Consider the following 288,358-nt stretch of genomic DNA (forward strand, 5'->3'; position numbering starts at 1 on the left):
ACTGGAAGACAGTGCCGATCAGTGTATAAGAAGAACTCGCACATGCAGGGTCACAAATCGTTCACCGTCTTGTGTGGCTGGAAAGCTCACTGTTACTCCAATCGCGGTTTAAAGAGCAATGAAACGAAATGGAAACGCGAAACCAAGCTCTAGCACAAATCACGCAAGTCAAAGAGCGCTGTGCAAACAGTGCTTTTGAACTGGGCAGAACGATGTCCGTCTAACTTGTTGGTCAAACCGTGACAACTGATCTCACACGAGCTGGGTTTACTCAGTGAATTAAGTCCTAGTGCACCCAATGTTCTCACTTACTACTAAACATACATCCTATTTTCTCTTTGGTCATCTGTGAGCAAGTGAGGAACAAATTTTGCAGACAGCCATCTCATGTGCAAATCTTCGGTTAAAATTCGATGAATCGTGCTCCTGACATTTTCGTTTCTTCAGAAATTTGGGCAATGGTACTTCGACGACTTTGATCTACTCAGCGCTTTATTGCGGCAATGTTTTCGTCACTTCTTCCTATCGTAGGACGATTGGGGCATGGCATGTTTCAGTAGGCACGTTCCCAGATTTTAAACGAGAAAACCACTTGTAGATCTGTGATTTGCATAATTCTTCGTCATTAAAGGTTTGCCAAAGCATCCCAATACTCTCGGCGCAGTTGTGCCCAACAGAAAACAAAATTTCACACGGACTCTTTGCTCCTTCTTGTCGGCCGTGTTATTAAACGCCGAAGGGTTCAAACAGCAACGCGAACAACAGAGCACCGCAAACAAACCACTTACTTACAATTGACTCCAGTTTACTGAATGGCGTGGGAGACCCCTACTAAGGCCACCTCGTGGCACCACGCATAACTACAAAGCTTGCTCGCGCGGAAGTTCGATTCCGATTATTTTTGGGTCCCCCCTTCGTAAAATGTCCGACCCAGCTGGGAATCGAAACCAGGTCTCCAGTATCGCAGTCAGCTGCGCCGAGCACTCAGCGGACATAACGTCTAAAAATACGCTACTGGCCGTTAAAATTGCTACACCACGAAGATGACGTGCCACAGACGCGAAATTTAACCGACAAGAAGAAGATGTTGTGATATGCAAATCATTAGCTTTTCAGAGCATTCACACAAGGTTGGCGATACCTACAACGTGCTGACATGAGGAATGTTTCCAAACGATTTCTCATACACAAACAGCAATTGACCGGCGTTGCCTGGCGAAACGTTGTTCTGATGCCTCGTCTAAGGAGGAGAAATGCGTACCATCACGTTTCCGACTTTCATAAAGGTCGGATTGTAGCCTATCGCGATTGCGGTTTATCGTATCGCGACATTGCTGCTCGGGTTGGTCGAGATCCAATGACTGTTAGTAGAATATGGAATCGGTGGGTTCAGGAGGGTAATACGGTACACCGTGCTGGATCCCAACAGCCTCGCATCACTAGCAGTCGAGATGGCAGGCATCTTATCCGCATGGCTTTAACGGATCGTGCAGCCACGTCTCGATCCATGAGTCAACAGATGGGGACGTTTGCAAGACAACAACCATCTGCACGAACAGTTCGACAACGTTTGCAGCAGCATGGACTATCAGCTCGGAAACCATGGCTGCGGTTACCCTTGACGCTGCATCACAGACAGGAGCGCCTGCGATGGTGTACTCAACGCCGAACCTGGGTGCACGAATGGCAAAACGTTATTTTTTCGGATGAATCCTGGTTCTGTTTACAGCATCATGATGGTCGCATCCATGTTTGGCAACATCTCGGTGAACGCACATTGGAAGCGTGTATTCATCTCCATACTGGCGTATCACCCGGCGTGATGGTATGGGGTGCCATTGGTTACACGTCTCGGTCACCTCTTGTTCGCATTGATGGCACTTTGAACATTGGACATTACATTTCAGATGTATTACAACCCGTGGCCCTACCCTTCATTGGATCCCTGCGAAACCCTACATTTCAGCAAGATAATGCACGACCGCATGTTGCAAGTCCAGTTCGGGCCTTTCTGGATACAGAAAATGTTCGACTGCTGCCCTGGCCAGCACATACTCCAGATGTCTCACCAACTGAAAATGTCTGGTCAATGGTGGCCGAGCAACTGGCTCGTCACAATATGCCAGTCACTACTCTTGATGAACTGTGGAATCGCGATGAAGCTGCATTGGCAGCTGTACCTGTACACGCCATCCAAGCTCTGTTTGGCTCAATGCCCAGGCCTATCAAGGCCGTTATTACGGCCAGAGGTGGTTGTTCTGGGTACTGATTTCTCAGGATCTATGCACCCAAATTGCGTGAAAATGTAATCACATTTCAGTTCTAGTAATATTTTTCCAATGAATACCCGTTTATCGTCTGCATTTCATCTTGGTGTAGCAATGTTAATGCCCAGTAGTGTAGCATGTAATGCTACGTAATTGGAATAACCAAGTATTTTCATCGATTAGGATACTGTAAATTTGGTTAATATTTCTAGTAGGCTGTCTGTCTAGTGTTCCGCTTCGTATATAGGGCCCGATTGGACCAACCGAGGATACTGAAAAGATACGGAGAAAGATAGTCACGAAGATACCGAAGGAACTGAAGTGGTAGACACCTGAAAGAAGAGAGTAGCTGTGAAAACCTACTTCGAAAGTTTGTGGAACACACTTTAAATGATGTGTCTAGGAATAAATTACAATTCCTGTACATATCAGTCCCACAGAAAAAGCAAAGACAATTTGAAACTAGTTAGTTCACACACGAGGTCATTTCAGCAATTACTCTCCTGCGCTCCACACACGAAAGGAATGCGAAAACGTCCTAAAAACAGATTCAGTGAAACGTATTCTCTACCATGCACTTCTCAGTGGTTTGCCGATTAACATATAAGGAATATGCCATCGTAAAATGCAGGGCTGCAAACTACACTCCTGGAAATTGAAATAAGAACACCGTGAATTCATTGTCCCAGGAAGGGGAAACTTTATTGACACATTCCTGGGGTCAGATACATCACATGATCACACTGACAGAACCACAGGCACATAGTCACAGGCAACAGAGCATGCACAATGTCGGCACTAATACAGTGTATATCCACCTTTCGCAGCAATGCAGGCTGCTATTCTCCCATGGAGACGATCGTAGAGATGCTGGATGTAGTCCTGTGGAACGGCTTGCCATGCCATTTCCACCTGGCGCCTCAGTTGGACCAGCGTTCGTGCTGGACGTGCAGACCGCGTGAGACGACGCTTCATCCAGTCCCAAACATGCTCAATGAGGGACAGATCCGGAGATCTTGCTGGCCAGGGTAGTTGACTTACACCTTCTAGAGCATGTTGGGTGGCACAGGATACATGCGGACGTGCATTGTCCTGTTGGAACAGCAAGTTCCCTTGCCGGTCTAGGAATGGTAGAACGATGGGTTCGATGACGGTTTGGATGTACCGTGCACTATTCAGTGTCCCCTCGACGATCACCAGTGGTGTACTGCCAGTGTAGGAGATCGCTCCCCACACCATGATGCCGGGTGTTGGCCCTGTGTGCCTCGGTCGTATGCAGTCCTGATTGTGGCGCTCACCTGCACGGCGCCAAACACGCATACGACCATCATTGGCACCAAGGCAGAAGCGACTCTCATCGCTGAAGAAGACACGTCTCCATTCGTCCCTCCATTCACGCCTGTCGCGACACCACTGGAGGCGGGCTGCACGATGTTGGGGCGTGAGCGGAAGACGGCCTAACGGTGTGTGGGACCGTAGCCCAGCTTCATGGAGACGGTTGCGAATGGTCCTCGCCGATACCCCAGGAGCAACAGTGTCCCTAATTTGCTGGGAAGTGGCGGTGCGGTCCCCTACGGCACTGCGTAGGATCCTACGGTCTTGGCGTGCATCCGTGCGTCGCTGCGGTCCGGTCCCAGGTCGACGGGCACGTGCACCTTCCGCCGACAACTGGCGACAACATCGATGTACTGTGGAGACCTCACGCCCCACGTGTTGAGCAATTCGGTGGTACGTCCACCCGGCCTCCCGCATGCCCACTATACGCCCTCGCTCAAAGTCCGCCAACTGCACATACGGTTCACGTCCACGCTGTCGCGGCATGCTACCAGTGTTAAAGACTGCGATGGAGCTCCGTATGCCACGGCAAACTGGCTGACACTGACGGCGGCGGTGCACAAATGCTGCGCAGCTAGCGCCATTCGACGGCCAACACCGCGGTTCCTGGTGTGTCCGCTGTGCCGTGCGTGTGATCATTGCTTGTACAGCCCTCTCGCAGTGTCCGGAGCAAGTATGGTGGGTCTGACACACCGGTGTCAATGTGTTCTTTTTTCCATTTCCAGGAGTGTATTTACGAAAGATGAATTCAGAGGATGTTCTTTCCATCTCCATCTACTCTGGTAATCTTTTTACGTTATTTGCCATTCCTACTCTTCTTTTCTCTTGTTTGTTGTGATAAGCATGCTCCAGAAGTTTTCGTAGAAGGTAATAGACGTTCAAGGAGTGTAACTAACCTAAATAACAAATTAAAAGAACGGAAATCGACACGCAAGATCGAAATGTACAAATAGTGCAAAAAAATGAGAATATTTGTGACTAATGGTGGTGTGTAATATACAGATTGAACCCAAATTCCAATAACAAAATGTCGAAGTTTGTTTAGTAATATTTTCTGAGTATTTTGGTATAAGGGAACAGTGGTTTCTGGTGACTCATTACAGAGTAATATTGTAACTATAATTTATTCTATTTGCTAACTCAGTTATGCAATTACTAAAATGTAAAATACAGAACACAACCACCAGTGATGTGGTTGCCATAGCTACAGGAAAAGCTCACTGTGCTGTTACTGGGTGGAACAAGTTATTTTCCGAGGAACACACAGTGCATGCCGTATTGTGCAGATATTTTCAGTGCAATGTATATAAAGATATAAGTGACGGTAAGAATTCAAACGAAACAGAACTACTCTTAACGAATGACTGGAGACAAAGGTGCAAAAAATATCCACAAACACTACATGAAATTTTATTGGTTGATTTCTGGATTACCCTGTATTTCGCTAGTGTTCAATATAATCCTGTCGATGACTGTAAATTGTTGACTAAGAAAAGGAAGTACTAAGCTAGTTAGTATTTTTGTTTAGATTTTTCATCACGTCTTTGGACATGTATTAATGCTCATTTACGCGTTCATTAAAGTGTGCAACAAAGCGCACGGTAAAGGAAATGGGACAGGTCGCACTTGGTTAAAGTAGCAAAAAGCGCACAGCAGTACTGCACACGCAGGTAGCAGACAGTCATCAGTATACCTCGATTTCCTCTACAGCTTCAGATGGTTCAAATGGCTCTGAGCTGTATGAGACTTAACATCTGAGGTCATCAGTCCCCTAGAACTTAGAACTACTTAAACCTAACTAACCTAAGGACAACACACACATCCATGCCCGAGGCAGGATTCGAACCTGCGACCGTAGCGGTCGCGCGGTTCCAGGCTGAAGCGCCTAGAACAGCTCGGCCACACCGGCCGGCCCTCTACAGCCGTTGCATTATATGCCGTGGCAGTGAACACCACAAAAGGAAGAAAATGGCGTTACAGATGAATGAGTGATGCAGGGGACGATGTGAGTGGGAAAGCTTGACATTTCTTCGAAAACAATTTCTTTTAGACGACGAATACTCGTTTCGAACTTGACTGAGAGCTTGTGCGACATAAATTGACGAGACAGGATGCTGATGACAAAATCAATTACTTTTTTCCAAGAAGTTATCAATTACTCTATAATTCCATGCCACTGGTGGATAAATTATGTTCAAAATATGCGTTAGGTACTAACATTCTCAGTGATATCACCACTTCTCTTCGAGGCCTCAGCGATATCAGTCTCAACAATAATGTGAAGGCAGAGTTTATATTTTCCTTTTGGTTTCCTCCAGTGTTGTCTCCAGCCTACGCTCTTTTAATGTACAGCATATTCCGTCTGACACTGTATAACGTTTTGTTATTGTGATAATCTTTATTTCTCGTGTCAAAAAGACTTGGCTTCAATTCATATTGACAGATACAACACACAAGTGTTCTTTGCGCCAAGTTGCAGTATTCTACCTTCTTTCTTGTCAAAATCACCTTGTGAGACCGCAGCGGGGGGCTGTGAAGTGCATAGTTGCAGACGTCTTTACTGCTTGGAGGCACACGAGTGAGCAGAAGTTCTGTTTATATCGGCAGTATTCGTGTAATATCGTACGTGCTTTCAAGCACGAATATAGACTTCTATTTGGTTTCGTCCAACATGCAGCGTGAAGGGGTAACAGCGAGTTTGGGAGGTCTGCCCAGTGTGGTGTATTCGTGTTGTGTACTTAATGCAGTGTGTAAATGGGCACTGAGAGCGGCAGCATCGAGTGCCTACGCTTGAGTGAGTGTGTCTGCTGCGGACAGGTACACTTTCGAAAGGAGCGATCTCTATGGAGGCCGTTCAGCGAACGGCACGTGGGAAGGCCTCGTGGGGCAGCTGATGAGAGGTCACACAGACTTCGGGCTGGCGCTCATGATGCTGACGACGGCGCGTCTGAACGCAGTAGATTTCTCGCTGCCACTCGTCTTCTCGCGGTAAGTCACCTATGGCTTAAAATAAGAGACCTTCGTTGTCATCCAACAGCTATACTGAAACTTCTGTGAAAATTCTAACACTTAGAAAAAAAGTTCCAAACGAATGCAAAGACTCGAGATGTTCAAAAGTCTTCGAGCAATAAGTACACTGCTGGCCATTAAAATTACTACACCACGAAGATGACGTGCTACGGACGCGAAATTAAACCGACAGAAAAGATGCTGTGATATGCAAATGATTAGCTTTTCAGAGCATTCACACAAGGTTGGCGCCGGTGGCGATACTTACAATGTGCTGACAAGAGGAAAGTTTCCAACCGATTTCTCATACACAAACAGCACTTGACCGGCGTTGCCTGGTGAAACGTTGTTCTGATGCCTCGCCTAACGAGGAGAAATGCGTACCATCACGTTTTCGACTTTCATAAAGGTCGGATTATAGCCTATCGCGATTGCGGCTTATCGTATCGCGACATTGCTGCTCGGTTTGGTCGAGATCCAATGACTGTTAGTAGAATATGGAATCGGTGGGTTCAGGAGGGTAATACGGAGTGCCGTGCTGGATCCCAACAGTCTCGTATCACTAGCAGTCGAGATGACAGGCATCTTATCCGCATGGCTATAACGGATCGTACAGCCACGTCTCGATCCATGAGTCAACGGATGGGGACGTTTGCAAGACAACAACCATCTGCACGAACAATTCGACGACGTTTGCAGCAGCATGGACTATCAGATGGGAGACCATGGCGGCAGTTACCTTTGACGCTGCATCACCGACAGGAGCGCCTGCTATGGTGTACTCAACTACGAACCTGGGTGCACGAATGACAAAACGTTATTTTTTCGGATGAATCCTGGTTCTGTTTACAGCATCATGATGGTCGCATCCGTGTTTGGCAACATCGCGGTGAACGCACATTGGAAGCGTGTATTCGTCATCGCCATACTGGCGTATCACCCGGCGTGATGGTATGGGTTGCCATTGGTTACGCGTCTCGGTCACCTCTTGTTCGCATTGACGACACTTTGAACAGTGAACGTTACATTTCAGATGTGTTACAACCCGTGGCTCTACCCTTCATTCGATCCTGCGAATCCCTACATTTCAGCAGGATAATGCACGACCGCATGTTGCAGGTCCTGTACGGGGCTTTCTGGATACCGAAAATGTTCGGCTGCTGCCCTGGCCAGCACATACTCCAGATGTCTCACCAACTGAGAACGTCTGTTCAATGGTGGCCGAGCAACTGGCTCGTCACAATACGCCAGTCACTACTCTTAATGAACTGTGGTATCGTGTCGAAGCTGCATTGGCAGCTGTACCTGTACACGCCATCCAAGCTCTGTTTGACTCAGTGCCCAGGTGTATCAAGGCCATTATTACGCCCAGAGGTGGTGGTTCCGGTACTGATTTCTCAGGATCTATGCACCCAAATTGAGTGAAAATGTAATCACATGTCAGTTCTAGTATAATATATTTGTCCAATGAATACCCGTTTATCACTTGAGTTTCTTCTTGGTGTAGCAATTTTAATGGTCAGTAATGTAAGTAATACTGCAGACTGACGACTAAATGGTGGCCTCTCTTGTATCACCAGGAAGTTCAATGATATTCACAGTGTCAGGGGACGAAAAACATGAAACTAAACTGAAATATGAAACCAAGTAAAAGTGAGTTTCTTTATGTTAATAGCTACAGTATATTACATTTGTGTAGATCAGAGTGATCGATCTGTAGGAAACGGGTTTGCTGTAGCGTTATGTCTTTGATCGTACAGAGCGTGCATCTCAGGTTGTATGATTCATGTGTGGGACCAGTAGATAGCATACACGTGTATGTAGTAAAGAAGGTGTTCTACACCACAGAATGTGGTCACAACACAAATAATCATCATTCACTCCACAGAGCCATAATGGGCTCTGAAATGTCAGCACCAGTGTTTTGCAAATTTGGATTCATTTCGATCATACGTATGAGTATTGTGATTTCACAGATGTATATGTTTTGTAGCAGATAATTTTTAATTCTATAGGTTAAAGCAGGTGAACTATTTGGATAACAAGAATTAGTAACCTGTTTTTAGATCCTGCTTGCAGGGTGGTCGTAATTATTCAGGAGCCAAAGGAGGAGGAGATGACGTGGAATAGCTTTCTGCGGCCCTTCGATGTGCGTCTCTGGCTGTGCATTATCGCAATCACTGCTCTCGTCTGGGCAGTCCTCAGAGTTCAGAGGAGATACAGAGCACGTGTGGGGCATCACGACGACTACAGCCAGACATACAGTCATGTATTACACGTCGCAGGAGTATTCTTCATGCAAGGTATGTATTTTTTGAAAGGTCTGGCTAGAATTTGTCAGGATGTGAGGAATAACTTATATTAAATTATGTATGACTAAAAACAACATAATATTTGAATCAAATAAACAAAATATGTGATAAGCAGTCGTATGTGGTCGCATTTAGAACTGGATATGATATGTTACGATATAAATTCTACTATGATGTAATAATAATTCGTTATTAATTATAATAATTATAATTCAACAATGCTAGAAGCTGAGGAAATGCCTTAAAATTTGTGCCATAGCTGGGACTTAAACCTGGGTCTCCTGCTTACTATGTATATCTGGTAACCTCTTACAACACCATAACACTAAGGATAACAAACATGCACGGACAACCCTAGTCCAGTTCCCTCCATAACACAGACGTCAGTACACGCCTTCCACGGAGTTGTAATGCTTACACATCTGCCTAATATGCAGGAGATCTGCTGTCCCAACTGTGGCTCAGATTTCACTCATATATTCTTCTTTTCTCATTAATGAAAATAAATTTGAGAAAAATGTTGTTCCGTCAGATCAATAATTAGAATTACTCATAAAAATGCAAAAACTGTTGCATTTGGAGCAAAACTGTATAATAAAGAAAAATTAAAATTAATATGAAACATTAATTGTTTAAATAAACTTTAAATCTGTAAATGTTAGAGGTATATCTTATAATCATTTCCACAAGAAAGGGTACGCCATAATTTTAAATGTGAAAGTATACACGATAATTTTAAATGTAACGTCCGCAGTGACATCTCTGATAGTGGTATTGAATCTGTAATCAATGCGCTTTTGCACTGTGTATGAATAAACACCGTGGGAGTGGAATGTTATATTTTGTCAGTTGCACTTTGAAATTAGTGCCAAATTTTTGAAGCGTCACGAGGTAGTGCTTCTTGTAGATCATCCAAAAGGACCAAAGCTTTCATATGGAGCTGCTGCTAAAATTCTTTGAAGGTCAAAGACACTCATTGCAAAGTGGGCCCAACGGTATTTAGAGGTTGGGAACGTTGATGATTTACAGGAGAGAAGGCTAAGGCGTGAAGCAATACTCGACAAAGGAGGCGATTGCATTAACTATTAGGTAATTGTGCAATTAGTAATAACATATGTTTTCATGTAAACATATATTTATAATTGTCTTTTATTACTTACAAATAATGGCGTACACTGTCTTGTGAAACTCATCGTATATTCAGATTTTAATAGTCTATGTGAGTAACTTCCTTTTTTTGTAAGACATTTATGTCTCCCCAGTGTGCTGCTGGAGAGGAACATTTTGAAGAATTATTTCCCATGCATAACTGGATCAGTTTCGAATCTCTGTAATTCAGCTTGCAATTAATAACAAAGTATTGAAACTTCAACTGTCAGATCATTGAAAAATATGGAAATAACTGAAATTGTCTCTCAGGTGGATATTAAAATATTAGACAGCCTGATAGTTATATTTAGATATTTGAGGAAGAAAATTTTGAAAGAGTGAAGTGGAAAGCCTCCATCTATGAGATTTAAAAGTATGAAAAATGAATAATCCAAGCTGAGGATTATGTTTTTTATGAAAAGTGTAGACATGGAGGAAATCCAACTTAATAGTATGTACAATATTAAATCGGCCCAAAAAGATAAATTGTAGAAATGTTCATTAAAAAATTATATAAAAACGTTTTAACATACAATGCAATCAAGGAAATGAAAAATCTAAACAGGAAATGGAATTTTTTCTAGTTAGTTAAACTTTTTTGCACAATATCTAGTAATGGAAATTTTACAAGTGCAGGTTTCTCTCAGAAAATGTTTTCCTGTTTGAAGTAGTTTTTGAGTTCAAAATGTTTCTTCTAGGGTATGTCCTCCATTTTATACATTTTAGCTGTACTTTGCTTTTATCTACAAGTTTTGAACAAGTGTCTATTCTTTCTGTATCAACTCACCTTTGTTGCCAGCTCTCGTGACACATCATGTTACTAGAGTCACCTTCTTCAGAATCGTGGTTATTCATGTATTTTAAGGCAAAGTACCCTCATGTTGCGTTAACACTACGATGCCCATCTCAAATCTAGTGCTGTAGTACGAAGCACAGGAATTTCTGAAGGTCATACATAACACATGAAACAGGACGTGGTAAATTAACCTTGAAATTGCAACGTAATCTTCATACTCGTGGTGGTACAGTTAATGTTATAACTCGACCTGGTAGGAAGATTACCGCCGCTTGTCCCATCCTACAGCTCCTGCATGTTACTCTCTGTAGTAATGGTTTAACAAATTCGTGTGGTCCACGAAATTACAGTTACTGCTGGGGTATAATCAATTTCTAGCGGGTGGGTTTAACCAACCGGTAAAAATTTGAATGCAACGGATAACGCAAAATTTTTGGAACCACTACAGAAGGCTCCTATGCAGGGCTTAATAGAGAGCATAGAGCCATTATTTACTTTCATGATCCAGCATTCAGCTGTGGTACTGACTTTCACCTGTTCTTTATGATGAAGGGAGGATATAATCAGACGAGGGTACAGGTTAATTGATATTTATTCAATACCGATGGCATTTCAATAACTAGCCGTGTGTCTGTTGGAATATACATCGTCACAACTCGAGTCTCTGGTTAACATGATTCACTTTCGCCACGTAATTATGGAAAGGGAGAGGGGAGCGCAGACCTGGCTTCAATGTAATTTTATTAAGGCACACAATTATACCTAACCCATGCTTATTACAGTCAGTTACTATAGGTCACGCATAACAAGTCCAGCAAAGACACTACAAGCGAACTCGGTCAGGGTGGACGAGTATTTGCCTAAATATTTCAGTTTTCGTTAAAACGTATGCTGAAGAAGGGGTGGCAAGTGGTGCACTTAACTATGACTGTCAATTTTGCTTCAATCTTTCTTTCTGAAACAACACCACGTTACTCAGCTGGGGGGAAGGACATTTACTATCATATGGCGGGAAAATTTTGCTAGTCTTTGTTCTATCAATGGGCATTAAAATCTGAACTTTCCTAGATACGAGAGTTTAATCCGTGTATTTTACCTAACGCACTTCATTGTCGGCGAATCAGATAGTTATGGGGGCACAAGCAACATTAACTATCACATCAGTACTATTTCACACATGTGGCCAAGTAGCGGTAGCCATCAGAAATGCAAAAGTATGGACACACAAGATCATTCCTTCCCTATCTTACACTCGCCCATTATAGTACGGTTATTCACTCGTCTAATACACATCTTCAGACCGAAACTATAGTTTACCAATGTGGCGGTTGCTCCAACAGACCACGTGGCGGGAAAGCAAGTACACAAAGGTAACATATGAAAAATAAATAAAAAAACACCAAAATATTACTGTAAAAGAAAGACCACATTAAAATACATTAAATGAGTGGACTTCTGTTAAAGGCAGATCAGTAATGCGACCGTGAGCTTAAGACCCATGGTGCGTGGCCTAACCAAGGCACAAACGCAGAGTTCTACTGAAATTTGACTAAATTATGAAAATAAGCTCCCTTGTCGGGGTTTCGTAGTAATATTACACCTGATTTCAGCATCTGGACCATACTAACGAGCAGTTTTGAGACATTCTGATACCTTTGTTAACATTACCAAAATCGAGAGCTGAGTCTCCACGTCTGTCCAGCGTGGCTACCCAGGAACAAGTGGACCTGCGGACACCGCGCCTAAGCGTTGTTCGTTCAAAAGGTGGTGGAGGGGATGGTTCGCCAACCTGACAGAGCCAATACTCCTGCCTCCGCGACCTCTCTGCCCTGACTTGTACACTATCTTTGACAAACTTGTTCGCGTTTAGGGGTTGGTACTACCCTACGACAGAATCACTGCACTCGTGCAATGTTACGACCTCTGACTAAAGCTTTCTGCTGCTTCACATAATATCTCATTCATACAGTCCAAGGTAGTATAAGGGAAAGGATGCAGGGAAACGTGGCACACACGAAATAAGAAATCAATGAATAAATAAATAAACACCGCTTGGTCCATTCTCTTCTGCTTGTCATCCACGGACTTACTTCCGCAGAGTGAAAAACACTCTCTCCATAATTCTACTGTACCGGAATTTATTGAGAAAACTATGGAACGGGACAACAAGTAGCGTTTCAGAATGAAGTGGAAAGGTCCTAAAAGACTTTTGCCCTCTATCTCCAAATGCGTCTTTCGACAACGCACAGGCAGTGAAATCAAGTGGAAAATTCCGAAAAAACTTTCGCCCCCATCTTCAAACGCATCTTTAAGTATTGTACACAAATTAAATACACAGACAAAGTAACAAAAGAATTGATAAATATAATCAGAGCTGATGATATACTCTGGCCACATATAGTTTACGACTGGGTGGATATTAAGCACTAGTTACTGGACTGCAAAACCAGAATACCAAATAAATTGTTGAAAAACGGAAAGTAAGTAAAAGTTCTGAAGAAAATAATAAAATTCAATTGCTGGAGCAACCAAACTTTATAGAAATAAATCTCAGGGCGTTTGCCGTCAAGGTCCTGTAACATTTGCAAAGCTTCCTAAGCAACATAGAAAAACATGAGGAAAGATCTTAAAATTAATCATCACATGAAACCGAAACTTGCCTCGTTTTATGGTAGTGAGCCATCATCCTTAGACACTAGTACACTAACAACGTTAGACTGTTAAGAAAATCAATGCAGTGGTTGTCAGTCGACTGGTGTTTGTCTCGTTGACATACACACTACTGGCCATTAAAATTGCTACAACAAGAAGAAATGCAGATGACAAACGGGTATTCATTGAACAAATATATTATACTAGAACTGACATGTGATTACATTTTCACGCAATTTGGGTGCATAGATCCTGAGAAATCAGTACGCAGAACAACCACCTCTGGCCGTAATAACGGCCTTGACACGATTGGCATTGAGCCAAACAGACCTTGGAAGGCGTGTACAAGTACAGCTGCCCATGCAGCTTCAACACGATACCACAGTTCATGAAGAGTAGTGACTGGCGCATTATGACGAGCCAGTTACTCGGCCCCCATTGACCAGACGTTTTCAATTGGTGAGAAATCTGGAAAATATGCTGGCCAGGGCAACAGACGAACATTTTCTGTATCCAGAAAGGCCCGTGCAGGGCCTGCAACATGCGGTCGTGCATTATCCTACTGAAATGTAGGGTTTCGCAGGGATCGAATGAAGGGTAGAGCCACGGGTCGTAACACATCTGAAACGGAACGTCCACTGTTCAAAGTGTCGTCAATGCGAACAAGAGGTGACCGAGACGTGTAACCAATGGCACCCCATACCATCACGCTGCGTGATACGACAGTATGGCGATGACGAATACACGCTTCCAATGTGCGTTCACCGCGATGTCGCCAAACACGGATGCGACCATCATCATACTGTAAACAGAACCTGAATTCATCCAAAAAAATGACGTTTTGCCATTCGTGCACCCAGGTTCGTCGTTGAGTATACCATCGCAGGCGCTCCTGTCTGTGATGCAGCGTTAAGGGTAACCGCAGCCATGGTCTCCGAGCTGATAGTCCATGCTGCTGCAAACGTCGTCGAACTGTTCGTGCAGATGGTTGATGTCTTGCAAACGTCTCCATCTGTTGACTCAGGGATCGAGACGCGGCTGCACGATCCGTTACAGCCATGCGGATAACATGCTTGTCATCTCGACTGCTTGTGATACGATGCGTTGGGATCCAACACGGCGTTCCGTATTACCCTCCTGATCCCACCGATTCCATAATCTGTTAACAGTCATTGGATCTCGAACAACGCGAGCAGCAATGTCGTGATACGATAAACCGCAATCGCGATAGGCTACAATCCGATCTTTATCAATGTCGGAAACGTGATGGTACGCATTTCTCGTCCTTACACGAGGCATCAGAACAACGTTTCACCAGGCAACGCCGGTCAAGTGCTGTTTGTGTATGAGAAATCGGTTGGAAACTTTCCTCTTGTCAGCGCATTGTAGGTGTCGCCACCGGCGCCAACCTTGTATGAATGCTCTGAAAAACTAATCATTTGCATATCACAGCATCTTCTTCCTGTCGGCTAAATTTCGCGTCTGTAGCACGTCACCTTCGTGGTGTAACAATTTGAATGGCCAGTAGTGTATTGTCGTTTCTTGTAATTGGAGGGAAGGATGTAACTTCCAGTCGACATTGAGGTCATCACATTCGGCCATTGGTTGGATTTCTCCGTTAGGTGCTGCCACTGGCAGAACATCTTGTTCATTTTATTTGTATACTAGCATTCAGTAAAGACTTCACTGACGTTAAAGGAAATCTGACGTTTATTATGCCTGCACAGAGATTCTGTAGTGAAGCCTCGGCAACTGTTGGACGCTTTTCAAGAATGCAGATCTGCTTAGCATAGGAAAGTCTACTAGGTATTTATGAGTATTTTGACGAAAAATGCTTTTCACTGAAGCGGCCCCACGATGAATCCCTCACTGGCAAGGTACAGATATGCCTGCCGCCGTCTCAGCTACGAAAGAAATACACAGTTACTGCTTCAATCTCTGTCTCTCTCTCTCTCTCTCTCTAGCTTTAGTTTACTTTAAAAAAATCCCGTAAATTAAAATATGATTCAGATAACTCATTACTTCGACACTCTTATATTCGTAAATGTTGTGTTACTTCCTTAAATGCAGAAAGATGAAAGGGTGGGCATATTTGAAGAAATATCACATGAAACCCCAAATGTTTCTCAAGCATAAAATTGCCATCCCCTTTTGCTGTAAGCAGTCGTGCTTCGTCAGTAAAATTACACAGTAATAGGATAACTGAATAAAGTGTAACACCTGACAGCAAGCCTCATAGAGTGAATTAGATCATCCTAGGATATCTTCTTAAGAAATTTGGTATTTGCAAACCAAACTGCTTATGGACATCTACGGGATCGGCAGGCTGCGGCGGGGGTCGAGACACGAAGTCGTGCGACAGCGTGCGGGCGTCTCTGCTGGTGGCGTCGATATCTGCGCTTTTGGTGTACACTGCGTACTGTGGCGCTCTCACCGCCTCATTGGCTACGCACCGCCTTAAGATGCCCTTCACAGACCTGAAGGGCCTGCTGCAGGACGGCTCCTACAAGTTGCTGGTGCTCTACGCCTCTGGAGAGATGACCATATTCGATGTCAGTAAATTTAGGTTAAGTAATGTGTAAGCTTAGGGACTGATGACCTAAGCAGTTAAGTCCCATAAGATATCACAAACACTTTTTTTTATGTCAGTACGGCCCTAATATATCTTAATGTCATTCATCTACGTATGGCCAATGCTACACTGATGTACGTCAAAACTGAAGCGCCATGACGGAACCATTTGGCTGGAAATGACATCATAGCACAAATAACACAAATGACATTGCACTGCACATAATGGCCACGCTAGTAGGTGGGTGACAGGATTGGCAATGAATTTAAGGGATAAGATGAAGGGATAATTGACAACAAAGTGTTTTATTGAAAAAAAGGATGCAGGTGCCCTATGATACATGGGCCCTACATGTGGGGAGGCAAGATGGAAAACTTCAGCCTCTCCGATATCGGTCTGTTGCGTTTTTGCGTTTCAAGGCCAGTAACAGAGAGAGCAAGCAGCTTCCCAGGCCAGCTATAGGTAAAACCCGCCCAGTCTGTTTGGAAAAGCTCACTGGTCTCATGGGAAGCGCTACACTACCAGTGCTGACACTACATCAGCAATGGCCTTACGACACGTAGACTCTCGCTTCCCTATTGTAGCCTCGGTGGAAGGTTCGAAAATATTGAAGCTGTTACAACATTTAGGAATAAATATAACAATACTTAGGAATAATTATGCATTTTATTCTCCTCTCCCTTCTCAAAGATCCACGGTATGTGGTGATTTTTCTCTGATTGAGGATTTATAATAATTAAAGACAGAGAAAGCAGCGCGGGATTAGCCGAGCTGTCCAGGGCGCTGCAGTCATGGACTGTGCGGCTGGTCTCGGCAGAGGTTCGAGTCCTCCCTCGGGCATGGGTGTGTGTGTATGTCCTTAGGATCATTTGGATTAAGTAGTGTGTAAGCTTAGGGACTGATGACCTTAGCAGTTAAGTCCCATAAGATTTCACACGCATTTGAACATTTTCGAAAGACATTACATTCACATTCACATTCACATTTACATTCACAATACGCAATTTGCAAAAGCCATGAAAACAAAGATAACAACAGCATTTATGTGACTGGCCTTATGATGAGTGGTGAAATGACAGATGCGGTATACAGGACAGAGCAGCCGCTAGGCTGGTACTAGTCGGTACGTGAAGGTGAACAGAAAGTTGCACTGCTCGTACTAGCATAGTAATTGGTGATTTACTACATTATCATCCTACAGGGAGGGATTATAGTTCAAAATTTATGTGACATTTTGGCTGATTCAAAGAAGTTACAGTCAATCAGTGTATCTTTTTACCAGTCGGGGTATCTTTGTGCCATTTACCACTTTTGTTTCAAATGGCTGCTGCTTGACCTACTTGCATTATATTGCAGTAAAAGTAACAGTTTTATTACCTGTGTGATTTCTAATTAGTATTTTAGTTTGTTTTCCCAACCTCATAACAGATTTTAGGCTTCTAATTATCCTTTAATTGCGTGAAGAGATTTTCTGGCGACAGCGATTTAAGTTGAGCAATGCCAGGTCGATACAAATATCTTGATATTTCAAAGTAAGCCTGCAGTACTGAACTGATATTGTTTGTTTTCACCTCTTATTAACACCTGATTTTATTCTGGCACTATCTGAATTTGCCCAGAGCGTTAGATATAGGAAAAATTCTTAGTTCCTGAAGACTGGTTTAATGTTATCCTGAATGACGTTGTAACTTCGTACCAGCATTAAAATTGAAATTTTAATCTATTAGGGCATAGGTAGTATACATTTTCACATTTCCAGGAACTCAGTAAGTGTAGATGTAAAATGTTACAATGTCTCTTGTGGTGTGTAGTTTATTTTCTGTCGAGTTTTTTCAAAAAAATGATGAAAATGGTATAAAGTTTTCATGATTGACTGTAGCAGTTAACAGTTATTATTGTGATTTTTATTTTCTTTCTTTGAGAATAGGATAACATATTAATGGGTTAAGATTAGCAGTGAGAGAATTTAAGTTGAATAATTCATGTATCTTTCTGGGAATTATGAAACATGGCATAAATTAAATCTACTTAATTCATCGTAATGTGACACATCGCGTGACCTAAAGTTGTTTATTTTGACTGAAGACATTGAAATAGATCGAAAACTACACATCGGATCATTAAAAGTTGTAATTCAATTTGTTCGTCTCGGAGGAGACATTCAATGATACCACATTAGACCCCCAATCGACTCGAGGGTCCTTGAATATGCCATGGCACTTGTGACTCCACCTACATCATATTGCGAGCACAGGACAGGCCAGCATTTCATAACTTCTAATTGGAATCTCTATTCGCAACGTTGCATTCCTCCGACATAGCGAACAAGGAACTACTCGACGTGCAACTGTGGCCATGGCCGAGGCGAACGTTACTCTACTTTTTCAACTACAGTAAGTGTTCGAACGTAGTACCGCCAGCTTCAACACACTTAGTGATTCGATTTTCAAATGTCCGTACACAGGACAGGAGCGTATCTGTGGGAATGCTAGCACAGGCATTTCTGATGCCGTTGACGATGTCTTTGCAGCCTGTTGGCAGTTGCTGGTATACCTTACCTTTTAAATATCCCCACAGAAAGAAATCCTGCAAGTCAAAATCCGGCGACATGGCGGGCTAATTAATTGCATCACCTCTGTCGATCCACCGACTAGTGTAAACACGGTCTAATACCTCCCGTGCTTCAATTGCGTAATGTGCTGGACAACCATCATTCTGAAACCACACACGTTGTCGAACGTCCAGGACAAGTTACTATAATAGTATAGGTAGTTCCTCGTCCAAAAACGTTCGATGTTTGCGTCCGTTCAACGTGCTATCGATTAAACACGGACCAATCAGTTTGTTCCCTATGATGCCACAACATACGTTAACCGACCATGGACATTGATGGTCAGCTTGCCGTAACCAATGGGGATTGCCTACACTCCAGCCGGTTAGCGCTGCCCTGATTACTGAATGTAGACTCATCGGAAAATAGTATCTCGACAAAGAACATGTGGGGCTTTGCATTTGTTGATGTACCCATTCACAAAACACTACCCCGTTATAGAAATTGGCGCCATGAAGTTCTTGATATAGCGACTCGTGGTATGGATGACACTTATGACTATGCTGCACTGTGACTACGGACATACCGGAATCGCGGTGTGATTGCTGGGCGGTTACACATGGGTTGTTGTGCACTGCCGCAAGTACAGCTACTACATTAGTTTCTCCTGTAACACGTTTGCTTCTTTTTCCTTTTGCCGGTCTGTGCGCTGCCATCAGTCATAAAAGCGTTCACAACCTTGTAAAAGACGAACGAGAGCAAACATGCTCAGGAAAACTCTCGGCATACAAGGCAACAGCAGCCCCAACATTTCTTCTACATTCTCCGTAAGTCAGGGTCATTTCAAAAAAAATTTTCTTCTGTGGTTGCAACATTCACCCTCCACTTGTATGTCTGTTCTCCAAATGATAGGTAGGTGCGCAGGCAATAAACACTGCTTAGGTATTTTAATGTTTAGAGCCGCTATCTGTTCTACGTCTGCGCGATAAGTGAGCTCCAGTCATAGTGTAATGCCTGTTACTAAATGTCGTAATTCGCTACACGGCCACGGTTGTGCGTCGAGTAGTCAATATGTTGGGCGAATACAACGTTGCGAATGGGGTTTACAGTTACAGGTTCTGAAATATTGGCTTGTCCTACCCTCGCAGAATAGCGGCGGAATCCACTTGCCACTGAATATTCAACGGCCACTGAGCAGCATGTCGTAAGTTACGATTGTGTGCCCATTTCTATTCCTGCGATTACAGCCCCGTCTGTGGAAAAACAAAGAAAATACTTCAGACAAAATGTATGTATATTTTACCGTCGAATCATAATCTGCAATAAAAAACAGGGGTTCCCATTGAAGAGTTCAAAGTTGCCCCCCCACCCGCACCCAGACAGTGGGATGTCCCAGTGCGAGACAAACAAATTGGAGTTATAACTGTTTTAGTTGCGATGTGTAGTTTTCGAGATATTTCAATGTCCTCAGTTAAAATGAACACCCTGTATATTTCCAGTGACTTATTACGTTCTTGGACTAAGAAAATAAGTGAGCACTACGCTGATCTCTTTTACATGTCCAGAAATAGGTTAAATATTGCAACATTATGAATTTTATCTTCATGATAGTCATAACATCCTCTTCTAGTTACTCATCCTCGCAAGAATCAGTCACCTGAGAGAATAAGAAATACTTAGAAACGATCTCTTCAGGAATGAAGCATTCTAGGAAAGCACATGCAGGCTGATATAAAAGTTTTTGGCTAAACCAATATTAATGTGGATATGAAACTGGAAGAATATTCGTGCTTGCCTGCATATAATCATCCCAAATGTTAATACACAAGAAACACAATAAACCCATCTTCAGCAGTTTGGTGGGCGGTTTGGTAATAGTGGCGTATTGTAATACAAAACAATGATAATAATTTGCCAAACCAAGAAAGGGCTGTTATCCTTTCATATTAAAACGAGCAGGAAAGTCCTTTACTGCATTGATTAACCATGGATAGGATGGACCTCCATCAGCTGAAATTGTACAGCCCAAATAACTCACTTGGAGCTCTACAAATTTATATTTCCGTAATTTTAGGTAGAAATTTGCGTTTTGTGTGCATGAAAGTACAGCTCTTAGTCACTGTGCACGTTTTTCTAGGGAACTGCAAAATACAATTATGTCACCTAAATACACAGGGGGTATGAAAGGTTTCAGTCCCTCAGCAATAAGTACACAAATAGTTGGAGTGTTGTGCGTCTGTTTCATGATCTGAAAGGCATTCTCAATTATTCATAGTTCCCTGTCAGTACTAAAATCGCAGTTTTCTGTCGATCTGCTGGGCGATGTATATCTAGTGATGGCCAGAAGGTGTGTCTAGCAACGTGAAATATTGACAAGCTTCGTGCTCACATGTCGACACATATTTGGTATGCTTTGTCTCCTTCTTGTGAGTGTTTAGGGATAATGACGATAGGTGAAACCCAAAAACTTTTTGGTGGTCGTGCTATCCCAGTGTCCAACTTTTCTCTAATGCTCCATTCAACAACAGGTTGCAAATGACAGGCTGTTATATGAAGTTTTTGACTAAATACCCCAGTGTACACAGCAGGAATCTCATGACATGTCAGATTTGTAGTAGGCACAAGTCACGCCACTTTTCAAGAACTATACAAAATATTTCATGTACATAATAGACAAATTTCTGTCCTGAGGTAGATGCATCAACTTTCCTTGTAACCTCTGTTTTAAGAGGGTTGTGATGTATACACTATGCTGGCTTTTGCGGTAGGGTGTTCCATTCCTCCACGAGTGCATCTGACGGTTGCTAGATGGTTATTAGCGAATGGGGATGTGCTGCAATACGTGGACTCAACACGTACCAAATTTGCTTGATAGGAAATGTCGGGGGAATAAGCAGACCATTCCATTTACCGAATATGCTCTCATTACAAGAGTTTCATCAACTGCACTGTTCGATGCGGGCGCTCGCTCATTGTCATCCAAAAAATGAAATCAGAGCCAAATGCACCTTGAAAAGATGCACATAGGAAGGACTACAATATCACAATAGTATTGATAAGAGAGTGTATCGTGTTCAAAGATTTGGGGCTATCATGTGACACCACCGTTCATTGTCCGAGTGATTATGCTCTTGGGACTATCGCAAATGATGTCATTGATGTGCAGGTGTCAACCGAAAGCAAGGATGCAAGGTACTGGCCAATAAGCAAAGAGACTACACCCACGCAGTCACTATACGAATGTGGAACGTGAGATTTCGTGGCTCATAGTTGTCTTCAATATAGATGAACTGCACCTGCTGATTGATGTAAGTCTCTTTCAGCCCAATACACAATTAAGCAGTCATCTGCTGCTGTTGTCCACCAAGGCTGATCACCTCTTCTCTTGTGGGCAGCTGTGCCTCCAGTTTGGAATTCTCCCCATGCACATGAAACAATGCTGTGAGTAATACGAAATTCCTGGGGCACGCTCGTCATACTTCATGCTTCTTTCAGTTTCCTGATGATTCTTTCGTATGTGGAGTGATACATTCTCTCTGGTCCATGTTGCAATAAAGAACAACACCACAGTGCACCATAATTGCTTAGTGATTCATACGTACTGTGTTTTCCCGTTCCTTCAACTGCCTCATGTTGTGAGGTCAGCCCAGCTTTCTATTACAGTCGCACTGACGTCACGCCGTGTGGCGTCAATCTTTCTGTACGTGGCTGGGAGACCTCTGGAAATATGCTCCACGCTTTTATTCATTTCCACTGAGTAGTTAATATGTTATGCTACTTTATCTGGCTTGTTCTTAAATTTTTAAGAGTAATGCATTTCTTCATTGAGTACAATCGGTTGATACCTCCTTCTTTTCAATGCACTTCCAGTTCATCTACCAATACATTCTGCGGCATCAGAGGAACCAGGATAAAAGAGTACATAGGAAATTTCAATTTGATCTTCACCCAGAGAATCTTTCCCAGTTCACCACTTATAATTTGGAATCAATAGCCTTAATCTTCTGAGAATGGCAGGACAGATTCTTTCCTGCCCTTCAGTCCTGTTCCTGTCACTGCCAAATAGGAATTCTTGGTCACCTATTTGGACACTACGTGGCCCAGAGTCAAATACATCATGGACGCAGCACAGGTAATCATTCCACGGGAGCTCATAAAAATTTGGATTATCGCATGATAATATATGTACTATAAGCGCAAATACTTCTACACCAGTCCTGAAATTTATCTCCCGCACGCCTACAGGACGTATTATCTCAAGTCCTAAGACACTCAGATCACAGCGAGGCTATACGTCTGTCGCTATTGGGGGTGAATGTTAAACCCACCTATGATCCAGAATCAAAAGTATCTTCCTTACCTAATTCTCCAACCATCGTCATATATTTCACCTTTTTCAATCTTTAACTTCTCACGGGATTGTTCTGGATCAGTGTGAGCTCAGAGCGGTGGCCACTCCAACTACCAAAGCGTTACTGCCTCTAGTGTTTCTGAAGTTGCATGTTGCTCGTAGCCGAATTCTCTACCATGCGGTCAATATGGTGCTTAGCTATTGCGCACGTGCTGTCCTAGGCGATGGCAACGACCAGACTTGGCTCCGGTTACGAAGATGTAGCACACATCAAATTGGTTTGCCTCTTCCCTCAACAGAGCGAGTCGTTTGGCTTCTTGTAAGATACTAATAGACGAAAATTTGATCTCGCCTCCTACTCTAGGATCAATTCCTTCAATAAAGGCATCTATATCGCGATCCTCGGGCTCGCAAAGTACGATATCATCATGTTCTTAACATGTTCGACAAAAAACAGCTCCGCTTCTATCAGCAAACGATTCAAAATCCTCTGCACGTTTTTTCGTCAATGTAGATCACAATTACCGATAAAAACTAACTCATTTTTTGCCTGGAAGTCTTTTAGCCGTGTAACATGACAAATCCAGAACACTTCACGCACATGTATCGGTTCAGTTAGAATCATTTCGTAATAATGGCGAACAGCGCAGTCTGTTAGGGGTTAGGGGTGGCTGAAAGATTCTCATGCAAGGAGAGCAGCGGCAGAAAAAGTTTGTCTCAAGTTGGGTGGTAGTTGGTCTGGGAAGGTCCCAAGGGCCTGTTCTTTTCGTTCTGAAGTTGTGGTTTCTGAGTGTTAATACTTAATGCGCAGCCACCTTATCCCCCAAGTTCCTGCCTGAAATACAACATGTATATATTCAGCATTAACTTCACCAAGAATCCGGCCTTTCCGTTCCCACGAGACGTGAGTAATTTCGTACTATTTCAACAGTATTTCTTCTTGTATAATTCCATGTTTCACCTCCCTTACTAGACACTGTGTATGCCATGTCACGCTGTTCTAAAAGACCGTTCAAACGCCGCGAGGAGTGGCCGCACGGTTTGAGGCGCCATGTCACGAATTGCGCGGCCCCTCCCGCCGGAGGTTCGAGACCTCCCTCGGGCATGCGTGTGTGTGTTGTTCTTAGCATAAGTTAGTTTAAGTAGTGTGTAAGTCTAGGGACCGATTACCTCAGCAGTTTGGTCCCTTAAGAATTCACACACATTTGAACCGTTCAGACTCAGCACCAATCAAGCAAATTGTTTTTGCGCTTTTGTACACCATGTCAAGAGAACTTCAGCAGTGTTTCTCTCTGTTCTCATGCTTCGAGGGACTTTCTCGTTCATCACATTGGCTACAAGCTTGCTATCGCCCCTCCAAAGAGAGTCTGCGCTGAGTACAGAGAACTTGGTATTCTTTGGTTCACTTTCTGCCATTCTGATGAATCGCTTCCTGGCTGTCGTCCTACGCTGACAGTGCAGTTTGAAGATGTTAAGTGTCGCGTTTTGATACGCTCACTCCGAGAACCTCGCATTTATCTGGTTGTTTCTGCATCTTGGATGCGTGATTCATGGATTATTTTTGTTGTTTATCTGAAAACGTGAAATGTGCAGATGAGGAATTCTGATTTTGTTCTTCTTTCGGTCTTATTTACGATTTCAATTGAAGTCCTGCATAATTAATTTCAGCATTTCTTGTTAGTGTTCTGTATTTTTTCTTCTTCGAAGAGTCACACTGCAGCAATATTCCACGTTGTACTTCAATTTGAATAAATATTTGGTATCCTGATATCGACTCCATTTACGAACCTTACTTCGTAGTACCTCTCCTCTGATTAGGCGAGACTTCTTTAATAAATACAATCAGATATGTTTTCCCATTGTGTGCAGCGCCCCAATTCTTAATGGAGTTTTGCATAACATGCAAAGCTGTTTATTCTTATGACGAGTGGGATTTTATTACAGAGCTCAAACCATTACTAATGTACATTAGTTTCAGTAGCCACGAACAGAAAGAAAAGTTTCAGGCTGGATCGCCATTCTGCAGACCAGTGTAGAGGATGGGCAAGCTAGGAATGTGGGAGACAGGATAGGCATTGATCTAAAGAGTAATAAGATGAAGCCATAATTGGCACCAAAGTGGTTCATTGGAATAGGGGGGGGGGCATGAAACCAAACTGACTTCAGGCTCTTCAAAATCGGTCAATCGTGTATCGAGGCAGTAAGAGCAGTTTTCCAGGCCTGCTATAGGTAGAACTCGCCCAAAGCGATTGGGGAAAGCTCATAGGTAACTTCGGAAACACCACACCATGAGCTGTGACGTCGCATCGTCATCACTGACTACATGGCACGTGAGCGTTCGCTTCCGTGCACTAGTGTCAGTTGAAGAATTAGAAGTACCTAGGCTGTTACAATACTCAGTAATAATTATGCACTGTACAACAGAAACAACGAAGACTACATAAATAATAATGGATAGAATACTATCTTTGGAATTCTGAAGGGAGCCGGAATGAAATGCAAGGGAACGAAAGAACACATATAACTTGTGTAGGTACGAGACTGCAGTTTTAGAGATTAAGGACGTGAAAGGGAAGACGTAGTTGGGAAAGAAATCAGAGAAGTATGTAGGCAATTCCCCATGTCATTCAATAAATACATTGGGCAAGCAGTAAAGGAAATCTGTGAGAAAATGGGAAAGGAGTTAACGTTCAGGGAGAAGAAACGATAACTTTTACATTTGTCAGTGACGTTCTAAATCTGCCAAGCATGGCAAAGCACTATGAAGATAAGTTGAAGCTTATGGATTGTGTTCTAAAAAGAGTTTGTAAGATGAACATCGACGATAGTAAACTAGAGTAATGGAAAATATTCAAATTAAGTCTGGTGACGGTAAGGAATTACATCGCTGTAAGTTGTAGGTACGTTTTCTAATTGGACAATAAAATGACTGACTATAACTGATGTAGAGAGAAAATGAAATACAGATCGTCAATAGGAAGGAAACCTCTCTGACAAAGGGAAATTTTTTAATATCAAGTATAAAATTTTGTTAAGTTATTTTTATGATATTTATCTGGGGAGCAACATTGTATGTACTTGATATGTGGACAATAAATGGCTCAGACAAAATACAATAGAAGCTTATGAAGTGTGGAGAATAGCGTGGCCATAGGTATTCTGGGCCACACTGTTTACGCTTGTGTCATCATACTCACAGGTTAGTACAGTACCCTGCCTCCTTTCTATGATGTCACTGTGCCTCCTCCCCTTTCCTAAATCACGTCCCTTTCCTCGAATCTGACCAGTCAGGGAGCTTCTACGGGAACATCCACACATTTTGCTCTCTCAGTCAAACGACATTATTTTTGCCAGGCATTAAAACGAAACGGCCAATCCCCAACTTGTTCCCGGTACATCCTACTTTTCAACAAGTGCAAGGTACTACGGACGCTAAAATTAAATATTTCCACATCTGAAATACCTGTATTATTTATCAAAAAACATGTGACTCTAATGCTATAAACTTACAACTTAGTTATGTGTTAGTTATGTGTGTACTTGCTACTTGCAATTAACACCTTGAGTTTCAGGTCGCAAGTTCGATCGCTCATTTGAAAGCATTATTTTGTCAGTTACGGCAGGTAAAATATTACCTGATAATGACTCACAATGTACATCAGGAGGGCGACAGAAAATGAATATCCCGGTGGTGCAGAGATCAACCTTCTATGGGACGTATATATTACACTTCACAAAATGGACATGGTCAACTTCAAGAAATGTGCAAAACAAACATTAACTTGCGCCAGGAACACTGAATGAAAAATGACTCTCCACAGTGATCACAAAGTTTCGCATTATCAAGATCGAAGATGAACTCCTTTGGAGTAACAAATCGTGCAAGACGTTGAGGTGGGTATCCACATTGAAAGAATGCATACAGCATCATGCTGGTGTAACAAGGTGATGAGAACTGATGGAATGTGATGCCACGCAACCGAAAGCGAGACAGTCCATCGTGGAGCTTACCATAAAAATGGCTATTCTTTAAGGCAAAGCAGCAGTAACCCGATAATATGTTTTATAGGCAGGGAAAAAACAAACATCCAGAGACAGAATTTGTCCATTGGCTACAGTGGTATGAATTGCAATGTCACACACTTTTCAGGAGGGATAGAGTGCTCTAAAGGGGTACGACATTTATACACAGACCAGGAATCAAGCAAAAGCAAGCTATTTTGACCAGATATTGGCCGAAAGCAGTGCTCAAACCATAGTTATGGTTTTCTTACGCCCATTTCCCACTTTTTCGTGCTGTGACGTAAATATTCCCTATTATTCTTGCCTGACCATGCACAGGAAAAAGCATTTTATGAGGCCACCCATTGCTCCTTTGAAATCACTGTAATCTAAGTCGCGTGCAATTTGATGTGCGTAACGTAGAAGATCACTATCACGCACATCCCGTAATTTGCGTAGAGCATCATTCAAAAGCGCAGACGCCAGGTTTTGTAATAAGTGCGCCTTGTTCTCCCTTGAATATCTGTAGTTTTTCTTACCCACTACATGGTCATATTGCTACCGACTCTTTCGAATTCATTTTTGACGAATTGTGAACTTCGGCAACGTTGTTGTAGATATGATGAAATGTTTGCTTTGTTTATCGTTGCCATTGATCTGTTTTGTATTAACATCAGTAGGAGTTAAGCACTGTTGAATGTTACTCGTCGACTAAGCAGTTTAACTAAGCTTCGTAGCCTGAAGCAATATGTGGGGCGTCGAAATCTGGAAACTTCATTGGCCTTTTGTGACATCGCACTCAAGGGATTCATTGTAAGTAATAGCAACTGTGAGTAATTGGTCCTACTACATATCCAAATCGACGTACGTCAGAGGAGGAAAAGTTACTTTTCATGGATAAGTACCATAAAGATCTAAATCCAGAGCCATCTTCGGTGTGGAAAATATGTAACGCATGTATTTACATACACATACTAGATAAATCTGCTAATGTGGGGGTGTGCTGACAGCAGTTCATTGAATGTATACACATACAGAGCAGATGGAGGGGTAGGAAAGTAGTGTTTAACGTCCCGTCGACAACGAGGTCATTAGAGACGGTGCACAAGCTCGAATTAGGGAAGGATGGGGAAGGAAATCGGCCGTGCCCTTTTAGATGAACCATTTGCCTGAAGTGATCTAGGGAAATCATGGGAAACCTAAATCAGGATGGCCGGACGGGGGATTGAACCGTCGTCCTCCCGAACGCGAGTCCAGTGTACAGAGCAGATAGATAAGTTTTGTATATGACTAAGTGAGTCATTACATCCAGCTTATAAAGATTCTCAAACCACTGTGTTGATTTTAAAGTAGTCACAATAGGAAATTGTAGCACTAGTACCTTTCTCATGAAGAATGATTCTTAATGTCTAATTTCTTACTAAAAGTGACCTACAATGAATAAAACTACTATTAATTTAGTTCACGAATAATGAAGACTAAACATATGTCCCCAAAAATGGAAAGTCAGAGGAATTTCTCCCCTCCCCCCTCCAAAAGAGGTTTCCTATAAATCGAAAATTTGTTGCATTTCATAACTCCAAATTTACGTAATTGGTTGCAGCGAAGTTTCTACGAGCTAAGGCCTGCAGATGCTGACTCCCAGAATTCGCAGTTGCCTCAATAACCTTCAAAATTTACTTTGCCGTTTGAGTTGCTTGATGGCTATTAATCTAAGATGTATAAATGCTTTAACACTAAGAGAGGCCTCGATCTTCGATGATATTAGAAAATTTTACAGTTAGCAGGATTCTGCGATTTTAGCAACCACGGACGCCACTCGTTTTCAAACATAATATCAGTTTATTAAAGGACATAAATTCACTCAACGATCAATATACTGTTCTTTCAACATGTCTCATATCTTCGCTTTGTTTGAAGCCTGTAATACTAATTTTTTACCTCAAGTAATTTTCATAAACTTTCATTCATATTTGTAGTTACTTAAGCAAATTGGAATACTTGACTTTACTTTTGAACACTGTCAAAACTATACGATTGTACTTTTCAATAACTAAATGGCAGTATTTATTAAACACTCCCTCAGGATAAAGTTGTCTTCTGTAGCAGGATCTAAATTCATTTTCTCTCCCATTACCCAATATATTTGTTTATATTTTTTACTGTCTCGCACATCCGTTTAAAGCTATTGACTCATGTTGTTTGTTGTAGTCTTCAGTCCTGAGACTGGTTTGATGCAGCTCTCCATGCTACTCTATCCTGTCCAAGATTCTTCATCTCCCACTACTTACTGCAACCTATGTCCTTCTGAATCTGCTTAGTGTATTCATCTCTTGGTCTCCCTCTATGATTTTTACCCTCCACACTGCCCTCCAATGCTAAATTTGTGATCCCTTGACGCCTCAGAACATGTCCTACCAACCAGTCCCTTCTTCTTGTCAAGTTGTGCCACAAACTCCTCTTCTCCCCAATTCTATTCAGTACCTCCTCATTAGTTATGTGGTCTACCCATCTAATCTTCAGCATTCTTCTGTAGTACCACATTTCGAAAGCTTCTATTCTCTTCTAGTCCAAACTATTTATCGTCCATGTTTCACTTCCATACGTGGCTGCACTCCATACAAATACTTTCAGAAAAGACTTCCTGACACTTAAATCTATACTCGATGTTAACAAATTTCTCTTCTTCAGAAACACTTTTCTTGCCATTGCCTGTCTACATTTTATATCCTCTCTAGTTCGACCATTATTTTGCTCCCCATACAGCAAAACTCCTTTACTACTTTAAGTGTCTCATTTCCTAATCTAATTCCCTCAGCATCACCCAACTTAATTCGACTACATTCCATTATCCTCGTTTTGCTTTTGTTGATGTTCATCTTATATCCTCCTTTCAAGACACTGACCATTCCATTCCTCTTCCAAGTCCTTTGCTGTCTCAGACAGAATTACGATGTCATCGGCGAACCTCAAAGTTTTTATTTCTTCTCCGTGGATTTTAATACCTACTCCGAATTTTTCTTTTGTTTCCTTTACTGCTTGCTCAATATACAGATTGAATAACATCGGGGAGAGGCTACAACCCTATCTCACTCCCTTCCCAACCGCTGCTTCCCCTTCACGTCCCTCGACTCTTATAACTGCCAACTGCTTTCTGTACGAATTGTAAATAGTCTTTCGCTCCCTGTATTTTACCCCTGCCACCTTTAGAATTTGAAAGAGAGTATTCCAGTCAACATTGTCAAAAGCTTTCTCTAAGTCTACAAATGCTAGAAACGTAGGTTTGCCTTTCCTTAATCTTTCTTCTAAGACAAGTCGTAAAGTCAGTATTGCCTCACGTGTTCCAATATTTCTACGGAATCCAAACTGATCTTCCCCAAGGTTGGCTTCTACTAGTTTTTCCATTCGTTTGTAAAGAATTTGCGTTATCATTTTGCAGCTGTGGCTTATTAAACTGATAGTTCGGTAATTTTCACATTTGTCAACACCTGCTTTCTTTGGGATTGGAATTATTATATTCTTCTTGAAGTCTGAGAATATTTCGCGTGTCTCATACATCTTGCCCACCAGATGGTAGAGTTTTGTCAGGACTGGATCTCCCAAGGCTGTCAGTAGTTCTAATGGAATGTTGTCTACTCCCAGGGCTTTGTTTCGACTCAGGTCTTTCAGTGTTCTGTCAAACTCTTCACGCAGTATTGTATCTCCCATTTCGTCTTCATCTACTTTCTCTTCCATTTCCAGAATATTGTCGTAAAGTACATCGCCCTTGTATAGACCTTCTATATACTTCTTCCACCTCTCTGCTTTCTCTTCTTTGCTTAGAACTGGGTTTCCATCTGGGCTCTTGATATTCATACAAGTGGTTCTCTTTTCTCCAAAGGTCTCTTTAATTTTCCTGTAGGCAGTATCTATCTTACCCCAAGTGGGATAAGCCTCTACATCCTTACACTTGTCCTCTAGCCATCCCTGCTTACCCATTTTGCACTTCTTGTCGATCTCATTTTTGAGACGTTTGTATTCCTTTTTGCCTGCTTCATTTACTGCATCTTTATATTTTCTCCGTTTATCAATTAAATTCAATATTTCTTCTGTTACCCAAGGATTTCTATTAGCCCTCGTCTTTTTACCTTCTTGATCCTCTGCTGCCTTCATTACTTCGTCCCTCAAAGCTACCCATTCTTCTTCTACTGTATTTCTTTCCCCCATTTGTAACAATTGTTCGCTTATGCTCTCCCTGAAACTCTGTACAACCTCTGGTTTAATCAGTTTGTCCAGGTTCTATCTCCTTAAATTGCCATCTTTTTGCAGTTTCTTCAGTTTTAATCTACAGTTCATAACCAATAAATTGTCAGAGTCCACATCTGCCCCTGGAAATGTCTTACAATTTAATACCTGGTTCCTAAATCTCTGTCTTACCATCATACAATCTATCTGATACCTCCTAGTATTTCCAGGATTCTTCCATGTGTACAACCTTCTTCAATGATTCTTGAAACAAGTGTTAGCTATGATTAAGTTATGCTCTGTGCAAAATTCTACCAGACGGTTTCCTCTTTCATTTCTTTCCCCCAATCCATATTCAGCTACTACGTTTCCCTCTCTCCCTTTTCCTACTCTCGAATTCCAGTAACCCATGACTATTAAATTTTCGTCTCCCTTCACTACCTGAATAATTTCTTTTATCTCATCATACATTTCATCAATTTCTTCATCGTCTGCAGAGCTAGTTGCCATATAAACTTGTTTTATTGCAGTAGGTGTGGGCTTCGTGTCTATCTTGGCCACAATAATGCGTTAACTATGCTGTTTGTAGTAGCTTTCCCGCATTCCTATTTTCCTATTCATTATTAAACCTACTCCTGCATTACCCCTATTTGATTTTGTATTTATAACCCTGTATTCACCTGACCAAAAGTCTTGTTCCTCCTGCCACCGAACTTCACTAATTCCTACTATATCTAACTTTAACCTATCCATTTCCCTTCTTAAATTTTCTAACCTACTTGTCCGATTAAGGGATCTGACATTCCACGCTCCGATCCGCAAAACGCCAGTTTTCTTTCCCCTGATAACGACGTCCTCTTGAGTAGTCCCCACCCGGAGATCCGAATGGGGGACTATTTTACCTCCGGAATATTTTACCCAAGAGGACGCCATCATGATTTAACCGTACAGTAAAGCTGCATGCCCTCGGGAAAAATTACGGCTGTAGTTTCCCCTTGCTTTCAGCCATTCGCATTACCAGCACAGCAAGGCCGTTTTGGTTAGTGTTACAAGGCCAGACATATTTTGCGCTAATCACAATGAATTAATACCGAAAACTAAATACACAATTTTAATAAGGCTTTAAATTTGAATAATACAAAACGGAAAGAAATATTAACAATGATTTTACAAAATACGTTGCAAAGTGTCAGTTCAAGCAGCCCGCTACTTCTCCTGGTAACGAGTTGCCATATTTTAATTGCGCTTCCCTCTCACAGTCTCCACAGCCGATAGCTCTTATACCCTCCCCGTTTCTAGTAGTCCCAGTACTCTATAGACTTCTTAATTGTGTGCTTTAAATGCCTAAACCAGTTTATAAAATCCGTCTGGTTTTTCCTTCTTTACAGGAATGAAGAGGCAGTCAAAAATTAAAATATACAAAGTGTGTAATCTAAGGTACTTTCTGTAGAGGATGAACAGATATGAAGGGATTAGGACAAGAGAAAAAGTCGTAGTAGACAGTGCTATACCCGTCAAATAGTAGGAGCCGAAATTAAGTTTACTGTGATATGTGTGTTTCCCTTGTAACGGTCAGGAATATGTATACAACTAACTGTGCTGCTTGTGATAAAATATTCTTGCTAATATAATCTTTGTTAGGTGTTACCACTGACAAATTTCTTAGAGTATGAATCAGTAATAACTTTGATATCTTCTTAAACTACAGATAAATTTATGAGATCCTCTTCCGTTGTTAACATTCATTAATTTATTTCAGTACAGAATACTAGCGACGCAGTTCTCAAGTCTGTTTACGAGAAGCACGTGGAGAAAGATAAGATTCCAATACGCAACAAGGAAATATTTGAGAGAATATGCAACTCACATAAAATGCAGCAGTGATAACTGACGTTGTGTACAGAGCGTACAAGAGGTCAACAAAGTGTCCTGTAATAAGCGCTCAGGAGTACATGAGTATTCAGACGGCTGTAGCCTTCAGGAAAGGAAGCCCTTATCGTGAACTCATTAACTACCAGTAAGTATTTTTTTTTAAAAGTTTGCAACCAAGTCACTTTCGTTTTATGTCAAATTCCATTATTAATTACTTTTGTTCATGTAATCTTATTTTAAATCTGAAAAGCACACGTCATGGAGAAAAAAGATAAGGAGATGCCCCTGAAGCAATGAGTAGGTCGAAATTTCTGCTTTACGAAGAAAAGGTGAAAAGTTCTCACTCTATATAAATGAAAATTATCATTTTTCGAACAAACAATTACTTCATATCCTCTCTGCAGTTTTCCTATTGCAAAAACTCCTTTGTAAACTGGTGCACTGCCCTGAAGAAGGATGAAATTTTTTAATCCAGGCCTCTACAGCGTCATTGGTTCTCACCCGGTGATCTGATATCAATTTCCTTTCTGAAATGAAATAGTGACTCACTTCCCATGGACAATAACAAATCAGTAACGTAGTCTATCGAAATTTTCTTAAAACAGTTCAGATACAGTCAGGAAATTCCTGCACATATTTAGTTCTTATTAGAGTTGTGAAACTACCGTAGACTATCGTAAGACATTGTAAACTACAGTAGGTTTCCTAATAGCTTGGGTCAGCTAATAGCGTAACCGTGTCACCTGTACATTAGGAGCGTTGCGGATCTGTTAGGTGTTACCTGATTTCGATCGCTTTGTTTGCATATGCTACCAGTGTGTTACTAGAGTCCTCCAGAAACTGGAACGGTGAACCGTCTCGAAACTGAATGTGCGTGTATAAAGGGCACCATAACCTACGGATAGTTTTCGTTGTACATAGTTATCCTCCTGCCTGTTACTTAAAATAACCAGTATTTCTAGCTAAGTTGAAACTGTCCTTTAGTTCAAGCTTCATTCGAAAATTGCTGATTTGTAACGTGAAACAGAGGGATGATGTGTACAGAGTTGTGATACAGTGTTAGAAAACGCAATTTCCTCGAATAAAAGGGTAAAATTAAAAAAAGATACATTAAGCAAAAAGAAAAAAAAAGAAAACCACATCAAAAATAGCTTCAATACCTCGTCGAGCTTTTGTAAAACCTGTTTCTGTTATTGATAAATAAGTTTCACACTTACCAGTTATAATAGGAAACTCTTGCGTTTGATACTGTTCTACTGAACAAAGATGCTTATATAGATTTTTTGTGTTCGTGCATTTAAACTATACTTGTATCAAAAGTTATTGTTTTGGTTACATAAAAGCGTAGGAGTTACACGAGCAGTTTACTTATAAAATGCAGTTTATATTTTGTGAGGATATAAGACACACAATGGATCAACACTAAATGGCGTATGGTTCTCATTATGTGCAAAACAAACAAAGAAACAAACAAAAAAAGCGGTTCCTCTCTCACGTATTCATTTATGTTTCTTTCTCTGCCAAATCTATCAGTAATACTGGTTATCTTACAGCTTACTACATCATGCATGTAGAGTCCCAAAACTACCGAACCATAGTTTTGGCAGAGCGTCTCACACTTGTGACACCAAGCGTGTATAAAGCTCTCTCGTTATGTAAAATATACCGACAAGTTCTCTGTATGATTGTGGCGTCAGCTTTTCCTCTCTGCTATATGCATGATCGTAGTATTGTAGCGGAGCTATGCTGCTCTTTATTAAACTGATGGTAGTTACACATGTGTCACTACAAGAAGATAGTACATGCTCTGATAATCGTCTGTATATACAAGCAGCATTCGAAATGCATTCCACAGACAAGGTAGGCTAACAACACGTACACGAATAATTCAGAGTACAGCCACAAAAAACAGGCAGCGCTGTTGTCGAAAGATTATATGTCCATCAAACTGTCGAAGTCAACAGGTTCATGAACCAGAAAAACTAAACCTCTCGTTCTGTTACCTGTTATTACCCGAGCTTAACTGCTAGAGAACATATCCAGTGTACGAAGTGTGCCAATGAGCGCAGCGATTTGTGTCCACTTTTCGTCACGTTCTCTGACGGGATGCAATTCCTAGTTTCGTCTATGAAAACTTGATAACGATATATTGCTGCCACATCCTACCATATTGGATCCCGCAGGTAGGACCAAAAACGACTCCTCCAGTGTCTTCTGAGTTAGTGACGGACTGTTGTTGGTTTGATTTGTCTGGTGTTGGTGGCATTGGATGTGTCCTGTATACCGATGTCCATCGGGTTGGACTTGGGTGGCGAGGGTCTTCGCATGTCTCACATGGCTGGTGGCCTGGGAGCGCCCCTGCACCTGTACCTGTTTCCCAGTGTTGCCTAGCACCGGCATGGAGCGAAGGGTGATGTGGCCCGTGGATCAACGACTGGTGGCATCCAGACTGGAAGGTGAATAGAACCGAGGATGGTGAGCGTTTCTCTGGTTTCTGCGACCTGTTGGGTACGCACATACATTACCTTGGTGAGAGTGTATGGGAAAGTTCATGCCCATACATGGGGGTCTGGTGGTAAACAGGTGATGGAGTGCAGTAGTGTGATCCTGTGTTGGGTCAGAGCGCAGAAAATAAAGAAGAGTCGCAAGCTGCCACTTTGGCAGTGCAACAAACAGGCTCTTCACATTTACTGGGATAGTACAGTACGTGCTGACGATAAAGCCAGAGTTGTTTCCGATTATGCCTACCACAAAATCTTGGCCATTTGCTGCTTTAAGTTATGAGCAATATGTTCAGCTTCCTTGTTGCTCTAAGAGCACTGATGTGACATGTTGAAGGTTGTTGTACCAGCAGATTTATACAAATTTTTTTGGGCTCTGATGTCAGTGGACGATGATTTCGATGGCTTGGATCTTGGAGACAGCCGAGATATATTTATATTTCTGGAGACCAGGTAGAAAGAAAATTTGATAGGGCATTCAGCACTAATAATGACGTAGATCGAAGAAAGTGGCCAACAAATTAAATATGCTCACTCTCCCAGTGGATCATGGAGCCCATGGCTGCTCAGCTCACCTGACAGAAATGTGGACAATTGCCTCTGTGTCTTTGGTGAATCCAGTCCAATAAACATCCTGCTGGGCTACCTTCACCATCCATATCATTCTCAGATGACTGTTGAAATAGTGCCAAAAGCTGTTGTGTGAGGGTTAAGAGAATGATTTGTTGGTGCTGCTCGTTGTTGATAATACAGGCATGCCATCCACTAATGATAACTGATTTTATAGTTGGCGAAATGTACACTGGTGTAAGTCACTGGCCACTTTCAGGCAACCCTGACTGCAACCACTGACCATCTGCATCCAGATATCATCCTTGTGAATGATGTGAGCCACAATAACGCAGGGAGAGGAAAATCTGGCCCTATATCCTGGTTCAAAATAAACAGCTTTCTCTTCGTCGAACACTGGGTCCAATTTCAAAGGTAGATGAGGCAGAGAATCAGAGTTAGGATGCTTGCTAGTAAACTTGTAAGAAATATCATACTTATATAGAATCGAAGGCCCACTGTCACAACTCTTGTGCTATTTCTGTGACGTTCACCAAACGAAGCTAACAACGGCCTGTGATCTGTTATCAGATGGAACTTAGCATAATACAAATAAACGTGCAAGGTAATTTGAGAGTCAGTGCTTCTCTCTCAGTTTGAGACAATGTTTTATGCGTTGGCAATTGGTTGTTCTGAGGTACCTGAGGTAATATGGATCAGTGCTGCGGAAAAACAGTATTGTAATGGGTCTGTAGCCGCCAACAGTCCTTTACCTGGAATGTATATTGCCAAGCCAAATCCCGATTGGAACATATATTTTTATATTTGAAAGGCCTGCACACATACTTCAGGCCAGGAGAAAGAGGTACGTTTTTTGTGGTAAATTGTTCAATGAGTTCACGAATCTCCCACTTGGGGCATAAATGTGGCACAGCAGAAATTAAAAGAAAGAAAAATAATAACATCCTTATAGACCTTAAGCAAAGTTAGATGAGTTACCGTTGCCGAAAACCTGTTCAAAACAAGAAATTTTATGGTGAACCAGTTTTCAGTTCCAGAATGAATTTTTCACACTGCGGCAGAGTGTGCACTGATGTGAAATTCCATGGCATATTAAAACTGTGTGCCGGATCGGGTTTCGAACCCTGAACTCTGTCAAGACAGATGGTGAAACGTGCTTGTGTAGCTCAGTTGGTAGACCACTTACCCGTGAAAGAAAAAGTTCCCCGTTCTATTCCGACTCACAGTTATAATCTGCCAGAAAGTTCCTGCATTCAGTTCATCTGTTTGTTAAAAATACACGTTCCACGAATAATTCTAAACGAAGAGTAAACATTCTCGTCTTTCGGATACTGTAGCTCTTCTTATTTTCCGTGCTTGCTAAGAAAAGTTAGAGAAGAATTCTGCCTTATGTAAGATACCGTTCCATAGTTCATTCAGTATCAACATTATTCAGCAATTTATGTGCTATCTTCAGTCGGATTTTTCCTTATTTTCTTTTTGAAAAACTTTTATTACACGTTAACCTCTTGTGTAGATTATACGAATGTTCAGCTCAAAGATATTTATCTTTACAAACGAGCGATTATTGGGAGTCAAATATTTTGCATTAGTTTACATACAGTAGACCTTAAAACGTGTGTCACAGAGTTGAGGTATTAAATATGATTCATGCTTAAAGATTTAAGTCTAGGATACTAAATTTTGGAAATAAAACGTTTATATATTTGGTGGCATACCTCACATGAGGCTATTACTTGTGTATGTTGGTAGTTTTATATCTGCCATATAATCTGGAACTTGCCAGCTCCAATCAAGGAAAGGTTTTCAATTTTTCTATTTTTCGTCACATTTCAGTCTGTGAACCAATATAATATCGCGTTATTTAGCACGTTATTTGCTGTTTATCTCATATTTGGTGTTTCTTCCTTATTTATGACGAGTTAAGGCAGTTATTTCTTTTGCTGCACTTTTTCGCTTGTTGTTGCCATTTCCTTCTGTTAGACACGCATTTATACATTTTATCAGCAAGGCACAAGCTTTGTGCCGCTAGTTTACGTGTTATTATAGCTATGTGTTCATTTGTTTCGTTTCAAAGTTTTGTTGACATTTGAAATATTTCTTACGCGTGTGTGAGTGTGTGTGAAAGAGAGTGAGAGAGAGAGAGAGAGAGAGAGAGAGAGAGAGAGAGAGAGAGACAGACAGACAGAGAGATACGTTAGTATTAAAGCTCACCGGTCTGGAAGGGTTTGGAGAGTGTATAAAGTGTATCTGAGGGACGCAGAAAACAATGCAGTCGTTGTCGTAATGCGGAAACGGTGTGATTCATCTGACGTCCAATTGGGTATGATCATTGGCTTTCGGGCCACGGGTGGAAGCATTTCCGAAGCCCCTAAGTTTGTAAGCTATTCGTGTGCCGGCGTGGTTAAAGTGTACAGTATACGGCAAAATGGCGCTGTCGGAAACTGTTGTCGGGGCAACTTTGGTGCACCATGGGCCATTGATGACAGGGTGAACGATGGCTGCGGAGATGTGTACTGGCGAATAGACGTGCAAGTGTTGAGCAACTGACAGATGAATCAAGGCCCTACGAACAGTGTCATCTCAACGACCATTCACCGAACGTTGTTGTGTATGGGCCCCGACAGCTGGCGCCTACCTCATGCACCCATGCAAGCTGCTGTACATTGGTGATTGTTGCTCATCGGTGACGAAGGCTGAAATTAGCTCGTCAGAACCACAAATGGACGTCCGATGAGTGGCGACAGTTGACCTTTTCAGGTGAATCATGTTGTATGCTCCATCATCTCAGAGCAAACATCCTGCAACAATCGTCGTTAGTTTCCAAGCCGGAGGAGGAAGCGTTATGTTCTGTGGAATGTTTTCGTGGTATTCGCTGGATGATTCCGTCATTCTGGAAGGGATATGTTCATTATGTACAACTGAGTCTTCTTTGCTGTCCTAGGATCACTGCTGGGCTGTACTTTCCAAAGAAAGTACAGATTTTCCAAACACATCATATCATCCCACTTGCTGTATTTGGCGACTCCGTTGCATCCTTTCAATCTTTTCATGGGCTCCTTAATAGCGTCTCAGAAAGATATTGATGTCTGCCTGGTGTGTACCTGACTAAGTGTTGCGCTGGAATCGCCTGGTTTTCTGAATATACTGCTCTTGTATTCCGGTTTCTGTGCGTTTAGGCGACGACTTTTATATGACGTCCAGGGTGATATAGATGTTTTGAAGTACCTGGCGTCTCCACAAGACAATAACTTTTGGTAAGCACAATCAAGTCCAAATACGAAGCCAGGATCGTCAGGGAAGAACTACATTTAGCACTAAAAGCCCTTTTATTAGCGACACCAACATGCGGACAGAACAGAACTGTCTCCTGGTTGGAGAGTGCTACTTTTTACACAAACATCGAGTATTCCACAACACGCTGACATTACAAACATATGAAAATTCTAGAATCTTCTAGAAATGATAAATGTTAAGTAAGAAATATTTTTGGTGATATGATTTGAAGTGGCGACTCCCGCCATGCCAGCCAGTGACGCTAAGCGATACTCCAGATAGCATGTAACATAGCTTGTGGGAATATGTTCATATGGGTACAATAAAACTAAAATAAAGTATTTCGATCAGTTGATAGGAAACACTTATTACTCCAAAAGAAATAGAGAGAAAATATTAAGAAATATCATAAAGTATGGATTATACTACTGTCTCTGACGACAGGAAACAGAAATACCATCATTGAATAACATACACCCACGTACACATCACCACTTCCATTCCACACTCGAACTCATCCATATAATTTGAAAATGAACAAAATCTCTCGTAAATTACGATTAGAGAGTCTTCAGTTTTCCTTATTATGGCAAATGAATGAAATTAGGAAGTATGAAAGACTACTGATGCTGGCGTTGTGCAATGAACTGACATAGAAAAAAACGTAGCTGAATTAAGTTAACAGTGATAATTACAATGCTGTGCGTTTATTATACGAAAATATGATTACAGATTTTCTATAACTCTTTGTAACAATCTAACATTAGAGCTATGACCAGAGAAAATAATGTATGCTCCACCAGGATGTATTTTTTGGAAATGAATTGAGGAGGGGGAAGGGAGGAGGGAATGAAGGGAAAGAGGGAGCCCTAGGAGGAAAAACTCAGGAGGAAGAAGTGGAGGATCAAATCTGGTCGGAGGGGTAGATGGAGGGGATGAGGGCATCATTCGGGAGGGGGAATTGGCAGAAGCCACCTTGGGCAAGGGTGTGGAGAGTGTGAAGATAGAGAGCAGGTGGGACGCAAGAGTACAGGTGCGGCAGCGGGTTGGGGTGGGAGAGGATGGGAGAGACAAGTGGGTGGGGAGGATCAAGCTTGCAGGAGGTGTAAAGCAGCCGTATCCATTCGAGGAAAAGGAGGAGGTGCGGGAAAGGAATCAGGTCATAAAGGATCTGTGTAGGGGACAGGAGATGTATGCGATAGGCGAGGCGGAGCACATGGTGTTCAAGGGTTTGAAGGGACTTATAGTAGATCGGAGGGGCTGCACCATGCAGGGTGTGCATAACGAAGGATGGGGTGGATGAGGGACTTATAAGTGTGGAGGATTGCAGAGGTGTCCAGACCCCATGTTCAGCCAGAGACAGCTCCATCAGTCCACTGCACTTTTATACCTTGTGTAAGCGCTACTACCGCCGTCTGTATATGTGCATATCGCTATCTCCTGGCTTTTGTCAATTCAGTTCCTCACCAGCCTTTGGTTTGAATGAGAACTTTGCCTTTCAAGTTGGCTACTGCAGTTACAAATTTGGAAACTGTGGAGGACACAAAACTGTTGGCAGTTATTTCGATTTTGCACTTTAATTAACTATAAAGGCATCTTTTCAACTTAATAAACATAAAATATTATTCTTGTCCTTTAAGCATATCAATAACTTCCAAGCCTATATTTCTTCTTTTCCTTTACTCTGCACAATACCACACTGAAAAGGAAGTAGCTTACCAGGCAACACAATCATAGTTCAGAAGCATTATAGCACCTACATGGGGAGAATATCTGCTGCAGAAGGGAATTCTGGCACCAAAATCCTCGTTTCTAATATTCATATTTGGAACGTTTTGATGATCAGTTAGAAGCTTACTGGTAAGTATATTTACGGAAAACCGTATTTGGACTCCAATGAAAATGCAATTGTAACTATCGCTAAGGTACATGAAATACTTTGATCTTATTGACAGTTTTTTTTCATACAGACTGGGCCGTTTCGTTTCAAGTGTTTAAGAGTACCGAATTGTATCCTCCAGAGGCGGCTGCTGTTCTTTTGTTCATGTGAAGTAATGCTGTGTGATGGTTTGTAGCCTGCTGCAGATGCGGAGTGAAGGGCTGATTCACCACATCTACTGGAAGCACTGGTTGCTGCGCGATGGTCAGGCAATGCGGGAGTCTCTCAAGCCGGTGACCATCCAGAGCGTGATTCCTGCACTCGCCGTCTTGGTAGCCACGGCGCTGCTGTCACTGTGCTTGCTGCTGCTGGAGAGGAAATCCTACAAGAGGCTGGTTCTAAGGGACGCAGCCACAAGCACAGACTAGAAGCGTGCACGTGTTCCACTGCCCAGCGAAGCTATTGCCACAATCTGACAACACGCACAGTCGTGATACCTACTGCTATGAAAACTGTTACTGTATGACAGTTGCAGAGACTAGTGCCCCAAGAGAAAACCAGAAGTCTCTTAAACCTTTCGTGGTTAGTGAGACACAAGTTTCTGAAGGAGTAATACACAATTTTGACAACTGGGACGTCAGTATTCCGTATCTGTCTAGAGCTACCGCCTAGATGCATTCGGTATTCGGAGAAAAGCACTGCAGACCATGGTGGGGCGGGGGGGGGGGGGGGGGGGGGGGGGTAGTGGTGCGATATATAAAAGGGTGTGAGCGACCAAATGCGGTGGCGTCTGCTTCTAGTTGGCACTGTATGTCCGTTTCACGAAAATCACATCTCATCACTGCCCTGTCTGTTCCAACAATCTCTGAAGTAACTAATTGTGTTTTCCTTTATACGATAGACATTGTTCTGTAACATCAGTAGACTTCTAAGTAATTCTGCTTGCTTGTAAATAATTTCTGTTGAGTGGGATGCACATGCTCCAGATAATTTCATGGTATATGGAAAATATTAGTGAATGATATGTTAAAGGTACTTTGAAACTGACAATTTCTGTGCAATATTTGATGTTACTTTTTCTGTAATTGTCATTCTGATGAAAATACTCAAGAAATAAAAAAATTAACTTTGAAAATCCTAGCTTCGTACGAAAACATAGACCTAATCAAGTCCATAGGTCATGGGGCACACCCCCACCGATTTTCCAAATTGGTCAGCTTGAACTTTTGTGATAGTATTATTGAACATGACAAATGACCTTATATTTTTCAAATAGATACATGCAGTGATTGATATTTTACAGTGCACACCAATGCGCTATACCAGTATCTCTGACGAGATAATATCAGAACAGAAAATTTTGAGATGTGGTACAATAGAATTTCTGCTGCAGTTGAAGAGATGTAAAACTAATGTTGTATCCAAACTTTTAAAATGCACAGGAAATCGTTAATATAACGTTTTAGGAAGTCTAAATTACACACCCCTAGAAATTTACATTGGCGGAACATCTTTTTTTTTTCTTAAAATAAAAAAAGTGCAAATGAGGATTTAGGTACATGTAAAATAAATTCTAACTATGAAAGCATTAACATCATTCCTACGAAACAGTTATATTTATGGATCGCAAGTGCTATTGAACTAATAAGAGACACGAATGATTGTGAAACAAATGCAAATGGAGCGAAAACTCAAGAATGAAATAACATGAACTACGACGTCTTCGTAAAGAAATACTTTCGGAACTTGTATGTTTGGTAATTGCAGCCCCAACCCCCACCCCCCACCCCAGTGTTCTACAGAAACATTATGTCCAGTGCATAATTTGCCGCTCAAGACGAAACCTTGTTAGGATATGTTAAGGATGACCTAGCACTCTGAAAACCAAGAGTGTACCACATCCCATGTCAATTCAGGAGAGATGTGAAGCGTTCAAATGTAAGGATCAACCAGCTAAGTCCAGTTGCGGCGGAGCACATAGCACGAATTATAATGGCACCAAGTTATTAAACATTCCAACAGAAATTTGGAGCTGTGTTTTCAAAGACTACATGAGGAGCTGATAAATAAATACAGAGGTTTCCAGCTATGTAAATCTTGGGACAGCTTTGATCCTATTCAAAGCACGAAGACAGGCTGTGGGAAGATCCATTCACACGACGCCGACTGAAGAGCTTACACCCAAACCCAGATGTCAGACACCCAGATCTGTACCAAAAGTTGCACGTCTATAGTGTATCAACCAAAACTGCTACTCAGTTCGTAGTAAGTGCTGTCGTCAAGCAGAACGGGCGTAAACGTTAGTTAAAAGTAACACAAAAACTGCCAGAGCACAACCAAAGCGTATCTATGATCTATAAATGTGTTTGAGTTCCAAGGTTGAATTGGTAGTGCATGTTATCATCGTAGAAGAGTTTCGGATTGGAATCTCGCTGATGATAACTTTTTTTTTTAAATTGTGAAAAGTCAATAGAAAATCAACCAGGCCAAAACATAAATAAATCAAAGTAATAATCTGATGAAAAATATTTATAAGCTAAGAAATATCTAAATAACAATTATAGTGTGTAAGAAAACTGTTAAGAAAAATGTTTTGTAAAATTAATTTAATTTATTTACATACCAATGGTGGCAGTGAAGTATCCGCACCAAGCTCTTTGTTGGCGAAAGAGCCCGCGCGTTGATACATAGGGAGCGCGGCGAGTAGTGTGCAGAATTGTTGATAGAACACTCTTGAGTCAACATTTGTGCAGTGAAATTGTGAGTAGAGACAGAGCGGTGTGCCTGTTCGCCACGAGCTATATATTACATGAAGAATACTTTAATTATATAATTGGCAATTATTTATGAATTACTAAAAATCGACGCCATGAAGACATCAAAGGTATTTAAGTGCTAACTGCATATTGTAAGTTCGTTGTTACATTTTTAATCTGCGTTATGTAAACGATCAGCAAACTAAACTTTTATAAATTGAATCACTATAAAGAGTTAAAAATTTATATTCAATCAATTTCAGAATAGATTAGTTTATCTCAGTCAGTATCGTATTATTTTTCATTGAACCCAATAACCACAAGATTTAACTTTTGTTGAGTTTTATCAATATTTTTTATTTAATAATGACATTGAATTTTGTACCAGTAACTTCAATCAGAAAAGCAAATGAATAATAAGTACAATTTTACTTCACATATTTGCAATGCTAGTAAATGAATGCCAACCCAAATAATTATCAACAATACATCAGAGCGAGTATATTCAGACATGCTGTCAGATGACGTTATCCAGAGGCGACCCAGTAAAATAAAAGGTAAGGAAAATATATTTGTATGTTTTCAGGTTCACTGCATAGAAAACCAGTACTAGGGCCATGGCGTAAGATTATGTGTTCATGTCGAAATAATCTTCTTTTGATCAGTCACACTAATATTGTTACCAATAAAGGCACAAGGCGTACAACACTGTGTACGCTAAAGACTATTAGATCAGACGCGTTGTCAAAAGCAAGTCCAGACAGGAAAGCTGCAAGGCACAAAAAGTTCAATTCTCTTCCTTTCTTTCATTAGACGGAAAGTAAGTTAAATTATTTTATTCTAGATGGGAATGTTATAGTCTAAACACATTAAGTTCAATCATTATTTCTTTTATTTATTCGATGGGAAGGTTTCACTTCGTGATATCCAAATGGTACGAATACTTAGAGAATCCACTGTGAAAGTGTGGATACACTGCCTGATATATTTTCTTGTTAAGCTAATAGTAAGTGGCGCAACGCATTTACTAATGTGTATACATTTATTTACAGCGCATCAGCAATTCTGTTTGACTTTTGTTGACTCCGCTTTGTAAAGTGATTTATTGTGGTGCTCGGTGTTAATTACCGACCATGCCACGCAGAACCATTACTCGTAGCTTGCGCGAAAGGAGCGTAGAAAATACAGACACAAATTTTTTGTCAGCAGTAGTTAATAATACTACACGTAATGACCCCAGTGGTGAAGTGTCAGAGAATCATATGTCTGGGAGTGTAAATAATTTGCAATCCAGTGACGAACATATGAATTTATACTTCCAAATACAACAGAAGGTACACAACTACAAAATCAGCGTAGCAGACATGACAGTCGCAATAACGAAGACGCCACCATGCAGTAAAACAAAATGTAACAATCTGACATAATTGCACGATGCAACATGTACAAATACAAGAGATGATACTCAGCTACTGAATGCGCTTAGCAGACACGATAGTTACTATGAAGAAAATTCTGAAATCGCGGAAGACGTGATGAATGAACTGGATACCAATTTAGCAACAGACGGTATCTCAGCAACAAATACACAGTTACATTCATCTCAAAGTGTTCAAACGAACAGAGATGCTCAACTTTCAACAACCAACATAGGAACAAACACGGATCAATCCAAAACGGATCCAATGATGGTAGTTTTGCTGCAACTCAAACTACAAATGGACAAACAGGGAAAACAGGCACAAAAACTAGACAAGCAGTCACAAGACACGAATCAAAAACTAGACGAACTGTCACAAGAATCAAAAGACACAAGAAAAGAAATTAAATCAGAAATTAAAGCAGTCGCTAAAAATGCTCACAGACAAAAGTGGAATTACATGACAAGTTTAAGGAACTATCAAAAAAACAGGATGAACTCGCACGTAGTCCTACATGAGACAATGGTAGGAAACTTTGTCAACCAAAACGCTCAGATTGACGAACGTTTCAACAATCACATACAAGATTGCTTGATACGTCACCGCAAATTGGTGCGATCACAAGACAAAGAAAGGGAAGAATTATTAGACACTATCACTAAACAGTGACAGGAAGACAAAAGAAAACTGTTTGCCCATGGAAAAACGTATGTAGATAATAACATTGCATCAATTTCGGAAGAAATCTCACTGAGATACAGATGAACACAAAAGAGGCGAAAACAAACACAGACACTGAAATACAGAATATCAAGGACAAACTTTCAGACGGCATTCAAACACTTACTGACAGAATAGAGCAGATAGAAACTGTACAAGATCTAGAAATTTTTAAAACAGACTTAGAGAAAGTGACTAAAAGAAATCGTAATTTACAAAAAGAACTCACAGAGAAAATCGATGAGCTCACTACGAGAATGAATATGTTAGACACTAACAACGATACCAAATCAGATGACACTACACCAAATGATACTCCACCAGACCCACTTCAACAGATTTCTGAAAGTCAGAGCATGCAAAGTCAGAATGTGCAACAGACAGTTTCAGATTTAGAATCACTTAACATCTTGTTACACCAAAAAATTGATTCATTACAGCAAGTAGTAGCTGAAACACATGAAACGGTTCCAAACAATCTGTACCAACAAAACGCACATTATTATATGTCACAGGTGCAATCCATACAACGTAGGTAGACTACAGAGAGTAAGGGATCTTGATCACGAACAAAGACGCATAAACCCATGCTCACACCATTGTGATAACACACATACAGAAACGATGGTTTCGATCACAAACATTTTCTATCAGCTAGGAAATCCAAAATGTTCAAGAATGACAGAGCACGTCCCTTAGAATGGATACAACAATTTAACGTTGCATTCCCACCGTCATGGCCAGTACAGTACAAATTGGAATTCATTAGCAGCTTTATTGAAGGTTAACCGGCAAGGAGAATGAGACCAATTGCAAGGCAATGTCATTCACTAGAAGCATTTCAAGAAACATTTTTGTCAGCATATTGGTCAGACACAACCCAAAGCGGTATTAAAGACCTGTTAATTAGTCTGTCAATCTTTGAAAATTCCAACTTTCACACCATAACAGAATTCTTTGAATACATGGTAGAGCAAAACCAGTATTTAAATGAACCGTACTGCCAATCCGCACTAATACAATTGTGCATTTCAAAACTTCCAAGATCACTGAAGGTTTCATTTCTAACAGGCCAACAGAAAGACAACATTTCCGCATTTAGGGAACTATTACAACTACTAGTAGTACGCCAGTCTGATCATACGTTTGTCAAGAAAAAATTTTCAAGACATAACGCAAATCAGCCAAACAAAGGTAATTTTGAACAGTCGCGGTTTGTGAATAACAATCGTAAGAATTTTGTTTTAGCTTACACACAGGGCTATAAAGAAACGAAGTATAGCAACAATGCGAGTTTGAATACACAGTAGCAACGAAGCCTGCAGCGTAGCACCGCACACACAACCTTCCATATAGGATTAATTTTGACATGACTCAGCCTCCAACAAACACGCCAGCGGTGGCTCATTCTACGGCGCCACAGCAAAGAAACCAATACATACAAAAACCGCAATCACACGCCATGTAACAGCAGTTATAATGACAGGCGCAGAGGAAACGAACAGGGATCACAATGCACATTCCACAAAAGTAATTTTAATCAGTATCACAACAATTTACAACTGAATAATTAGCATATGAACGAACCTATTACTAGATTTCATCCATCACAAAACGCCAACAATCAAAGTGTTAGAACTGTAAGGATAATGGAAAACTCACAACATTCCTCGACAGGAAATTACACACCAGAACACGTTTGACTACTAACAGCCCCTGACGCGTTTCTGAACGACGACACAAATAAGAAGAAACATGACTGAACATGCCATTGCATTCGATGATGTACGTTATACACTACTTCATGAGAAGCCAGTAGTACAGAAAACCATATGCCACCCTACAGTCCACATAAGAATACAATCACAGGTTATCCCAGCAATAATTGATTCAGGATCAGCAATGTCAGTAATTAATGAAGAAATATTTAATAGATGTAATATGAAGAATAACTATCCCATATTCACATTAAGTAAAACGAAAGGTGCATTTCCAGGGAAAGGAACAGAAGTAAAGAGACAGACACAGTTATCACTTATTCTCGCAGGTAGAACACTTCACACTAATTGTTGGATAGTTCCACTATTGACAACAGATGTCATATTAGGAGTGAATTTCCTCGTGCAGTACGATGCAAATGTCGATTTTAAACTGTCATATCTAACACTACGCAATGGAGACAAAGAAATTGTACCCTTATTCCAAAATACATTATCAACGGAAGAACAGACATTAATAGGATTGAAATTATACCAGATTCTTCTGACAATGATTGTTATTTAACATTATACGCAGATGTAAATGATGGCGATGTCCCAGAGGACCATGAATATAATGTAATGGAAACAATTGCATGCAGAGTAGGGGAAATTATGGCGAATACCAAAACAGAGCGTACAGAATTAGAGAACATTCTTGTGCACCATAAAACAGTCTTCAATAACATTTCCGGAACTATGACAGAATTCATGTAAGAATTCCAGGTAAAACCACATGAAAATTTTAAAGCAAAACGGTAACCCATTCCACATATACATAGAGATGAGGTAAAGAAGGAATTACAAGCAATGCTTAAACAATGAATAATTGAACCAGCAGCCAACCAGTATATAAATCATTTGCATATTGTAAAAAAGAAGGATGGGTCGCTTTGTTTAGTTCTTGATTCACGTCAAGTGAGCAACATAATAGTTACAGACACTTGAGGAGTTACTACGGAAATTCCATGGCACTTCCATTTACACAACCCTAGATTTAAAATCCGGGTTTTGGCTAATCCAGCTACACCCAAACTGTAGAAAATATACGGCATTCCTGTGGGGAATGTTATCACTTTTGTAAACTTCCATTTGGATTAACGATTTCTTCAGCCGCATTTATAAGAGGCGTGAAAACAATACTCCCACAAGAACTCAAAAACAAAATCGCAACATACGTAGATGATATTATCATTGCAGAAGCTAATTCGGAACAGCATAACCATACTCTTGAACAGTTGCTGAGAATATTCCAGCAAGAAGGTGTAGCAGTAAACCTCAGTAAATCAGAGTTTGGAAAAGCTGCAACAAAATTTCTGGGTCACATAATTTCAAAAAAAGGCATTGAAACAAGTCCCGATAAATAGCAGGCGTTACATGGCATCACTGTCCCAACAAACAAAAAGGAACTTCCTGGCAGAATAAAACTGTGTGCCGGGCCGAGACTCGAACTCGGGACCTTTGACTTGCGCGGGCAAGTGCTCTACCAACTGAGCTACCCAAGCACGACTCAGTCCCCGTCCTCACAGCTTTACTTCTGCCAGTACCTCGCCTCCTACCTTCCAAGCTCAGTTGGTAGACCACTTGCCCGCAAAAGGCAAAGGTCCCGAGTTCGAGTCTCGGTCCGGCACACAGTTTTAATCTGCCAGGAAGTTTCATATCAGTGCACACTCTGCTCCAGAGTGAAAAATCTCATTCTGAAAACAAAAAGGAACTTCGGAGTTTCTAGACCTAATTAACTATTTTAGTAAGTTCATGCATTACAAAGCTCTAGGCATTCCCTTGTTATACCAAGTAACAAGCAAAAATACAATTTGGTCCTGGAATGAACAATGTAATGTAATAAAACAAAAATAGTTAAGACTCTTTTTCTTTACTATGAGTGTAATGTAATAGAATGAATATGAACCGTGACTTATATAAAAAAAGAAACACACATTAATGCAATGGCTCAGCATGGAAGAGAAATAACTAACGTTGGGATATTTTTAACCGTGTAATATGTTGTTTAATTTAGCCCAACGCGTATAAACACTCAGTCAACTAGCTCAGTTCTCAGGGGTTACGGAATTGTAAATACTCATTTGTTTAACTATTAAAACACCACAGATATTGCTCAATATATGCCTCGTCGACGTCAAGTTAAAAGTCGACGTCAATTTAAAAGTCGTGTGCTTATAGCACTAGAGAACATTTCACCAGTCCGTTCACTGTACAACAATAAATTCCGTAAATCAAAATCATGGTTCCGTCTTGATTCCCAATATAAGATAACAAGCGTAGCTTTTGCAAACAAAATCTAATACCAGAACTAGGATCATGTGACCAGGCCTTTCTGCCTGGGATGTTATCTCGCAACTGAGAAAATCTGAAAGCGAATCTTACTAAATTACTTTTAGCGGCCGCCAGGCTCGTAGAATCTGAAAGAAAGGTTTAGTTTTCTAATCGGCGGTACGTCTCGACGATGAGCTAAAAGAAAGTTCTTAATGATTTTTTAAGATGGCGCCTAACAATGACGAATTTCTTTTTAGGCCCATGTCTACTCTAGACAAGCAAGGCTTAGGATTGCACATGATTTCAACACGGACACAATTTTTAAGTCACAAACAACTCTATTTTCAGTTTTGTTAATAACTTACATTAGCTGATACAGAAATATGAAGCTTCGTTAAACGCTCCTTACGATTCACGTGCAGATCATACGACAAGAGGAAGAATAGAAATGACAAAAGAGGTCAGAGTTCAAACACAGTATCTCAATTCCATGGAATAGGCATACAGTGTAGCATAACATATTGATTTTTGTGCTTTATTTACTTTTGTACGTTATGTACTTATTATTAGTGTTATTATTTTGTTTAAATTACTACTATTAGTTTTATTATGTGTATTATGATTATTCTTATTACACTACTGGCCATTAAAATTGCTACACCAAGACGAAATGCAGATGATAAACGGGTATTCATTGGAGACATATATTATACTAGAACTGACATGTGATTACATTTTCACGCAATCTGGGTGCGTAGATCCTGAGAAATCAATACCCCGAACAACCACCTTTCGCCGTAATAACAGCCTTGATACGCTTGGGCATTGAGTCAAACAGAGCTTGGATGACGTGTAGAGGTACATCTACCCATGCAGCTTGAATACCACAGTTCATCAAGAGTAGTGACTGGCGTATTGTGACGAGCCAGTTGCTCGGCCACCATTGACCAGACGTTTTTAATTGATGAGAGATCTGGAGAATGTGCTGGCCAGGGCAGCACTCGAACATTTCCTTTATCCAGAAAGGCCCGTACAGGACCTACACAATGCGGTTGTGCATTATCCTGCTAAAAATGTAAGGTTTCACAGGGATGGAATGAAGGGTAGAGCCACGGGTCGTAACACATCTGAAATGCAACGTCCACTGTTCAAAGTGCCGTCAATGCGAACAAGAGGTGACCGAGACGTGTAACCAATGGCACCCCATACCATCACGCCGGGTGATACGCCAGTATGGCGATAACGAAGACACGCTTACAATGTGCGTTCAGCGCGATGTCGCCAAACACAGATGCGACCATCATGATGCTGTAAACAGAACCAGGATTCATCTGAAAAAATGATGTTTTGCCATTCGTGCACCCAGGTTGGTCATTTAGTACACCATCGCAGGCGCTCCTGTCTATGATGCAGCGTCAAGGGTAACCGCAGCCATGGTCTCCGAGCTGATAGTCCATGCTGCTGCAAACGTCGTTGAACTGTTCGTGCAGATGGTTGTTGTGTTGTAAACGTCCCCATCTGTTGACTCAGGGATCGAGACGTGGCTGCACGATCCGTTATAGCCATGCGGATAAGATGCCTGTCATCTCGACTTCTAGTGGTACGAGGCCGTTGGGATCCAGCAAGGCGTTCCGTATTGCCCTCCTGAACCCACCGGTTCCATAGTCTACTAATACTCATTGGATCTCAACCAACGCGAGCAGCAATGTCGCGATATGATAACCACAATCGCGATAGGCTACAATTAGAACTTCATCAAAGACGGAAACGTGATGGTACGCATTTCTCCTCCTTACACGAGACAACACAATAACGTTGCATCAGGGAACCCCGGTCAACTGCTGTGTAAATGCTCTTAAAAGCTAATCATTTGCATATCACAGCATCGTCTTCCTGTCGGTTAAATTTCGCGTCTGTAGCACGTCATCTTCGTGGTGTAGCAATTTTAATTATCAATAGTGTATTATTAGCACTACTATTACTATTAGTTCCGCACGAGTGGTGCACTTGTTACTTTAACTGCTGTTCTGAGTGTATACTCTGTGAAACTACAGATGTGCTCAATAGGTTTGCTACGTTCACAGAAACAGAAGCGAAAGCAGACTGCCTAAACACTTTCCCTTGGTACGTCGATTTCATGCTCTACCAACCCAACAGATGTTTGCGTTTTTTCCCCCCAGATACGCTTTTGTTGTGGTCTGATAGTTCTGGTGTTACTTTTAATTAGCGTTCATGCCGGTTCCGCTGGACAATAGCGCATATCACGGACTGAATAGGAGTTTTGGTTGATACTCTAACAACGTTTGGCACAGCTCTGAGTGTCTGGTATGTGGATGTTTGGGTGTTAGATCGCTCCACGGCCCAGCCGTGCAGGTGCGCAGACTGAGGGCCGCAGTTTGTGTTCCCCATCACACCACCCCTTCACCTCGCCGGCGGAGCCGCTACGTCTGCGTACCGTGGAGGCGAGCTGGACAGAGGAACGGAGGGGGCATGTAAGACGGCGCCCATAGACTGATATAACATCGTAATTTGTGAATTATGGGTGTTATTAATACGAGTAATATTAGTAATAAGTAACATATGTACCTTCAATTTATGTCCTTTTTATAAAACACCAAATCACAAATTTAATTTTAAACTATTTACTTTATGTTGTAAAACGTGAAATTGCCAATTTTTGTAAAGCACGGCTAACTGCACTTATACAAAAAAATATGAAATAAATAAATTGCCATGTGCTCCAATCGGCTGGAAAGAGCACACTGCAAGCGCTCAAGCTGCCCGTTTTACGCCCTCAGTGTGAAGGACGAAAGGTTAAAAGAAAGGAAAGACAGATCAGTTAGTATAATCGCCTGAAGACGGCAACAAGTCGGTTGGCAGAAATGTAGCAATTGGACGACGGCAAGCGGGTGAATGCACGATAACGTTTCAAAAACGTCACGTTATTACTTGCGTATAGGACGTCTTCCTGCAAAATGTCATGTCTTCAGCTATTTACTACCCATTCGTTGTCTTAAAAGAAACATTCTTCAATAGATCTCCGTAGAATACAAAGAAGTCATTATTAAACTGTTCTGTAAAGTGCTGTCTCACGCCCACAGAGGTGGAGAAAAGTATGGAAACGCCAAAAACATGACACATTACCATGTATAATACGGTGCAGGAATACCGATGGCATTCAAAGCAGCTTCCACTCGTCTCGGAATGATTAAATGAAGGCCCAGTAGGATTTTCAAGGGAACAGTACAACATACTCCTGAAAAAACAGTGATAAGTTAAGGTAACGATGATGGAGATGGATAGTGGTTATTTCCAAGAATGATTGCCTATCGAAGTCGCGGGGTCCTAACGATTCACATCGAACGTGCGATCGTAAATCGATCATGTAATTCTGGTGGCGGGTGTTATGAGTATGTTTACGTTGGTCACTACAGCAACGACAAAAGAAGAGCGTTATAAAAATACTTGTAATTGCAAAGGAGACGACTTACCTAACGCGTCGTCGGTGTTGTCGTCATGTGAAAGTCCATTACGATGGTCTGGATGGATAATTTGGAAGAGTCGAACCACATATTTTTCCTGATACTCGTTCGTTTTCCGCACTGTCCGCAATGAAACTGTAACGGTATTTCAGCACCGAAACTGTTCTTACGAAGTTTTACACACTTCGCACCACCACAGTCTACACAGTCCCTTCTTTGTTCGTCCGTTAGTACTCCATACTTGCGACGAAAAGTCGAACAATTTCCTACGCTGGGTAAATATGGAATTATATTTTTCCATGTGAGAGAATCCGCTGAAGAAACATCAAGAACACCAGAAATCCCACTCACTAACGACATAAGTCGTCTGAGTTAACCTAGCAACTCACAAATAATTCGCGGAGGTATGTAATTTAGAGCAACTGAGGGAATGACGGAAAACAGATAAGAATGACGGTCTTAAATAATTGATCACAACGCTCGCCACCGGAGTCGCATGATCGATATACGATCGCATGTTCGATATGTATCGTTTGGACCGCGCGACTTCGATAGACAATCATTCTTGGAAATTACCTGGATAGTGATCACGCAATCTAAAGTAGACCACCCAACTCAATAACACTGAGATCTGGTGACTGCGGTGGCCAGGAGAGATGTGACAGTTCATCCTCGTGATCGTAAAACCAGTCCTGGTCGATGCGACTTGTGTGAACGGGTGCCCTGTCGTCTTGGAATATAGCATCAGCACTGGCGAACAAATACTGGGTGGACTTCATCAGCCAAAGTGGTCACATAACGCTTAGCAGTAATGAAATTTCCATGCAGTCCATGGAAGACCATGGTGTGGTTGCCCAAATCATCACCGAATCCCCGCTGAGTTTCCCTCTTGGGACGTAAACTCAGCTAAAAACTGGAAACAGTGTAAAGCAATACTCATCCGACCAAACCCAAACGAGTTACTTCCATTGCTTCACAATCCAGATTTTACGGCTTCGTTTTCCCTTTACGGATATTTGCATCACTGATGAGCGGTTTGGAATTGCAGCTCGCACTGTGGTTCCCTGTTTATTGAGTTTACTTAATGTTGATTTGGTGCAGACGGGGTTCGGGAGTGAGACATTCAGTTCTGCAGCGACTTTTTTAGGTGTCGTCCTCTTATTTATCGCGATAATCCGCATCAATGACCGTCATTCACGATCACACAAAACACTATTTCGTCCACTTTGTGACTTGGTGGATCATTTTCTTCCTTACCCTGTATGCAGTTCAAATTTTCGGTATGGTGCCTCTCGAAACAACCTCCCACCACACGAACATCAACAATTTGCCCATGTTCGAATTCACTTATCTCCATCTTAATGCACGTGTAACTTCACAAAACACTGTTACGACCACGACAGACATATTCAGCGTACTCAGGTGATTGCACAGGTGCCGTTCGTGGTCAAATACAACAGCGCAACCTTCAGGTTTGGCTAGCATCTGGATTTATATACATGCATCCGTTTCTCACGGTGTTTCCATATTTTTGCCCATCTCATTCATCTGGGTCCTAGGGAAGCTGTCTGCTTTTTGTTGTTGCGATAATTTATTGCGGTACATAAATTCCTCTTGTAAAAGCCCTGTTACGAATCAAAATAAACAACGCCATTTTTGAAACTTCCTGGCAGATTAAAACTGCGTGCAGGAAGGAGACTCGAACTCGAGACCTTTGCCTTTCGCGGGCAAGTGCTCTACCTACTGGGCTACCCAAGCACAACTCACGCCCCCTCCTCACAGCGGTAGAGCGCTTGCCCGCGAAAGGCAAAGGTCACGAGTTCGAGTCTCGGTCCGGCACACAGTTGTAATCTGCCAGGAAGTTTCGTATCGGCGCACACTCCGCTGTCGAGTGAAAATTTCATTCTAGAATGCTATTTTTATTCATCGAATATCGTGTAGGTCATTGCAGCTTACTGTCCCTTTCGAGTGCTGCTGCCGCAGTGTGTGGCATCAATGATTTGGAGTGTGATGAAAATATGTGTTACACTGTGCTTTTAGTACCTACACTTAATACCTTGCACCACACTGTTTCACTGGCCCCCACTCAAGGCGAAAAGACGCTGATAGCAGTTTTGTTTTTCTTCCATCCGTTAGCTCCATGAGACTTATTTACTGTTTACCCATTTCATCTAACTCGTTAACAGAAATCCTTTTCATATGAGAGAAAGCACTGTTCATACACACTAACAGATTCGAGGTCGTAACATGCGGATTCATTATAAGCCACTCCAAGTGCTGTTGAAAGATACGTATTTCTATTTGCTTTTGATCACCGTTTTAGAAATTATGTCAGTTCTTGTACGAATCCGCCTGATTGTTAATTCGTCATCTAAAACTAAATTTACTTTTTTTTTCATGTTCTTATGGTGTTTGTCAGTGACTCTCCGACGGGGACACAGAAATGGGCGTCTGTAAGAAAGATGAAGGTGCTCCGGTATTAGTCATAGTTTAACAGAGTTTTGGAAGACATGCGATAAAATAAGGAAGAAGGAATAGATAACATTCCTTCCAAATTTCTGAAATAATTGGGGAAAGTGGCAACGGAGCGAATATTCAAGCTGGTGTGTGCAATACATCAGGTTTGAGACGTACCTTCAGAAATATGGAAAAATATCATCCACAAAATTCCGAAGGAAGCAAGACTCAACAAGTGCAAGAATTACAGCACGATTGGCTTTAAATCTCGTACATCTAAGTTGCTAACAAGAATAATGTACAGAAGAACGGAAAAGAAAATTGAGCATTTGTTAGATGACGATCAGTTAAGCTTTGAGCAAGGCAAGGAAGTAAGACTTGTGAAAATTCAAGAAACATTCATAAAATTTGTCGATCTGGAAAAAACGTTCGACGATGTAAAATGGTGCAAGATGTTTGTAATTCTGAGAAAAACAAGAGTAAACTTTAAGGAATGACAGGTAATATATAACATATGTAAGGGCCAAGAGGAAACAATAAGAATGGAAGACGAAGAACGAAATGCTCGGATAGTAAGAGCATGACATAATCTTTCTCTCTTATTGCTTATTCGACGCATCGAAGAAGCGATCTAGCCGACACATCGAAGAAGCAATGTAGGAATTAAAAGAAGGGTTTAAGAGTGGGCTTAAAATTTAGAGCGGAAAGATATCAATGGTAAGATTTGCTGCAGACATTTCAGTCCGCAGTGAATATCAAGAATAATAATTGTAGGACCTTCTAAGTGAAATGAATGATCTGACTGCATAATATGGGTTTCGAGTAAAACGAGGTAGACGAAAGTAACGAGTAGTAGCAGAAATGGGAATAGTGAGAAACTTAACACCAGAATTGGGACCATGAAGAACGAAATAAAGATTTTTGCTATATTGGAAGCAAAATAAAACTTAACGAGAGAAGCGAGGAGAATATAAAAAGCAGATAAGCGCAGGCAAAGAGGACATTTCTGGCCAAGACAAATCTGCTAGCATCATAGGAAAGACTGTTGAAAACTAAGTGAACTGATAAGAAATGAGTAAGCCCTCCAAAGAATCAGCAAAGAAAGGAAAGTACTGGAAACACTGACAATAAGACGGGACAGGATATAGGACATGTCTTAAGACCTCAGGGAATAACTTCCACGAGACTAGAGGGAGTTTTTGAGAGTAAGAACTGTAGGGTAAGACAAAGACTGGAAAACATCCCACGTATTGAGGATGTAGGTTGTAAGTCCTGTTCTCAGTGCAGAAGTTGGCAAAAGAGAGAAATTCGTGGCGGGTGCATCCGCCCAGTCAATGGACTGATGACTCAAATGTTGTTCACATGTTTCGATTAGTTCAAAACTCGACAGTATGAGCGTCCCAAGCAACTAAATAAAGCGTCAACAATGGCTAGCGTTAGCAGTAGGTATAAGAATGGAAGGCCCAGCGAAGTGGATCGGAGGTAAAGCTCCTGGGCTCACTTTCGGAGGATGTGGGATTCCCTTTGGCCTTGAGACACTCCTCCTCCCCCCTATGTGATACCTAGTCCCCCTTCCCCCCGACAAAATGTCTTATTTTGTGGAATTGGGAGAGAATGTGGACTGTCGCTGGAGGAGGAGATGTCGAATACATGATGTGACAAGTGATTGTTGTGCATTTCTTTTATCCTATAGTATCCATCACTATTACCACATTTTCAGCTTACACACAAATGTAACCAGTAAATTAAAATCAGTTTCTTGCCTTATCCATTACAGATGTTGATTCTACGCCTGTGGTTCAAATATGGGATGGTTGTATTGATACCAAAACCATGTAGGTTCATCATCAGATGGTGGCGCTGCGTATCTTATACCAGGCGCAGCTGGTGGCTAAGATCGCAACGTTGATGAAAACAGGTGCAATGTCTGCAGGTTCTGCCGTTTCAAGCACGTAAATAGAGGATTGTGCTGTTACTTTTACGGATCGTTTTATGGTACCATACTTACAATGTCAGGGAATACATAATGTATAAGTTGAAAAGTAGCGCACAAGTCCTTCATTTGTGGGCATAAAACGGCGGAATCTACATACTATTCAAATATTCTCGACAACACCATGATTCTAGTGATCGGTTACAGCAAATATAAAAGATAAATTACCTGTAAACACTCACCACCTGAGGATGAGCCTTTTGTGGCTCCAATAATAATTATCATCCTTTTACCCACCATGCATTTAAGAGTGGATGACATTTTTTTTACATGTTTGTATCAGTAGCAAGGAAATGGTACATCCACAGATTTGAGTTCCAACATCACGTGCTGTAAGTCTTTAACGTGGATTTTGGAACACTCTGAAAAATGCTCCGTAAGTGTAGGAAATACACAGGGATTGTTCGTTGTGGGTGATGCTATGTATTGCCAGCACTGGAGGAAAGTGCTGATAATAGCTCCACCTGCTGTCATTAATCTGGGATACCACATGCACGTCCGCGAGCAGTTGGTACAATCAACAGAGTAGATATATACAAGGAGTGAGCATGGAGTACTGTGTGCATTCTCAACATCAAACTGAGATCGTCCCATGATTTCGGTTTGTTCACAATTTGTACTAAGACACATATTTTTATTGATTTTACACAGTTCTCTATTAGTGCTATTGCGACTGATACAAATCAAAAAACGTGAAAGGAAGAATTTCTACCATTATTGAATAGAAAATTAAAGCGATTTCACAAGTCTGTATTTCTACACGAATGTAGACACGCGGGGACTATTATTGAACTATATGAAACCACTGTGTTTATTTTGAACTGGACTTCTTATTTTATTGTTGAAAAGAAGCAACGTTTCATATGTTGAAGATGAACAGTGTTGTATGTCGACAATTTGACATAAAAATTTGTCATAATAAAACCATGTGGGTAGCCCAGATGCAAAAGCCGCAAATTGCATGACAAGTGAAACTGAGATAATCGCGAAAAACCCGTTCCATACAAACTATTAAAGTTAAAGACTTCATTTCTTTTCTAAAAATTAGTAAAAAAATAAATAATTACACGATATTAATGGCTGATATCTGTGATTATGTTTTATACGATAAATTCTTAAGTGAAATATTGACTTAGTGGTTTTTGCGTCCCATGTATCCACTTATCGGGTTGGTGAGTCCAATTACAAAACAAGCATTTGATTGCTAAATCCGCTATTAGGAATGACAGAAAGGTGAAATTTAATAATTGCGAATATAAACAGAATACGTTTTCTTTCAAAGAGAAGTCTGAAAATTTTACGAAACTGGCATATAAAAATACGAAGGTGACATTATTTTACCAGGAAAAATTGACTTACGTAATGCCAAAAAGAGAAAAGATAACAACGCTCAACATTAGATTATTTTTTTATATTTTTTTAAATAAACCATCGCGTTTTTGACACCACAAGATATTGTAGAAAGTAAAATAAGTTCCAAATTGCATCTTTGTAAAACGTCGACAGTCTTTTAGAAAATAGTAAAATTGGCGGAAAGTTGCACCTCACTTAAAACAGCGACAAAAAATTCTAGAAAATGAACTTGGTTGAAAACTGCTTTTAGGAGACATCGACCTCAACACTCTCAATTAACTCAAAATTGCTTACGGTATCTTCACCCAGTTGATAGCAGCGACTCTAGGAATACCTTCCTGCTCGTATAACACCTCGGCAAAGAATTTTAGTCTGTCATTAGTCGCCCGGTCTTCACCAAAGTGGAGCTCTAAAAGTTTTTTGATATCTCCGAGTTCGGCTTCTGAAAGTTTTACACCGGCTGTGGTTGGGCTTGGGCCGTTTCCTTTCCTGAAATTTTTTCCCCTCTTCAGGATGCTCTTCCCGTCTCCAGCTTCAAAGTTGTAGAAGGGGTTTCTATAAATTAGACAAATCTTCTTGTTTTTGCTTTTTGTGAATACGATTTTTTTTTTTTTTTTTTTTTTTTTTTTTTTTTTTTTTTTTTTGCTTTCTGAATCTGGAAATGGCAATTACAAGTAACTTTCACTAGTCCTTCCTAAATAGGCGTTAACAATTAGTGTCAACGCACTATTCATTGTATGACATTGCTTTATAGTACATTTGACGTCGTTGCCTTTCTGTTTTGGAAACATTTCTTTCTATTGATTAGGACGCCTCTCCTATCCCGGAAGGGACTGTCGCCCTCGGTCTATTTCTGGTCATTTGCAACTACAAAGATGTATTCGACTTCTTGCAGACCTCCTTTCTTTTCTTTTTTTTTTTTTTCATCAGTCTTCTGACTGGTTTGATGCAGCCCGCCACGAATTCCTTTCCTGTGCTAACCTTTCCATCTCAGAGTAGCACTTGCAACCGACGTCCTCAATTATTTGCTTGACGTATTCCAATCTCTGTCTTCCTCTACAGTTTTTGCCCTCTACAGGTCCCTCTAGTACCATGGAAGTCATTCCCTGATGTCTTAGCAGATGTCCTATCGTCCTGTCCCTTCTCCTTATCAGTGTTTTCCACATATTCCTTTCCTCTCCGATTCTGCGTAGAACCTCCTCATTCCTTACGTCATCAGTCCACCTAATTTTCAACAGAACTCGTACTGTTTCAATTATTCCCATTATGTTTGTACCATCTTCTGCATTTAAAGCGTCCACAAAATCACTTATTTTCTTCAAAACACATGTGCAGATACGTCAACAAGCAACCTACGGATCAGCTGAACTGTGCTTACCGGCGTATATTTCGACAACGAATCGGCAGCGATAGAGCTTCGTTGGCGCCGCCAATCTAACACTAAATAAGAAAAATATCCCAATAGTAACAAACCGAAAGGTAGTTTGAATGTGTAGCTTGGTATGTCTGATGACAGTTGGCGTTCCTTGCATCCTGACATGTCACAGCGACCGTCATGCCCATTGATCTTGGTGGGTTTTGCAAATGTTGGACATTTAGCTTTGCACACGAAGACAGCAAGCAGTTAATCGGCTTTAGCAACCGCACACAACTTTCTACAGCCAATTTCAACGATTTATAGAGTTTTTTGCACTCTGAAACCTATTCCATCGTGTCGGCGCTGAAAAAATCTATATGATAGTGTGCTCAACTCAAAATCGACAAAAAATGAATTTAGAGGCTTTTGCGTCTGGGCTGCTCATTTGGAATCATACCAGGGTCACTCCAAAAGAAATGCACACTATTTTTTTTAATCCATCTTTTATTCTACGTGTTTGAAACATTTACAGTGTGTAGATACATGCTTTAGGAACAATATTTTCACTTCTCCACATAATTTCCATCTCTCTCAAGTGCCTTACGCCATCTTGGAACGAGTGCCTGTATACCAGCACAGTAAAATTCTGGACCAACCTGTTGGAGCCACTGTTTGGCACCGTGCACAAGGGAGTCATCATTTTCAAACATTCTTCCACGAAGAGACTTTCAGTTTCCCAAAGAGATGATAGTCGCATGGAACCAGGTCAGGACTGTCAGGCGGGTGTTTCAGTGTTGTCCATCCGAGTTTTGTGATTGCTTCCATGGTTTTTGACTGACATGTGGCCGCGCATTGTCGTGCAACAGCAAAACATCCTGCTTTTGCCGATGTGGTCGAACACGACTCAGTCGAGCTTGAAGTTTCTTCAGTGTTGTCACATATGCATCAAAATTTCATATTGCTCTGAGCATTATGGGACTTAACATCTGAGGTCATAAGTCCCCGAGAACTTAGAACTACTTAAACCTAACTAACCTAAGGATATCACACATATCCATGCCCGAGGCAGGATTCGAACCTGCGACCGTAGGGGTCACGCGGTTCCAGACTGTAGCGCCTAGAACCGCTCAGGCACTTTGGCTGGCACATATGCATCAGAATTTATGGTGGTTCCACTTGGCATGATGTCCACAAACAAGAGTCCTTTGGAATCCAAAAACACCATAGCCATAATTTTTTCAGCAGAAGGTGTGGATTTGAATTTTTTTTCTTGGCTGAATTTACATGATGTCACTCCATTGATTGCCTCTTCGTCTCTGGTGAAAAATGATGGGACATGTTTCATCACCTGTCACAATTCTTCCAAGAAATTCATCTTCACCATTCTCGTACTGTTCCAAAAGTTCGCTCCATACCGTTTTTCTTGTTTCTTTGTGAGCCACTGTCGACATCATGGGAACCCACCTGGCACAAACCTTTTTTAACACCAACACATCCTTCCCCAATACAAACGTAGCGTGACAATTCGTTCACTGTGATGCGTCTGTCAGCAGTCACCAATTCGTTAACTCTCTGCACGTTGTCTGGAGTGTGTGCAGTACGAGGCCTGCCGCTGCGAGGACAATCCTCAATATTGCCGTGCCCGCTTTCATTACGTGACCTGCTTGCTCACCGACTAACTGTAATGCGATCGACAGCAGCATGTCCATACACCATTTTCAACCTCTTGTGGATGCTTCCCACTGTCTCATTTTCAGACACAGGATTTCTGTGACAGCACGTTGCTTCTGACGAAAGTCAAGTGTAGCAGCCATCTTGAAGGCTTGCTGTGACGGCGCCACTCATGGGAACAGGTTGAGCTAAGTTTGAAAACAAGCGGGAAGGATGTATCTACACACTGTAAATCTTTCACACATGCAGAATGAAAACTGTATTTTTATAAAAATAGTGCGCATTTCTTTTGGAGTGACCCTCGTATGCTCAACAGTCAACTGTTCTGCTCACTTATCCATACTTAAAATTTGTATCTGAGTTAATACACAAATATATATATATATATATATATATATATATATATATATATATATATCTTCTCTCTCTGTCTCTCTCTCTCTCTCTCACACACACACACACAGACACACACACACACACACACACACACACACACAACCACACACGTAGACACAAAATAAATGATAAAAAATATGTCATTCGCTAAAATTTATGTAATAATTTCAATTTCTTGTAACTTCCCGGTACACAAAAAAGGCTTAAGGCAGTTTATAGAAAGTGAAGTTTCTGATGTAAATACTATTCGCACATGAAACCTGAAAGCTACGCATATTGATATTTACTAAGGCAATCAATGCAATCAACTAAACATAAACAGATTTTTTCCGTCACTCGCAGTTAGACATACCCATCGGTTTCCAAGAAAATCGCTAGTGTAAATCATCTGTCTTTTTTTTAATTTGAACAAATCCAGCTGATGACGAAGATATAATCCTCTGAAATGCTTCATGGAAATATTAATAAAGTGACTCATTTCAGCTTGTTGAGTCTAACCCAAAATGGTCTCATCCAAAGTTAACTTCGATCAATCGCTTTCATGGTGGAGAACGGACTGAAACAGCAACATACACACAGCAGATGGCTAACAGATTCTGCTACGACATACTACTGTTGTCAGCGAATGTTGACTCCAGTATGTTGACTCCAGTATGTTGGCTTAAACAGTCTAACAATGGGTAATCAACGTACTTGTAAAATTGTCAGATCTTTGTTAAAGTGAACTTGAACTAGATGTATTATTTTGCGCAGACAGCTAGTGTTATCATATGAAATTCATAATAATAACACGATCACTGCCTGTTAAATATTTTTTATATATTTCTAGAATCTATACAAAAAGGACTTTTGAATAAATAGACTGATAGTTTAAGAACATTTGTTGACATCCTAATATATACGGATATTTAATAACCATTACATCAGCGATCAAGAATGGAGTTCCCGAATCTCATTTCTGAAGAACTTTCTCATAACTACCTTAACAGAAAAATACTGTATGTCACGCTTATAGGGAGACAGAACAGATGGCCATTATAATTGTTTTAGTTATATAACGTTTCAAAACTATCATGTAAAACAAGTAGACATGTATAATGACGAATCCTGCATTCTAGTGAACTCAGGATCGTATACAACCCCACAATTTTCAAGTGATCAACCGTGCATTTCTTACTATAAAATTACTCATAAATGAAATTACGCTTGCAGTCGAAAATCTGACAATGGGTACAACAAATTAGCTACCACACATAATGTTATTCCCTTTTAAATCGTTGGCCCAATACCGCAAAGCATCGTAACGGAAAAAGATAAATAAAAATTACGATCGCGCATATCAGTTGCATATGGAAAGGAACAACATTTCATAACTGAAACCACATTTCTACAAATTGGTGTAGTAGGGTACAGTTACAAGAAAATTCTTAATGAGTCCGTTACATTCGAAAATATTATTAAAGCAATTCGCGACTTACCTTCCATATTGCTTTGTCGCATCGTCCTCTTCCAGCTCTGGTTTCATATTAGTTCCAGAAATTGCCCACTTTATGTTTTGTCCTCATCAGCAACTCAATCATTTACACTGGGCTTCCTACACAATGGACGTCTCTCTCTCCGCCTTTCGTCACCTGAGCCATTCCCACTTTTTTTTCCCAGCGAGTTTCGGTATTGCTACTTCTCCTCGCGGCTTAAGTATGATCTTTGGTCTCAGAAATTGTCAACATCTGCCAAACATAATTTTGTCCTCTCTTGAAAATTACAGTTACTATTTCATTTTACAACAGAAACAGATTACAAAAAGGAAAGACAGAATTTTTTTCTTGTTAAAAACATAGGTCTACAAAAAAGTGGAGCTGTAGGCTTACAGTCTGTATTCAAGCCACAAATGTAAATTTAAAACCTTACTATATTCAAACCATGATATTTTTGATGCGTAAATTCTGATAGTTTGGTGTCCATTCCTGATAAATCGTTTAACTATCTTTAGAACATCAATTTTCCTATTTCACTTACTTTAAGCACAACAGATGTTACAATGGTTTCTGTCGAACATTTGCTGTTCAGTACAACGTGCCGGCGTCGATCAGTAAAATATCATCGATCCAATCGTATATTCATGAAGATACCCCGTAAGATCTATTTAAATTGTTAGTGGATATTGAGGAAGAAGGAATCGACTGTTCACTTCATCTGGAAGGGCTCCATTTGTAAAGAAAGAAGCGACGTTTAGCAACAGTGTATAGATTGAAATTTCCTGGAAGACTAAAGTTGTATGAAGGACAGGGATTCGAACTTGGGACCTTGGCCTTTCAAGAGCAAGTGCTCTACCAACTGAGCCATCCGAGTGTTACTCAAGCGCTGTCCTCACATCTTTACTTCCACCATTAACTCAGTTGTGACTCTGAAGTCGTGCTAGAGTATCTCAGTTGCTGAAGCACTTGCCTGTGAAAGGTAAAGCATCACACAGCCTCCCGTATGGAGGACACAGTAACAAGAATCCTATCATACAGAAATAACACACACAGTTGAAAGCTAATAAGCCGCCAGATCTGGATGGAATCGCAGTTCGGTTTTACGAAGAGTACTGCACTGCGTTGAAACCGTATTTAATTGTGTTCTTAGCGAATACCTACGAGGGCGAGTGTTCTTCAGAGACAAGAGTATCATCAGGAGTGCCCCAGGGATGTGTGACAGGGTCGCTGTTATTTACTGTATAGATGAACGATCTGGCAGGCAGTAGTAATCTGTGGACCTTATCGGATGATGTTCTGGTGGAGAGGAAGGGTTTGCCGCTGAGTGACTGTAGGAGGATAAGATGACTTAGACCAAATTTATAGTTGGTGTGGTTAGTGTCAGCTAGTTCTAAATGTTTAAAAATGTAAGTTAATGCAGATGAGTAGAAAAAACAGAAACGCAATGTTCGAATACAAAATTAGTGGTGTACTGACTGACATAGTCACGTCGATGAAAGTCTAGACGCAACGTTGCAAAGCGATATGAAATGGTAAGATCATGTAAAGATTGTAGAAAAGGCGAATGGTCGAATTCGGTTTACTGGGAGAATTTTAGGAATGTGTGGCTAATCTGTAAAGGAGACTGCAAATAGGACGGTGAAGTGTCTCAATCTTGTGTACTGCTTGAGTGTTTCCGATCCGTAGCTGGTCGGATTGAAGGAAGAAATCGAAAAAATTTAAAGGCAGGGCACTGAGCAGTAACAGCACGCTAATATTGCGGAGACGATTTGTGAACTCAAGTGGAAATACCTGAAGGAAGCCGACGTTCTTTCCGAGGAAAATTATTGAGAAAATGTAGAGAACCAGAGTTTGAATATGAATGCAGAACGATTTTAGTGGAGGACCACGATGATAAGATACGAGAAGTTAGGGCTCAAGTGGAGACATATAGATAGTCGCTTTTCCCTCGCTGTTTTCAAATGAAACAGGAAAGAAAATGACTAGTAGTGGTACAAGGTACCCTCTGCCACGCAGCGAAGGGTGGCTTGCGGAGTATGTATGTAGATATGGATGTAGATGTTAGGCGATGGTCCCTGGTACGAGTCTTGATCTGGTACACAGTGTTAAGCTGCCAGGAAGTTTCATATTAGCCCACACTTCACTGCAGAGTGAAAACTCATTCTTAGTACATAGTTTACATACATTATTTAATGTATAATACTTCTTTACGGTCTACTGCTTGTGAGAAGAAAACGGTGTACTAATTTTTTCCAGCGGTGTATTAAAGAAAAGCAACGCGCCAGCGAAATCCGTAAATGATGGTAACAATAAAAAATGTTTTTATTCTAGACCAATGTAACGTTCCCTGGCAACACTCACACTCACACTATTAATAAACTAAAATTTGATTGTACTATATACGTCGCTATGAAGCAATTTGTATATACTGTAATTATTTAACAAAAAATATTATTTAATTTTGTGTAAAGGACATTCGTTATTATTGTAATATTTTCTGTAGTAATATTCTCGATGTATTTATGATTGTAATTTTTCTATACTCATAATGTAACTGCGAAATGTGTCAATATCTGCGATAACAAAAATGTGAAATTCAGCCACAGAGGAAAATAATGTTGTAAGATTACAAAGACATGTTAATGGTCAGTAGTAGTATAAAAAGCACCGCGTAGTGTGTATTCTTTGTCGTCTTCCCGGAGAGCTGAAAGTGAGAGGAACCTGTGACGTAGCATTTTATGAATGGGTAGACTTCTTTTGTCTGTATCTAGATTTAGTCGCCATTAGAGGAGAAATTACAAACTAATGTAAGTTGAATTATTGTTGTGGTCTAAATACATTATAATTTAACAAAAGTGTGTATTACTAATGTAAATTAGCTTGCCCATTTCATCTATAATATTTCTTTAAAGAATTTTCAGCATTTTTAGCGGTGTTGCTGGGCTGTGCCGCGACCGAACGATTTGCAGTGGCGGCACATTTAAAAAATTGTTCCACTAAGAAAAATTAACCCAACCCGTGAATCGGGAGCAGATAAAAATTAGCAGTGAATTGAGAAAATGTTTTTCTTTTACAGCGATCCTGAGACTGACGGAATTTATTACTGGTTTCACATTTGTGCATTCATAGGCGGATAGTTAACGTTGAAATTTAACAATTTTGGTTCTTTCAAATAACTTAAATGTATAGCGAAGTGTGTTTTATCAACGATAATTAAACGTCGGCTTGGCAATATTTAACCATTTTCTGCTAATAGAGACAGTCTTGTGTTCCATAGCTAACGCCGGGAAAGAATTCTGTAAATATTTTAAAAAAACCACTGCATTTAGAAAATGTGTGCCAAGGCCGAATTATGTAAAGGATTTAATTCTCAACTAAATATTCTTAATCAGTTAATATGAATTCACGTAATTTTAAATGTACTTAATTCTGTGTAAATGAATTTTTATTACCACACGTAAATATGAGGTTCTACAACAAAGTTCGTACGTACAGAAGGAAAGAAAGGCAAATTAACTAAAAACAAATTTAAAAAAGATAACTGATTGTTCTTTAATGTAATTTCATTAAACCACACAAACTGAAAGGAGCCGCTTGTTACCTACCTTCCCTAAATTTGGATCGCTCTAGAACTTGTGAAAGTAATATTTATGTAGGAATAATAATATCTGAGCTGTTCTCCCAGAGGAGGTTCGAGTCCTCCCTCGGGTATGGGTGTGTGTGTTTGTCCTTAGGATAATTTAGGTTAAGTAGTGTGTAAGCTTAGGGCCTGATGGCCTTAGCAGTTACGTCCCATAAGATTTCTCACACATTTGACATTTTTGACAATAATATCCGATATAGGATATCAGTCAGGGAAATTACTTATAGTATAGTGCGGAGCTATTTTTTCAAAAACTAATTTTTATTTTCGTTTATCGTGTATTGCATCGAAATGGCTGAAACCGTTCTAACAGCTTATCCCCAGTTCTTTGAAGTTTTCAAGGTTTTGGTGCGTGTATGAGATAGTAGGATTAGGATGGCACACCGGTGGCTGTGTTCTTCCAGTCGACTACTGCGACTACGTTTCTACTCATTTGAAAGTATCAACATCACAGAATGTCGAACAATGCTTTGCAAGAAACATTGCGCTGCTCCTCAGTGTGGGGACTAGACAACTGTTTGGTTAGCGTAACTTCTAGGAACCCGTAAACGATCGACCTGTTACCGTCAGCCGATAACATGAGAAGGCATCGACTGTCTGGTAAAAGAAGTTGCAAATATTTACTCTTCACGCTGCCCGCATTGCGATTCGGAGCGTAACTCGTTTATACCAAACAACTTTTCATCGTCCTTAATTTGGATTATCTTCGAGGAGAGCTGAAGGTTCCTGCAAGTGTTTGCTGTCTTTCTGGCGTCGGCATCGTCGAAGTCAACAGAGAAACTATCTCTAATAAAGCCTCTGCTGTTTTTTAACCGAGAGTAGAAACACGCCATAATGTATTTAACTTTTCAGAAATATCAAAACATGTCTCATCATTGGAAATACAAATTACGCACTTTATAGCAGGTCCCTCTCACAACTAAAGTTCACACGAAGGTTTTTTTCAAAAGAACCTTACGTCAGTGTACAGGATGCCCAAAGTATTTAGGGCCGAAAATTGCATAGATGGCAGAAAATTCTAAAATGGGTGTTGTGAGACATGAATATTTAGTTCCTTATTGACTTAAAAAACGTATACGTTACAGCAACAATTTGAACACACAGCAGGTGTCCAAAGTGACAATGTCATCGGCACAGAACATTTTGCCACACTCTCTGGAATATCTGTTGTACAATGAGATAACCTGCTGGAGCTCTATCAGCCAGGTCCTGTTAGGGTTTCTTACAACGACTGCGTGTAGCTCCAATGTGGGTCATCAGAAGACGATCGTGTATTGGTTTTGAAGGTAGAGCCACCAATATCGGTGCGGCAGGAAGCTATTCTTTGTGAACAAGAGTATTTTACAGAAACGAGCGTCCCACGTATTACTTGGCACCCCTTCACTCCAGCGGTTTGGGAACAGATTTGGAAAGTTGCGTTGATAATAGGAGCATTTGCACGGCGTGTAGCTGCGCCTTCAGTAACCACGACTCTGGTGGAAAATACGTCGCGTAGGGGTGGGCGTTAGCCCTGAATGGAAATTAGTAACCCACCTCTGCAGCCTAGTTTGATAACGCCTGTGCGGTGGCCTTCGACTCGGAGGTAAGCCGACTCGAGTCAGAGCCAGTATTTGACCGGCAATGGAAGGAGAGATGATGGCGTGAACCCAGGATCACCAGTCTCTGCGCTAATGTCCTGGATTAAAATTTCAAACCTCTGCGCAGTGTCTCAAGATGTGAGGGCAGGTGAAATTATTGTTGGTGATCTGTCCGCCGGATGGGGACGTTAATCCCGGTGGTCCCCTTGTTGTTATTCGAGGAGCAGCCATAGCCGGCCATAGCCAGCAGCAGGTTTCAACCTCTTCCTTCTCTCAATATCGTCTTGTAACACTAACATATCACTGCACTGTACGGGGTGGTCCATTGATAGTGAACGGACCAAATATCTGACGAAATAAGTATCGAACGAAAAAACTACAAAGAACGAAACTCGTCTAGCTCGAAGGGGGAAACCAGATGGCGCTACGGTTGGCCCGCTAGATGGCGCTACCATAGGTCAAACGGATATCAACTGCGTTTTGTTTAAATATGAACACTCATTTTTATTACATATTCGTGTAGAAAAATTAATGTTTTAGTTGGTCCACTTTTCTTGCTTTGTGATGGATGGCGCTGTAATAGTCACAAACATATGGCTCACATTTTTAGACGAACAGTTGGTAACAGGTAGGTTTTTTTAAATTAAAACACAGAACGTAGGTACGGTTGTTCCAATGTGATACATGTACCTTTGTAAACTTTTCATTACCTGTAAATACCACATTAATGCAATAAATGCTCAATATGATGTCCGTCAACCTCAATGCATTTGGAAATACGTGTAACGACATTCCTCTCAACAGCGAGTAGTTCGCCTTCCGTAATGTTAGCACATGCATTGACAATGCGTTGACGCATTTTGTCAGGCGTTGTCGGTGGATCACGATAGCAAACATCCTTCAACTTTCCCCACAGAAAGAAATCCGGGGACGTCAGATCCGGTGAACCTGTTGGCCATGGTATGGTGCTTCGACGACCAATCCACCTGTCATGAAATATGCTATTCAATATCGCTTCAACCGTACGCGAGCTATGTGCCGGACATCCATCATGTCGGAAGTACACCGCCATTATATCAAGCAGTGAAACATCTTGTAGTAACATAGGTAGAACATTACGTAGGAAATCAGCATACATTGCACCATTTAGATTGCCTTCGATAAAATGGGGGCCAATTATCCTGTCTCCCATAATGCCGCACCATACATTAACCCGCCAAGGTCGCTGATGTTCCACTTGTCGCAGCCATCGTGGATTTTCTGTTGCCCAATAGCGCATATTATGCCGGTTTACGTTACCGCTGTTGATGAATGACGCTTCGTCGCTAAATAGAACGCGTGGAAAAAATCTGTCATCGTCCCGTAATTTCTGTAGTGCCCAGTGGCGGAACTGTACACGACGCCACGTAATTCCTGGTGCATAGAAACATGGTACGGGTGCAATCGATGTTGATGTAGCATTTGCAACACCGACGATTTTGAGTTTCCCGATTCTCGCGCAATTTGTCTGCTACTGATGTTCGGATTAGCCGCGACAGCAGCTAAAACACTTGAGCATCATCATTTGTTGGAGGTCTTGGTTGACGTTTCACATGTGGCTGAACACTTCCTGTTTCCTTAAATAACTTAACTATCCGGCGAACGGTCCAGACGCTTAAATGATGTCGTCCAGGATACCGAGCAGTATACATAGCACACAGTCGTTGAGCATTTTGATCACAATAGCCGTACATCAACAAGATATCGACCTTTTCCGCAATTGGTAAACGGTACGTTTTATCACGGGTAATGTATCACGAAGCAAATACCGTCCGTACTGGCAGAATGTTACGTGATATCACGTAATTATACGTTTGTGACTATTACAGTGCCATCTATCACAAAGCGAAAAAAGTGGTCCAACTAAAACATTCATATTTCTTTACGTACTACACGAATATGTAATAAATAATGGGGGTTCCTATTTAAATAAACGCAGTTGATATCCGTTTGACCTATGGCAGCGCCATCTAGCGTGCCAACCATAGCGCCATCTGGTTTCCCCCTTCAAGCTAGACGAGTTTCGTTCTTTGTAGTTTCTTCGTTTGATGCTTATTTCGTGAGATATTTGGCCTGGTCACTATCAATGGACCACCCTGTATAGTTACATTTAGGAGACAAATGCTCGACTCGGCGGGAGTAAGCGCTGTTCGTATCATGTTCCTGAAGCTCCGTATGGCGATTGTGGAGCATAGCTATTCTATCTCCCCTGCTAGAGCTGGATTTTAACTTGGAACGCTGCATGATTCTATTTTAGGGCGTGTTATTACTAGTAGTTGCAGAAGTAGTAGTAGTATTAGTAGCAGCAGTAGTATTATTCATTCATGCATCATTTTTACAAAGATATGTGACGTGACATGATATTATATTATAAGAACAATGGGAAAACCATAGTTCACATATTCAGGCGTTTATTTAATTTCGGTCTTATTTGACAAGAGGGAGCAGATAATCGGCCGTGGAGAGTAGGTTGTAATAGGAATCGTTCCGGCATTTGCCTGAAGTAGCATATGGAAATCACGGGAACCTAAATAAAGATGACCGGATGGAGACTGGATCCTCTACCCTTCCGAATACAAGTCTAGTTCTTTAACACAGCATTACATCGTTTGATTTAACCTAGTGTACAAGAGTGTTTTGAAATAAAATTATTTAATAATGTAAATAGCTAGTCTTATACTTTTAGTTCATTTCTCACCGTAATTTTTTGCACACACAGCACACACTAAATACACCTTATTTCATAATGTAACACTACAATCAGCAGACCTTATAGACCGTAGCAACAATATTTCCATTTGTGTACTGCAGCTTCCCATTCGCTAGCCTGGAAAATTAAATCATCTTTCCTGTATAATAAGTGAGACGTTGAGCTCAGAAAGAGGACAAGGTGTTAGTGATATACATTGAAGAGTTGTGGGAGAATGGTTGTCCAGAGAGGATGAAAAAAAAACACAGAATGCCATGTTTGACAGTATTAAGTGAAATGATAGATGTTTTAGTGTTATTTTTTACCAATACCCTACTGTGTTACAACTAAGTAACTCTTCAGTGTACAGAATCTATTACTTAAAGGGTATTTATTAACTACCTTCTTCAAAAAAAAAAATAATTTTTGGTGATTGTGGCTAGGCTCATCGGTACCGTTTTCAATCCACGCCACTTGCATTAGAAATATTCTCTCTCTATCGCGTTTCTGGCCTTCGATTTAGCGTCGAGATTGGTTTCCACGCGCTGTGTGGTGTTCTCCAAACTTACACGCTTGCATGGGAATAGTTTCTAGACCAGTGCTCGTGACTGTAGCGCTAAAGTTGAAATACTGGCAATGATGAGTGCACATTTAGGTTTTTATAATCAGCACAAGCCATTGTGCTCACTGCTGAGCGTCCTGACCGCCGTAAAAGAAGACCCCCATGAAAGAAGACGGAAAACACAAGTCGATTTTGTGAAATTTAATTCATAGATATGAAAGAAAGTTGATCTCTGCACTTCCCAGACACTCATTTCCTGTCGGCCTCGTGATGCTCATGGTGAATTATTAGCAGCTAATATTTTTTCTGTCATAACTGTTAGCACAACACCTTCAAATGAGCCTTACTGTGGTCTGAACTAGCTTGCCCGGTTGGCCGTGCGGTCTAACGCACGGCTTTCCGGGCGGGAAGGAGGGCCGGTCCCGGGGCACGAATCCGCCCGGCGGATTTGTGTCGAGGTCCGGTGAGCCAGCCAGTCTGTGGATGGTTTTTAGGCGGTTTTCCATCTGCTTCGGCGAATGCGGGCTGGTTCTCTTTATTCTGCCTCAGTTACACTACGTCAGCAACTGTTACACAAACCAGTTCTCGACGTACGCGTATACCACCATTACTCTACCACTCAAACATAGGGGTTACACTCGTCTGGTGTGAGACGTTCCATGGGGTGTCCACCGGGAGCCGAACCGCACAATAACGCTGGATTCGGTGCGGGGCAGCGGAGGGGTGAAGTGGACTGCGGTAGTCGTCGTGAGGTTGTAGACCACTGCGGCTGCGGCGGGGACGGAGCCTCTCCGTCGTTTCTAGCTCCCTGCTTAACATACAATACAATACATACAATGGTCAAAACTTGTGACTTCGCACTCCTGGGTTTCGTTGTAAGTCTGACACTTCTCAAGTGCAGAAGATATAGGAAAAAAAAATAAGAGTCCTCTCCACACGGCACCGACTCGTTTGGCGAGCTCACTTCACACTGACGGTCGATCATGATATCGCGTCGCCCAGGCGAGGTCTCCCCAATGCGGTGGCTGCGCTGGAACTGCTGGCTACCGTAGCGGCGCGGGCCTTAATAGTCGTCTCGCGCAATAACACTTCAGTTTGACTGGCTCAAACGTGGAACTGCTGCTGGCCCGGCCACCGGTTGATCTGCTGGTGAGCTGGCTGGTTTGAATTTCCTCCTCGCGAGGACTGGAGTACCGTCGCAGTGATGCATGTGCTGCGGGACGCATTTGGCGCCTGTTACACTCGTCCCCACAGCACACTCAATGCGAATCGCATGTGCTCCATGGGATTGAAGTCGGGAGAACGGGCAGACCAGTCCATTCGCCGAATATCCTCTAGTTGCAAGAGCTCCTCCACCTGTGCTCTTCGATACGGTCGAGGTTTGTCATCCATAAAACGAAAGTCAGGCCCGAGTACAGAATGCATCTCTGAAAAGTCGCACATTGGGAGGAGTCACAATAACGTTGACCGGCGAGGTGTGCCGTTTTCAAAGGCTTGGAGGTCAGCACTCTCAGACACTCCACAACACGAGGACCACCAAAACCATCATGTCCGACACAGTTCCTGCGTGCAAAATGTGTTCACACCCATCGCCATATAATTGTGCATCCAACATTGTCGAACGCGCTAATTTTGTGATCCAGGGTTTGTGGCGTGCATAATATGAGGGTCACTCCAAAAGAAATACACAGTACTTTTTTTTAAATCCATCTCTTATTCTACATGTTTGAAAGTTTTACAGTGTGTAGATACATCCTTTAGGAACAATATTTTCAGTTCTCCACATTATTTTCATCCCTCTCAACTGCTTTACGCCATCTTAGAACCAGCGCCTGTATACCAGCACAGTAAAATTTTGGACCAACCTGTTGGAGCCACTGTTTGGCAGCGTGCACAAGGGCTTCATCATCTCCAAACCTTGTTCCACGAAGAAAGTCTTTCAGTTTCCCAAAGAGATGATAGTCACATGGAGCCAGGTCAGGACTGTAAGGCGGATGTTTCAGTGTTATCCATCCGAGTTTTGTGATCGCTTCCATGGTTTTATGACTGACATGTGGCCGTGCATTGTCTTGCAACAGCAAAACATCCTGCTTTTGCCGATGTGTCGAGCTTGAAGTTTCTTCAGTGTCGTCACATATGATCAGAATTTATGGTGGTTCCACTTGGCATGATGTCCACAAACAAGAGTCATCCGTAATCGAAAAACACTGTAGCCATAACTTTTCCAGCAGAAGGTGTGGTTTTGAATTTTTTTTCTTGTATGAATTTGCAAGATGCCACTCCACTGATTGCCTCTTCGTCTCTGGAGCCATGTTTCATCACCTGTCACAATTCTTCCAAGACATTCATCTCCACCATTCTCGTACTGTTCCAAAAGTTCGCTGCATACCGTCTTTCTTGTTTCTTTGTGAGCCACTGTCAACATCCTGGGAACCCACCTAGCACAAACCTTTTTTAACGCCAACACTTTCAGTATTCTGTTAACTCTTCTTTCCCCTATACCAATGTAGCGCGACAATTTGTTCACTGTGATGTGTCTGTCAGCAGTCACCAATTCGTTAACTCTCTGCACATTGTCTGGAGTGAAGACATGCTGTGGCGGCGCCACTCACGGCAACAGGTTGAACTAAGTTTGAAAACAAGCGGGAAGGATGTATCTTCACACTGTAAAACTTTCACACATGCAGAATGGAAACTGCATTTTTACGAAAATAGTGTGCATTTCTTTTTGAGTGACCCCCGTATTGCATATCCAAATCTTTGAACACGGTAAACTCAGCGGGCAACGTTATTGTGACAATTTACACTTCTTCATCATGCGTGTTTTTTAAGGGGTGCATTCGCCCACACTTCATTCTGTCGGATGCCAATGCGAGAGCCTATTGAGAAGATCCCATGAAAAACCAGTGCTCATAGGTCATTGAAACTTTATGAAATCATTTTAGCCGGCAGGAGTGGCCGTGCGATTCTAGGCGCTACAGTCTGGAGCCGAGCGACCGCTATGGTCGCAGGTTCGAATCCTGCCTCGGACATGGATGTGTGTGACGTCTTTATAGTTAGTTAGGTTTAATTAGTTCTAAGTTCTAGGCGACTGATGACCTCAGAAGTTAAGTCACATTGTGCTCAGAGCCATTTGAACCATTATTTTGAAATCATTTTGAAGGTCCTACGGAAGAGAAATAACGAGTAAACCATTGAAAGAAACAATTTAATTTTCACATGAGGGGTAACATTTTTTAATTGCGTACCATGTTTACGTGTCTGGTTACAAATGTTACTGGTTTGACGATCATCTGCAGGCGCGCGGGGTAGCCGCAAGCAGTGTGTAAGCTTAGGGACCGATGACCTAAGCAGTTTTGTCCCATAGGACTTACCACAAATTTCTAAATCTGCACCCACGACAGTCTGGAACGGCTAGATCTCTCCCGAATTGAGGAAAGTTGGAGCATTATGCCCCGCCCTCCAAATAGCCCCGGATTTTGACGATCTGACTCCCCAGTTAGACAGAATTTGGCACGATATCCTTCTGGACAACAGTCAACACCTCTATCAATCAATGCCAAGCCGAACGACTGCTTGCAAAAGGACCGGAGGTGGAGCAACGCGTAATTGACTTGCTCAGAAAATGGTTCAAATAGCTCTGAGCACTATGGGACTTAACTTCTGAGGTCATCAGTCCCCTAGAACTTAGAATTACTTAAACCTAACTAACCTAAGGACATCACACACATCCATGCCCGAGGCAGGATTCGATCCTGCGACCGTAGCGGTCGCGCGGTTCCAGACTGTAGCGCCTAGAACCACTCGGTCACTCCGACCGGCTTTGACTTGCTCGTTAGGTACCAAAAACACTAACTGACGATCAAAAGCAGAAAAAGGCGGGATCAGCCTACAGTTTCTGCAGCATTACGCGACAGAACGATATGCTTTTTTGAAAAGGAATGTCACAGGCGATGAGACATGGTTGTTTTACGAATAACTGAAACGAAACGACAGTCACTCGAATGGCGGCATTCTGTTTCCCGGAAACCAAAGAAAGCAAAGCCGCTTCTTTCTTCAACTAGATCGTGTACACCGTCTTTTGGGATTGTCAAGGAATTTTGTTGGTGTACTGCATGGAACGAGACACACCAATGAGCGCTAAAACTTACTATCAGACACTGAAGAAGATAACCACGCGATACAAAACAAAAGGTTTGGACTGCTACCTTGTGGTATTGTATTTGTGAATAACAACGCGCGATCGCATAGTGCTCGCGTAACTACGACGTCATTTCGCTGGGAACAATTCTGTCAACCTCCTTACAGTCCTCACTTAGCTCCATCAAACTTCCATTTGTTTTCTCATTTCAAGAAATTTCTAGCCGGTCAGCAGTTTGCAAGGGATTATGAAATCAAGGTAAACGTCCAAAGCTGCTTCAGTTCGCGCTGGCCGAACTCGACAAAGCCGTTACGTTGTACTTAGTGCCAATGTATAACAAGTGCCTTAATTCGCAAGGTGAATATGTTGAAAAGTGGTTTAAGGTATGTATATTTTTCTGTAATAAAATACAGACGAAAACAAGTCCCTAATCTTTTTAGTACCCAAACGATGGTTACTTTCTCTATCAGCTTTGTGTGTGACGTGACTGTATGCACCTGCACGACGGAATGATTGATTAATAAGGAATGGTACTGATCCACCATGGTATACCATGAGGTCAGAACACTGTTACAGAGGCAACAAAGAAACCATGCCAAATTTAAAAGAACGCAAATCCACGAACAGTGTCGAAGTTTTACGGAACTCGAAATTTAGCGTGATCTTCAATGTGAGATGCTTTTAATAGTTTCCACAACGAAATCCTCTCTCGAAATCTAGCAAAAAAACCAAAGAGATCCTTGTTGTATATAAAGTAGGCCCTACAACAGCGGAAAGACACAATTAGTACCTTCACTAGATGATAACAATGGTGATGTTACTAATGACAGTGCCACTAAAGTGGGGTTACTAAATACGATCTTCCAGAATTCCATCCCCAAAGAAGGCGAAGTAAATATTGCAGATTTCAAATCAAGAACAACTGTCAACATGAGCAATTTGGGCTTAAATATCGTCAGTGCAGCGAAGCAACTTAAGTCACTTAATGAAAGCAAGGCCTCCAGTTCACACCGTATAACAGTCAGGTTCCTCTCAGAGTATAGTGATACAGTTGTCCAGTACCTAGCAATCATGTTCAACCACTCGCTGGTCGAAAAATCCGTACCTAAAGACCGGAAAGTTGTACAAGTCACACCAATACCAAAGAAAGAAAGTAGGAGTACTCCAGAGAATTACAGATCCATGTCACTAATGTCGATTTCAAGTAGGATTATGGTTCATATACTGTGTTCGAACATTAAGAATTACCTCGAAGAAAACGATTTATCGACAAGCAGCCAACACAAGTTCAGAGAATATCGTTCTTGTGAAAAACAACTAGCTCTTTATTCTCACTAAGTAATGAGTACTATCGATAGGGTATGTCAAACTGATTCCATATTTTTAGATTTCCAGAAGGCTTTTTGTACCTTTACTCACAAGTGACTTCTAATTAAGTTGTTTGGGGGCGTTGTTTGGGGAAGGAGACCAGACAGCGAGGTCATCGGTATCATCGGATTACGGAAGGATGGGGAAGGAAGTCGGCCGTGCCCTTTCAAAGGAACCATCCCGGCATTTGCCTGGAGCGATTTAGGGAAATCACGGAAAACCTAAATCAGGATGGCCGGACGCGGGATTGAACCGTCGTCCTCCGGAATGCGAGTCCAGTGTCTAAAATTAAGTTGGTTGTCTGTGGACTATCGTCTCTTTTGTGCGACTGTATTCGTGGTTTGCTGTCAGAAAGGTCACAGCTAGTAGTAACTGGCGGAAAATCGTCGAATAAAACAAAAATAGTATCTGGCGTTCCCCAAGGAATTGTTGTAGGCCCTCTGCTGTTCCTGATCTACATAAACAATTTAGAAGACAATCTGAATAGCATTCTGCAGCCCTCTTAGACTGTTTGCAGAAGATCCTGTCATTTAGGGTTTTGCAAAATCATCAACTGATCAAAACCAATGGCAATATGTTTTAGAGAATCTGTGTTTGGTGCGAAAAGTGGCAATTGACTCTAAATAATGTGAAGTATGAAATCATCCACATGAGTACTAAAAGGAATCCGCTAAATTTCGGTTACGTGATAAATCACATGGATTTAAAGGCTGTAACTTCAACTAAATACTTATGGATTACAATTACGAATAAATTTAGTGGGTAAATAAAACCAAAGACTACGATTTATTTAAAGAACACTGAGAAAATGCGACTGATTTACTAAAGAGAATGCCTATACTAAACTTGTACGTCCTCTTCTGGAATATTGCTGTGCGGGGTGGGATACGCATCAGATAGCATCCACGGAGAGCATACAAAAAGCTACGGATACGATATCTGAATTGAGGTGGCAGCCTTTGAAACGAAGGCGTTTTTCGTTGCAGCAGGATCTTCTCACGAAATCTCAGTCACCAACTTTCTCCTCAGAGTGTGAAAGTATTTTGTTAGCACCCACCTAAGTATGGGGAAATGATCATCGTAATCAAATAAGAAAAATCAGAACTCGGACAAAACGATTTAAGTATTCATTTTTCCCACTCGATGTTCGAGAGTGGAACGGTGGAGAAATAGCATGAAGGTGGTTCGATGAATCCTCTGCGAAGCATTTAATGGTGAATTGCAAAGTAATCATGTAGATAGCGTTTTCTTAACTTATTCTACACAACAGTAAATTCTGTTGTCATTCTACATTGCTTGAACTCACATATTGTATAAATGACCTTGAATCATGGACCTTGCCGTTGATGGAGATGCTTGCGTGCCTGAGCGATACAGATAGCCGTACCATAGGTGTGACCACAACGGATGGGTGTCTGTTGAGAGGCCAGGCAAACGTGTGGTTCCTGAAGAGGGGCAGCAGCCTTCTCAGTAATTCCACGGGCAACAGTCTGGATGATTAATTGATCTGGCCTTGTAACATCAATCCAAACGGCCTTGTTGTTCTGGTACTGCGAACGGCTGAAAGCAAGGGGAAACTGACTTGTGATCAGGTGAATACACGGCTATAAATGTAAAATAAAATAAGGGGAATGCAGGAGTGGGTTTGATAACGAATAAAAAAATAGGAACGCGGATAAGCCACTATGAAGACCATAGTGAACTATTATTGTTGCAAGATAGACAAGAATTCCAGCCGTGCAGGGTAGCAGCACGGCCAAGGGCGCCTTGCCACGGTTCGCGCGTCTCCACATGTCGGAGGTTCAAGACCTCGCTCGGGCATGGGACTGTGTGTTATCCTTATCGTAAGTTAGTTTAAGTTAGCGTGTAAGCCTAGGGACCAATGACCTCAGCAGTTTGGTCCCATAGGAGCTTACCACAAATTTTCAATTTCCAAAAAGCCCACACTCACCACAGTAGTATAAGTTTATATGCTATCTAGCTCCGCAGATGATGGTGAGTTTAAAGAACTGTGTGATGAGGTAAAAGAAATGATTCAGATAGTTAAGATGAGCGAAAATTTAATAGTCATGGGGGACTAGAATTCAATAGTAGGAAAAGGGAGGAAAGGAAAAATAGTAGTTATATAAGGGATGGTGGATGGGAACGAAAGAGGAAGCAACCTGGTAGAGTTTCACACAGAGAATATTTTAATCATAGCAAACACTTTGTTTAAGAATCATGAAAGAAGGCTGTAATACGTGGAAGAAATAAAGAGACTCCGGAAAGTTTCAGAATGATTATACAGGGTGATGAAAAAGTCAGTATAAATTTGGAAAATGATAAAATCACGGAATAACGTAGATAGAGAGGTACAAATTGACACACAAGCTTGGAATGACATGAGATTTTATTAGAAACAAAAAAATACAAACGTTCAAAAAATTTCCGACACATGGCGCTTTATCTGATCAGAATAGCAATAATTAGCATAACAAAGTAAGACAAAGCAAAGATGATGTTCTTTACAGGAAATGATCAATATGCCCACCATCACTCCGCAACAATAGCTGTAGTCGAGGAATAATGTTGTGAACAGCACTGTAAAGCATGTCCGGAGTTATGGTGAGGCATTGGCGTCGGATGTTGTCTCTCAGCATCCCTAGAGATGTCGGTCGATCACGATACATTTGCGACTTCAGGTAACCCCAAAGCCAAAATCGCACGGACTGAGGTCTGGGGACCTGGGAGGCCTAGCATGACGAAAGTGGCGGCTGAGCACACGATCATCACCAAACGACGCGCGCAAGAGATCTTTCACGCGTATAGCAATATGGGGTGTTTTTTTTTTTTTTTGTTCTAATAAAACCCCCATGTCATTCCAAGCATGTATGTCAATTTTTACCTCTCTATCTACAGTATTCTGTGGTTTATAAAGTTTTTAAATTTATACTGGCTTTTTGATCACCCGGTATAATGGTAAGACAGAGATTTTGGAACCAGATTTTAAATTGTAAGACATTTCCAGGGCAGATATGGGCTCTAGGAACTATATACTAAAACTGAAGAAGTTGCAAATAGGTAGGAATTTAAAGAGATGAGACATGGATAAACTGAAAGAACCAGAAGTTGTAGAGAGTTTCGGAGGGAGCATTAGGGAACGACTGACTAGAGCAGGGCAAAGGAATACAGTAGAAGAAGAATGGCTAGCTTTCAGAGATGAAATAGTGAAGGCAGCAGAGGATCAAGTATGTAAAAAGACGAGGGCTAGTAGAAATTCTTGGGTAACACAGGACGTACTGAATTTCATTAATGAAAGGAAAAAATATAAAAATGCATTAAATGAAACAGGTGAAAGGAAATACAAACGTCTTAAAATGTGATTGACAGGAAGTGAAAAATGGCTAAGCACGACTGGCTAGAAGACAAATGAAAGAATTTAGAAGTATACATCGCTAGGGGAAAGATAGATGCCGTCTACAGGAAATTAGAGAGACCTCCGGAGAAAAGAGAAACACCTCTATGAATATCAAGACCTCAGATGGAAAACCAGCCCTAAGCAAAGAATGGAAAGCAGAAAGATGGAAGGAATATATAGAGCGTCTACACAAGGGAAATGTACATGAGGGCAGTGTTATGAAAATGGAAGAGGACGTAGATGATCACGAGATGGGAGATATGATACTGTGTGAAGAATTTGACAGAGCACTGGAGGCCTGAGTCGAAACAAGGCCCCGAGCGTAGACAATATTCCTTTAGAACTACTGATAGCCCTGGGAGAGCCAGACATGACAAAACTCTTCCATCTGGTGAGCAAGATGTATGCAACAGGCGAAATATTCTCAGAATTCAAGAAGAATATAATAATCCCAATTCCAAAGGAAGCATATGCTGACAGGTGTGAAAATTATCAAACTAGGCCTATCAATTTAATAAGTCATCGTTGCGAAACACTAACACGAATTTTTTACAAACGAATGGAAAAACTGGTAGAAGCCGACCTCGAGGAAGATCAGTCTGGATTCCGGAGTAATGTAGAAACACGAGAAGCAATAGTGATCCTACGGCTTCTCACAGAAGATACACTCCTAGAAATGGAAAAAAGAACACCGTGAATTCATTGTCCCAGGAAGGGGAAACTTTATTGACACATTCCTGGGGTCAGATACATCACATGATCACACTGACAGAACCACAGGCACACAGACACAGGCAACAGAGCATGCACAATGTCGGCACTAGTACAGTGTATATCCACCTTTCACAGCAATGCAGGCTGCTATTCTCCCATGGAGACGATCGTAGAGATGCTGGATGTAGTCCTGTGGAACGGCTTGCCATGCCATTTCCACCTGGCGCCTCAGTTGGACCAGCGTACGTGCTGGACGTGCAGACCGCGTGAGACGACGCTTCATCCAGTCTCAAACATGCTCAATGGGGGACAGATCCGGAGATCTTGCTGGCCAGGGTAGTTGACTTACACCTTCTAGAGCACGTTGGGTGGCACGAGATACATGCGGACGTGCATTGTCCTGTTGGAACAGCAAGTTCCCTTGCCGGTCTAGGAATGGTAGAACGATGGGTTCGATGACGGTTTGGATGTACCGTGCACTATTCAGTGTCCCCTCGACGATCACCAGTGGTGTACGGCCAGTGTGGGAGATCGCTCCCCACACCATGATGCCGGGTGTTGGCCCTGTGTGCCTCGGTCGTATGCAGTCCTGATTGTGGCGCTCACCTGCACGGCGCCAAACACGCGTACGACCATCATTGGCACCAAGGCAGATGCGACTCTCATCGCTGAAGACGACACGTCTCCATTCGTCCCTCCATTCACGCCTGTCGCGACACCACTGGAGGCGGGCTGCACGATGTTGGGGTGTGAGCGGAAGACGGCCTAACGGTGTGCGGGACCGTAGCCCAGCTTCATGGAGACGGTTGCGAATGGTCCTCGCCGATACCCCAGGAGCAACAGTGTCCCTAATTTGCTGGGAAGTGGCGGTGCGGTCCCCTACGGCACTGCGTAGGATCCTACGGTCTTGGCGTGCATCCGTGCGTCGCTGCGGTCCGGTCCCAGGTCGACGGGCACGTGCACCTTCCGCCGACCACTGGCGACAACATCGATGTACTGTGGAGACCTCACGCCCCACGTGTTGAGCAATTCGGCGGTACGTCCACCCGGCCTCCCGCATGCCCATTATACGCCCTCGCTCAAAGTCCGTCAACTGCACATACGGTACAAGTCCACGCTGTCGCGGCATGCTACCAGTGTTAAAGACTGCGATGGAGCTCCGTATGACACGGCAAACTGGCTGACACTGACGGCGGCGGTGCACAAATGCTGCGCAGCTAGCGCCATTCGACGGCCAACACCGCGGTTCCTGGTGTGTCCGCTGTGCCGTGCGTGTGATCATTGCTTGTACAGCCCTCTCGCAGTGTCCGGAGCAAGTATGGTGGGTCTGACACACCAGTGTCAATGTGTTCTTTTTTCCATTACCAGGAGTGTAGGTTAAGGAAAATCAAGCCTACGTTTACAGCATTTGAAGACTTAGAGAAAGCTTTTAACAATGTTGACTGGAATGTTCTCTTCAAATTCTGAAGGTGGCAGGTGTAAAATACGAGGAGGGAAAGGTTATTTACAATTGGTACAGGAACCAGATGGCAATTATAAGAGCCAATGGGCATGAAAGGGAAGCAGTGTCTGAGAAAGGAGCGAGACAGGGCTGTAGCCTACCCCCGACATTATTCCATATGTATACTGAGCAAGCAGTAATGGAAACAAAAAAGTTTGGAGTAGCAATTAAAGTCCAGGGAGAAGAAATGAAAGCTTTGAAGTCTGCCGATGAGATTGTAATTCTGTCAGAGACAGCAAAGGACTTGGAAGAGCAGTTGAACGGAATGGACAGTGTCTTCAAACCATGATGACCGTCAACAAAGGCAAAGCGAGGATAATGGAACGTAGTAGAATTAAATCAGGTGATGTAAAGGAATTTCATAAGGAAATGAGACACTTAAAGTAGCAGATGAGTTTTTCTATTTGGACAGAAAAATAACTCATGATGGTCGACATAGAGAAGCCATATAATGTAGACTGGCAACGGTAAGAAAAGCGTTTCTGACGGACAGAATTTTGCTAACATCGAGTATACAGGGTGAAAAGTATTTAAACCGACAAACTCTGGGAGGTTGTAGGGGACATCAAAACAAATATTTTTCCAGAATGAGATTTTCACTCTGCAGCGGAGAGTGCGCTGATATGAAACTTCCTGGCAGATTAAAACTGTGTGCCCGACCGAGACTCGAACTCGGGACCTTTGCCTTTCGCGGGCAAGTGCTCTACCAACTGAGCTACCGAAGCACGACTCACGGCCGGTACTCACAGCTTTACTTCTGCCAGTACCTCGTCTCCTACCTTCCAAACATTACAGAAGCTCTCCTGCGAACCTTGCAGAACTAGCACTCCTGAAAGAAATGATATAGTGGAGACATGGCTTAGCCACAGCCTGGTGGATGTTTCCAGAATGAGATTTTCACTCCGCAGTGGAGAGTGCGCTGATATGAAACTTCCTGGCAGATTAAAACTGTGTGCCCGACCGAGACTCGAACTCGGGACCTTTGCCTTTCGCGGGCAAGTGCTCTACCAACTGAGCTATCGAAGCACGACTCACGCCTGGTACTCACAGCTTTACTTCTGCCAGTACCTCGTCTCCTACCTTCCAAACTTTACAGAAGCTCTCCTGCGAACCTTGCAGAACTAGCACTCCTGAGAGAAAGGATATAGCGGAGACATTGCTTAACCACAGCCTGGGGGATGTTTCCAGAATGAGATTTTCACTCTGCAGCGGAGAGTGCGCTGATATGAAACTTCCTGGCAGATTAAAACTGTGTGCCCGAACGAGACTCGAACTCGGGACCTTTGCCTTTCGTGGGCAAGTGCTCTACCAACTGAGCTACCAAAGCACGACTCACGCCCGGTACTCACAGACTCGAACTCGGGTACTGGCAGAAGTAAAGCTGTGAGTATCGTGCATGAGTCGTGCTTCGGCAGCTCAGTTGGTAGAGCACTTGCCCGCGAAAGGCAGCTGTGCAGCTCGACCGTTGTGGTGCGCTACGAAGTACGCACCAACCGTATCAGTGTACTCATTCCAGGTGTATCACTCCATTAGTAAACAGAGACAATGCACTACTACACTGGTGGACAGCAGTTGCCTACAACTGAAGATCGTAATACGGCCTCCACCGGTTTAAATAATCCCCACAGGAAAAAATGACGTTAGGGAAAATATTTGTTTTGATGTCCCCTACAACCTCACAGAGTCGGTTTAAATACGTTTCACCCTGTAGATTAAAGTATCAGAAAGCCTTATCTGAAAGTATTTGTATGGAGTGTAGCCATGCATGGAAGTGAAGCAAGGACGATGAAAGTTTAGAGAAGAAGAGACAATAAGCTTTCGAAATATGGTGCTACAAAGGAATGACGAGGATTAGGAGGGTAGATCACGCACCTAATGAGGAGGTACGGAATAGAATTGAGCAGAAAAAAAATTGTTACACAACCTAACCAGACGAAGGGATTGTTTGGTAGAACACGTTCTGAGACATCAAGGGATCACCAATTTAGTACTGGAGGGAAGCGTAGGGGGTTAAAATCATTTAGAGAGGCCAAGAGAGGAATACAGTTAGCGGATTCACAAGGATGTAGGTTGCAGTAGTTACTCGGAGATGAAGAGGCTTACACAGGACAGAGTAGCATGGAGAGCTGAATCAGACCAGTCTTAGGACTGAAGACCACAACAGCAACATTATACGAGTATTGTAATCACGTGGATATAGTACTTTTGTCACGGTTCTCTGCACTTTGTATTTCATTGACTGTTACTGACGTCAGGCCGAAGACGTAGGTCGGAGCCTTCTCTATTTAATTCATAGCTTCCTTACGCTAACCGGCAGTCGACATCGACACCTTACACATACGGTTTGCTCACCGTGTCACCATCTCCGCCTACTGCCTTTGGATATGTTTTTAGTTAATTACAGTTGTTATGTTAGATTTAAGATAAATTTCTTGTTCAGGCATCTCTCTAATTTTACTCTTATTGCATAGTGCGGTCTAAGGTCGATGCAAAGCAGGAGGAAACCGACCAGCGCTTTTAAATATACGTGCGTATGCTGTCAAGACTACTTTTGATTTTTATTAACTGCTGAACGGAAAGTGTTCCTCGTATTTCACTCCCAGAAAAAATAGGAGAGGCCAGCGCAAACGAAACCGGGACCGCGTCGTCAGTACCTAGCAACTACAATGACGACAATGGTGGATTAAGGAAGCCGATGTTCCTAAAAAAAGAAAAAGGTGTGTGAAAGCTTATGGGACTTAACTGCTAAGGTCATCAGTCCCTAAGCTTACACACTACTTAACCTAAATCATCCTAAGGACAAACATACACACCCATGCCGGTGGGAGGACTCGAACCTCCGACGGGACCAGCCGCACAGTCCATTACTGCAGCGCTAAGACCGCTCGGCTAATCCCGCGCGGCACGACGTTTCTGCTTCTTCACAGAAAGAGTAAGCAGTGATAAATATATTTATGAGGGTATTAATAGGACTGAAATTCTTGTGATAGGTAGGCCAATTACTAGCAATAATTATTATTTTGAACGTCTCCATTTATAACACTACAGATAATTTTCTGTGTACACCGTAATTTCTATAAAGATTTAGTACAGGCACGAATGGATTAGCCCCGTCAGGTAGAATAAACGTACAAATAAATAAAAATACTTTTAGTTATTTCGTTTCATTACCGACAAAGTTCTTCGCGAAAGCAAGTACGCAAATTCTGCTTATATTTGCATACTCTGAAAGGACGTATTATGTACGTTCGCAGGCAATTTAGTCACTATTTCGGAAAAGATCATTGAAAATTAATGTTGTGTGTACAAAGCGACTAGTGTGTTACTCTCAGTGGAAACAGCTTTTAGACTGCCAGTTAGATTGTTTTATTGATTTACAACTGGAGCGGTGTGTCAGACGGCTGGCTATGCAATTCGTCAATTTAAAACGGTCGCATTAGAATAATTGCTACACTTGAAATGAAAGTGTTGTGTCAAACGCAGCCTTAAACATGTTGCTCATTTCAGAGGACAGGGCGAGGAAGTATGGCGGCGCTGAAGGTCGTATTCTTCGTGTGGGCGGTGTCTGTTGTTTACGAGTCACACGTCGGCTGCATGCTTCCTGTTAAGACTGTAGCTGCCGTGGTGACGTCGCTACAAGAAAGAATTCACTTTGGCTGTGCCTACGTCACATACTCCGGCAATGAAGCAGGTACGACCACCGAGCGCGAATCATACGGAACAAATGAACCTAATGTAAATTATGCTCGTGCATAAGTTGCAGCAGATAATTTGCATTCCTTATGCGATATTGTAAGTATGACGCGGCCTTTTGCTCTCCCCCTTACAGCTCTACTCTTATTACTACTCATTGGCGCATTCATTTTTACATAGTGTCGATATAATGATAATGGTTCAAATAATACGCTACCAGTTTGTTAACTATATTCTCCAAAAAATCTGTAAAATTGTTCTGCGTGTCTCGATACGACTGCCTCCTGCTGTTGGTGACTGAGCGAAAGATCCATTTGAGGTGCTGTAGGCTCTGTACAGTACTTTTCGGGTCAACACAGGTGTCTGATATGCAGTCACATTAATGTGACTAACGCCTATGTTCGACGTCAAAGTGCAATCAACAATCAGATACTGCAGGTTGCAGCACTAGCAGTGGATGGTACAAAAAGATGTCGGTAGTAAGCGGGCAAAACAGTGCAGTCGTTGTAGTAATATGGAAAAGGAGCGATTTGTCCGACGTCCAAAAGAGCGTGATCTTTGGCTTCCGAGCAAAGGGTGGAAGCATTTCCGAGGCAGCTAAGTTTGTAAATCGTTAGCGTGCCGCACTGGTTAAAGTATACCATGCATAGCAAAATGGTTCTATCCAAACCCGGCGTCGAGGCCAGTATGGTGCATCACGGATCATAGATGATAGGCGTGAATAACGGCTGTGGAGGTTTGTGCAGGCGAACAGATATGCAACTGTTGAGCAACTGACCGCCCAAACGAAGTCAGGGGGTGCCAACAATGTCTCCTCAACTCACTTCGGTGAACGTTGCTGCATATGATGTGGCGGCTCTAGTAATCTTTATATTTCTTAAATAGTTGGTAGTGGTTAGTCGTTGTTAATATTGGTTTCTTTCTGATTTGTTAGCGTGATAATTGAAAATTTTCTTTACGAGAAGACGCCACTATTTACGGTCTTTAAAATTTGTCGTAAAACGGGATTGGTAGTGGAACTGAATATTTCGTAGTATCTTTCCATCTTTAACTTTGATGGATTAATCAATGAATAAAGATGATATTTATGCAAATTCTGCCCGAATAAATTTTACGCTCTTGCAAGTAAATTAAATTCACGAAAACAGTTATTTTTGCTAGTTATTATGAAATGAATTTTCATTAATGCTGATAAAGATCCTGCATCTATGTTAACTCTCTTTAGATTTATCGAGCGCAATTAAAGTTCTCACAGTTTATACTTTGAATTAATCACGTCCACTAAAACTCTCCATCTCACTTCCCTGAATTCACTTAAAAAATTAATTGTCAGTATATTTTAATGATAAAGCTTTTCCTTCTCACAAAGATAAGTACTTTCAGATAAGACAGAAGGTACTTCTGCAAATAATGTTTTGAATACCTTCACACTATACATTTTCACAATTAAAAGTAGTGCCAACACAAAACAGACAACATGAGACAATATAAGCTAAGACAAAATGAGAATCAGACGCTATTGTCTCGATTATTTATGGACTTGTACAAAACACAAGTTGATGTAATTCTAACTTCTTAGGGCTAGAAGTTCTTAGTACAACACCTATTCATTTGAAATGGTTATTCTTAATTCAGTTATACAAAAATATTAACGAAATTATTTAAAATCGTGGATTATAGCCGTATAAGACTTGCTTCAATGGGTTTCCAAAAGAGATGGGTAAAACTGTTCTTTTCTGACATAGGATTAGAAGTGCTCACTTACCAGAATGAAGTACCTCTTTTTCATGACTCACCACTCATCATTCTCTCACAAAAATAAATAAACGAAAGTCACCTTGCACTTTCAATTGAGGCCGTTATACCTGCATTTTTATCTGATTTAGTCCTGTTTTGAAAGATCACTGAAAGAGAAGTTGTACGTTTATGTTATGTTCGTAACACGTTTGAGGTTTCAGTCATCTTCATTTCATGTGCTGTACAAAATAAAAACATTACAACAAAATCCTATTAAATGTGAAAATTTCAAAGGCAAGACTAGTTCCTTTTATGTTTTTATACGTTTACTGGAGACAAAATATCATATAAGAAATGTATGATTGTAATTAATTTAAGTGCCTATGGTCTCAATTTACAACGAGGTTGATGATATATGTACCCAAAAAGGAAAAAATTAATCAGTATTATGATTTATAAAGAAAATTTTGTCTATTTTACTGGAAGTGAGTCAGTTTCTTTTCTCGATGCTTATTTGTCCTGTTTTTAAAAAGAAATCCTCACAGAGCGTATATAATATTTTCAGTACCAATTCTCATGTTAACGGGTACAGCAATTTTCTGGTTTCCCACCAGTTTAGGAAAACTGCTGTTTCGAGGCAAATACGCCTCAGACAAATATCTGTCTAGTTCAAAATCGCTTTACATAACTTTCTTGCAGCTGAGAACACACTCAGATAGCTGTTAATATTTTATTCACAACTGCAAAGGGACATAATTGTGATCTTCAAGGAAAACAGAAGTTATGATTTCAGGGACCAGAAGCCAGTTCCAAACACAATAACAATAAATGATCAGAAAATAGAAAGCGTAAACCCTTTCAATCTCTCAGGAAATATTATCTCACTTGTGACAGAAATGGACATGCAAAAGAAAGTAAGATTTCATTACTAAACAGAAAAAAATTATAGAACTTTCAGAACTAAAGCAAGAAAGAAAACTCAACCCAAGCTTTACAAAACGATTCCAGATCAGATTATGGCATTTGGAAATGAGCTGTGGACTGATAGAAAATTAATGAAGTATACAAACACAGGAGACGTGACTCCTAAGAAGAATAACTGGGTACACATTTTCTGACAGGAGGATGAATACGACATAAGAGAAGAACAGAGAGTGACAAAGTTAAATGAGCAGGTTAAGGAATACATTAACAACTGAATTGACTATGCTACAAGAGTGGAAAATGACAGTATACACGTACCATTGCTGAATTATTACCGAGTGGTCGTAAGGTCTTTAGGAATATGGAGAAGAACATGGGAAGATCAATAATTTCAGCAAAGCGGCTGTAGTAGGCAAATGTCTAATACCAGCAGATAAAAGAAGCAGATATCTCATATTAAAATTATTATGATTTTTTGGTAACTGTGATGTAATAAATTATGAAACTACACTTAAAATACCTGATCTGACCTGAGATATGTTCTTGAAACATTAATCTGATCAGGTTAAATAAATAAAAACTGAAAACTATATGTACACGCACTATCATGTACATCAAAATAATTATGGGAATACATACTGTCATGATAAAGAACAAAATCCAGTGAAACTAAACTCAGCTGAAGAAGCACTGAATCAAGGAAGCGAGCAGCTAGCTAAATCAGTGGGCGAGCAAAGTGCACACAGAGTAGAGTGATTCCAGTGTTGCTTTGTAATCCACTAATCCACTCTATGCGGTCGGCCAGCGATCGGGATCGTTCGGCACGCGGTATCGACTGGCGATCGGGTTTGGCCGCCGAGCCATAGCCCGCTGTCACTTTGCGATCTGCTCTGGGCAAACGGTGGCTGCTGACAGCTGCTCGTGTGACTCACATGATCACCAACATCATATTCTGAGTGCAGTAATAAGTGAAAGGGTAAGAAGCAGCAACTCATTCAGTAGTATGTAAAAATTCAATGGGCTTCTGAAATGTAAGATTTTCTCTTCAAATCAAAAGCTAAATACAGGGTGTAAATGATACCTGTGATTCTTGAGTTTCTCCCGGCGTATTTGATAATCAAAATATCCACGGGTATGCTGCCGGTCTATAGTGTCCAACGGGCACAATATTTCGGCGATCAAACACGTCGCCATCATCAGGTGAACCGACGGACTGAGCTCCTGTGAACGTGCCGGCACGGAGATCCGTACGCTATGGCTGCTCAGAGGGAACTGGGTTCGGTCGCGGCGGCGGCCGATTTAAATACCCTCCGCCCGCGGCGCGCTCCCTCCGCCGTCCGCGCCCAGCGCCACGGTCGTGCGGTGGAACAGATTGCGACGGCGTCTGAGATGACGTCGGTGTGATGGCTCTGTCCGCCGTGGTCGTCACAACTATACGTCAAATTCACTATGGAGACTGAAACGGAGGGTAAATTACCTTTCCTTGACGTCTTGGTCAAGAGAAGGGCTGACGGCACCCTAGGTCATGGGGTGTATCGGAAGGCTACGCACACTGATCTGTATTTGCATGCAGACAGCTGCCACCACCCTTCACAGAGGAATGGGGTACTTAAAACTCTAGTACATAGGGCGCGCACTATCTCTGACGCAGAGAGTCTACCCCAGGAATTGGAACATCTGAGAACTGTTTTTCGAAAACATGGGTACTCAGAGTGGCAGATTCAACGTGCTCTCCGCCCAACCACTGCAGCACAACCTGTTGAGATGGATGAAGTCACGAGGGAGGAGGTAGGCACTGCATTTATTCCATACACAGGCGCACTCTCGGGAAAAATCGCCCGCATTCTGAAGAAACACCGGGTCGGAACTGTGTTTTGTCTTCCAAATAAAATAAAACTCGTGCACTGGTGGGGAGCGCCAAAGATGACCTCGGTTTGAGGAAGGCCGGCGTGTACCAGATTCCGTGTCAATGTGGCAAGTCGTATATTGGTCAGACGATGCGTACCGTCGAGGATCGATGCCGTGAACACCAGAGGCACACTCGTCTGATGTATCCGAGCAAGTCGGCGGTCGCTGAACATTGTTTGTCGGAAAATCACGCCATGGAGTATGACCGCACCAGGATTCTGGTACAGACGTCGAGATACTGGGACAGCGTTGTTAGAGAGGCCATCGAAATTCGCACCAATGACGACCTCATAAACCGTGACTGTGGCTATAATCTTAGCAAGGCTTGGGAACCAGCGATCGGGTTAATCAAGAGTAAATCGAGCAGACGTATAGTTGTGACGACCACGGCGGACAGAGCCATCACACCGACGTCATCTCAGACGCCGTCGCAATCTGTTCCACCGCACGACCGTGGCGCTGGGCGCGGACGGCGGAGGGAGCGCGCCGCGGGCGGAGGGTATTTAAATCGGTCGCCGCCGCGACCGAACCCAGTTCCCTCTGAGCAGCCATAGCGTACGGATCTCCGTGCCGGCACGTTCACAGGAGCTCAGTCCGTCAGTTCACCTGATGATGGCGACATGTTTGATCGCCGAAATATTGTGCCCGTTGGACACTATAGACCGGCAGCATACCCGTGGATATTTTGATTAAATGATACCTGTTTACTATATACCACGGTAGTATAGAGTATGTCGAGACGAATAACTTGATTAGGACAATTGTGGTCTATCAAGTTGGGAAACTACCTCAAATTCACTAAAAGAACTACCTCGGCTAAGTGGTACGTGCCTATAGCGAGATTTTCAGTATTCTCTTGTTTTTACGCGAAGTATTAGTACCAGAGAAAAAAATGGTTGGGACATTTTTGTAGGAAATTTAATGTAGCTTAATATTGTACTGGGATATGTTTCCACAAGATGTTGTGTATACGAGTTATTCAAGTAAAACGTACAAAAGCTACTTTCAACTGCCCCCCCCCTTTCCTCATCTCCCACTAGTCTGGGTTTCTAGTATGTAGTTCGCGTGGAATTACCACTTACCACTGCACAAAAATGTGTTAGTACACGAATTATCTTCCACACTTCAACATTTTTCGTCTTCATTGGCTGGGCTGTTATTACGCTACAGGCTTAGGTGGCTATTTGATTAACATTTAAATTTTGTCATGGGAGTAAGGAAAGAAAAAATTGGACTTTGTAGACGTTACGTGGAAACTGATTATATCCTTACAAGCACATAATTTTCATAGTAAGAAGCCCAAAGAAACGAAACTGGTTTAATTGTTAATTTCATACTGTCAAAATTCACAAAATGGAGAGGTAAAATTTATACAAATTTCCATTTTACGACTTGAAAGTGTACGAATAAGTTGGTAGTGTAATAGCCTAGTCAATGAAGACGAAAAAAGACGAAATTATTCGTCTAGTTGCACATTTTTGTAGGATGGAGTGCCATCAACAATATACTAGAAATACTTACTGGTGAGGGATGAGTGTTTTTGGATGGGGGTGCATTTGAAAGAAGCTTTTACACGTTTCTCTTGCATAACATGAAAAATGCGACCTCTTGCGAAAAAGTATCCCAGTATAAAATTAAACAACATTAAATCTCCTACAAAAAGGTCCTATAATTTTTTCTATAGGGCTAATAGTTTGTGTAAACAGAGCAAGAGAATACTGAAAATACTGCATGATGTGCACCTGCTGTCCTTATGTTTGTGTACCAATTTGAAGTCGTTTCCTGACTTGATAGTCCACAAGAGTATTATATCAAATTATTTCTTCTTGACTTCCTCTGCACCACCGTGATACATTGTAAACGGTTGATATTTAGACCCAGTGGAAGGGGCAAAGTGTTTAATGCAGCGGTCTGAACAACAAATTTTTCTTCATGTTCTTTTCACGGCTGAGAAAAACTGCACACATAAGTAAGACATGCAAATCCATTCATGCACATGGCCTACAGCGCATTTTTTGCAGCTTCAGAAACGTTTCCTTCGACATGAGATGTGGGACACTGTTGCAGCAGCCCGCCACAGCATCTTCTTTCTTCTCTCGAATGTCTCTGAAGAGATATTTCGTATCAGACGAGCCAAGGCTCCTTTTTTCCGAGTCAATGGTACACACTACTTAGAAGGATTTGAACGTCTGAAACAGTTCAGCTCTAGCCTCCGCAGCCTGAAAACAAACACCTGCAACCAGTGGCGTATCGAATATGACTAGCGCCTGGATCACGTCACTCAATTGGCTTCCCCCCCCCCCCCCCCCCCGCCCCGATTGGCACCCGGTTCACAGCACTTCACTGCCCCCCCCCTCTCCCCTGGGGTAAGTCACTACACTTTATTGCCCCCCCTCCACTTCCAGAAACACATACAGTAATGTAATATGTGGAATTTGTATTGTATGTATTGTATGGTATGTTAGCTGGGGGCCTAGAAACGACGGAGAGGCTCTGTCCCCGCCGCAGCTGCAATGGTCCACAACCCCACGACGACTACCGCAGTCCACTTCACCCCTCCGCCACCCCACACCGGACCACTCTGTCAGGGTTATTGTGCCGTTCGGCCCCCAGTGGACTCTCCCAGGGAACGTCTTAAACCAGACAAGTGTAACCCCTATGTTTGCGTGGTAGAGTAATGGTGGTGAACGCGTACGTGGAAAACCTGTTTGTGCAGCAATCGCCGACATAGTGCAGTTGAGGCGAAATAAGGGGAACCAGCCCGCATTCGCTGAGGCAGATGGAAAACCGCCTAAGAACCATCCACAGACTGGCTGGTTCACCGGACCTCGACACAAGTCCGCCGGGCAGATTCGTGCCGGGGATCAGGCGCGCCTTCCCTCCTGGAAAGCCGTGCGTTAGACTGAGCGGCTAACCGGGCGGGCAGTATATAGAATTTACTCCAATAATAATATATTTTTCGGGAAATCTGGTTTCTCTTGCCCTCTGCAAGTGGCATCTGTGGTATGACAGACCACATAGCCCCCACCGCCCCTCTCCCTATGTCACTGGCAGCATCATGGCCTGGGGAATGTTTTCATGGCGTTTTCTGGGTGTTCTCTTCGTTCGAAAAGGCGCAATGGATCAACACAAGTACGCTGTCCGTGGGGATCATGTCTACCCCTCCACGCAGTTTGTTTTGCCTCGGTACGATGGCATCAACCAGCATGGCAATGAAACGTTCACACGGCTCGCAGTGTACGTGCGTCGTTTGAAGAGCTCTAGGAAGAGTTTACCGAACTCTCCTGACCACCAAACTCCCTGAATTTCGTTTAACCAAATCGAGAATACCTGGGGCGACCCTGAACAGACGACTGTAGTAAATTTTAACTTTTCTACAAAAGTAAGTGTATCACATCTACTAGTATGCAGGAAAGTCTTTCATTAAATGGTACAATTTATGATTCATTATTTTGGCGAAGTCGTTACGCCTTTCTACATATTGCATAGGTGGAAATATCATATATCTAGAGGCAATATGTTGAGTAAAGAAACTGTGGAACTCCGGTATTCATTCACTGGCATCAAAAGCTGGAAAGATTGGCTACGTGCTGATCGCATGTCCCACTATCAAAGATCTTTCCTCGTACTGTCCTGTAGGCAGCAGTCGGCAACTTCGGCGTGGGGCTGGAGTTTAATTATGTTTATTGTTTTTTATTTACTTATTTTTATTAATTTTTTATTTATTTTATTTATATTTATTTATTACTTTATGATTAATCATATTTATTATTATTTATTTAGTATGCTTATCTGTTTAATTTATGGTAAAAAGACTTTTTATACCTTATATCGCATTAACTACTATTTTTTTTTGACGACGACCGGCTTTGAGTGTGGAAACTGTTATTTTCTTATCCTCAAAATTTTTTGGTTATAGGTCGTGTTCCATTATGAGTTTATCACTCTTGCCATGTCTTAATTTGATGAAGAATGTTACACACATGTTTGTCAAAAGTGAAACCATATACAGGTAAAAAAGTACCTTCTGCAAATGGACATGTTAACTCATGTGGCACTTCACTGAGGCTTTTTAGTTCTTAAAGCGCACGATGTACAGTAAAAATGGACATTTGTACAAATCTTTACGCCTATATGACACGTTGTATACATCTTAGTCGAAGTATACGGTGCGATCTTGACTGAGATGTATCTATGATCTACACAACATGTCATGTAGACGTAAAGATTTGTAAAACGTACATTTCCACTAATATCGTGCATTACACGAACTAACAAGTCTTAAGTGAGTTCTACGTGTGCGAACATGCCCATGTATAATGTGCTGCATATACTCCGGCATAATTACGACACGACATGAGTGATAAACTCATAATGGAACCCGATTTATAACCAGAATTTTTTGAAAATCTGAAGACGAGAATTTCAACTGTCGCAACTGCCCGTCGTCAATAATAAATACTAATTAATGCCATCTTCGCTGTAAAAACTTTTTTCCAGTTAAATGTAGAACGCTATTTCCATTTTCTCAATATTACTACATTTTTTTCAGTTTTATTGATGTAATAAGTAATACCATGCACAAGATTGTCGCATATTTCTCGTGCAGCTCTTTTCCAAGCAAGTGTTAATTATTTATTGGGGCTGAATCGAATGTGATTCTCGTAATTAATTTCTGTGGGAACTGTTGCTTTGTGGAGTTTCTTTTGTGAAAATATTTTAAAGTTAGTTTGCACTCAGTTGCTCAACTTCTGTTTGCTTCCTGTAAATGTATTGATGGTGCTTAAGGTTATCTTTTCCCTCAATTTAGATTTCAGATTTGAGTAAATTCTGAGAATGTATTAATGCAGGATAGATAATTCTTTACGGCTTTGTTACTATTATTTCTATTTTAATTGACGTTTGCCAACTTCAGCATAAAACTCACTAATATTTTAAGCTTCTCATTTTCTTAGGTTTCATTAGTACGGAATCTACACTAATATGTAGTAATTTTTGTCATCTAACCGTGTCACACTAGTAGACAGACACTATACTTGCGCATTTAAGACTCACGACCTCCTCTTTATGAGACAGTGCCGTCGAAGCAGCCAGTTAGTGTGAGATGGTTGCGGTATTATGTTTAACTCCCCACACGTCGACATTAATAAATCTACGAAGGATAAAAAAATTACGTCCGTTTATGTGCTATTTTCAAGACAACAATAGTAAATCGTTAGAGATGTCAAGAGCACCTCTACACTAAAGAACAACACAATCAACGTGTTGAATTACACACTTGGTGTGGTTATTTCCGTTGAAATTTTGGATCCTGTCGCATAGCAACAACAGCGGATAGCATCGGGCGTTGTTAACAAATTATGTAATTGATAGTGTATGTAATAATTTCCATTTTAACTTGTTTGGGCTAGGTTTCGTCCTTCCTGGTATGAGGGAAATTACTGATTTGTAGGCACACTCAAGCAACGAAAATGTTGTGATAGACTGCTCAAAACAGAACGAAAGAATAAAATCTGGGCTAGTGAATGTACATATAGAATTTGAATCCTCAGTCAACTTCCCTAAAGAAACTGCTGTGTACACATTGTTACTGCTTGACTCAGTAATCGATTATGGGTCACTCACTGGTATTTTGCAACAAGTGTTGTAAGTAGGTAAGCGATATGCCACATCTGGAACGTTTGACTGTGGCATCTCATAGATCAAACACCGTCACAGTTGCACAAGGCTTCTACGACAAATGCACACAGTTTATATTTGTCGCATTCCTCCCTTTCACAAACGGCGGACATAAAATAACAACATTCTCCACAAGTGTGGTGGTGCCCAAGCCGTTCAGAAACGTTAAATGTGCCTCGACCCAGATAACTGTATTATGGTTCACGCATAATTTCCGAACAATACGGCGGGATGATCCTGGAATGACTTACGACGATATGATGACGTCACTTTGGGTTTTCAGTTATACACACAGTATCTTTTACAGCAGAGGCAGAGGGAGAGCATCCTGGATGTGAGAAATTTACAAGAACCCTTTATTGGTAATCTGGTGTCATATAGCTACCTACCAGATGAACAGAGGAGGAGGAGAAGAAGAAGGAAATGGTTTTATGTGTCCTTCAGATTATGTGAAACCACTTGTAAGTTCACTTTCTTGCATTAATGAATAAAAGATTTACTTTGACACGCTTCGTTGCCACAGGACTGCTTCATCAGTTACACCTGTTATTGACTATTAAAGCATCACTTGATGCACAGACAAACAAGTTGTTCTCTTGCAGTACATTGTTCCCCATTTAAATGAATAAGTCCATCAGAAGGTTTAACTATCACATTGGTTCTGTACTATGATGTTGATCACTTCAGATAAGGTCTCGAAATGGGACAGAGTTCTTGCTAGTTGGACACTATATTGAGCTCAGTGTGAGGGCACTGCTATGCTGAGAGGAGAGGTAAAGTCTACATGAGCACCTCCCATATGTCGTTGTCGTTGCAAATTGCGGCGAGCCCTCAGTAATGTCTGTGATATCTATTTGCTTTTCCAACTTTGGTGGAGCAACGAGATCTCTGTGCAATACCAGATTCGTCTCCCCCCCCCCCCCCCCCCAAAAAACCTTCACACCTTCGTCGTGTACGGCAGACACATGTGACGGCGCGGGGGAAGGACTGCTGGTTGCAGATGTAGATGCATATGATGAGGCAGGGAGAGGAACTGTGGCTGATGTGGCCACTCTGCCCTCACCCTGGTATCCACCGGAGGGCGTCTGGGAACACCAACCGAAAAAACCAGATGTAGGGTGCATCCCCACATCCAGAGGCGTAGATGCTGTGGACAACTGGACGGTAAGGGGATCTTCTGGAGCGGCATGATGGCTTTCCGAGGTCATCTCGTCCACGGACGTCGGTTTGAGCACCTGGGCGGAGGCGGCGCCCATGATGTCAATAGCGGCGGCTACGGCGGCGTCGGTGGCGGGCTGTCCATCTTCAAGGGCACCATAGCGGACGGTACCGACCGTGACATGTGGTCAAAGACTTTGTGAAAGACTTCTTCCTGCAGCTGAATATCTGTCTGATATGATGGAATGAACTGTTTCGCAGAGCTGCAGAGTATCTAACAGGGTACGGTGCCTTCGGCCACGTAACAATTTTGTTAGCGACTTCCCAACACGTGGCAAGGAGCGATAGGACGCCAAAAAATTTTAAATGCCTGGTTCAGTGTGTGAGAGGAAGACAGTTTCTCCATGTAACTTCTGAATATTCGACCTAATCGTTCAGCTTCAGCACTAGACTATGGGTGAAGCGTTGCAGTGGTCACATGATGTGTACCATTGACGGCATAGAATTTTTGGAAATCGGATGACGTGAATTGGGGTCCATTGTCAAAGGCAAATGACCTCAGGAATACCTTCAAAACAGACAATTGAAAACAAAGCTGATGTTGTACTTGCACTATTGCTCGATGTCATGGGGGCAACAAATGGATGCGCTGCTGCTACGGTCGCAGGTTCGAATCCTGCCTCGGGCATGGATGTGTGTTATGTCCTTAGGTTAGTTAGGTTTAATTAGTTCTAAGTCTAGAGGACTGATGACCTCAGATGTTAAGTCCCATAGTGCTTAGTGCCATTTGAACCAGGCGTGTTCGATAGGGTTGTTGTCTAGAGAACATGCTGGCCACTCTGGTCGAGCGATGTCGTTATTCTGAAGGAAGTCATTCACAAGATGTGCTCGATGGGAGCCCGAATTGTCGTCCATTAAGACGAATCCCGCGCTAATAAGTTACCCATATGGTTGCACTATCGGTCGGAGGATGGCATTTGGACGGTGTGTCTAAGGCGTTCAGCAGACCGGATTGCCTCCAAACGCGTCTCCGACGATTGTATGGTTGAAGGCATATGCGACACTAATCGGTGAAGAGAACGTGATGCCAATCCTGAGCGGGGCATGTTGCTGGGCCATCTGTACCACTCTGCATGGTGTTGTGGTTGCAAATATTGACCTACCCATGGACATTGGGAGCGAAGGGTGTCGCGCAGCCTATTGCGCAGTTTGAGTCATAACAAGACGTCCTGTGGCTGCACGAAAAGCATTATTCAACAAGGTGGCGTTGCTGTCAGGGTTCCTCTGAGCCATAATCCGTAGGTAGTGGTCATCCACTCGAGCAGTAGCCCTTGGGCGGCCTGAGTGAGGCTTGTCTTCGACAGTTCTAGTCTCTCCTCTCTCTATCTTTTCCATGTCCGAAGAACATCGCTTTGGTTCACTTCGAGACGCCTGGACACTTCCCTTGTTGAGTGCCCTTCCTGACACAAAGTAACAATGCGGACGCGATTGAACCTCGGTATTGACCGTCTAGGCATGGTTGAACGACAGACAACACGAGCCGTGTCCCTCCTTCCTGGTGGAATGACTGGAAGTGGTCGGCTGGACCCCCTCCGTCTAATAGACGCTGCTCATGCATGGTTGTTTACATCTTTGGGCTGGTTTAGTGACATCTCTGAACAGTCAAAGGGACTGTGTTTGTGATACAATATGCACAGTCAACGTCTATCTTCAGGAGTTCTGGGAACTGGGGTGATGCAAAACGTTTTTTTGATGTGTGTATATTGTGATTCAGTATGTATGATGCACACTCATTACCTGACATCACAAGCTCATGTATCCTACGATGTTATCTTGAAGTTAAAACGAAAATAAATGATTTCTTATTTATAAAAAATTGCATGTTTATTTCAATTAGGTGAAGATGCACCGCTATTCTAGCTTGGTCAGCAGCGTACCTGCATTAAAAAAGAGAGAGATAGTGCCACCGTTACCAACTGGCTAAACTATAGCAGCTGCGCAGTTTTACATTTAGTGGAACTACCAGATGTATGTGATCGGGTTTTTCTAAAATAAAAACATCAAAAGACCTATACATTTGATAACAGGACAATTTCTGGTTTATTCACTAGATATAAACACATACAATGTTTTTCTCTTTTACAGAATGATAGGTAACACTGACTAGAAAATACATAAATACTGATTTCTTTAGTAAGTATTTTAATAATAATGACTAGATACCATCTAATAATAACGGTTAGAAATATTTGTACGCTAATACTAATACGTTTCGTGTAGCAGTCTTAAAATGTTACCATTCTTTCACAGATCTGTTTCTAAGGGAGCTGATACAATGTTAGAGATACACTTATCATCCTTCTCCATTGACAATGCAAGTGTTATTTACACGGAAGACAAATAAAAAATACTCTGAAGAAAAAAAAATCGTAACACCCACGAGATCACACATTAATATAAGTGTGAGATAAGCCATTGCAAATGTGAAATTCTGGTACATTAAAACCGATGTAACCGCCAGAATGCTGAATGTAAGCGTCCAAACGCAAATACATTGTTTTGTACAGGAGCCGAATATCAGTTTGTGGGATGGAGTTCCATGCCTGTTGCACTTGGTCGATCAGTATAGGGAACGTTAATGCTGTTCGTAGATGACGCTGGAGTTGTTGTACGATGATGTCCGATATGTGCTCGGCTGGAGACAGACTGGAGATTGCCAAGACCAATACAACATGCCGACACTCTGTAGACCATGCTGTATGGCAACAAAGGTATGTAGGTGAGCTTTATCCTGTTGGAAAACTCCCTCTTGAGTTATGTACATGAATGGCACCAAGCGAGGTGGCGCAGTGGTTAGCACACTGGACTCGCATTCGGGAGGACGACGGTTCAATCCCGCGTCCGGCCATCCTGATTTAGGTTTTCCGTGGTTTTCTCAGATCGCTTCAGACAAGTGCTGGGATGGTTGCTTTGACAGGGCACGGCCGACTTCCTTCCCCATCTTTCCCTGATCCCATGAGACCGATGACCTCTCTGTTTGGTCTCTTCCCCCAAAACAACCCAACCCAAGAATGGCAGCACATCAACTCGAATCACCGGACTGATGTACAGATTTGCAGTCAGGATTTTGGGATAACCAGGAGAAAGCGCCTCTTGTCATACAAAATCGTACCTCAGACGATAACTCCAGATGTAGGTCCAGTGTGTCTAGCACACAGACAGATTGGTAGCACGCCCTCAAATAGACTCCTTCTGCCCAACACGCGGGCATCACTGGCACCACCTGACAGACCAGCTTTCATCAGAAAACATAATGGACCTCCACCCTGCCCACCAATGAGCTCGCGCTTAAAATAACTGAAGTTGCAAATGGCGTTAGTTTCGGGTCAGTGGAATGCACGCTACAAGATTTCTCACTCGGATTTGTGCTTGAAGTAACCGATTTGTAGCGGTTTGTTGAGTCACTGTGTGCCAGCTGCTGTTCATTTTGCTGCTTCAGATGTAGGATAATGCGCCAGAGACATACGTTGAACACGCTGATCTTTCCTCTCGATAGTGCCATGTGGCTATCCGAAGGCTGGTCTTCTTACAACCGTACATTATCGCTTCCACCGCCGCCAGCGATCATGAACAGCAGCTAAATTCCTGTCAGGTCTTTCTGCAGTATCACAGAAGGAACATCCAGCTTCTCGTAGCGCTATTACACGACCTCGTTCAAACTCAGTGTTGTTGATAATAGCGTCTTTGTCGCCTTAAAGGCATTCTTGACTAAAATCATCACAAACGTCAAATTTTAAAGGTAACTGATGCTCAAAACTGTTACAGTGTGTATTTAAAGCAAACCGCATTTCAGTCCTCGTAGTGGCGCTACTAACGCCTCTCTTATGGGACTGACACGAAGTTGGAATAGACATAATCATTCAAATTTAGAAACACATGTTCTAACTTTCGTTTAGGTCGCAAAGCCCCTTCGTGTGTTGCGATCTTTTTCCATCAGTTCATAGAACAGTAATAATTCTGGGATTGCTAGCAGCAGCTGAAGAAAACTATGTACAATATACACACTCATACATACACATATCCTCAGATGTGTACACGTTACAGATAATGTATACACAATTTACGTGCACACATTGTATGCAGTCAACTCCATACACACACCCGTGTGTGCACACCTATCACAGACGATTAAAAAACTACTCCACATGCACTTGAACACACATACGCTATAAATACAGCCACTCTCTGTCACTCAGATTAGTAGTGTAAGTACGGAAGGGTCTCCATCCAATCCTCACAAGTGAACTATTTGTCATCATGACATGACAGGCTGATTTTCATTTGTGATAGAGCGTATACCTTGGTGTACCATATACAGAGAAACATCTGCGCCACCATGCAGGCATTCCAAGTAATCATCAGTCGTGAGAGCCACAGAGATCGCATGATGCACACTCTTAGCTCGTCTTTGGGGCACCTGTTTCTGTAAGGTATGGTTATATTTTGGATCCAAGACTGCAAGCTCTACAGTCTGAAACACAATTGCCTAGACTTTCATCAGATCGACAACCTTCTTGTTTTGGGGTGTAATTCAGTAAGGATTACTGGCTGAATATCATATGTGTCGAATGTGTTGAAGTGGCACCTTATTATTTCATGTGGATCGCGGTGCTTCACACAGTTGGTGATACTGCGTGTATCCATATAAAGCAATTTGGGTCTGCCAAAAGAGTTTTTGTCGAAGCTGTCATGATGTTGCTACATGAGTAGTTTGAACGGTCCAGTATACACTTACCAATATAAACAGGTTTCTTGAACACTCATACATCTGTACTTATACAGCTATACTTATCTATCTCCAGAGGAACTGAATATTGATTGAAGATTGTGGCCCACTTCAAATTTGACCTACCGATATAATGGAGGCTACCATAACGCCTCTACATTGTTTTCTGAAAATAGCATTATTCATTACTTTAAAAAAATCTTTTTAAAAGTCACTTTTCACAAGAGCCCTCTGTTCAGAATTTACATCAAGACACTTCTTCAACCAGCATGACTGCTCAAAGGACATAAAGTGGGTAACTGTAATCAGTCTCAGTCTCATTCCCAAACTGAGATAGGTTTCTATAAGAATATGTATCCCTGTTTACACCCCAGCGTTGTCATGGCTTGAAGACGGAAATATCATACGGAAATAGTCGCTCTGAACGTAGCAATTAATCATTGTGCGCAACATGCAAAGTATTAGTATCTGTCACAGTTGCCTCTATGAGGCATCATTTGGCTGACTTTGCTGCCACAATCGTGAATTTACTTTCTCACTTAACAGCCATCAAAAACTTCCAGCAAGTGGATGTTGTTTCATGGTGTGTCTTTAGAAGTAGTTAATATCAAGGTGCATGATGTAACACAGATCGTCACATAGTATGAACTGTTCACCTACTCCTGGGTTATTTGTCTTGGTATGTCTGCGAACATATTAGCAAAGTCACCCATGAATCGCACGTTCGATAAAGAGTGACATGTTGACCATCAGTCAATAATTTGACATTGACACATGTCTTTTTCACCAGGACGTTAGATGAAAGTTCTGGTGCAATGTAATAGAATGCAGGATCCACAAGTATGTGTCCATGTATATGCTCCGGAATTTCTCGAAAATATCCTGAAGTAATTGTACATCCATGTCCATATGTAGTCCTACAGACTAACCTAAATCAGAGAAGATGAATTCGTTTCAAAAATTCAACGAATTCACATACTCCACATCTGTTATGGTATTTAATGAAATGTCCCCTTAGAAAAATTAATGAATTACTGAGCTGATAAGCCTCTTACATTATTTGATTTTCAAACAGCTGAGCAGAACTGAACGTACTCAGCCATTTCGCTCTTTACCTATTCTGAACAACATTGAACTGACACACAATATTTTTTAGCGCAACGCAATCTGACTTTCAATAATCGCTACAAAAGAATGGCCCTGACTAACATTAACCTATACCTTTCACAAATCACTTACCTCACAAAAATCTTCGTTACTCGAACTACTGCAATACAGAGAGTGCCACTACTGCCAACTAAATAAAAGATTCAAACTACTGAAGGCACTAACTACTGATAGGCATAGTTAGCAAATGAAATATTTTGATAGAGAACAAACAATGTATTTAGCTTAATAGTGTTCAAAAGTCATAATATATATAGCAGTTCATGACATCCAGTCTCTGATGGACCCATGTCCAGATCATACGCTCTCAAAAGTCCGCCATCTCTCTCCCCACATCCACCACGGCTGGCGGCTCACCTCCAACTGCGCAACGCTACGCGCTGTTAACATCCAGCTGCCCAACACTACAATAGGAAACAACAATGCAAACCAGCCACAGACTGTACACAGCACAGCCTGTGATTTTCATACAGAGCGCTACGTGACATTACCAATAAAAAAACCTAAACAGCCTACTTACATAGCCCCCATGCCCCCCCCCTCCCAAAAAAAAGATTTACAAGTGTTTTGGGCACTGCCCAATACATATTTGTTAAAATTTTTTCACAATTACAACAACAAAGAAATCAAATGCGCACGCTTATTGATACAATGTTGGTCAAAAGCTAAAATTTTCTCACAGTCCATAAAGACAGTCCTGATCGTTCATCACAGTAAAACTGGAGTGTTTTTCACAAAGTCTGAGCAGTAAAAGAAAATGCATACGGAAGTAGTGGATTTCAATGCAGTCTTGTAGAAGTAGTGTTGTCCTTCCAACGGAAAGGCAGTGCTGACTCTTGACATGAAGACACGTAATGGGCCACAACAGAGCAAACCCACAGCAGAGTCAGTCAAAGTTTTGAAGAATATTGGTAGGTAGGCATCACAGAGCAGACCCACTGTAGTCCTGGTAGAGATTATGGTATTGATGGGCCACCAGAGGTGCAGACCCACTGCAGTCCTTGTAGAAATAATCGTACTGGTGGGTCTTCAAAGGTGCAGACCCACTGCAGTCCTTGTAGACACAGCTAGCAGTCTTCTGTTGCGACCTTGCAGGTGCACAATCACCATCGAAGAGTCTTGTGGACAATATAGCAAGTCCATAAACCACCACTTGTGCACTCACAAAGTTTTTGGGTTTGACCTTAGAACCAGCAATGCTGTTAACCAGTGCCTTGCTGAATTATCAACACACGTGCAAACACTAACAGTCCCAACTTCTCATCTATTGTGCATATACTATGACCAACAGAAATGTGTGCAGTAAAATGAATGCTTACAAGTTACTTAATTTGATGAACTGGTGTCAATTACAGTTTTATAACATGAGAATACAATCACAAAGGTACAGAAAACATCATTAAAAAACATAACAATACATCTATCATTTGTAGTAATACAGGCTTTACAAAAGAATAGAAATAAGCACATACATCAGTGTTACAGGAATTATGACATAAGTAAATATATAAAAGGTCAGACTAACTTTCGAAACATCAACTTCACACGTGAGCATTAAAACAAAACAGAATAAATAATGTCTAAACATCTTTACAAAGTAAATAACATATTATAAATGCAAATTATATTTGCGGATAACAGTATTCTTCATCATAGTGAATGTAGCTGAGTATTAGAAAAATTCTACAACATATGTCTTATCAGATAAACACATAAAGACAGGAAGAACACAAATACACAAGGTACACAGGCACATAGAAGAATAACACAAAAGGACAGGATAGGGTTTGTTTTCAGTGTGACGTTTGGGACCGCAGTCCAACCCAAAAGTTCATTTCATAGATTTTTCCTCTTATTTCACCTTTTTTTTTTTTATACCTTGCCAATGCATTTCTTCCAATTCATCACAACTCATTCTCTTATATAGCCTACCCCCTCTCAAGCTAACTTAAATCTACTGAGCTCAGATGCTAAACTAAGGGATGAGGCAATGCAGCAGCACATAACATATTAACACAAACAGCAATGACAAAAAAATGGAAATTGGCAAAGCAAGCAGCAGTATATCTAAATTAGCAAAGCAAATGGAACATTACAACAAATATGCGCCAATGTGCAGCAACAAGAAAAATAAATCAGTAGTAGAACTGGCTTAACAGAGAAATACAAAGTCAAATTCAGTAACACTAGGCCTGGCAAACAGCAGCAGCAAATGCAGTAACTTATATGTAAACATGACAAAGCTCAAGCAGAAAAAAATATTACAGTAAAGATAGGGAATGTCTAATACCTATGTCATATCGTAACACTAGAGTGATGCATCACCTTGACTTACTCTATGAAACAATTTACCCTGTCATTGACAAAAATTATGTATGCAATTCCTGTGAAGGGAAATGTTTTTTTGTGCTCCCTCGCTTTTTCTTTGTTTTTTTTTTTTGGATGAAGATCATAAAATTATTATTTACTGGATCTGTAGGCATAAAATATCTATATTAGAACATCTATTAAATTTTATTTTAACCAATGCAGCAGTGCAGCTACAAACTAGATATCAAACAAAATGAGTAAATTTATACAAAGCAATGCGGGAAACATCTTTCTCTAGGCAAATGGCGTCTCCAAAGGCAGTAAAAAAATCTCTCAGCTAGAAAGACAATAGATATAAAAATGTTTCTCATCATTTCAGTAGGCATATTAGTAAATATCATAAATTAAGAACTCCACAGTGTAATCATATGTTTTCAAGTTTGAGCGTGTCGTATTTGCAATGCTTTCTACAAAGAAATGTCAATAGCGAGGATAATGGCCTCTTTTTTTTCTCCACCTAATGGCTTTCTTTTTTCAGGCGATTGGCACAGCTGGGCGTCCACAACGCATTACGTCAAGGTTACTTAGCTTTCTTACCGAAATATTTACGACAGCAGTTTGCGCTACAGAGACAGTCTCATAAAAAAATTTCACAGGTTGACGATTTCCGTTACAAATGTGTAGAAACAAAATCCTATAAATATAACAGTGTCCAAAAATTTTTCGGAGGCATTGTGATACATTCATGCATGTACACACATTTCATAATTCTTAAAGTACGATTCTTGGTTTCCAACACACTTTACCACAAATCAGAGTCCCTAACCACTACTCATTATTCATATACATATAAACACATAATCACATTCCTCATATACGGTAGCATCATCTTATTGATCATAAACATACCTCAACAGCATAATACACATCGTCATTGTAATAATAACATTATGACAGATCAATCACATCTCAAAATCGTCGCAGCTTCTTTCAATAATTTCAAGACCTTCCATAAAGTCATCTACCTCAAACGTACTTCATAAATCATGCTCCCTTACCAAATACGACATTCAAAGCTCTCATAGTATCACAGTGGTTCCAAAAAAATATGAACAGTTCGCAAAGTGCAGACAAAATACAATTAATACAATTTCGTAAGTGTGAAGTTATCCAACTGTGTAATTACGTAAACATGTGTTACTGACGTAGTAAAAAAAATGTTTGTTTCTCTGTTAAATAATGATCAGATAGCTGTGTAATTCTGTGTTAGAGAAATATGGTACCGATGTGTAAAGTTGTATAAGCAAATACCATATTAGCTAGGGCTCCTTGTGCTTGTCAAACACATGGTACACAAAGTAGGCGTGTACCCACCTGAAGATTAATGTAATTATACCATCAGGTGTTACAGACTACAGCAATGGAGTGAAATATATCATGGAAAACTTTCTTAGTAATTGAAAAATGTTTAAAAATAAATGTTTTAAGTACAAAATTAATCAGTCAAATACATGTACTGCCGCGCTAAATTGTGCATTTTGTTGTAACATAATCTCTGTCATTACTTGAGGCTAAAAATGTACCAAGTGTCGTAATTATCGTCGTCTGTAAGCAACGTTCTGTGGAAGTCAATGTACTTACCTCGTAATAAACAAAAGCGAAACGCTACGCGTATAGATATCGTAGTTATTACGTATAGTACAGTGATCAAGAAAGTACTGTAATGTATTTTTGTGCTACGGAAGAGGCGGTCTCATTGTAGCTATACCGCAAAAGTTACTACTAAAACATGATTTACTTTCCAGAATAATACGGAAAAACTGTGCAGATATAAAACAGATACACCGCAAAAGCAACAATGTAAATTGTGTCACACATTAGTAGCGTCGTGATATAATCGTGTAGCTGTCAAAGAAACCAAGTGCTAAGTCATCTTTAATCCCACAGAAAGTACTTGAAATAAAGAATGTCTTTGAAAGTAAATCAAAATGTTGCATGAAAATCTCATTAGCAGTGGCGGTCTATGTTCTAAGTATGTGATCCATATAGTCGTTACGTGATCGTGCAACTAACAAGCAAGAATGTACAAATAACAACCCTGTGTCGCCTGTTCACCATAACAATGCATTCGTAATTTCTGTTTAAATAAGTTCTCTTGGTTCTTGACTGGATATTTAACTGCAAACACTGTTGCATGTTAACAGTTTCAGTATGTGATCCATATAGTCGTTACGTGATCGTGCAACTAACAAGCAAGAATGTACAAATAACAACCCTGTGTCGCCTGTTCACCATAACAATGCATTCGTAATTTCTGTTTAAATAAGTTCTCTTGGTTCTTGACTGGATATTTAACTGCAAACACTGTTGCATGTTAACAGTTTCTAAGTCTGACAAAGCATACTAGTAACGTGAAGTGAAAAGTTTTATGGCAAAGACAAAGTTAAAAAGCAGATTATCTTTCAATAAACGGTTTTACATGTGAAATGTGGTGTAGACCTTTACTCTTCCTAGTACACAGAGTTTCAACTTCAACGCAATTATCATGTGGTATACGTCGGATTCTGTAAGGTCCATTGTAAACTAGAAGGAATTTGTGACTCGAGTGTTTCTTCTTATGTGACAATGAATGAGCTTTAATGAGAACTTTCTGACCAATATATAATTTCTTTGCATTTGCTTTACCATGTAGTTTTCTCCTTTTGTCTGCTGCAGATTTTATATTTTTAATAGCCAAATCAATTATGTCTTTGTGTCGAAGTTTACGTGTATTCGGGAAAGGTACAAGCTCTCTGATTCTGTTCGGTGGTTCTTCATTCTTCAGTACAAGAATTGGTAGTAAAGCAGTGGCGTCATGAGGCATTTCATTCAGCACGTTTTGAAATAAGTGTAAATATCTGTCCCAATGCTGATGCTTTCTGTGGCAATAAAGTCTGTAAAGCTTATTGACTTCTTTCATAATCCGTTCAGACGGGTTACAGTGTGGTGAGTACAATTAAATAAAAATAGGTTTGATTTTATGATTCCGAAGCATGCGTGACCAAACAGCAGACCTGAATTGTGGTCCGTTATCTGAAATCACTTTACTAACATGTCCAACTTCACGTAAGAAATTTTTAACAAAGGCGTTGGATACAGACCGTCCAGTGGCTTTACGTAACAGAGTGAAAGAAACAAATGTTGAAGTAAGTTCAACAGCGACTAGAATGTACGAAAATCCATTCGATGTTCTGACAAGGGGTCCCAAGAGATCAACAGCAGCAAATTCTTTTAATTTAGAAGGAATGATAGGAAACAACGGAGCACGATGGAGATGGTAGATGGTTTAGCTTTTTGACAAAGTTTACAAATAGACAAGACTCTTCGAATTCTCTTTTCCATATTGTTAAAATAACAAGTCATCCGTAGAATATGATAAAACTTTCTTGGACCAAAATGTGCCTAGCTGAAATGAATGTAACAAATGAGCTTATTAACAAAATCGTCTGGAATGCAAAGTACCCATAGCTTGTCATCAACAGTGCAGCGTTTGAAGAGTATGTTGTTTCTAACCAGATAATAATGCCGAATCTGAGAGTGTGTCTTTTCATGCCATTTACTTTTGATGTCTTTCCAAATCGGATCTTTATCTTGTTCATGAGCAATGTCCTTTAAAGATGTGGTGATGAAGTTATCAAAGGCGACTTTCTGAATGTAAAGAATACTGAAATTTTTCTCGAGGTTGCCTTCTGTGTTACTTTTCTCAAGGCCAGCCAGTGCGCGTGCCAGTGCGTCCGCAACAATGTTCTCCTTGCCGGGAATGTAGACTATTGTGAAGTGGTATTCTTGCAGAAACAATGCCCATCGTTTTAACCTGTCATAATTTAATTTTGAAGACATAAGAAATTGTAATGCACGATGATCATTGTATACTTTTACGTGCTTACCAGAAAGAAAGAAACGGAGTTTGTTAAATGCCCAAACGATAGCTAAAGCTTCTAATTCAGTAACGGAATAATTTTTTTCAGATTTTGTTAGCACTCGGTTGCAAAAGCAATGGTTTTCCGAACAGTAGTGTCATTTTATATGGCTTCTTGAAATAAATGGGCACCGAGACCAACTTTAGAAGAATCCGTGCTAAGGCAGAATTCTTGTGACAGATCTGGATGAGCTAGTATTGGCGCGTTAAGTAGCGCTTCTTTCAAACAATTGAATTCCAGTTGTGCCCGTTCGTCCCAGTTCCCGGTAGTATTTTTTCTAGTGAGAGAACAAAGTTTTGGTGTAACTAGAATTTGCATATTCAGAAAACGACGGTAAAAATTTACGAGACCTAGAAAATTGCGGACTTGTTTTTTTGTGAATGGAACTGGAATGGCTCTGATTGCTTCTAACTTTTCAGGATCCGGCTGAATGCCTTCGGAAGAAATAATATGTCCCAAAAACCTCACCTTTGACCTACCGAATTCAGACTTTTCCAAGTTAACTGTAATTCCAGATTCTGCAAAAATATGTTAGACGCTGTTGTGGTTGCGATTATGTTGTTCCCATGAGGCTTCTGCTATCAGAATATCGTCCACATATAAGGTGATGTGACGTTTTAAGAACTCAGGTAATATGGAATTCAGCCCACGAATGAATGCTGCCGAAGAAATGTTCAAACCAAAAGGAAGTTTCCGAAATTGATAACAAACGCCGAAACAAAGAAAAGCTGTGTATTTTCTGCATGGATGAAGTTCGATCTGATAAAAGCTGGATCTGAGATCAATAGAAGACAACACTTATACACTATTAGTTTTGAAGAAGTTCTTCCATCGTTTGCGACCTGTCTGTTTCAGGAATGATGATAGTATTGATTTGTCTCGAATCTAAGACAAGCCTGATCGATCCATTTTTCTTCTCAACTACATGTAATGGATTGTTGTATGAGCTTACTGCAGGCTCAATAATGCCCTAGTCAAGCATAGATTGTATTTCTGTTCTAACACGGTCCCTATAATGTGCCGGAATTACGTATGGTCTAACACAAAATTTAGTATGCTCACGAACACGAAATAGGTATTGAAATCCCTTGATTGTTCCTGTTTTGTGAGTAAAAACTGTGGAATGTGCTTGTAATACCTCAAAAAGGTCCTACCTATCAGTGTCATTACAATTCCCAATTGTTCGAATTTTATTCTGAATTAACTCATTAGTATCAAATATGCAGTCGATATCATCCCTGTCAGTACTTGCAGAGTGATTGTTAGTGTCTAGTTCCGTCGAAAATTCCGAAGTGTTGTCTAGCAGAAGGTAAAGCCGATTAATTTCCTCGTCATGGTTTGAGAGCCAATCTTCAAATTTCAAAGCTATTGACTTACCTTCTTTCTCTAAACTTATTTCAGCATCGTGAAAGTTTAAGATTGCTTTGTATTCATTCAAAAAGTCAACTCCCAATATAATTTCCGTCGACAATAATGGAACAATAAGGAAGTTCATAAAGAAGCTGTGGCTTTGACAAAAGAATTCTAAGTTGGTTTGTTGGTGTACATCTACACTTTTTCCAACGATTGCACCTTGTAATTTAATCTTACGTAACGGAAGTGTGGGGCAATCGTTAGATTTGTTGCATTTGCTAAAGACTGTTGCACTAATTACTGAAATGGGACTGCCATAGTCAAGTACTGCCGTAAATTTTACGTCATTTACTGTAATGTGAATTACAGGATATGCAATGTTGTTATGTTTTACGCCGTGTTCCTGGAGTAAGATGTCCCTAATGTCTTCCATTTTTACGTAATTACTAGCCACGGCAGCTAGGTCGCCAGCTTCATAAGTACGTTTTGTGGCTGCCAGCGGTGTGAGTCATTGCCTATTGTCTCTTGTTGACGCGCGTCGTTATTGGGATTTGGAGATCTAACTTCTACAAATTCACCTTGTCGAGAGGGCCCTGCCCTGTTTGAATCCCGCCAGTTCTGATGCAATTCAGGGTCTGTCGTTACGATCATATCGTCTGTCGTCATGTCGGTAGATTCCATAACTCCTTTCTTGCCGATCACGTGGTGGAGAATTTCTCCCTGAATCGTAACTGCGCGCTGAACTGTTGCGTCTGAAGTTATTCTGCCTCCCTTGATAATAATTATTTTCGTTCCCAAATTGTTTGTTTCTCTGATTGTGTCTGTGATAGTAATTACTGCAGAGAGGTGATCTTTCTCTGTAATTATTAATACTCTACCAACGGCTGTCATCCCGTGTCCGGCCATCCTGATTTAAGTTTTCCATGATTTCCCTAAATCGCTCCAGGCGCATGCCGGGATAGTTCCTTTCAAAGAGCACCGCCGACTTCCTTCCCCGTCCTTCCCTAATCCGATGAGACCGATGATCTCGATGTGTGGTCTCCTTCCCCCAAACAACCAACCAACAACCAACGGTTGTCATATGGGTGATGTCTGTGTTAGTCACGATTTACATTGTAAGAATAGCCTTCTTGTGTCCAGTTATTATTTGTGTCATCACGGAATTGTGACGGATGTGACCTGTAATTGTTGTGCTCCCGTTTTCGAGTTCCGCGATTGTCAGTGTCAATTTCCAATTCTTGTAACAGTCCCTGAAAAGCTTCAATGTCGTCCTTGCAACGTCCTGCGAAAATAATATGTCGTAAATGTTCAGGCAATTTGATTAAGCAAATGCGGTTGAGATCTGAGGGGCTGTATGGGTTTGAAAGATACTGATTCTTATGTAACGTGTCTTCGAAATATTTGACAAGACTGGAAAATTCAGATTGTTCGAAATGTTTCATCATTATGATGTTATGTTTTGCTCGGTCTTGTGTAGCTTGAGACCAATATGCTGAGAGGAAGGCATGATAAAATTCTCCTTCACTGTGACAATCGTGAATGACCGATCGCATTCTTACAGCTGGTTCATTCTCTAAGTAGCCACACATAAATTCCAACCTGTGCTCCAATGACCAGTTGGGAGGAAAACACCGAGAGAATTGATGGAGCCATGCTTGTGGATGAATGTCGTTGCCAGAATTCTTAAATGTTTTGAATTTACGTGTAGGAATGAACAGCTTATAGTCAAAATCATCGTGTCGGCGAGTCGCATTTCGGTCATTGTTACGTCGTGTTGGCGGTTCCAGCTCAAAATTCAGTGCATCTTGCTAATTTCTTTCATAATTTCCGAAATGCCCTGTGTTATTATTTTGTGGTTCTTCCGTATTTTTAAGTCCTTCTTCCCGTGTTGGAGCGCGAGTGTCCTCTGAAATATATAATTCTTGTATTACTTTTCCCAACTGATCCTGTGCTTCCCGGATTTCTCTTTTGTGTTGTGTATTAATTTGATTCTGATTTTGTTTGAATTTCTTAATTTGTTCATACTCTTCTGTGTCAGTAATTGCTACAGGTCTTGTGTCATTCAGATCATCATCCACCTTTGTAGATAAGTTAGTGAACTGATCCGAAAGTTCGGCTACTTTCTCCGATAGTGAACTTACTTCCTTAGTGTGTTTTTTTGAACCAAGTTTCAGAGTGTTCATTTGTGTTGAAATCGTATCTACTGTGTCCTTTAAGTTTTCCTGAGTTTTTGCAAGTTGCGTAACCGAATCTGTAGATGCAACTAAGTCAATTTTAGCTTTGCAAGGTGTCGTGATTTTCATGAACAATAGTTTGCAGTTCCTTTATGGCTGCTTCGTGATTCTGTAATGCATTTTCACGACGCGAAAAAATAGGTTGGAAATGCTCACAAATTTGTATTTTTACGTCATTACAATTTTTTTGACATTTCGATTCGATTTTAAGTAACCCAGCAGTTAAACCTTCACGTGTTTGTTCAAGCGTGGTGTGTAACTTTTGAAGCTGTTGCTGTGACTGTTTTTTATGTTGCTCCATTCCGTCTAACTTTTGAAGATTTTGTCCCATTTGTTTCTGATTTTGTTCAAGCGTTGTGTCTAACTTTTGAAGCCTTTGTCCCATTTCTTGCATTAACTGTAATAACAATGCACCGGTGTGTGAAACATGTTCCTCTGAGCTATTCGGCAGTGCATTTGAACTGGCAATATTCGCATTTTGAAAAGCAGAAAATGTGTCTTGACTTATTTGAGAAAACGGTGAGGACGCAAAACCTCAATCTACAGTATTTGCAAGATTGCGTCCTGTCATTTCGGATTCCTGAGGCGAGCTGTTGCCGACTGATCGATCGATAATGCTTCCCTGTTCACTAATTGTTTCACTGTCTACACCACTATTTGCAGCCCGCTCCATTTCCCTATGCACAATTACCAAATTACTACTTTGAACATTAGTTAATTCATTACTCGGTGGCGCTAACACACTGCTTTCGTCTTCACTATCATTTCTCAGTTTACTTTGGAGCCTAGTGTTACGTTTTTCACACGCCATAATTATCACGTATTTTACACGATAACAAGAAAAGCACAATTTGAAGAGCAAAAATAAGAAAACACATTAACATAGCACAGAAAATAATATCTAGCTAATTGCAAGCGCAGCTGCGAAATACTTGGTGCAAATCTACATGCATGCCACAACTGTTTTACTGTACAACAATGAAAAACTACAGCTACAAAGGATATTCTCTCTATAAATACGTGCTAGCAATAAACAATAGCTACACTAATTACAGAAACTACAAGAAAAAATCAGAAGATTCCAGTGAGCTATCCTTGGCTAAAGGTCGACATATGAAACGTCCCCTTAGAAAAATTAATGAATTACTGTGCTGGTAAGCCTCTTACATTATTTGATTTTCAAACAGCTGAGCAGAACTGAACGTACTCAGGCATTTCGCTCTTTACCTATTCTGATTAACATTAAACTGACACACAATATTTTTAGCGCAACACAATCTGACTTTCAATAATCCCTTCAAAAGAATGGCCCTGACTAACATTAACCTATACCTTTCACAAATCACTTACCTCACAAAAATCTTCGTTACTCGAACTACTGCAATACAGTGAGCGCCACTACTGCCAGCTAAATAAAAGATTGAAACTACTGAAGGCACTAACTACTGATAGGCATAGTTAGCAAATGAAAGATTTTGATAGAGAACAAACAATGTAATTACCTTAATAGTGTTCAAAAGTCATAATATATATAGCAGTTCATGACGTCCAGTCTTACAAATTTACTGTCTCTGATGGACACATGTCCAGGTCATCCGCTCTCAAAACTCCGCCATCTCTCTCCCCACATCCACCACGGCTGGCGGCTCACCTCCAACTGCGCAACGCTACGTGCTGTTAACATCCAGCTGCCCAACACTACAATAGCAAACAACAATGCAAACCAGCCACTGACTGCACACAGCGCAGCCAGTGATTTTCATACAGAGCGCTACGTGGCGTTACCAATAAAGGAACCTAAACACCCTACTTACAACATGTCTTTTTCGCCATGACGTTAGATCAAACCTCTGGTGCAGTGTAATAGAATGCAGGATCCACAAGTATGTGTCCATGTATATGCTCCGGAATTTCTCGAAAATATCCTGAAGTAATTGTACATCCATGTCCATATATAGTCCTACATACTTCCCTAAATCAGAGAAGATGAATTCGTTTCAAAAATTCACCGAATTCACAAACTCCCCATCCGTTATGGTATTTTCTGTAAGGTTACTTGTAAACTCGACTATGTCACGTGATTTCATTGTGTCTTTCCATCAAACCCAGATATTCATATGGGACGACACCCTTCTTTGTCACAAGCTGAAACTTTGCATCCTTGGGATACGCAGCTCTACTGAGGCGCATGTTCTCTTGTTGAATTGTCTCAGCAAGTTTCTGAAGCAGCAAATGCATAAATCCTAACAAGTACAGGAACCGCAATTTAACGTTTTTTGTCATCATACGCAGAGTGGAATGCATTCTTCAATACTCTCAGTTAGGACAATATTCTGATCTTAGGGCGAGCTAAACTCACCATTGTTTTCAGTGATGAAAATGAGCATTATACCTGGTCAACTTGTGGAAGAAAACAGGTTTGTGTCTTCGTATTTAGTAATTCAAGTTGCTTGCAATGTGTTCAGTGCTGCAGAACTTTCTCATGTCTCATGTCTGTACATGGTATTCCCACTTCCCTATCTAATGTCAGCCCAAAATGTGACAACTAAAGGCTTTCTTGTAGAATGTATCAGTCTATTCCTCTTGGGTCATGGGTATGTTGGTGCAATAAATATGACCAACAAGTTGTTTTAGCTCAGGGAGCAACCATGTCACAGGATTTTCCCTGTGTATGCTTCAAAAAAAGATTCAGTGTTTAGCCGTATGGGCATACAATTTGACATACCACCACGTAGGGTACACGCCACTTTGTGAAGGTTATATGAGAGGCACCATATCGCTGGAGTGAAGAGGCACTCAAAATCACCATATACTATGTATGGAAACAGTGCTGGTTCTTAAACATTAAGAACTTGTTTTCTTGAGTGAGTATTTCGACATGTCTCCAGTTCCTGGTCAGAGCAATCAGTCTGATGACTTGCTAAAAGTTCACTTGTAGTAAACGAGTCGATGCATCTAGAACAATAATGCCATGGACCATAATGTTTTCTGTTTCGCTCGCAAGGCAAGAAATGTTCTTGATCAACATGCAGTGGCATTTCTCCCGCTTGGAAAACAACAACAAATCTACATGTTTCTCGTGCTCACCGAGTACTTTGGAAAAACAGAGAAGACCTACGAGTTTAAGCTTCACACCTCTTTTCTGTTCATCATGGCTCTTCTTCTTCTGGATTCCTTTCATCTCTCTTCAGGCCTAAGCCTGAGCTGAAAAACGAAGACACTGCCTCTCAAATTTCGTTACATCCTGATGTTCAGTGGGGAAATCGACGCTATCAGCATTATGAAGTTCATAAATATCATCCATTTGGTATGTGTTTAGATGATATGGATTTGTTCCTTAATTTCTCTTACAAGCCAGTGTTGACGAAGTAAAGCAGAATTCGTCTTCGAGATTGTGGGCATTTACACAGACCTATTTTTAGTTACATCCGTTGGAAGTTTAATATAACTGATCCTCCCATTTAATAGGTCTAGACGTGTGAGTGGACATCCAAATGGAGTATTCAGCTGAGTGCCTTTACCAGACCCCTTTCCTGCATTTTGAAAAAACGGCCTCGTTGACACTCAGCGGTTGTGACACCTCAGACATTAGACCAATTTCCTCCAACCCCAAATACAGATGATCAATTTATGCACCAAATCACGTTCTTTGGAAGGGTACGTTAGTTTATAGCTTAGTACTGCACCGCACTTAATGGTGGGATACCGCAGATTGTGGATGATTTTAGCGAGCACCTTTTCCAGAACAGGTATACATGTGTAGAGGAAAAGCAATGGCCTTCAATGCCCCGTAGAAGAGATATCTATGTGTGTATAGAAGATTCGATCCCTAAATGCACCTGCAACCACAGAGTAGTCCAAAGTTGGCTTGTGACTGACCACGTGCAGTTCAAAACCAAATAGGATAGATGAGAGAGCTGCTGCTAGGTTGCCAGTGACTATAGCAATCTGTGGACAACCTTGGATGGGGTGAAGCCACAGTTGCCAGCCTCAGACATGCTGAAGATGCCAGGCAAGGTGAAGGCGCCAGGCATGGGGAAGGCACTGTTGACGATCCAGGATGTGATGAAGGCATCAGGCAAGGTGAAGACGCCATTGGCAGCCCCAGATGACGTGATGCTGCTGGGCACATCAGCAATGGATTAGCCTGTGGTGTTGCTCTTGGCGCACAAGCTCTCTTCTAGACATCACCAAAAATTCTTGCAACAAATGGCATTTATAAGTGTCTTACGTGTGCATAACGATTTCTAGACCAAGAATCATATGCAGATGCATATAATAATAATTTCTGATGCTTACACGTACATTCATCTGCATCAACAAATATGGGACACACATCATCATCAATTTATGTACTGCCTCTTGGTATCATTTCAGTATTATCATCATCATCTCTCATCTCGATATTGTTATTGTGTACACCTAGAAAACAGAAATGTCCCATAAGCATTGTATGTAAGTGTAAAAATTATTGTAGAAAAAAAGAATTACTTTTTTATCTGTCTGTCTATAATGAGTCAGTTCCATTCCTGTGAGCTCATGGAGGAGAATGGCATCATGGCTTGAGACAAGTAATTTTGCTCGATCACCCTGCTGTAGCATTGACCCATTCACCCATGACTTCATTGTTGTCGATATTACCTAGAAACAATAACATCTCATAAGCAATACATGGAAATGTGAATTAGAGAAGAAGAATGAATTACTACCACTCGCCTGTAGTTGGGGGCGCATCCCTGTGAGCTGTGGATGAAAAAGGTGTTTTGACGTGGGGTGGCTCATTCTCCACGTCAACAGTATTTAGAAACAAGAACGTCTCATAAACATGCATGTAGATGTAAATGGTAGCAATAATTGTAACCTGTTTTCACTGACTAGGGGTAGATATCACGTCAGGGACCCTACCAACCCCTGAGGAATTCTGTAAGAAGTAGACGGTATTGTATAATTATCCAGTATAAGGATGTACATAAATGTAGAAGAAGGACCATATTATAACTTACCTTCACGCACAGCCAACAGACTGCATACACACCGGGTATTAACTTCTGGAGTGGCCACATCCTGGGAGCATACACCCAGAGGAGAGCTGGGCTCAACTAGGTTCATACACATATATCCAATATCATTGAAACATTCTACAATGGAGAAGAACTACGTCAGATAACTTTAGTGTGCGCAGACGCACATAAAGATATACATATAATTTCAGTCTCAATAGTCCCCTTAAGGGTCTAAATCACCTGGCTCACTCCTCCTTCTCCTGAGAACCAGAGATTAGAGAATCGAGTGTATGGCTCCGTGTATGCCAACATATACTACTACCGCGTGCAACAAAACAAAAAAGAAACCATCAGACTGTGGCTGTATACGAATGAACAAGTACACAGATGTGTAGTTTGCAGTGAATACTGGTGTCAATGTGGCAGCATATAGCCGGCACGGTAGCTCAGCGTGTTCGGTCAGAGGGTTAGCAGCCCTCTGTAATAAAAAACTCAGCTAATCGATCAACAACTAACTTCAACGGATGTCTTACGACGTCCGCCCCGAGCAGACGCAACGAACAAAAGCGAACAAAATGAGACAAAAAAAAAAATCAGAGTAGAGTAGGCTGCTGCTGCTGCAAGTTCACATTTAATGCTGCTTCAGAGAGTGGGTATTGATGCATGCAGAGCATGGTTCTGGATGAGGTAACAAGTGTTCTACCAGAGCTCTCAATAAACACAGTGTCTGGACCTGTTATATTCACACATGTGTCCTAAACGATCGCTGTGTGATAAGTTCTTCTTAACAAAACAACTGGCTATATTTACACTTTGCTCCGCTGCAGGTGATAAATTAACTGTAATTATACATATATGGTGCACACGTTGTTGTTATTCAGACCACTTTGTTGTGGCAGAAGTGTGATCACACACTGTCAGCATTTTTCCACCACTGTGGAGGCATTGGCAGTGCACATGCACATTATTATTCAGATTACCGTTGTTTCAGGTTGCAATACAACCGCAAGATCTCTTCACGCCAGCGGATGTGTCTCGATCCTCAACAAACAACAGATGCAGATATACATGGATGCCATAACAGATCCCCTATGCTAGTAAATTCCCCCTACTAGTGTGAACACGTCACCACTGCATTGACTGCTTAAATGTGATAGTGCATATGTGTTTTATATGCCATTGCCTCAGGACCAGTTAGCGTCTAAGCTGTCTACAAAGAAAATGACATTTCCATCCTCAATGAAAGTGAATAAGAAATTACAACATATGATGAATGGAGTGAACAGTCTAATGAATAGAATATGGATTGAGAGCAAACAGAAGAAAGACGAGAAGTAATGAGAAGTAGTAGAAACGAGAACAGCAAGGAACTTAATGTCAGAATTAGGAAGACTGAAGAAGACTATGTTAAGGAATTCTGCTACCTTGGAAGCAAAATTACGTATGATGGATGCAGCGAGGAGGACATAAAAAGCAGACTAGCACTGCAAAAAGGGCATTCCTGACCAAGAGAAGTCTGCTAGTATCAAACATTAGCCTCAATTTTCGGAAGAAGTTGCTGTGAATGGACGTTTGGAGCACATCGTTGATTGGTAGTGAAACATGGACTGTGCAAAAACCTGAAAAGAAAAGGATCGAAGCATTTGAGGTGTGGTGCTGCAGAATAATGTGGAAAATTAGGTGGACTGATAAGGTAAGGAATGAGGAGGTTCTCCGTAGAATCGGGGAGGAAATAAACATGCATATGGAAAACACTGACAATAAGAAGAAACACAATGATAGGGAATCTGTTAAGGCTTCAGGGCACTTTTTCCATGGTTCTAGAAGGAGCTTTAGAGGGTAAAATCTGTAGCGGAAGACAGATATTGGAATACATACAGCAAATAATTGAGGAAATAAATCGTAATTGCCATTCTGAGATGAAAAGGTTCGTACGGGAGAGGAATTCGTGGCAGGCTGCATAAAAGTAGCCAGAAGACTGATGACTCAAAAAAGAGACACAGCAGTCCGGTTGCTGATAAACAGTACAGCCACTCTGGGCACCTCACCTCGAATGAACAGTCCGCCTTCCACGGCGGCTCGCCAGTGTAAACACAGCACAGGCGATGGTGCAGTGCCATTCTCCACTCAGTGCGTGCTATGTGATACATTGGAAAGTACGAAGAAACGAATATGTTTGCAGAGGAGTGTAACGCAAGTTGTGGTATCGTACAGAGCTTGCATTACCACACAAGAGTTGGCAACACGGATCGATACGACAGACGTTAGGGAGGGTTCGCTGAAGTCTGCAACGACGTATGGAAAGTGCTACTGAACACCACACCTCCCTTCGCAGCATAACAGCGCCCTCATGCTGAGGTCCACACAGTGTCGAGCCAGCAAGAGCTCTGCCCCAGTTCTTGACCTCATCTGAAGGCGCTAACATCACTCTATGGAACAGATATGTTAGATAAAGATTCTGATGGACATGTTTATTTATATGTGGAACAATGTACTGCAAGAGAACTGCTTGTTTATCTGTGCATCAAGTGATGATGTAATAGTCAATAACAGTTGTTGCAATTTTGTCATATGATAACATGGTTGGAGACCATGGCTGTTATTTGAAAAGAAATTTTGATGTGTTGAAACAGCAACCAGCCACAAATTTATTTTAAGTTCCTTTATTCAAAAGGTACCATTACCGGTTTTGAATCATTACAATTCATCGAGAGACGGCTTTAGTGCTTTCATCAGAACATGTGGTGCCTTTTTTATTGATTAGCTTTACTAAAATATAAATAATACATAATTATAAGGACGCCACAGAGATGGTTGCATTACAGATTTGCATTGGGATGTGACTTACGTGAAATGCCGGTCTGGAGCACATGTTTTCGTAGTTTTCGTCCAACAAATGATGTTCGTAGTTTTCACCACATTCTTATCAGTTGTAACTTATCAAGCAATCCTGTGGCAAAAAAGGTGTGTCAAAGTAAATCTTTCATTCATTAATGTAATAAAATAAACTAATATTTCATGTGTTCTACTATGATGAACCTTCTCCCAGAGCAGTCGAAGCATCTGCAGTTGTGGCCAGAGGAAAGTAGTTTCGCCTGATCACAACAAATGGCGGCGATGATCGGCGTTTAACCGCCTGGTGATTCACACCATTTGCCTGCCTGTTGCACATGACTTTCCTCTAAATTTTGTTGCTCTACTTCTAGTCAGTTGTCTTACTGCGTGTCCTACAGTATACCAACATGTCTGAGCGCCACTGGAAACTTCTCTAACTGAAGTTGCACAACTCGAGGCGCAGCAGATAGAATGCCTGCTGCTCAGTGTCGGCCAGTTGACGTCTTTACCGAACAAGCAGGCAGTACCCCCATCGACAGCTGCTCCACACTTTCATCCACACCACAATCAAGACGAAGAACGGTCGGACTACAGGGCGCAATCAGAGGCACACTTCGCCGCCTGGAAGATAACAGGTATGGAGTGCAATGCTTACATCTTGTCCACCGTTTGTCCCGAGGTTTTCAGGATCTGTGTTGTGTGCCGAAACTGTTCCGGAGAATGTCAAGTACGACGGCATTATGAAATTGCTAGATGAACATTTTGACAGTCAGATCTATGTACCAACAGCACGGTTTAAATTTTTTCGTCTGAAGCAGCTGCCGCCTCAGTCAAACAGTGGATATCCGACCTCAAAGGTCTCACCAACACTGCAAGTTTAAATGTTAGTGTGGAATTAATTGTAGAGAAGTAATGTTGCGGAATGCTATTACACAGAATGTACCAGACACGCACTTGCGCTGTAGTTCTAAAACTGCCTGTCACTGCTCTAATTACAGTTCTGTCTGTAGTGGAATTTCAGACAATTGTGGACTCTACAAGAGGCTGATTATGAGGTTCCATGTATTTCTTTTGGTCATAGTGCACCAAGTACACTCTCATGCACGTAATTACACGTCATTGAGTTCAAATAGTTGAGAATAGAGCTCAGAAAAGCTGTAAAGTAGTAGGAAACAACAGAAGCAAAAACCTTCAATCTCGTAGCACACGGCGTTTGTTACAAAGCGCTGGGAGTAAATCCTGTCCTCAGTGTTTTCGAGGCATGATGTGAAGGACTGTCCGTGCCGCAATGCTAATTGCTTTCAGTATGGACATGCAGGTTACATCCAACTTGTGTGTTTAGGCGGGAGGCAGGGCAAAGGCGACAGCCGCCATCATGCGAGAGCACTGCAGCCGCAGATATGCTGTCACGTGTTCACAGTGCAGGCCATGTCACTCACTTAGGCGCGACGGGAACCAAGGACTTTCTCATCGCGAAAAGCTTTCGCTGCAATACCCCAGCAGTCAAACAAACTTGTCGTTCATTTACAAGTGGAACATAAAACAATTAAGTTACGGTTGGACACCGATGCTTCTGGTTCCCTGATAAATAAAGACACTTATGCCATATTCGGTAGCCTACAAGGGACACGAAATTACAGTCTTTGGTGTCTGTAGTTTTCCAGGAACTTTCCAAGGAGTGACAAAGTATGTTTCTCTTAATATGTTCAATACTATAAACTGTGCAAATATTTTTTGGTTAGATTCACTTGATTGGTTCAATTTCTGCATTCAGAACAAAGTGTTAGAAATCTGTGCCTCACATTGACCTTTATGAGTTGTATTAGGAACTATTTGAGCCAAGTATAGGGCAAAACACTTTGAAGTGCACATCACTGTGAAGGACAATGCACAGCCACGATATTTTCGCACGCGACCTGCCTCTCATACATTACATGAGCAAGCTGCACAGGAATTTCAAAGACGGTAAGACTATGGGGTTATCCAACCAGTTTCAGCAAGCCAATGCGCATAGCCTGGGTCCTCCTCAAAAAGCCTTCAGGTGGTTTACATTTACTGACATTAAGGCATCAGTAAAGCAACTGTAGGCGATTTTTTCCTCTTCCACGCACGAAGAATTTGATACACAGACTGGTGATGGGCAGGTACTTTTCAAAGACAGATTTGCAAGGCACATTTACAGTTACCGCTGGACGACTGCCCAAGCGATAGAGTTTGTCATAAACACCCAATTAGGCTTGCTCCAGTTTCAAAGAGAACCGTTTAGAAGCGGTTCATCTCTGTAGTTTTTCAGCGGTTCCTGGAACTGTTAACAGTGAAAGTTTCTGCTTATACTATCTGGACAATATTGTCGTCGCGCAGTACGCCTGCAAAGCATTTAGCAAATTTAGACTGTCTGTTCCAAGTTCTCTCTGCAGATGGGTTAAAACGCAATATGGAAAAGTGCTCCTTCTTCCAGGAAGAACTGAACTACACAAATCAAAAAAATTTTGCATCACCTCCGTTCAGAGAGTTCCAGAACCCGTACAGAAAATTGGCATAGATATCAACATAAAAATCATTTCCGCCCTTTTTATTGATCATGAAAATCACACATTGCCTGTTCTACCACCATACAGCGAGACCTTCAGAGGTAGTGCTCAATACTGCTGTACGCACCGGTACCTTTAATACCCAGTAGCACGTCCTCTTGCATTGATGCATGGCTGTATTCGTCGTGGCGTACTATCCATAAGTTCATCAAGGGACTGTTGGTCCAGATTGTCCCACTCCTCAACGGCGATTCGGAGTAGATCCCTCAGAGTGGTAAATGGGTCACGTCGTCCATAAACAGCCCTTTTAAATCTATCCCAGGCATTTTCGATAGGCTTCATGTCTAGAGAATATGCTGGCCATTCTAGTCGAGCGATGTCGTGATTGTGAAGCAAGTCATTCACAAGATTTGCACGATGCGGGTCCGAATTGTCGTCCATGAAGACGAATGCCTAGCCAATATGCTGCCGATATGGTTGTACTATTGGTCGGTGGATGGCATTCACGTATCGTGCAGCCGTTACGGCGCTTTCCATGACCACCAGCGACGTACGTAGGCCCAATATAATGCCACCCCAAAACAGCAGGGAACCTCCACCTTGCTGCAGTCGCTGGACAGTGTGTCTAAGACGTTCAGCTTGACCAGACTGCCTCCAAACACGTCTCTGACGATTGTCTGGTTGAAGACATATGCGACATTAATCGGTGAAGAGAACGTGATGCCAATCCTGAGCGGTCCATTCGGCATGTTGTAGGGACATGTGTACCGCGCTGCATTGTGTCGTGGTTGCAAAGATGGACCTCGCCATGGACTTCGGGAGTGACGTTACGCATCATGCAGCCTGCTGCACATAGTTTGAGTCGTAACACCAAGTCCTGTGAAGTATTATTCAGCATGGTGGGGTTGCTGTCAGGGTTCCTCCGAGCCATAATCCTTAGGTAGCGGTCTTTCACTGCAGTAGTAGCCCTTGGGCGGCCTGAGCGAGGCATGTCATCGACAGTTCCTGTCCCTCTGTATCTCCTCCATGTCTGAACAACATCGCTTTGGTTCACTCCGAGACACCTGGACACTTCCCTTGTTGATAGTCCATCCTGGCACAAAGTAACAATGCGTACGCGATCGAACCTCGGTATTGACCGTCTAGGCATGGCTGAACGACAGACAACACGAGCCGTGTAACACCTTCCTGATGGAATGACTGGAGTTCATCGGCTGTCGGACCTCCTCCGCATGTATGGCTGTTTACATCTTTGGGCTGGTTTAGTGACATCTCTGAACAGTCAAAGGGACTGTGTTTGTGATACAATATGCACAGTCAACGTCTATCTTCAGGAGTTCTGGCAACTGGGGTGATGCAAAACGTTTTTTTCTGTGTGTATAATAATAATAGTAATAGTAATAACGAAAATGAGTAGAGAGAGATATATGGCGGAATTACTTACTTTTTAATGCAACGATCTCCTCCTCGTTATTCTCTCTGGAGAAGGTAGGCCAGTGACTTGTAGAGTTCGTGCCACGTCGATGTGCTCCATCACACCAGACAAAAGGAGGTCCAACACAATATTAATAAGAGTCCCACGACTTTTATTACCTCAGTGTGTATTCCATACTAATTCCTATAGCGTGAAACACGCCTCGAATTCTCTGAGAATTACTTTCGGGTTCACATTTCCGTTATGCCTGTCTGTAGATACAGGAATTTCAGTTTCTGCTACGCTTATGAGAGTATGTTTGTTTTTGGGGCTACAATTATTATCGTTCTCAACACTGCTTTTCATCACGGAGACCTGCTGTTGGAGTTCTGTGATGTCCTGATCTCGAGAAGTATTAATGTGTGCAGAGCCCTCGTTAGGTAGACATGCACTGGCGGCGTTTAGATTTTGCTGTATGTCTTGCTTACACTTGTGTCATTATTTTCTACTCTCTTTTCAACTGATTGGATGTGTTCACCTTTTTTTAACTCCACCATTTCAAGCGAAAAATCACGGCACACTTCATCTATCGCCCCTGCAGTTGCCTTTTTCTCTTGCTCAAGCTTCCTGACAATTGATGTCCACGGTTGTATGGCCGGTTCGTAGCGTCCGACTGGCACAGTATTTTGGCGACCACACATGTCGCCATTGTCAAGTGCGCAGTTTGTCAACGCACCTGACGATGGCAATATGTCTGATAGCCGAATTATTGTGCTCGTTGGACACTTTGAACCGGCAGTACATCCGGGACTGTTCGATCAACAAATACGTAGGGAGGAATTGAAGAATCACTTCCTGACATTTTCTTTCCGGAAATCTTTCATAGCCGTCCTCGGTAACCGAGCGGTTCTAGGCGCTTCAGTCCGGAACCGCGCGACTGCTACGGTCGTAGTTTCGAAACCAGCCTCGGGAATGGATGTGTGTGATGTCCTTAGGTTAGTTACGTTTAAGTAGTTCTGAGTCTATGGGACTGACGACCTCAGATGTTAAGTCCCATAGTGCTTAGAGCCATTTGAAATCTTTCATATCACTGGATGGTGTTTGCGCAAATCTGCATATTGCGAATTCACGTATTTTTTGAAACATGCCTTCCCACGATCTGCATCATGCTACAACACTGTAAACAGCTGCTTCAAAGCTTCGCTCTCCATTAGAATTTTGGGTCGATGTGGGTCCCCGTAATTTGTGTTCCTACTCTCGCTACTCTCCCCTGCACTACCTGCCAAGCTGGTTCCCCACCGTCACACTCATGGCGACTGTTGTCTCGTCGGATTTCATGTTGACTTTAGTTCTGGATTTCATAATCATTAACTACGTTCTGTCTGAAACTCAGCTACGCTAAGCGACCTGTTCAACACAAGAAACGCTCACTAATTTCGACCACAACAAGACAAAAATCAGATCAACATAATACTGATATGCAATACCGAAACGACACAAATGACGCAGTATATGAAACACAGTAATTCAGATGAGACAAACGTCCAAACAACTTACAGCATACGTGCATGCATTCTGCCTGCAACTCTTCTTCTACCTACTTGAGAAGCCACTCCGTTAATTTTGTTTAATACAAAACAACACTTTCGTCAATGTAGAGCAATAAATGTTTCAGAGCAACAAACTATGGGGACTCAATGACAGAAAGTGCTCCACATTGGGCACCATTTTATGTAATATTCGACTTTGGTCCTTTAGCAATTACAGTACCTTAAAATGTACTAGAGTGCGTTATTTACATATTAAAGAAAGGATTAGGAGCGCCAACCACAAGAACGTAAAGAGATTTCTTATATTTATTTTCATACCCAGAAGTTTATTGGACCAAGGCTCTACAAATACACTTTACAAATTGCTATTACAAGTGAAGTGAAATAATAATTTGCTCATTATAAGTAATAAGATTATCAGAGTTGATACCAGGGTTGAACGTCGTAACTGCTAAGAGACAGACGGATCTGGCTGGCGTGCTTTGATATTCAACTTTTCATACTTTTACCGGCCGATGGTCAGAGTGCTGGGGGGCAAAGTTGATGAAGGGCTGGAATTAGCTATCGGCACTTCATGGCGGCGTGAAGGCGGCGGTAGCGGGCTCCGGGATCATCTGGCCGCATCTACCTTCATCCAGTGGAGCCGATGCGACGGCCAGCGCATGTCTCTAGCAGCTGGCAGCGCTGGTGGTATTGGCGCTTAGACGCCAACCATTAAGTGTCACCTTTGCTACCTTGAAGACAAGTCTCCCTCCAAGGCGATAACTTCATGTTCTCTCCCTGGGCGTGTCCACACACCCGATTGGTCAGCTCATAGTCTTCTTCTGGCCAATCAATTATTGCTCAACATCTTTATTAGATATTTTTTACTGTCCACGATTCTCATATTCAGAATACCGCAGGGAACTTATTGCAGCCGACGTCCCTTTGACTGTAAAACTGTATGTTGTCGTTTTTTTTTCAAAAGACGGCGTATAAGCCGTTGACTGTAGAAATTATTTATTTCACAACTGCAATTTCGGCATTTGGGCAATTTGCTAGTGGTATTGGAAAGATTTCGCATCAGCACATGTCAGACTTCAAAATTCTCCGACATGTATACATGTCACCGTCAAAAACAGGCCTCTTCATTATTTACATATCGGAGAAGTTTAAAGCCTGAGATGTACTGAAGCGAAATCTTTTGCAGTACCACTTGAAAGTGGCCCAAAGTGTGAAACTGCAGTTGTGAAATAAATACTTTCTACAGTCAACGGCTTGTATGATGTCCCTTAAAAATTTCTATGTGACTGTGTACACCGACCAAGAGCATTTAATGTATGTTGTCAGAACAACTGACATCCTTTATCTTGTGGATCTGTACACTTCTCACCTCTATCCCTGCATCTAGAAAGTCTTCTTATGTTCAGTCTGACAATGCTTGTATGGGTCTGGGCACCTTCCATACTTCTCAACATAAGAGGAGCACACTAAGGCACTGAAGAAGAAAGCATTCGTTTAATTGGCAAAATATATTTACTCTTATTATTTACTTATTATATTGTTTAATTATTATTACATTTGCTATTATTATTTAATATTTCAGGACGCATTGATTCTATATTTCATTCCCAATGTATATGTTTCATATGCTATCTATCCTCGTACATGCTTTGAATTTCCTTAAAAATCTAATTTCTGCCGACTGTATTCTAATCAGCTGCTTTTGAGTCGACTTTCAGGCTACGCTTCCATAAACAATGTGGGTAAAGCTATTACATCATAAAATTTCATTTTAGTTTCTTTCCTAATTTCACTTTTAAAAGTTCTTTTCATAGTCTCATATCCAGCCCGAAATTTGCTAACTTTATGCTCAATATCCTTGTCTTAAAAGTAAGTTATATGACAACCAAGATATTAAAAATTGGATACTTGTTCTAAAACGTTGTTTTATAACCAATTTTTTTATGTGACTGGATCCTTTTCTATAATATTCGTATTGTTAACTGCTATTTCTAAATTATAAGATTCTCAAAGAGATTATTTAAGAGATATATAGATATCTGTAACTATGTCCCATTCACTTGACTCATTATTATATCATCTGCAAATCGAAGAGTGTCTGAACAGAGACTGTTTGATAATTTCATTTGTGGATCGGCTACCAGTTACTATTTCTTTAAAATGTCATCAGTGTAAGTATATTAAAAGGAATGGGTGAGAAGCTAAACAGTTTGTAACTCCTGTATTTGCTGATGTCCGTCCAATTCTTTTATTTCCTATGTCAGTGATCAAATCAGAATTTCCATACAAACCCCTGATTACCAAAATCGGGTGTGGTGGATAGCCCTAATTTTCTAGTATTTGCCATAGTTCTGTTCTATTTGCTCTGTTGAAAACTACTGAAGTGAAATTTATTTCCAAATTCTTTTCTTTTCTTTGTTCTGTTATTTGTCTGAGACATTAGCCAAGCACGATATCCCGCTCCTAATCCTCCTCGTTCTTCTCCTAACAGTCAATCAGCAACAGCATTTGTTCTGTTATTTATTATTTTGGTACATATTTGATATCCTGTACTCATGACACTAATTCCTCTGTGATTTTTGCAATTATTGCGATCTCTTATTTTGAATAGATTTTCAACTACGTCTGTTGTCTAGAAAGACGTGTTTGGAATTTTTCACAGCAATTATTGAGTATATGTCAAATTATTATTTCACATACTGACCGCTATGTTTAGAAAGTTCCATACCAATCCATCCAATCCAGGTGGCGTCCTACTTTTTATAACACAGTACCTAATTCTTGTCATGTTATAGAGTCTAGATCTGGGAATTCATTTCCAAAGCAGTCACATATTTCTGATTCATTCACTCGTTACATTATAATTTCTCTTTTCATTCCTATATTTCTCTTACATCCTAAAACTTCATTTGCATATCTATATATTGCCTGTATTATATTTTCACATTCTCTGTTTCCGTCTTCATCAGTGAGTGTTTCCGTTAGCCACGTTATAAGTCTATTTTCTCACTCTTCCGTCTTGTAGGAGATACGCATTATGCACTTCTTTATTTTCTCGTTTGTTTTGGCTTTCTACAGTCAACGGCGATTATGGAATCCTGTAAAGAATTCTACGTGGCTGTGAACACCGGCCATGAGAATTTATTGCATGGTAACGTATGTTGTCCTCCGCTTGGCGATTATTCAAATTTTTTAATTATTCTAAATTTTGTAATTTAAAATAGTTGTCTGAATACGGATATTTTGAAATTTAAAATAGTTGTCTGAATACGGATCACTACCTCTAACATCTTTTACCATGGAACGTAACTTATAATTGACAATTATATAATCGATTAACCATCTTTAACTTCTATTATACCATACAAACTCATGAATATCTTTCCTGTGAAGGCAGGTGTTTTTTAATTTCTTCTGGTTAAAAGTTGCAAATTGTGTAAGTTACCCCCTTCCTATTTCCATTCATTGTTATTTCTCTAAATGTCCCCACAATATTTAGAATAGCTATATTACCTAGTCAGGCATTTAAATCTTCACTGATATGCTCTCTCCTGATATATTTATAGTATTTTATAGAACTATTTTGTTCTGTCTTTTTCCGCTTTTTCAGGAGCATACACGTCTGTCACTGTCATATGTCCTCGTTTAATCGTGATATTATCAATTTTTTTATTTATAATTGATTAACTTTCTTCCACTTTTGATCTATTAACATGGCTACTCCACACAGAGCTCTTTGTTTCTGTTTTACTCCGCTATATATAATTGTTTATGGGTTCAAATCTGTCGTTTCTATTATTTTATTTTATTTTTGGTTTAAGTTACAGAAGCTATATTTATATCTTTCGTTTTAGTTCTTCTCCCGACTGTAGGTGTGTTTTCTGCTTTATTCTGTTGGCGAAAGATCTTTTTTTTCTAAGTGTGTGAAACCTGAATTTAGAGAACAAAACGGCAACTTCAGTCATACAAAACGGGTCTGCTTCTCCAGCTATAGGATCTCTGAAACCATTACGGTCAAAATTGCGCATATGGTAATCGTTTATAAGTTAAGCACTTTCAATTATGGAACGTGGCTTAAACAAGTTACATTTTATAGCAAAAACTTAAGCTGATAGGAACTATTCAAACTGACGTCTATCATCCTCAGTGCTTTGAGACAGACACGTCACGATTACAGAACTGAACTCATAGCTTCCGCACTGTATATTTAGAACTGCGCATTTCAGACACTAGTTATTGGGTGTCTATGGATGAATCTTCTCGCATACGATACAACACAATTTCCTCAAGTTGTACTGTGCGAATGTTTCTTCGTCGAGAACCTGATCAGCCATGTAGCTTGAACGGTCCCTAACTTTCTATCCGTTACGAAGAATTGCTTCCAGTTAAGGTAAAGACTCTTTGGAAATACGTTCTCCGTGTATTCGTTTGGCTTCCTGAGCATTTCATTCTGCTGCAAGATTCATTAAATGTATTTCTGCTGGTTCCAGGAACAAGTATGAGTAATGGTCCAGCTTTGACAACCCGTCGTTAACCGTATCTTCCATCGTGGGCACGTCACACGACTGAGTAGTGTTTATTAACGTCGTGCCTCAAACATCAACGTGGCAGGGAGTTTATTATGAATGTCACACGGGTGATTACTGTTTACTAGTGTCGTGAACCAAACATTAATGCAGCAGGAGGCTTATTAGAAAACTTAGGTAGTTTACATACGTAACTACCACGAATTAATTATTCAAGACTTCGTACTAACGGAAATATTCGTTTCTGACCACTAGTGCGCTAAAGCTTCAGAGCACCTTCTACGCGTGTTAGTGGCTAAAAACTAATTATCGTATTTGCAGAATGATGTATGCAGAGACATTACTGCCATGCAATTTCTTCTTTGGGAGGCTAAGACTTATATTTATTGTAAGAGACGTTAATACCTCTGCTATTTCCCTTCCGTTTTGGTCAACGAGGGAACAAGGGACAACTTCAGTTCCTTTCCATTTCCTCTTTATCACTGCTAATCTTTGATCACCATGTCTCTACAGTATTTACTTTCTTCAGATCATTTGACACCTGTTCCCATACTGCGATTGCCTTAGAACACTTCTAAATTTAATACCTTCCTTCTGAAAATATATCTTTCCGTGGTACTAAAACTACTCTTCATTGTGTATTTCTAAATCTCTTTTAAATTCTCGGTCCCAGTTTGTTTCGAATTTCATTTGCAAGAGACCCGAGTGCTTGGAGATACGTTTTATCAATGTATTGTCTTTCTCCCCGTATAAGTGTTTGAAAAATAGCTGCCTTCTTTTCCTTATTGTTTCTGTAACTTTTTCTATGTGTTGATATATTTAATCATTATTTCTTGATATCCAAGTTTCTGCTCTTCTTATTTAACCAAAATTTTTCCTTATAATTCTCCTCTCTAGTATTTCTAGTTTGTCTCATTTATAATTCAGTGCTACGCATTTTCTTGCGTAGAGGTTTTCTAGTCTTACGATCGCACTGTTTCTGCGTTTCTTGATATGCACTTTTTATGGCAAGTATTTTTGTTTTTCTATATGCTCTTTCCATTTGTTGGGCATTTTCCTTTATGGCAGGTACTTTACGTCAGTTTCTTGAATTATTTGTTCTAGATACTTGAATCTTCTGGGCTTTCCTGTTTAACCAGTAGCTGTCTGCAAAAAACTGCATATATAACGTTAGTGATATAGTTATTTTTCTCTGTAGATATTCTTAATCATGCGCTACTGGCTTTCATGCACTACAGGCTATTAAAGTTATTTTTCTCTGCAGATATTCTTAATCATGAACTACTGGCTATCTGTTCTAAGACATTGACACATATTTCTCTATCTGCTAGATTTTCAAATAATATAGAAATATCCACTGCAAATGCCAGGCAATTTACTTCAATACACACTTCCCATCTTTCTAGTTTTAATGATGATACTTCATATTTTTTAGGTTTTTCATTCGAAATTCTTACTATTCTTTTCTAGTCTACAGTGGAATGGTGCTGGAGATAAGTTATCACCTTGCCATACACCTGTAACTATATTAAAGTGCGTAGAAACTCCACTCATGAGTTTTTACTTTTGAGATTAAGTTCAAAAGCATTTCACGTATTAGCTTTACCAATTTAGCTTGACACTTTTCTGTTTGAATACAGGCATAATTATCTGCGGTTTTTTTTTTTTTTTTAATTCAGAATGGCTACAAAAATCAAGATTCCTTGTGGAATTCCGTAAAGGACTACGAAGTAATCTCCAGTTGGGATTTCTGCCTGACACCCACCAAACAGAATTCCTACACAAGTGTCCGAGTTCACCGCTGCTGGTCGTGCCAGACACTCAGCCGCTGCTCCAGGAGTCCCACCTCAAGGTAAGGACTCAGCCGCCGTATTCTGCTCAACCACATGCAATGTGACCAATTTTTTCCAAAATGTCAACTAGTTGGACAGATTACTTCCTACGTGAAAATTAACACAACCAGCCATGAAAGCTCAGCGTAGCCGTACGGTTTTCATCTGTTCAGCAGTGACAGAGTGTGTCCACAACGACAACCTCCTCTACAACGTTGCCCATTATAGAGTATAATGGCAGGAAGCGTGGCGCTACTTGGTCCAGTTCACAGATGTATCAGGTGTAGGCTAGTGATCTATGGATGACGGCAAGGTAACTCAGCACGTTCGGTCAGAGGGCTGTCTGTCCTTTGTACTTAAAAAAATAAAGAACAAAACGAATGTAATATTCAGCGAGGAACTTGATGTGGTTGAAGTGGTGTCCTGCGACGTCCAGCCATACCAAATATCAACCGAGCGAGGTGGTGCAGTGGTTGGCACCGTGGATTCGCATTCGGGAGGACGACGGTTCAATCCCACGTCCGGCCATTCTGATGTAGGTTTTCCGTGCTTTCCCTAAATCGCTCCAGGCAAATGCCGGGATCGTTCCTTTGAAAGGGCACGGCCGACTTCCTTCCCTGTTCTTCCCTAATCCGATGAGACCAATGACCTCGCTGTTTGGTCTCTTTCTCCAAACAAACCAACCCATACCAAATGTCGAGAACAATAGCGAACAAAATGGAACGATAAGAAAAAGGTATCGTCTTTGATTAGTAATAAAAACGTCCTCAGACCCGGGGTCGAACACCACCACTGCTTAAATATTTAATAAAAATCGCGGAGGAGCAGACGGAGGTTCAGGACACCCTATTGTCCTTGGGGTGGGAGACTGCCCCTAAAAGGCGGAAGAATCGACAATGATCAACTGCATGAGGATGCAGAAGGAAGGAAAGCATTGCATTAAATACACAAGATGTGCGTCCACAGGTCATGTGGCCTGTAATTGAAAAGTGTCATGATATCTCCTCTTTGGCAAAAGATTCCGAACTTGATCCCCATTCGGATGACGATGAGAAAAAGATTGAATAACCAACGAAAAGATAACGCTCCACGTGTCGGGGCGTGGAATGTCAGGAGGTTGAACATTTTAGAATCCAGGGCCCAATCTATGTGTAGTGGAGGTCACGGAAGTGAAATGCAAACATGGTTTTATGGTCATATGGGTGTAGGGTAATAAAACGAGCAGCAGAAAATGGTATACTGGGAGTAGGATTCGTTATGAATTGGAAGGTAGGGCAGAGAGTGACTGACTGTGAACAGTTCAGTAGTAGAATGTTCTCACCACAATCGACAGCAAACCAACACCGACAACAATAGCTCAAGTATACTTTACGACGTCTTAAGCAGAAGAAGAGGAGATAGATAAAGTATCTGAGGATATTGAATCCAAAGTGACACAAAAACCTAATAGTCATGGCGGATTCGTATGCGGTTGTATGGGAAGGAACGGAAGAGAGGATTATTGTAGAATAAGAGAGGTAGTAGGAGTAAGAGAGGAGAAAGACTAATTAAGTTCTGCAATAAACTAAGGTTAGTATTAGCGAATAGGCTCTACACTGTTCAACAGTCACAACAGGAGGACGTATACATGGAGATACGGGAAAATTTCAACCAGATTACATCATACTCAGGCAGAGATTTCGAAATTAGATACTGCATTGTAAGTTGCACCTAGGAGCAGATATACACTCAAATCACAATTTAGTAGCGATGAAGCCGAGACTGAAGTTTAATAGACTAGTGAGGAAGAATCAGTGGGCAAAGAAGTGGTATACGTAAATACTAAGTGATGGAAAGATACGCTTGAAGTTCTTTGAGGCTATAGATACTATTACAATGAATAGGCCACTAGGCAGTACAGTTGAAGAGGAACGGACAGCTCTGCAAAGGGCAATCACAGACGTTGGGAAGAAAAACATAGGTACAAGAAAGGCAACTGTGAAGAAACGTTTGTTAACAGAGAAATGCTTCAATTGTTCGATGAGAGAAGGAAGTACAAAAATATTCAGGGAAATTAAGAATACAGAAATACTTAGAAATGAAATAAATAGGAAACACAGTGAAGCTAAGTAGAATTGACTGCATGAGAAATGTGAAAAAATCGATAACGTAATGATTGTAGAAAGAACTGATTCATCACGTAGTAAAGTCCAAACAACTTTCGGTGAAATTAAAGGCAAGGGCGGTAACATTAAGAATGCAACGGGAATTCCTCTGTTAAATGCAAAGGAGAGAGCGGATAGGTGGGAAGAGTACAAGAGGATCTCCATTAGGGCGAAGACTTGTCTAGTGGCGTGATAGAAGAAGAAGCAGTAGTCTATAGGGAAAAGACAGGGAATCCAGCATAAGAACGGGATTCAGTGAGACTGGAGACGTAACATCCGACTTTCGGAAGAAAACATCATCCACACAATTCAGGAAACTCCAAGACCCCACAAGTGCGCGAATTATCGGACAATCAGCTTAACAGCTCATACACCCATGTTGCTGACAAGAATTATATACAGAAAAATGGAAAATTGAGAATCTGTAGGATCGCTATCAGTTTGGCGTTAGATAAGATAAAGGCACCAGAGAGCCAGTTCCGACACTGCGGTTGAAAATGGAAGCAAGACCGAAGAGCAATCAAGACACATTTACAGGATTTGATTACCTGGAAAAGCGTTCGACAACGAAAAATAGGAGTAACCTATGAGTAAAGATGGATGGTAGAAAATCTGTACAAGAAGGAAGAGGGAACAGTAAAAACGGAAGACCAAAAAGGAGGTGCTCTGATTCAAAAAACACCAAAAGGGAGAACTTGATCACCTTATGAAATCATTTAACCTGATGGTAGTTAGCTTTCCCACTACAGTAACATGTACCTGTAACAACATAATTCACAATATTCTTCTGGACAGAGGCAGGAGCAACTGTACCACTGCAATGCAAATCATCAATGGACTGTCAGATCTTGATGGTCAACTGCTTACAGTAAATGATATTAACCTGTGTCATAAAACTAATCAGTCCTTTAAATGTTACAGGCCAATCAATAATGACAGGCTAGGAATCTTCACACTTTCCTTGCAGCAGATCGACTGTAGCCCTACATTACATGGAAAGAAATATTAAACACAAATTTAACCAGTTATCTAACGAATTTGTGTCACTGTTTGAAGCAGTATTAAAAAAAACTTAACAAACAATCTGCATGTTGCTAAAAGGAATTTTCTGCAGAACAAAAAGAAATTTATACGAATCCCTGAGGTTTTCTGATGATCCACTTAAAAAGGGGAATTACAGAGTGTACTGTAATATTTTAAAAACAATTGCAAAGATTCCAGAACTATGTACATCGCATCCGGAATTGACAACAAAGCAAAAACAACGCAGAGCAAAACCGTTTGCCAAGCTATAAAAATGTGGAGTGCAAAAAAATTAGAATATATGTCTGATACAGAAGTAAGTCAGAGTGGATAGAAATAAGTCAGAGTGGAAATATAGTAAGAAACATTGAGACAATTGCTAATACATTCAATAGACATTTTTAAGAGCTGCTGCGAAATTTGGCTGTAACCGCTCAGTGAGTGATGCATTAGCATTTCTGTATGAAGCTGATGGTGCCAGAGTTGGTCAGATGCATGTAGTTCCCATCACAATTAGTGAAATCAAGCAGACAGTCAAAAAAAATGATAGCAAAACTTTCTTCTGGGGTTCAACAAGGATCTTTAGACACTTTTATGGTTCTATAAGTACAGTCTTGTGTCGCATTTTTGAATAATTCCTAATTCAGGGTATTGTCCTACTTATATTAAAATACACCTGTGTGAACCCACTTTTCAAAAAAGGTGAGAAAAGATGTATCTTCGAGTGAAACTGAAACTATATACGGCATTCCCCAAGAAAACCTTATACGTCCTCCGCCCCTCCTTGTGTACAGAAAAGATTCAGCAAACAATCTGAGCAGGCCTCTTACATTGTTTGCATATGACGCAGTCATTTACCCTTACAGAGTCATCAAATGATCAAATCCAACTGCAATATTCAACATACCTGCATGGTGCAAAAAGTGGCAATTGGTTGTAAATAATGCGAAGTATGAAGACATCTACATGATTACTAAAAGAAATCAGATAAATTTCGGTTACACTATCAATGACACAAAAGTAAATGCTATATATTCCACATAATACTTCGTGATTACAACTACGAGTAACTTAAACTGGAACGATCACATAGATAATGTCGTGGGTAAAGCAAACGATAGACTGCGATTTGTTGGAAGAACACTTAGAAAGCGCAACAGATTTACTAATGACCCTATTTACACCACTCTTGTCTGCCCTCGTCTGGAGTACGAGGTGTGGTGTGCGATCCGCATCAGATGGGAATAACGGAGAACATCGAAAAAGTTCAAAGAAGGGCAGCTCGTTTTGTATTATCATGAAATAGGGGAGAGAGTGCCACGGACTTAATACATGACCTGGCGTGGCAATCATTAAAACAAAGGCGGTTTTCGTTTCGGAGGATCTTCTCGTGAAATTTCAATCACCAACTTTCACCTCCGATTGCGAAAATGTCCTATTGGCGCCCACCTACACAGGGAGAAATGATCATCACAATAGAATAGGAGAAATCAGAGCTCGCACAAGAAGATTTAAGAGCTCTTTTTTCCCCCGTGCCGTTCGAGAATGGGACAGTAGAGAAATAGATTTAAAGTGATTCGATGAACCCTCTGAGACGCACATAATTGTGAATTGCAGAGTAATCATGTAGATGTAGATATAGATGTAGATCGAATTACCACCCAGTATCCTTGCCAACATGTTTCTTCGAAGTCCTAGAGTAACTGATTTTGGAGAATTGTGGATCACCTGAACAGCCATAATATTGTCTCTTCATATCAGTTTGGTTTCCGGCAAGGAATATCAATTCATAATGCTGTTTTATTCTTCATTGATCAAATTCTGCATTTTGTTAACTGGAAATTGGCACCAATCGGTATCCTATTCATGGCTTTAGACTGTGTAAACTACGAAATATTATTAAATAAAACAGACTTCTGTGGGTTAAGGGAATAACGGTGACGTGCATTAAACCTTATCTTGCAGATAGGAAGCAGAGGGTAACAATTACTGAGAGTAATGGAATTCCAGCTTCAGGAAAATGGGGCCCTGTCAACACTAAAGTTACACAAGCCTCGGTGCTGGGGCCTTGCTATTCCTAATGTTTATAATTTACCTCCCACACTGTACCACTTCAGCGGGGAATTTCACCCTCTTTGCTGATGATACGACTTTCTTAACAGATAAAACAACAGGGAAAAACCCCGAAACCTCTGATAACAGCTCTTTTAATGACATTCTCTAGTGGGTTAACTGCAATCGACTCTTTGAATGGCCGGCCGGGTGGCCGACCGGTTCTAGGCGCTACAGTGTGGAACCGCGCGACCGCTACGGTCGCAGGCTCGAATCCTGCCTCGGGCATGGGTGTGTGTGATGTCATTAGGTTAGTTAGGTTTAAGTAGTTCTAGGGGACTGATGACCTCAGAGCCATTTGAACTATTTTTTTCTATTTGAATGTCAATAAAATTCATTGTGTACAATCTCATGTGACGCAGAAAGAAGAAGAGGATATAAATATAAAATGTAATGAACAACATATACGGCAAGTGAGCTTTACTAAGTTCTTGGGTGTGTACGTCGATAGCTAACTAAACTAGTCCAACCACATCATAGATCTGAAAAAAAAGACTTCATTCTTTAGCTTTTGATTTACGTATAATTGTATGATCTAAACATAAGGATACCGTTAGAGCTGTTAACTTTGGAATCTTCCATACAGTGTTATCCTACGGCACCATCTTCAAAAATTTTTCATCGACCAGAAGAGAGCTATACGCTTCATAAGTGATGTGCATACAAAACAATCGTGAAGAAATCTGTTCCAGAACCCCCAGGCTTTTGCAATGACATCTCAGTATATTTTCTCTCTTGCATTTTTCATTAATAAAAATCACTCTCTCTTCAACATCAATAGCGAATATCATAGCCACAGTGCAAGGTCAAAAGAGGGCTTACTCAGAGAACAGTCAAACTTTACCCTTGTATAGAAAGAAGTAAACTATTCGGGCCTCAAAGTTTACAATGCTGTACCTAGAAACATCAAAATTGTTTGTCTCGAAACATCAAAATTCACAAGTGAATTGAAAGAGTACCTTATAGTAAATTCATTGTATTCAATAAGTGAGTTTTTAGTGTAAATGAGCAAGTATTTATTTAACATTTTATTATATGGATGAGTGAGACATTTAATGCAAGCATTAATTTTAAATATTACGAATATGAATGACTCATAATGTGTGTATAAATACTATTATTTCTTGTCATGTATTATGATGTAATGTTAGTTGTTATGATTTTTGTCATGAATCAATCAGATTGTGCTCCACTGTATTGTAAACGTCATGATAATACTGGCTCATTCTGTACCCTACCAACTCCTTATTATTGAGATCAAAGGAACTCACATTAAATAAGTAAACTGGATGGTCGTGCAATAGTCTCACATCTGTTCTGTAACACAGAGGAAGCTTCGGTATTTTCACGAACATGTAACATTTACTAGATAAGATATATCCCGAATAGACTCAGCTGCGAGGAAACCAAATGATCTGTGAGACTGTGGTGATTACTGACTTACAAATGCCCCTAACGGTGAATTATGGGGGCGGGGGGGGGGCTGTAGATATATTTTGTTCTAACCTTTGTTGAGAATGGTACAAAAATCAGAGTACTACACATCGTATGGTTGGTGATTCACTACTATCGATTTACCGCAAACCAACTGCTATCAATGTTCCACAAACTAAAAACGTTCCTAAATGAACTGTTTAAAAACTCCAAACCGTGCAGTTTATAATATAAACGTTTTTTCCTAAAGTAATTTATGTTCTTCCGCAGAGTTCAAGCTACCTTCATACCAAATTAAATGGAAATTTTTTCATCCATGAGAATGTAACCGACGGAATTACTTCCACGTTTAATAACATTAGTATAGAAGTATGGATTAAATAGGTTGATGATTCTAAAAGCATTGTAATCTAACTGTTACACGCAGCTGCACTCTCATATTACTAAAATAGCATGAAATATGTGTATAGCTTTATTTGCCGGGATACCGCTTTTGGGGTGTTCGGCGGGTTGATGCAAGTCTTTTTATTTGGGTCTACTTCGGCGACTTGCGCATCGATGATGATAAAATGATGATGACAATCCAGACACACACACACACACACACACACACACACACACACACACACACACACACATTCAAGTGGATCCCGCACTAGCGATCGAACCCTGGACGCCATAATCGAGGGTCAGGCATGCTAACTAAAAGACCACGAGCTGTTGACCCGTAGCAGTAATTTTGTTATGATAAGTGTTGGTGACGGTACTAAAATGAAATGTGCATTTTCTGAAATTATCAAAAAGAGCTAAGGTGACGAAGAAAGTAAATAAATAATTTGCATATCCATGCAATGATATTTGTATGCACAATAATGTCTATGCCCTGACATATCTGCCTGTTATCGAAGGCTGCCACCCCATATCGTAATCAAATGCATCCTCACTAAAAACCTCCCATTTTCTACGTCTAAAGCACGACGCCTCTCTCTTTTTCATTCAGCACTTAAATGATGCCGTCATCATGAGTCTTGTAGCGTCTCGCAAGCTATAAAATATAAGTGAGGCTCAGCGGCTAAAATTTTAAGGCTCGTGACATAGATTAGCGTGAAAATGTGGATGAACCGTGTTGAAGACCCTAATATAAACGCTGCATTCATTATTTTCAATGGCTTTATGTAGGAAGTATCAAACCAAAAAATTATTTTACAGATATAGTAAAGTTCAAAAGTCAAAACGTAAATAGCTTTCTCACAGAGTAATTGTTGTTCAATATTTCGCGTTGTATTCTTCACTTCAATAAATATCTTGTAGTACATGCTTCCTACAGTAGTCTATGTTCTTCCTCGGCGCTCAAGCTATTTCCAGACCAAATTACATCACAACTGGTTAAGAGATTTAGATGTGATAGCGCAACAGAGTTACTTTCGCATTTATAATATTAGTATGGATATGTATACGGAAGTATAGATGCTATGGATACGGATTAGTATGGATAAGAAATTTCACTGTGTACCACGCAATGAGAATTACGAAAACCTGGAATATTTGTTAGATCACTGTGTCGACGGTTTGTTTACGTTCGCACAGGAATTGTTGGTGAAGCGGCAGTCAGAATTCACGTGGCTGCTGTTACTGGACGATGGCAACACAGACGGCGCGCTTTCCGATGTCCACATTGAGTTCGACTCCCAATTTTTCGTCATTTTCCCGTCGACAAATGCCACTGTCGACATCTTGGAGTCATACAGAGTGGCGAATGGTTATCCGTTGGTGATTAAGAAGTTCTGCACGTGGGACCACAGCACAGGCCTCGCTTGCACAACAGAGAGCGTCAGGAGCAGACGGAACGACCTGATGGGTTACGAAATGAAGACAGGAGTGGTCGAGGTAAGTCGGCTTTTCCTGCAGAAACTGATGACTTAAACTGATCGAAAAAGTTTTGTACTACCCGCAAATCTGGGAAGGTACGTGCGCTTACAACGAGACCACATGTGAATCTGGTTTTTATAATTTCTTATATTTATGGTACATGAAGTTCATACTTCAAATAACTACGTGATCAAAAGTATCCGGACACCTCCATAAACATAAGTTTTCCATATTAGGTGCACTGTGCTCACACCTACTGCCAGGTACCCGATATCAGCAACCTCAGTAGTCATTACACATCGTGAGATTGTAGAATGGGGCGCTCCACGGAACTCACGGACTTGAAACGTGGTCAGGTGATTGGGTGTCACTTGTGTCATAAGCCTGTACGCGAGATTTCCACACTCCTAAACATCCCTAGGTCTACTGTTTCCGATGTGATAGTGAAGTGGAAGCGTGGAGGGACATGTACAGCACAAAATGTACAGGCCGACCTGGCCTGTTGACTGGCAGAGACCGCTGACAGTTGAAGAGGGTTGTAAAGTGTAATAGGCAGACATCTATCCAGACCATCACACAGGAATTCCAGACTGCATCAGAGTCCACTGCAAATGCTACGACAGTTAGGCAGGACGTGAGAACACTTGGATTTCATGATCGAGCGGTTGCTCAAAGCCACACCTCGCGCTGGTCAATGATAAACGACGCCTCACTTGATGTAATAAGCGTAAACATTGGACGATTGAACAGTAGTAAAACGTCGTGTGGAGTGACGAACCACGGCACACAATGTGGCGATCCGATGTCAGGGTGTGGGTGTGGCGAATGTCCAATGAACGTATGCCTGCGAGAGTGGAAGCTGTTATCAAGGCTAGGGGTGGGCCAACACCACACTGAATTCCAGCATTAGCGATGGTGGGCGCTACGAACTTGTAAGTCATTTTCAGCCGGATGAACGGATACTTTTGATCACATAGTGTATCAATCGGCCGAAGCAGCTTAATGCAACTCCGGAAAATTCTCTAGAGAATCTGAAGTGATTTATCCGAGCGTCTCTAATATTCTAAGGAAAGGTCCATTCTTCTACAGGCAGCTTGACTTTATGGTAGAGACTGGAGCACCCTAGATTCAATTCCGAGCATGGAAAATCCATACATATTATAAAAATGGATGTGTGTGTTCCACATCTCCCAAACCACTGGATCGACTTTAACCAAACTTGGACGGATGTATCTTAGTGTCAGTCGACAGTCGCTGTGCGGATATCTTGTCTGTCAGGAAGGACTGATAGAGGAGATACAGAAGATCAAAGAAAGATTGACGAGCTTCATAATGGGATCGTTTAGCTGGCGAGAGAGCGTTACGGAGATGCTACACAAACTCCATTGACAGACGTTACAAGACGTGTATCGTAGTGATAGTCGACAGTCGCTGTGCGGGTATCATGTCTGTCAGGTAGGACTGATAGAGTAGATAGAGAAGATCATAGGAAGAGCGCCGCGCTTCGTCACGGGATCGTATAGCTGGCGAGAGGGCGTTACGGAGATGCTAAACAAACTCCACTAGCAGACTTACAAGAGAGGCGTTGTGCATCACGGAGAGATTTACTATTCAAATTTCGGGACAGCACTGTTCAGGAGGAATCCGACAACATATTACTTCTCCCCACATACATCTTGCTTATTGACCACGAGGGGAAAAATCGAGAAATTAAAACCAATACCAATTATTCTTCCCACGCACCAGTCGCGAGTGGAACAGGACTGGAGGGATCAGACTGTGGTACAGAAAGTACCCTCCGCCACACACCATTAGGTGGCTTGCGGAGTATAATATAGGTGTTGAACCACTTACCTATCAAGGACGTGAGAGTGGGGGAGAAAGAGGTGCGTAGGCCACGACGCGTGGATTCCCAGATTTTATTCATCCAGTATTTGACAATAAGAGCACTGAGCAACTTGCATCAAAATTTAGTCACAATTTGAAATCTTCATGATTTTTTTTCTTTCTGATAGCCACTACAATATGATGAAAGGAAAAATGTTTATCACCTACTACTTTTCCGCTGGCCATGCAGTAAACGCACTGCATGAAGCTTGACGTTTAAATCTATTACCTCTTTCCTACTAAATGTGTTCGCAATAAATTTTGTAGACAGTATCCACATATGCCGCCGAATGAACTTAACATTGTACCATTGTACGACTCATAGTTCAGGAGATATGGCGTCACGAACATTAAGCACAAGGCATGGAAACACAGCTATAAATAAATACCTAGGAACAGCTGGGTTCCTCCGTTACTTTTTGAATAGAGTTGCATGCTCCATAAGCATTTTCGTGAAGCGTAAAGTAAATAAAACTCTCCGTCCTAATATGCCTCGGAAGGCCCAACGGTACCGAGCGCTCGCCGTGTCATTCTCAGCCAGTAGTGGCATGTGGTCAGCACACCGCTCTCCTGGCCATTGTCAGTTTTAGTGGCCAGAGACGCTGCTTCTCAATCAAGTAGCTCCTCAATTGGCCTGACGAGTTGGTTTCCTAACCAATTGCTCAAGGTTGTATGTTGAGAGCGCTCCTACAATAACTTCATACGAGTCTTTGCTTCTGCCCCCTGTGATAAACGTGTAATTTTTCCAGTCAATGGGCGCCAGATGAAAGTCTCCACCTATAACTAATGGGTAATTTGGATGTTTATTTCCTATGTACTGCCGGCCGGTGTGGCCGTGCGGTTAAAGGCGCTTCAATCTGGAACCGCGTGACCGCTACGGCCGCAGGTTCGAATCCTGCTTCGGGCATGGATGTGTGTGATGTCCTTAGGTTAGTTAGGTTTAAGTAGTTCTAAGTTCTAGGGGACTGATGACCACAGAAGTTAAGTCCCATAGTGCTCAGAGCCATTTGACCCATTTTCCTATGTACTCAAGGCTTTCCCTGAAACGTTCTGCGACGTATGTTGCGGATGCTGGTGCTGTATAAAAATATCGTAATACATTGGTCACTCCTTGTGTGATTCAAAGCTTTATCCAGACTATTTCACAGTCCGACCCAGTATCAATCTTAACTGCGTTTAGAAAGCTTTTAACTGCAATGAACACACTACCTCCCATAGCATCAGTCCAATCTGAGTTCAAAATTTCACTGCTGTTTGTGTCTGGTCTCAACCAGCTTTCAGTACCTAATACAGTATTGGCATTACTACTTTTTTTTCGGAGAGTAACTCGGGGATCTTGCTACGGACACTTCGACAATTTACTAGCATGAAATTTAGCATATTTAAATCCTTTGGAATGACCTGTTTAGGCGAACTAACAATTTTTACAGTTGGCACACCCCCATCCCCCGTGGATCTTCTACTTTTACATATGCATTTAAACACATACTCCACAAGCTACTGCAGGGTGCGTGGCGGAGGGTACCCTGTACCACTATCAGTCGTTTCCTTTCCTCTACTCTGTTCCACTCGCAGACAGAGCGAGGGAAAAACGACTGTTGATATGCCTCCCCGTACGAGCCCTATTTTCTAGTATATTGTCTACATATTTCAAATACAGCTACACCTTAACAATTTCGTAATTTTGATTGAGGGAGCTCGATTATGGTGAAATGAACATAGTCTGTGCAGCTAAGTTAGGATGAGAGTGCAAAAGAGAGATGAAACTCAATACAGTTACAGTTAAAGCGCTGTTAAAACACGTCACATTTTTGGGAAGTATATTTCACAGTCGATTCACAGCATGGTACCTTCAGAGTGTTTCCCTATATACACAAACTACATTATACCAACATATTGACGAAAACTTTATAAATGACCATATTCTTTCAGCAACTATAATATTTTTGGGTGCTAATTGCGATATAAGTAAAAATTTAATTACTTTTCAGTTCGGCTTTCACTCATTGCAGGATATTGCGAATATTGTTAGTGTAGCCGGTGTTGTTATCTGGTAAGTAAACCATTCAGAAGCAGTTGAGTACTGGAAGTTTCTGAGTTTGCATGAAAGACGATGCACTGTGTTAGCACTAAGCAGCTTTTTGGCTACAGTGTGGGCTTTTCCTTAGGAGTGGCCGGACGTGTACGACCTGGACAACACAACTTGCAGCGGGTATCTGTGTGATATCTGGGACATCCTGTCAAGGAAAATAAATTTCACGTGAGTATCTTTCCCTGATATATCCGCCACTTCACATAGTTATATCAGAGAATTGTTTAATGCTGTTAGCATTAACGTACATTGTAAGTAAAGGATTCTGATCGATTCTTGGTTGGAAAGTTGAAGCTCTTTATGAAGTAAATGAACAATATCTGGAGAACCTGTTCGTAGAAGTAGATTCAGAAACTTTGCAAACTACTGTGGTCTTCTTATAACCGGAAGTATCTTAGACTAAAGTAAAAATCAGTGACTTCCTATAGTCTTCATAAATATATATCGAAACTAGACTCTGCGGTTGGATAACTACATTTAGCCGGCCGCGGTGGCCGAGCGGTTCTAGGTGGTTAAGTCCGGAAATGCGCGACTGCTACGGTCGTAGGTTCGAATCCTGCCTCGGGCATGGATGTGTGTGATGTCCTTAGGTTAGCTAGGTTTAAGAATTTCTAAGTTCTAGGGGACTGATGACTTCAGATGTTAAGCCCCATAGTGTTCAGAGCCATTTAAACCAATAACTACATTTACTCGGTTGTCTACAATACGCAGTCAGCTGTTGTAGGTGCTATTCGAGAGAAATGAGACTGTCAAAGTTGGCGCTTCAGTACCAATCGATGGCGAGGACAATAGAGACGGGACAGTAACTTAATGGGACAAAAGTAAAAGAGGGAATCAGAACTGGTCCTGTTAAACGAACTATCCCAGCACTGAAGCGTAATCTAAATTTTTAAAGAAATTCTTGTGAAGGACAGAACCTTGCTTGACGTACTACGCATCCAGTGTGTCTACTTGCCCGAGAGCAGTGGGCTAATTACTGACAGCGAATTTCGGTCCTTTTTCCAGTCCCAGAATAATCCAAAAGAGCCCGCTGTGAATGCTATGCTGTCGTAGTGGGGAGGAGCATGGATGTGGATTAAAGTTAAGTATCGTTTGCCTCATTCCCACTCACTCGGACAAATTATCGCTGATGCCGAACAAGTAATCCCTTTCACTCTCTATACACGCAGTACAAAAAGCCTTTCACCTAAAAGAGATAGCAAAGTTTTTCGAGGGGAGGAGGGGTTTCCCTTGGCAGCAAGGCAAATTTAGGGAATGGGAATGTCCTCCTAATATTCCTACGTTGGGGCTCCATCTGCCTCACCACCAGCTCACCTACTCACATCAAAAAAGTTTTGCATCACCACAGTTCCCAGAACTCCTGAAGATAGACGTTGACTGTTGATATTGTATTACAGACAGAGTCCCTGTGACTGTTCAGAGATGTCACTAAACCCGCCCAAAGATGTAGACAACCATGCATGAGCAGCGTCTATTAGACAGAGGGGGTCCGACAGCCGATGAGTTCCAGTCATTCCACCAGGAAGGAGGTACATGGCTCGTGTTGTCTATAGTTCAACCATATCTAAACCGTGGATCACGTCCGTATTGTTGTTTTGTGCCAGAAAGGGTTATCAACAAGGGAAATGTCCAGGCGTCTCGGAGTGAACCAAAGCGATGTTGTTCAGACATGGGGGACATACAGAGAGACAGGAAGTGTCGATGACATGCCTCGCTGAGGCCGCTCAACGGCTACTGATGCAGTGGATGCCACTACCTACGGATTATGACTCGGAGAGACCCTGAAAGCAACCCCACCACATCGAATAATACTTTTCGTGCAGCCACAGGACGTCGTGTTACGACTCAAACTATGCGCAGTAGGCTGCATGATGCGCAGCTTCACGCTCGACGTCCATGCCAAGGTCCAGCTTTGCAACCACGACACCATGCAGCGCGGTACAGATGGGCCCAACAACATGCCAAATGGACCGCTGAGGATTGGCATCACGTTCTCTTTACCGATGAGTGAGCATATGCCTTCAACCAGACAATCGTCGTAGACGTGTTTGGAAGCAATGCTGTCAGGTTGAACGCCTTAGACACACTGTCCATCGAGTTCGGCAAGGTGGACGTTCCCTACTGTTTTGGGGTGGCATTATGTGGGGCCGACGTATGCCGCTGTGGTCATGGAAGGCCCCATAATGGCTGTACGGTACGTGAATGCCATACTCCGACCGATAGTGAAACCATATCGGCAGCATATTGGCGAGACATTCGTCATCATGCCCTCATCGTGCACATCTTGTGAATGACGTCCTTTAGGATAACAACATCGCTCTACTAGAGTGGCCAGCGTGTTCTCCAGACATGAAGCCTATCGAACATGCATGGGATAGACTGAAAAGGGCTGTTGATGGACGACGTCACCCACCAACCACTCTGAGGGATCGACGCCGAATCGCCATTGACGAGTGGTACAATCTGGACCAACAGTGCCTTGATGAACTTCTGGATAGTATGCCACCACAAATACAGACATGCATCAATGCAAGAGGTCGTGCTACTGGGTGTTAGAGGTACTGGTGTGTACAGCAGTCTGGACCACCACCTCTGAAGGTCTCACTTTATGGTGGTACAACATGCGACTTGTGGTTTTCATGGGCAATAAAAAGGGTGGAAATTTTGTTCATGATGATGTCTGTTCCAATTTTCTGTGCAGTTTCCGGAACTCTAGGGACCGACGTGATGCAAAACTTTGTTATGTGTGTATTTGGCTGGAAACTCCCTGCTCTACCGTGGGTGCAATCCACTGTAGTTAGAGAGTCGGAAGCACGCACAAAATCTGTTTCGCTACATGCCTATGGTAGAATGCTTCTGTTTAACAGTCAGCTCCTTACACCGTCCTTCACAGTCTGAGCTTATATTCCGTCTTTAATTACTTCGAGAGCACGAGTAAATATGAACTGTATTTCCTGAAAACAATAACAAAATATATAAACATCCATGACCTATCCACATAACACATATTATGACAAAGAAAAGAGAGTGATTCCATGTTGTTGTTTTCTTTATTCCACGAGCACATATGAAATATGTCACATTGTTTGGGCAAGAACTTGTCACTGAAACAGAGCAAACCCAGCTTACAGGAACTGCTACTACATTTCAGTAAATAACCATTGTAATTACACAATCATATCGGAATTTTTTTCTCATCAATTTCCTGGAAAGCTACCTAAAACTAACTGCCTGCTACTGAAGAAGTCTTTTCAGCATACAGTAAAGTGACAACTTCGTCTTGAAGTAACGATTCGACAATTTTTCCCTCACCATGTGACGAACACGAGTCATATAGAAGCGGGTTTTGAATAAGATAGTACAACTCGGCTGATGTAGTGGTACACGATTATTCTGTTTTTCGATGTAGTAATTAACTTGAACTATAGCACTGAGTGAGATAAAACAGTATTTTCAAATAAGACCTTATGAAGATGATTTTCGAAATAAATTAAGATCTTCAGTCTTCTCAAACCAATTATTAATTAGCTCTCGGGCTCTAACTCATTTCAGTAAATGTTACTCGATAAAGATTTCCCTTGTCGTGAATTAGCAGAGCACCTCCAAAGCTTGTACATCACCTCAAGCCTGTGGTGCATATGTCCACTGCAATGGACAGCGTTAAAGTTTCTTCTTTACGTTTTCAATCAGCCCTGAGGCTGTAAATTCACGCAGTCCACTCCAGTGGATAGTTCCTAATGGTGCTGTGCCCTGCGAGTATTTGCAGTCTCAGGACCGGTTTAAAGCGCCAGACAAGCCACATTAATAACTGTCCACTGGATTGGAGATGTACACCACATGGTGAAGTAGGTGGGAAAAATGTGACCGCTTTAGAATATCAGCCGCATCCTGTTTTTCCCATCAGTGTTAACAGAAATTTGTAGCTAATAACATATGTATCGACTTATCAGTATTGTTTGTCAAGACACCTGCCGTAGGTGACCAATTCAATGTCATAAAATTTCTTTCCAGTAACGAACCCATGCTGTATCTTGAATTATGGAAGACACATGCGAATAAAAAGGACTGATCTTTCAATATGACGAATATGAGAGTAATTATTTGTAGACACTGAAACAATTAATTCATCTGAAAAGGCCTACGTTCTCAGTAGACGGTACGTTTACATGAATCATAGTATTAGGTACAACCAAGTAAGATAACTAAATAGAAATTCAGACGAATTCCGGCGAGAGAATTTTTCTTGCGTTACAACCTGAGTTTAATGATCACGGAAATAGTTTTCAGTTCACACATTCTACAGATTAAAAGACCAGGTAGGTACCGTGGATTCTGATTTTCACCCATTGCCATCAGACAATGGCAATGAAGCAGTTCAACGTCAAGGCTTTCGCTCTACATGCTGTTGTATACCGCACCTCTTGGGACTGATGACGCGTTTCTACTGTAGTTGGGGAAAGGATTCTAACTAAACGCGCGGAAACAGAAAACAGGTATGTTTCCTCAGTTCTGCGAGGAAGCGAGTCTACAAGTTTTTGTAGATATTCTATACCCGTGTGAAGCCACTGATCGATAATTAACTCCTGTAGAGCTGGAACATTGTAGGGACGTTTTTTGCGCCATTCCATTTCACCTGCTGCTACAAATAATCCCAGATATTTCCTTCAGGAGCGAGATAGGATAGGCAACTAGCAAATCGAAGTGCCTTAGTGTTCGTCAAACCAGGTCCGTATGAATGAAATTCTCTGGACACGACTGTCCTCATCCTGGGAGCGTGCGAAGCACACGCATCAGGAAGATGTGAGAGCAACAGCAACACTTGTTCTCTGAGGATGTTAAGTAACTTGGTTCATGTTCACAGTAGGCTGAGTGAGTATGACGGCACCCACAACATACAACAAGTGAAACGCCTCATTGAGCGCTCGGTGCTCTAGACCAGCGGCCATCAATTTTTTTTTTTTTTTTTTTTTTTTTTTTTCACTGAAGAGCCAATACTGACATTTTGGGTAGGCACCTCGGTCCACATGTGTACCCATCTTATTATTGTTGCGTAATCTTCATAAATTAGCATTTACGAGTCAGCAGTAGACCAGCAGTAGTAAGGGCACTGTAAATTGGCCGCCGGCCTCGGGGTACTGATCGTTAAAAGCCGGGCCCATGCGGAACACTTCGTGTCTACTGTTCTCTGTTTCAGATTGCTGCCACCTTGAGAGACCCTAGAGTTGTGAAACTGTAATTCCTTCACGAAATGTTGGTTTGCTTTGTGTAGTCTGTATTAGTGTATGTTTAATTGATTAATAACAGTACATTTCCCTTTATTTAAATGCGATACGCAATATGATACTCGATCACTAATCTTTACTAAATGTTTTGAATGTCATTCTTCCTCTACTCAATGCGCTGAATGACAACAGCATTCATTAATTTAATGTCCCCCGCTACCGATAAGTACTGTCTTTTTAGCCATCGCCATTTCTTACATGGGGCTCCCTTACCGCTTTGTGCACATTGCTCCCAACCTTTGACTGTCCGTCATTTCCTGACGGAATGCCCTTCTCCTAACCGCTTCCTTTTTACGTTTGTGTTTACTGTCTGACTTATCGGCCGTTTCAGCGAGCGACGCGCGCGGTTTCGACCGCGTTTTACTTGTTATCCGTCTTAGCGATATGGCAAAGGCCATTTAATTTTTAATTCTGGACCTCCGTTTCTCTATGGCGTATGTTATAGACCTTTCTCCACGTTCCTGTTTTTAGCTGTATTCTTTTCCGTCAATTGGGACTGACGTGTAGTCGTTTTTAACTCCTCTCTTTGTCTTGGTGTTTTATTCGTTTGACATGATCGCGTATAACCCTAGTTGTTTTTGCGCCCTAAAACAAAACAAAACAAACAAACCACATTTGAAAATGACCGTCTCTGAAATGCACGTTTAAGAATCCACGCTACTTGAGAGTCAAAATTGACGCTGATAAGCCAAGAAATTATGACCACTTCCCAAAGCGACGTTGGATGCCGGCAGTCTGGCTTTCCAGGCACGTGACGCGGTAACAAAAGTATGTAAGCCGAGCAGACACCGACAGGGGATCACCCTGGTGAAGATATGGGCTGTAAATGGGGAAACCCATTGAAGTAAGCGACTCTGACAAAGGGGACAGCCGGCCAGTGTGGCCGTGCGGTTCTAGGCGCTTCAGTTTGGAACCGCGTGACCGCTACGGTCGCAGGTTCGAATCCCGCCTCGGGCATGGATGTGTGTGATGTCCTTAGCTTTTGCACATATTTGTTTGTTCCAAAATGCCCCCAAACATGACGTGTGTACCAAATGAGCGTGTCATTACTGTCTGCAGGTATGCACAAGAGTCATAAATCAGTTTGTTTCCTTTAGAATAATACACTGTTATACAAAGTGCAGTTCTGGATTAGGGGGAGAGTGTCATTGTGTTGTAACTATGCTCTTACCTCGTGCGACTTGGGATCATTTCTTGTAAGTTCTTCATATTTCTGCACATACTATTATAACAATAACACGTAATATTTATATTGCGTAAGTAGGATTCAGTAGTCAGATATCTGTTCTATTGTTTCAGTGTTCTCGGTTAGTCCTTGCAGTACTCGGGATAGTGAGTCAGCTATAATATTCTGTTTACCTGAGATACGGATTACTTCAAAGAGTATTCTTGTAAAAATTACGCCCATCGTGCTAAAAGTCGGTGTAAAAGTTTGCATGACATGAAACTTAGAGCGTGGTGATCAGTGTAGACTTTAAGTTTTTACCATTTATTTAATAACTAAATTTCTTAAGAGACCACATGATTCAAGTGCTTTCAGTTCCGTGGCTGAATAAATATGTCCACATTCAGTTAAGGATCTGCTGGCTTACATCTTGTTTTTCCAGTTTTTTATATTCTGGAACAGACACGAATCCAAATCTGTGCATGAGGCTTCACTGGCTATACAAAAGTCTTTAACCATATCTGAATGACATAAGATGTCTGAGCTTATTGGTACTTCTTTAATTGCATTCAAATCGTTCGTACTTTTAGGCGTTCATCACCATAAAGCATGTTGCTTAAGCAGATTAAGTAGTGTTGGACTGTTTAACAACTGATCAAGAGCGAATCAACGAAAGAATGAATGCAAACCGAAGAAAGCTTTCAATTGTTTCTTTACTCGTTGAAAAGGAAAATTTTTAATTGCACTGATCTTATGTGGATCTGGAAGTATGCCTCGTGATGTGATAATATGTATTTCTTCTCTAGCGTGATTTATATTTTTGCGAGTTTGCCGTAACTTCTGCCTGCGTAAATATTTCTAAAGTCTTTCCTAAAATGTGCAAATGTTCTTCCCGGGTACTTGTAGCTATTAAACTGCCATCAACATACAATGTGACATTCCCAAGTAGCCTTGGCTCCAACACAGTGTGAAGGGCGGTAATAAATACTCCAGAACTAACATTTCCTACAGATGGTGAAACACAAAATTGGTAGCTTCTACCTGCAAAAACAAAAGCAGTGCACTCCCTGGATTCAGGTGTTAATTTTACTTGCCAATAAAAACTTTTTTAATCGATGCAGGTGAGGCATTTGTCGCCTAGAAATTTCGGTAATTGTTCTTTCAAGTTCTCTGGCATAGTATGTAGAAGTATATTTATTTTGATTATCACAAGCACGTCTAGCACGAGCCGAATGCTTCTATTAGATTTATTCACAGAAAGAACTGGGCTGCTGTACAGTGACACTGATGGTTCAATTGCTTTCCAGGCAAACATATGTTTAATCTCATCCCGCACTGCATTTCGTTTAGTCCAGTGGATTGTATATGTTTTGCAACAGAAAACGTCATGGGGGGTGAACTTCCATGTTATACTTATGAGTCTTGATTATAACTGGTTTTATGTAAAAACTTGTAAATATTGCAGTAACGGATTATATAACTTACCTTGTTGCTCGTTATTCCAGCAAATTCTTTAACCTTTCTGCTGACGAGTACTTTCAAATCTGTTACTCCTTCACTAGTTACGTGTGGGCAATCAGTATAACTGTCATCATTGCCCAACCACTGCGTTTTACGACCCTGGCAGTATTTAGTATGGTTTAGTTTTTGCCTGTTCAGAACTATTTCAGTTGTCTCTCCGACATGTGTTAAATAACATTTTCCTAATGAGAAATCAATATTTACATCATTGTCATCCAGAAACTCTACCCCTATCAAACTATCTGTGATTAAGTGATTTATTACAAGAAATGTGAATACCATTACTCCATTTCCAAGCTGCACTGTCAGAAAAATTTGTGTCCTAGCTCTATCAGACAGCGCCAATAGCGGTTATAATCTAGCATTTCTGAACAGGGAAGTCTGGAACGGGGCCTACTTTCATCATCTTTTCGTACAGATTATATGACACAGCACATATGGCTGCCCCTAACAGTGCGTAACGGTAGTGAGCACACCGCAAAGAATTGCTTGGGTCGCGACCTGTATTACTTCTGTTTGCAGTTCACGACACCCAATATTTTCAAGTGTTGACTTCACTGTATTTTAGTAGCAAAACTCATTCTGTCTGTTTACTACTTTGCTTGCAGTGTGTTTTTGTATTACTGTTATAAGGCAGGTTGTTACCGTTGTTCTTGTTGTTGTTGTTGTTATTGTTGTTGTTGTAGTCGTCACCCCCCTCCCCCCCAACAAACGCAGGTCAACGTCTGGGGTGAGATGTGACCGTATTTAGTTTGACGTGCTACTGTTCGGCAAGTGTGGTTCGTTTGCCACTTCAGTTACATTTACTTGCGGGTAATGTCTTTGCCAGTCTTCCTCTACCGCACGACGTGTTGTGTGGTTCTCTGAGTTGCTTTGAGTGCCGCTGTTGTTTTTATTGAATGTAGGCGTGTTTCTGTATTAGTTGAATCATTATTCGACGGATACCATCGTCATTGTCCGTTTCGGTCTTTGTCATTTCTATTTGGACCAACAGTCCGTCGATTATTCAGTCTGTCGATTACCGCCATTACGGTTTCGGTTGTCATGGCCGTTTCTGTGTCAACTATTTCGTCGGTTACTACAGCATTGTAAGCAGGATAAAACCTATATGCTTTCTTCTTTATTTTGTGGTTAGGTGAATTCTGACGGTAATTTCGCGGTGCCGAATTCTCTTGCGTCGGTTGATTCGTCAGCATTACGTAACTGAGTCAACTCTCGCCTTGCGAGTTGTGTTGGTCGTACTGGCGCGGCGGCATCGAGTGGGCTGACTGACCTCTACTACTGTTCCGCGAGCCGCGCATATCTTTCTGTATCAAATCTAACGAATCGAGAACAGACATGACGCACTCAGTGTCCGTCTCTGGTACTTGCACTAGCTTCTCGCGTATCTCGTACGGCAACTTAACCTTTAAGATGTGCAAAACGTCTCACTCCGAAACTAGGTCGTCCTACTTACGGGGCATGTCAAGGCATTTCTCAAATAGCTCCGCGGGCTTCCTTGGCGAGGGTTAAAAAGTTTTGTGAGGAAAACTTGTTTTATAAATCTCACTTGGTCCGTTCCAGACCGACACTTTTTTAATAATGCTCTTTCAAATTGCTCATAATCAATGCAGATCTTTGCTGTCTCATTTGTCCATACGGAAGTTCCACCTTTAATTAACCTACTATGTAGCTGATCTATTGTCTGTCAGTCCAGGTTCTAGGTAAAGCAGTCTTAAACGATTTGAGAAAAACGGTGGGGCGTAGTGTTTTCTTCTTCTAGATGAATATTTGGAACTGGCGGTGTTCAAGTAGTAATGCTGTTGACAGATTTGTTATGGGCCCCGTGTTGTACATCAGATCATGTGCAGGGATCTGAGTAACATAATTACTCTCATCCTCGTAACTAAGTGGAGCTACTATATGATTAGCATTTTCTGGCGTGGGGGTAGCCGTAAGTGATGAATGTACTATGGTCTCTCTCAGTTGCTTTAATTCATATTGCAGGCACTACAGTTGCATAGGAACATTCTATTACCATTCCGGCAAGTCTTTTTCTGCAGTTTGCGAACGTTGTTTAAGGTCACTTGACTATTCTTGCTTTACGATTTCATTACTTCTAAGAAACTCATTCATCGACCGCTGAACTGCGCGGGGCAGTTTTTCACTGATGCTTCGGTCAGGAAATTTGTCTTTCTCATTTATCCATTTTGAAAATTGCTATTAAATGTATTCAGCAGCTTAACAAATTGTAGCTTGGTCAGTACTAAAATGTTCAACTTCTGACTGTAAAGCTTGAACTGTATAACTAATGGTGGTTTTTTTCTATAGTAAGCTTATCTACGTTGCTTGAAAAACTCTCACAAACATCACATAAAGTGGACACATTACTAGTTTTAATTTTAGTTTAGTTTTAGTTATGTCATGTTCCCCCGATTATTTTATCGATATATATATATATATATATATATATATATATATATATATATATATAGTGCTAATATTAATATTACTGAAATTTTTAGTTCTACAGATGCAACTACATTTAGAGGTACAATCTTTATTTTTACCATTTATGAAACAGAAACTCATCCATGGAGTAGGAGTTGTTCGAAAGAAATTATTTTAAGCTAGATTTAAAACTTGATCTGCTACCTGCCAAACACTTTTATGTTGTTGGGCAAATGATCAAAAATTTTTGTTGCTGAATAATGCACTCCTTTTTGGGCAACTGACAGCTTCAGTAACGGATAGAAAAGCTCATTTCTCCCTCTAGTGTTGTACATATGAACATCACTGTTCATAACGAATTGAGAGGGATTATTTCTAACGAATTTCATTAGCGAATATATATACTCTGATGGTGCAGATAAAATACCTGACTCCTTGGAAAGGTGCCTACATGACATCCTTGGGTGAACACCACTAATTATTCTCACTGCTCTCTTTTGTGCATTCAATAATTTATGTCTAAGTGGTGAGTTACCCAGAAAACTATTCCATAAGACAGTATTGAGTGGAAATATGCAAAGTACGTTAGGAGGCTGATCTGTTTGTTACCAATACTAGCGATTATACGAAGAGCGAAAGAAGCTCAACTTAGTCGTTTGAGAAGTTCAATAATATGCTTCTTACAATTCAAGTTATCATCAATGTGAACACCCAAAAATTTGCAGAAATCTACTCTGTTAACTGAGCCCTGTTCATATGCTACATCAATTGTCAGTATGACTCTATTCGCTGTACGGAACTGGATATAATGAGTTTTTTCAAAATTAAGGGAGAGTCCATTTTCTGAGAACCACTTAATAATTCTTTGAAAGGCATCTGTAACAATATCTTCAGCTGCTTTTTCTGGAATGGGATTTATTATAACACTTGCGTCATATACAAAAAGTACTAATTCCTCTTACTGATCGTTAAGTGAGAGGTCATTCACATGAATAAGGAACAGCAGAGGACCTAAAATTGAACCCTGTGGGACTTCCTTTGTGATAACTCCCCGTTCACTAGAACTTACCACCCTCCCAACATTATTTGTGCTATTCAGCACAACTTTTTGCTTTCTGTTCATTAAGTATGATTCAAACCAGCTGTGTGTATAGCCTTCAGTTCCATAAAACCTGAGTTTTTCTAAGAGTGTGACATGATCCACACAGTCAAATGCCTTGGAGAGATCACAAAAAATATCAATTAGCGATAATTTGATATTTAGGACCTGTATTATTTGATGGGTATATGTGTAGATAGCATTCTCAGCCGAGTAACCCTTCTGGAATCCGAACTGTGACATGCTGAGTAAATTATGTTCATTTAAATGTAATACTACTCTTGAATACATAACTTTTTCGAATACTTTAGAAAATAAAGTCAGCAGTGCGATTGGTCTATAATGATTTAAATCAATCTTGTTCCCTTTCTTATGAAGAGGTTTGACAATTGTGTATTTCAATCTGTCTGGGAAACTTCCCTGTGCCAGCGAAGCATCACATACATCGCTAAAGACATTAAATTAGAACAACACTTCAAAAATCTGTTAGAGACCCCATCAACACCACATGAGCTCTTGTTTTACAGTATATTTATAATTCCCATAATTGCAGTGGGGGATGTTGGTGCTATTTCTAAAGGCCTAAGGTCCTGGGGAATGACATTTTTAACACATTTTTTTGCTTCTTCAGCTGAACCCTTTAACCCTATTTTTGCTGCTACATTCAGAAAGTGATTCTTAAAAATATTTGCAACTTGTGAATTATCACTCATGACAACATCATTTAGCTTTATTGCTATGATATACTGTGTACTGTCAGGCTGCCCCATCTCCAATTTGATAGTATTCCATATAGTTGTAATCTTATTATCCGCATTATTCATTTCTGTCATTCCTTAAAATATTACAGTATCTTTTGTAGTAAGCAAGTAACGTCGGATGCTGACTTATTCTAGCCTGTCCACATTTTGGCATCAGCATCATTTTCTGTGTAGACTTCATCCCATTCTACCTATTCTAGGCTGCACTTAAAGCTCTGTGTCCTCTTCACATTAATAAGCCTCCCGGTCATGTATGAACCTGCTTGAATCCTGTAAGGTGCTATATGTGTTATTTCCACTAACTGTGCATCATGATCAGATAGCCCATTTACAACTGGGTACACATTAATAGTTTCTGCCTGAGAAGTATCAAAAAGTTATTGCTAAGTGACCTCTTATCGTGCTGCACACCAGTTGGAAAATTTACAACAGATACTAGATTGTAACAACCAAACAAAGATTCTAGCTCATTTTTACTATCCGTATCTTTTAAGAAATCTACATTAAAACCACCACAAACTACAATGCCCTCTGTTGATTCTGTAGATTGTCATTTTCCTGTGCTAACTGCTTTACATTTCTTTTAGAAATTCCATCGTACTGTATACGTAGGATACATACAGAAGCTGTTCAGTCAGAGTTGTGTTGTTAACTTCACGAGGTCGACAGAGGGGCGTACGCTTGCTCCCACTGTTTGATTGTCACTAGCATTTGGTTGTGGCTCCATGTGAATATCACATGAGACTGTAATGTTATCAGGTTGTGTAATGTTTTCTGGCATGGCAACATTAACATCTTCCATCTCGGTATCTGTTAGATGATCATAACTTTCTTCACTCGTAACTATATTGTTGTGATTTCCACTAACCACATTTGCCTTTTTACCAATTTTACCATAATATTATGAACTGAACAATTTGCAGTAAAATGTTTCTTTGAAAAACGAAATGTTGGTAAGCAAGAACGGCGTCTGCACGAGTAATTAGCGCCGTAAGATGCTGATGTTCGCTGTTGACAACACTAATATCTTCAATGTCAATAACTAAGATGCGCCATTACGAACTTAGGCTAGCTACACTATGTATTGTTGGATTCGCTATTATGAATCGCACTATATTGTAGAGAAAATATGTAACTATCTATGACAGAAAACTAACGTACTGCTGATCTAAATAAATAAGTGAAGGAAATCAGCCAAGCACTCATTGCACTCAAGCAGAAAGGCACAGTCAGTCAATTTATCTTAGCTTTTGCTGTCTTCAGACTTCATCCATTTCAAATTTTCTTTTATGATTGCTTTTCTTGCTATTTCATTTACCCCTTCCTTAATAACTTCGTTTTAATGTGATTATGCCGTCCACATTTGTGTTATTTATTCCATAAAGTTGCTCGATCATGCAACAAAGATAAACAATTATGAGCTCATACAATACAAATTTTACAATAAATGTAGAGGTGCGGTCACCAGTGTACGTTACCTTATAATAAAATAAAATATTATCCATTTCTGTTCGATCTACAAATAAAAGTTTTACATTTTCTCTAGTGATTGTTCTAGGTCGCTGTTCGGAAACACGCAAGCTCCTGATGTGGTCCGTCGTCATTTAGAATGTGGGTAATGGGAATAACAAATCCCGACATGATACTCGTTCATTACTGTGATAATCGTGATACGTGTTCGAACTTCCTCACTAAAGATGAAGTTCAGCTGTAAAATGAATTCTAAACAAGTCAACAAAAAATCGCCAATAGTGGATCGGAAGCCACATCAGTCCTTTGCGTATAGTCCACAATTGATCTGAAAAGTATTCTGAAACTGTCAAGTTAGTAAAGAAAATTTTAGGAGAAAATGACTGGATCGATAACATAATGAGTACAGTAAAAGTTGTCTTCAAGTATCATTATTAATCACGAAGTAACAGCAGTACAAGATAGAGTTGCTTACACACGACTGATCAAATGCAGAAGAGGAAGAAGGACAGAAGCACTTGTGTAGCTACCTCCCAAAACCTGTGAAATCTGACACTTCTTTTATTTATAAAGATACAAATGAAATCTTTGACATATATTTTAAAACCCTTATTAATTTTCCACGACCAGAAGCAGATTTCTCGTGCGCAGGTACCGTCTGCAGAAGACCTCGTTGTATGGGTCTCGCTCCGCCAACGGCACGTGGAACGGCATCGTGGGTCGTGTGGCGAGCGGTGAGTTGGATGTCGGCCTGTCCACCATGATGGTCACCCCGTTGCGCCATGAAGTGATCGACTTCTCAGTGCCGTTCTTCTTCACAAGGTGAGTCTGCCGGTTACGGAACTACAGAAACATATTGCTGAAACGCTCTGCGATAGTTCTCACAATAATGCAGCGCACAGCCGACAATGCAACCCGTTAGTTAAATCTAACCTACACACCCAGCCCAATGATAAGAACATAGCTCCTGAAGCAACAAAAACTCCGAACCCATAACCGCTGCAGGATCAGCATATTACGTTGCAATGAAATTTCATGTATGATACGTCACTTACATGTTGCATTTATTAACATTATTGCTACAAAATATGTTGAGTATGATCACCTTAATGTCTGACACACCAGTTGCCTGATGCAAAACGTTGCTGTCAGTTTCGTTGATTCCTCGTAGCATGCTCATCTTCAGTTGTTCAACGTTATCGGTAATAGATGCATCAAGTCTCTTCTTTCCGTAGTGCCAAAAGGAAGAAATCGCAAGTAGACGTACCTGGGGAACGTGGAGGCCACAGCCCAATGCTGACAACTCCCTCAATGGTGAGAGCTGCCTGAAGGCGATGCAGCGGATCGTTTAGTGCCTGACACGTTGCTCAGTCTTGTTTGAAGAAGCCGTATTCTTGTTAGTTATCAGTTAATTGTGCACAGAGCTTTTCAGAAGCTGTAAGGCAAATTTGTGTCTTGAATGTCCGGTCAAATACCAGTGGTCCCACTTTAGGCACATCAGGCAACAATTTTCTCATCGTGAAGCGGATGCTCAAATATCTATTGAAGATTCCTCGCCATCCAATACCTGGTGTTCTCCGAATTAAGATGGCTGGAAAAATGTAACCTCCTGTCGTCTGATATGAATTACGACATCAGGTCTGTCTGTCCACCAATAATACAGTTTCGATCTTTATATCTAAGCCATTGATCCAATCGACCACTTCGGAAGTAACCAGATTCGAATCCACTAGATTTCGAGGGAAGGCACGGAGGGGGCAGTCCACTGCTATATGCATCATTGTTTGCGGAACGTCTGCACAGTCACAGTATGAAGAATCGAAGCACTTCTTGCCACACCACATCTGAAACGGTTAAGCCTGCTCCAAGTTATCTTGGCAAGCTGAAGCCATTGAGCCTTACTGTTGGATCTTCAACTTTAAAGATGCCCTGTGGAGTAGAAGATGTCCATTCTTTCCGCCAGCTGTTGGATCCTAATGAATGGTTACCTATTATTTCTTGTGTTTGAAACTGTACCTGTTGAAGGTCATTTTTTCATTAAATGGTTATGCTACTCTTTCCTGGCATTCGGAAATATTCCTACACGAGCTTGACGTGTTTCTAAATGACTGAGCACTAACATATGCCTCAAATATGCGCTAGCCTATCCTGGATTCAATAAGGCATTTTACAGAAGCCAAACTGCACTCAAAGTAATGCACTGCAGTGGAACGTATACTGCATTGACACCTAACCATCTGACGAACGGCAGCAACAACAAGTAACATATACAGGCTGACATATACATATACATACACAGGCTGATTCCGTGATAATGTTACAGTAGAAGAGATGTGTTTCACGGTAGAAAAGATGCCCAAGTGGTCACAGCTCTTAAGGTATGCCTTTTAGAGACCATGTTTATTGGATGTTTCTTTCTTGTTTTGGTCCATAATACTTCCTCCCAAAATATGGGAACCAGAGAGTCTGCAATAGAAGCCGGCCGATGTGGTCGAGCGGTTCTAGGCGCTTCAGTCTGCAACCGCGCGACCGCTACGGTCGCAGGTTCGAATCCTGCCTCGGGCATGGATGTGTGTGATGTCCTTAGGTTAGTTAGGTTTGAGTTGTTCTGAGTTCTAGGGGACTGTTGACCTCAGATGTTAAGTCCCATAGTGCTCAGAGCCATTTGAGTCATTTCTGCAATAGAAGTGGTCCACTGTCTGAGGTATCAGACTGATTTTTGCTTACAACTTCCGACTCGGTTGTTTCCGGACCAGGATACCTTACATCAAATTGATGCATTTACGTGTCTCCATCATTCCTGAAAGTTTGTAACATCATCACGGAATCACCTTGTGTATCCTCTAGTTGCAGCGTTTGGCCAGACGGTGGAGACTGTTTGCCTCGTCCATCATGGAAGTCCATTCAGGTAAACAACAGTCGCCAGAGAAGCTCAGGAGGAGGCGGAGGACACAGTCTGATGATCACGTGACACGGTCACAGGCAGATAATGCTTCAGTTCACCCAGACGGTAATGTGCTGATAGAAGCCATGAAAACACGTAGCCTGTGCCCATACACTGGATACGCCCTTGTCAAAAGTGGCACAATCTGAAAATGATCTCCAGGGTGAAAAACGCTCCCCTTCATCGGCAGCGCCAAAGCCGAACTCATTGGAGATGCTAAAGGCCGATGCCCTTCCCTTGCTATCTGTGCGGGCACATGATGACGACGAATATCCTGCGACTGAAGTTGTGACGCTGCCCGAGGCCTCGGTGGCTGATGATTATTAACTATCTGATGAACTTTAGACAGGTGGGCGCATGGGCAATGAAGGAGATGTCGAAGCACCGCATCCATCTGTTGCAGTGGGTGTCCATACGCCTGCAAACCTGCAGCAAGTCTTCCAGATTGTTCCTTCAAACTCAGCACTATCGATTCGAAAGTGAGGCTTCAATTGCTTCACCGTATGCTACGAATGTCAGACGTGGACATTGCACTTATGCGAGAAGTTCGTTTGGAGACCTTTCCTGACTTCTGCTGCTATGCATTGTACATTACACCCGCTGAAAAAACCGGTAGCAGTATGGTCATACTGGTGCGAGATGGCATGGAGGTCGACGAGATAACGTATTTGCCGTTGGCCGGAGGGTTGGTGACCACCACGCAAGGTACTCGGTCTGTAAACATCTGCCCCTTCCGAAACGATCAAGTGGAGCGACTGCTTGCATTTTTATTCTTCCTGGGACCCTGTAACAACTGTCTCCATGCTGGGAACTTCAACAGCGTGCTTCATCTGAAGAATCAGCACCCCACGTGTCCTCCGTCTATTGGATCAAGAACTACGTTTTCTAGATACTTGGGAAAGAGAGCAAGGCGATTGTTCAGGATATACATACGTCGCCATTCACTCTGCGAGTCACCTCGATCGCATTTATGGTTCCCCTGATCTCACATCATCGACGATGGACACAGAAATATAGCCTTTCGCGATTATAGTACCTACATCTGCACTGATTCCCTCCGTCGTCAAGAGATATGGAGAAGTCGTTCGCGCTGGAAAATGAATGTAGCACACCTTCGAGAGCCAGATTCATAGTAGACACATGGACTGCCAGCGAAGATAGACTGCTGTCATATCCCTCCACATTGAAATAGTGCCTCGGATGCGCCAGACTGGCACTACGGCTTGCGATGCTGCAGTATCGTAGGGAAAGGTTCCTCTGGTATCTCCACATGACAAAATATTACCGTACGTTGCTCTGAGAAATCATGGCAAACCTACAATCCCCTGACTGACAGGCAGAGGTTCATTGCATCAAGGCGAAGATCATTTCACATACGCTGTGGCATCTCGAAAGTGTTGTGGTGCGAGCACGATGTCAAGATCAGGTTTTCGCTGAACCTCCATCTGTGCAGCATATTCTTCGCGAACGGCAACAGTGACGGCGAACGATGATCCACGTTCTTGACATGCCAGATGGTCGCCGTTTGACTATATGGGCAGAAAATTGTGTAAGCGTTCGTTGACTACTACCGACGGTTTAATCGTGAGGAGGGTTACAATGATACAGCTTTGGCTGAAGTCACAGTCAATACTGGGTACCCTCGACAGCCCTGCAGCAGAATATCTTACGGCGCTAACTACTCGTGCAGACGCCGAGGAAGCCACAGGAAATGGTGCAATGGTTCCGATGGTATCCCCTTGGACTTCTACTGAGCCTATCTTGATTTGCTGATTATTAGATGGACATCGATGTATCAAGAGCTAATGACACCTATTGCTGTCCCGCTGACTCTCTCCTTTGTTAAAGACTTGATTATCAAAAACACCAAGCCAGTGGGTACAAGAGACTGAGCATTACTGTCTGATGACCTTGCTCAACAGTGATTTTAAGGTCTTCGCAAGGCTTCTGGTGTCACGCCCTAAGAGCACCTTGCCGCAAGTACTTTCTACAGAAAAAGCGTTCATTGAAGGAGCTAGTAATATGCTGAGGGTGCGTGGTGGTTATCATGTTGTGACTGCCCCTGTAGCAACTTGTCGCCTCCAAGGTGCCATATTATGGTGGACTTTGACCAGCCTTTTGACAGAACGGCCGTGATTTCCTTGTGGCGGTGATGCCTTTCTCCCTGGTCTTTATCAGTGTCATCCTGTGACTTCTCCATGGCGCATCATCAAAAATTCTGGTTAGTGGATGTGTGGTGAGCCGCCTGTCAATTTCAAAATCTGTCAATCAAGGCTACCCACTCACAATAATCTTATATTCAGTTGCACTTGAACCACTTATCTGCAGATCTCTATCAGGGATAACGCTGCTGGGGCACATATTTCATTGCAGGGCATATGCAAATGATGAGGTCTTTCTGCCCTGACTGGGCCATGAGGTGAAGTCAGCACTGGAATGGATCACGATGTACAGGATGGCGGTGTGTAGCTGTATGAACTTGGACAAGTCTAGGCGATGAACATTGGTAGAGGCCTCCAGGAGGGCAGTACAACGCCCCTGTGATCGATGGACATGATTAAATGACTGTGTATTCTTGTTAACAGTGATCTCCGCCACGCAGCTGCTATTAATTACAGGCATACTTAGCGCGTTTGAGGAGGCACCTGATAAGAGCTTTGGATATGGCCCACCAAGTCATCTTCCTCGACACCCACATTGCACCGACAATATCGCACCTGCCTCACATTCTTCTGACGGTGGCTGTAATGGCAACACTACTTCCTGAATTTGGTTATTTCATCAGCCCTGGATGTATCCTCAGGATACAGTATGACACTCTCACTATCCGCACATGCGACAGTGGAATGGGGCTGGATAACGTCCATGTAAAGGCAACAGCACTGCATGTAACAAAATGGTTAAGCTGTTGACACATTGCTCCAATAATGTGACTAGTCTCCTGACTAAAGCACCGACGCCTGCGTCCTGCTTGATGGCCACTGTCGTTGCACACATCACACCATCTCTTTGATATATCGAGATCTTTTTACTTTATTTTAAAGCTTTGTGTATGCTGACTTCTCCAACACCATAGCACCAACAACGGTGACGGACATACATCGATGAGCCAAGACGTTACTACCACTTCCCAACCTGGTGGCGCTGAAGGCACATGATGCAGTGAGAGAGGTGTATGAGTGGAGCATTGCCGAATAGGGAATCATTCTAGCGACGTTAAGCGAGAGAAATGGGGAAATCCGCTGACTTAAGCGACTTTGACAAAAGCAAGATTAATGTGGTCTAGTATCTGGGCGCGAGCATCTCGGAAACGGCTAAGCTGATGTGCTGTTCGCATGGTACTGTCGACACTACAAGTAGGTGAAGAAGTTCGACGTCCACACGCCACCAAAGAACATAGGGATCGTAGGCTTCACCAACATTCTTTTAAGTAGGCAGTCATAATGTTTGGCTCATCAGTGTATATCATCTAATAATGAGGAACTATACCTCGAATGTAATTGAAAGTCGCTGTCCCTTTGCTGGATGGCCCGTGGTATGGTGCCCCATGCACTGTGGCTATCTTGGTAAGGTGGTGCGTGGCTCCTGGAACCCTGTCTTCAAAGATAGACTGGACTACAACCTACCGCTCCTGCCTCTACATGTGGTGTCGTCTGATGGATACGGGCGAACATCGCCTAGTGTGTGGACCCTCAGCAGTCGTGTGGTTGCTCCTACAGAGGATCCTCGCCTTTTGTCTTCAAACTGCACCACAGGTTATCGAGCTACAAATGTTACTCTGGCCGGTTGATACGTATTTTCCATGTATGAAGCCCCATGCTCTGACGTGGATGAGAGGGCTATCAATTTACTATATTTATAGAGACGGTACAAAGTGTGTGCTCGACTATTGGGCATTCTTACAGGAGTGTCATTGCTCTTTGATGAAACTTTCACGTTACAGTCAGCTATCCGCCAATTACTAGGACAGTGTTTTCACGGACCCTTCAATCCGCCCCTTACTCCCAGTTGGAGCATACTGGGCAGGAGAGGATGACATGATCCTGCTCTGGTTACAGAACCTGACGTGGAACATGGAATTACGAATGTACTCGCTGAGAAGACGCGCCCGCCCGTGCGCCAGTCTTGCGCCAGGATCCAGTTTTAGTTTGTTCTTTCCATTTCACTGTGGTGCCCGAAAGTGTGTTGCTTTTGCTTGAGTGGCTCTTCAATTTTTTGTGCACATCTAAAGCAAATAAATAATAAAAGTACACTTTTATAGAACAACAACTCAGTGAACCTCTGATTTTCTTCTTCTTGCTTATAGCCTGCCTAATATACAGTGAGGAACATTAAATGATTAAAATTTCTTAGTGTTTTTGTTGCACAATGGCAATAAAAAAAGGGAAAATTTAAAAAAATGGTGACCACTCACGACAACTTGAAAATTCAGGTTCGAGTCCCAGTCTGGCACAAGTTTTCAATGTCGTCACTCCATTCTACAGGTGGAGGTTGCCCACGTTCGCAACTGGGAATACATCTCCCGTATTTCATAACGGCTGTAGTCACGGAAGTGCATGTTCCCTCTGACATGCATTCATGTCTGAAAGAACGTTGCATACCAGGTTAGCAATTTTTGGTTAATTTTCTCCCCTGTACGGGAATTATAGTAAGTGTACGAGTGCATGTTGATCACACGCATTGTATATCTGACGCATGATACTGATTGTTACCCGGGCCCAGTAGGTGGCGGGGAGGGGGGGGGGGGGTAGATCTGGCAACTACGCTGGCTGCGCTGGACCTTGCGTTGTTCCAAAACTGACACTTTCTACTAAGAAGCGTTTACGAAGTTCCGTTGAAAGTGGGTGTGTCTAACTGCAGGGAGCATCTGTATATCCGAGAGCCGGAGGAGGAGCAGTTCGAGTGGGATGGTTTCCGGCGCCCCTTCGATGGCCGCCTCTGCATCTGCACCTTTGCCCTTATGTTGGTCGTCTGGGCCGTCCTCAGGGTGCACCGGAGATATACGGAGACTGGCAGAAACCCTCTGGACGGGGGGCGAGTCTACAGCGACTTCCTGCACGTCATCGGAATATTCTGCATGCAAGGTACGCCACTGTTCCTCGTTTACCTTGGTGACAGTCTAAAGTATCACAAAACCGTCCTGCAGACATGTCAGAGGTTCCTGTCAAACTTTTCTGTCTGAGGTAAGGTTACGTTTCAGACGGTTTTGTGTGATCGTGTACCAGAGATCAGGACGATTGTGGAGAGGAAAAAACATTGGTCTATATACAGAGCAGGCCACTGATCTCGATACTATACTTGTAACCCGACTGTAGTTCAAATGGTTCAAATGGCTCTGAGCACTATGGGACTTAACATCTGAGGTCATCAGTCCCCTAGAACTTAGAACCTCTTAAACTTAACTAACCTAAGGACATCACACACATCCATGCCCGAGGCAGGATTCGAACCTGCGACCGTAGCGGTCTCGCGGTTCTGGACTGAAGCCGCTAGACCCGCTCGGCCACAACGGCAGGCCCGACTGTAGTATTCGCTGTCCACGCAAGAGCACTGATTTCAAGCTGGTACATCAAACGACTGTTGAATACTGGATATGGCCAGATATGACTCAGTAAACGTTAACAAAAACTAGGCAGTGGTTGCGCTCATTATTATCAATGTGAGGTTTTACCATACAGTTTTTTTCCAGCATAAATTCTCACTCTGCAATTGAGAGTGTGCTGGTTTGATGCTTCCTAAAACAGTAAAACTGTGTGCCGGACCGTGATTCGAACCTGGGACCTTTGCCTTTCGTGGACAGGTGCTTACCGACTGAGCTATCTAAATACGACACAGATCTCTCGTCACATCTTTACCTCCGCCAGTACCTATCCCTTCTCATTCGAACTTGCGAAAGGTGATGTGTTGGCAGAAGAGCCAACACCGTGTTGCTAGAGGAGGCCGAAATGCACGCGTTTAAGCTCACGCAGACTGGCGTGAGGTCTGGAACAAGGTAAAGTAGTTGAGTCTAGTAAGAAAAGAACGTAGTTGCTGGAATACTTAACTTTAATCCATAATTGGAGAACATCGCTCTTGTTGATACATTAATTACAATCTCAATATAAACTGGTAATGGCGCCTTGCTAGGTCGTAGCAAATGACGTAGCTGAAAGCTATGCTAACTATCGTCTCGGCAAATGAGAGCGTATTTGTCAGTGATCCATCTCTGGCAAAGTCTGCTGTACAATTGGGGCGAGTTCTAGGACGTCTCTCTAGACCTGCCGTGGGGCGGCGCTCGGTCTGCAATCACGGACAGTGGCCACACGCGGGTCCGACGTATACTACCGGACCGCGGCCGATTTAAAGGCTACCACCTAGCAAGTGTGGTGTCTGGCGGTCACACCACAAAAGGCAGTTGTTCTGGGTTAGAGTTCCGTTCCGAAACACATTTTTGATCTGCCATAAAGCTTCAAAACAGCTCATTTCTCCGCTGGAGAGTGAGAGCCACCCTTAAAGGACTTTTACATTAGTTTTGATTTTTTTCTAGGCATTAAACAGTACGGGACCTGACGACATTCCACAGACTGTACATACAAACCAATGAAATTAATGCCAATGCCTGCACTTGAATGTTGCGTAAAAAATTACGATTATATAAATGTGCTTCAGTAAAACGAATTGTTGTGAAGTACTTAAAATCAGAGGGGTCAGAGCCCACATAGAGGGATGCCGACAATCTTTCTTTCCACGAACAATACGAGACTGGAGTAGAAGGGAGAACCGATAGAGGTAGTTAAGGTACCCTCCGTCACACACCGTCAGGTGGCTTGCGGGGTATGGATGTAGATGTAGATGCATACTTAAAATCAAACCACTGTTTGCTTTCGAAAGAAGTACTCGGCTGTAAGATCGAACATCATTGGCAACGTCCATACATGTCAACATAATTTGTTGAACTCACAATTATACAATTAAAGCAGATCACGTTAATTAAGAAAAGAAGACTCAAATGTTGAATTCTGAGACTTTGTAAAAATTTGAAAACCAAGTGAAGTTAAAAACATTCAACAATTAGGTACAGTGTGTTAATTAAGAGAAAACTTTCATGATTTAAATATTTAACCAAACCTTAAACACTTTAAAATTAATAAATAGGAGAGGGACTTTAATAATTTAAGGGGGAGATAATACCGAATAACAGAAACTAGCTCCCTCTGCCCCACAAATGTGATGTGTGGCTTCAATTTCACAAGCGTGTAAGAATGAAGAGGAGCAATGTCACCCCGACGTCACAGATTTCCACCCCCTTCCCCCTCCCTCCCCTCGATGGAAACCCAAAAAAGCCATTGAGACGCCTTACATTTAAGTAAGAATTCTGCTGCAACGGGAGTGGACATTATAGACGCTAAGAAACCCAACTTAAGCAAACACTGCCCAAGCGGAATTCAGTAAACAATACACCCAAAACAGCAGCTTAAGCTCCCCGTAATAGAGGGTAATTTACAGTGCCACAATGAAACCCAAATTTACAGAATACCTCTTCACGTGAAATATATAGCTTGGGAAGAAACACACTTCAGTAAAAATTATAACCATCAAATAATAGTATTAAAAAGCCAAGACACACTGTAATTAGACTAAACAGTGCAGACACTTAAGTGAGAGGTTGAGCAGAGCACCTTGTTTGACAGTCAGTTTCTTAAGGAAAAAAACAAATAGATAAAGATACGGCCGGTAAGAGGGATTAACTGTCACCAATTTCACCCCAAACGATAACGAAATGGCCGCCACACCAACATCAGAAGTTCTCCAAACAATTGTGCATTATTAAGCGGCCTACAAATCACCAAGTACTTAAAAACCTGCTGACCATTTAATAAGTCCTGTGGCGATGGTCGGACACACAAATGTCAGTATGGACACGAGAGGTTTGCCGTGGTCACCGATCAAGAAAAGAGGCACAGTTGACAGCAAGAGGACCACGGAATAAAACGACTGAAAATCCGCTGTCCAGTAATCCGAGCCCCGTTGAGGAACTTCTCCTCGCATGCACTCCACTCCACTATCGGTGCCTCATAAGTCGACCCAGTAGCTTGGGCCCGTGTGCCTCGAAGCCCTGCTAGCCACACATTGAACGCCACTACACGTCCTGGCAGCCCGACCACACCCCCGCCTTCCCAGGCAAAGATGGAATTTAAAGACGTGGGGCGACTATCTCTCGTGAGCAGACTGATCACTTTTTCCCCCACTATTTGTACGCTCCTAGTCAGTTAGTTACATATTTCATACATCATTTGAACGGTTCTTTTATTGAAATGATGTAGGACGACTCAGTTTATGGGTAATGTATACCTGTTTAACATTAATGACCACATTATTTGTAGTACTATTCATGCAACGACACTTAAAACTAAGTTTTTATTTTCAGAAATTCTTGCATGCTGTATAGGGAGTTGTCCAGGAGATTAATTTCAGTAGTGAATATATGTAATGCGATGGTGCAGTTGAGATACATAACTCATTGAAGAGATACCTACATGACGCCTGCTTATGAACACCACATGTTATTCTTATTGCTCGGTTTTGCACAATCGATACTATCTTTCTAAGAGATGAGTCACCTCAGGAAATTATCGTTAAGTGGAAATACGCTAAACATATTAGGTGGTTGATCCGCTTGTTACCAAGACCAGCAATTAAACGAAGAGCAAAAGTAGCTGAAATTAATTATTGCAGAAGCTCAGTAATATGCTTCTTTCAGTTCAAGAATTCAACAATATGCACACCCAAAAATTTCTACCAATCTACCGTTTTTACTGACTCTTTCTCATTTCCTACATCAATTGTTGTCATAACTGTATTTGTTGTACAGATCTGAGTATAGCGTATTGTTTCAAAATTGAGGAAAACGTCCACTTTCTGAGAAACAATTAACAGTTCTTTGAGAAACATGATTAGAAATCTGGCCTGTCGGTTTTTCTCTAATGGGATTTTTTATAACACTAGTATTGTTTGCTAGTATTGTTTGCAAAAAGTGTCAATGCTGCTTGATGAATGTTAAGTGGAAGGTCATTCACACATATAAGGAATAGGAGGGAACCAAAAATCTAAACATATGGGGATCCCTTTGTGATTTCACCCCAGTCACTACAATTTTCTACCTTTCCAACATTGTTCAAATTATTCAGCACAATGTATAGCGGTATGTTTTTTAAGTATAATTCTGACTAGTTGTGTGTAAAGCCATCAAGTCCGTAACGCTTAAATTTTTATAAGTGTGTGAGATGGTCTACACAATCAAAGCCCTTGGAAAGCTCACAACTAATACCAACTGGCGAAACCTTATTATTTAAAGCTTGCAGTATTTGGTCTATAAATGGTATTCTCACTCAAGCAACCCTTCGGGAAGGCAAATTGTGATACGCTATGCAAATTGTTTCTCCTGAAATGTGAAACTACTCTTGAGTACAATACTTCTTTTGGAAAAATAAGTCTATAACGAAACTGAGCGATGATTATTTCAGTCTTTCTGATCACCTTTCTGATTAAGCGGTTTAAGAACTGTCTGGAAATGTCCTCTTCTCTGCTGATGGAACACAGAGGACATTACAATAACTTTTCAGGATTCTGTTTGATATCCCATCAACACCATATGAGCTCTCGTTTTTTAGAATTCTTATAAATCTGTTAATTTCAGTTAAGAATGTTGGTGATATCTCTAGTTGCTTAAAGTTTTGTGGAATTGTATTTTAAATACATTCTCTTTCTTCTTCTACTGAACCATTTAATCTTATTTTTGGTGACACATTTAGGTAGTTATGTTAAAAGTACTTACAACTAGTGAATAATCAGTCTCAACAATGTTATTTAGTTTATTATTTAGTTTAACTGTTATATTACCTCATTGACTGATTGGCTGTCCTGTTACCTGTTTGAAAATATTCCACATTCTTTTAATCTTGTTGACTGATTGGCTGTCCTGTTACCTGTTTGAAAATATCCCATATACTTTTAATCTTATTATCTACATTATTTATTTCTGTCAGAACATTCATAATTCTACATATTTTAATGACTTTCCTTAAAATACTACAGTATTTTTTGTAGTTAGCAAGTAATGTCAGATCTTCACTTATTCTGTCATGCATAAATTTCCCTCTTACATGAGATTTTAATTACCTTAGTTATCCCTGAGTTACTTGTTTTTGCAAATGGATTTAATGGATAACTTTTTAGAACACAGCTTCCTGATGTTGACGCAAGACCACTATGGAGTAAATTGATTTTGATGTTAGCGTCTCATTCTCTGTGTACCTCATCCCATACCACCTCTTTTAGTATAATCTTAAAACACTGTATCCTGTTCACATTAATAAACCTCAGTGCTTTGTATCAACTTGCCCCATGGTTGTAAGCTGCTGTATTGTTTAATTTTATTAATTATCATGAGCATCCATTAACAAATGGACAAACATTAATTGGTTCAGCGGGAACACTGCCTACGAATACGTTATCCATCAGGGTCCTGTTATCTTGCTGCACACGACTTGCCAAATTTATCTTGTGAATGAAAATACGTTGCATACGTTGGAAATTCATTTTATGACCAACCGAAAGTGCTTTATAATGCAAACCAACGTATGTAATGGTGAGAATACGAAGATCTTTGCGAATGTATTTCGTTAGATGAAAATCCGGAGGGACATTCCCCATGAGCTGCCTTCTAACACAAATATGTAACGCAATCATTTTGGTTACATGTTTGTAATTGTGAATTATTGTTTTCCCTGGGGCACCTCACCAGGAAACCAGTGTAAGATTTGTTTTGACGGAAGCATGAAAAACCGTCAGATGTTGAATTGTTCTAAACGGTAACGGTACTTTTTGAATAAAATAACCTAAAAATAATTTGTCGCTGGTTTCTGTACACCATCAACAGTTTATTTCATATAAGAGCCATGGTCGTCAATCATGACTTTATCCGACAAATACGCATGAATAATAGAAATCTACAAAAGTGCGATTAAAATTCTGGGTGAAGGGATATCAATGATAAGATTGGCTATCCTCAGTGAAAATGAAGAAGAATTTTAGAATCTGTTGGATGTTATGCACAGAGTAATGAGTGCAGAATAAGGGTTCAGAGTAAACTGCAAAAAGACAAAACTAATGCGACGTAGCAGAATTGAGAAAAGTGTGAAACAACATCAGCAGTGGTGAGCACGAAGTATATGATGTTAAGGAATTCTTCTGTTTTGGAAGCAAAATAAGCCATGACGGACGAAGTAGGGAGGACATAAAAGTCCGACTAGCACAGGGGAAAGGGACATTCCTGTCCAAGAGAAGTCGACTGGTATGAAACATAGGCCTTAATTTGAGGAAGAAATTTCTGAGAATCTATGTTTGGAGCACAGAATTTTGTGATAGTGAATTACGGACAGTTGAAAAGCTGGAACAAAAGAGAATCGAAGCGTTTGAGCTGTGGCGCTACAGAACAAGGTTGCAAATTAAGTACAGTGGTAAACTAAGGAATGACGAAGTTCTCCGCAGAAAGAAACATACGGAAAATACTGACAAGGGGAAGGGACAGGATGACAGGACACATGTTACAGCATCGGACAATAACTTCCACGTTACTAGAGGGGGCTGTAGTGGGTAAAAACAGCAGGGTAAGACAGGTATTGGAAACAAGCAACAAATCAACAAATGATTGAAGAGTCCACGGGTCTACTGCCGGTTCACAGTGTCCAACGAACAATATTTCGGCCATGAGCCATGTGGCCATCGTCAGGTGCGCTGACGAACTGATCTCCTGAGCACACACAGCCGACTAATGTCCCCTTCTCCCGAGGTGCACCGTCCGCAGTCCGCACCCGCGGCACCACGTCGGCGTCTGTGATAGCTTTGAGTAAGTTCTCTGCCCGCCATGTTCGCTAGATCGTTTTCTTTGCAGAGATTCTCCTAAACTAAACTCAGCGTTGGATCCCATACATTGCTATGATTATAACCGTAATCCCGGTTGATGAGATCGTCCTCGGTGTGAATTTCTACGACTTGTCTAACGACGCTGTCCGAGTATTTGGAAGTCTGTGCCAAGATCCTTGTACTTTTGTACTCCATCACGCGATTCTCGAACAAACAGTGCTTTTCGACTGCTGACTTCTTGGGATACGTCAGTCAAGTGTGCCTCTGGTGTTTTCCGGAACGATCTTCGAATGCACGCACTGTCCATCCAATATATGTCCTCCCACATTGACACGTAAGCCTTGACGCTTCCCAAGAATGCTCGTATTTTATTGGGCTTCTTTATTGTGCGTCCGATGTTTCCCGGTAGTGGGCCAGTGTACGGTATAAAGGCAGTGACTGCCTCGTCCTCCATGACTTCCTCCGTGACCTTTTCCGTCTGCACAAATGGTTCAAATGGCTCTAAGCACTGTGGGACTTAACATCTGAGGTCATCAGTCCCCTATACTTACAACTAACCTAAGGACATCACACACATCCATGACCGAGGCAGGACTGAAACTTGTGACAGTAGCAGCAGCGCAGTTCCGCACTGAAGCGCCTAGAACCGCTCGGTCACAGTAGCCGGCCCGTCTGCACAGATTGCACTGTTGTGGTGGAGCGGAGAGCGCCCCGAAACTTCCATTCCGGGTATCAGTTTTTTTTTTTTTTTTTTTTCGGAGTACGGTTCTGAGTTGTTCCAGCTCCTGGGGCAAACACTTTGCTTCTGAATTTGCGCACGTCGTGTGTATCGGTGTTTTTAGTACATTTCTCTGCGAAGGGTGGTGGCAGGTGTGTGTACGCAGATACAGGTCAGTGTGCGTTTTCTTCCGATACACGCCTTGACCCAAGGTGCCGCCAGCACTTCTCTTGACCATGACGTCCAGGAATGGTAATGTTCCTCCTGCTAAGGTCTCCATAGTGAATTTGATGTTGAGATGTGTGGAGATCAAATGTGTAAGGAAGTCAAGGAGTTCGTTTCTTACATGGGGCAACATAAAGAACGTGTTATCCATATAACGGAAAAAGCACGTGGGTTTCCATTTGGATGACACAAGGACTTCCTGCTCGAAGTACCCCATACACAAATTAGCGACCACAGGCGAGAGTGGGCTGCCCATTGCGACTCCTTTCGTTTTATCATAGTATTCTCCATTCAACAGAAAATACGTGGAGGTCAGGACATGTCTAAAAAGATCGGTGGTCGTTTCGTCAAATTTCTGACCAATGAGTGACTCTCGTCATGTACCCTGGTGAATAACGAAAAGACGTCAAAACTCACCAGGCTAAGTTTTTCACCTCGAAAATTTTGAGATGTTTTACAAAACCCACAGAACTGCTGATATCATGAGACCGTTTACCCACATAAGGGCTTAACATTTCCGTGAAGTATTTTGGCAGCCAATACGTAGGTGGCCTAATGTTGCTGACAATGGAGAGCTACGGTACCCTTTTTTTGTGAACTTAAGGGAGTCTATAAAGTCTTAGGAGTACAGGTCCTTGAGGTAACAGTTTCTTGGCGACCCCCTGTGGTAAATCCACATCCTTGAGAACAGCCCTGGTCTTCTTCTCCGCCTTTTTTATGGGGGTGTGGGACGTCAGCGTTGATCTTCTTGTAGCAGTCGACATTTATCAGGCTCTGCATGTTCTCAGTGTAGTCCTAGAGGGAAAGGACAACAGCAGCGTTGCCTTAACCAGCAAGTAGGACACCAACCTCAGTGCACTCTCTCGGGTTCCAAACAGCCGTCCTCTCTCTGCTGGTAATTTTCGACTTCCTAAGATTAGTTCTCCTAAGAGCACGGCAGGTTTCACGATGTACGTCTTCAGCTGCTTCAGGCGGTAGTCGCGTCGCAACTTGTTCAAATGCTCTGACGGTTTCCACGACCGGTGTGATCTTAGTGTGGGAGAAAACTTACGTCGCTTCTCCAGAACTGAAGCCGCATCGTCAGTCAGCTCGATATCAGACAGATTAATGATCGTCTTGCACGGGGCTTCCGGTGACGGTTTGTCAGAGAGGCATGAGAATTTTGATATTTGACGTCTTGTGGTCTTCCCATGGGCGGACTTGCCTACCAGCCAGGTAACACCATCAATCCTATCCCAGGTCCAGGAATTAAAAAGACCGGGCAGTTTTAAATGTAGTACAAATAATTCCTGTGATTTGTTGTTAATGACCGGCCGAGGTGGCCGAGCGGTTCTAGGCGCTACAGTCTGGAACCGCGCGACCGTTACGGTCGCAGGTTCGAATCCTGCCTCGGGCATGGTTGTGTGTGATGTCCTTAGGTTAATTTGGTTTAAGTAGTTCTAAGTTCTAGGGGACTGATGACCTCTGAAGTTAAGTCCCATAGTGCTCAGAGCCATTTGAACCATTTTTTGTTGTCAATGCTTCGATGGGTAAAGTGCAAGCCTTCACATATCAAATCAAGATTGGTCTGCTTCTTAATTCTCCTAGCTGATGCAGAATCGTTGTGATGCATGACTTTTGCAAAGGTCGACACAACATGCTGGGCACGACATCTCTCCAGAAATGCAAGAGCACTCAGAAAACGGATCTTCGGTGTTGAAGCTTTTCGAATTCCTCCACGCTGCGACGCATCTCCCCCCCCCCTCCCCCTCCCCATCCGTAAACCTATATGACGCGATTCTTCAGTTTCTCCGGGAGTATTTGTTGATCGAACAGTCCCCTCGTGTACTGCCGGTTCATAGTGTCCAATGGGCACAATGTTTCAGCGATCAGACATGTTGCCATCGTCAGGTGCGCTGACGAATTGAGCTCTTGGGGGCGTGCAGCCGACTAATATCCCCGGAAGTCTGTGGCAATCTCGTGGTACTCCATCGCGTGATACTCGTACAAACAGTGCTCTGGGACCACTGAATTGTTGGGATACTTCAGTCGAGTGTGCCTCTGGTGTTCCCGGCAGCGATCTTCGACTGTGCACACAGTCTGTCCAGTCAATTTCTCCTCACATTCACATGACAGCAAACAAAACGATCTGGTTACCAGGGCGGACAGAGAACTTACATCAACGGTATCACAGACACCGACCAGCGTCTCCGCGACCGCCGACGCGCTGCCGCGGGCACGGACTGCTGGCGGGGCGGGAGAAACTGGAGTCAGATCAGCAAATAGCAGAGGACGAAGGGTGCAATTGCTCCTATGATATGAAAATATTGAGGGGAATCAGTGGTGGACACGCATCGTCAAACCACAGACTAGTCTGAAGAAGACAGAGTGATACAGACAACTGTGGATGTGAGTGCAGTGTAAAAAGGCAGCGGTAGAGGTTAAATTGCCCGCTACAGTCTCTGTTGACCTCTACCGTCCGCAAGGCTGCCGTGTGCTCTATTCTCTGTAGGTATCGTACTTGTATCGACTGTACAAAATAGTAAGTGAAAGCGATAATTAGCGGTTATTCTTTTCTATAAAATTTTGTAGGGCAGTTAATCTTCTGTCGAGTTATTTCCTTGAATGTTGTTAACAAAAAGAAAAAAAAAAGCACCTAAGTTTCACGGAACCGTTGAGTGATCTCCGTGCCTGCTGCTGAACCAGTACGAAGAAGCCAAAAGCAATCTGGCAACATTCGTTCTCATCGGAACCTTCACTTGGATTTGTCCATCTTGATGCAACACACAGAACAGGGCGTCTGTCTGAAAGGACGACTCAGTGCCACTGGAGTGTTCAGTGTAGCCGTTTGGTATACTAACTTCTGCTCGACTCTCTCTTACACTCCAAGGGAAAGCGCGAAAGTGGTTGCCATGCCGACATTCTGGGGTGCTCCAGACGTCGTCGCTCTCTTAGTTAGCATACAGTTGTGGGATCCGAAACACCGCAAGCAACAATATCACAGGACGATTCACTGTAGACTCGAACGGCCGCCGCCCAGCCGCTACCGAGATCCGACACGTGCTGGCAGCCCCTTCTTCTCCTTACATGAGGCATAACACGATCTTCTAGCAAACAACCAACATTGAAATACGATATCTGCATGAGAAACCTACTACTTAATCTTGTCTTGTACACGGAACGTGAATAGCGTTACTTCTATCTCCTTTGTGTAGTTGCGATGAAATATCAGTCATGTGCATGTGCAAGCATGCAGTAAATTCTGTAGCAATTGATATTTATTTCATGTCGTTTTCATGAATGTTGCAAGCTTAATAGCCAGGAGTATAATTTCTCTCATACAGATCCATAGCTGTTTTGCAGGTAAGATTGAGTCTGTTTGTAGCTAGGAATTTTAAAACATTACTCTCGGCCGGGTAGGAGATTTTCTTCGGTAAGGGAACGGTGTATCTATTGTCCTACTCATTTCATCTCATATTCGTCGACCCGCAAGTCGCCAGAATGGCTACAAATAGGAAGACTTTCACAGACGGCCGAACAACAGCAGATGGTGTTTACTGGTCACTATTGTCATACGATCATTTCATTTTTAGAAGGTTACCATGTCTTTGTGTTGAGCTAGGGGGCAGAGATCATACTACTTGCTTGATTCTCTCGAAGGGTTGTCCCATCAACTCACTGGAAAGGCTGTACATCTTCAGTCCAAATGACGTCATTCATTTTAGTAAGGACTGGATGACTGCACGTGGAGCCGTAGCGTTATGCTATGTTATTGATGGCGATAGAGAGAAGACGAAGGGCACATTCTGGTGGTGGAACATAGTTTATTCTTCTTGAAAAGCACCAGACAGGCTACCGAGTGTCCCGAACTGACGGATACCTGTCAGTATATAGCCAGTTGATCTCGAAGTGCACCGAATGCGCCAGCGAGCTTGGCATCTCTATCAGACAGATAGGTTCCATTACATAGGCTAATTTCCTCAAAGAGCACCAGATGTCCAGTGAGCTATGTGTCCCCAACCGACGTAAGGGTGCCATAACATACGCTACTCCTTTTGAAAAGTGCCAAACGGATTAAACTTAGCGTCCCCATCCGACGGACGGACGCTGGCACACAGGCTATTTCTTTCGAAGCGCACCAATTGGGTAACCGAGCTTTGCATCCAACTGACGGATGCCAGTACATGGCAAACACCTCTCTAAGAGCAGCAAATGGTCCACGGAGCTGAGCATCCCTATTCGACGGATGGTTGCACATTCATAACATGTTTCTCTAACCCTCGAACCTTAGCATCCCCGTCCAATGGATGGGTGTCGGTACAAAGCACATTTGTCTCGAAGAGCATCAAATTTGCCAAAGAAGTCAACATCCGTATCCAATTTGTGGGTGCTGATACAAAACCTATTCCTTTCAAAGGGAACCAAATTGTCCACCAAGTTTAGTGCAATGTACGTATCGACCTCGACAATGCCTCAATCGCTTTCTCCATGAGATAATGAATAGAGGTTTGTATTTTAACGTAGCACATAGGTGGAAAGTTTGAGGATCAGAAACTGTACGCCTTCATCTGTTTGCCACGTTTCGGCCAAACACTGCTGATGAAATTTCTCCTACCAAAAAGACTGGAACTAGCTAACTCTTGTAGCCAAGTTTGGGTGATGTAAATACATTATATCAGCCATAAACTTGAACGCTGATGTACAGCTTTTGCCAGAACTTTGTTTGCAATTGGTGTACTCAGGGTGCGCCACGGCAACTCGCGACAGCGTGCGGGTGTCCCTGCTGGTGGCGTCGACCTCTGCGCTGGTGGTGTACACGGCCTACTGCGGCGCCCTCACGGCCTCGCTGGCCACCCACCAGCCGCGGCTGCCCTTCACCGACCTCAAGGGCCTCCTGCAGGACGGCTCCTACAAGCTGATGCTGCTCGCCGGATCCGGAGAGATGACTCTTTTCGCAGTAAGAAACAGACAAATTAGTCTTATCTTTTCCTACGCGTATGTAACTGCCTCAATATTAAGTGCTTTACTGTGCTTTTAAAAAGGTAAGCCTCACAACAGTGCTGTCCTAGGCGTGGTCCTATTGCGGGGTCGTGTGCAGTTGTCTTCAACCAACCTTTGAACCGACAAACTCAGCCAGTTATTGGGGACCTTCTGTTTAACGTGTACTCCAAACTGCAACACAATGTTGTTTTTTCACGTTATAAGACTTTGGAACAGGAGAATGAAGTAATACGCGACAATGAAAAAAACTAGAAGTCGCCAGGAATGGAACACGTGTCCTTAGGACGTGTAGTCTGACATTTCGTTGCTTTTTCTTTCAACTTTTACCATCATCAACACACCCTGCAGATTATTTGTATTTTTTTATTAAAAAATAAAATAAAAGTCCCCATGATACACCAAACAGTACCTTTGTCCCTACAGAATATTCATACGTATTCTCCAAGCAGTTTGCATTTTAAATATATTTTCTTTCTAATTTTGCAACGTATTTCCCGCTGTATCATCGTTTTCAGCTCTTAAGCTGTCTGGGGAGTAACGCGCAGATATTTGTGGCTGATGGTCCGATCTGGCTCCTGAAAGAATTTTGATTCCATTTAATGCAGCAACAAAAAGTCAATAAATTCCTGCATGTCAGTGCCCGTGAGAAACCTACATGCTAATGTACGTAATGTATCATTTATCGTGTAGCGTTTATGTGTGCAATCTCGATTATTAGATCGTCTAACGATTCGTTTCTGGCTTTTATCACACGAGACATTAGCTAAAACTGGTTGTCATCGAACATTTTCTCAATGGTGATCAAAAGCTGGATTTTGAAGATGATTTAATATAATTTATGAAAAGTCCAAACCAACCTATATGTTGAGTATGAATACACTGAAATGGAAGACAAGGAACACATCAGAAAATTAACACAGATGTGGTTAGGTAAGAGAGAGTATCATAAACAAGATAGGGAACAGGAATGGTACAATCTCTGATCCACACAAACATAGACTACAACACTGAAACCGTTTCGGCAAAAGTAGTCCTGCGAATAAGTCGAAGCACGACTACTTGCCAGTCAGAATAGAGACGTACCTGCGAACGAGTGTTATTCACTGCCTGCACGACGTTCTTCTTTATTTCTTTATTGTTATCTCAGCTTTCTCGAACCACATCATGGGCTAAAGTTTCCGCCCCGTTAGCTGAGTGGTCAGCGTGACGGATTGCCGTCCTACGGGCCCGGGTTCGATTCCCGGCTGGGTCGGGGATTTTCTCCGCACAGGGACTAGGTGTTGTGCTGTCTTCATCATCATTTCATCCCCATCCGGCGCGCAGGTCGCCCAATATGGCGTCGAATGTAATAAGACCGGCATCTAGGCGGCCGAACCTGCTCCGCAGGCGGCCTCCCGGCCAATGATGCCAAACGCTCATTTCCCTTTCCATGGGTAAAAGTGTAACTGCTCCTCAGTTAAAGAGACTGAAAATGTACAGGGTGACTTTGTCCACCGCGTACAAACTTTAGGGTTGATTGATGAGAAGACACGAAACAAAAAGGGTCCAATGAACTTAGGTCTGGAAACGCATAGATACCATGCCAGAGACCATTTATTCCGTCATACATGTTACAGAGAATGCTGTCTAATACGTGCTGTACCATTCAGCAACAGTTACAGTATCTGTTGAAAATGGTTTCCAATCGCCTCAACGCATGCGTGCATGCGTCGTAGCATGTTCTGTGTCACACGTTCACATCGGTTGCATCCGAAGAGTGACAAAGGCAGGATGAATACGCTGCAACAGTGTCTCAACATCAGGAACGGGCTCTTCGTACACGATACTTTTGACGTGGCCCGTGATAAGAAGTCGCACTGGTGAGATCTGATGAAAGAGCGGGCCATGAAACTGAACCCCCTTGTCTGATTCACCGACGAGGAAAGACACGATTGAGATAGGTCCTGGCGTTAACAGCGAAGTGTGCTGGAGAACCACCATGTAGCAGCCACATAACCCTTCGAATCATCAATGGAACTTCTTCCAGCAGGGGAGGCAAAGTCATCCGCAAGAAACGCCGATAGCTCTGGCCTGTTAGGCGACGTTGAAGGAAGACTGGTCCCAAAATACGGTCGACAGTTATCCCGGCCCACACATTCCAGTTGGACCGATCCTGATGATTCCTGTCACCATACCATGGACGTTGTGGATACTATTCCACAGATGACTGTTATGAAAGTTGAAGATTACACTTTGCATAAAGGTGGCCTCACCTCTGAATAGGATGGATGACACAAGTCCCAGAATCGTGATTGCCTGGTGAAGAAACCAGTGACCAAACACCTCCCGATGTGGAAAGCCGGTCGCTAGTAAGCCATCTACACGCTGTAAGTGATAAAGGTAGTAACAATTGTCATGGAGAATCTTCCACAAGGTCATCTGGCTTACCCTGCACTGGCGGGCCAACTGCCTGGTATTGACACAGTGTGTAACCTCACCCTCACTTATCGACCTTAATGACAGTGAAAAACTAAACCGCGTGCACCTAATAGAAATTTGGGAAAAGTAATCGTCACCGAAGTTAATTCGTCGGTAAAGAGGGAGGAAAGGGTTACATCTTAATGAAAGGAAAAATGCAAATGAAATTGGTGGAAATTAATTTTGAGAAAAGAGTAAAATTAATAAAGAAAGTACATGTGCGGTCGATACGTTAACAATTAATCGGCGTTAATTAGATATTTGAGATTTGGGGAAAATTACAGTCGCCAGTCCTATGGACAACTACTATGATAACTGAAAATGAAAGATTAATGCACATATAGTTAGCACTAAAAGTGTGGCAACTGAAGGTTGACACGTGTTGTCTGAAAACTGAATGTTTGTCAGAAGTAATAAATCTCGCTGCACTCTGAGTTAATTTAGCAAAAGAATTAATAAAACCGGAATATTGAAACTTAATTTAGTGACTGAAATTAATAGTGAACTTTGTTTCTGAAGCACTACGAAGTTCAATAAAATAAGGTTAATCTTGGGCTATCTCAACAATCATTTCAAAAACAACTTGAATCTACGCAATTTAGAAATAAGAGATTTACCTTTGAACTTGAATTAAATGATTCTGAACAATTAACAATAGTAAAATGTAGTACGTACCAAGCTGAGCTGCAGCCACAGGTAAGCTAAAATATGGTAACAAAACTCGCACTCTTAATTTGTGCTTGTGTAATCTAAATATTGTAGCCAGCTATGAATACTTTAACTGAACTTTGAAATTAAAGCAGTGAAATGGAATGATATTACTTTAATGCTGGCGTTTGAATTTCAACGACACTCGGGTTCATTCCGGAAAACGAAGGGACCCTGCTTGGTAATGCAATTGGGACAATGAGCAACAAAGGTTCATGCTATGTTGCTGTAATTTTGTGAGGCAAATTGAACAGTTTGAAAAGCTGAGGTCTGCCATACAGTTCTAAAACTTTATGTGCTTCCAGTCTTCCTTGTTGGTTGATTGAAGGTTAGAAGTCGTCGATCGAGGAGGTGGCGACAGTCAAACATTGTCGGCCGTCGCTGTTGCAGAAGCTGGATGTTGGCGCGCCTTCGTCTCGACACGGTTACCAGGCGAAATGGGCGCTTGATGTGCGCCAGCTAATGCTTCCCGTCCGCGACACCGTGTCACAAACTATCGTAGCAAGTCGAGCGCAATTACATGCTGCCAAACCCCAAAAGCGCGGCAACTCGCGGGAGCGTCACTCAACACACCTGCTCCACCGCCCTATTCCAGCCGGACTGCTCTGCCCGCGCTCCATGCGGCAGAGTTAACACTACCAAAGATCCTAAACACTTTGGTTCTCCACACGACCTATCGATGTAATCGTTCGATAGCATAGTTTTCTCTAGGCCAGACCCAGCGTAAAAATACAAATAATATTTACAAAACAAACCAATTATACATCGACATAAATGCATATATAAAACAATCACAATACATAAAGACACAGAAATGTCATATCTTCAGGTAACAAAATATGGAAAAAAAATTATAGTACAATAGATGTAAACAGGAGGATATGCATTTCCAGCGTTACAAGTGGTCGCCTTCCAAGTCTGGTGTCCGAACATTCGGGGCATGTCCTTCATGATTTCCTGCTTCCTGTTGCAAACACTGAATGCTGTGGTTGTTGTTGGCGGGGATAGGTTTCCTGATACAACCTTGCTTTCCGTAAATCAACACCATATCGTCAAGCTCTCGATTCGAATACGGAACCACTGTGTACAACAGGACACAATATTACCAATTGCTATGGCAGGAGAGGGCGCTAGGGCATGACGTATGAGGAACAGTACAATCTTCTATACATGCTGTAATTCTGATTGCATGGAACAGCCCGTATTAGACGAGAGTCTCTGTAACAAAGTGTGATTGAATAAACGATCTCTAGCAAGGAAACCACGCATTTCTGGGCATAAGGTCATTATACATATTTGTTCCGTGTCATCTCGTAGATCAATCCCTAGAGTTTGTACTCGGTGGAAAAAATCGCCCTGCATAACAGTGGCTTCTGCTGGACTTCTGTATAACATACCTACGGCTTTTACAGTAAACATACCACTTGTTGGATAAGCCTAATGATATTAGTTTTCGAGATATTTAATTTAGATATCATGAACTCCTTTGCTAGAGATCCTGTATCAATTTGAATGCAGTAATTCTGCTTCAGGCTGTTAAAATAATATTTTACTGTGACTGCAATTTCAACTCATGATCAGTGTGAAACATTGTGAGATGTTGTAACCCACTTAATAAGATAAAGCTGCGACAAGCTGGAATACACAGGGTGTCCCAGCTATCTTGTCCACCCAAAATATCTCTGGAACAATAACAGCTATTGGAAAACGACTTTCACCGGTATCAATGTAGGGCTGGGGCCCATGAATGTACATATTTGGAAACATTCTAAATCGAAAGCATATGTGTTTTTTAACAAAAATTTATGTTTTTTTAAATTTACCTCCTATATTTTTTCTTTAGCAATCCATAGCATGACAAAGCACATACACAATGGCATTGATTGCATCGCAATATTCCCATTATATCCCGAGATATTGAGACGCGTAGTTGACGCTTGAAACACCCGACATGCGATGCTAGCGCACGTCCTGAGGCTCAGGCGTGAACCCCATGCTGCCCGTAATCGCGCAGCAGATCGTATTATTCGTTTCGGTCCTCTTGATAAGTATGGAAGTGTGATTACACATGTCAATCACATCGCATTGGGTGGACAAGATAGCTGGGACACCCTGTAGATCGCAGCAGTGTAAAAGCAAATACATGTGGTGATGTAGATTTATCTGCTGTAACACACACCATGCGAGCTCATGTTAGAAAGCTGGTAAAATGATAGTAGATATGATAAACACTCAAGTCAAGGTCTAGTGTACCAAGCGTGTTAGTTGGATTTTGACTGAATTGTTTATCATATTTATTGTTATTTCACCAACTTTCTAACGTGTGCTCTCATGGAATATGGAACAGCGGAAAAAATTACGCCACCAGACGCATTTTCTCTTTCACTGCTGGATAATATGTAACAGTATATAACTGCGTAGGTAGAAGCTTCAAATCTGTGTGTGTTACTCCCGCTCTTTTTGTACCTAAAAATAATGGGCAACGTTGGGACCACCATCAAGAGCGTGTAGTTTGCTGGTATAATAATGCTAGTATTTATGGTACGAAATGCCCACATTGCGAGTGTTGGGCAGACAGAAAGCAGTTTCCGAACCAAGTTCATGGAGCATGATGCCGTTCGTAACCCTATGTCAGTTACGAATTCCTCTCGTGTGCCAACCTTTTTATCACAGAATAGCAATTGCAAACGTCGTTAACGGCTGGAGTAACATTAAAAAATCTTGCATATACAATCAAAAGGACCAGTCCTTAACATTTTGGAAGAGTCAGAATTTATGAAGTGGAAGTTACAACATCCAAACAGTAGCCTCAATAAGCAAACTGAACATAAAGTAATGTTCTACAACTAAACTGACGGAATAAAATCGCAACATCGAAAAAAAAATTAATGTAGAGTAATGAAATATCGGGAATACATTTGCCTAGCTAACTTATTAAAGTGATTAACATTGCACTGTCACAGGTTAACGCAAGCGCAAGGTAAGCTGACGTAAATATGACATTCTGATACATTAATGACAGGTGGACCCACCAGAATGTTGGATGCAAGCAGGCAAACGTGCATGCACTGTTTTGTACAGGTGCCGAATGTCATTTTGTATGGTGGAGTTCCGTGCCTGTTGCACTTGGTCGTTCAGTACTGGGACGCTTAATACTGGCTGCGGATGACGCTGGAGTTGTCGTCCGATGATATTTCATATGTGCTCGATTGGACACGGATCTGGTGCTCGAGCAGGCATGTTGGGTTACAACAGCGGTATGCGGGCGAGCGTTATCCTGTTGGAAAACACAGTGCTGTTCATGAATGACAGCACAACAGGTCGAATCACCAAACTGACGAGAAGATTTGTAGTCAGGGTGCGTGAGATAATCATGAGAGTGCTCCTGCTGTCATATGAACCCGCACCAGAGACCACAGATGACTGGGTGTTGTGTGATGTCCTTAGGTTAGTTAGGTTTAATTAGTTCTAAGTACTAGGGGACTGACGACCATAGATGTTAAGTCCCATAGTGCTCAGAGCCATTTGAACCATTTTGAACCAGAGACCATAACTCCTGGTGTAGGTCCAGTGTGTCTAGCACGCACACAGGTTGGTTGCAGCCCCTCACCTGGTTTCCTAACCAACACATGGCCATCACTGACACCGAGGCCGAACTAGCTTTCACCATAAAGCACAACAAACCTCCACCGTATCCTCTAATGAGCCACTGAAGTCGCAAATAGCAGTGGTTTGGGGTCAGTGGAATGCACGATACAGGGCGTGTAGCGCAGATCTCTCCTAGAAGTAAGCGATTTCCAACAGTTCGTTGTGGCACTGTAGTGCCAACTAGTTCGTTGTCACTGTGGTCCGAAATACTGCTCGAATAGCTGCTGCAGATTCATTACGATGCACCAGAACGACATGTCCAACAAGATGGTCTTCCCTCTCGATAGCGTCACGTGGTCGTCCGAAGCGCGTTTCTCTTGTGCCCGTAAATTTTCGTGATCACCGCTGCTAGCAAACGTGTACAGTGGCTATATTTCTGCCAATTATTTCTGCAATATCGCAGAAGTTTCTCGTGTTCCTATCACACAACCTCGTTCAAAATCATTGAGGTGTTGATAATGGTGTCTTTGTCGCCTTAAAAGCATTCTTGACTAACATCGAGTCATCACGGGCAGTCTCAAAGGAAACTGACGATCACCACCGATACTTTATTTAAGACAAACTTGATTTGTATGGTAACAGTGGCGCTACTATCGACAGTCTCATGCGTCTGGCGCGAAAATTTAATAGACGTCATGTTTCAAATGTAGAAACACGCCTACTAACTTTCTTTTATGTCACACGTCTCCCACTTGGTGTTGCGATATCTTTTAGGGTCAGCGTATTTACAATGTCTACAGCAGCCTCAACCATTGAAGTCTGTCATATTGTATCTGTAGATCTCGTTCCCTGACTCTGAAGGCTGCAATTTGAAGATTTTTCTTTCTTTTTTTTTTTTCGCGTTATGGCTAGGGCCTCTTGTCCGGTAGACCGATCGCCTGATGCAAGTCTTTTTATTGAAACAAATGGCTGTAGCTCCGTCTTAATTTGCACTGAGAAGTATCTTTTTTTAAATTTCTTGTTGGTGACGAGTTTCGGACTCCTTTGTAAGTGTGACACATACAGGTGATAGCCTATGAGCCTATGCACAAAAACTGCCCCTGCAGAGATCAAAGCGGCACTATGGCCGACTCAGCAACATTACAATACACCACATAGGACGGATACTACACAATTAGTGTTCAGATATGCCACTGGTTATCACGTAACGTCTCTGTGCACCAGCTCCCTAATGCCCGTCCTGTGTGGTATATTTTACTGTTGTTGAATCGGCCATAGTGCTGCTTTCGTCACTGTAGGGGAAGTTTTGTGAGGAAGAAATTAGGGCGAGGACAACACAACATCTACTTCCCGAGCGGACAAAATCTCCGAACCGGCCAGAAATCGAACCCGGGCCTCTCGTATGACATTCTGCCACTCTCACATTCCAGTTATGGATGCAGACAACTGGGAGGTCTTGCCTGATGTTTACAGAGCTAGGTTTAGTTATTCTTTTAACGGTTTGTACATAATATAATGTTCCTCAGCCGTGGGCCTAACGTGTAGCTCTGCAGCTTTCCTGAGTGAGTCGGGGGGGGGGGGGGGGAGGGGGGGGGGGAAGGAATATGCTTTGCGCGGTGATAGTGTTAAAGATTCTGAACAAAAAATTGCAAAGAAATACATGCCCTTTTCTTAGCCGCATCCGATGTACAGCTGTTTGAAAATCGGTTTGGCCAGTGACACAGTGCCTCACTGAAACGCATCCTGGGCGTTGGAACACTGTGGAATCATTTCTTGGCCTCTGAGGTTACGAGATTACTCCATTCGATTACTGTTTGTGGGGTTGGCTTAAGAGCAAAATCTACACACGCAGAGTGTAGACAATAGAGGAACTTCTCGCTCGTGCTTTACAAGAAAATATCGCCCCACTCGCAAGTGAAGTGCCCATTGAAAGGGTCAGTAAAGACAACACTAGGTAGCCTAATGTCGCTTTGGTTTTATTCACATGTGAGCGCTGATGAAGAAGGACATGCGACTGAGTCCCAAGTAAAGGACCATATGAATGATATCAGATCAGCAACACAGCAGCGGTCTACAAGAGCTGCAAAGTTTATTGCAGTTGATGGTCGTTACTCTGAACATATTTTGTGAGGAAATGTATATGATTAAATAAAACATTAGGTCACAGTGTTTCATTTACTATCACGTGCATTTGTCCTGTTCCCCATTATTTTTATTAGTTTCCTCTGAAACCGTTAAGAATAGATCAAATGTTCATATGACTTTTTTGTTCTGAATCGCTAATACTGTCACCACTCAAAGAACGTACCTTGTATCCTGACTCACCCTGTGTATTTACTCAGTACATATTTGTTATTTTTCATTTTTCTGTGCTTCTTAATTTGTTAATATCACTTACTTTGTATACTTGACATATCTTACACTATTAAGCTTAATTTGTTTTGGTTTGGTCTCTTTTATATTTTATAATATGCTTTTATTATATTTATTTCTTGACCGTTTTATTATACATTTCTCTTATCTTTATTTCTCAACGGTTGCATTTTATATTGCATGGTTTGCTTTTGTTGTTTGCTGCATACCAGGCCCATCATAGTTAATGCCCTTTAGCGCTATTAGTAGTGGGTGGCGTTGGGAGCGGCCTTGTTGTCAGCTTTCATTTCTTCAGTTGTCCCTCCCGCCCTCAGTATTAGTTCTGGCGGCGGCCAGTCTATGACGTATACATGTATTCAGGTGTCTCATTTTGGTCTAACTAGGGGAGGCCGCCAATTGTGAAATTCAGATTCGATTCATACTGCGCATAATAAAAGCTCATGGCCAGAGGTGTAATGTGGCAAAGCACCAAGATGCACTTCTCAGCCGTTGTCGAGAAAATCGACAGTTAAAAGAAACCGTTGCGGTGAAATCCTCTCTACGATTAATAATTGTCTACAGCGTCGTGCCGCAGCGGTAAGCGCTCGGGTTCGTAATCCGAACGTCGCCGGATCGAATCTCGTGCCATGCAATTTTTTTTTATTATTTGTTTTTTGTAATTCAAATGTATATATACTCACACACACACACACACACACACACACACACACACACATATATATATATATATATATATATATATATATATATATATATATAATTCCCGGCAATCAGTTGCAACAATTATGCATATAAGTTGTTGAAAGTCGTTTGTCGTGGAAAAATAAAGTAGCTGGAGTATCGCACGAACCAGAGTGATAGTTATCATAGAAACATGGAAAGCAGAAAACAGCACGACATCGAGCACATCTGATAAACGATGCGTTTTTACAAGAACAATTGTTTTCTCAATTATCTGTTAGGAAACACACCTGATTAACATTCTGAAAAATTGTTCTATCGTTCGTCAGGTTTGATGCATACCACGCGTATCGTATCATAACGGCAAAAATCGGAGAAGACAATTGGTGATGGACGATGGATTGGATTTTTATACAAGCGTCTCCGGAGTTGATGTCCGGTTTCGCTCGATTAAAAAAGCACAATTTTGAAGGGGCTTGATCAAATTTTTTACCTGCCGGTAAAAATACACCACACACGGTTGGACGTGAGGAGTGCACTTTGGAGGAATGACTTTTATAGTGGACGTTGGTAACTTCCTTTTGTCCTGGAACATCTCATCGTATAACGCCGGGTTCGTTTGCCCACCCCAAGAGTCGATCAGAAGGAGAAATTCTTTCTTTTGTACGTATGGTTGCAAAGCATTACGCAAGAATTCCATGAACAAACCCGTTGTTAGTTTACCGGATTTAGAGGATGTAATAACAACGTTGGTATACTTCTTGGCGTACTCGTCGACTGTCTTCTGTACTCTGGGTCCAAACGTACCTGTGGACTCTTGGAGGCATACGAAAACAAGAGGCAAGACTCGTCCAGACATCGTGATTGAATATTGTGCCGTATACAAATGCGTCACCTTGTTCATGTCGTGTCGGGTTACCAGGACAGCCTTTGACCCTTTTTCGGCGAGAGTTCTGTTGAACGTGGACTGGTACTGGCACCCTGACAAACAAAATATAAAAATATCGTTTATATAAGAAATTTAAGAAATCTGTGTTGTCTATCATATACCAGATTATCATATTTTATGATCATGTCATGTGAAATTTGTGAACAGCTCTTTACGTACCCGTTTGATCAGTATTAATTATGAAATCTTTGTCGAAGTCAGTTATCAACGTTCGCATCTGGATCCGAAACGTGTCCGCTGCGGCCAAAATTTCGTCTTGGGTAGCCGTCTCTTTCAGGGAAACAAATTTTGTGATTTTCCGTTGCCGAATCCCATGCTTCTTTTTAAATTCGGTGACCCATGTTTTTGAAGCTTTGAAGTTAAAATCTGGGAACTGACTTGCAGCGCTCAAGGCCAACTGCTGCAGGTTTCTGGTAGTAACTTGCTGGAAGTTTTGTCGAGCTTCTACGAAGCGATCATGCACCCATGAATCGATGGTACAATATTTATCAAATTTGCTACCGCCACGTTTGATTTGCTCTTCCCACCTGGATAAATAGCCCATATTTGTCAAACGAGAGCACCCCTTTTTTTGTAGAGTTTTGAGACTGCAGCCTGGATGTTCTTTGGCCAGATTGACGGCTCTAATTTTGTAATCCAGAGAAATATAGTCGTATCCTTTTTTTTTCTTCTCGTCTGGCTCGTATTCGTCTGATGATTCGTTGGCAATGGGACTCGTTTCAACGGCTGCGTAGGCATTTTTATCGTCGATCTCATTAATGTCTGTCAGTTCCTCATCATGAACGAGGGTTTTTTCGGCGAGCATTTGCAGCGTATTCTGGAACATTTCTTCCCCAATTACCATGGCTTCTTCGTTGATTGATGATGACGGTTCTGCTGCGATGCGATTACTGTTACGAAGGATTTTCAAAATACACCAACGCATCTTTCAATTGTTGTTTCGCCACTTCTCTGTGTATAGAATCTTCTTCGATCACATTACTTTCATGCGAAGGGCCCGGATCGCTCTCCAATTGTACCGCCTCCATTTTTCCGTTTGTTTAACGGGATGTACCAAAGCTCTCACGTACGCACTGACTTTCGACGATGTTATAAGTTGCGCTAGGGACCGCATCTACCTTCTTTCGAAGTTAGCAGGCTACTACGCTGTTATGCGGCGGCTCGTTTCGGCCCATTCAACATCTGTCCTTCAAGTGTAAGGAGCGAGTAACGGAGTTTATATTTCATACCTGCCACAGCAAATTTGTGTTTGTGGGGTTTCTATTCTAATTCGAACGTTTGACTTACGCTATACGTATTCGTTTCGGATTATCGTTTCTACGTCTTCCGTTAACTATACGTGGTAAACATTATGAAGACAATTAATAACATTTGTGAAATACAACTTTGTTCGCGGAAAACATAATGATGTTCGAAGTCGCCAGTTTTTCCACGACAAACGACTTTTAACAACTTATTATACACACATACACACACACACACACACACATATATATATATATATATATATATATATATATATATATATTTGAATTACAAAAAACAAATACTAAAAAAAAGGTTGCATGGCGCGAGACTCGATCCGGCGACGGTCGGATTACGAACCCGAGCGCTTACCGCTGCGCCACGACGCTGTAGACAATTATTAATCGTAAAGAGTATTTCACCGCAACGGTTTCTTTTAACTGTCGATTTTCTCGACAATGGCTGAGAAGTGCATCTTGGTGCTTTGCCACATTACACCTCTGGTCATGAGCTTTTATTATGCGCAGTATGAATCGAATCTGAATTTCACAATTGGCGGCCTCCCCATGTAAGTGGCAGTCTGTTGACCGGTGTTGCTGGGGTGTCTCCGACACGCGGTGGGCTGGCCACTTACATGGTAAGCTACTTTTGAGGTTCTCAGTTTGACATTCAACGGCATTTATGGGGATCATTTTACTTTATTAAGTCTATACCACATTACAGCCCGTTCGTAGATGGTTAATAAGTCACATTAGTCTGGCAATGAATGTTTAATCGTTGGTTCATTTCTGTTTCGTCGGTTAGGATCCGTTTACTTGACGTACTACTGGTTGACTCAAAGAATCGTTTCATATCTCACCTACATGATATCTCAAATGTTACTTGATCAAGTCGCTGAATTTCTTTACGTGACTTGTATGATTTTCTCGGACTCGCTCAGGGTGAGGTCAAATGTTCACAATTGCATAGACCCTTATAATGTTAATTTATTTTATAGTATCCCTCTTAGTTACCCTTGTTTAATATAGCTCCAGAAGATGGAAGTTACATCCTGAAATCAAGGCTGCGTGTACAATTTTATCCAAATAAACGCTGCGTCAAATGCAAGTGGAGCGGATTTGCAGTGCAGCCAAGCCCTGTAGTCCAGGTTGCTCGTCTTGGGCTTCCAAGTCTGTGTGTATTAATAGGCAGCAGTGGAGGTGCCAGAGCTGTTACACACTTCCTGAGGTCGGTGTTTTATCATTACGTGGAAAACGGTATGATTTGGACAATTTAGTGGCCTCAACTCTCAGTCAGCGATATTTGGCAAGATTTCTCTTTGTGCGTAGAATCAATCAAGAGAGCTGGCTGAAATCGCTGTGACTTACGTGTAGGTGACGGTATTCGTCTTCTGTCGCCTCCAAACATCTTCAAATACCATTCCCGCTTCTGATGGGTAAAACTTAGATATCGTACAATATTGAAGTCTCCGCCCAGAAATACCGGTGCACGCAAAAATGTGAATATCTGCGCTGTATGGCCGTAGAAGAAGTCGCTCTTTTCCGCTCCGCGATTCGTTCCTGAGGGAGCATAAAGGCCCGTCAACTGCAAGTCGTGTAACCGACAATCAATGCAAGAAGGCAGCACGGCCTGCGGGGTTCATACTATCCTTTGCTTGAACACTGTCGTAGCGCCTTCGTCAAGTGCACTGTCGAGACTGCCAGTTTTCTGCATACAAACATAACTTAATATCTTGGTATCACATGCTGTCTGGTTCAGATTTAAGGTAGCGAATGTACAGTTTTGCATACGAATGTTCAATTAATCCTGGGTGTCTTTAGCCCACGCAGTGTTTTTGCCCGAGACTGGAGACTGGCTGACCTCCACTGGTCCTGCGCTCTGCTGCTCATAGACGTTCTCTCGCGACATTTTCGTCGTAGAGGAGGGACGCGGTGACGTAATCCTTCTGATCTGTGTCCATTTTGTTACAATTTCTCCTATTGTTGCGTGTACAGCTTTTCTGGTGGCAGTCTGTGATACCCCCGTCCTGCAGTGCACGTTTAGGCCGATTTTGCTGTGATACTCGGGATCAGCAATTCAGTTCGAGGGCACCAAAGCATGATCGCGGGCAATTTGTGGAGTAGAGAGTCGCATTTGTGAGAAAATCTGATTTGACCTCTCGGTTGTCGCTGTATTGCATACCACAGGGTTCATTTCCGAAGAGGTCGATGTTTCGGAGCAAACACAGGGTGTTTATAAATGAATATCGGGGTTTTAACGCTTCATAACATTTATTACATTGAACTTACAGTTATAAATGATATGTCAGATGAAAGTGCAACTCAAACAGTTGTAATTTTTTTTCATAATGTGGGGCCACGGTCATAATATATTTCTTTAAAGTCAGTACCGCCATTACACTGTTTTTTTTTTATTTGCATTGTTACTTTCTCACGATCATGATTTCGGCTTTAAAGTGCCATTATGAAGTGTTTTAATGTTATACAGTGCCTACGATGGCATACTGTCATATTTAAAGTACACTATTAGACACATTGTCTAAGGGCCAATATTTCTGGTAAAAGCCTACTGCTTTGTTTTATCACTGAGTATACCATCTTGAGTCACTCAGTGATAGAACAAAGCAGTAGGCTTTTACCAGAAATATTGACCCTTACACAATGTGTCTAATAGTGTATTTTAAATATGACAGTATGCCATATAAGCACCGTATAACATTAAAACACTTGATAATGGCACTTTAAAGCCGAAATTATGATCTTGAAAAAGTAACAATGCAAGTAAAAAGCAGTCTAATGGCGGTACTGACTTTAAAAAATTTTTAAAAATGTCTAACAGTTGTGTTTGGCATCAGTGGGCTTGCGAAGCGCGCAATGTTTCCGCCGCAATCCGCTAGACTTGGTTGAACTTCACTGTACCCAAACGCTGGATAGGCCGCAAAGGCCCCAATGACAGGGCTTGCTTTGCATGGCCTCCACGTTCACCCGACCTAAAGCAATGCGATATTTTCCTTTGGGGCTTCATCAATGATCTTGTGTACGTGCCTCCGCTACAAGCAGACCTCCCTGAATTAAGAAACCGGATTGAAGCAGCTGTTGCTACAATCACTGAAGACACACTTATCAACGTTTGGGAAGAACTCGGCTATAGACTTGATGTGTGCCGTGTGACAAATGGTGCTCACATTGAACTTTTATAAGGTTCTTGGTAAAACTGTTTGAGTTGCTCTTTCATTTAACGTATAATTTATAACTCTAAGTTTGATATAATAAATAATATAAAGTATTACAACCCAGATATTCGCCGGACGGAGTGGCCGAGCGGTTCTAGGCGGTACAGTCTGGAACCGCGCGACCGCTACCGTCGCAGGTTCCAATCCTGCCTCGGGCATGGATGTGTGTGATGTCCTTAGGTTAGTTAGGTTTAAGTAGATCTAAGCTCTAGGGGACTGATGACCTCAGACGTTAAGTCCCATAGTGCTCAGAGCCATTTGAACCATTTTTTGAACCCCGATATTCATTTATAAGCACCCTGTACATTGGCTCCCTCTCACTTCACCTGGGGTATGCTTGGATCTGGAGGAGAAGTGGAGACGGCCGTCTTGTTAGCTGAAGTTGAATCGGCCGTTGCAGTGGCAGGGTATTGTGTGGACGTGCCTGTTAACTTGGCGGTAGGTTCGAATCCTAATGTCGTGGGTCCGTCCTGCAGATGTGAGTCAATCTTCTATGATGCTACAGGGCTGAGGAGCAGTGGTGTTTCTGCGAAGATTGATTCCGTTAATTCTCGCGAGAGCTGAGCCTTTGTCAGGCTGCTACGATTGTCAGGCCATGGGCGCACATGTTAGAGGCTGGCCCCGGTATGTAATGAGAGCTTCTCAACCATCTGCGATGAACTAAGACGGAACATACTTCTTCGCAGCTCGCACTGCATTATATGCAGTATAAATGTTTATTCGTGGACCGTTTCTCCCACTGTATTTGCCCAAATATCCTGGAAGGCGCTGGTGCCTGTTTTATACCCACATTGGATGTGTAAAAGGGCAAGTTGTGCACATTTACGGTGCGCAGTTCCATGCCGGTTAATGTCACGGATACTTTACAAGTCTCTCCCAAGAAAGCAGCCGAACCCTCGTACACTTACGTCGTTGTTATTTACTTTCACATGAATTGCGTTCGCAAGAACGTCGTATAGAAAACATGGTGTTCAGAATTACCGAATGTTTCGACTGTCCAGTTGCCAACGGTTCCGATACGAGGCTACTCTTCGTAACACGGGAGTCCCGAATCTGACCGTGGATTTCATGGCGTCCGCTTGTGTGGTTGTCGTTCGCGTTACTCACAGACTACAGAAGGGAGACCTCCGGCCGCGAGTCCCGCTAACGCCGGCTTAGTTCACACCTACTCGGCCCGAGAATGTCATTCGATCGACTCGGACGGTGGCCCGCAGATGATAAAATTAACACGTGACTTTCATAGAATCTAACCCCTCAAGCGTACCGATCTGGCATCACACTAGCTATCTCAGTACTCAAGAGAGTCGTTGTTATTTCAGTAGTCGGTATCTAAAACGATGTCTTCCCCTTTCCGACGATGATCTCTCATGTATGAAGGCCCAGTGGGGTGAATGTCTTTATTGTGAGAGGGCTGGCAACATAAACTACATCAGTATTCAATGTGTTCTCCACACCCTGTTCCCTAGCCGCATCCTACCCATAGCAAGAAAATTAACGGATTAACGATTGCCGGCCGGAGTGGCCGAACGGTTCTAGGCGCTTCAGTCTGGAACCGCGCGACCGCTACGGCCGCAGGTTCGAATCCTGCCTCGGGCATGGATGTGTGTGATGTCCTTAGGTTAGTTAGGTTAGGTAAGATAGGTTTAAGTAGTTCTAAGTTCTAGGGAACTGATGACGTCAGATGTTAAGTCCCATAGTGCTCAGAATCATTTGATTAACGATTGAAGTCACTGCTTGTTTATTTAGACAAATCGTGGGCTCGTACATATTACAGCGTGAATAAACTCTGGCAGAATGGTAGTACCCGAGGAGTATTGTCAGATTAACGTGCCTTTCTAAGTTTAATTCTCGTGCTATGTCGTGCAATAATAATATACAGAAGAAAGGAAAAGGAAATTGCAAGAGCTCTTAGATGACTATCAATTTGGCTTTAGGAAAGGTAAGAGACCAAGAAGGGCAGTGGGATACGTCTTCGTAGCTGAGGGGTTTCGTTCGGTGGGACGACAGGCATGGGGTGTACTCAGCCTCATGAGGCCGACTGTGGAGCTACACTACAACAGCCGGGAGATTGGTGTGCTGATCTCTTGCCCCTCCATACGGCATCCGATGATGCCCGTGGCAGAGGATGACACGGCGGTCGATAGAGCCCGATTGAACCGTCTAGAGCCAGAAAGCGGAACTCTGCCTCTCACTGTCATTTAAAAATGGAAAAAAAGGCATAAAAAATTCTAGACCCATGAGTCGGATTTGTAGGCCTAGAAAAAGTGTGAGACAATGTAAGTGTAATAGGCTCGAAGTTTAGAGGAAAACAGGATAGAGAGAAAGACGGATAATATACAATACGTACAAGGTACATTGATTATTAAAGCTTACATGCTAACATCAGATGCAAACGATTAGGAAGCAGGCAAAATATATGAGAATTGTGCGAAGACCACGGGAAAGGACAAGTAAGAATCGTAGTGATGAGAGACTGGAATTGTACAGGGAGGCATGGAAGAAGAAACAACTTGGTAGGCTACTATGGCTGAGAAAGACCAATGGAGGGGGGGGGGGGGGGGGGGGAGGGAAGGGGAAGCTGAGAACCTACTATGAACGTTTGATCTCTGGATTGCAAATAGTTGGTTCAAGCACTATCAACGAAGTTATATACATAGAAAGCTCCAGGTGTTATTGCTAGATATTGAAAAGACTTTGTTAAAATCGACCAGAGATACAAAATCAAAAGTAAGATCGCAGAAAATCTTTCCAGGGACCGACATCGATACAGACAATAATTTCATCGTAGCAGATGTTAGGACAAAATTAAAGCATTTTAAGTAAACATAGCAGATAGAAAAGTGGGATATTGGGAAACTGAATCATGAGAACTTTAGGAAAGATGATGGTCACTATATCGGAAATCACTTGGAACATGTAAGGAGAAGTGGAGAAGTCACTGAAGAGTGGAATACCATCAAAAATACAATGTTGCAAGGATTAGAGACAGAAATTGGAGAGGTGGAAAGAACAAGAAATAAGAAAGAGTGGGTAACAGGAAGCATATTGGATAAAATGGATGAGTGCAGGAAATGGAAACTTCGAAAGAAGGCTGAATACAATGCAGAAAACGGAACAATGAACTAAGAAAGTTAACTGATCAAACTAGAGAAGACTGGATAAGTAAACAATGTGAGGAAGTAGAATTGGAAAAGAAAGGTAAATGGAAGAAATGTACAGAATAGTGAAATCCGTAATCGAAAGGGAAGTAAGGAAAACACGTGAACAAGGAATGTCAAACATTTGTGGAAGCAGTAACTACACAAGAGGAGAAGAAAATGTGAATGAGTTATGTGGAAGAGTTATACGGCGGACAGGTGAATAACAACAAACTTTTTCCCTAAGATGAAGGGCATCAGAATGAAGAAGACTGAAGATGTAAGATACTGAAATTGGAATTAGGAAAAGCAATTCAGGGTCTCCAGTACAGTAAAGCATATGGCACTGAAGGCGTTATCTCCAAATTCTATAGCCAGATTAACTGAGATAGCGAACAGAATTGATAACACAGAAATTTGCCCTCAAGATCAAGTTAATACCATTGTAGTACCTTTGCCTAAAACGTGCAACAAAAAAGAATGCAAAGACTATAGGACAATTGGCTTCATCAGTCATGTTACAAAGGCTGTAACGAGTCATACTAGGGAGTAATGGGAAGAAAATTGAAGAAAATACTGTGGAAGACCAGTTTGGGTTCAGAAAGCGTAAAGCTACAAGAGTCTGTAGGCTGTCTGTGGATGATTGGTGAAAGAATGATAGAACTGAGCAAGAAAGTGTTTACTTGTTCGTCAGCTGGAAGAATGCTTTCGATAGAGTGAACCGGCGTATACACCTGAGAATTTGAAAGATCTTGGCATAGACTGGAAAGACAGAAGGTCAATAAAGGAGTTGTACACAAAGCAATATGTGGCAGAGTAGGGACCGATGAGACGGAAAAGGTGAACATTGGAAGAGGTGTAAAGCAAGAGTGCTCGGTATCACTGAAGATGTTCAACACATTTGGAGAACAACTGACAGGCCAGGCCATAGGGAAAGCGAGGGAATTGTAACTGGCAAAGAAAGAAGAAAGACTATAAAAAACGCGAATGAACAAGGATTGCTGTCGGAACTAGAAGAGAAAATGCAAGAGATGTTGAAGAGTATGTTAAGGATGGAAGAGGGGTATGGAATGAAGACGAATATAGGAAAGACAAGTGATGAGAATAAGCAAGAAGGAAGTTCCATCTACCATATCCTTATCGAAAAAAAGATAGAAGTAAAATTTCTTCTGCACATGGAATCTCATTGAGTGGAGTCGAATTGTCTTGCGTGATGCGTCCCGCTTCGAACGCAGCTCCGATGACGTGTCTGGAGACACCCCAGAACACCAACCTACCATCCGCCATTCGGTCTGATAACAAGGAATGATGGCCTGGGATGCCACTTCATTTCATATCAGGACATCTTTGGTTGCCATCCGCGGAACCCTTACAGCACAGCGGTACGTTGACGATATTATACGCCTCGTTTTGTTACCCTTCATGGCAAGGCATCCTGGGCTTACATTTCAACAAGATAATACCCGCCCGCATACATCGAGAGTTTCTATTGCTTGCCAAACCCTTCCTTGTCCAGGAACTCTCCCCAAGTGAGAACATATTATGGCCAGGACCCTCCAACCATCACGAGATTTTGACGATCTAGCGCACCAGTTGGGCAGCATTTGGAACCATAATCCTCAAGGGGACATCCAAGAACTCGAACATTCAATGCCAAGTTGAATAACTGCTTACATAAGAGTGATAGGTGGACCAATGCGTTGTGGACTTGTTCAATTTGTGAAGCTCTTTCTCCCGAATAAATTATCCAGTTTTTCTGAAATTGCTATATGTTTGTGTCTATGTGTACATCACATATAACGATTTCCATTCCATTCGGGTAATTTCTTCGTGTTGTGTGTTTCTTTTATCTGAGAGTGTATATTAAGGCGGATTGTAATTAAAGTGTTAGGAATTACTGGTTCAAATGGCTCTGAGCACTACGGGACTTAACTTCTGAGGTCATCAGTCCCCTAGAACTTAGAACTACTTAAACCTAACTAACCTAAGGACATCACACACATCCATGCCCGAGGCAGGATTCGAACCTGCGACCGTAGCGGTCGCGCGGTTCCAGACTGCAACACTTAGAACTGCCCGGCCACCACAGCCGGCTAGGAATTATTCTCTGAAAGCTTTTGTCTGGAGTGTAGCCTGGTACAGATGTGAAAGATGGGTGGTGAACACTTCAGACAAGACAAGACTGAAACTTTTAAATTTTATTGTTACAGAAGAATTCTGAAGATTCGGTATTTAGAAAGGATAAATAACGAAGCGGTACTGAATCGAGTCGACAAGAAAAGCGACTAAAAGATGGCACTGGTCGGTTGGGGACATCCTGAGACATGAAGGAATATTTAACTCGTTAATGGAGGAAAATGCTGTGGCGGAGTTGGTGGTGGAGGGAGGGGAGGTGAGGGGGGGGGGGGTCGTAGGAGAGGGCACACACATTCTTGATGCTCGGCAGTGGTAAACAACTTCGAATGGATACAGGTTGGAGTAGGTATGCTGAAATGAAGAGACTGTTGAGGGATTGACTAGAATGGAGGACTGCATCAGACTACAACAACTGTCTTATTCGAAGTTATTTATGAATTTCCTCTGACTACCCATAGTACAGATATTGTGTAACATCTTTCAGGATTCAGAAGAGTCTGTCACCAGACAGATATACAATAAAATCGTGGTGAAGGAGAACATGCCAGAACACCCGACACAAGCGTTCGACCGGCTGTGCAGCACAGACAAGCACGCGTTCCTGTCTCACCTGTTGGAGTTCAGGCTGCACGAGGATTCCCTGAAATGTACCGTGACGTCCACCCAGGAGTATATTAGCACACAGCTGGCAATTGCTTTCAAAAAGAGAAGTCCTTACCGCGAAATCATCAACTACCAGTAAGTATCATACCACATTCATAATTAAAATTCATTTTTAATTCAATTGCTTAATGAAGTCTCATGTCTCTCTCTATCATAAATTTTCTTTCAACTCAAGAAAAAGTTTCTAAAGTTCAAAAACTTTTTATTTATTAAGAACAGACGTATGAATTATTATATTTTATTTATGAGTTCTTATTTGCATTTACTCCTGCATCTCCACACTGTAAAGGTAGAGATAAAGTTTCAGTTTTCACGCCGATAAAAATCACGCTGCGACCAAGGAAAATGGTGATGGCGTCCCTTGTACAAAGACCCAACGACACTGTACGCCTCTACTGGCAACAAGAGGAGCCCTGTGACCAACCTAACAGGTACAGACAGTGAAGGCAATGCCTGCGGACAACACGATGGAAGACCTGGAATAGCTGGTCTTCCACGAAAACGGCGGGCGGTCTGTAACCCTCCTCACAGAAATTCAAATTAACTGCTACCTCGGCCAGCCAGGAATACGCTGTATTGTAGAACTTCTGTATTGATTAAACCAGCCATCAGACAGTTATAATCTCTTGACGTGCCGGGAGTCCTGTGGTGAGGCAAGCCTACAGAGGTACCTACATCTACATCTACATGACTAGTCTGCAATTCACATTTAAGTGCTTGGCAGAGGGTTCATCGAACCACAATCATACTATCTCTCTACCATTCCACTCCCGAACAGTGCGCGGGAAAAATGAACACCTAAACCTTTCTGTTCGAGCTCTGATTTCTCTTATTTTATTTTGATGATCATTCCTACCTATGTAGGATGGGCTCAACAAAATATTTTCGCATTCGGAAGAGAAAGTTGGTGACTGAAATTTCGTAAATAGATCTCGCCGCGACGAAAAACGTCTTTGCTGCAATGACTTCCATCCCAATTCGCGTATCATATCTGCCACTCTCTCTCCCCTACTACGTGATAATACAAATGAGCTGCCCTTTTTTGCACCCTTTCGATGTCCTCCGTCAATCCCGCCTGGTAAGGATCCCACACCGCGCAGCAATATTCTAACAGAGGACGAACGAGTGTAGCGTAAGCTGTCTCTTTAGTGGACTTGTTGCATCTTCTGTCCTGCCACTGAAACGCAACCTTTGGCTCGCCTTTCCCACAGTATTATCTATGTGGTCTTTCCAACTGAAGTTGTTCATAATTTTTACACCCAGGTACTTAGTTGAATTGACAGCCTTGAGAATTGTACTATTTATCGAGTAATCGAATTCCAACGGATTTCTTTTGGAACTTGTGTGGATCACCTCACACTTTTCGTTATTTAGCATCAACTGCCACCTGCCACACCATACAGCAATCTTTTCTAAATCGCTTTGCAACTGATACTGGTCTTCGGATGACCTTACTAGACGGTAAATTACAGCATCATCTGCGAACAACCTAAGAGTACTGCTCAGATTGTCACCCAGATCATTTATATAGATCAGGAACAGCAGAGGTCCCAGGACGCTTCCCTGGGGAACACCTGATATCACTTCAGTTTTACTCGATGATTCGCCGTCTATTACCACGAACTGCGACCTTCCTGACAGGAAATCACGAATCCAGTCGCACAACTAAGACGATACCCCATAGGCCTGCAGCTTGATTAGAAGTCGCTTGTGAGGAACGGTGTCAAAAGCTTTCCGGAAATCCGGAAATACGGAATCAACCTGAGATCCCCTGTCGATAGCGACCATTACTTCGTGCGAATAAAGAGCTAGCTGCGTTGCACAAGACAATTGCTGGGGAAAATTAGTTTGATATTATTTAATTGTCATTTAATTAAATTGGCTTTTAATCTATTGGGCCTATTCGCCTGTGATCTTTATCAATAGACTCGTAATTTGAGGACAAGTATTAACCAGATTTTATTTGGGAACTCTCCTTGTCAGAAGGCTAGACCAGTTTCGGCCATTTTCCGCATGTTTGGTGGCTAGGTAGCACAGTATATCACATCTACAACATTTTTCTCATTGATGAATGACTTGACAGAGTCCTTAATCACATCGCGCCTTTCAGACTGTTGAGGAAATCTACCACGAAAATAATCTCGTTTTCATTCAGGAAATTCCTGCTGCTCTATGATTTCTCCGTATGAAGAGCGTGGAAGAGGTCACTAGTTGGGATATCAGAAAAATACGAGGCTGAGGCAAAATCTGGCAGACCAAAGCAGCTGCACACGTGATGGTGTTCTGTGCAGTGTGAGCTGGGACCTTGTCATGGGCCCAAAACACCCAACCGTACGGCTTCCAGTGACGGCTCATCCTAACAGTATTTCGCTTGTATTCTCCTGTGACGTTTTTTGCCTTAAAAGTATCGTCTGTCGGCACCACACTATGGCAGTCCAAAAAAACACACTCGCTCACTATGCCTCATAATGACTGGATCTTCACCTTTTCCTGTGGTGGCGAATTCACATGTTTCCATAGACTGATTAGCTCCTTTTCCTCGAGGTCTTTCACGTGGTCATAGTGATATACCCACCACTCTCCTCGGTAATGACTAGGAGGCCAAAGACGCCATCTTGGACTGGCCTGACACACCTGAAACATTTCTGACAGTGACTCGGGTCGAAGCGGGTTTTCAGTCTGTGTGAGAAGTCACGGTACGCAGCGGTCGGCGATCTTCGTCATGTTGAAAATTTCATGCAAGATGTTGAAAACTTGTCTGTGACTGATTTTCTATTTTTCTATTATCAGCTTGATTGTAACACAGCAACCTTCTAACTTCTTGTGGTGTGCGTACTTTAAGACCTTCGGTACACACACCATCAGATTATTTGACTTGTCGCTCTAACGAAGTAGGCGAGTGTCAGCAATATGGCTCTGAGCACTATGGGACTTAACATCTATGGTCATCAGTCCCCTAGAACTTAGAACTATTTAAACCTAACTAACCTAAGGACATCACACAACACCCAGTCATCAAGAGGCAGAGAAAATCCCTGACCCCGCCGGGAATCGAACCCGGGAACCCGGGCGTGGAAAGCGAGAACGCTACCGCACGACCACGAGCTGCGGACTGTCAGCAATATGTCTCGTGGTCTTATCGTGGCGTGTTTATCTTCTGCCGTTAGGTCAGACGATAGAAATGCCACTTGCACGCTTAGAGTAGCAGATTGACGGTGACCAACTTTAAACAGAACTTGATTCATTTTCACACACACTTATTAAAATAATAAAAAGCATAGACATTATGTAACTTGAGTCTGGATGCTGTTTACAATTGACAATCTGAAGTTCCTTTGGTCTTGGTACGTTAATCTTATTCTCACATATCTCTGATACTTGACAAAGTGTCTACACATTTATCTTCATGGCTATGTAAAGGAATATGATAATCTTATTAGGTGCAGACTAAAACTTGACTATAGACTGGTACAGACAAATGCAGACTGGTACAGACTAATGCAGACAAATGCAGACTGACTAATCGGAGGTCTGTACACTCGTTATAATACCTTGAATGTTCAGGTATGACTGTGCCAGTGTGATCCGCGAGGAGAAAAGGTTCAACGTTAGCAGCAATCTCATTGGCTGCGTTACATGTTAATACGTGGATTGGTGGAAGCAGAATTTGGTCTGTCTCTAAGGCAGCGCCATCTCGTAGTGCAGAGATGTACAAGCGCTGCGCCTGCGCTGTTGTGCTTAGCGGGACGCGCTTTAGTGGGAAAGTTGTGTACGTACTGACTACGCGGAACTATGTACACAACACTTCTCTTGCTATTCCTGCTTCTACATAGAGAATCTGCCACTTCGTTTTCGTCATTCAGATGTGTTTAGCCACACTGCAAGCGTCTTCGCTACCTAACCGCTGTGTCATATGATAGCACATCGTCACTACACAGTCGCACTGGTTCAGAATGGATTGCCCCTTTTGTTCTTCAAGTGAGCTTCATCGACGTGCTGGGTAATTTTGTTTTGGCTCCCATAACAACGAGCTACGGTACATTTCGCGGACTTTCTATTGTGTACCAGGACTGCAGAAGAAAAACATGTACACTATATAACAAGTGTAAGTGCAGACGCTTTCATGTGCGGTACCTTAATATGTACACACATTAGTCTGTTGGTTGTTTTTTCTATGCATGTAACAATCTTCAGATGAATATATCACATAATTTACTATCTGGTGTTTCTTGCACTGTTGTAACTGACCACTAAGTGAACTACACCCGCCCGTATAGAATAACTTTTTTGCGTCCACATATTTGTACTTCAACAACTCACCTACTGGCCAGGGGAAAATAACCGTTAATGGGTTTCTCCTGCCACATGTACTTGGAGGTACTAACCAACCTAAAAACGTAGGACTTGTAATAGGTATAATTATTAGTCTCTAAATGACGTAAGTCGTTACGTATCCGCACGGGCTAGCCGTGCGGTCTGATGACTGGGTGTTGTGTGATGTCCTTAGGTTTAAGTAGTTCTAAGTTCTAGGGGACTGATGACCATAGCTGTTAAGTCCCATAGTGCCATTTTTTTGAACCTAGTCCTTACCACAAATTTCCAAGTTTTTTTTCCTTACGTGGTGATAATTAGTAACCCGTCCTCAGACATCGACAGAAATATCTGCTCTTATATCCGTTACATCCTTTATACGCTGCGCAACACAAAGGATCACTTTCTCGAAACACCGTAATTATCCCTCTTTGCGACGCTTAACTTTGAAACTTGTCTCAAAGGTGCCTACAACCTTCCTCTGTAATGGTTCAAAAGCCTGGCACCCTCTGACGTCACCCTCGGCTCGGCGACGTTTCAAGTAGTGAAGTGTTACCGCAAGTGCAGAAAAGGCCAGAGCTCAGAAGTTCTTGTGAGGTGTAAGGTTGGGTTCACCACTATTCTGCCAAACGCCACGTTGGCGTATTACATAATGAGAAGGTCGTCACACCCCCTCTTACCCATAATTCATCGCTTCTTTTGACGTCTCTGCAACGGAAGTCTCTGTACTGAAATCAGGTGGGTTCCTTATGGTGTAACTTTTCTGCTTGTTAATTTTCTCTCTGTGCTCTGCAAGCTGTTTTAAGACAAAACGGGAGCGTACCCGACATAATTGGTCTTAGAATTCTTTCTGCAACAGTTATACTATCAAGCAAAGCTCACACTGTTCGTACTCAGAACCTTGTGGCGTAACATGTCGACTACTGAAAACTACTGTCTGAAAAACGTGTAGTGTAGAAACATGAAATACGACACATCCTATGAAAATATAAGGCTCACATCCCTTTCCTTGAATTCAAAAAATAGACTATAAATCTTAGAACGGGTGTCCGAGGGAAAATATTTCAGTCCCACCGCCGCTCAGAATTGACACGAAAACGGCATAGGGGATGGTATAACTGGCGTCAGCGAAAGCAGCCCTTCACTTGGCACGTTAATTCCCAAAAACTTCGCTGTCGGACACGACAGTTCACAGTTTCACAGTGCAATGAGCAAAGGACGACAGCCTCGACTACTTTTGACGCTGCTGACTGCTCCTTCCTCTCATCCAGATGACTCAACCCTACTGTAAAGACGTTGTGGGCCAGCAACCACACTGAACATGATGGCACGCATTTGGAGTGCAGTGATACGACAATTTTTTTTTCTGATGTGTAAGTGAAGCCATTAGGGACCGTTCAAAACCATTCGACAAATTGCGCGATCCGAAGAAATGAAGGGTGCTTGTGCTTTTTCTGCCCTCCTTCTTTCCCCCTCCTGGGCCGTGATCACAGAGGGGCTCAACATTGACAAAAGCGTTAATGAAACTGTGAAGAGTCCTACTAGGACACCCGACTTCGGTAATATCCTCGGTGCCACCCATCCCCCTTAGTTGACCAGTTTAAAAATGTACCTAAACAGCAACAACCTGCGACAAAGTCGTAGGCGCTTGCAGAAAGGCAGCAACTTTGACATCCTACCAATTCCAGATGGCCAATTGCAGATGGCCTACTACTGTACAGATGTGTCGATTCGGAGCGGCAGTGTGTCTTAAATGTATTCCTAGACCACCAATAAGAAAACCGCATGATTCCAGATCTGGGTGTAGCAGTCCCGACCTCCATCAAGGAGACGTCAGAAGAGGCAGTGAAATGAATATAAGAAGGGGTCTTTCGACCTTCCCATCGAGTGACACCTCAACGATAGTGTTGAGAAGAGTTGCGGTGAAATTTGGTGACATTGTCACATCATTAACCAACTTCACATCTCACATGAACCTCTGAGCTCTGGCCTTCATTTTGTATGTGTCGACACCTTGCTGCATCAAGCATCGCGGAGCCCAAGGGTGACGTCGCAGTCCGCCAGGCTTTTGCATTATTACAGAGGAATGGTGTAGTAATCTTCGAGTCATATTTCAAACTTATGCTGGGAGATAAACGCGGCATTTCGTAAACGTGATTCTGTAATTGTGTTGCGCAGTATTCATATTGCGTGACTTTACATATTCGGTGTGATAATACAAACATTATCTATACTCCTCATACAAGTGGAAAATTTCTTTTTATACCTCTGCCTTTTTATGTATGTGCTATTATTAATAATATTAACATTAATATGATAGTATTATTGTCAGTAATTTTAATACAGTGTTCATAAACTGGAGCAAATATCTCAGAATTTCGGAAACAAAAGCACTCATAATTACGAAAAATAGTTGAAAACCCCTGAAGTTCAGACAGAGACACCTGTCTGCGTGGCCTATGGGAGGTCCAAATCGATAAAAACATCCATCTTTTGACTCTTACCGCTCGTACACGAGATCATAAATCAGTTGTTAGAGATGCCCAGACTTACGACCCGCCAGGGTAGCCGAGCGCTCTAACGCGCTGCTTCCTGGACTCGGGTAGGCGCGTCGGCCCCGGATCGAATCCGCCATGCGGATTAACGACGAGGGCCAGTGTGCCGGCCAGCCTGGATGTGGTCTTTAGGCGGTTTTCCACATCCCGCTAGGTGAATACTGGGTTGATCCCCACGTTCCGCCTCAGTTACACGCGTCGCAGACATTTGAAACACGTTCGCACTACTTCACGGTTTACACTACATGCAGACAGCTCAGGTACACTGATTCCATCCCTGGGGGTACGGGGTGGCGGCAGGAAGGGCATCCGGCCACCCCTAAAACTAACCTTGCCAAATCCGTTCTAACCACGCTGACCCTACGATCGCTGTCGGACTATGGCGTAAGCCAAAGAAAGAAAGAGATGCCCTGGCTTACGCTGTGTTACATGACTTATGACTCTCATTCCATAACATTTTTCACTATTGCCTAGTGGACAGAGTACTAGCTTATGGAACTTCCTATCAGATTTCTAACTTGCCTGAAAACGTTTAAGTATAAACTATAGTGAAACCTTCAGTCTGCAGAGGTCTAAGCTGTTATTAAAACTTCACAGAAACTTAAAACCGTATGTTTATCGGACGCGAAAAGGGAACACTGAGTGTCGCTGGCATTGATCTTACTGACTAATCATTACAAGTGTGGAGTGTTCAGGCGGTAACAACAGTCCTATTCAAACTCAAGCAATCCTGGCTCTAGTCTTTAGTTGCCGTACAGTTTAATCTGAAATTACATTTGAAATCTGGCAGTACTCAGTACTTCGATCTTAACGAACGCTGCACTCGCATTCGGGAGGACGACGTGTCGAATACCAATCAGGCCACCCAGATTTAGGTTAGCCGGTGATTTCTCTAAATCGCTACAGGCAGTAATCGGGCTGATTACTTGGCGAAGGACATGGCCGATTTCGTTCGCCGTCCTTCCAATATTCGAACTCGTACTCCATCTCTAATGGCCGCTTTGTCGACAGAACGTTAAACTCTAACCGTCCTTCCTAGCGTTGGATGTTTCCCTTTAAAGTGTTATAGGCCTATTAACTATTAATGAAATACAATGTGATTCAGTTGAGCTGCTCATCTTAAATATTAGCTCAACTGTTAAATAAATTTTCATATAGATGAACTGTAAAAAAGTTTCAACTAAACGATGATAATTGGGTTGTTAAAGAGACTAAGCAACTAAGGTCATCAGTCACTCATTCACCCCCCCCCCCCTTCCCCCCTCCTGCAAGGTGGAATCTGTGTATCACACTATCACATCTGCCTGCATCTAACTTTTGTCCCCCAAGACCCAGTACTGACAAGTACGGCGGCACCTCAGACCGCACGTATACCGATCTTGTAACGGGCCGGTAACCTATATAAATTGGAATGATAAGATATCCCAGAAAACTGGGTATACTAAGAGCGCGATAAGTTGACTGCTGACCTGAAAGTACTGATTCTAAAGAGTCGGTGCATTCGGAACACTTCACGTCGATTGTTCTATGTTTCAGATTGCTGTCATCCTCAACGACTCCAAAGTTTTGACACTGTAATTTCTTGACGTACTGTTGTTGTGTTGTCTGTGTTAGCAAATGATTAATTGGTTAATAACAGTATTTGTACTTATGTTTCAGTGCATTAAGCATTATGAGACACGATCACAGATATTTGCTAAATGTTTTGAATGACCTTTTCTTTTACAAATTGCGTTGTATTACAACAGCCTTAAGTTACTATTATATTCCTTGCTGCAAGTACCGGGTGGTTACAATGAAACTTTCCCTATCTAACACGTTGTAACACGGAAACTAACTACTGTACGAGTACCAAACTTGGTAGCATTAATGGCAAGGACATAGGGAAGAGAAATAATGCAGAATCATTTCAGTTGAAACACATTTAATGTGCTGCTACGATAAATCATACCATTACATACCGGTGCCACTACTACTACAAAAGCCGCTCAATACGGGGCCATCAGTGTCCAGAAGAGTCTGAAAGCGCCGGATTGCATTCTTTACAGCGAAACGAAGCATGTTCGAAGGTACGTTGGCTACGTTCTTGATATTCTGCAACTGGGATCAGCACATGTGTGAATGTACCCCTGGTAAACCCTGTCCGTCAGTAAGCCCCACAACCAGAAATCACTAAGGTGAGATCAGGTGATCGTGCCGGCCAATTGGAAACGATTGATGATTCGATCATTTTCAAATGTATTTCGGAGAAGCAGGTGAACTTCTGAACTTCACAAGTTTTGTGCGGTGGGGCCCATCTTGCATGAAAACTGTTGAGTTCAACGCGTCTCTCTCCTGTAGGGCAGGTATGACGTGCTGCTGAAGCATATCGCAGTAACGCTGGGCAATCAGACTGCACGTTTCTTGATCCTTGAGCTGCAACCTGTTCAAAAAAGAATAGGCCAATGATAAACATAGTGGCACGCTCACCATACAGAGGAACTTCAAGCACAATGACTGGAGGTGATGTTCCCCACATTCACCAATTCTGTGTGTTCACCCCACCCTCAGAGAAAAATAAGCTTCGTCTGTTCATACGATGGTCCAGGGCCAGCCTTCGTCAACTTCCATCCTTGCGAGAAAGTGGAGATCGAAGTCAACACGTCGTTGTGCATCCTGTGGTGCAAGCTGCTGTACGATATGGATCTTCTACGGATACAATTTGAGAATGGTTCGACGCACCTTCCGTACAGCGGACCACGGGGTGTTCAACTGTCGTGACGCAGCACGCTCACTGCCTCACGATCGGGAATTGCGCTCAGCGTCGTCTGCCATAGCAACAGCGTTTTCATCAGCCACCTGTGGTGCAACCGGTAGTCGGCTTCGTCCCAGAGCAACTCCCAGTCCTCCAGTTGTTTCGAACTTCATCATGCTCCGTACAGAAGGTGGAGAAAGAGGATCCTTCCCTAATTCTTTCAGCCCGCGATATTCTCGAAGTGCAGCTGCAGCATTACTATTGTCTTGATACTAGAGCTTCATCAGTAATGCCCTGCTCCTTTTGTCCAAGCTCATGCTGACACGTCAACAAGTGCATTGCGACTGGTCATGTGTGTGAGACTATGAATCACGATGACCGATCACGTCACCTGGTGCTCATGGTTGGAAGTGAACGGTGGTCCTGTGACCCGTGGAAATCATGTACCCCATACTCTGGATATTAATGGTACCAATTTTGGTACTGATATAGTAATTAGTTTCCTTGTTATAACGTGTTCAATAGGCGAAGTTTAATCATAAATTGCCGATATGTACCGCTTTACAAGATGACCATCTGTTCAAATTTTCAAATGAGCATGAATTCCAAAGGGACCAAACTGCTGAGGTCATCGGTCCCTAGTTTTACACACTAAAATCACTTGTACTAACTTACGCTAAGAACAACACACATACCGATGCCCAAGGGAGGACTCGAAGCTCCGACGGAAGGGGCCGCGCAATCCATGACATGGCGCCTCAAACTGTGAGGACACAGTGCGCGCCTTAATACATTTGAAATTTGTCGTAAGTTCCTATGGGACCAAACTGCTGAAGTCGGCGGTCTGTAGGCTTACACACTGCTTAATCTAACTTAAACTAACTTACGCTATGGACAGCACACACACATATACCATGGAGAGGACTCGAATCTCCGACGTGGGAGCCGTGCGGACCGTGACAGGACGCCCTTGAGAGCGCGGCTACCCCGCGTGGCTCTTGGATTCATATTACATACTATAAAGTACAACTGAGAAACACGGACTGCTAGAGGACTTAATACGGGTAGCATGCGGTTCGAGAGCCGCAGTTTAACGACCACTGGTCTAGAGCAAATCTCATGTGCAGGTATGAGAACGCTCTCTAAATGTTGTTTGGGTAGCACGCGTCTAAGGCGGAAAGTGTGTACCAGACCGATATTTACCCAGCTGAATGAGGGAAACCGCAGAAGAACCAGATGCAAGCCGGTCAGCTCAACAGCCCTTGTCGTTAATCCGCGAGGCAGTTCCGATCCGGGGCATTTCAATTTCACAAACTTTTGACTAGTTTAAAACGGAAATTTCGGTGAGGAGCTGCGACGCAGCTTGTTACTCTGCTTTCCTACTGACAGAAACATCCAATCTTTGGTCGAATCTTCATAAATATGACCGGCAGCTTAGTATAATGTTCCTCAACTAAGAAAAGCCCTAAAACCTTAGTTTCGCTATGTACGAGAAAGGGGTGCATACATATATTGAACTCTTTAAGGCTTAGAAAGTTAACTGATTTCATCAAGGTCGTTGTAACCAATAAACGAAAAAACCTTGCGTTAAAATATTTGTTCTATATTATCTCTTAAGTTACACGCGTTTTATACCAAGTCTGTTCTATGAAACATTTTCCATTTTCGGAAATTAATGGACGAAAATAAAACCAGTTTATAGTAATTCTTCCACATACATCAGAGCGAGTCAAATGAAAAGGAGACAGATGGAAAAAAAGTAAGTAAACCGTTTATTACTTCAAAAGTAATCGCCATAACTGTTAATATCAGGTTGGTGCACAAATTCGTAGAGTTTTTGTTTTACATTTTGGTATTCCGGTTGCTGTGGATTTATTTATTGATTGTCATTTTTTATTTGTAGTTCACTGTTACATATCGTCATTTCCTCATTTCGAGGTACTGAGTGGAACTGTGGAGCTAGAAAATGGTATGCCAGTTGCTGAAATCGGGACGTTTCCGATATATTATTCTGTTTGGTTTAAGTAGAGAGCTGACAGCAGCAGAGGTATTCAGAAGCATTTACGCCTGCCACTGGGATAATGCCACTGGACAGAGCGTGACAATAAAATTATTTTATCGTTTTATGGAGGATCTTTTTGACATTAATGACTCTCCACGTTCAGGAAGATATTCGGGGTTTGATGAAGACCGTTTAAACGCATTAATCCACAGTTATCCACGTCAGTGCACACCAAAACTGGCAAACGTGATGAAAAGTGAACTTTCCATCATCGTGGGACATTTGCAAACACTGAGGAAGTTTAAAAAATCTGGCGTAAGGGTACCGCAGGCTCCATGTAAAATCACACAAATCAGTGGGTGGCCATAATTGTATCTCTGCTTGCTCGTCAACAGCTGGCTCATGAACTAACCAACTATTCGCATCCAGTTTAGTTACTGGTGACGATGAAAGGTGTCTTTATGCTAACTTAAGGGAAACAAAGATATTGTTGAGCCCAAAGAAAACAGCAATACCCCATTCAGAGACATACATGAGTCCACAACAGATAATTTGGAGCAGCGGCGGTATGGTGTATTATCAATGGCTTCCCCGTGGTGAAACCACACTGCTGAAATTTATTGCCAACAACTGAGAAGTCTTGCAGACACAGTCCAAGTAAAACGACCAGGAAGAATGCTTGAAACAACGCTGACGTATAACGCCCGCCTACTTTCTGCTAGACAGACAAAAACGCTTTCTCTCGAAAAACCTTCAGGGAATTCTTTTTCGGTTGAAAATGCCCTCCGAACATGGCTCCACGAGTTCTTCTCCTCAAAATCGCGTAATTTCTACAGTGGATTCGAAAAGTTACTCCAGCTTCGGCAGATTGTTGTAAATAGTGAAGGAGAATCCATTACCCATGACAAAAGTCTCTGTTATGTGCATCTGTTGTGTCTATTATACTTACGGAGAAACGCTACGAACTTATACACAAACTTAATGCACATCGCTCTGTGAAACTAGAGGGTCGATGCATTCATAGAAAAATGTTTACAGATGCCTACGGAACCAGGATTGAACCCAGGTGCACACATCTTCGTCCGAAGCAAATTGATGGCCGCGAATGTCTTTCTTCGGGGCTTCAAAAACATTGGGGTGAGATCGGGACTGCATGGAGGGTGTGTAAAGGCTTCCCAAAGAAACTTCTGCCGCGTACTCGAAATAACCTTAGCAATTTGTGGGAGGCCCTTATTCATTCTTAGTACAGTCTCTGTCACTGCTCATGCGAATTCCATATTTTTGGAGCACTGAAGAAAGACATTCGTGGTCATCGATTTGCTTCGCATAAAGAGGTGCACCCTGGATGCTGTCATGTTTCCGCAAGCAACAGCAAATATCATTGATCGTCTCTTCTCACGGTGGGATTAAACGTATTCACAGTTATGGCGATTTCTTTTGAAATAACAGTTTATTTACTTTTACCATACGTCTCGTTTTCATTTGACTGCCCCTTTTACATACAAGAATGGGCTAAAGCTTTCTCGGCCTCGCTCAAGGACCGCAGCACGAGGTGAGTAATCTTCTTCTTCAGAGGTTCGACCAACTTTCAACAAGCTCGGCCCGAAACTACACGCGATTCTGTTCAGTAGCTGTCTGTTGGCAGCTCTCTAACAAGACATGGGGCATAAATGCTGGGAAATGAAGGAAAACGAATGTCGTGAAGTGATGAATATTCATAGAAAACTTGGTTTGACCATAACCGAAATTCATTCAAGGCAGACGGTGACACTTTTCTCCCAGTTTCCGCTGTAAATAAATTGATATCTACGTTCAAATTGGGTCCGCAGCTGAGATTTAAGGTTTAAATGATGTGGTACCGCCTGCAGCATTCACTTTCAGGGTTCCGTACCTCAATCGCTAAACACGGACACTATGTTGTCCGTCTGTCTGTCTGTCCGACTGGTAAGAACGCTATATCTCAGTAACGCGTAGGTATACCATTTTCCAATCTATATATTACGTACTAACGTCGATGGTCACTTGCCAGTGTGAAAAATTTAAGCTTTTACGTCAATGCAGACAAGATACAGCCATTTATGTCACTCATTTTGATACTCGCAAACTCACACATCAAACCTGGAGCGAACTGCCCCTTGACATAGAATCATGGAATTTGGCAAGAAGCGAGGTTTTGCAATACAAATAAAGGGAAAAAATCCGAAAATTTTTACTCAGTAATTACGTCACACCAAAAAAAATTGTTCTGTCTTTTTTTGCTATCCCAACGGTTTGTCTTTCCATCTCTTAAGACCTCTGTTTCTCACTAACGGATTGATGTGTCAAGTTGAAATTTATGTCACACACTAGGGTATCGATATCGACAACAGGCAAAAACCGTTGAAATTGTGGATTTTATTAATGAATGAACTACCATTATACGTAATTAAGTTTGTACGGAACCTCTGCTGCGAGAGTCCCACTCATACTTATCCGAATTTTATTATTTCGTTCGTCGAAATACTGCAAAATTATATCCTACACCATTTTAGAGTACCATCACAAAAAGGCAGCTTATTGTGCCATACAAGTTTATGCACACACACACACACACACACACACACACACACACATATATATATATATATATATATATATATATATATATATATATATATATATCATTTAGAAAGTGACAATTGTCTGCTGACTTTAAGTCCCACCGAGAATAACTGTACGAAAGGGGCTCAGTATAATCCCTTGCTGCTGTATCTTCTGTGGCGAACACTGGCTGCTGCTCCACCCAAAAGATGCCTCTGGTTAACTTCAGGCATTCCCCTTGTTTATGGTCCACAACACCTCTGCCTTGTTGCCTCAAAGCTATCCACTCAGACTCCAGGCGGCCCTGCTGAGCTTTCTCCAGGATGTGTTTGTCTCTGCCGGCTGATTCGAACTTCTCACTTGCTCCTCTCTGCCACCTGTCGCCAACCGGAGGAGGGGCTCGCAGCACACACCACATGCTGCTAGTTACCTCACGCTTGACCTGCCACCGAATCAAGTCGGACTCATCCTGCCAGTGGTGTGAAAGACAAACGATGCTGCAATACACTGCGAAAGCGAAATAAATAAGAAAAAGATTACACCAATTCTTACAGCATGACCAGATGCGTTTAAACAGTCATTATTACAGCACTGTATATGCAAGTGGAATGGGAAGAACCCCTAATGTGTGGTACCATTCTAAGTACAATCTGCTAACAAGGAAAACTACCCATCGCACCCCCTCCCCCCTTTAGATTTAGTGGTAATATGGCCCAGTGGATAGCCCGACAAAAACTGAACACGGCTCAAGCATGAAAACAGGAAGAAAGTGCACTGAACTGTTAAAAGTAGCAAAATATAAACAGTGAACGGCCCAAGCTCAGCAAGTGGAATATTCAGGGTATCTTAACAACCACAGCGTCATGGTTAAGTAGTTGCACTGAAAACCGGAGGAGCCGTATTCTAACTCCCTCGTGCCATTCATTTTTATTTAATTTTTTCACATTACAAACTGTCCATCCAGTCATTGAAATGTTTGTTCTCTTCCTGCAGTCTTGGCAGTTGTCATTCTATACGCTGGTTATAGAATATGTGACATGCGTCAAGAGTACTTTACCTTCGAAATAAACGTGATGAATAGTGAGCGCAGACGAGATACCACATAGACATGTTTGCACCTGTTACTGTCCTTCAAAGTAGTCACCTGCGTTGTGTAGAACCCGTTGCCAGCGACGTGGAAGGCGTAGTATACCGCTGGCAGAGCCTGTTCTGTTGATGGTGCGAATGGAGCGGTCTACTGCCTGTCGAATCTCTGTAACAGTTCTGTGGCGAAATCCACGAAGTGGTTCCTTCATCTTCGGAATCAAATCAAAGTTACAAGGACTTAATTCCGGGTAGTTGGTGGATGGTACAGTACTTCCCAGGCCCATCGACCGAAGAGAGCAGCCACAGCTTGAGCTACATGCGCCCGCGCATTGTCGTGCAAAATGATAGGTGGCTTGCGCTGAAAGTGTCGCCGCTTCTTTCGCAAAGCTGGTCGCAGGTGATGCTCCAAAAACGAACAGTAATACTGTGCATTGACGGTCTGCCATGGAGGAACATAATGTGTTAGGATAACACTACCACAGTCGTACACGAGAATCACCGTAACTTTAGAGCACTCCATTCGTACCATCAACAGAACAGGCTCTGCTAACGGTATTCTACGCCTTCCACATCGCTAGCAAACGGGTTCTGCACAACGCTGGTGACTACTTTGAAGGACAGTAACAGGTGCAAACACGTAACTCTTTTGTATCGGTTGTGAATAAATATTTGGCACTATTTAAGTTCCAAGCCTCTTACAAAAAAATGTTCAAGTGTGTGTGAAATCATATGGGAATTAACTGCTAACGCCATCAGTCCCTAAGCTTACACACTACTTAATCTAAATTATCGTAAGGATAAACACACACACCCATGCCCGAGGGAGGACTCGAACCTCCGCCGGGACCAGCCGCACAGTCCATGAGTGCAGCGCCTTAGACCGCTTTTCTTAGCAGAGTACATGTATAGGTTATAAGCTAGGTGTGTAGTGGTTTGCCTCGTGCACTCGTCTGATGCTGTGGTGTCGGGCTGTTGCAGCCTGCTGAAGCTGTACACGGAGGGCGTGGTGCCGCGACTAATAAGGAAGCACTGGCCGCTGAGCGCGATGGGGCCGCAGCAGCTGCGGCAGCGCCAGCCGCGGCGGGTCATGTCCCTGCGACCGGTCTACATAGCGCAGGTGGCGCCGCTGCTTCTGGTGCTGGCCGCCGCGGCTCTGCTCTCACTGCTGCTGCTGCTGGCAGAGAGGCTCTGGGCCAGGAGCACACCCACTGGCAGGCAACACGAGGGCGCAGACGAGGTGGCAGCAGGGCACTCACCCGCTGCGTCCCAGACCGGCGACACCAGGCGTGTCGCCTGCGTCTCAGTGGCCACCCAGTGTGAATAGCCAGTCACGGCGCTCATTAGCCCCTATAACGGATCTGTTACGTTGGGATAAATTTATTTTATTTTTTGTTAGATGTTTTCGTTAAATAGCTGAATAAATTGTAATTAGGAATAATTTAATTAAGCAGAGTAGAGAAGATAAAGTCAAAGAGACGTTCACTGAGCGGACATTGTCGTAATGTAACGTCATTGCGTTGTTCGGTTGTTAAAACAAGTCTTTTGTGTTCCGTTCTGCTGTTCGGTCGTTCGCGTATCTGAAAGGAATTAATTCGGGGACTAGAATAAACTTTCACATAATAGTTACGATTCGATGTTCCGACAAAAGGGGTTAACGTCAGTGTTAATTTGAATTGTGGGCGACAGGATTAGTTATGACAGATACGTGAAAACGGACGTAACGAAAGTTGTTCGCATATCATCCTTGAACGTGACTTTTTATTTAATTAACGATTGCGGGCTCATTAAAAGCTATTATCTCATGATTACGATCAATCCCTCATTCCTCCTAGATAGTGATCATTCATTAACATTTACGTCATAAGAAAAAGGATTATTAATAAAAGTGATGTTAAATGGCAATTAAGTGTTATTCCGTTAGTGTGGAACCGACGTAATATCTATGAAATGACATTGATATATAATTTGTGTTAAATACTGAACTGAGATAGGAAGTAAATTGAAATTAGTGACATTTGATACTGACACTATAGAAGCAGAAGCGGTTAAGGTTTCTCTTCTCTAAAATGGAAAAATATGTACGAACTTTAACTCAATAGTCGACATTATGTATTGCAAAGACATTAGCATTTCATACTTATTTTGATGACGCGCTGTTAAACAAAGGAACGTTGAGTCTCTGTACGAGTAATAAAATTAAAAACACAATTAATAACGGGAAACTCCGCTTTAACAAACTGTATAACGTGTCGTCATCGGGCAATAGCTGCTCAACCCTAGAGACTTGTGTGGTGAAATTAGAAGTCGGGCATATAAAACAAACTTAAAAATCCATTCAAGCTACAGTGGAGTCAGTACAACACGATGTGGGCAGTCATACCCCCAAACTCCTGGACCTCTGCTTCCACACACCTCACTCAAGAACGTAATACAAGTGGCGTTGAACAACTACTGCAACACATTTTTTTTGTCAAATTCAGGTGGAAAAAATGCAGACTGTTATGGAACATCCTCGGACATACCCCCTTCAGCCCATATAGTTGCATCATGTTCTGATAGATGACAGTGCTATATGTAGCTTTCAAAGTGGAGTCGAAGGTGTGTTCCAAGCAGACATATCTCACTGATTCTTCTTCTTCTTCTTCTTTTTTCATGGAAAACCAGGCATCGCAGATATTCATAGGCGTTTGCAGAATGCCTATAAAGACTTCACAGTAAATAAAAGTACGGTGACTCTTTGGGCGAGACATCTGTCACCATCACAACATGGCCGCACAGACCTGCCCAATATTCTGTGCACTGGCTGGCTGCTGGCTGCGCACAGCTGTGTAGTGTTGGGATGTGCTGACACACTCATTGGAAGCGATTGATGGATCTCAATCGGACGCCTCGTCGCACAACTGGACGTCTCTGTTGGCAGTGCCGACACACACATCCACCAGGTGGGGCACTGAGGTGTGTATCCACTGGGCTCCTCACTGCCTATCAGAAGACCATACAGAGCAACGACAGAATATCTTTGTGGAATACCTCGTACGTTATGTGGCAGGCCATGACATTTTTTATCGAACATTGTAACAGGCGATGAAGGATTGGTTCATCACTTCGAAGTGGAAAGAAAATTGCACTCTATGGAGTCACGCCATACCACCTCTCCTCTCAAGGAAATGTTGAAAGCCCCATCCTCAGCCAATAAAGTCATGGAGACGGTCTTCTGGAACCCTGAAGGGGTTATTCCGTTTGATGGTCTCCCTCATGCTGCAACATCAACTCTAAAGAGCATTGTGCTACAATCAGGGAATTTAAGAAGTGACTTCCGCGTGTTCGTCGCCACTAAAATGCATACCAACTTCCCTTTCTTCATAACAACGCAAGACCTCAATCTCACACAACTCTGCACATCCAACGGGATCTCACAAAACTTCATTGGACCGTTTTTCCTCATCCACTCTACAGCCCGGATCTCCTACTTTCTGACTTCAATAGGTTTTGTCTAATGAAAAATGACTCTGCAGGAAGCAGTATGTGGATGATGGGGAGGTTATTGATGCAGCAAGGCGTTCGTTCTGACGTCGACCAGTAGGGTGGTACAATGCGGGCATACAGGCCCTTCTACTAAAGTAGAGTAAGGCCAGCTAACTGAACTGAGATTAAGTTAAAAAAATAGGGTCTTGTATCGAAAAGTGTACTGGAATCCCGAGTACAACCAATCTGCTTGCGCACCCCTCGTACCATTCACGACATCTTTCTGCTACTTACGCACTGAAAAATAGAGTAAAACATAATAAAGCAACGGTGCCAGATGAAATTCCGTGGAACATCGCATCTAGCCTTGATATTTGTTTCAGTTCCACCAAGAAGTGGGTTCATCAATTTCCTCAGGTGCACCATATCCTGTAGAAGTGATTAGATCCAGTAGAGGTATCAAATTGCACGGATATTGAGTATTACTTTTCACTCTCTGTTCAAAACAACCGCATGCATTTTCTATGGGATTAGTTCTAGGTGATGTATAAGATCTGTCGAGGAGCAAAATGGTGCCTGTTAACACGACACCTATAGTCGTGTATGACATGAATGTTCACAGTACACTCAGCATAAAGGTATACAAGAAATGGCAACGTTTGTTCTGTGAGAATGTTGTTGTAAACATCCTGTTTTGCATATACCTTCACCTAAATGACTGTGCACAAGCTGTGATAAGAAAACTCTGTCCGAACAGGTCTCAGAAGACCCAATGGTACCGATCGACCGCCATGTCATCCTCACTGATAGGCGTCACTGGGAGCAGATATGGAGGGGCATGTGACCAGCGTACCGCTCTCCTGGCCTCTGTCAGGTGTCGTGGCCAGAGCCGCTACTTCTCAATCAAATAGCTCCTCAACTGGCCACACAAGGGACGTGTTCACTCCAATCACAAGCAGCGCTCTAGAGACGCAGACAGTCACCTATCCTAGTGCTAACCAAGTCCAACTGGTCTTAACTTCGGTAATATGACGAGAATCGCTGTGGCAACGCTGTTGGCTGTGATAAGAAAACACTACCAAAACATCGCAGAACCACATTTGACCTCAACTACATCCTCCACACATGGCAAGTGAAACGCCTCATGGCCCCTCAATGGACCCAAGTTCTTGCATGATTTGAGAAGAGAAAATTGTAGTGTGTAAGATTACACTATCCGTTTCCCATCAGCTGCTGTGTAATTTCTGTGTTCCTAGGCCCTTTGAAGACGTGCAAGTGTATGTGCCACTGTACCAGTGTCCTTTTACAAAGTACGCCCATAGCATGCCGTTCGTTTCACAATGTTCACTTGGAAAGTGACTGAGGTGGGTCTGTACTGACTGACAACAGCTACATTTACAAGTTGAATGCATGTACAAGATATTTATATCTGGTTTGAAACCGAGCCGGCCGGGTTGGCCGAGCGGTCCTAGGCGCTACAGACTGGACCCGCGCGACCGCTACGGTCGCAGGTTCGAATCCTGCCTCGGGCATGGATGTGTGTGATGTTCTTAGGTTAGTTAGGTTTAATTAGTTCTAAGTTCTAGGGGACTGATGACCTCAGAAGTTAAGACCCATAGTGCTCAGAGCCATTTGAACCGTTTTGAAACCGATTTTCATTGAGATAATGTGCCACTCGTCACCAGACCCCATCACTTAAGGTCTGTTTAGGTCCACTGTTCTTACATTATTTATCATTGAACAGAATGTTACACAATTTGTTGTCGAAACGTTGGACAGCCCGCTTTGGTACACCAACAAAATGAGTAAATTCATTTAAGGTGTCCTCACGAGCTTGTTCAAAAATGGCAGCTCCTTTGCTCCATACTGTCATATCTCCACTTCAACTCATCTTACTGCGCTCGTTCCGTAGGACCAGTTACCACATAAACACCAGTGCACTGCCATGACTTACGCCATGCATGTCACATGACCGCCTACTACCAGTTCTACATCATACACAGCACTTCAAATCGACGAGTGTGGTCCTTTATGGCGGTGTTGGCATTTTGTATGGTTGGCTTACACCAGGATAATGATCGCCTTATGTGGCTGTAGACCTAGGAACAGGTGGTGTTGGACACCAGTTTCAGTAACTTGTGTAGTATTCCTTTATTACGTTTCAGCGCTGCTATTGTGCAAGTGTATGGTCATAGACATCATCGGCGTCTTCTTCAGGGATAGTGTTCTACACTATTTTTACTGTTGTCACAGTTGCTCAAATGATGTTGTCACTGATGGAAACCAGACCAGACCACACGTTGTCATACCTCGTTCTACTCACGCTCTAGGGGACTGGTCTTGTGACTGTGCAGGTCCGAGGAGATACCGACCATCTTGGGGAGTACTTCAGATGAAGTGTGTGCACGCTCATTGTCCTGCTGGTGGAGCAAGTACTCGTGGCATTGTAGGAACGGCAGCTGAATCGACTGGCTGTTGTTCTGTTCACATTATGCAATGTACACTGTTTCTGTATCATCTGAGTAACATCATCACTACATGGTACAGGCTCCCCGTACCATGACATGTGGAGTTAGTCCTGGATGCCATTGCCCTGTACACTCTGAGAATTGTTGTTCTCCATATTGACACTGTCCTCGCAGACGACCATCACCGCTGCCGAGGTGATATCCACTCCAAGCACTAAACACAATTTCAGTCCACCATCTGGCTTTTTTGCTACACTATTTGTCAAACCCTTATGATGTCTGAGAACAAGTACAACCAGAAAGCACTGTCGCTTCTAGCCCAGCTTGCAGTAATCGCTTTCCGATGGCTATGTCTGACCTTCTGCGTCCAACATTCTTCCCAGTTTGTATTGTTGTAGCCAAGTGGTCAGCAGTGGCTGCTTGTCTGAAACCTTTGTCTAAGCCTCAGTCTCTATGTCGCTGCTTTACAAAACAAGTACTCCCTTTGGGCTGCCATTCCCAACATTGACACACAGCTAACATCTCACATCCACACTGGAGAATTGTTTGTGAAGGCCTTCCAGCGTTCTGTGAGGTACCGTTTTCTATTTTATTATCAAACTGCCTTCTACGAAAAAATTCTTTGGATTCTTATTTTTACTGTCTTTCATGCACTACAAGGAAGGATAGTAGCTCAGCTTATAAGTTTAATCTTTGTACTTTTAAGTTAAATGTTGAAATTGAGGTACTAATGCCCTTCTGCACTTTTGTATTCCATAAATACGAGGGATGCCCCACCAACACTATCTAGAGGATTTGAACTAAACACAGTGGGATATGTGAGCACCGGCTTCCGCCGTGTTTCCTCAGTCGACAACATTCTTCCAGATATGTGAGTGTTAACTTTTTTTTCTAAATACACAGTAAGGAAGACCATTTGCAACAGTGACTGTAATGTCGGAGAATTTTACACAATGCGTACACATAACTAGTAGAATTTTATTGACAGTGGGATATGTTTGTAATGTAGAGACAGAGATGGTGTGCGTAAATAATTACGTCTTTCACTGAGCATGTAGAATAGGTCAACCTAAAAGTTAAATTTTGTGAAGGCTGTATATCCATGTTTTAGATTGGAAGAATTTTATTTATGAAATAGGCTATATTACAGAAGATGAAATTTCTGAGAATAGCCGTTTCATGAATCATGGACTGCAGCAAAATCGGTAAAGAAGGGAATCAAAGGGTTTAAGAGGAGGCGCTATAGAAAGATGTTGAAAATTAGGTGCATCGCTTGGATAAAAATGAGGAGGTACTTCATAAAATTTTAAAAGAAAGGTGCATATGGAGAACATTGACGAGAAGAAAGGACAGGATGATAAGACATGTGTTAAGACATCAGGGATTAACTTGAAAGGTAGTAAAGGGACTAATTGAGAACGTAGGTTGTACTCCGATTACAAGATTAAGAATTTAGCGCGAGAGGGGAATTCCTACTGCCTCATATGTTTTGATTAGTTATCACTCGTCAGTTTATGTATACCAAGCTACTAAATAGTGAGGTAACAATAGTCAGTGCTAACTGCTTGTGTAGGTGCGCAAGGCTGAGCGAGGTAAAACAGAGACCGAGACATTGGTTTGTTGGTTTAAAGAGGGGGCAAGGTACAAAACTGCTAAGTCATCGGTCGACGAGACATCGATCTCGCATTTGGGAGATGAGAGGTTCACTATCTGGCCTAGAGGGCCCCTTCCCCCACCCCGTGAAAAAGAGACAGTCTTAGAACCCCATCATATGGTGAGTCCCGAAAGACCTAGTCCGCTCTCCAACCCCCCAGCTCCATGTAGAACTGGAACTGAATGTGAGCCATCTTTGGTAGAAGAGAAGTCGAATGCACTATGTGATAAGGGAATGCTGGCTTTTCTTGTATCCCGCATTTCCAGCTTTGTTAACACATTAGTAAGATATCTACAATTGGAACACCGTAAATTAGTATCAGCTTTTTATTTTATACATTATGGACGTTGAACCTCCTCTAGTGGTGAATATATCTGATGCTTTTTGCGTTGTTACTGTCAGCAGCCGGGCGCATCCTCACGTGGTCCATATTTGCAGGCACTTATTATCCGATTTAAAGTATCTGGAAACTTATAAGTGGACATTAATATGGGGCGTCCATCCTTTGCCTTTATGACCGCTTGTACTCTGCTGGGGCACTTTATAAGAAGTTTCTATATGTCTGTGGAGGAATGACAGCCCATTCTTCCTGAAGAGCCGAAACCAGAGAAGGTTGTACTTGTTGATGAACAATGCAGCCACAAATACTTTCAAAATGCCTTATTTCAACTCCATAACCGGTTTTAGGCTGGCATGTCGATTGTCAGATGGCTAATATTTCTAATTACATTAATGTTTTGGTTAGCAACATGTCTGCTCCTGCACTGCACAGGAATAGTTGAAATTGGATATTGGTGGAAAGTTCCTATGGGACCAAACTGCTAAGGTCGTCGGTCCCTTGGCTTACGCTTTACTTAATCTAACTTAAACTAGCTTAGGCTAAGGACAACACACACACCCACTCCAGAGGCGGACTCGAACCTCCGACGGGGGTAGCCGTGCGAACCTTGGCAAGGCGCCCCCGACCGCACGGCTACTCCGCGCAACAGGAAAAGTTAACTGTTCACCGCCACTTATGTGTTCTTCAATAAAAAGATGTTAACGTGCTTGCATCTATTTAGATACTAGTTGCACCTCGCAGAGAATGTTAATTCCGAAACTCACTGCTCACGCGTATGCGCCATCACAAAAGTTATCTCTTGGAGTTTCTGATGCGGGAGCCACTTGTGGCTCAGCAAACCACGTGACATCGAGGAAGAGAGGGGGAGGGGGGGGGAGAGGTGGTGGAAACAGCTGACAGATTATATGTCTCTCACAACTCCCCCATTTACTTAAGGGAAAAATTTTGTACGCGGATGAACAGCGAATTGCAAAACATGCCAGTAAAGGGAGTAAATAATTTCGCAATTGTTTGCGACACCCCTAGCGCGGAAACTGTTTTGGTGTGTTCGGGTAGCCAAAAATCTACTGTAATACGTTGACCATTCCAAGGAAACAGCTATTTTTATTGGAATAAAATGTAGCCTACGAATTAACTCAGGTTATAGCCTATATCCATCTCAAATTTCACCCAAAACCGTCCAGCCGCTTGAGAATGAAGGAGTAACAAAAATACTAACTCGACGAAGAAAGGAAATAACCAATTTCTTGTTCGGTGCAACGCAAATTTTATAACATTCATACGTGCAACAGCGTCATCGGCTCTCATGTGTGTGCCTGTTACCGGTAGACACGCTGGCATATCATAACCAAATCCAGGATCACTGAAAGCCTACCACGTTCTATATGTAAGGACACGATGTCTGTCTGTCGTAGAGAATTTAAACGAAACCGTCTTAGTCAGTCTTCAAGCGTTTAAGAAACTATAAATGTGCCTGACGCTCAGCGGCTAAAATGTGTGGGATGTGCAGTATGCAACATGTTAATAACAGAAAAATGCTTATAGTCTAAAAGTCAACAAATTACACATGTATTATTAAGCCATAAGACTGCATATCATTGATCAGACACATTTGTATAAACAGAACTTCTGATGATCACCACATTTTAGAAGTTAGTTCAGGGAAATAAAAACAGGGGACTAAATTCAATATTTTAATATTAATTGATTTTGTTGCACATTTACTCAACTCTTTTAATTTTTTCATCTAATATGTAATCTGAAATGTTATGCACCTTGTACATTAAATGACCGAAATAATTGTTTCAAATGTTATGCTCAATTGTACGCTTGCCTTCTATATATGTCAAAAATAAAGAGGAGCAAAAAATTATGAACATCCACACTGTAATAGCCCTATTTCTGTTATGCTAATAAACTATTTATGGCTGATAAATGTCAATTTCTGCTGTTTGTTTGTGCAACAGATATATATTTGTTCATGTGATCTACTCTATGATGAAAATGGTAGTGAAAGAATCTGCGACTTGCAATATATATTCGTGAACATTGTAACATCGCAGCTTTTATATTCAATAAGTGTTCTGGTATGTTTTGTACGTTTGAAGCAGTATCATCATGTACATGTGAATAATAGGCTCTCTGTTACCTGTAAGATGTTTGTGGGCTCTGGTTGACCACGCCGTTCTTTCTTTGATGGCGATTCGTATTAAAATGATTAAACAAAAGAAAACACCTGCAACTAATTCGTTTTTTGTGTTAATTTATTATTTCAACCTCGCTTGGTGGCATCAAATGTTAACACACAAGATTAACACGGACTGCACCACACTGATTCTTGTCAGTAGTTTCATATAGAATAATAGTCACACCTATCTCATGCCCTCGATATGCTACTCCAAAATTGTTAATTCGTCTAATCTGAAGCAGGGAAGACAGTGATTGGCAGAACTCATTTATTTATTTCATTTCGAACGCTCTGAAGCCAAAAGAAACGAGGAAACTACATATTGTTTAAAAGAATAAGCCATGGTTTGTGATATTGTTTTCCATTATCTGGACGTCTTCAGCACTGTGTTAAAATAATTTTCAGCTTTTACTTTTTGCGTTGTTTTGGGCTAAGAACACCTGTTCCTTGGACAGTTGGAGATTTCTACGGTAGGCCTGTTCCAATAAAAAATATTATTGTGTTTCAATTAAGTGAATATTGAGTTCACATCAGTTATTTTATAGAGAGAAATTGTAAGTTTTCTTCTCGATTTCTCGTTCTTTGGGTACTGGGAGGTAAATGTTTTAGTAGTTCTGTTCACTGAACAGTGTTAATCTGTGGTCAGTCCTGTTGAGAAAGACTTGTGTATAATCCCTTAACATTTAATATTTATTTTCTGTTACTAGTGAACTGGTGACAGAGAGGTAGAAAGGCTTGGAAATAAAAGGTGTTTGATGGACATTTTTATTTTCCAAGGACAAACCCACCCATACACTAATCTTCCTACTGCCTTGTCTCTGAAATCCTTTCTGTTTCACTTCAAAATTATTGTTATACGCCACAGCTTGACGTGAAGGCTGGAGAGGCTCGTCATCCTGCAGTAACTAAAACTCATCAGCACCGCAGACCGTATTTGATGAGGAGCAGACAGGCCCATGGCGATGGAGCTCCGCCACCTAGGGGTCCAGTCCAAGGTGCAACCGAAACCTAAGTGCCCACACGATAATAAAGTTTACAGCGTGGACTCTGGGCCGAGGTCGTATAGGGCCTGCACACGTACAAAACGTCGCGAAGACAGCAGTCACTAACGGAAGTAGGCTAAAACAAGGCGAGGAAGTAGCTCAGGGCTTCCTCGAGAGCCGACGCCGTCATTATTTTCATTACAATGAGCGTTAAGATACAAATGTGTCTATAAGGAACACTTGTTGTGAACGAGCCTTAATTTTTTTTTGTTTGGTTGGTATGACATCTGTCAAAGATATTTAGTATACATCAAGTCATGGAAGGAACATCATCATATGTTTTCATCGTGTTGACAATGTTGAGTTTTGTACCAGAAAGTGATGATTTGCGGAAAGCATTAATTTTTTGTTTTCATTTGAAAAAAAGTGCTGCAGGGTCGCATCGAATGCTTGTCGAGGCATATGGTGATTATGCTCTATCAGAAGCAACATGCAAAAGATGGTTCCAACGGTTCAGAAATAATGATTTTGATGTAAGAAATGAAGAACGTGGAAGACCACCAAAAAAGTTAGAAGACGCCGAATTGCAAGCAATATTGGATGAAGATGATACTTTGAGTCAGAAGCAAATGGCAGCAATGCTAAATGTTGCACAACAAACAATTTCTGACCGTTTGAAAGCTATGGAAAAGATCCAAAAGTGTGGAAAATGGGTGCCACATGAACTGAATGAAAGACGGATGGAAAACCAAAAAACCATTTGTCAAATTTTGCTTCAAAGACACGAAATAAAATCAATTTTGCATCGAATTGTTACTGGCGATAAAAAATGGATTTAATTTAAGAATCCTAAACGGGAAAAACCATGGGTTAATTCGGGACAACCATCAACATCGACTGCAAAACCAGATCGATTCGGCAAGAAGACAATGCTCTGTGTTTGGTGGGATCAGAAAGTTGTGGTGTAACTTGAGATTCTAATACCCGGTGAAACTGTGAATACTAATCGCTAAACACAACCAATGATCAATTTGAACTATGCATTAATCGAAAAAAGACCAGAATGGGCCAGACGACATGGCAAAGCAATTTTTCCACACGACAATGCACCTACAAACAAAGCAAAACTGGTTCAGGATACAATCAAAACACTTGGCTGGGAGCTGCTACCCCACCCGCCGTATTCACCAGAATTGGCCCCTTCCGACTACCATTTGTTTTCATCAATGGGACACGCATTGGCTGAGGAACACTTCGATTCCTACGAAGAAGTCGAAAATTGGGTGTCTGATTGGTTTGCTTCAAAAGACGAACATTTCTATTGGCGTGGTGTCCACAAACTGCCATAAAGGTGGTCAAAATGTATAGAAAGCAATGGTCAGTACTTTGAATAAAATGTTTTTACTTTTCAATTCAAAATTAGTGTTTCATTTTCACAAAAAAAACTCACATTTCATACCGGTACACCTGGTATTTGCGTCGCAAACGTCCTGTGCAGCCATTGTACCACAAGATGAGGCATTCGATGTGAAGTGGTAGTGGTGAGGTTGCTCGACACTATTCTAGCAGAACCTCTAGAACTCAGAAATCCTAACCAGATACGATGGGATGTAGAGGACACTCGATCGTAAAACGGTTCCCAAAGCATGGACAGTGGTATACTCCATCTGGGAGCTTACACCAGAAAAATATTAAACTGCATCTCCAAATAGCAAGAACATGTCTAGTTTAAAAGGCTCGCTGAAGTCTGACTGATTTTATTCCCAAGGGCGTTCAGATGTTAGCTGAATTACAACATAATTTGATGGAAAAGTGTGGCATGCACTGTGTGTTCTCTGTCGCACGTGTCAGACAGCATGTTACGGATTTTGTTCCGATAGTAATGATTGCTGTTAGTGCTTTCGCTACTCTTCGTCCTTAATTGCAGTTGTTACTGATACAGATCTAGAAACTTCCAACAATGTCGGAAAACGCGTTGCAGAAGTGAATATGACACGCAGCAGTAAGGTTGGTACATACCTAGATAAATTAGCTTGTGCTGTTAGATTCTTGCAGCTAGTCCGCGGAGGCACGAAACAGTAAATTCGCGTGTTACAGTTTCAGCACATGACGTCTGTACGAATGTGAGTGGCTAAATGTGAATCCAGCGTTATCAACGCCGAGAGAACACTGTTCCAATTAAAACCCAAAGTCCGAAAGAATAACAAGGTCATACACTGAAATCGATACGGCATATTACAACAGACTTGGTATACGAGCAGCAAATGGTTGTCTGTTGTGTTGTCTCTATATTTACAATAGCGGTTTACGAACTGTCAGAACGTTGTTACTGCTTTCGAGCGTGCCGGCGAGCCGACCCAGAAGAGTTTTCGCTCGATAACAGGTTTCCAGCTGACCCAGTGTTGGAATCGATATATGGTGGTATTAGGTATAAAAGGAGGAAGAAAGGCTGATTTCGTTTTCGTACATAGAAGTGCTCTGAAGAACTGATGGGGCTCTGCAGTGGAAAGTTTACAGAATGCACATCGAACAAGGAGCACCCTGAAATCATTATGATCTCAGCTACAAAAAAAAATTATTATACACAGTACTTCGAAGAGAACTAAATTAGTTCACTAAAAACTAAAAAATAAATGACACTTTAATAAAGTGATAAGGAAGGAAATCTGTGATGTTATTATAATTGACACATGTCGCCATTTGCCTCAACCATGGAATACCATGATCTGGGTGACTAGTCGTCGATTTGATGTCCATCCGTTTCTACTGCTACTAGAGCAACTAATTTCTGTGACGCTTCATCTGGATTATTAACAAAAATGAAACATTTTGATATAAAGGCTTCTTCAAGAACAAAGAAGAGAGTTAAACCTAAAACTGTTCACCCAGTAAGTGTTATATTTTTCATGGTTTCTAGGGTTGATGCAGCTCTTCATGAATCTTTCATTTCTAACATCACCAAATTAACTTTTCGTTGATGCCTCATGATGTTTTAATCAAGTTGTTTCATAATGCTTTTTACTTCTCTGTTCTACTGCGTACGGCTTCATTTGTTATCCGATCAATCCAGTTAATCCTAGACTTTATGATGGACTTACTTTTCGAATGTTTCTAATCACTTTTTCTCTGAAAGATTTATAACCAACGTTTGTCTTTCATTTAAGGCTACACTAGACCCATACTTCGAGAGAAGACTTTTCAACTTTTAAATTTGCGTTCTACTTTCATATATTTTTCTTTTTCAGAAAAGCTTTACACGCTATTGTCAGTATGCATTTTATAGCCTCTTTATTTCAGCCATAGTCAGCTGTTTTGCTGCCCACTAAATAAAATTTTTAATCCTTTACCCCCAGCATTACATGACTTAATTCGTGAACACACCATTACGACTGTTCCATTTTGACTGACGTTCGGCTTACATCCTCTCTCCAGGACACTATCCATCCATTTCAGTCAATTGGGCTCCCCAGTCATTTGACATATCTAAAAAATTCAAGTGTCAACGAGAAACAGTGATACTGTTATTTATACTCCATTTTAAATTTTACGCTTGGTTTTGTTTACTATTTGCTCTACATACAAATTGAGTAGTTTGTGGGATGGTCGGAAAATCTATTCCATTCTCAATTGCTGTTTGCTTTTCATGTCCTTTAAATTTAATAACAGCAGTCAAATTTATACAACTCACAGATAAAATTCAGATCCCTGTATTTCATTCGAAGTAACTTAAACATTTCAAAGACTGTATTCCACTAAAAATTGCAAAATCTATTTCTAAATCTACAAATGCTACAAAAATGACTTTGACTTTCTTTGTCATACCTTCTAAAGTACGTTTTAGTATCATTATTGTCTCTTGTGTCCCTGCTTTTCTTTGAAATAATATAAGCCTCAATACATTGTTCCATTAGTCTATAAAATTTTTGTATTGCAACTATGACTTGTACCGTCTGGTAATATTCACAACTGTCACAACTTGCTTTCCTGGGTGTTCGAATTATTACATTTTTATATACATTGGGTGTCAGGGATATAAGTGCAGATATTTTTTGTGGTGACTATGGACAGTGTATGAACAACATTACATCAGCATTTGCTTCATTTCCAGACAAATAATTATAGCTATTATGAATAGTTGGTTAGAACGTGTGGCACAAGCAAACCATTTATGTTTATTTTCCCCTCAGCAGCCGGTTGGGTACCGAAATGTGGATGCATGGAAGCAAACCGGAATGTATGTACTGACAAGCGTAGTCTATTTTGCGGGATAGTTACAACCATACAGAAAACATTAGGTAATAAATTATGTAATGTGTTTGCTGGAAGACTGTTAGATGTACAGATAAAACACCCAACAAACTGGTGTGTGTATGTATAAAGGTACCAATATCATGGAAATGGAAGAGGATGTAGATGAAGATGAAATAGGAGATATGATACTGCGTGAAGAGTCTGACAGAGCACTGAAAGACCTAAGTCGAAACAAGGTCCCGGGAGTAGACAACATTCCATTAGAACTACTGATAGCCTTGGGAGAGACAGTCCTGACAAAACTCTACCATCTGGTGAGCAAAACGTATGGCACAGGCGAGATACTCTCAGATTTCAAGAAGAATGTAATAATTCCGATCTCAAATAAAGCAGGTGTTGACAGATGTGAAATTTACCGAACTATCAGTTTAATAAGTCACGGCTGCAAAATACTAATTTGAATTCTTTACAGACGATTGGAAAAACTGGTAGAAGCCCACCTCGGGGAAGATCAGTTTGGATTCCGTAGAAATATTGGAACACGTGAGGCAATACTGACCCTACGACTTATCTTAGAAGCTAGATTAAGAAAAGGCAAACCTACGTTTCTAGCATTTATTGACTTAGAGAAAGCTTTTGACAATTTTGACTGGAATACTCTCTTTCAAATTCTGAAGGTGGCAGGGGTAAAACACAGGGAGCGAAAGGCTATTTACAATTTGTACAGAAACCAGATGGCAGTTATAAGAGTCGAGGGACATGAAAGGGAAGCAGTAGTTGGGAAGGCAGTGAGACAGGGGTGTAGCCTCTCCCCGATGTTATTCAATCTGTATATTGAGCAAGCAGTAAAGGACACTAAAGAAAAATCCGGAATAGGCATTAAAATCCACGGAGAAGACAGAAAAACATTGAAGTTCGCCGATGACATAGTAATTATGTCAGAGACAGCAAAGGATTTGGAAGAGCAGTTGAACGGAATGGACAGTGTATTGAAAGAACGATATAAGATGAACATCAACAAAGGCAAAACTAGGATAATGGAATTTAGTCAAATTGAGTCGGTTATGCTGGGGGTATTAGATTAGGAAATGAGACGCTTAAAGAAGTGAATGAGTTTTGCTATTTGGGGAGCAAAATAACTGATGATGGTCGAAGTAGAGAGGATATAAAAGGTCGACTGGCAATGGCAAGGAAATCGTTTCTGAGGAAGAGAAATTTGTTAACATCGAGTATAGATATAATTGTCAGGAAGTCGTTTCTGATAGTATTTGTATGGAGTGTAGCCATGGATTAAGTGAAACATGGACGATAAGTAGTTCTGACAAGAAGAAAACAGAAATGTGGTGCTACAGAAGAATGCTGAAGATTAGATGGGTAGATCACATAACTAATGAGGAGGTTTTTGTGGCACAACTTGACTAGAAGAAGGGATCGGTTGGTAGGACATGTTCTGAGGGATCAAGGGATCACAAATTTAGTATTGGAGGGCAGCATGGAGGGTAAAAATCGTAGAGGGAGACCTAGAGTTGAATACACTAAGCAGATTCAGAAGGATGTAGGCTGCAGTACGTACTGGAAGATGAAGCAGCTTGCACAGGAAAGAGTAGCATGGAGAGCTGCATCAAACCAGTCTCAGGACTGAAGACCACAACAACAACAACAACAACAACCAATTATCACAATATAAGTACCTATGACCCTAATACGCAGTATATGAGGCTGTTACGCCTGTCTGAAGTGGAGCTGTTTTTAGTGGTTAGCTGGACGAAGGATCTTAGTAATATAGAAGGAAGTGGTTGAAACTATGCTGGAGATTGTCCCACATATCGTTCACTCTACACATAGAACGATCAGTAAAGCACACTATAGAGAAATATCAGAAATATCGGTAAGGAATTGTGGTTCACGGAGAATAAATAAAAACTTTTAAGTTTACCTACAACATTGCACTTGTGCCACACTTGGCAGAGAACGTGGTAGGTTGGCTGGACGGAACTGATAACGTACTCAAACGCGGTTATAAGATAGAAGCCAGTAAAACGAAGGTAACTGTTGTAGTGTTGTTGAATTAAATCAGGTGACGTTGTAGCAGCGATATTAGGAAACGAGGTGCTGAAGGCAGTAAATGAATTTTGTTGTTTAGCCTATAAAATAAAGACAACTGCAGAAGCAATGGAGAAGTAAAATTAAGATAAAAATAAAAGCGCTTCCGAAAAGAAGGAATAGGTTGAAATATAATAAAAGTGCAGATTTTAGTAGTCGCAGAATTATTCTGAAAATATTTGTCTGCAGTGTAGTCTTTAAGGGCTGTGAACGTTGTTGATAAACAACACACACAAGGAGAGAACAGAAACATTGGAAACGTGGTGTTGTGGATTATTCCTGAAGAAGAGAAACTAGTTGTTGTTGTGGTCTTCAGTTAGAAAACTGGCTTGATGCAGCACATCCTCTGCCAGGTTCGACATTTCTACATAACCGCCGCAAGCAATGTCTATTTTATTCCGTTTACTGTATTCATGCCCTCCTCTGGCTTCTATCTGCAGTGTTCCCACCTCCCGTCCCTCTAGACACTCACATTTCAATCACTGAAAATGACGATACCGCAGCCTGATGTCTCAGGATGCACTCTGCCAACTGTTCCATCTTTTAGTCAGATTGTGTAGTAATTTATTTTTCTCCAGTTCGAATCTGTACTTTCTCATTAGCTAATCGGTCTACAAATTTAATCTTCTAAATCCTTCAGTAGGACCATATTTCAAAGGTTTCTGTTCTCTTCTTTTCTGAATTGCTTATCGTCCATGTTTCGCTTATGGACAAGGCTACATTTAGGATAAATACCATCAGAAAATAGATCTTAAAATTTAAATATATACGTGATGTTCCCAAAATCTCTTTTTCAAATACGGATTTCTTGGTGTTGTTAGTCTGCACTTCATGTTCTCTCTACTTCAGCCATCATCACTAATTTTGGTGCAAAAGAACAGCAAAAATCCTTTACTACTTTCAGTGTCCTATTTTCTAATCAAATTGCCTCAGCTTCGCCTAAATTAATTCGACTATGTTTCATTGCCCTTGTCTTACTTTCGCTGATGCTCATCTTAGAACCTCTTTTCAAGACAATATCTGTTTTTTTACACTAATCTTTCGTTTGCCATTAGTCACAGAATTATAATGTCGCCAGCAATCATCCGAGTTTTTGTTACTTCTCCTTAAACTTTAATTCCCTTTCTAAATGTCTTATTAGTTTCTGTTTTGGTTGGCAGGAGAGCCAACACCGTGTTACTAAAGGAGGCCGAAAGGCACGCGTTTTAGTTCACGCAGGCTGGCGTGAGGTCTGGAACAGGACAAGGAAAGTTAAATTTAGAAAAACGGACGTAGCTGGTTGAATACTTAACTTTAATCCGTTAATGAAGAACGTCGGTCTTGACGGTACATGAATCAATATCAATAGTAACTGATAATGACGCCTTGCTAGGTCGTAGCAAATGACGTAGCTGAAGGCTATGCTAAACTATCGTCTCGGCAAATGAGAGCGTATTTTGTCAGTGAACCATCGCTAGCAAAGTCGGTTGTACAACTGGGGCGAGTGCTAGGACGTCTCTCTAGACCTGCCGTGTGGCGGCGCTCGGTCTGGAATCACTGATAATGGCGACACTCGGGTCCGACGTATACTAACGGACCGCGATCGATTTAAAGGCTACCACCTAGCAAGTGTGGTGTCTGGCGGTGACACCACATTCCTCCCCCGCAAATCGGCGTACGGTTGTGGTATAAGCTTCCGCCCGCCGTGGGGAGGACCCCATGTTGACGTATGTGACGAGGTGGGGAGCCTAACAACAGGCGAGGCTGTGCCACCCGCACCCTGCCATTCGGACCGCGGGGAGCTAGGAAACGCCTGAAAACCTGCTCCAGGGTGCGCCCGCAGAGAGACAGGAGGGGTCGAAGGGTCGACCTCCATCGGGCCGGGGCACCCGACGGGCGAAGACGACACATGGTCCGGAGCGGGCAAGAGTTCCATGTCGGAGGACATCCGGTCACGGGAAGCGATCGGCAGCGCGTGACCCAGGGAGGCGCCCGGCGGTTGCAGCGACGCGTCCACTGCGGGCGTCGCCGGCGGGAGAACAGGTGGTGGCGGCGGTGCGGCGGCGCGTCGCCATGGGGCAAAATGGAAGGCAGCGTCGGTAACAACTGGGGCTGAGGTGAGCCAGTAGATGGGTCCCCAGGGCGCTGACCGGACGGCACCGTCGCTGAAAGCAGACGGCGAGCGGCAGATCCCATGCGACGACAGAGGCGCAGCTGGTTGAGATGCCGGCGCACCTCACCAGAGGCCCCCAAAACCAGATACATAGCGCGTCCGAGGCAGCGAAGAGTGCGCCCTTCGAGCCAACGCCGTGAATCTCGGTAGTGACGATAGTAGACAACGTCGCCTGGAGCAAAAGCAGGTGTCTGCCGCTGCACAGGAACCTGATGCGGCGGATGTAGGAAAGACATCAAGGTTCGATGATGACGACCGTCGAGCAACTCAGCTGGCGAGCGACCATCTCGGGGCTGAGAGCGATACGAGGACAAAAAGAGCTACAACGCGTCCTCCCGAGAATGCGACTCTTTCAACTTCAACATCTGGAACTTGAAAGTCCTGACCAATCGTTCAGCGGCACCATTTGACTGTGACAAAACGGCGCGGACGTCAGATGTTGAATTCCATTGGCCTTGCACAATGACTGAAATTCTGCGGACGTGAATTGTGGGCCAGTGTCGGAAAAAATAGTTCAAATGGTTCAAATGGCTCCGAGCATTATGGGACTTAACATCTATGGTCATCAGTCCCCTAGAACTTAGAACTACGTAAACCTAACTAACCTAAGGACAGCACACAACACCCAGTTATCACGAGGCAGAGAAAATCCCAGACCCCGCCGGGAATCGAACCCGGGAACCGGAAACAATAGTCTATGGAAAACCTTCAATTCAAAAGATAGCAGATAACGCTTGGATGGTGGCAGATGACGTCGTGGAAGACATCCAGACAACAAAAGGAAAATCGCTGAATGAATCTACCACAGCCAACCATCGAGCATTTCAGAATGGACCAGCAAAATCGATGTGCAAGCGTTGCAAAGGGGAAGTGGCTTTTGGCCATGCAAAGAATTTCCGCAGTGGGGCTGATTGTTGTTCGGCACACACCATGCAAGAAGAGCACATATTCGTAATCGCGGCATCGATTCCGAACCAAGTACAGTGCTGACGAGCAAGTTGTTTCGTTCTCACTATACCCCAATGTCCTCGGTGGAGAAATTGTAAGACGGAGGACTGTAACGAACGTGGGACCACGACCCTGGACTGATCATTATCAGAACGCAACAGCAAAACACCTCGTCATACAAAAAGTCTCTTCTTGTGAGCAAAAAATCGGTGAACCAACTGATCCCCGACCCGTGACTTTGACAAGGGCCATTGCATAGCAACAAAACGCAGAACGGTAGCAAGGACAGGGTCGGCAGCTGTGGCAGTAGCTACACGACGAAAATCAATCGGAAAGGATTCGACCACGTCATCGGTTTCCGAATCAATGAACATGCAAGCAAGTTCGGAGCAATCGAATGCTCTATCCGCAGCAACAGGCAAACGGGACAACGCATCGGCGTTTCCGTGCTTAGCAGTGGACCGATACAAGATATCGTAGCGGTACTGCAAGAGGAAAATAGACCAGCGAATGAATTTCTGCGCTGTACGTGGAGGTACAGGCTTGTTCGGATGAAAAAGCTATGTCAAAGATTTGTGGTCTGTGATGATGGTAAAGTGACGACCATACAAGAAATCATGAAACTTTGTAACACCAAATACGAGAGCCAATGCCTCTTTCTCGATCTGTGAATAATTTCTTTGCGCAGACGAGAGTAATTTGGACGCAAAGGCAATAAGGCGATCATGCAATCCATCTTTGTGCGCAAGCACAGCACCGATCCCGAAATCCGATGCATCCACCATCAACAAAAGGGGCTTCTGGGGCTCGAATGGTGTGAGGCAAGTATTAGAAAGCAACGCCGATTTCATCTGGCGAAAGGCGCGTTCGCATTCCATCGTCCAGACGAACGGAACACCTTTACGGCGTAAGCGATGAAGCGGAGCTGAAATGGAAGAGGCATGTGGCACATATTTATGATAATAGTTGATTTTTCCCAGCACACTCTGTAGCTGCTTCAAATTCTGCGGCGAAGGCACGGAGGTGCTCGGGACTAGGATGTATGCCTTGGGCATTGAGTACATGCCCAGGTAGGGCAAGTCACGAGCAAAAAACACACATTTGTCCTTCCACAATCGAAGACCATTTTGTCGCAAGACCTGAAATAATGTTCTGAGATTGGCTAAATGTTCTCCTTCCGTCTTTCCGGAGATTACAATATCGTCCAGATAGTTTGCTGCAGTAGGGACCGACGCACAAACAGTTTGTAGATATTGCTGAAACAATGCAGGGGCGGATGCACACCCGAATGGCAGTCGTTTGAATCGATACAAACCAAGATGCGTGTTAACCACCAAAACGCGCTAGGATTCTTCGTCCACCGGTATTTGCAAGTACGCATCTGCTAGGTCCAACTTCGAAAAATATTTACACGGGCACAGTTTGTCAAAAAGATCTTCCAGGTGGGGTAAAGGAAAAGTTGCAATCACTAGTTGCGGATTCACTGTTGCCTTGAAGTCCACACAAAGTCTCAATTTTCTGGAAGATTTTGGCAAAATTACTAAGGGTGATGCCCAGAGAGAAACCTGCACACGTTCAATTACACCTTGTGATTCCAAATCGTGTAATGTTTTTGCGACCTCATCACGCAATGCGTGGGGAACATTGCGCGCTCTGAAAAATTTCGGATGAGCATTGACTTTCAGTTCCAAATGTGCTTTATAGCTCTTAGCGCAACCAAGGCCCGGTGCAAAAATGTCTGCAAATTCTTCACATAGACGAGAAACACTGTCTGAAGGCACAGTCTGGTTCACTGATGGGGCCTGATTTTCTATAGACAAGTGAAACAACTGAAATAAATCGAAACCAAACAAGTTCACTGCAGAAGAAGAACGAAGGACGTAAAATGACACAAGTTTTGTTTGTCCTTTGTATGTTGCAAGAAGGCTGCACTGTCCTAACACAGGGATCTTTTGAACTGAATAGCTAGTTAACTTAACATTTGTGGCACGCCACTGAGGTGTGCCCAGCAGTTTGTAAGTGTCTTGACTGATCAGTGAAACTGCAGCTCCGGTGTCGAGCTGGAATGGTATCACTTTGCCGTTAATGTCCAAGTCTACAAAAAGTTTATTGTCCTGCTGACGACAAGAGCGTCTGTCTCGTGCAACGTGAACTGACACTGGTACAGAATCACTTGCGACTTGACGGGATTTCCAGCGATGTCGACACACACTATTTGTGGGACGAACACAGTCACTGTTAGAGAGAGTGGCACTGGATGGAGTGGAATGAACTACATGAATTTCCATGGGTGAAGTTTCACGAGCCTGAGTATCGTTGGTTCGAATCTGGCGCGAAGCTAAGGGCCTGGAAAGGTTGTGAGTTTCCGTTCTGAGCTTTTTCTGGCAAACACTCTGAACATGTCCTTTTTTATTACAGAAAAAGCAAATAGCCTGGCGTGACGGGCGATTCTCACGCGAATGTCTAGTAGCACACCGCGGGCATGATTTTAGCACTGCATTTGCTTGCCTGCGTGGCACACGTGGCTGAGAGCCTGCCGGCAGTGGTGTGGCCAGGCGCGAGGGCTGTTTATTGCTCCCTGCCGTTCGCCCGGCGGGCCGGGTAACCTGACACACGGCTGGTGAAGTTTCAAATGATTCCTGAGCAAAGTCAAGTGTGTCCTGCTGATCCAATATGTCCATCACTTGTTGAAGGGAGGGATTGACTAGTTTCAAAATTTGTTCCCTTATATGAACATCAGAAACGTTCTGTGCAATTGCATCACGTACCATTGTATCTGAATAAGGGAGTCCATATTGACACTCAGAAGCACAATCTCTAGTAAGGCCTTGCAAGGTTGCAACCCACTCCCGATTAGTTCAAATGGTTCAAATGGCTCTGACCACTATGGGACTTAACATCTGTGGTCATCAGTCCCCTAGAACTTAGAACTACTTAAACCTAACTAACCTAAGGACACCACACACACCCATGCCCGAGGCAGGATTCGAGCCTACGACCGTAGCTGTCGCCCGGTTCAGGACTGAGCACCTAGAACCGCTAGACCACCGCGGCCGGCCCCGATTAGTCTGACCTGCCATACGTTTTGTACTAAAGAAGGTATACCGTTTCGCAACTACATTGACTGATTCTTTGAACTATGTATCTAATGCAGACAAAATTTCTCCGTAGGACAGAGTTGCTACGTCGCGTCGGGGAAATAATTTGACTATCACACGGTACATGGTCACCCCAACTGATGATAACAAAAAAGGCTGCCACTCGTTACCTTGAATTCTGTAGGCGGCGAGATGGAATCCAAATTGGCGTGACCACTCCGTCCAGCTTTCCAGTGCAGCACCATAAGGTCGAAAAGTTGGTGCAACAACGTGTTGTGGCTGCGTTAGCGGTGGAGTGGCGGCTGCCGCATCGTTTTGCATTGCCCGTTGACCCTGGACGATCTGTCCAAGGGCATCCAGTAAGGCCTACGTCTGCTGATTCTGTAAGCGATAAAATTCGGACAGTACATCTGGAGATTGTGGCGAAGCCATTACACAAGTAAATCAGGGCAATATCGATAAGAACGCGGTTGTTCCTCGTCGATAATGTTTTGGTTGGCAGGAGAGCCAACACCGTGTTACTAAAGGAGGCCAAAAGGCATGCGTTTTAATTCACGCAGGCTGGTGTGAGGTCTGGAACAGGACAAGGAAATTAGAATTTAGAAAAACGGACGTAGCTGGTTGAATACTTAACTTTAATCCGTTAATGATGAACGTCGGTCTTGATGGTACATGAATCAATATCAATAGTAACTGATAATGGCGCCTTGCTAGGTCGTAGCAAATGACGTAGCTGAAGGCTATGCTAAACTATCGTCTCGCCAAATGAGAGCGTATTTTGTCAGTGAACCATCGCTAGCAAAGTCGGTTGTACAACTGGGGCGAGTGCTAGGAAGTCTCTCTAGACCTGCTGTGTCGCGGCGCTCGGTCTGCAATCACTGATAATGGCGACACGTGGGTCCGACGTATACTAACGGACCGCGGCCGATTTAAAGGCTAACACCTAGCAAGTGTGGTGTCTGGCGGTGACACCACAGTTTCCTACTCAGTTGCTCAGTTTACGGATTGTATAAGACTAGGGTAGGCTAGAAGCCTGTGTCACACCTTTCTAAACTACTGCATCCTTTTTATGTCCTTCAACAATTATAGCTATAGTCTAGTTTTTGTGCAAGTTTTAGGCAGCTTTAAGCTCCCTGTCTTTTATCCCTGATACCTTCAGAATTTCAAAGGATATCGTTTACATACTAGTGAACAAAGTCGAAGGCTTTCTCAAAGTCTATAAATGTAAGCTCATATTTCTTCAACCTATCTTCTAAATTGAGTCGAAGAGTCAATATTTCCTCGCGTATTGCTAGGTTCCTCCACAATTCCTAACTGATCTTCCCAGAGATTTATAATGAACTACAAAAAATTTGTGTCGGTATATTTCTACCAAGGCTTATTGAACTGCCTTTTTTATTATTGAAATTATTACATTCTTCTTTATGTTACACGGTATTTTGCTTCTCACATATATCTTGTATACTGGTTTACTCAAACAGAGTATGTAATACACATCGGTTAGTAACTAACACAGGAAATAACATACGAATATATACGTTTGTGAAGCAGACAGAATAGAGGGTATACGGTAGTGTTAGTAGATACCAATTCTTTTAAAATTATATACACAGCTAAAAGCAAACAAAAGGAATTGTTATCTAACTGGTTTCCACAAACAGGGAAAGCAAAATTGAAATTAATGTGCGCATCTGTGATGTAGACATTCGCATCAATAAATATCAGTCACGAGATGAGGAAACTGGCATTAAAATTTTAAAGCTTTACTTGCACAGCTGTGAAGCAGCCGTAAGGAATTGCTGTTTCACTAACATGCATATTCATAGAAACCAGAAATTTCGAAATAATATACATGTCTCTGAAGCAGACTTTAGCATTAAAATAATGTATACGTCTGTGAATCAGACTTTTGCTTTTTAACTTTAGATGCAGGTCACGAGGCGGACTGTCTCACTAATATGCATAAACATAGGAAGCAGGAAATTTAAAATAATGTTTATGTCGGAGAAGCAGATTGCAGAGTTTACCAAGCACTTTTATGAACAACGAAATACCAAGCAAGTGGAGGGCCTCAAGCATATCACCGCGCGGCTCCGAGGCGACACGCCAGCCCGACACATTGTCTGCCGACGGCATCGTGACATGGCAAATAACAACGACGAATGGTGAGGTGATTCATTTCCCCTCCTTCCCCTTAATAGCCTCTTCATCATATTTTAGACCTTTGTCTAACCGGTTTAACTCTTTCTCATTTGTATTAGCTACAGATAGTGAGTCCTTAAGAGATCACTTCATGAGGTTATAACAGTATAAGAAATATAGATATCCAAAGTGAATAGTTCATCATCATCATCATCATCATTTAAGACTGATTATGCCTTTCAGCGTTCAGTCTGGAGCATAGTCCCCCTTATAAAATTCCTCCATGATCCCCTGTTCAGTGTTAACATTGGTGCCTCTTCTGATGTTAAGCCTATTACTTCAAAATCATTCTTAACCGTATCCAGGTACCTTCTCCTTGGTCTACCCGACTCCTCCTACCCTCTACTGCTGAACCCATGAGTCTCTGGGGTAATCTTGCTTCTCCCATGCGTGTAACATGACCCCACCATCTAAGCCTGTTCGCCCTGACTGCTACATCTATAGAGTTCATTCCCAGTTTTTCTTTGATTTCCTCATTGTGCACACCCTCCTGCCATTGTTCCCATCTACTAGTGCCTGCAATAATCCTAGCTACTTTCATATCCGTAACCTCAACCTTGTTGATAAGGTAACCTGAATCCACCCAGCTTTCGCTCCCATACAACAAAGTTGGTCGAAAGATTGAACGGTGCACAGATAACTTAGTCTTGGTACTGACTTCCTTCTTGCAGAAGAGAGTAGATCGTAGCTGAGCGCTCACTGCATTAGCTTTGCTACACCTCGCTTCCAGTTCTTTCACTATGTTGCCATCCTGTGAGAATATGCATCCTAAGTACTTGAAACTGTCCACCTGTTCTAACTTTGTTCCTCCTATTTGGCACTCATCCGTTTATATCTCTTTCCCACTGACATTACTTTTGTTTTGGAGATGCTAATCTTCATACCATAGTCCTTAGATATCTGATCTAGCTCTGAAATATTACTTTGCAAACTTTCAATAGAATCTGCCATCACAACTAAGTCATCCACATATGCGAGACTGCTTATTTTGTGTTCACCTATCTTAATCTCACCCTGCCAGTCTATTGTTTTCATCGTATGATCCATAAATAATATGAACAACAGTGGAGACAGGTTGCAGCCCTGTCTTACCCCTGAAACTACTCTGAACCATGGACTCAATTTACCACCAAATCTAACTGCTGCCTGACTATCTATGTAAAGACCTTTAATTGCTTGCAAAAGTTTGCCTCCTATTCCATAATCACGTAGAACAGATAATAACTTCCTCCTAGGAAGTATCAGTATCGAAAGAGAAATAATCGCACAAGCAAACCATCAACCAAAGCAAAACAGGGTCGAATATGAGCTGCCAGAAGAAAATCTCATAAAACAAAAGAGGGGTGACAGATGTTGCATAACGGAAAACTCTTGTTACTACGACGCAAGAAATGGAAAATAAAGAACAGGAGAAACTGTCCTTTAAAACCCTCGATATCTGTTCGGTAATACTGAGCGACCAGACGAAGTCATAAATATGGGCATTTATCACGTGCTAATTTCTTCTAAGAAATGTTTTAGAAAGATAACTGTAACGGTGCCACGCAGTGTCCGGAAGACTTGGCTGAGATACAGTACTCGCTGTGTGTAGTGACAGCAGGGCGACAATGCACCGACCGCCATGGTGCTACAGAGGTGCCCAGCGGAGACTTCAGTGCGTGAAGTCGGGATGGCTGTCGAGAACCTGTGAAGGGTCTTCGATGCCAATATAACATTATTAGAGTCCAGTCATTTATTGACAATGTCACAAATCGTCGTTCTTCCGCACCAGCCTCGGCTGATGCTTCATTCAGCTGTGTGTTGGGTTTTAGCCGATGTCTGTCCAGTCAGCTCAAATTACTCAGTCCCACGTAGTGTTAGCGACCCCTGGGGCTTTAGCTAGTTGCCGGCGAGCAGACGCGGCTACTCTCCTGCAAGAAATTGTCTCGTGCCAGCTGCTGAAGTGTCCTTAGTCCCATTGGGAATTCTAAGACGATCCTGTTAGCAGTCATGTTGCTGGATGACCTGCTCCCTACAACCTGCTAATTTTCAGCACCCAAAGGCGCCTGAGTGTTGAACAGAAGTTCGGACCTCACAGGACCCTGTTGCTGGCTTCTACGTTGAATTAAAAATGCTGGCAGCACCCGGAGATGTCGTGTTGTCGGAAGACAGTCGGGTTCTCAATTGGTAGACGGTCAGTGATGAGCGGCATGAAGTTCATCAGGTGAAAACTCTCATTTCGAATACGTTTTTGGTTAGTTCGGGGACTTTGCTGGCGCATTTAGGACATAGGTTCACTACTGTGCCGTAATCATGGAAGTGAGTGCTGCTACTGGGAATGCCATTGATCCCAGTGATCAACTCATGACGACAGCTGAAATGCCGGAGTATTTAAAGTGAGCTAGTGTGAGGCTGTGATGCAAGGCTCGCTTCGTAATGACCGTACGAGTTCTCCTTCTTCTGCTATATTCACTTAACAGAGTGTTAACTGCTGTGTCAGTTGCTCACTATGTCCTCTTGTGAAAAATATAGTTTCTTGCAGCACGTCTTACAAGCTAACGAATATCCTTGTCTCGCCTCCTTTGGTATTTCGTCGCAGTCTCCTTTCTTCTCAATGTATCTCCTCACTCGGCAGACGGCGTCGAAAAGGTGTCAACGACCCGTTCCACATCCAGCATACTGGCTCGCTTTCTGCTTTCGCCTGTCTCTGCCATGACCCGAGTTTGCCTGTGGCAAAGTGAATGAGTTTTAATGAAACTTTCTTATTTCTACAACTGATTATTCTTTGCTCCAATAGTGCACTAGGACTCCACTACTGCTGAACAAGATGTAAGAAAGAATAATGTAAAAGTCAGTATTTGCCATGCACAACTGATTGACTGACGTGATACTATTGAGTTGAGGTGAATATTAATTATCAAGCAAATATCACAGTCCCTTACTTTCACACAGCCAAATTCAAACTTCGAATCATAACGAAGATAAACGCTGTAATGTCCCTGAAATTCGACAGATCCGTAATAGTTAGTGCAGCAATTAATTTAATTTGAGAAATATTACATGAAATAGTGCGAGATACTTACTCCTTGAAATTTATAAATTATCTGTGGATTTTATTTTCACCTTTAGCCTGGAGGAAACCATGTGGGGAACAGTATAATACATACATACACTGTCGCTCATTTTTGTTGTATACTGCGGCAGCGGCACTCCAAGCAGCCAGAAAGCTACACTTCTGAATACAGTATCTGGTAAGTGCCAATAGCATCGTTTATATTGATTTGTAACGTACCTTTTAGAATGCAGAATGTATACAGTGCCAAACATTTGGCAATAACTAAAAAATTACATCGCATTTGTCTTTCTTTCGCTTCCTAAGGACCCTGGGAGGTATGAAACAGTCCATTAAGTTCTCTTCAGTGGAGAATGTAGTTTCCTTTTAAGAACAAAAGAACGATTAGTAAACAGCAGAAGACTTAACGTTTTCCAGAAAGATGTTGCATATTTACTCAATAACGTTAAGTTTTTCTTCAATACAATTCCAGTCAAATCAGTGAATATGGAACATAGGAAACTTGTATAAAATGCAATACATACTTCATTTAACAATCAGATAAGCCACCACAACTGTAGTGGAGAGAAAACCAATCAGACCTGATAATAAGATGTCTAAAGCTATAAAACGTTTTCCCAACACAGAATAAACGAATTACACAATAGTTTCTATATCTGAGCATAAACGGAAAAAAAGTGTTAAACTACTTCGCATTTGAAGCAAAAGTAATTACATTTATAAAAATTTTCCTTTATTAGAAAGTTCAGTGAAGTGTAAGAATGTGCTAATCTATCGACTCCATAAAACTCTTACGTGTCAAGGAAAGTGACTATCAAAATAAGAACGGAATACAACAGAAAATATGCTTCTCATGCATGAAATACGTACAAACATCAAAACAGTTTTGCTTCACCTCAGTTTCGAGAATTCCGGAACCTGAACAGAAAATTGGAATAGACATCAACATAAACATCATGTCAGCCCTTTTTATTGCTCATGAAAACCACACATTGCATGTTGCACCACCATACAGCGAGGCCTCCAGAGGTGGTTGTCCAGATTGCTGTACACACCGGTACCTCTAATACCCAGTAGCACGTCCTCTTGCATTGATGCATACGTGTATTCGTCGTGGTATACTATGCAAATGTTTATCAAGGCAATGTTGGTCCATATTGTCTCATTCCTCAATGGCGATTCGGAGTAGATCCCTCAGAGTAGTTGGTCGGTCACGTCGTCCATAAACAGCCCTTTTCAATCTATCCTAGGCACTCATCACACCGCCTACCCACTCCGAACGCAGGGTTATTGTGTGGTTAGACCCCAAGTGGGCACCCCCGGGAACTCTCATACAAGACGAATGTAACCCCAAATGTTTGCGTGGTAGAGTAATTATGGTGTACGCGTACGTGGAGACAGTGTTTGCACAGCAATCTCCGACATAGTGTAACAGTGGCGGAAAAGGGGGACCAGTCCACATTCGCCAAGGCAGATGGAAAACCGCTGACCGGCAGGCTGACCGGCACACCGGACCTCGACACTAATCCGCCCGGCGGGTTCGTAAGCAGATAGGTGATGTGCAGCACGATGACTTCACCTTCTGGTGCGGTGCTGGAGTGTTTGAGGTGGACAGTGCAGCGCAGTCTGCCTAGATGGAGGTCCTAAGTTCGACGGTGCAGTCTTCATGGCGGCATGGGTGGCATGACTACTCATTTGCAGAACGGGATTAAGAGCACATTAGTTTGCACGCTTTATTGTGGTAGTGCGAGAGAGTTCGTGCTGTATCTGGTGGGTCCAATGTGTACCAGTCTGGGACGCGGCTCAGCATCTCAACCATACTGGCGTATCATTGACATATGTCTAGCAGGCGGCGGCAAGCGACATAATCGCTCTCAATAACGCATCTGGCTGCTGCACAATCGGGTGGTTCGTGACTGTGTTCTGCACATTAAGACTGCACATTGGCACTACACACAACACAGTGAACTGCTGATATAGGCTGCTGCTGTCCTGGATCATTTTGCTGGTAGTATTTAAGTTTTGAGTAATTTATATTACAGTGAAAAGTAGGTAGAATGAGAAATTCACACTTTACGAAAGTGCGTTGGACAATTTAATCAGGGAGAGGGAGTAAGAAATGATAGATAGTAATATTAAGGTAAAAGAAATGAGAGATTAACATAGGTAGAAATGGAATCATTATCGCTCGAGTTTTATGAGGCTTTAGAGTGCGCCAGGAATTGAACGAAAAGATAAACAAAATGACAGCAGAAATAGGAGCTAAATGTGAAGCAGGAGTGGAAACCAGACTTAGGCATTATGATGAATGGAAAGCTGAATGTAAATAATTAGAAGTTGGTACGGAGTATAAAAATTTTGAGGAAAGGGAAAATTTGAAATCCGAATGTAGTCAGATGAGAGAGGTTGTATAACATCGAAACAGATCAGCTGACAAAGATTTCTCAAGTCATAAAGAGAACGAATCTTATGGTAACCAGTAGTACGTAAGCAACTAGATAATTTAAATGATACGAGTGAATCATCTGTTTTTAACAATAGTTGAGCTATATGGTTTAATGTTGTATCAGTATTAACACTCGCAACAGACCTGAGGGACGTATTTGCTAAGTACGGAAAGATAAAAATTTGTAAACAGTGTCATAAATTCCAAGAAACCTGAAACAGGAGATAATACTTATGTTATGATGGCAACTCGTAGAGATGCTACTTAAAGTATACAACATTTCCACAGAACTGAGTTACATGGAAGAAAGATATTAAAGGCACAGGCAAAGCAGTTAGGAAGTATTTAAGAAGCTTGAACGTGTGGGTGGGAAAGAGGTAGAGAGACCTGATGAATTAACATTACCTAATTTGGTTACATGTTATCCACGGACAGTATACATTCAGACGTGTTTGTAACAACATTTGAGGGAATATCTCCTAGATGTTGGACAGATGTTAAAAGAATTAGTCTCACTGTTGGTCACATGAGAGGCGAAGCTGTAGTATTGCATTTTATATATCAAGCTAACTTTACAGCATTGGATAAGTTTCAAGTAGAATTAAAAAAAAATCCTAGGGAGTATACCAGGGTATACGACGATCATAATTCTAACTCTGAAAAATACTTAAACTGGAATGAATACTCAGAGGGGGATTTGAGCTTTGAAAACAGTGTGTGTCAGTGAAGCTTGACTGCCAGTGGAGATATCAGGTTGTATTATGGCTTTAAGCAATATTGTAAATAGTTTATGAATATTAATGAATCTTCGAGTGGAACGGTAAGGTAAGAATACATATTATATAATTTATTGTGTCAATCAATATCTGTAGAAAGATGGAACTGAATTGGTAGAGGATTCTATATTGTGTACACATTCTACGTTATGTAGATGCACTGTATTTACGAGTAACAAGTGCATTAATCTGTGAAAAGGTGAGAAGCAAAGACTTGAGGAGCGCGATCCATGTGTAAGCTGTGGGTTTTTTTTTTTTTTTTTTTTTTTTTTTTTTTTTTTTTTTTTTTTTTTTTTTTTAAAGGGTAACATGAATCGCTACAAATTCCTCACGTTAGCCTGTGGCAGAACTGGAGAGAGAGGCTTTCGCTTATTTCAAAGATATTTAGAGAAAATTATACAACTGTAGTACTAGCCATATGTATTTAGTAATTTATTTATTGATGTTTTTAACAAAAAGAACAGTGTTAAAGAAGTTAGACTTGTCTGCAATTTAAGGAATGTTATTGGTCATCAGTTGTTTTTAAACTGCTGTGGCCAGCACGTTCCTTGTCTGTGGCTGGCTGTGACAAAAAGGCTAGTTGCTGTAATAGTATTGTTGATCTAGCGCATCAGAGCTTACGCATGAACAAAATTCTCGCAGGCGCATTTGCAAGCTGGGTCAATTTATTGCAAGTCGCAATTTATATCTTTATGCAATAAGTTTAACGTAAGAACGCTGTAATGTATGGGGCTGTAATTGTAAGGATTTAACGTATTTTGAGTGAAAGAGCTAAGTGCAACAATTCATTGAGCTAAAATGCTTACAAGCACCTATATCTTTAACGCGAAATTGCCATGATTTAGAACCTTTGCATTTACAAATATGTGAGACTAACGTGTGCAGTGCTATGAGATAGAATCTTTAGAGATACCGGCACCTTAAAGGCGTTATTGCCATGAAATAGAACATATCCTTGGGGTTATGGTTGTAAGAGTTAAACGTATGTTGAGTGAAAGAGCTAAATGCAATATTTCAGTGAGGTAGAATGTTTACAAGTACCTATATCTTTAACGCGAAATTGCCATGAAATAGAACCTTCGCATTTACAAACATGTATAACTGTGAGACTAACGTGTGGATTGCTATGAGATAGAATCTTTAGAGGTACCTGCAACTTAAACGCGTTATTGCCATGAAATAGACCATTTCCATGTACAAACATCTCTAACTGCGAAACTAATGTGTGTATTGAGTGTATGCTACATCTGAATTAAGCTGCATTAGCTCCCTTAAAAACACGAAATGGAAGACTTTTTCTTACTACCGACGTCTAGAATGAATTAGATAATGGAAGATTAATAAGTGGTATTATGTATGAATAAAGTATACGTAGCAAACTTACACACTCGAAAGAGAAAATTTATTCTTGTTACCGACACAATGTCATGATGTAAAACAGTGTTACTTATTGAATAGATCAACAGCAAGGGCGCCACACAACAGAAATAGATAAATCAATCAATATTTTAAAGAAAAGAAAAGGTATTATTTCACATGAAGTTAATTTTATCTTGTATGCAGATTAAGATGAAGGGTTAGCTGGCTGCAGAGTGGGCAACAGAGTGAGTATGTCAAATGTGAGTCTTCGTGATGTGTAACTAATTGATTATCGCAATACCATTATGATGGGACAAGCCAAGCTTTTATCGAGTTAGAGGTGATCTGAATTCACTCAAAACGTTTGCTAATATACAGGCAGATAGAGGTGCAGTGTACCTAATACTTTCTTGAAGAGTACACAGGGTGTTTCAAAAGTGATGGTCAATATTTAGGGATATGGCAGGAATGATCATTCGAAACAAAAAAGCCAGTTAAACATGGGATCTAAAGCGCATACTTTAGGAGCTATCAGAGATTCTTGACCTTCGATACTATGAAACAAATCTCTTCTGCTGCAAGCTATGAGCACTCGTTTATCTTTACTACTTTGTAACACAACTCTTCTAATGAACAAGTGCTCATAACTTTTAAGGTATGCATTTTACAGCAGATGTTTACTGGACTGTTTTTCTTGTTTTGGTCCACACTACCACTTCCCAAAATATGGAATGCAAAAAGCTTGCATTAGAAGAGATTTGTTTCGCAGTATCGAAAACCAAGAATTGCTCACAGCTCTTAAGGTATGGATTTCAGAGCTCATGTTTACCTTTTTTGTTTCGAATGATCATTCTTTCATGGACCTGAATATTGACTATCACTTCTGAAACACCCTGTACATGATGTGCATTACAGTATTTATCTTCGTTACGATTCGTAGTTTGAAGTTGGTTGTGTGAAAGTAAGAGTGATTTCAGATGTGCCGCAGGGGAGTGTCATAGGACCGTTGTTATTCACAATATACATAAATGACCTTGTGGATGACATCGGAAGTTCACTGAGGCTTTTAGCAGATGATGCTGTGGTGTAACGAGAGGTTGTAGCAATGGAAAATTGTACTGAAATGCAGGAGGATCTGCAGCGAATTGACGCATGGTGCAGGGAATGGCAATTGAATCTCAATGTAGACAAGTGTAATGTGCTGCGAATACATAGAAAGATAGATCCCTTATCATTTAGCTACAATATAGCAGGTCAGCAAATGGAAGCAGTTAATTCCATATATTATCTGGGAGTAGGCATTAGGAGTGGTTTAAAATGGAATGATCATATAAAGTTGATCGTCGGTAAAGCAGATGCCAGACTGAGATTCATTGGAAGAATCCTAAGGAAATGCAATCCGAAAACAAAGGAAGTAGGTTACAGTACGCTTGTTCGTCCACAGCTTGAATACTGCTCAGCAGTGTGGGATCCGTACCAGATAGGGTTGATAGAAGAGATAGAGAAGATCCAACGGAGAGCTGCGCGCTTCGTTACAGTATCATTTAGTAATCGCGAAAGCGTTACGGAGATGATAGATAATCTCCAGTGGAAGACTCTGCAGGACAGACGCTCAGTAGCTTGGTACGGGCTTTTGTTAAAGTTTCGAGAACATACCTTCACCGAAGAGTCAAGCAGTATATTGCTCCCTCCTACGTATGTCTCGCGAAGAGACCATGAGGGTAAAATCAGAGAGATTAGAGGCCACACGGAAGCATACCTACAATCCTTCTTTCCACGAACAATACGAGACTGGAATAGAAGGGAGAACCGATAGAGGTACTCAGGGTACCCTCCACCACACACCATCAGGTGGCTTGCGGAGTATGGATGTAGATGTAGAAAGTGAGGGACTGTGATAGTTGATTATAGTCACTGCAGCATTTAATTTCGTTTGAAAAATATTAGGTGAAATAGTGAAAGATATTTACTCTTTTAAATTTATAAACACAATGTGGAGTTGAACTTCAGATTAGGGTTAGGAGGAAGGCGATATTAAAACTCAGTCAGATACCACAAATATTTGTGACCCAAGAACACACAGTTATAAATATATATCCGTTACGCTTGTTATGGGGATTTTAATACTTGGCTCCTATTCGTGGTGGTCTCACATGAGCCAAAGACTTCAATAATATCATAAGTGTTCAAGACTGGGTGTGTGTGAGCAACCAAACAGTTAAAAATACATTCTTATTCATCCCCTGACAGGAGAAACGGCATAAACCTAAACTGAAAGATGCACATATAGAATGTTGTGTAGTGGTCGTCATGGTGACGTCAGTCTACAGTGGCGTCAGCTAGAGATCTTTGCTTTGTTAGTTCTTGTGAAGGTGACCGCCACTGTTTTCACATCGGCGGTACTCTTACTTATTTGTGTTGCGTTTAAGATCTCAGCTGGGGTAGATAATGTATAAAAGGTTGTGTTGTGATGGTTGTGATGACGTAGGCAATGGTGGTGTCAGATAAACATCTTTGCTTTGCTGGTCTTGGCGAGGGCGGACACCGTGGTCTCTAAGGCGTTGTGCATCGATGATATTTCAATGAAGAACTCTTGACTCAGCACTGTAATTTCTGTAGAGGTGAATGTAGTCATTGATAACCGTCGAGACTAATGGATTAATTGCTCGACGTCCACACGCAGGTTATAGCTGTTTTTATCAGTTTCAGACGTACGTTGCGAATTGAAATTGCCGCTGGTATACGATTATCAAGCCAGTGGATGCCAGAAAGCTTCCACTAGGACTGTTTGTCACCCCCGTTTTTATTTATTTAGTGTTTTCTAGATGCCAGTCGTCAGTGCGATTTTATAAATCTCATAAAAATGTTTAAATTTATGTATGATCTATTTACAAAACTTAAACCTCTCATAGGCAAAAATTTACAAGACAAGGGGAGGGGATGAAGGAGGATTCAAATAGCAGTTTACTATTAGTCAAATCCTGAAAATATTCATCCTAACTTAAATCAGAAGACGTCGAACCGTTTTTTCCCTTAAGTCAGTTTGCTCGTTTAGTAAGTTTATTATTCTTATGATGACTTTATTTCTATTCCCTCTATCGTTATCAGCAGTACACTATACGGAGCTATACGTAAAATTTGTAATGTGTTGGGGACACTCAACTCATAAAAGACGATGACAGTCTTGTTCACAGTGCTGCATGAACATTCAGGACCAATATTGTACCTCGAGTGGCCTTCTAAGGCACACGATCTTAATCCCATGGGTAACGTGTGGCACTACTTTGAGCTTTTGTAGCAATCAACATACCCGCATCTTGGTATCTCTACTGTATCTAATCATCAATGAGGGGCTTCAGCCGGGTATTGCATACCTGAAAAAAACTTGTGGTCTCCTTCCTCACTTAAATAAGTCAATTACAAAGAACAGAGGCAGTGTTGCAAGGCATGTCTTCTAGTAAGTCATGCAATCTTTAATTATGTGGTAAATATCTAACTCTGTTATCTCTTCTTATCCGTGTATCATTTGTATGATCAACGCATGGAAACACGTACAGCTTGCAATGTTGCGTCCATTATCTGTGTCTTCGACTTGTATACAGAGCTTAGAGAAACAAAAATCGCCTAGGCTCTTTCATGTATGACAGTGCAACGAAGGCCAGTTTAAACAAGTTGGATACCTTGTGGTACAGATGAATCAGGATATGCTTAGTAGTAATAACATCAATTTCAATGAATGCTATCTTAGTGGAAACGCCCAAAACTGCACTTCATCTTGGAAGACAGCTAGTGCACGGATAAATATTATTTAAGAAGACCATCGATTGATGGTCATCCAATAATCAGAAACATATGTTTCTTCTCTGTTATAGCATAGGAAAACTGTAGAAAAGTCAGCCCAGACTTATACCATGATCAGAAGTCTTGGAATGATTTGAAAATGAAAATTATTGTCACGAAAATGCCTCCAGCCTATGACTATTATTACTCCGTTACTAACCAGAAGTATGTTAATAGTGCGAAGGGTCCTATCCATATTTATTCAAAAATACATGAGGATAAGCTTAATAAATGGGCAGATTATTTTGTCTAGACTAATGATCCTAAGTGAATGTTAAACGTCTGTGTAGGAGGTTATACATAATATCGGATACCGAAAGACACCTCAATTTTTGGAATCAGTACCCATCCTTGAAGCATTAAAATACGGTATACACATAGCTTGAATCTAAAATTTTGATACTCATTGAATCTAAGTGTGTTTGAGAACCAGTAACAGTAAGAAACTGAAGAGCGTCTGTGAATAATTAGACACTGCATTAAATTTAACGGAAAGAGAAACTCATAGAGATGCGTTGCTTGAAATAATACAAACTGTGGAGTCAGATAGCATGAAAAAAAAATGGATGTACTTACTAAACAAGCAAGAGCAACAGGGATACATTTAAACATAGAAATAACCACATACAGAATTTTATAACATTATCAAATTCATCACTAATATCCTTTGGCAAGGAGACGAATTCATCAAGTTAAGTAAAGGGCAGTGACTTTGTACCAGTTCAAGATAAAATCCCACTGAATTCTTGGTTCCACAAAACTAACTACAAAAGAAGTACGTCCAGTTTAACAAGAGTGAGGCTAATTCATGGGAACCTTACGAAGCCGTTTGTGCCAGCCTGTCTTCGTGTGACACCCTATTGTGAGTGCAGAAATGAAGCAATTAGTGATTTAGACTACCCCTATTTGCTTGCCACCTATTGAGGATTCAGCAAGAAGGAAGAAATGAAGAAGCTGTTACAAAAATATATACCTCTCCCTGTGTCCAGAAACCCTCCCTTGGGGTCAGGAGTAGTTGCCACCTATGACGTAGGTTTGCGACAGACGTCTGTGAATAACAGCTCACGTCGTGGCGAACAACTTTGGTTACAGACAAACTATTTGATGACGCTCTCGGCGACACGGGGCGTCGTTTTATTGAATTGCGGTCCCTTTGACGACAAGATTTCGCTGAGTGGCGAAATATATTTTAGAATCTCGGACTATATAGAGAAGATGGCTGCCTTACAGGTAACACAAACTGTATACAAATGCTGCACATTTCCTGTATCCTGACACCTCTCAGTGGACATAACTACTAAAGAAGCCTAACGTTGCTGGGAAGCATCGACGAACATCCTGTTTCTGAAAAACGTTGTTCCGTATGAGGCGATGTATCGCACACAGTCTTTTGTTGTGAGACTTTGAAACACACTAAGCAGCGCATATTCAAAATAAGAAATGTACCTGTACATATTCACAGAAAAAAATTTAACGTCGATGAGTGAAAAATTATGGTGATAGGGCCTGTGATATGTTAGCAATAATTCTTCCATTGTTATCACAAAACTTGAATCTATAGACTCATTGCTATTAAACGACCTATTTAGTACCTTAATTAATCTTCTATTTAAAGTGATTTTTGTTTATGTGGATGCTTGCATGGCAGATGGTTGTATGGCGAAGACGTCGAAAAATACCTAGGAAGCAGAGACTGTTGCACTCTCGGTTCAAAAAAGAATGCATTGATTCGAAAGGCAAAAGTTAAGAGGAGTCGGAACGCCCTATCCCGATAACGTTAAATTTAGTGATTTGGCTTCCCTTTGTTTCAGGAACCACTGTAGCTATTGACATGAAAATTTTACTGATCGTTAAACTGTATGTTCTGGGTCTACTGAACTACAATAATTGCATTTTAGCCATTGGTTTCGAAAACACAATTTTTTAATTACACACTTAAAATTTTATGTACTTTTTTGTGTGTTATCCTAAATACTTTTATTTATACATAACATTGTGTTCTACTTTTAGTTCAGTAGACTTATGATAAGTATGTTATTACTCCCTGGAAATTTGAATACTATACTGGAAGTGGTTTCTGAGATTTAGGGAAAAATGCAACAGAAAATGTAAATTTTCAGGAAGAGTTTCCAAAGTTTCAAAAGACTGTTATTCACTCAATATATGCTTAAGTTTTTATTTTTAGTCACTCAGAAGCACCCTGTACCATACTGTATATCATCCTCTTGATCAGTTTCAAAGTTTTTTCTTCTTTTCTTCTTTCTGTACTCCTTAGTGGCCAACTGTGCTGCATACCCTGCGTTATTATTGCGAACATTGTCCATCCGAAAATTCCTGGCAGATTAAAAATGTGTGCCCGACCGAGACTCGAACTCGGGACCTTTGCCTTTTGCGGGCAAGTGCTCTACCATCTGAGCTACCGAAGCACGACTCACGCCCGGTGCTCACAGCCTTACTTCTGCCAGTATCTCGTCTCCTACCTTCCATTGTCCATCCGTTCACGTTCTCTGATGCAGTTCGCTCCAGGATTAATTTCCATACGCTGTAGCACTTTCACCCTACCAATGTTGCGATCATTAAAATCAATAACAGCATCACTGAAGCACTCACACCCCCCACTTTAGTGTCTTCATTCCAACAAAAAAATTTTTTGATAAGCGAGTCCATGTAAGATTATTGAACGACTCATTGAGATTTTGAGTCCGACCATGCAGACACTTCTTCAGTAATTCAAGATTTGACAGGCCTCTGTAAATAGGTTTTATCACATCAATGCCTGCTGCTGGGATGGATGTTTATTATGGCTGTATGAACTGTTTGAGTACTGGGCATTGCGGTAATTGCACCATGAATCAGGTCCAGGAGGGCAAAGGTGGTGTACTGGTTTTTCATCAGTTGACAGTCTGTAGAAGAAGGTAGCCGTTACTGCCTGCTTCATTTTCAACAAATCCTCAGTATTATTTCTAGTGGCCATCCCATACTACTGCTCCAGTTTATCAATCATTTTGTCTGTCAGCCCGCCTCTTATGGTTTTACCATCAGAAGACATACAACGCGTGGAAGACATACAACACGTGTTTATACTATGAAATGATATGATATTGATTTTGATAGTGCTACCAATACAAACACGTAATCTAACCTTTATAACAAACCAATCCACAACCCTCTATATAAAAAAAATTACCGATTTTATTAGATATTGAAGTTGTTGTTGTTGTGGTCTTCAGTCCTGAGACTGGTTTGATGCAGCTCTCCATGCTACTCTATCCTGTGCAAGCTTCTTCATCTCCCAGTACCTACTGCAACCTACATCCTTCAGAATCTGCTTAGTGTATTCATCTCTTGGTCTCCCTCTACGATTTTTACCCTCCACACTGCCCTCCAATGCTAAATTTGTGATCCCTTGATGCCTCAAAACATGTCCTACCAACCGATCCCTTCTTCTAGTCAAGTTGTGCCACAAACTTCTCTTCTCCCTAATCCTATTCAATACCTCCTCATTAGTTACGTGATCTACCCACCTTATCTTCAGCATTCTTCTGTAGCACCACATTTCGAAACCTTCTATTCTCTTCTTGTCCAAACTGGTTATCGTCCATGTTTCACTTCCATACATGGCTACACTCCATACAAATACTTTCAGAAACGACTTCCTGACACTTAAATCTATACTCGATGTTAACAAATTTCTCTTCTTGAGAAACGCTTTCCTTGCCATTGCCAGTCTACATTTTATATCCTCTCTAATTCGACCATCATCAGTTATTTTACTCCCTAAATAGCAAAACTCCTTTACTACTTTAAGTGTCTCATTTCCTAATCTAATCCCCTCAGGATCACCCGATTTAATTTGACTACATTCCATTATCCTCGTTTTGCTTTTGTTGATGTTCATCTTATATCCTCCTTTCAAGACACTGTCCATTCCGTTCAACTGCTCTTCCAAGTCCTTTGCTGTCTCTGACAGAATTACAATGTCATCGGCGAACCTCAAAGTTTTTACTTCTTCTCCATGAATTTTAACATCTACTCCGAATTTTTCTTTTGTTTCCTTTACTGCTTGCTCAATATACAGATTGAATAACATCGGGGAGAGGCTACAACCCTGTCTCACTCCTTTCCCAACCACTGCTTCCCTTTCATGCCCCTCGACTCTTATAACTGCCATCTGGTTTCTGTACAAATTGTAAATAGCCTTTCGTTCCCTGTATTTTACCCCTGCCACCTTCAGAATTTGAAAGAGAGTATTCCAGTTAACGTTGTCAAAAGCTTTCTCTAAGTCTACAAATGCTAGAAACGTAGGTTTGCCTTTTCTTAATCTTTCTTCTAAGGTAAGTCGTAAGGTTAGTATTGCCTCACGTGTCCCAAAATTTCTACGGAATCCAAACTGATCTTCCCCGAGGTCCGCTTCTACCAGTTTTTCCATTCGTCTGTAAAGAATTCGCGTTAGTATTTTGCAGCTGTGACTTATTAAACTGATAGTTCGGTAATTTTCACATCTGTCAACACCTGCTTTCTTTGGGATTGGAATTATTATATTCTTCTTGAAATCTGTGGGTATTTCGCCTGTCTCATACATCTTGCTCACCAGATGGTAGAGTTTTCTCATGACTGGCTCTCCCAAGGCCATCAGTAGTTCTAATGGAATGTTGTCTACTCTCGGGGCCTTGTTTCGACTCAGGTCTTTCAGTGCTCTGTCAAACTCTTCATGCAGTATCTTATCTCCCATTTCATCTTCATCTACATCCTCTTCCATTTCCATAATATTGTCCTCAAGTACATCGCCCTTGTATAAACCCTCTATATACTCCTTCCACCTTTCTGCCTTCCCTTCTTTGCTTAGAACTGGGTTGCCATCTGAGCTCTTGATATTCATACAAGTGGTTCTCTTCTCTCCAAAGGTCTCTTTAATTTTCCTGTAGGCAGTATCTATCTTACCCCTAGTGAGACAAGCCTCTACATCCTTACATTTGTCCTCTAGCCATCCCTGCTTAGCCATTTTGCACTTCCTGTCGATCTCATTTTTGAGACGTTTGTATTCCTTTTTGCCTGCTTCATTTACTGCATTTTTATATTTTCTCCTTTCATCAATTAAATTCAATATTTCTTCTGTTACCCAAGGATTTCTGTTAGCCCTCGTCTTTTTACCTACTTGATCCTCTGCTGCCTTCACTACTTCATCCCTCAGAGCTACCCATTCTTCTTCTACTGTATTTCTTTCCCCCATTCCTGTCAATTGTTCCCTTATGCTCTCCCTGAAACTCTGTACAACCTCTGGGTCTTTCAGTTTATCCAGGTCCCATCTCCTTAAATGCTCCCCTTTTTGCAGTTTCTTCAGTTTCAATCTGCAGTTCATAACCAATAGATTGTGGTTAGAATCCACATCTGCCCTTGGAAATGTCTTACAATTTAAAACCTGGTTCCTAAATCTCTGTCTTACCATTATGTAATCTATCTGATACTTTTTAGTATCTACAGGATTCTTCCAGGTATACAACCTTCTTTCATGATGCTTGAACCAAGTGTTAGCTATGATTAAGTTATGCTCTGTGCAAAATTCTACAAGGCGGCTTCCTTTTTCATTTCTTCCCCCCAATCCATATTCACCTACTATGTTTCCTTCTCTCCCTTTTCCTACACTCGAATTCCATGACTATTAAATTTTCGTCTCACTTCACTATCTGAATAATTTCTTTTATCTCGTCATACATTTCATCCATTTCTTCGTCATCTGCAGAGCTAGTGGGCATATAAACTTGTACTACTGTAGTAGGCATGGGCTTTGTGTCTATCTTGGCCACAATAAAGCGTTCACTATGCTGTTTGTAGTAGCTAACCCGCACTCCTATTTTTTAATTCATTATTAAACCTACTCCTGCATTACCCCTATTTGATTTTGTATTTATAACCCTGTAATCACCTGACCAAAAAGTCTTGTTCCTCGTGCCACCGAACTTCACTAATTCCCACTATATCTAACTTTAACCTATCCATTTCCCTTTTTAAATTTTCTAACCTACTTGCCTGATTAAGGGATCTGAAATTCCATGCTCCGATCCGTAGAATGCCAGTTTTCTTTCTCCTGATAATGACGTCCTCTTGAGTAGTCCCCACCCGGAGATCGGAATGGGGGACTATTTTACCTCCGGAATATTTTACCCAAGAGGACGCCATCATCATTTAATCATCCAGTAAAGCTGCATGTCCTCGGGAGAAATTACGGCTGTAGTTTCCCCTTGCTTTCAGCCGTTCGCAGTACCAGCACAGCAAGGCCGTTTTGGTTAATGTTACAAGGCCACATCAGTCAATCATCCAGACTGTTGCCCCTGCAACTACTGAAAAGGCTGCTGCCACTCTTCAGGAACCACATGTTTGTCTGGCCTCTCAACAGATACCCCTCCATTGTGGTTGCACCTACGGTACGGCCATCTGTATCGCTGAGGCACACAAGCCTCCCCACCAACGGCAAGGTCCATGGTTCAAATGCATGTAACAATTTTAACATTTTGAACCAGTGTAGATTATATTTAAACAAATAAAATGAAATAATTCCCATGTGAGTTTATAAACGATATATACATCATTTTATTCGGAAAATTGAAAATTTTATAATGAGGTAAATATTCGAAAATTTGGAAAAAAAATTTCCTGCTCTAACTCCCATTAACGGAAATCCTTGCGGCTGTAAGAAGATAGGTACGCGAAGCACACAACAGCTTCTATCGTCATACGTTAGCGAAAGATGTTGCCGAGAATCCGAGAAAATTCTGCTCCTACCTCAAAACCGCTAAGCGGGTCGGAGGGTTCTACCCATTCAGTCGTCAACTATTCTGGTGTGCCAATAGAACACAACCAAAGGAATGATGAAATTTCAAATTTCGCATTTAAGAGATCAGTCACGCAAGAGAATCGTACAGACGTATCTGGAGGACATAGTAACAGTCTTCCCTGACGCAGAGAAACAATTAAAAGAGTTAGAAACCAGTATGTTCCCAGGTCCTGATGGAATACCAGAAGGTGGCCGAACATAAGTTAAGAGACTGTTGTCGTCTTTGAACTACGAAATGGCTTATTTATAGCAGCAACTTACGGATTGTGTTTCGGTGTTTAACGACGCCTGTTTACGATGATCGGACAATAGAATAACGTGTTGGGTAAGTGTTTTCGTTTTGATACCTAGTAAGGATGTGAACATGTCGCATATATAGATCAATGTGATTCTCGTTATAGATTGTCATCTCAGAAAATGCACTGCCTGGTACAAAAAAATGTGAAGCGCCCAGAAGCAGAGGAGGAAACGATATGAAACTTCACGGTTTGGGAAGATATGGTATTTTACTGCAATGAGTGCATAACCAAATCAAATATTCAAAAAACTTGGTAGTATGAACAGATTTATCCTTATAAACGAAATACATGATAAAATATTAACGAAGCTAATTGAAAGATATGCTTCTGAGTTTAGTAGCTTATTAAGTATGTAACCAGTCATTTATCAGTGAAACATTTTCTGAATGGCTGAAATAAGCTTAAGCTACGCCTTTCTTTAAGAAAGGAGATAAAGAAATACTGTCAAACTTCCAACCCAGTTTCACTGTTGCCTGAATTTTTGAATGTTTTAGAAAAAACATACAATCGGCTTCTTCACCATCTGACAACAAATAATATATTGTCAGATTCACATCTCGGATTAAAAGACTTCCTGGAAGATTAAAACCGTGTGCCCGACTGAGACTCGAACTCGGGACCTTTGCCTTTCACGGGCAAGTGCTCTACCATCTGAGCTACCCTGTGAACTCGCAGGAGAGCTTCTGTAAAGTTTGGAAGGTACGAGACGAATTACTGGCAGAAGTAAAGCTGTGAGGACGGGACGTGAGTCGTGCTTGGGTAGCTCAGATGGTAGAGCACCTGCCTGCGAAAGGCAAAGGTCCCGCGTTCGAATCTCGGTCCGGCACACAGTTTTAATCTGCAAGGAAGTTTCACATCAGCGCTCACTCCGCTGTAGAGTGAAAATCTCGTTCTGGAAACATTCCCCAGGCCGTGGCTAAGTCATCTCTCCGCAATATCGTTTTTTTCAGGAGTGCTAGTTGTGCAAGTTTCGCCGGAGAGCTTGTGTAAAGTTTGGAAGGTAGGAGACGAGGTACTGGCAGAAGTAAAACTGTGAGGACGGGGCGTGAGTCGTGCTTGGGTAGCTCAGGTGGTAGAGCACTTGCTCGCGAAAAGCAAAGGACCCGAGATCGAGTCTCGGTCCAGCACACAGTTTTAATCGGCCAGAAAGTTTCACATCATCAATTGTTAATAAGAATTTATGTATCGCCAAAATGGGATGACGGCACACTCTTTCCCTCAGGTAAGAGCTTCTTCCTCGAACGTTGTGATTATTAGGAAGCTCTCGTAAATATGTTTCAAAGAACCCATGTAATAAACATAAAAATTTTTTGCTGAAGTTTTCGACTTCTCATTCTTATTACTTACCTCATGTAATTAGACACCTGTATTCATACTTTCAGTAATTAAAAAAAATGTTAAGTTAATAATAATTTCTTTTATTAAATGCATTTTTATAACAATATATTATAGAAGATTTATCAGGTTATAAGTGCAGAAACGTCTTTTGGTAATTAAGGATGGCTTATTCATCAACATAAAATCAAAATTTAGATTAGGAAATGGAAATGAAGTCCCATGCTTCTTTACAGAGCGTAGGGAACGATGCGCGAGACCCGCACCGCCTTACTAGGCAAGGTCCTAATGGAGGTGGTTTGCCGTTGCCTTCCTCCGACCGTAATGGGGATGAACGACGATGATGAAGACGACACAACACCACCCAGTCATCTCGCGGCAGGAAAAATCCCTGACCCCGCCGGGAATCGAACCCGGGACCCCGTGCTCGGGAAGCGAGAATGCTACTGCGAGACCACGAGGGGCGGACTACCGATTGATAATTACAGCTATTACAATAATATGTTTTTAGGTCGGGTATTACTTCCACATACATGTGGCAAGAACAAGCTATTAATCCTTATTTCTCCCTGGGAAACAGTTCAGGTGTTGTAGTGTGAATGTCAAACGGTAAGTCTATACTGACAGGTGTAGTCCACTTAGTGGGGTAGTTACGGCAAAGACACACAATGATGTGTGTACATATTAAGTCATATTAAGGTACCACATGTAAAAACATATTCACTGTATATTAGCGAATACTTACTTTTGACATTGTTTCCATTCTTGTGGCATTTATGTGTGCTATAGGTTGCGTCCGTCTGCAGTGATACAAAGTTTTCCATTAAAGCTTTTCGTCATCTTTTACTGCCTCTAACTTTGTGTTTACTGTGTGTTGCGAGTGTTTCCCTTTCATTTTGCACATTCCTCCAAATTTGCATCTTGAATTACGCGTTGTTCTAGACAATGTGCAACTAAAGTACACCTGCCGTATAGTGCCTGGCTTTAAGTCAGTTGACTATCACCAATGAGGAAAGAGTAGCTGGATTTTCGTTTATGAAGAATTTAGACTGCTTGAAAACGTTGAATCTGATAGATACGTGTTGGCTGGGCTTGATTTATACGTAAGTTCATAGTGGGACCTTGCTTGCCTGTTTTGGTGAAAATTTGTAATTGTTTCATTCTCTGTGAGTGCCGTAATCACTGAAGCCTTGGACCAGACAGAATACAATATTTTTAATTAATTCTGAGATTACATACAACAGGTATTATGCTCGTCTCATTAGAATTGTATCAAGTTTCCTCTGCTCCTAATACTTTTTGGTCAAAATGTTGTTCAATTTGGAAGATCAATTACTTAATTATTAATTTTTTTATATTAACACTGTCATTTCCGATAGAAGTAATACTAGAGGAGAGAGGGCTCCTGTTTCATTACAGGATCCATTTCTAGCTAGAGGCGATTCCTCTAAAACGATTTGATAGGAACGATGTTTTTCCTAGATACATTTCTGCTGAAACATATTTACAGCGTTATTAATGTCGTCGATATGTGTGTTCACTGTGAGCAGAGAACTGTAAATGATGTGGTGCAAAGCTATATGTGAGAGAAGTCAACAGATTGACTAGGATTCAAACGACATTCATGGTACAGGTCAGTGCTCGTGGCAGCGTCCTTGAGAATGGGCCTTCTCCAGAATTTCCTCTCGAGAAGTAGCAAGCACAGCGACAGCAGCGCCGCCGCCCCCAAGACGGCCAGCGCAGGAACCACGCTGTTGATGCCCACCGGGTTGAGCGACTCCTTCGTCTCCTGATCATCGGGCCACGCCCAGTGCTTCCTGAATAGACGGTGCGTCACACCCTCGCTCCGTAACTGCAGCAGGCTGCGAACAGTCGCTCAGTTTTACTGGCTGAAATCCAATATTAACATCACATGAGAGGGCAAGACGTTACTGTATAACTTCCTTAAGGAGGTAGGGGATCGTGCTCTTGTATAAAGACAAAATTTAAACTCAGAGATGACCTATCTATAGTTAATGACGTGATGCCAGGTATTGAACTAACAGGTATTGACATTTACAAAACAAAGTTGGCATGCTGCAGTTGTAGAATTTTGGAACACGTATTATGTTCCAGTACAATGACTTTTCTGGAGACTAAAAATCTACTCTGTAGGAATCAGCGTGGTTTTCGAGAAAGACGATCGTGTGAAACCCAGCTCGCGCTATCGTCCGCGAGACTCAGAGGGCCATATAGACACGGGTTCCCAAGTAGATGCTATGTTTCTCCACTTCCGCAAGGCGTTCGATACAGTTCCCCACAGTCATCTAATGAACAAAGTTAGAGCATATGGACTATCAGACCAATTGTGTGATTGGATTGAAGAGTTCCTAGATAACAGAACGCAGGGGAGTGTTGTAGGACCGTTGCTATTCGCATTACATATAAATGACCTTGTGGATGACATCGGAAGTTCACTGAGGCTTTTTGCCATTGATGATGCTGTGGTATATCGAGAGGTTGTAACAAGGGAAAATTGTACTGAAATGCAGGAGGATCTGCAACGAATTTACCGCATGGTGCAGCGAATGGCAATTGAATCTCAATGTAGACAAGTGTAATGTGCTGCGAATACATAGAAAGAAAGATCCTTTATCATTTAGCTACAATATAGCAGGTCAGCAACTGGAAGCAGTTAATTCCATAAATTATCTGGGAGTAGGCATTAGGAGTGATTTAAAATGGAATGATCATATAAAGTTGATCGTCGGTAAAGCAGATGCCAGACTGAGATTCATTGGAAGAGTCATAAGGAAATCCAATCCGAAAACAAAGAAGTAGGTTACAGTACAGTAGTTCGGCCACTGCTTGAATATTGCTCAAAAGTCTGGGATCCGTACCAGATAGGGTTGATAGAGGAGATAGAGAAGATCCAACGGAGAGCAGTGCGCTTCGTTACAGGATCATTTGGTAATCGCGAAAGCGTTACAGAGATGATAGATAAACTCCAGTGGAAGACTTTGCAGGAGAGACGCTCAGTAGCTCGGTACGGGCTTTTGTTGAAGTTTCGAGAATATACCTTCACCGAGGAGTGAAGAAGTATATTGCTCCCTCCTCCGTGTATCTCACGAAGAGACCATGAGGATAAAATCAGAGAGATTAGAGCCCATACAGAGGCATAACGACAATCTTTCTTTCCACGAACAATACGAGACTGGAATAGGAGGGAGAACCGATGGAGGTACTCAAAGTACTCTCCGCCACACACCGCCAGGTGGCTTGCGGAGTGTGGATGTAGATGTAGATGTAGATGCTTTTTGGAAGTATAGACACCCTTTTTATTAATATAAATGCGATATATAGTCATTCAGGGGACAGGCGTCCATTATTATAACCAGTAGTTCTGTGGATCGCTATGGTGAAAATCAAGCATAAGGCAAGGAATGACTTCATTGCTCATATGACACGTTTCGGAATTTATCCATCATTAGACATCCCAGAGGTAATCTGCAAATATTTGTTTCACATACAACTTGAAATGCCATATTTACATGCTCTAATAGCTCCTGTATATCTGATAATGGATAAATTATGAATCGTTTCATATGAGCAATAGGCCTAAAGTCATTCCTTGCCCGACGTTTGACTTTTACCATTGCGACCCATTCAGTCTGAATACATAACTACTGATTACCTTTTTCTAATAAATTAAGTGAGGTTTTGCACGAAGTTTCAACGCCCACGAACAAGTTAATCTTACGTGGACACAAAAAACATAAACAAATATACTATCGCTGAAATCAGTAGTAGTCTCGTCAACGCTGTTACCAGTTTTGGCATGGTTACAGGTGTTTAACGGCACAACAACTGTGTCAAAATCTTCAGTATCAGTAAACTATCAAGTTGTTAAAGATATAGGCTATACTCTTTGTGGTGCATGTGTCAAAGACCTTGTACGCCCTCTTCATTTCACCTAGTTAATAAAAGTGAAAACTGGCAGTTACTCCCACCAGACTGCAGACCTACAAAATACCTATTTCAAAACCTAAAATTCAAGATTCTTCAAGAGTTTTGTGAGATCAAATCTGGGATTAAGTGTACGCAGAAAATAATGTTGATGCAAAGTTCTCTAAATTATTTATGTGAAAAACAAAGCAGATGTAACATTCTCTAAGTTCTGTACCATACTTAAGCTAAACCTAAAGTAGTAATTTAGAGACGTATTCACATCAGTAACAGTGCCCAGTATACTAAGTGAATAACAACAGATATATAGAAAAGTCCTTGCAGCCATGAAATATCTCAGTTGTAAAACAAAACCCACAGTGAGACTTAGTTACTAAACTGTTACCGAAGATACAAAAGGATTTAAAGGAAAGTGTTGCTTTCCGGAAAAATGACACGAAATCGGAAAACAGCACTTAATTAGGAAAATAGGAAACTAGTCTGGAAGGTTATAAAGCAAGAAACACGAAAACAAGAACACAATAACAATAATTGACATATAAATGACAGAGTAAATCGAAGAATGATCCACACAAACTAGTAAATTTTGCAAATGAATATTTTCCAGGTATAGCAGAGAAACAACCTGAAAAACCAGCAAAATTAAATGTTGTTCCACAAAAAAATATGCGGCAACCACAATGACATTATGACCCACGACGGAGCATGAAGGTAGGAAAATAGTACAAAAATTAAATAAACTCAAATAAATAATAAGTCAGGAGAAATAGATGGAATGCCAGTCTGCTTACTTTAAGAATTCGTACACAGTGTACAGTAAGCAATAATTCACGGAGTAAATGAATCTATCAGCTCAGGTAATTTTCTGGAGTATCTGAAACAGGTAAGAGTTGTGCCTTTGATAAAGAAAGCCCGTGCAGAAAATATAGAAAAGTACAGGCTCATAACTCTGCCACCCTCATTCCCAAACATTGTCTAATCTAATACGAAATGTAGATTAACGATTTACTTGAATGAATTTAACCTCCTCATTGAAGTACACTTCGGTTCCTAAAGTAACAGAAGCACAGAATCAGCCACAGCAGCGGTTACATAAATGGTTCTTTGTGTATAGTTGATGCACAAGACAAGCATGAATTGGCCACCGGTATACCTTGAGATTCATCAAAGGCCTTTAATACTATTGAATACAAAATGCGACTAAAAAGCTTTCCTAGTGAAACATTTATCAAATCGCAAGAAACGGTGATTCATTAGTAACTTCGTGGTACAGCACCCATCCAAATGTCGGTTCGTAATACGCCCCGTGGCGTAGCTGCACTAGGAGCCAAGCCTGTCAGAACGCCTACCATATGATCTGCTTTGTTCTGTCACACTGAATCAACTCGCACCTGCAGACAGGCGACACAGTGAACAGATTTCTAAAGCAGGTCCCTATCGCGTCTACACAGGCAATTCGAGTCAACAATTTCAATCAACTGCGCGCACTTATTGACAACTGCAGCGTCACAAGTAATGCCCTGTATTGAGCACCTGTAATAGAAATTAAGAATTAAAGCGATGAATTACCCACTGATATTGTGTATTTTCTGTATATGTGGAGATAATAATAATTTAGCTTGTATATAAACATAGGAGTCCTTCACTCTTTCACGGTAATATCTAAAGACCAATATTGTGACTTTCCAGACAATGTCTGGTACGAAGAAAATTCTTGGTGCTGATGACAGCAATATTACAATCAAAATAGGCAATATCCGGACTGACTGACTCATCACCATCCTGCCCAAACAGCTGAAACTTGAAATTTGGAGAGGGTGTGGAGGTTACACTGCAGACTTCGTTTAAGAGGGGATTTTTCGAAATTACATCTCTAAGAGGATGAAACATGGGATGACAGGGTTTTTGAAAATACGTCGTCAGTAGGGCAATTTTACAGCTAGACCTACGAAAATTGGTATCTGGTTTCAGCATTTTTGGAAATTTGACCCCTGTTGGGGTGAAATAGGAAACGAAATTTTTTAATGAAATATTTAACTGTGAAAGCAGTTTTAAAGCTTAATTACGAAAATTTGCATTTGGCTCCTCAGTAATATATAAAAAATACGTGTTTCACTGTTTTTGGAAATTCAGCTCCGATGGGGGTGAAACAAGGGATGAAAATTTTATGGAAAATTGGAAATTTGTGATAAAGTCTTATGAGACTAAACTGCAGAGGTCATCGGTCCCTAAGCCTACACACTACTTAAACTAACTTAAACTAACTTACGCTATGGACAACACACACACACACCTATGCCCGAGGGAGGACTCGAACCTCCGACTGGGGGAGCCGCACGAACCGTGACAAGGCGCCTCGGACCGCGCGGCTATCCCGTGCGGCAAAGTTTAATGGAAATAGTCCATATGTGAAGCTAAATCTATGAAGATTTTTATTTGACTTCTTTAATAGAAATTTAAAAAATGAATGAAACTGTTTTTGGAAATTCTACTCGTAAGAGGGTGAGATAGAGGATGAAAAGTTTTGTGAAAGTATTTCATTGTGAAAGCATTTTTAAAGCTAAATCTTTAAAAATTTGTATTTGGCTCCTCAGTTAGAAATGAAAACAAACGTGTTTAATTGTATCTGGAAATTCAACCCCCAAGGGGGGTGAAATAAGGTCAGGCTTATTTACAATGCATCTTTCACCCAAAACCCCTATGGATAGAAAGCTGAATCTCGAAAAGTGTGTGGATATTTTACTGTAGGCATAATTTAAGAAGCGCTTGTTCGAAATTCCATTCCTAAGACCGTGAAACAGTGAATTAAAGGCTTTTTAGAAATATGCCGCTATTAAAGCAATTTATAAGCTGGAACTGCGAAAACTGGTTTTTGGTTTCCCAGCTAGAAATAAAAAAATTACCGTTACAGCATGTTTGGAAATTCAATTATTAAGTGATTAAAATAGTGAGTGAAAGTATTTTTTAAAATAAATATTGTTAAGTAACTACTAGAGTATTTTCAAAGCTACATCTATAAAAATTGATATGTGACTTCTCGATTAGAAAAAAAAGAAATAGTTGTTTCGGTGGTTTTGGAAATTCGACACCCTGAGGGAGTGAAATAGGAGATGAGAAACTTTATGAAATTATTTCATATGGAAGCAATTTCAAAGCTAAATCTATGAAAATTTGTATTTGAATTCTCTAATAAAAATAGAAAAGTGCTTGTTTCACTGTTTTTGGAAATTCAGCCCCTAAGGGCGTGAAATAAGGGATGGAAATTTTTATGAAAATATTTCGATAACATCGATATAAAAAGCTAAATCTTTGAAAATGATACTTCACACATCGGTTAGATATAAAGAAATATGCATTCGGGGATGAAAGTTTCTATGGGAATATCACGACAAGAACGCACAAAGGGCTATTAAAACAAAAAAAAAAAAAGAAAACTTGGACTCCAGCTACCAGAATGGCTATTTTGTCAGGGATACATTCAGGATAAACCATGCTTCTATTGCCTTAATTAGCGTGGAAAGTTTAGAAGGTGTCGCAATCTGTGAACATCATATCAATTCGATTAAAGAGAAAAACTGTCTGCGCAGACTGCACTGTCTACATGTGCGAAGTAGCGGCAGCTAAGCTAGTCACAGACGAAACACCAGAATCCCTTGTACACAGAGCAAATGAAGCACTAAAGGTGTTTATGAATGGTCGCCGTGCAATAAACTTACAATGAACATACAAAACAGCACGACTTTCGTCTTCAGAGGGGTAAAATAATTCTTTAAAATTAACAGTAGGTTAAAATTTCATAGAGTCTTAGGCCAAGAAAAAAAAATTTAGGAATTTATGTTGACTGTCACCTACATTGGAAAGAACATACATGGAAAGTAAATGTCATTATCAGACTGTTATCCTTACAAACTGTCATTTGATTGTAACTTACAATTATATACCATTCTGATAAGCATTCCGTCTTTAGCTATCTTGTAACTTGCTTGGGATCCCATACACATAACACTGAGAGTCTTCAAATTACAGAAAATGGCCATAAGAATAGGAACTAAAAATATTAACTGAGCTCTCTGGAAAGACCGGTTTAACCAGCCAAGGGTTTTGAGTTCATCGTGTGAGTACCTATATCAGTCTGTTATACACATCAAGAAAACATCAGCAACTATTTACAAACTGTAGCATTCACGACCATAGAACTGGATCCAGACAAAACTTACATTTACCAAGAGTTAATAAACGAAAAACAGAAACTGTATTTCTACAGTAAAATAAACAACGAAGTACCAAAGAAGATTAAAGGGACACCTAAAAATCCAAATATTTAAGAAGTCCGATAAAGCATACCTATTAAACAATTGTTGTGGAAACTCAAGAATTATTTACATAACTCAGAGCTGAGAATAATAAAAGAATTAATAATAAACAACTGTCATTCTACAGTAAACAGGCATAGTATAATTATTCTTATTGTAAAATTATATGCCCAGTATCTGTCATGCATAATTCATTCTACAGTAAACAGGCATAGTATAATTATTCTTATTGTAAAATTATATGCCCAGTATCTGTCATGCATAATTCCCAATTTAAATACATTTTCTTGTTTGCATGTGTGTGTGTTATAAAAAGACGATGCATACTTTTTCATTTAAGATAGCATGCCTAATTGCATTTTGTAAATAATCTATACATGAATAAACCACTGACTGATTAATATGGACTGAAAAAGAACAAAAATGAAAATACTCCATTCGGTAAAGCAAGAGTTTGTGATACTACACAGCTGGAAACAAGATTTTGACGTCTTTGTAGAAGTGACGTTAATTGGTGGGGCTTTGTTGTTGTTGTGGTCTTCAGTCCTGAGACTGGTTTGATGCAGCTCTCCATGGCACCCTAACCTGTGCAAGCTTCTTCATCTCCCAGTAACTATTGCAACCTACATCCTTCTGAATCTGCTTAGTGTATTCGTCTCTTGGTCTCCTTCTACGATTAAATAATCTTTTGCACAGCTTCATGAAAGGACAGGTATGTGCAATTCATTAGAAAATGAGATACAATTGCATATTTAATTTTTTTGCCACAATTGGGAATCTTTGGCTGGATGAAGCATATCAAGACGTTACTTGGTTTCTTCCCATGTACACTGTGTCAGACCATCATCAGTGGTTGCAATCAGAGTCGAATCTAGGGTTTTAATCTTTGTGGGCGGGAGGGGAGCGTCGGGAGGGGAGCGGCACTGAGCTCAGAGAAAATTAATATTGCTGTGCCGTCTTCAGATATTTTGTAGCAAACGAAGGCGTTTTCTTAATATATTATAATCCGAATTACAACCGCGAGAAAATTTTCTAGACTGCTATGTCTGAAATCTATGTTTCAGAGCTTTATTTATTTATTTTTTATTAAGAAGAAACTTACATCGCTGGAAAATGATAGTTGAACATGTAGTTGTGGTACCACGTATTCCATCGTAACGCTCAGGTAAATATTTCCAGTTACTAAAGTCCCGCCGAAAACTAAAGGATAAACGATGCGTTTACGCATTATCCCTCATGACGCATTCACCTTTCGAATATCTCACGGAAGTTCCCTAGTTACATGGGGGTTATCTGACCCCTGATTCTCACATAGTGTACGATCATTTCTCTTCTATTAAAATATATTTGAGATCGACGTTTCAGCAGTTTGATGGGTACCCAATAATAGATGTATTCTCTGGTCCACTAGCCCACAGTGTTTCCTGTTTTGCAGGTGTCTGTACGATCTCTTCAGATGGGGTAAATGGACCTGGAAGGGGAGTGGAAGATATCTACCCTGTGTTAAAGGTAAGCCTAGGACAGCGAAAATCATAGGAAAGGGAAACCTTTATGGACGGAGGCTGGTGGAGTTTGCCCCTTCTGCTGAATCTCTGTGAAACAGAAACATATTTATGACAATAACCCAAAGCAGTATCTATGTAATAAGTTAATATATTGGCAATGTTTTGTTTTTATCCTTTTAAAAATATAAAATTGAAAACCAATATTTTAGGAATTTATTTTTATCTTCGGTTTCAATATCTCTCAAGAGATTTTGGTTAAAACAGTGAGATCGCACCCTATTCACTGTCAATGCAGATTACAGTTAGACTAAATGAAGGGATCGCTTGATAAGACACATCCTGAGGCATCGAGGAATCGTCGATTTAGTAATGGAAATGTAGGTGAGGGGGGGGGGGGGGATGTAAAAATTGTAGGAGAAAAACCAAGACTTAAGTAATAATCATGCTCAATTAGATATAGCTTGCAGTAGTTATATAGAGACGGAGTGGTTTGCACAGGATAAATTAACGTGGAGAGCTGCATCAAACAAGTCCCTGCACTGAAGATTGCAACAACAATTGTTGTGGTGCCTCGAAAAAAACAATCCATTACATTTAATGAGAAGTTGGTACATTACGTTGGTGCGCTTTAGTTTAGTAGTTTAGTTTCAGTTATGCCATGTCCCGTAGATCATTTTCCCGATTATTTTGTCGATGTGATGTGCAACAAGTCAGGTTACAAGACATATATACATACATGAATAGTGCTAATACTAATACTACTGAAATTTTTAGTTCTACACATGAAACTACATCTAGAGGTCCTTTTTTTACCATTTCTGAAACAGAAACTCGTACTTGGAGTAGGAGGAGTCTACATGACGTCCTTGGGTGAGCATCCCTAATTATTCTCACTGCTCTGTTTTTTGCGATCGATACTTTATGTCTAAGTGGTGAGTTACCCAAGAAAACTATTCCATAAGACCTTATTGAGTGGAAATATGCAAAGTACGTTAGGACGCTGATCTGTTTATTACCAAGACTAGCGATTATACGAAGAGCGAAAAAAGCTGAACTCAGTTGTTTGAGAAGCTCAGTAATATGCTTCTTCCAGTTCAAGTTGTCATCAATGTGACACCCCCGTTAGCTGAGCCCTGTTCGTATGATACATCAATTGTCAGTATGACTCTATTCGGTGTATAGAACTGGATATAGTGAGTTTTTTCAAAATTAAGGGAGAGTCTATTTTCTGAGAACCACTTAATAGGTCTTTGAAAGACATCGTTAACAATATCTTCAGCTGCTTTTTCTGGAATGGTATTTATTATAACACTTATGTCATCTGCAAAAAGTACTAGTTGCTGAACGTTAAGTGGTTGGTCATTCACATGAATAAGAAACAGTAGCGGACCTAAAATTGAACCCTGTGGGACTGCTGGAAAAATGTTGTACACCTTGAAAGACGATGTCGATTTTGATCCGATGACGGCATATTGTTGGTTTCAGTGTCGTCCGCCAGCAGATATCGTAGTAGCATAGCTACCAGAGCGTCATTTGCATCTGCCTTTTAATAGGGAATGGTCCAGCCAGAAGTCTCAGTGTGGTGCAGATGTATAAAGCAAGCAGGCAACCATGCCACGGAGATGCACTCGTGCTTCCTACAGACACCTGAGCGAGTTTGTAATGGGTCAAACTGTGACCTTTCGGACAATTGCCACGCAAGTTCGACGTACTGCGTCAGTTGTGCAACGACGCTGCTATCAGTGGCCATGTGAACATTCTCACCCCCACAGACGAGGTTCTGAATGTCCACGCAACACAAACGCCCATCAGGATGGTCGCGTGAACTCGGACATGTCAACAGACCTGTTGAGAAATGGTTATTAGTAGTGGAACTGCAGGCACGCCACCTCTAGCCCGTCTCCCACTCAGGCCACAGCATCGACGTGCAAGACTCGACTGGTGCCGTCAAAGGGTCACGTGGAAGCTGGAATGCCGCAAGCACTCGTTCTACCGAACCTCCACTATTGTGACGTGATTCAACAAGGCATGAGTAGTGAAAACAAAAGACGGCTAGAGCTAACCATGAAGTGTTCAGTGATTTGGTCATGAACAATATATTCAGGTGCTTTGGAAACAGCAGGCTGTATGCTAATTGGTCGGTAATCACTAGGCAGTTGCGGGTGTTCGATCTTAGGGATGGGTCGAATTATGCTTCTTTTCCATGCAGTGGGGTATATTCCGTTCACGAGGGAAAAATTAAATATGTCAGTTAAGACAGGTACTAAGATATCGGCAACATTCTTAATCATGGTTATACCGATAGTGTCGTTGTCTATTGCATCAGAAGAGATTCTCATTATTGCTTTTCTTGCCGTATTTGTTGTTACATGTTTTAGATGGAAGGTATCGTTGTTAGTTATCCTGTTTGGGGATTCGTGTGGACGGTAATTATCAACCATGCGGGTATTCAGAGGTGCAGAGAAGAATTCATTTAATTCTTTAGCTGAGACATGAAAAGTAATTTCCGATTTTGCCTTTCCGACCCCCAAGCTATGGAGATTCTTCCATAGAGTCGTGGGCGTCAGATCGCTGCATACAAGGGAGCGAGCGTGCCTGATTTTAGCATTGCGAATGCATTGTTTCACTCTGTTCCGGAGCTTTCTATATTCTTCGAAACGCTCGCGTTTCGGATCTGCCTTGAAACGCCTGTGGGCAGCATTCCTAATAGTGGGTGTTTCAGCAAAGAACAATACCTGGTACCTCAGAAACGCCTGTGCTATTGATCTGTAAATGTAATATGTACTCCATATGCACTGTTGCAACAGTTCGTTAGCTTTGCTAGAGTTGGAATGAAGATCACTAAGCTCCCTGCGACCAAATGGGAAGAAACTCGAATAAATAAGCAGCGAAAATAACACGCAAGCAGCGAAAGTATCGCCATATCAAAAAGGTCGCCCCTGGCTGTGAGCCACCCGACTATTATTCTATTGTATACGGTCACAGTCAAAGAGTATATTGCACTGACACTAGTTCATGCTCTGTATTGAAGCTAATTAGAGGCAGAATATCGAAAATTCTGCGGAGTATTTATCTATATTCCATTTGTTCCGTCTTGGCACTTGCAGCGCGACAATTTTGTTTGCGAAGGTACTCGTAGCACGTTCACAGATTCATGACCGGATGTAACTGGTAGGCTTGGATCAGTGGTCGTAGCAGAGTTAACGTATTAATTCGACAACGTTAATTCGATGGTTTTGGGTCTACACTAAATGGGACTCAGTTCATTTTGTTTAAATATGCATTAAATGGAACGAGTCCTACTTAATGTCAGTCCCAAAACAGCAAATTAACTCTCTCTAATTAATGTGAGAATGTTTATTAATACGTTAACAATGGCCCAGTACCACAAATTAGAGCCCCCCACCCCGTGCCCCGTCACTTTCTCAGACCGTGAAACTGCGGACACATTATGAATAGTTCCGTGAATAAAAAGTAAAACTAACCGGGGTATCAAAGAATATTAAACTATGCAGAGGAAGGGGGACAGCGCGAATGTTCGTAGATTTGTTGGTATCAAAGGGGAAAATCATAGAAACATTGAGAGTTATGGTCTAGTACTGGTATGTTTTAAGAGAAATATCAAATATTTCTCGAACATGTACTTAACAAGATTTCAGAGTTCGTGTTAAGTGAATAATCTCGGAATATACTACAGACCAATACATATAACGGACCGCGAGTACGTGACTGAAATAATTATAAAGCTCATAAAGGCATTTCAGCTTTATTACTACCTCGACATATGCGTGAATGGAACGGGAAGAAAGTATACAATATGTAGTACGCTTAATAGTGAGCTGCGTCGTCAATAAGAAATGTAACTAGTGTTCCTCACCCCTCACGGTGGTTAATTGCACGAGCTATTAGAAGACTGAAAGTGTACAACACACAACACACAAAATGAAATGCATAGACTCCGTGTCATAACAGCATGCATAATGAAGTAATAGACATTAATCGGTAGCGTATCCAAGTGGTTGGTGATGTGAACTCACAATGTCGTTACATGGCCGCCAAACTACATTCGATGGCCTCTAGATCGAACACAAATGCTCAGTAAGATTAGAAAATACCCTGTTACTGCAGGAACAATGTGGATGCAGAAGAAGTAGGTCCTTTTCAGACAACGCATCTGTCATCCCATAAATAATTGAACGGCATGTAAAATATTAACAGAGAAACAGGTCTGGTGTTTATTCAGTATGTGGGACCCTTTGACAACGCATACAGGAGAATGTTGTGGGAAATACTAGACAGGAAAGACATGCCAAACCACTTACTAAGACTAACCAACGAAATGTAGCAACACTACAGTATTGCCATTCTCGTAAGAGATAATGTTAAAGTAACAACAAAATTAGGCTAAAGACAAGCGTATAGCTTGTCTCCGACCTTTTTTGTTATCTGTGTTTATGATTTCGTTGCTTAATAAAGTCACTATTTGCGGACAACCAATTTCTTATAGCTGACAGCAAGGACATCAGTCAAAAAGCAATTTATAAATTAAATGTCAATGACTATAACTTAACAATCTCGCCCCGAAAAACCGAAGTCATAAGTTTTAAAGCTCAAGACCCGGTCCAAAGAAGAATTCTATTGAACAACCAGAAAATAAATAAGAATGAACTCAATTTCTTGCGTAGAATCACCTCCTTCAGCAACTAAAACAAAATCCAGAAAAAATTGAACGATTCAGGTATATTAATGGACTACAAACGGAATATTGAATAAAAAGTTGAGGAAAGATACCCTAGTAAAGTTCTAAAAAACAATGCTAACGATACCTGTAGTTTACAAGTTTCCGATTTGACCTAAACAGCTGGAAATGACCGAAGACTACAAGCTGTCGTAATTAGGATTTTAAGAATAGCAGCTGAGTACAGGTTGATGTAATAACGAATACGACAGTACCTCAGAAACTTAGCATAGACTTTACCTTGACCCTGTGCCACTAAATGGTTCAAATGGCTCTGAGCACTATCGGACTTAACATCTGAGGTCATCAGTCCCCTAGAACTTAGAACTACTTAAACCTGACTAACCTAAAGACATCACACACATCGATGCCCGAGGCAGGATTCGAACCTGCAACCGTAGCGGTCGCGTGGTGCTGTGCCACTGAAGAAGCGATTGCAAAAGGACTCAGTTACACATAACCTCACCACCGTCTCGTTTTCTTTCGTCGGCATCCCATAGCCTTTTCACATTATAATTACATTTTACTGAGTGTAGAAATAGAAAACCCTATGAATACTGTAAATATTCTGTTTGTTACTGAATATTTAAAATATATACTTACTGGTAGTTAATCAGTTCGCGATAAGGGCTTCTCTTCCTGAAGGCAAGCGCCATCTGAATACTAATATACTCCTGTGCCCTTACAACAGAACATTCCATAAGCTTCTTGTATGCTCTGTAGAGATCGTAATTAATCATTGCAGCGCTTTTCTGTGAGTGGCATATCCTGTGAAACACCTCTGTAAGAAGTAGTGGAATATTTTCCTTTTCGACTACCTTCTCGTAAATAGTCGTGAGAAATGGATCACTGGAGTTCTGTATTGGAATGAATTAGAGATTATTAACAACAGAAATGTGTATTAAACATTTAACTTGTAACTTAGAAGGTATCAAAACCACTAGTGATCTGTAACATTGTTTTTAATAAATACAGCTACATTCAATATATTAGCAAAAATTTCTACCATACATCATTTGATTACTTATAAGGGATGTATATAAATACCATAACGCCTCGTATCTTATTTTAGATTACAAAATATTTCACTATGAAGGAGGCATTACGAAAAGACTAAGTTTAAGGGCAATGAATTCGTTGTATCTTCTGTATTTCGTAGAATAATTAGTTACGTAACGCAATTAGACATCAATTTAACATGTCTAATAAAATTCCAGTGCATTCACTGCATCTTCCAACAGTTATACTCACATTTGGGTAGTGATTTTGTGTACTAGTACAGTAACTTTGCAGGCAGTGTAAGGTGTCAGGCAAATCCAACACCTTCCATGAAAACCCTGACATGATAAGCAAATCTAGTAGTATGTCACGTAGCTCCAAATAAATCGTGACATTAAATTAACCAAAGTAATACGAGTAACGAGTGAACAAATGGAATACCACAGACTAACACAAGAATGCCTCAATGCATGTCATACCTTCCCTCCGTGATACAGATGCAGTTCCGAGGGGAGAAACGAGAACAGAAGACGAGAGCAGAATCGTATTAAGCTATAAGGCCCTACGATAAGGGACAGACACCCACGTCACCAGCTAACCGCCAGGACCACCCTCCTACCCATGTTAAAAGCTAGAGCCATCCAGAAGAACAGTATAGATCTTACAATAACACTAAAAGGCCCACACCAGCCGCAAGTTTTATCGTGAGACTTTTCCGCGTCTCTGTTACGTTGCAAACGTTAAAAACATTGCCTCACCACGAAACGTAACCGCCAGGACCACCCCCCAGCCCATGTTAAAAGATAGAGCCCTCCAGAAGAACAGTATAGATCTTACGATAACACTAAAAGGGCCACACCAGCTGCAAGTTTTTAGCGTGAGACTTTTTCGCGTCTCTGTTACGTTGCAAACGTTAAAAACATTACACCACCACGAAAAGTATAACGTTTCTCATTGTATGGACAGAATTTTTGTAGGCGGAGCTTAAGGTTAACATTGAGACCCTGATTGGTCAGATGAATACACAGCCAGATAGTTTTTTTTTTTTTTTAAACCAACTTCGGTAAATTGTAGTAAGGAGAAGTTAGAGAGTTGCTTCCGAGTCGGCGAGGTGAGTGGAGCTGTGCCGACCGACGCCCCCTGACACTGCCTAACCAACAACAAGGTAATGAACGCACGCGATGCCGCGTAACAGCGCATAAAGCCTCACTCAGAACTGCAGAAGTCTCATCTGTTAGACCCCCGTTTTGCGTAATACTAGTGTCGATCGTCAGTTAAAGCTCATGGTATTGACATTTGCTACGTGAGTTAAAATCTGAAACGCGATGATTTTTCTGTTATATAATTATTGATAAGCCACATCAGCCACTGTAATTTACGACAAGTTAGATAAGTAATTGAAGTAATTAGAGGGCACTGTAGACCATTTTGATAGTTTTCTCTTTTGTGAAACTTAATTTAAACCTAGATAATAGATGTGACATGGCATAGGTCATCCTTCGATCCATTATAGAACTTGGAAACCCATTCAGGGAATATTCGTTCCTATTTTTGTTGAACGCAGTTGGTTTTTATCATCCTGTATTGAAACATTTCCTTTTATCAATAGTGCAATTTATAAACCATGTTTTGTGAGTAGAATAAAATTTCCAATGGTAAACTTAACTGCTTTTTCGACGTTATTTTACCATCTAACTAAAAATAGGAAAGCCTTGAACCCCTTGCACTAAATTTAGTTAGTATTAAGATTCTTTAACAGGGAGTGCAGTGGAGCTGACGCTGAAATCATTAAGTATTTGGTTATATCATCGCTAGTCTCACTGAACTCTTCTGAACTCTACATGTCATGTGTGGTCTGGCGCCTCCTTACCAGTAACAGGTCCCAGGTTCAAACTAGTCAATTCCCTAAAAAACAGACTCAGAGCATCATTGCACGAAAGTGGTAGGGAGACACGACTTAGAACAAACAGACACCATGCAGTATGTTAGAGCTGAACTGCGGTATGTGCTAGTAAACATGTACGGTAATGGACTGTCACACACAATTTCAGACTAATAAGGTACGGACACCCTTAAGTAATGCGGAATTTTATCAGAAGATGTCACAAGAGATGGACCCACCAGTGTAGAAGGAGATGGGGAGTACTGTGTTGTCAGTAAGAGCAGAATGGGTCGGACAGCGACCGTCGAAAACTGGTGTGGGGGGAGGGGGGGGGGGGGCAGTGGGTAATGATAGCTGCAAAAAAATCATGAAATCGGCGGAAGGAAGCACTCGTAGTTTTAAAGTGCCAACACAATAATTGTGCGCAGGGATTTAAAAAGAATCGGGTGCAGTGGTCGAGCAGTTCTTCATAAACGACGCATTTCTGTAGTCAGTGTAAATAGCGGTGGTACAGGAGAGTGTTTGATTGGGAAAGAGTGACTTGGAGTAATGAATAGCCTATACCCTGTGGCAAGCCGATGGAAGGTTAGGATTTAGCGAATGCCTGGAGAATGGTACCTGTGGTCATTTGCAGTGCTAACCTTGTGGTAAGGAGAAGATGTTTCGGCAGGGGTCGTTTTTCGTAGTTAGTGTGTGGTCCGCGCACTGCTCTTAAGCAGACGCTACATGCGAAAGATTATGAACACACTTACAATATTGTTTGCTGTGTGCAATAGAGGAACATCAGGAGCCAATGATTGTATCTGCTTGACAACGCACGCTGCCATAGAGCAGGATCTGTGATGCTATGATTTGTGGGCGATAACTTCCGTGACACAGACTGGCCTGCCCGGAGTCCCCACCGGAAGGAATGGAACATGTTTGGGCTTAGTTATAACGTCACATCACTCCAGACCCCAGAGTCCAACAACACTACCCTCCGTGGTTTTGGCTCTTGAGGAACAATGGGCTGTCATTCCTCTACAAACAGTCAGGCACCTCATTGAAAGTGCCCCAGCAGTGTTCAAGTTATGATAAAGGTAGATGTTGGACGTACGCCTCATTAATGCTCATTAATAGATGTCGGGATACTTGCAATCCGATAGTGTACGTTACTTTCTTACGACCAAATTAATGGCAAAGGCAGAGATGCTCCCGATATAAACATCTCAGATCATTCGATGTTCGCAGAAATTGAAAGATGAGAGAACGCAAAATTTCAAATCGTGACATATTTTCCGTCGGGATTTTTACCGGTATTCTAGCGTATATGTACACCAAAGTGCGTCTTTTTTTCAGAATTTCCTCTACATTACGTAATACTGCACGTTGTTCAGTCAGTTACTGTGCGTAAACAGGGATTCTCAAACTGTATTAATTACCCCGTCCTTGTGGGCGATATTAGCTGTCAAAATCGGTTGGTGGTAATCCACTCTCTGTTCGAATGGTTTCCTTGAGAAGGGCACCTCGAAAATTAATCTTACACGAGCACTCATCAAGTGGTGCAAGGGGTGGGTGCGTCTGATGCTAACGTGTGAAAGTTGTCCGTGAACAAGCTAAACCCATACCAACTGCAAATGTAGCAGCAAAAATATTGTAGAATAATCAAGGACGAAAAGAGCTGCACAATGGTACTTACAGAGCTGCCTAGTGGACATACTACTCTCAAATTTTGTGCTATTTATCAATAAAAGGACTCAGTGAAAAATGCGCGTGCGCAACTGGTTAGAAGTATGGAACAGAGCTTTCCTGAATTCTTGTGGGCTGCGATTACTTTTAGTCAGAGCACTGCACCGTATCTACTCCGAAATAGCTCTGTGGGACCAACATACCGAGATATTCTCTGCGCGTTCGCCAAATAATATCGCCGAAAGATGACGGAGCTCCAGCTCTTTTTGATGCAAATGTGCGGCACCAACTGGACGTCACATAGAAAATTGCTGTCAAGTGTGCTGATATTTGTAATTGTGAGTGATACATTTTTTTCTACTTTCCTTTCTTTACCCTCTTTTCACTCTATACACACTGTGTGATTCATGGTGATGTTAAAACCTTTCAGGGCTGATGGAGACGGGTAAATGTACAAATTTGATATTAGGGGCTCTTGTCCGGAAACGACCGAGCCGAAATTCATAAGTGAAAATCGTTCTAATGCTTCTGATAGTGTGCCTCTTCTACTGCAAGCTCTTCGCTTTCCATACTTTCGGAGGAGACAGTAGGGACAAAAACAAGAAGCCTTGTCTAGTAGACATGCGCTCTAGATTGCGTACAAGAGGTATGAGCACTTGTTTATCTTTGTTATTGTAGTAGCGCTCATTGCTCTTGAGGCACGTATTTCAGAGCCAATGTTCACCAACCAATTTTTTGCTTGTTTTCGTCCACAGTACCTCTTAACATAACATTGAAAGGAAAGAGCTTGCAGCAGAAGAGATCCGCTAGCAGAGATACAGGGTGTTACAAAAAGGTACGGCCAAACATTGATGAAACATTCCTCACACACAAAGAATGAAAATATGTTATGTGGACATGTGTCCGGAAACGCTTACTTTCCATGTTAGAGCTCATTTTATTACTTCTCTTCAAATCACATTAATCATGGAATGGAAATGCACAGCAACAGAACGTACCAGCGTGACTTCAAACACTTTGTTACAGGAAATTTTCAAAATGTCCTCCGTTAGTGAGGATACATGCATTCACCCTCCGTCGCATGGAATCCCTGTTGCGCTGATGCAGCCCTGGAGAATGGCGTATTGTATCACAGCCGTCCACAATACGAGCGCGAAGAGTCTCTACATTTGGTACCGGGGTTGCGTAGACAAGAGCTTTCAAATGCCCCCATAAATGAAAGTCAAGAGGGTTGAGGTCAGGAGAGCGTGGAGGCCATGGAATTGGTTCGCCTCTACTAATCCATCGGTCACCGAATCTGTTGTTGAGAAGCGTACGAACACTTCGACTGAAATGTGCAGGAGCTCCATCATGCATGAACCACATGTTGTGTCGTACTTGTAAAGGCACATGTTCTAGCAGCACAGATAGAGTATCCGGTATGAAACCATGATAACGTGCTCCACTGAGCGTAGGTGGAAGAACATGGCACCCAATCAAGACATCACCAACAATGCCTGCCCAAACGTCCACAGAAAATCTGTGTTGATGACGTGATTGCACAATTGCGTGCGGATTCTCGTCAGCCCACACATGTTGATTGTGAAAATTTACAATTTGATCACGTTGGAATGAAGCCTCATCCGTAAAGAGAACATTTGCACTGAAATGAGGACTGATATATTGTTGGTTGAACCATTCGCAGAGGTGTACCCGTGGAGGCTAATCAGCTGCTGATAGTGCCTGCACACGCTGTACATGATACGGAAACAACTGGTTCTCCCGTAGCACACTCCATGTAGTGACGTGGTCAACGTTACCTTGTACAGCAGCAACTTCTCTGACGCTGACATTAGGGTTATCGTCAACTGCACGAAGAATTGCCTCGTCCATTGCAGGTGTCCTCGTCGTTCTAGGTCTTCTCCAGTCGCGAGTCATAGGCGGAATGTTCCGTTCTCCCTAAGACGCCGATCAATTGCTTCGAACGTCTTCCTTTTGGGACACCTTCGTTCTGGAAATCTGTCTCGATACAAACGTACCGCGCCACGGCTATTGCCCCGTGCTAATCCATACATCAAATGGGCATCTGCCAACTCCGCATTCGTAAACATTGCACAGACTGCAAGACCTCGTTCGTGATGAACACTAACCTGTTGATGCCACGTACTGATGTGCTTGACGCTAGTACTGTAGAGCAATGAGTCGCATGTCAACACAAGCACCGAAGTCAACATTATCTTCCTTCAATTGGGCCAGCTGGCGGTGAATCGAGGAAGTACAGTACATACTGACGAAACTAAAATGAGCTCTAACACGGAAATTAAGCGTTTCCGGACACATGTCCACATAACATCTTTTCTTTATTTGTGTGTGAGGAATGTTTCCTGAAAGTTTGGCTGTACCTTTTTGTAACACCCTGTATAAGAACTATTTTCGTTTATAACTTTCATCTCGGTACTCTCTCAGATCAAATCAATACATTTACCCTTCTCCGTCAGACCTGAAAGTTTGTAACATCATCACGGAATAACCTTGTATGTCTTTGATGGTTTAGAATATTTTTTTTTGTTTTGTTATATAGCATGAAATCTAACTGTTGTACTTTACGTTGCTAGACGAATGTCTTATTAACTGACTGTGCAAAAATTACAGCTTGATAGCACATTACGTAAAACGAAGTGTAATATACACAAACGCTATATGAGCCTTGAAGCGAGAACGATATCGATAGCTGTAGCCGACTGGAGAGCGTCTGTCTGTGTACATTGACGAATATACGCGGCTGTGTTGAGTAACATGGTAGCGCACACGTAAATTTACAGCCGTGCTCTCATATTTCTAAACAGTTTCAATTCACCATTGACGTGAACGGTGTGGAAGAAATTGTCAGTGTGTTTGAATACTGCGAGTTTCGCAGAGTGTTCTGAAAAGCAGTGACAATGCACATGCAAGTGAAAAGTGACTGTCGTTATAAGAATCATACTGTTGGCATCTAACCGACTTACACAAACTAGTGGACTTTAATATTGTTATTTAGTTTGCAATTTAATGAACTGCTGTGCACATTAAAATATTAACCGATACAAGGAAACATTTAAACTGTTTAATATATGTGAAACTGGCTTGCCAAATCGTTAATTCGTGAAAGTGGTACTTATGCTAAACAACGGACAGACTATAGCTTCATGATCAGTGAGCTAGGGTGAATTTAACACCAATTCAAAACTTTGTACTGAACAAAAGCACGGTAAGTCGTTGGGCGAGGCGTCTACCATCATCGCAACAAAGTCGCGAAAGTCTACCGCGTGCCGGCGGGCCACACACAGCTGTGACTCCTGCAGTGTTGGTGCGTGCGGACACTCTCATTCGAGGTGATCGACGGTTCACAATCAAACACATCGCCGGACAGCTGGAAGTCTCTGTTGACAGTGACGACACACTCGTCCTCCAGTTGTGGCACCAAAGGTCTGTATCCGCTGCGTTCCTCTCCGCCTAACAGAAGAACATAAACAGCAACCAAGGACCGTATATGCGGAACTACTTGCGCGTTGCGAGGCTAATCGTAACAATTTTTTTTATCGAACTTCGTCAGAGGCGATGAAACATGGATTCTACACTTCGAACAGGAAACGGGAACCTAATCCATGGTGTGGTGCCACACCACCTCTCCTCCGAAGAAAAAATTCAAAGCCGCACCCACAGCCGGTAAAGTCTTGGCGACTATCTTCTGAGACTATGAAGGGGCTACTCTGTTTTACGTCCTCCCTCGCAGTGCAGCAGTGAACTTTGAAGCGTATTGTGCTGGCCTAAGGAAATTTAAGAAACCAGCGTGTTCGTCAGCACAAAAATGCAAACGAACTTCTTCTCTTCCATGACAACGCCAGCCATCACACAAGTCTCTGCGCCCGAGAGGAGGTCAAGAAACATCGTCTGACTCTTCTTCTTCATCCAGCCTACAGACCACATCTCGCACCAACTTCCACGAGTTTGGTCCAATGAAGGACGCTCTCCGCGGGAAGCAGTACGGATGTGGACGTTATTGACGCTGTAAGACATTGGCTCCCGCATCGACCAATAGAGATATACCACGCGGGCGTACAGACCCTCCCAGTGAAGTGGAATATGGCCGTCGCATTGAATGGCATTACACTAAGTGATCAAAAGTATCGGAACACCCCCAAAAACATACGTTTCTCATATTAGGTGCATTGTGATGCCACCTACTGCCATGTACTCCATATCAGCGACCTCAATAGTCATTAGACATCGTGAGAGAGCAGAATGGGGCGCCCTGCGGAACTCATGGACTTTGAACGTGGTCAGGTGACTGGGTGTCACTCGTGCCATACGTCCTTAATCGAGATTTTTACATTCCTACCACATTCCTAAACATCCCTATGTCCAGTGGAAACGTGAAGGGACACGTACAGCACAAAAGCGTATAGGCCGACCTCACCTGTTGACTGACAGGGACCGCCGACAAGTGAACAGGGTCTTAATGTGTAATAAGCAGACATCTATCCAGACCATCACACAGGAATTCCAAACTGCGTCAGGTTCCACTGTAAGTACTACGACAGTTAGGCGGGTGGTGATAAAACTTGGATTTCATGGTCGAGCGGCTGCTTATAAGCCACACATCACGCCGGTAAATGCCAAACGACGCCTCCCTTGGTGTAAGGAGCGTAGACATTGGACGATTGAACAGTGGAAAAACGTTGTGTGAAGTGGTGAATCGCGGTACACAATGTGGCGATCCGAGGCAGGGTGTGGGTATACGTTTGTCCGGTTAACGTCATCTGCCAGCGTGTGTATTGCCAACAGTAAAATTCGAAGGCGTTGGTGTTATGGTGTGGTCGTGTTTTTCATGGAGGGGTCTTGCACCTCTTGTTGTTTTGCGTGGCACTATCACAGCACACGCCTACATCGATGTTTTAAGCACCTTCTTGCTTCCCACTGTTGAGAGCAATTCGAGGATGGCGATTGCATCTTTCAACGCGATTTAGCACCTGTTCATAATGAACAGCCTGTGGTTGAGTGGTTACACGACAATAACATTATTATAATGGACTGGTCTGCACAGACTCCTGACCTGAATCCTATAGAGCATCTTTGGGATGGTTTGGAAAGCCGACTTCGTGCCAGGCCTCACCGACGACTGTAGAGAGAAAGAATTAATTCTGTATACATTTACACTCACCAATTTTCGATATCAATGGCGCAATTCCTCCTTCACTATTATTGGAATCGGCACCAAAATCGTTGTCTTCGTCGTCATCATGATCATGAACATGATCATGATCATCATCATCATCATTAAGAGAAATCATTAGTTGTTCGTTTTCATTTATAATGCCGTCTAAAGTCTGTGCTATTCG

General features: G+C 41.8%; 1 non-coding gene across 1 annotated transcript; it reads right to left on the minus strand.

Moving 5' to 3' along the window:
- Positions 1–85,013: 85,013 nt before the first annotated feature.
- On the minus strand, positions 85,014–85,088 carry Trnas-cga. Its single transcript has one exon. It is a non-coding gene; the product is annotated as a tRNA-Ser (tRNA).
- Positions 85,089–288,358: the final 203,270 nt, after the last annotated feature.

Source organism: Schistocerca americana, chromosome 2 (assembly GCF_021461395.2).
Source record: "Schistocerca americana isolate TAMUIC-IGC-003095 chromosome 2, iqSchAmer2.1, whole genome shotgun sequence".
Taxonomy (NCBI): domain Eukaryota; kingdom Metazoa; phylum Arthropoda; class Insecta; order Orthoptera; family Acrididae; genus Schistocerca; species Schistocerca americana.